At 34.9% G+C, this 282446-nt stretch overlaps 28 protein-coding genes, 2 long non-coding RNA genes, 2 other non-coding genes and 3 pseudogenes across 86 annotated transcripts; 15 read left to right on the top strand and 20 right to left on the bottom strand.

Moving 5' to 3' along the window:
- Window positions 1-17319: 17319 nt before the first annotated feature.
- Window positions 17320-26647, bottom strand: EER4 (Transcription initiation factor TFIID subunit A). Its single transcript, XM_088218268.1, has 8 exons — window positions 25676-26647; window positions 24629-24841; window positions 23200-23754; window positions 23035-23109; window positions 19826-19904; window positions 18012-18076; window positions 17736-17771; window positions 17320-17658 (listed from the first exon to the last, which is right to left on the bottom strand). The coding sequence occupies exons 1-8, from the start codon at window positions 26501-26503 to the stop codon at window positions 17476-17478; spliced, it is 2034 nt and encodes a 677-aa protein (XP_088074394.1). The 5' UTR covers window positions 26504-26647; the 3' UTR covers window positions 17320-17475.
- A 12288-nt stretch (window positions 26648-38935) lies between these two features.
- Window positions 38936-40902, top strand: ELF4-L2 (ELF4-like 2). The gene is made up of 2 exons (XM_088218267.1): window positions 38936-39289; window positions 40247-40902. Exon 2 carries the CDS (start codon window positions 40290-40292, stop codon window positions 40632-40634), a length of 345 nt encoding a protein of 114 aa, XP_088074393.1. The 5' UTR covers window positions 38936-39289; window positions 40247-40289; the 3' UTR covers window positions 40635-40902.
- A 3605-nt stretch (window positions 40903-44507) lies between these two features.
- LOC110818402 (NAD(P)-binding Rossmann-fold superfamily protein) lies at window positions 44508-47894 on the bottom strand. 4 transcript variants are annotated; one of them, XM_022047285.2, is made up of 10 exons: window positions 47603-47744; window positions 47389-47512; window positions 47176-47262; window positions 47028-47086; window positions 46627-46722; window positions 46448-46525; window positions 46248-46310; window positions 45963-46136; window positions 45414-45509; window positions 44508-44926 (listed from the first exon to the last, which is right to left on the bottom strand). In XM_022047285.2, the coding sequence occupies exons 2-10, from the start codon at window positions 47456-47458 to the stop codon at window positions 44846-44848; spliced, it is 804 nt and encodes a 267-aa protein (XP_021902977.1). In that variant the 5' UTR covers window positions 47459-47512; window positions 47603-47744; the 3' UTR covers window positions 44508-44845. The 4 variants fall into 4 exon arrangements, 3 of the variants coding, with proteins under 3 accessions (XP_021902977.1, XP_021902976.1, XP_088074392.1); XM_022047284.2 differs by lacking the exon at window positions 47389-47512 and having other exon boundaries at window positions 47603-47889; XR_002540413.2 differs by lacking the exon at window positions 47389-47512 and having other exon boundaries at window positions 44883-44926; window positions 45832-46136; window positions 47603-47894.
- Window positions 47895-48455: 561 nt separating this feature from the next.
- On the top strand, window positions 48456-66421 carry TRFL6 (TRF-like 6). Of its 3 annotated transcripts, none has more exons than XM_088218261.1 (9): window positions 48456-48723; window positions 49260-49422; window positions 56283-56457; window positions 62603-62661; window positions 62842-63831; window positions 64673-64810; window positions 65505-65792; window positions 65950-66006; window positions 66109-66421. In XM_088218261.1, exons 2-9 carry the CDS (start codon window positions 49294-49296, stop codon window positions 66280-66282), a joined length of 2010 nt encoding a protein of 669 aa, XP_088074387.1. In that variant the 5' UTR covers window positions 48456-48723; window positions 49260-49293; the 3' UTR covers window positions 66283-66421. The 3 variants fall into 3 exon arrangements, with proteins under 3 accessions (XP_088074387.1, XP_088074388.1, XP_088074389.1); XM_088218262.1 differs by having other exon boundaries at window positions 48457-48723; window positions 63010-63831; XM_088218263.1 differs by lacking the exons at window positions 48456-48723; window positions 49260-49422; window positions 56283-56457 and adding an exon at window positions 62271-62341.
- Window positions 66422-66897: 476 nt separating this feature from the next.
- On the top strand, window positions 66898-73471 carry LOC110818326 (P-loop containing nucleoside triphosphate hydrolases superfamily protein). 3 transcript variants are annotated; one of them, XM_022047149.2, is made up of 12 exons: window positions 66898-67052; window positions 67545-67630; window positions 67796-67863; window positions 68944-69020; window positions 69546-69726; window positions 69975-70031; window positions 70775-70849; window positions 71165-71284; window positions 71551-71721; window positions 72079-72192; window positions 72339-72509; window positions 73040-73471. In XM_022047149.2, exons 2-12 carry the CDS (start codon window positions 67561-67563, stop codon window positions 73133-73135), a joined length of 1200 nt encoding a protein of 399 aa, XP_021902841.1. In that variant the 5' UTR covers window positions 66898-67052; window positions 67545-67560; the 3' UTR covers window positions 73136-73471. The 3 variants fall into 3 exon arrangements, with proteins under 3 accessions (XP_021902841.1, XP_021902842.1, XP_021902843.1); XM_022047150.2 differs by having other exon boundaries at window positions 66924-67052; window positions 67542-67630; XM_022047151.2 differs by lacking the exons at window positions 66898-67052; window positions 68944-69020 and having other exon boundaries at window positions 67609-67630.
- Window positions 73341-75799, bottom strand: LOC110818325 (putative pentatricopeptide repeat-containing protein At5g37570). Of its 3 annotated transcripts, none has more exons than XM_022047148.2 (3): window positions 74973-75798; window positions 74352-74882; window positions 73341-74243 (listed from the first exon to the last, which is right to left on the bottom strand). In XM_022047148.2, exons 1-3 carry the CDS (start codon window positions 75181-75183, stop codon window positions 73564-73566), a joined length of 1422 nt encoding a protein of 473 aa, XP_021902840.1. In that variant the 5' UTR covers window positions 75184-75798; the 3' UTR covers window positions 73341-73563. The 3 variants fall into 3 exon arrangements, with proteins under 3 accessions (XP_021902840.1, XP_088074390.1, XP_021902839.1); XM_088218264.1 differs by having other exon boundaries at window positions 75029-75798; XM_022047147.2 differs by having other exon boundaries at window positions 74352-75799.
- A 171-nt stretch (window positions 75800-75970) lies between these two features.
- Window positions 75971-79488, bottom strand: LOC110818443 (vacuolar protein sorting-associated protein 2 homolog 1). The gene is made up of 5 exons (XM_022047343.2): window positions 79302-79488; window positions 78693-78823; window positions 77646-77750; window positions 76400-76660; window positions 75971-76285 (listed from the first exon to the last, which is right to left on the bottom strand). The coding sequence occupies exons 1-5, from the start codon at window positions 79336-79338 to the stop codon at window positions 76148-76150; spliced, it is 672 nt and encodes a 223-aa protein (XP_021903035.1). The 5' UTR covers window positions 79339-79488; the 3' UTR covers window positions 75971-76147.
- A 6245-nt stretch (window positions 79489-85733) lies between these two features.
- On the bottom strand, window positions 85734-87331 carry LOC110818380 (SKI/DACH domain protein). Its single transcript, XM_022047246.2, has one exon. The coding sequence runs from the start codon at window positions 87172-87174 to the stop codon at window positions 85963-85965; it is 1212 nt and encodes a 403-aa protein (XP_021902938.2). The 5' UTR covers window positions 87175-87331; the 3' UTR covers window positions 85734-85962.
- Window positions 87332-93556: 6225 nt separating this feature from the next.
- On the bottom strand, window positions 93557-104290 carry LOC110818342 (dentin sialophosphoprotein, putative (DUF1296)). 2 transcript variants are annotated; one of them, XM_022047179.2, is made up of 10 exons: window positions 103866-104290; window positions 101174-101217; window positions 100364-100490; window positions 99466-99595; window positions 98338-98930; window positions 96097-96436; window positions 95563-95833; window positions 95250-95348; window positions 94451-94897; window positions 93557-94035 (listed from the first exon to the last, which is right to left on the bottom strand). In XM_022047179.2, exons 1-10 carry the CDS (start codon window positions 104038-104040, stop codon window positions 93694-93696), a joined length of 2568 nt encoding a protein of 855 aa, XP_021902871.1. In that variant the 5' UTR covers window positions 104041-104290; the 3' UTR covers window positions 93557-93693. The 2 variants fall into 2 exon arrangements, with proteins under 2 accessions (XP_021902871.1, XP_021902872.1); XM_022047180.2 differs by having other exon boundaries at window positions 95250-95345.
- Window positions 104291-105179: 889 nt separating this feature from the next.
- Window positions 105180-112264, bottom strand: LOC110818364 (protein Brevis radix-like 2). 2 transcript variants are annotated; one of them, XM_088218259.1, is made up of 5 exons: window positions 111487-112264; window positions 110665-111041; window positions 107161-107227; window positions 106516-106907; window positions 105180-105492 (listed from the first exon to the last, which is right to left on the bottom strand). In XM_088218259.1, exons 1-5 carry the CDS (start codon window positions 111622-111624, stop codon window positions 105414-105416), a joined length of 1053 nt encoding a protein of 350 aa, XP_088074385.1. In that variant the 5' UTR covers window positions 111625-112264; the 3' UTR covers window positions 105180-105413. The 2 variants fall into 2 exon arrangements, with proteins under 2 accessions (XP_088074385.1, XP_088074384.1); XM_088218258.1 differs by lacking the exon at window positions 107161-107227 and adding an exon at window positions 107988-108123 and having other exon boundaries at window positions 111487-112237.
- Window positions 112265-114058: 1794 nt separating this feature from the next.
- Window positions 114059-120409, top strand: LOC110818323 (phospholipid:diacylglycerol acyltransferase 1-like). Its single transcript, XM_022047146.2, has 6 exons — window positions 114059-115117; window positions 116076-116298; window positions 116404-116687; window positions 117070-117397; window positions 118373-118632; window positions 119252-120409. Exons 1-6 carry the CDS (start codon window positions 114663-114665, stop codon window positions 119727-119729), a joined length of 2028 nt encoding a protein of 675 aa, XP_021902838.1. The 5' UTR covers window positions 114059-114662; the 3' UTR covers window positions 119730-120409.
- Window positions 120410-121542: 1133 nt separating this feature from the next.
- Window positions 121543-130705, top strand: CID4 (CTC-interacting domain 4). Of its 3 annotated transcripts, none has more exons than XM_022047183.2 (16): window positions 121543-121819; window positions 122487-122601; window positions 123464-123623; window positions 123693-123854; window positions 123980-124116; window positions 124287-124477; window positions 125264-125441; window positions 125530-125766; window positions 127367-127494; window positions 127620-127689; window positions 127811-127841; window positions 128402-128727; window positions 128894-129040; window positions 129818-129916; window positions 130016-130078; window positions 130206-130705. In XM_022047183.2, exons 3-16 carry the CDS (start codon window positions 123485-123487, stop codon window positions 130233-130235), a joined length of 1938 nt encoding a protein of 645 aa, XP_021902875.1. In that variant the 5' UTR covers window positions 121543-121819; window positions 122487-122601; window positions 123464-123484; the 3' UTR covers window positions 130236-130705. The 3 variants fall into 3 exon arrangements, with proteins under 3 accessions (XP_021902875.1, XP_088074383.1, XP_021902874.1); XM_088218257.1 differs by having other exon boundaries at window positions 122472-122601; XM_022047182.2 differs by lacking the exon at window positions 122487-122601 and having other exon boundaries at window positions 121544-121819.
- A 1898-nt stretch (window positions 130706-132603) lies between these two features.
- Window positions 132604-137174, top strand: LOC110818411 (nuclear transcription factor Y subunit A-3-like). Of its 8 annotated transcripts, none has more exons than XM_022047298.2 (8): window positions 132605-132821; window positions 132957-133022; window positions 133753-133794; window positions 133991-134401; window positions 134809-134900; window positions 134989-135060; window positions 136239-136394; window positions 136498-137174. In XM_022047298.2, exons 4-8 carry the CDS (start codon window positions 134098-134100, stop codon window positions 136855-136857), a joined length of 984 nt encoding a protein of 327 aa, XP_021902990.1. In that variant the 5' UTR covers window positions 132605-132821; window positions 132957-133022; window positions 133753-133794; window positions 133991-134097; the 3' UTR covers window positions 136858-137174. The 8 variants fall into 8 exon arrangements, with proteins under 8 accessions (XP_021902993.1, XP_021902990.1, XP_021902989.1 ...); XM_022047297.2 differs by having other exon boundaries at window positions 133946-134401; XM_022047301.2 differs by lacking the exon at window positions 133753-133794 and having other exon boundaries at window positions 132604-132821; window positions 133946-134401; window positions 134992-135060.
- A 648-nt stretch (window positions 137175-137822) lies between these two features.
- On the top strand, window positions 137823-143990 carry LOC110818363 (PHD finger protein ALFIN-LIKE 3-like). Of its 2 annotated transcripts, none has more exons than XM_022047215.2 (5): window positions 137823-138138; window positions 138960-138992; window positions 141123-141351; window positions 142872-143007; window positions 143495-143990. In XM_022047215.2, exons 1-5 carry the CDS (start codon window positions 138039-138041, stop codon window positions 143762-143764), a joined length of 768 nt encoding a protein of 255 aa, XP_021902907.1. In that variant the 5' UTR covers window positions 137823-138038; the 3' UTR covers window positions 143765-143990. The 2 variants fall into 2 exon arrangements, with proteins under 2 accessions (XP_021902907.1, XP_021902908.1); XM_022047216.2 differs by having other exon boundaries at window positions 137824-138138; window positions 143498-143990.
- A 1277-nt stretch (window positions 143991-145267) lies between these two features.
- On the bottom strand, window positions 145268-147173 carry LOC110818441 (Mitochondrial substrate carrier family protein). Its single transcript, XM_022047342.2, has one exon. The coding sequence runs from the start codon at window positions 146576-146578 to the stop codon at window positions 145541-145543; it is 1038 nt and encodes a 345-aa protein (XP_021903034.1). The 5' UTR covers window positions 146579-147173; the 3' UTR covers window positions 145268-145540.
- Window positions 147174-148775: 1602 nt separating this feature from the next.
- Window positions 148776-149823, bottom strand: LOC110818436 (agamous-like MADS-box protein AGL29 pseudogene; annotated as a pseudogene).
- Window positions 149824-153589: 3766 nt separating this feature from the next.
- Window positions 153590-174306, bottom strand: LOC110818460 (myosin-17-like). The gene is made up of 39 exons (XM_088218253.1): window positions 173993-174306; window positions 173053-173181; window positions 171812-171955; window positions 171547-171692; window positions 171271-171427; window positions 171069-171127; window positions 170719-170878; window positions 170476-170625; window positions 170255-170391; window positions 170003-170149; window positions 169792-169893; window positions 169175-169232; window positions 168985-169086; window positions 168714-168751; window positions 168434-168560; window positions 168171-168341; window positions 166479-166610; window positions 166251-166360; window positions 166071-166131; window positions 164975-165152; window positions 164371-164576; window positions 164070-164189; window positions 163872-163970; window positions 163512-163733; window positions 163031-163170; window positions 162530-162647; window positions 162395-162445; window positions 162242-162292; window positions 161945-162115; window positions 159503-159658; window positions 159210-159416; window positions 158497-158634; window positions 158338-158408; window positions 158146-158245; window positions 157709-157765; window positions 157568-157624; window positions 157368-157448; window positions 154160-154242; window positions 153590-154074 (listed from the first exon to the last, which is right to left on the bottom strand). Exons 1-39 carry the CDS (start codon window positions 173993-173995, stop codon window positions 153951-153953), a joined length of 4563 nt encoding a protein of 1520 aa, XP_088074379.1. The 5' UTR covers window positions 173996-174306; the 3' UTR covers window positions 153590-153950.
- Window positions 174307-174989: 683 nt separating this feature from the next.
- Window positions 174990-176861, top strand: LOC110818444 (Pyridoxal-5'-phosphate-dependent enzyme family protein). Its single transcript, XM_088218241.1, has one exon. It carries the CDS (start codon window positions 175142-175144, stop codon window positions 176663-176665), a length of 1524 nt encoding a protein of 507 aa, XP_088074367.1. The 5' UTR covers window positions 174990-175141; the 3' UTR covers window positions 176666-176861.
- A 2398-nt stretch (window positions 176862-179259) lies between these two features.
- On the bottom strand, window positions 179260-181263 carry LOC110818305 (hydroxyproline-rich glycoprotein family protein). Its single transcript, XM_022047124.2, has one exon. It carries the CDS (start codon window positions 181162-181164, stop codon window positions 179461-179463), a length of 1704 nt encoding a protein of 567 aa, XP_021902816.2. The 5' UTR covers window positions 181165-181263; the 3' UTR covers window positions 179260-179460.
- A 1105-nt stretch (window positions 181264-182368) lies between these two features.
- On the bottom strand, window positions 182369-195366 carry LOC110818439 (uncharacterized). 20 transcript variants are annotated; one of them, XM_088218244.1, is made up of 7 exons: window positions 195094-195366; window positions 193458-193580; window positions 193254-193335; window positions 191492-191553; window positions 183280-183406; window positions 183082-183199; window positions 182369-182800 (listed from the first exon to the last, which is right to left on the bottom strand). In XM_088218244.1, the coding sequence occupies exons 4-7, from the start codon at window positions 191517-191519 to the stop codon at window positions 182729-182731; spliced, it is 345 nt and encodes a 114-aa protein (XP_088074370.1). In that variant the 5' UTR covers window positions 191520-191553; window positions 193254-193335; window positions 193458-193580; window positions 195094-195366; the 3' UTR covers window positions 182369-182728. The 20 variants fall into 20 exon arrangements, with proteins under 20 accessions (XP_088074370.1, XP_088074373.1, XP_088074371.1 ...); XM_088218247.1 differs by having other exon boundaries at window positions 193458-193560; XM_088218245.1 differs by lacking the exon at window positions 195094-195366 and adding an exon at window positions 194880-195087.
- Window positions 195367-195857: 491 nt separating this feature from the next.
- Window positions 195858-199528, top strand: LOC110818317 (DNA binding / DNA-directed RNA polymerase). The gene is made up of 4 exons (XM_022047138.2): window positions 195858-196714; window positions 197334-197483; window positions 198101-198415; window positions 198916-199528. The coding sequence occupies exons 1-4, from the start codon at window positions 196214-196216 to the stop codon at window positions 199321-199323; spliced, it is 1374 nt and encodes a 457-aa protein (XP_021902830.1). The 5' UTR covers window positions 195858-196213; the 3' UTR covers window positions 199324-199528.
- A 945-nt stretch (window positions 199529-200473) lies between these two features.
- HAB1 (HYPERSENSITIVE TO ABA1) lies at window positions 200474-204127 on the bottom strand. The gene is made up of 4 exons (XM_022047359.2): window positions 202314-204127; window positions 201551-201898; window positions 201359-201464; window positions 200474-201023 (listed from the first exon to the last, which is right to left on the bottom strand). Exons 1-4 carry the CDS (start codon window positions 203148-203150, stop codon window positions 200689-200691), a joined length of 1626 nt encoding a protein of 541 aa, XP_021903051.2. The 5' UTR covers window positions 203151-204127; the 3' UTR covers window positions 200474-200688.
- Window positions 204128-208167: 4040 nt separating this feature from the next.
- On the top strand, window positions 208168-211905 carry LOC110818432 (U-box domain-containing protein 35-like). 4 transcript variants are annotated; one of them, XM_088218238.1, is made up of 9 exons: window positions 208168-208651; window positions 208783-208871; window positions 208941-209062; window positions 209240-209461; window positions 209534-209792; window positions 209937-210038; window positions 210108-210536; window positions 210622-211390; window positions 211471-211905. In XM_088218238.1, exons 1-9 carry the CDS (start codon window positions 208471-208473, stop codon window positions 211863-211865), a joined length of 2568 nt encoding a protein of 855 aa, XP_088074364.1. In that variant the 5' UTR covers window positions 208168-208470; the 3' UTR covers window positions 211866-211905. The 4 variants fall into 4 exon arrangements, with proteins under 4 accessions (XP_088074364.1, XP_088074366.1, XP_088074365.1 ...); XM_088218240.1 differs by having other exon boundaries at window positions 208168-208655; window positions 208786-208871; XM_088218239.1 differs by having other exon boundaries at window positions 208168-208655.
- On the bottom strand, window positions 211565-213073 carry LOC110818433 (mitochondrial import inner membrane translocase subunit TIM23-2 pseudogene; annotated as a pseudogene). 4 transcript variants are annotated; one of them, XR_015818571.1, is made up of 3 exons: window positions 212237-213073; window positions 211803-211847; window positions 211574-211702 (listed from the first exon to the last, which is right to left on the bottom strand). The product of XR_015818571.1 is annotated as a mitochondrial import inner membrane translocase subunit TIM23-2 pseudogene, transcript variant X4 (transcript). The 4 variants fall into 4 exon arrangements; XR_015818570.1 differs by lacking the exon at window positions 211803-211847 and having other exon boundaries at window positions 211565-211702; XR_015818568.1 differs by lacking the exon at window positions 211574-211702 and having other exon boundaries at window positions 211710-211847.
- Window positions 213074-213342: 269 nt separating this feature from the next.
- On the bottom strand, window positions 213343-216248 carry LOC110818447 (mitochondrial import inner membrane translocase subunit TIM23-1-like). 2 transcript variants are annotated; one of them, XM_022047348.2, is made up of 2 exons: window positions 215543-216248; window positions 213343-214383 (listed from the first exon to the last, which is right to left on the bottom strand). In XM_022047348.2, exon 1 carries the CDS (start codon window positions 216119-216121, stop codon window positions 215561-215563), a length of 561 nt encoding a protein of 186 aa, XP_021903040.1. In that variant the 5' UTR covers window positions 216122-216248; the 3' UTR covers window positions 213343-214383; window positions 215543-215560. The 2 variants fall into 2 exon arrangements, with proteins under 2 accessions (XP_021903040.1, XP_088074362.1); XM_088218236.1 differs by having other exon boundaries at window positions 213343-214378.
- An 841-nt stretch (window positions 216249-217089) lies between these two features.
- LOC110818338 (telomere repeat-binding factor 4-like) lies at window positions 217090-226518 on the top strand. The gene is made up of 9 exons (XM_022047177.2): window positions 217090-217493; window positions 220329-220552; window positions 220764-220848; window positions 222828-222911; window positions 223228-223507; window positions 223590-224507; window positions 225386-225446; window positions 225540-225634; window positions 225978-226518. Exons 1-6 carry the CDS (start codon window positions 217344-217346, stop codon window positions 223619-223621), a joined length of 855 nt encoding a protein of 284 aa, XP_021902869.1. The 5' UTR covers window positions 217090-217343; the 3' UTR covers window positions 223622-224507; window positions 225386-225446; window positions 225540-225634; window positions 225978-226518.
- Window positions 224615-224728, top strand: LOC148266469 (small nucleolar RNA snoR98). Its single transcript, XR_015818863.1, has one exon. It is a non-coding gene; the product is annotated as a small nucleolar RNA snoR98 (small nucleolar RNA).
- On the top strand, window positions 225122-225236 carry LOC148266468 (small nucleolar RNA snoR98). Its single transcript, XR_015818862.1, has one exon. It is a non-coding gene; the product is annotated as a small nucleolar RNA snoR98 (small nucleolar RNA).
- On the top strand, window positions 225139-226532 carry LOC148266467 (eukaryotic initiation factor 4A-13-like). The gene is made up of 6 exons (XM_088219106.1): window positions 225139-225283; window positions 225386-225446; window positions 225523-225634; window positions 225848-225872; window positions 225978-226156; window positions 226254-226532. The coding sequence occupies exons 1-6, from the start codon at window positions 225139-225141 to the stop codon at window positions 226530-226532; spliced, it is 801 nt and encodes a 266-aa protein (XP_088075232.1).
- A 1111-nt stretch (window positions 226533-227643) lies between these two features.
- On the top strand, window positions 227644-228372 carry LOC148266466 (uncharacterized). The gene has a single exon (XM_088218235.1). The coding sequence runs from the start codon at window positions 227893-227895 to the stop codon at window positions 228184-228186; it is 294 nt and encodes a 97-aa protein (XP_088074361.1). The 5' UTR covers window positions 227644-227892; the 3' UTR covers window positions 228187-228372.
- A 795-nt stretch (window positions 228373-229167) lies between these two features.
- CKL2 (casein kinase 1-like protein 2) lies at window positions 229168-239038 on the bottom strand. Its single transcript, XM_088218234.1, has 14 exons — window positions 238765-239038; window positions 238626-238666; window positions 235612-235681; window positions 235232-235380; window positions 235050-235145; window positions 234902-234972; window positions 234516-234577; window positions 234364-234427; window positions 234199-234283; window positions 231756-231882; window positions 231534-231616; window positions 231371-231434; window positions 230851-230993; window positions 229168-229889 (listed from the first exon to the last, which is right to left on the bottom strand). The coding sequence occupies exons 1-14, from the start codon at window positions 238838-238840 to the stop codon at window positions 229614-229616; spliced, it is 1407 nt and encodes a 468-aa protein (XP_088074360.1). The 5' UTR covers window positions 238841-239038; the 3' UTR covers window positions 229168-229613.
- Window positions 239039-240225: 1187 nt separating this feature from the next.
- LOC110818458 (uncharacterized) lies at window positions 240226-241625 on the bottom strand. Its single transcript, XR_015818567.1, has 2 exons — window positions 241186-241625; window positions 240226-241079 (listed from the first exon to the last, which is right to left on the bottom strand). It is a non-coding gene; the product is annotated as an uncharacterized LOC110818458 (long non-coding RNA).
- Window positions 241626-242492: 867 nt separating this feature from the next.
- On the bottom strand, window positions 242493-243832 carry LOC148266465 (putative phospholipid-transporting ATPase 5 pseudogene; annotated as a pseudogene).
- Window positions 243833-250506: 6674 nt separating this feature from the next.
- LOC110818310 (uncharacterized) lies at window positions 250507-262961 on the bottom strand. Of its 5 annotated transcripts, none has more exons than XR_015818565.1 (6): window positions 262375-262961; window positions 262209-262262; window positions 258546-259126; window positions 255858-256158; window positions 252980-254950; window positions 250507-252873 (listed from the first exon to the last, which is right to left on the bottom strand). It is a non-coding gene; the product is annotated as an uncharacterized LOC110818310 (long non-coding RNA). The 5 variants fall into 5 exon arrangements; XR_015818564.1 differs by having other exon boundaries at window positions 250507-253142; window positions 254873-254950; window positions 262375-262949; XR_002540390.2 differs by having other exon boundaries at window positions 250507-254950; window positions 262375-262948.
- A 602-nt stretch (window positions 262962-263563) lies between these two features.
- LOC110818308 (putative phospholipid-transporting ATPase 4) lies at window positions 263564-270452 on the bottom strand. Of its 3 annotated transcripts, none has more exons than XM_088218232.1 (11): window positions 270225-270452; window positions 267649-269591; window positions 267429-267539; window positions 266928-267204; window positions 266756-266844; window positions 266562-266649; window positions 266259-266495; window positions 265969-266094; window positions 265266-265364; window positions 264911-265102; window positions 263564-264817 (listed from the first exon to the last, which is right to left on the bottom strand). In XM_088218232.1, the coding sequence occupies exons 2-11, from the start codon at window positions 269469-269471 to the stop codon at window positions 264143-264145; spliced, it is 3717 nt and encodes a 1238-aa protein (XP_088074358.1). In that variant the 5' UTR covers window positions 269472-269591; window positions 270225-270452; the 3' UTR covers window positions 263564-264142. The 3 variants fall into 3 exon arrangements, with proteins under 3 accessions (XP_088074358.1, XP_088074359.1, XP_021902819.2); XM_088218233.1 differs by having other exon boundaries at window positions 267649-269471; XM_022047127.2 differs by having other exon boundaries at window positions 266259-266468; window positions 270225-270450.
- Window positions 270453-282446: the final 11994 nt, after the last annotated feature.

The raw sequence follows: 282446 nt of genomic DNA, 5'->3' as shown, positions 1-282446 counted from the left end.
AAAAATCATCCTTTATAAAATATGATGCATATACATTTGAGACTAAGAAGTTGACTAACAAAATATATGCACAAATGTTGTTCTAGCCACTTCTTTCATTACAAAATGATGGTTTATCAGAGTATGATCATTTATATGCATTCAAATGTCCACTATAGGTTCGCGAACAGATCCAAACAAGCTTCATAAAGTCGCTCGGAGAGCAATTCCTCACTTTCCACATCATCTGGGGGGGGGGGGGGGAATAGATTTGGAAGAGTTCCATAAAACTCAATAAAATAAATGTATTTAAACTACACTACTAAGGTTTCAAAAGTTATTTATTTTCAAAACGTGTCATTATCTTCACAATCAGTGACTTACCTTTGGGGTACCGTTGCAAAATAAGTTCATTTAAAATATTGTCATAAATGTTTACTTCTAATTACTCAAAGTACATTTTGAATGCAGTTTCAGACACAAGCAATAAAATGAAACAGTGAGAAACATAGTAGAAACTAGTAGAACTAACAATAACATTACATGACATAATGGAACCATGAGAAACATAATAAAAACTAGTATAACCAACAATAACATGACCTGACAAAACAGAACAATGAGAAATATAACAGAAACTAGTAGAACCAACAACAGCATGACATGACATAACTGAACAGTGAGAAACATATTTAATTCAATAAATAATCTAAACATGAATAATTAAATCAACACTTCTGACTATGCAGTCAAACGACTTGATTCAATTATGAATTTTATAGATCTTCGCGTGAAGATATTTTAACTTATATCAATAGAGGACATAAGGGATCCCCGACTACCACTGTGAATGAGAAATAATTCAGCTCGATATACAGTAAAATAGTTGAAATCTATGACCATGGTCGTACTTTGCCACTGTGGCCCCAATAGTCAGTCGCAATTCTACTCTCGTCAGAGGGAATGCTAATATGATTCATATGGAGCAGTTCACCAACAGTCAGTAACATTCATATTTGGTCATTCCTCAATGATAACGATCAAATAAATTTTTTTTTTCACCTTTTTATTGGTTTAGAATCATAGTGAAATTTACAGTCCAGACTCGGTGAGGGTCTTTTAATCAATCTCGACCCGACAAGGGCCCATATACCCAAATTAGGCCATCGGGTCACCTTCTTGGGACAAGACCCAATTAGATAACCCTCTTGGTTATCACCCAAAAGCGAGAGAAAGGGCCCACTCCGCACACACGATGTACCATTTAAAATAATTTCTTCTATTTCCATTACTCAAGTTAAACATGCAAAATCATATCCATTCATGGTTCGAAGATAAAACACTCAAAATCTATCAAACACCATATGAAATACAATCTTTAAAATAGTACTCATTGCATGCATAAAACCAAACCAAATAATCATAGATTTCATTATCTTTAAATATTTTTAAAGTCTAGAAAACATAATAGGAGAGTACGTGAAAATACCAAGAATCCTTACCTAAACTATCGAGCCTTCAGTTTCTAAAAATGAGGTTCGCACACGGGCTTGCAAGTGTTCCCCGCGGGCATTTCTTGCGAGGTCTGCTCGCGTATCTATTTTTTTGTCTTTTTTTTTTAATTTTAAACACTCTTTTTGATAAAATAATTATTTAAAATACTTAAAAATAAAATAGAATAAAAACAAAGCAACTTGTAATATTAAATATTAAAAAATTAAGGGGTGTGACACTAAGTATAGAACAAAGATTAGATTACTAGACATGAAGATGAGAGACGCAATAATTAGGTGGTGGTGAGTATTATTTGGTATTGACCGAAAACTAGACTACATGAGATCAAATGATGTTAAGTTTGGTTTTCCATTCAAAAATTATTAAACTCATTCTAATTTAAATTTATTTGAATCCATGTTTATATGTTCTTTTAATATTTAATATATAAATAGTATATTTAAAAAATAATAATTAATTTTTTATATGTTATAGTGAAAATGAGAATAATAATGGATTAAATTGGAGAAAATTTTCACAAAATCAGAAATTTTGGAACACAAAAATAATATTTTATTCAGCACGTACGGATTTTGGGTTAGAACTAAGGCAGCCGACCCACAATTATATCGTGTTGTTTAGTTTTAATTAATTAAAACCCAACTAATTAGCTGCCCCTTTTGACTTTGATCTAATTAATATTTTTGTGGTGGAAATAATGTTGTTGTTAAAAATGGTTAAAATTTATTTAATATATATATATATATATATTTTTTTTTACTTCAATTGGGTGTTCAGTGATTCATTAAAAATACACCCATCTGAAATTAAAGTTTTATAGTTTATATATATATACATATATATATATTATAATTCGGTCAATTTCATATGAACTTTCACCAACAAACATTTACCGTGACTGACCAAACAATAAAATATATATATATATATATATATATCGATATGCTTCATTTCTATTTTTGTTAAGAATTAGAACAAATTTAAGCCAATTAATTTTTCTGTTAATTAAACAATTTTTTATATTTGAATTGGACCCTACTCTTATATATATCTTCATTAAAAGAAACTATTTGTATGCTATTATAATTTATGTATGTATAGTAATTTAATTAAAAATATATATGTACTCTCTACTCAATAAAAACTACATCAAATTAATTGAACAGTTTTCAGGTGTATTAAAAGTTTATACCTTTTTAATGAAAAGACAAGACAATTACATGTGAATAGTGAGTCCAAGAATGTCTTTTTCATTGAAAAAATCTGATTAAATAATTGAAGGGGGGTGCGTGTCTATATTTTTCTGTAATAGTTATGATAAATTATTTATTCAAATTATGTGAATGTGATAATTTCTAGCCTAAAATAAAAAAAAATATTTTTAAAAAATAAATTATAAATTATTTTAAGCAGTTTCGATTTCTTACTCAATCCAAAGTTTATAGACAGTCTACAAAAACTAATTAATTATTGCTTGTTGGGTTTGAAAAAAGACAGTTTAAGTGATACATTAATTATAACCCAAGATCAATTAATTGATATACAAAACTCATTATTTAACTTAATATTTATAAGAAATTTAAGTCGAATTTTATTTAATATATATTATTATTTATAAATTACTCATGCTATGTTAGTTAAATAATTTGTGTATATATATATAATATAATTAATAAATATTTGTATTATTTACTTTTAAAAGAAAAATGTGCGTGGGGTACTCTACTTGTTATTGAGATGTTGAAAATGAATACATTATCTTTTTATGTACGATAGTTTTTTTTTTTTCCTCCTTTTAAAAGAAAAATATGTAAAGTGACGTTTTTTCTTAGGGAAAAAAAAAATTTAAATGGATATCAATTTTAAACTGAAAGCTAATCATTGTTAAAATCAAAAATTGTTCAACTACTTCCATCTATAAGCTTGAATTATTATTCATTATTATGAATTTAAGATTTAAGTACACCAGGCATAGATTTATAAATTTTGGAAAATTAACATGTACAACGTGTAACATATTTCACCACATACCAACACTTAATATTTTCTTAAAAAATACTAAATTTAAATATGTAGAATGCTCAATAGGATTACAAGAATGTCCATTCTAAAAGAAATTAAAAAAATCAAGAAAATAAATAAAAAATCAATAACTGAGTATTTTAGGACGATTTTCACTAACTTTTGAAAGGAGTCCGGATGGTGAACTTATTCACAACCCTCTTGTTGATCGGGATCTGAGTCTTGATCATCTTGATCTGAAATAATTAATGAAAAATTAAGCTACACTAACTCAATAAGAACGTCACATTACTCACCGATACAGAAACTGAAGGTTGTTAAAAATCACAAAAACAACTAATGGAGCTCTTGATTTAAACAAATTTATTTATCATAAGAAAAATCATTTATTGCATATATTTACCGTTGCGAGATTTCCAAAATCGACCTATAGAAATAATAACTCAAATAACATTCAAACCTCATATTCAAGTAAACAAAAATAATAACTTTTCCTTTTTATTTGCTTACTGGTATCCCTAGGGGCCTATAGAGATGTCCCACTACACGTGAACCTACATCCAACATTGTCAACAAACTGTCCGTCCCCATACCCCATCCAGTATGAGTGCCAAACATACCATGCCTCAATACCCCGTTCAGTATAAGGATGAATCGGGCCATCCCCATATCCTGTCCGGTATGAGCGTCAAAGTACCATTTCTCGATATCTTGTCCGGTATGAGGCAATGTTCACGATACGGTTCTCTATGCACCCGGTCCATCCACCATATCTCGGATATCAGTAAGACTACCATTCATTAATTCACATGACTAAACAATTTTCCGTTCGCATGTTAATTACCAATTTCACAAATCAACCGTAAATCACGCAAGATAAGCAATATATATATCAAGAAAGCACAACTAATTCATTCAACAATTTCAGTATATTATCATGTATTTAAAGCTGTAAATTCAACAATCAGTTAAACATGACAACTATTAAATGACTAATTGGTTTCAGCTCCATTAGTAACCTATAATTATTCTCAAAATTTTTTAAATTACACAAAATACCATATTATCGACTACTAAGCTTTAATTCCATAATAGAGAATAAAGTGAGAGATTCTTACCTGAATCAGTGTTCGAAACACTGAACTTTCTACTGCGCCTACTGGTAGTCCCTGAGTTTTCTGAATTTTCTTACGAAGATTAAAATATGCTTCACGTACCTAAAAATACCTCAAAAAATCTAAAATTGGTGTTAAAAACCATTTTCAACAAATTTCAAAATTCTGACACGGTGGTACCGCCCTGCTCCGGCGATGGCATCATCATCCGAGGAGGTGGTTTGTCTCGGTCTGACTGTTTTCGGCCAATTTTATACCTATCCCTGCGAGAAAACACGTTAGGGGGCCTCATTTGGCTGAAAAAAGTCAAAAAACAGAAACTTACCGGTGACAGAATTTTTCGGTGCGACAGTTCCGCTAGTTCACCTTCGTGGTTGGGCGTTTTCTTCGGTCAACCTGTAGAAAACATAACGGTGAACACAATGGTAAAAAAATCACACCAAACGGAAAACAGAAAACGGGAAAGGGCTCACCGAATAAGATTTCGGGTTTTGCCTATGGCGGCACCATCGGACTTTACCCGTGGTTTCTGGCTCATCCGCCCTTCTTTTTACTCTGATTTGGCCATAGGGGTGCTTGGAATAAAATTCCACAAAGATACGAGAATTTTTACCTTTTTTTGCAGTCGGAGGTGGCTCCAGTGCGGCGACAGGCGGCGGCGCAGTTGCGGGCGGCGGTCGGTTTCCTTATCCAGCGACTAGTTCTTCTTCTCCAGTAGGAGGCTAGCGGCTAGGGTTTCGGTTTGGTGTGATACAAGATATTTATACTCGTCTCATGTTAATCTAAACTGTTCATCGCATTTAATCTCGACTATCTGATCGTGCTTGAAGAGGGAACGGATCTGGACTGTTCATGCATGCGGGAATGCTTCCGGACCATCGGATCACGAGGCACACGGATCGCCAGTGTGACATCCTGCATGGCACCGAGTTAGCGTGCCTTACCACGAGTCATGCTCCGGTTCATCGAGACTGCTGACTAAGTGGTCCTACGTGGTGGAATTTATTTGAATTGTATTTTGACCTCCAATTTCTGATTTTTCTTTCAAAAATACCATCTGAACCCAAATTTTCACCCATTTTTTTCAAAATGGTTTTTAATTTCATTCTCAACCTTTTTTTTTTCTAATTTCACATTAAATAAAAATTTATTAATTTTAAAATTATATTTTTATACATTTTTTTTTAATTTTAAAATTAATATCGGGCCAAATTCCGAGCATGTGTATTACAAAATATACTAATAAATTTTAAACACTAATAGTTATAATGCATAATTTGTAACGGCCCGTGAACTTGAAAGGAAATAAATTATGAATTGAATGCGAAAGCGAAATAAATAGTTAGGATTTACATTCTTTACACAATAATTCAGATTATCCAATAGAGCTACGAAAATGACCATTTTAAAAGAAATAAAGAAAATCAAAGAAATAATAGAAATTAAACAACTGAGTATCCTATTCGCAATCCTTTTGTGGATCGGGTTATAGATATTGATTCTCTTTATTTGAAATGGTTAATGAAAGAGTGAGCTACACTAATTCAGTAAAAATATCACGCTACTCACCGATACAGAAATGAAGGTTGGTAAAAATCATCAAAATAACTAATGGAGCTCTTAATTTTAGTAAATTCATTTATCATAAATAAAATTATTTACCGCATACTTACCGTAGCAAAATTTTCAAAACTAACCTATAGAGTCAATAACATAAACAATATCATAATCTAATATAAATAATATCATAATCTCATATGTAATAAGTCATCAACAATAAATTCTTTTTTTATCAGCCTATTGGTATCCATGGGAGTCCATATGGATGTCTCTACTACGCATGAACCCTTTTTTAACATTTTTAATTAACAGGTCGTCCTCATATCCCGTCCGGTATGAGCGCCAAAGTACCATCCCTCAATGCCTCATCCGACATAATGGTGAAACGAGTCGTCCTCATACCACGTTCGGTATGAGCGCCAAAATACTAATCCTCGATACTCCGTCCGGTATAAGGTAACGTTCACGGTAGGATTTCCTATGTACCCAGTCCGTCTATCATCTCCTAGGATATCTAGTAAGGCTACTGTTCATCCATTCACTTAATCAACCAATTTTCCATTTACCTTTAATTTTCACTTTCCTAATTAACTATAAATCACATAAAACAAGTAATACATGCATCAAAGAAACACAATCGAATTATCATACTAATTCCAGTATATTATCATGCATTCAAACTGTAAAATCAATCAATGAGGTAAACATGACAAACAATAATAAATAACCGATTTCGGCTCCATTAGTAACCTGTAAATAATTATGAATATTTTCTAAATTACACAAAATACCGTATAATTAATTAAACTTCAATTCCATAACAGGGAATAAGGTGAGAGATTCTTACTTGAATTGGTGTCCGAACGCTAAACTTTTAGCTGCCCTTGTTGGCGGTTCCCGGGTTCCCTAAATTTTTCTTTAGAGATTAAAACATGCTCCAAGTACCTAAAAATACCCTAAAAAACTCAAAATTCGTGTTAGAAACCCTTTTTGACCAATTTTAAAATTCCGGCATGGTAGCTCTGCCGTGCTCTGATGATGGCATCGCCGTCGTTCGCCTCAGGTGGGCCATTTTCGATCGACTTTGGTCATTTTGTACCTATCCTTGTGATAAAATAAGTTAAGGAGCCTCGGTTAGCCGAAAAAGTTAAAAATTCGAAGCTTACCGGCGATGGAGTTTTCCAGTGCGTCAGCCCCGCTGGCTCACATTCACAGTTTTGTATTTTACTTCGGTCAACCTGTAGAGAAAGGAATGATGATTACAATGGTGGAAAAATTAAATAAAACGAAAATCAGGAAGAGCCTCATCAGAGGCAATTTTTGCTTTCTCCTATGGTGGCGACACCAGACTTTGCCCGTAGTTTCCGGCTTATCTGCCAATCTTTTTGCTCCGATTTGGCCATGAGGGTGTTCAAAATTAAATTTTGAGCGAATGAAATTTTTGTTACCTATTTTGACGGTCGGAAGTGATTTCAGCACGGCAACGGGCGCGGTCGGCTCCCTTCCCAGCGACTGTCTCTTCTTCTCTGGTGGGGGGGTCTGGCGGCTAGGGTTGGAGTTTGGTGTGAAGAGAGTTATTTATATCTGGCTCTTTTTATCTGGGCCATTTATCACGTTTGATTTGAACCGTCCGATCGCATTTAAATAGGAAGTGAATATAGACCGTTCATCGCGATTTGATCTGGACCGTCCGATCGTGTTTAAAGTAGGAACGGATTTGGACCGTCCAATTGCGGGCATGTGGATCACCAGTGTTGCCTCCCGCGCGACACTGCTTCAGTGTGCTTTGCTACTAAGCATGCTCTGGTTCGTTGAGGTTGCTGACTGTGCGTCCTACGTGGTACAATTTTCTTAAATTGTATTTTGATCCTCAGTTTTAAATTTTTCTTTCAAAAACGTTCCCATAACCCAAATTTTCACCACTTTTTTTTAAAATTATTTTCAACTTCATCCTCCACCTATTTTTCTTCATTTTTACATTAAATAAAATTCAAAAATTAAAAGATTATATTTATACATTAATTTTAATTACATTAAAATTAATTAAGGGTATTACAACTTTTTCTCTCTCAAAAGAAATTTAGTCCCTCAAATTTGTCTATCTGTCACTCAATCAAACAATTGGGGATATTGGGCTTCAAAGTATGATTCTAGCTCCTATGTGGTCTCTTCCAGTGTGTGGTTCTGTCATAAGAGCTTAACGAAAGAAATTTTTTGATTGCAGAGTACTCTGCTCTTTGGTCCATAATGCCAACTGGTATCTCCTCGTAGGACAGATCCTCATTGAGCAAAAAGGGCTCGTGGGCCAGGACGTGAGAGAGGTCCGGGTTATACTTGTGTAGCATGGACACATGGAATACATTATAGATCCTGGATAGTTCTGGAGGCAGTACTAATCTGTAGGACGGCAGAGTTAATTCTGTCTAAGATTTCAAATGACCCAATGAATTGGAGATTTAGTTTTCCCCTCTTGCCAAACCTACTAATTCTTTTGAAATGAGTAACCTTAAGGAACACCCAATCACCTTTCTTAAATTCCAAATTCCTCATTCGGGTATCCGCATAACTCTTCTGCATGCTTTGAGCCGTCTGAATGTTCTTCTTAATCTCAACTATTTTAGCTATAGTCTCCTCTATACGATCTGGGCTGAATAATTTTCTATTACCCAGTTCTTCCCAACAGATAGGTGATCTACATGGACGGCCATACAACGCCTTGTACGAAGCAATGCCAATACAATCTTGCTAGCTGTTATTGTAGGCGAACTCTAGTAGGGGTAAATAATCATCCCAATGACCTCCGAAGTCAAGAACATAAACTCGAAGCATATCCTCCAGTGTGTGGATCGTCCTTTCTGATTGTTCATCTGTTTGAGGGTGGAATACAGTACTAAGGGACAGTTTCGTTCTCATGGCTTGCTGAAAACTGAACCAAAAAGTGAACTTGAGGTCCCTATCGCACACTACTACCACTAACACTCTATGTAGCCTGACTATCTCGAATATACATTCTTGCTAGCTTGTCCAATAGGTCGATCATCCTGATAGCTAAGAAGTAGAAAGACTTAATGAATCGGTCAACAATTACTCAAATGGCATCATATCCCAAGTGTGCCCTAGGTAATCATGTCACGAAATTCATTGTGATATGTTCCCACTTCTATTCCATAATTGGTAATGGCTGAAGTAGTCTGTCTGGGCGTTGATATTTTGCATTAACTTACTGACATACCAAATACTTAGAAACAAAGTCAGCCACATCTCTTTTCATCTCGTTCTACTAAAATCGGGGTCGCATAGTTTAATACATCTTAGTGCTTCCGGAATGCATAAAAAACCTTAATCTATGAGCCTCTATCATGATGTTTTTTTTTAACTCACTGTTATCTGGAACACACACCCTGTCCTGAAATCTAAACAACCCATCGGCAGAGACTCGAAATTTTGAATTAACTCCCTGTTCTACATCTTTCTTGAGGGCTACTAGGGTGAAATCGGTGGACTGAGCTTCCTTTACTCTTTGGATCAACTCGGGTTGAACAGTCAAGCGAGTCAAGCAGGTGACTCTCTTCAGGTCCTGAAATCGAACCTGTTATGTGACCTCTATTACTCTACATTCTGAAACCATCAAGTAAGCTAATATAACTGTACTTTTTTTTTACTGAGTGTGTCGACTACCACGTTGCCCTTACCTAGGTGATACAAGATGTCGCAATCGTAGTTCTTGAGGAGTTCTATCTATCTTCTCTGACGCATGTTGAGAACTTTTTAAACGAATATGTGTTTCAAGATCTTATGATCGATATAGATCTGAAAGGTCTCCCCATACAAGTAATGGCGCAAAGTCTTCAAGGTGTGGATAATCGCAGCAAGTTCTAAGTCATGGATGGAGTAGTTTTTCTCATGACTTTTCAACTGTTTGGACCCATAGATTATGACATTTCCATGCTGTATCAGGACACAATCCAACCCCAGGTAGGAGGCATCACTATAAGCTATATATCCACATGTTCTGCTTGGCAAGACCAACACAGATGAGTAGTCAACTGCTTCTTTAATTCTGAAAAACTCATTTCACAGTCTTTGTTCCACTCGAACTTGGCGTTCTTCTTTGTGAGCCGAGTCAAAGGAGCAACTAGACTAAAAAATTCTTTCACAAACCTACAGTAATAACCTGTCATTTTCAGAAAGCTACAAATCTCCTTAACCGAGGTTAATTTTTCCCAGCCGAACACTTCCTCAACTTTTTCAGGATTCACTGACACTCCATCCCTTGATATGATGTGCCCTAGGAAGGTAGTCTGCTCGAGACAGAACTCGCACTTACTCAGCTTTGCATACAATTTATTTCTCTGAGAACTTACAAAATCTGAGTCAGATGGTGAGCATGCTCCTCTTTGCTTTTGGAATATATCAGGATATTATCGATGAATACAATAACAAACTGATTCAGGAATTATTTAAAAATCCTGTTCATCAAATCCATGAAGATGGCTGGTCCATTGGTTAGTCCAAATGGCATGACCAATAATTCATAGTGTCTGTACCTGGTTCGAAAAGCTATTTTAGAAATGTCTTCTGCCCTTATTTTTATCTGATGGTAACCTGAATGCATATTTATTTTGGAGAAGACTTTGACACCCTGCAATTGATCAAAAAGGTCATCAATCCTGGAGAGGGGGTATTTGTTCTTGATCGTGACCCTGTATAGTCCTCTATAGTCAATACATAACTTTAACGTCCCATCTCCCATTCCTTGCAAATGAGACTCTAGCACTCCAAGGAGAAACAGGGTGTCGGATGAACTTATTGTCCTGCAGTTTCTTGATCTATTTCCTCAACTCTTCTATTTCTACATGACTCCTTCGGTAAGGGAAAATTGAGATAGGATGCGTGCCAGACTGGAGGTCTATGGTGAACTTAACTTCCCTGACCACTGGTGGTCCGGGAGGTACATCACGAAACACATATGAAAAGTCTCGGACTATCAAGAATCTCTTGAATACAGATTTCTTTCTTAAGTTCCTATATTGTAAAGAAAACAATTGAGTTGAAGTGTTATGTACTAAGGAATTTGTTAGGGGAGAATAATATTCGAAACTTTTATTAGTTTATAAATGACTCTTTATTAGGAGGCTTAAATATAATTTTTCTCGTGGAAACAATCTATGGGACCGTGATATTTCGCTAACCAGTTCATTCTTGAAAATACATCAGGGTCTTCCGTGTCAATCTCTATCAGGTCCATCATGGGTGAAACCGAGTCCCGTAGAAAAGGGGCCAGATGTTGCTGGGGAGGAACCGGGTGGCCCTGTTACGGTGCCGGATGATACAGTGGGGGAGCAGGGTTGCATCGAGGTGGCATTAAATTCTCTCGTTGTAGGGGTGGCCATAGTATTGAAGTGGTGGAAGGTTAGATAGTTCCCTCCTCACTTCCCTGGCTCACTAGGCAGAGATAAGTCTCTTTAAAATCTCGAAGAGCTGATTGATATCCTCTCGAACCAACCCGTTTTGGGTTTCCATGTTTACTAACGGGCTCCATCTCCTCGTGTCTTTCTACTTATTTTCTACAATCAAAGGTTGTACGATAGTTCGTATTTGGTGTTTTTAAGTCTTTGTGTAAGAAATGGTTCTGAGGAACGCAGCTATGATACCAACTGTAACGGCCTGTGAACTTGAAAGGAAATAAATTATGAATTAAATGCAGAAACGAAATAAATAGTTAGAGTTTACATTCCTTACACAATAATTTAGATTACTCAATAGGGCTACGGAAATGATCCTTTTAAAACAAATAACGAAAAATAAAAGAAATAAGAGAAAATAAACAATTGGGCATCCTACTCACAACCCTCTTGTTGATCGAGCTTTGGATCTTGATTCTCTTGATCTAAAATGATTAATGAAAGAGTGAGCTACACTAGCCCAGTAAGAATATCACACTACTCACCGACACATAAATGAAGGCTAATAAAAATCATGAAAACAACTAATATAGCTCTTAATTTCAGTAATTTTTTTTATCATAAACAAAATCATTTACCGCATACTTACTGTAATGGCCTCGGAAATTTAAAATGAAATGTATATTAAAAATATCAAATGCGAAAGCGAAGTCAAAAATTCGATTAACATCCCTTACACTAAAACCAAAAACGTGCTCACAAAATATAAAAGATCAAACTACCTAAAGGAGAAACTTGAAAGTAAAAGCTACGAATATGATTATGGAGTCTTTAGGCGTCCCCTTCGTCGTCCTCCTGCGGAACCGGCTCGGGAACGATGTCTTCCTGATCTGAAATGATTAAATAAGGAATGAGCTACACTAGCCCAGCAAAGACATCACGATATCTCACCGTCACGGAGGTAAAGGTGGGTACAAAACACAAAAAGACCAATGGAGCATAATTTACAAAAAATTCTTTTATCAATAATAAATCCTTCACCATCCACTTACCTCGGTGAAATCCATAAAACAGTATACGAAAGCAATAACATTATCATCATCATGAAATCATATATGAACTGTATAACATAATACTTATCAAGCCTTTTGTAATTCAATCGTTACACAACATATTTTCCTCATTTACCAGCCCACTAGTATCCATGGGGATCCATAGGGGTCCCGCTACCCGTTAATCCTTAACACTTGAAATCAGATTCGAGGGTCGTCCCCATACCCCGTCAGGTATGGGCGCCAAAACTATAAACCTCATTACCCCGTCCGGTATGAGGGTGAAACGGGCCGTCCCCATACCCCGTCCGGTATGGGCGCCAAAACACATAAGATCTTCATACCCCGTCCGGTATGGGAGACCACAATCCCGGTAGGGTTCCCTACGGACCCGGTCCGTCCACCATCTCCCAGGATATCTAGTCAGGCTGACCACATTATACAATTACCCATTTACATAATCTTTCATTATCTTTTTCCTCAGTCAGCATCATTAATCCACATACAAACAAGCAAAACAGTAATTTATGCCAAACAGACAATATACAGCATCAATGTCTCAATCATTCAATCCATAATAAATAAAACAGTAAAATATGCACACGAAACTATAAAACGAAAACATCAAACCTCATACTGCATTTAAAACTGTAAAATAGGTCAAATGACAGTTAACCGACAAACACACTAGACTCGGGCTCCATTAGCGACCTTAAGCAATTTCACACATTCGTTGGTTCAAGAAAATACCGTTTTATCATTATTGAACTTTAATACCGTGATAGGAGATAGGGTGAGGGGTCCTTACTCGTTTCGGGGTCCGAACACGGCTTCACAATGCGCCTACAGGCTGTCCCTAAGTTTTCCTGAATTTTTCCCGGGGAACTGAAGCGCACTACTGGTACCTGCACGTGTTCCAAAAAATCCCAAATTAGGCCCAGGGCCCCTTTTTGGCCAATATAGCAATTCCGGCACGGCGGCTCCGCCGTGCTCCGACAGCGGCGATTCGCCTCGGTTTGGCCGTTTTCGGCTGAATTCGGCCACACTTGCATCGATCCTTGCGATAAAACAACCTTAGGGCCCTCGAGGGGCCAAAAAATTACAGAAAACCGAAGCTTACCGGTGGCGGTGCTCTCGGGTGCAGCAGCTCTCTGGTGAAGTTCGTGTTTTGGTGATTCGGCTCTGATCAACCTGTAGAGAAAAGAATGGTGATCACGGTGATATAAAAATTGCATCAAACGGAGGCCAGGAAGGGCCTCATCGGAGGCAAAAACCGAGAAGGGGCGCGGCGGCGCCGCTGGGTTTCGGCCGTATTTTTCAGCCGTTTGGCCGGGATTTTAGCTCCGATTTGGCCACAGGGAAAATCAGCGTGGAAAAATGAGTCGGGGGTATGAAATTTACCTCGATCGACGGTCGAAAATCTCCCCGGTGCGGCGGCGGGTGGCGGCGGCCGACGTCTCCGGCGTCTGGTTCGTCTTCTCCGGCGAGGGCAGGCGGCTAGGGTTTTTGTGGTATGGTGTGGGGGTTTTATTTATACCCTTTTGCCTTTTGATCTCAGCCGTCCATTTTGTTTTAATCTGGGCCGTCCGTTTTTTTATTAAATCTGGGCCGTCCGTGCGATTTCATCTGGACTGTCCGTACGCACACTTGATCTGGACCGTCCGATCGCGCGTACGCGGATTGCCAACGTGGCCCGTCCCCGGTCGACGTGGTTTTGCCACGTGGCAGGTCCTGATTGGCCGGGACTGCTGACGTGGCTGCTGACGTGACCCTTTTTTTTTTTCCTTCTTCAATTTCCCGGGCGTTACACTTACCGTAGTGAGATTTCCAAAACTAACCTATAAAGTCAATAACATAAACAATATCATAATCTCATATGCAATCAGTCGGCAACAATAACTTTCTCTTTTATCAGCCTACTGGTATTTATGGGAGTCCACAGGGATGTTCCCACTACGCATGAACCTTTTTTTAACACTTTCAATTAATGGGCCGTCCCCATAACCCGTCCGGCATAAGTGCCAAAATACCATCCCTCAGTGGCCCGTCCAGCATGAGGGTGAAGCGGACCGTTCCCATATTTCGTCTGGTATGAGCGCTAAAATACTAATGCTCGATACTCCGTCCGGTATGAGACAACATCCACGGTAGGATTTCCTATATACTCAGTCCATCTACCATCTCCCAAAATATCCAGTAAAACTACCGATCATCTATTCACTTAATTAAATAATTTTTCGTTTACCTTTAATTTTCAGTTTTCTAATTAACTATAAATTACGTAAAAAAAAGTAATACATTCATCAAGGAAACACAATCGAATTATCATACCAATTCTAGTGTATTATCATGCATTCGAACTGTAAAATCAATCAATCAAGTAAACATGACAAACAATAATAAATAATCAGTTCCGACTCCATTAGTAACCTGTAATTAATTATGGATATTTTTTAAAATTACACAAAATACCGTATTATTATTTATTAAATTTCAATTCTATAATAGAGAATAAGGTAAGAGATTCTTACTCGAATTGATGACTAAATGCTAAACTTTTGGCTGCGCTTGTTGGTGGTCCCCAGGTTCCCTGAATTTTTCTTTGGGGATTAAAACACGCACCAAATATCTAGAAATACCCCAAAAAATCCAAAATCAGTGTTAGAAACCCTTTTTGGCCAATTTCAAAATTCTGGCACTGCCGTTCGTGGCGGTAGTTTGCCTTGGGTGGGCCGTTTTCGGCTGATTTTAGCCGGTTTTGTACCTATCCCTGCGATAAAATACGTTAAGGGGACTCGGTTGGCCGAAAAATGTCAAAAAATCAAAGCTTACTAACGGTGGAGTTTTTCGGTGCAGCGGCCCCGCCAATTCACCTTCGTAGTTGGGTATTTTGCTTTGGTCAACCTGTAGAGAAAGAAATGGTGATTACAATTGTGAAAAAATTACATAAAACAGAAATCGGGAAGGACCTCATCGGAGGCAATTTTTTCTTTTTCTTGCAGTAGCGGCGCCAGACTTTGCCCATGATTTTCGTCTCATATGCCAGTCCTTTTGCTCTTATTTAGCCATGGAGGTGTTCAAAATTGAATTTCGAGCGAATGACAAAATTTTTACCTCTTTTGGCGTTTGGAAGTGGCTACGACATGGCAGCGGGCAGCAGTCAGCTCCATTCCCAGCGACTGGCTCTTCTTTTCCAACGGGGAGTCTGGCGGCTAAAGTTAGGGTTTGGTGTGAAGAAGGTTATTTATATCCGTGTCCTTTTAATCTGAACCGTCCATCACGTTTGATCTGTACTATCCAATCGCGTTTAAATAGGAAATGAATCTGGATTGTTCATCGCGATTTGATCTGGACCATCCGATCGCGGATACGCAGATCGCTAGCATGGCCTCCTGCGCCATCGCTTCAGCGTGCCTTACCACACAGCGCGCCCTAGTTCGTCGAGGTTGCTGACTGGGTGTCCTATTTGGCACAATTTTGTTAAATTGCATTTTGACCTACAGTTTTCATTTTTTTTTTCAAAAACACAACTAGAACTCAAATTTTCATCTTTTTTCTCAAAATTATTTTCAACTTCATCTTTCAGCTATTTTTCTTCATTTATTATTTAATAAAAATTTAAAAATTAAAAGATTATATTTATATATTAATTTTAATTATATTAAAATTAATTAAGGGTATTACATAATTTTTCATATAAAGACAAAGATACATTATGCATATACATCAATGTTTACTTTTCTTACTCTTTTACATATTCTCTAGAATCTGAAGATGCATAGTTTTTTAAATATAATATAGTTTTTATGTTTAAATATTTAATACTTCATATGTTTTTGACAATTTATAGTAACCCTTTTTCAATATATACTTTGTGAAAATTTTTCTAAAACAATTCAAAATTAAATCGTATAATAATTTTTTCTAAATTAAATCTAAATTTTTTAGAAAGTCGTAAAAAGAAGTAATTAATTTTAATTAAGGTATGTTGGCTCCGTGTCTACATATGATAAACTGTATCTACACATTTTCTTTTTTCAATTTTATTTTCATACCCAAAAAAAAAAGAAAGATAGCGACAGAAATCTTCTTATCAATATGTGAAAAAAATTTGTTACTATAAACGTAAATAAATAAATTACGAAGATTTACTATTTATTATAAATAATTATATCATATTTAAATATTTTTTGTTTTAAAAAAATAGCTTTAACAATAAACAATTATTTTTCCTACATAGAACTAAAACAAATAATTGTTTAATCAAAATATTAAGTTTTCTTTAGTTACTTTATAAATGTTTTTACCAAACTCAAGACTTCTTTAAGCTAGTATTAAAAATATGCATGTATCTTTTACGCCCAATACTTTTTCATTATATCGTGTCACTACTAAATAAATATTTATTAATTTTAACAAAGGAAACTGGAAAAACAATAAACTTGATAAATTTATTAGATTAAATAATGAGTTCCAAATTGCGTAATTTAAAAAAAAAAAAAAAAAAAAAAAAAAAAAAAGGAAATGTATGAACTGTTTGGATCGAAAATGGAGTTAATCACTTCTACTCTTTTTCAGTATAACAACAACATAATATTTAGTTCGTAGGGTACTGATGTTATCCTCTTCTATTTATATGGTATTCTCTTATCTCTACCAAACCCTATCTTAATAGGTAACCCACAAAACATCCACACAGAAAAAAGAGTTCTTGTTTTAAAGAACAGCCATCAGCTGTGAGATCTTATGATGCTTACCTCTGAGATTCAATTGGCTGCAGTCAAATTACCAGATACCAAATCACCGTAGTGTATGTACATCCATCCATCAATAACGCGTTATTTGCTGCAGCATTTGAGATCCACTTGCCTGAGTAACCAACTGCTCAGAGCTCGGTGAAGGTCTTAACAGGTGGTTGGCACCGACAGAACTGTTGTTCCCCTGTCTAATCATCTCTTTGGGATTGTTGGTGTTTGTTTCAGAGTGTGAAGATTCCATCAATGCACGTACCTTACCGAGCAGAAGGAAAAGTTTAATCAATTAATTGGAAGGACTCGTGTAGAACATGCACATAGATCGCAACTTACCATTTCAAGATGCTTCCTCTGGAGATCACTTGATAACTGCATGTTTCAAACTAATGATATTAAAATCTTACATTTGATTGTTATTTCGTTCATAACAAATCTAATATAAATCTCCACATAACATAAAGTGAGAAAGTTTCTAATTTGCTTCATCTCATTAAGCTTGCAGATTGTCATCAAATGTTGAAACACGTTGCAGAATGGAAGAGTACACAGCATAAAATGTGAAACAGAAACAGAGACAAGAAAATCCCAGAGGAAAAGAGAAATTCTTACAGCTTTTGATTCGTATTTTCGCTCTTCACTTGAAAATCCTGGAACAGTCAAATGCCAGTTTTTCTCTGCAGATCATTCGCATAAATAAGATGTTACTGCTCCACTTGCTTAAAGTAAAATGAGATGACAAAAAAACGTAAGGCTAAAAATGCCATCTCTGATGGGGACTTAATTGCAAATATATTTTGCAGCCATAGAACATTTGATGCTGAACATATTGAGAGATAACAGGGGTGCTTCTACCCATTCAAAAGAAAATGAAGAGATTACCAGACATTTATCATTGTCAACATCAGAGAACTAGAATGTTATTTAATTATTTTTTGGAACAACTTAACATAATTTAGTCAACTTCGATAGATTTCTTTTGTTCAAGTGTTAGTCTTTTTAGCTATCTACCTTTTTATCTTTATAATTAGTTCAAGTGAAAATTTAATATCAATTTAATACCTTGTAAATATACAAGCAACTACTTGCTTTAATTAAAATGCAATGGACCAACTTAATACAAATGGAAAAGTATAGGGAACATTTATGAAACACCTCTTTATAAAGAGAAACTACAGAGTAAAATTCTAGATAGCTTAATTGCAAAAGAAGTATGTGACCTTTGACTGCTTTTTCAATTTGGCCTACGACCTTTCAATTGCTATAATCAAATCCCTGACCTTTTATTTTCATTTCAAATTAGTCCTTCAGTTCCTATATGTTAAAACAAGACATGTTTGAACATACCATCACCATGTGATAGCTATGTCATAAAAAACTAAGGACATTTCTGTCACAAGTTAAATTTATGAGTTCGAGCGAAAATTAAATTAACCATTTTTACACGGTCTAGTTTTAAGAGCAGAGAGAGTAGAGCTGGAAGAAATGGTCTTCTATGGGTTAGATTTAGATCTTTTAGATCAGGTAAAATTTTAAATGGAGCATATTGATCCATCTAGCAGCTACGCATCAAATTTGATGGTATAGATGCCGCATAGTGATAACATGGCCAAAAATATGCTTATTTTAGCAAATAAGCTAACTAAATTACTTATTTGAAGTAGAAATGAAAGGCCAGGGACTAAACTAAAAAAGAATGAAAGGCAGAGACCAATTTTACGTCAAGCCATTTCTAGATTGTAGAAAAAATGAGATACGAGTCAAACAAAAACAGCACTTGGTTTTCTTCCAAGGCAAAATTCACACTTCTGACAATCGAACTGATTACCAGAAAGGGGAAAAAAAAGAGTGAGAAGCATGGGCATTGCACTAATTATCAGTGCATTAATTGCCCTTACATAACTTTCAACAAATTTAATTATCTAATTTTTTCTAATAAAGAACAAACCCATTCACTTACTGGATGACAAGGGAAGAAAACCATGTCAAGTATCAAATTTTATCAAACTAGAAAGGATGTCATATCTCCAGAATAGCACAACTCTTCTAATAAATTTGGAGCTCAGAGAGAAAGGTTAATGGAAGCAAAACTATCAAGCCTTAATAGCAAGATTATTATAAAGCAATTGACCTCCCTCCCTTCCCCTGTACTCATGGAGAGAAATTATGACCTCTCCTCCATGTGCATTATAGGCCTAAAGTGGAAGTAGCAAATGATGAAACTCACCAAGTACACATAAAAGAGGGTAGCCCCTTCTTTTTTTCTCCTTTCTTTAATAATATAGAATCTAATCTCTGGCCGCAGCCCAAATTTCATTTAAAAAAAAACGAACAAACAATAAAATCAGTACCATCTCTAGCAAACATTCGTATTATACATACTAAAGGAAATTTTTTTGGAGAAAAATTTAGCATTCAAGACAAACCTAAATGTAGCAAAAGATCCTTGGACTCCAAAATTGAAGATTTCCGATGCTTAGCCAAGCTGCATGCAAATGATGTCACCTGCAAATAACAACATATAAAATCTCTACCAGGATTCCATCAGAAAATGCTAAAACCACAAATACAAACATATACCATATGCGGAAAAGGACAAGAGGACATTATTATACAAAGTAGACAAGGGACACTATGGTAATGTATGGCAAATTAAGATCTGCTAAAAGATTTGAGGATAAAAACCTAGATAACCTAAGGTTTTTTAGTCATCACATCTGAAAAGTCTTAAACACCACACTTAAGGGTTTAATTGCATCACAGAAGCAGAAAACTGGGAAACTTTCAGATATTTCAATGAATAACTAACTTTGTGTCCAAAAAGTGAAATCACAAAGATATTTATAATGCTTCCTAGGTAATTTACTAAATATTATTAAATTAAGAAATATTGATACTACTAATATTCGGAAGTAAAACTACTATTACAAATAGTAAAACTAAATACTAATAAGAACAAAATTCTAAAGTTACTAAACCTATAATAATAGAGACCTAAATACAATAGTTGTATTATACCTAATAGAATAATGGCTTCTAACTTATTTAGGCAATCTATAGTTAATCCATTCTACATCATTATCTTCTATTTGGAGAGAACTAATCCACAAGCTCTGAAGGGGCAAATGATTAAAAATATTGATCTTCGAGCTTTCCTATAAATTTAGGAAACTTCTACTGGGTCATTCCAAAAATAATGGAAACACACAATCGTTTAAGAGTGTGAAACATGGTGTGAAGATGAAGTCAACATAATGATCAATTAGCTCTCACGTTTCTCCTTGCATAGAACTTCCATAGAGTTGCCTCTTAAGGAAAGATCTTGAGCAATAAGAACACGTGGTGGTTCTTCTTGTTCCTCCTTTTTTGGGTATGTGGATGTATATCTTACTACAAGCAAAAGCAAGGTATTTACTTGTCACTAGAAGCTAAATCATCATCCTCATAGGGCATGTGGATGTACATCTTACTACAAGCGAAAGCAAGGTACATAACCATCATCTCTACAGCAAGGTATTTACTTGTTCACTAGAAGCGAGGTACATAACCATCATCTCTTCCTCAGATCTCCTCCTTTTGTTTCATTCTAACATGCAAGTTATTCTTCTTTACATTTGTAACTCACGTATCTGCTCTGTCCACACCTAAAGCAAAAAAGTTTTCTCACCTTCAAAAAGAGTTTGGAAAATTGATGTCAATCCAGCTCCGCTTTCAATGTAGAGGTATCCCTGGGAGTGAATTCCATTACCATAAACTTAATGTTTCTTGGAATTGAATACTTCAAATATCCTTCAACATAAATGGCAGCTTGGTGTATTTGGACTATGGTTGTAGGAGGTTGCTGAATTAACTCTCTTCTAATATCAGCTCTTAATCTTAGCTTGAACAGGGATGTTGGTTGACTATCATCTTCCATTAACTGACACAGAATCTTTAATTATTCATACTTCTGTAGATATTCTGTTATTGACATGTTATTTTAAATTAAAATGTAAGTTTGATCATGAAGTTTGTCAAAATAGTTTGGAGGCAAAGCTTTATATGAAGAGTTGCTTTGATCTCATATTATATTTCAATTGTCAGTTGTCTCTTTCTTGTTAGATTCTTATTAATGCTATACCACCATATTTTTTCGAGTCCAACCAACTTAATTTTAGCAAATCTGACCTTTTGTGTATTTTTATGTCATACCAGTTAAGGTATTATACCTTTGAATTAAATCAACCACAGAAAAAATCAACATCTCTTTTTCTACCAAAATCAGGAGCTTCAACCTTTTCTTTCTTAGAAATATCTCTAACCTTATCTTCAATTTGCTTTTTATCAGCAACTTGGCAACTTTGCAAATTTTGAACTGGTGGAGCTACTTGTGCAATGCATGAGTGTCTTAATTCTTTCAAAATTGTATTGATAGTATTTTGCATTGTCTCAAATCTACAACTGAGTTTCTTGATGGGACTTCAGGGTTCTGCCAATAGGTGAGTTTCTCTTCTGGTGGTAGGGATCGTGTCACCCAGCATTTGACAATGCTCATGAACTAACTGATAACCAGTTTGTGATCTTTAGGGTTCGCGATTTAATGTATTCTGCATCCTCTTTTTTTTTTGTGAATCAGATGGGTCTGTGCTCTTTGGATATGGGGTTTTGATATTTTTGGATGTAGAATCCTTTTAACTCCGATACAAATTGATGCATGACAAATTAAGGACAATTTACCTACTTAGGGATTTATGAAAAAATCCTAGATATCACGCTTAGGATTTTTCAGATATCACATATGGGAAGTTAAACATCATAGTTAAGAGTTTGATTACATTACACAACTAGAAAATTGAGAATCTCTCAAAGTACTTTATTGAATAACTAAAATATTTCTGAAAAAATAAAATTACAAAGATATTTTTTATAATGCTCCATACATAATATTTACTAAGTAGGATAGAATTAAGAATACTAATACTAATAGAATAAGAAAATAATACTACAAATACAAGTATGAAAACTAAATACTAATAAAAATTAAATCCTAACTTCTAAAATTATAATAGTAGACTCCTAAATAGTGTACCAATTTTATATTTAATAAGCTTATGGTTCCTTATTCACCTAGACAATCTAGAAGTAGTCACTTCTGCATCATAATGCAAGGTGCTTATGAACCAGGTAGTCCTCTAAATTCATAGCAGTATTTTACAATTGGGAACTTTTAAGAGGCCAAAAATTTGTAATCAATGAAATACATGTATTCAGTACATAAAGATATTTGCAGAATTGCATATGATATTTTCATGCTTAAATCCTGAAGATAGTGCTTCTTTAATTACTCCAAATACCATTTTTTCCCTCAAATCAGTGCCTCTCATAACTTCCCACACCCTTTGAGAGGTCCAAATAAACAAATATATATCACCTAAAAGTATCTGCCCTTACAAAATGGTCCTGGTGCTGACTCTTCTGTTCTTATTAAGCTTGTTTCAAAGATGATAATATACTAAATTCTGGGTTTACTAAGTACTCTTTACACATACTACCCATGGAAACCTCATACAGAGAAATGCATATCCTTTCCTAAAATTTTTGAAGCATATAGAAAAATTATAAGAGAGAGTTTTAGATGCCTAAAAAAATCCTTTACCGAGTCAATGAAATCATCAGCAATCTCCAAAAGTAGATCTTCAACATCAGGGTCCAGCTTTCCCTGTGAATCCACCTGAGCATCATCAAAAGAGAAAATAGTAAAATATTTATTAGAAATGAAAAAAGAAAGTGATAATCTAGGAAAACAATACTAAAGCAAGACCTGTGAGACCAGATCTTGTATCTTTCTCTTCCCAAGTAGTTGATTAGTTGCCTCAGTTCCTTGGCTTGAACTTCCCCCAGGTGTGGTTGTACCAGAGGCAGTCGCATCGGGCTGTGATCCTGTCAAACTAAGAGATTTTTGGCTGGGACCTGGCATCCTTGGAGACTGCTGCTGTTGCTGCTGATTAACTGGAGGCTGCTGTTGCAATTGTTGATGTGGTTGTTGTTGTAGTTGTTGCTGCTGCTGTGGCGGATGCAGCTGCGAGTGTCCCATTTGGGGCTGCTGCTGTACCAACTGGGACAGTTGCTGTGGATTCAAGGCTATAGGATTCTGGTGGAGCTGAGAAGAAGTCAGCTGCTGCTGCAAGAGAACAGGCTGCCGCTGATGTTGAAGTCGGAATGATGGTGAGCCAGGGCTAGACATTGCAGGCATTTGCTTCAACCACTGTTGCTGTGACAAAGAGTTCTGCATCATACCAGGTTGTCCATTCTGCGCCAGCCCTGATAACTGGGGATTCATAAATGCAAGAGACGATGTCCTTGGTAGGTTTTGACCCTACATTTTGTAATAAGGTCAACAATCAAATCATATTAAACTTTAACAGCAGATAATGCATATAAAATTTTCACTGGAAGTTGAACTTCTAGGAGAAAAGGAATTCAAGAGACAGCATTAGTGAGTCATTCACCTCCAGAAATTGCAAGCATAAAGTAACGCTGGTCAGTGATGCATATGAAAAAATATTTTTGAACTCCAGCAAACACATATTGCAGTACACAAAAAGAAATGCATTCAACACATCCACCAATCACTGACCAAAAGCTATGGTACAAGCCCTTTTTTTATTTATTGGCCCTGGTATCATAGATGACCAAACAGCAAGCCCCTAATTGCTAGACCAACCTGCTGTAGCCTTACAGTGCTGCAGGTATAACCTTTCTTTCTTTCGTCAAAAGGGCTGCAATCATCCCTTCTCCAGGCCATTATTGATAAATAGAAGTTATATAATATAGATGTAAAATATGTTTAAGCAAATTTAAGAGCATTGAAATCTAACTCATTACTTCGTTTCCAACCATCCTAGCGTCTTGTATGCGTACAAATTTAAGCAGTTGCAGATTTAGACTCACAATAAATTAGATACCATTATTAGAAATTTGGAAAAGAGAGTATGATTAACACCGTGTTATGAAGCTTTCCAAATTAATCCACACCTGGCTGGAAAAGGCTAATTCACAATGACAAGATCAGAAGGCCCTATTGTGATGCAAACAGTTGGCAAACGAATATCCAACAAATATTTGGAAAATATGCCAAAATTACAGAGGTGGTGGTACTACTTGACAGTCAATCATAAAACCATTGAGTCCTCAATCCTACACTAGGCCAAGAAAGCATCATATATGGATATGTTAACTGAAAATAGTACCTGAGTAGAGGTAAGAGGGTTCTGTTGTGCTAATTGCTGCCTCATCTGTCCTTGATTCATCCGCTGTTGTGCATAAAGTGCTCCATTAGCTCTTATTTGTGGACTCAAACCAAGTGATCCCATTATCCCTATCGCTTGCATTCCTGGCAAAGGTTGTCCAGAACTTCCTGGATGAAATTGAGACCCTTGGACCAGTCCAGCTTTCTGTCTCGGCTACATTAAAACCGTCACTTGTTTGAGAAAAGCATGATATTTTTATTGGTAAAAAACTAAAAGCAACAATCTCAATTTACTCAAATAAAAAGAAATTATCAGCATCATATAATTGGATATTGGCTTAGTATCTTATACACATTGTATCTAGGATACAGTCAATAATATATCATAAATACTACATGTAGTCCTGAAAAGGTGCCAGACAGCGTATTCCCATAGTGCTAGAGCAAATTAACCGTTAAAATGAAGAAATTCATGTTCTGAAGGCTATTGTTCTATGTTACATCAGTTAGCATTAATTCAGTGTTCAAATTTTTTACCATATGAGGAAAAAAAGGTAAGTTTCACTTTCGGAATCAAATGCCGACTACCAGCAATATAATACTAACTACATAGGATCAACTAAAAAGTTGATACATAATCCACTAATTCAAACTATCACTTCACTCCACACAAAAAAAAAAAAAAAGAAAGAAGTAACTTCCAATAGTGTCCCCCACACCCCCACCACCGGGCACCTCACACACACACACACACAGAAGGAAGGAAGTTAACCTTCCAACTAGAATGACATTTTCGCCTTGTAGAGCAACAAATAGCAATGTCGCATCAAGAACCTATTCAATTCACTGACGAGTGTAATAATTCAAAACATTGGAATGGATTAGATGGTCTGGTACTGAATCCTTATTCTTGTCAAGAATGATGCTTTTGAAATGGTGAGTATAAATATTTCTTCAATAGCTAGTACACACCATCGAAAAGAGAAAAAGAGAAAAAATAAAGACAATATTTAATTAATATAACATCAAGAATTGGTTCAGTTTATACCGAAGCTAATAACTGAGACTGCAAATTGAACTGGGCCGCCGTGGCTGCATTCGTCAGGATAGGCAAGTGACCTGTCTGGCCGATTAACGCAGACCTAGACAAATTATGAGGACCCATCTGCTGATTCTGTTGATTCTGCTGATTCTGTTGAATCGAAGCAGACCCACCAAAGTTAACTTGCCCATATAACCCTGCTTGTGCATGCTGCCTCAATACGTTCCCGTACTGCGCTTGCTGCTGCTGCTGTTGAATTTGGTTAAGGCGCGAGATGGAAGGGGATCGCTGGAGGGTTTGTGATATTTGGTAATTAGACATTGGAGTGACATTCTGGGATTGCTGTTGTTGCTGCTGCTGTACAATTTGCTGCTGCTGCTGCTGCTGCTGCTGCTGTTGTTGTTGCAGAATTTGGTGTTGCTGTTGTGGCAGAGGAGGAAGCGGAGAGGAAGAGATTTGAGACAGCTGCTGCTGTTGCTGTTGCGGCTGCTGTTGCTGCTGAACAATTTGCTGTTGCTGCTGCTGCTGCTGCTGTTGTTGTTGGGGGTCAAGCGAAGGTGAGTGAGATATGGGAGAAGGGGACGGAAGTTGCGGTGCCGCCGTTGGGTTCGATAATGAAGAATTCGGTTGTGGATTACTGCTGTTAACGTTCTGCGACATAATTGACGTCGTCTTTGTCGCCGTCGTCGGATTTGGCGTCGGTGCTGCATTCATCGGCGCTGTTAATGTTGCCAAAGACGAAGGCAGCGGTGGTCCTGTCGCCGACGACGGGTCTGCGGGGTTTGAAGATTGGAGAGGTTTCGGAGAAGAAGATGATGAAACATTCTCCGCCATTATTATTCTATTAGTGATATTTTTGGAGCGGATGTGAAGGGAGGTGTCGTCGAATTTCTAATTCATTGATGGTAGAATTTGGATTTTGAGATTTTTGCAGAGAAACAGATTGAGGAAGAGAGGAGAGGCAACAGGAAGAGAGAGGAGATCCAGTCCGTACACGTCAGCGGTATGGTCAAGAGGATTGATAGGGTGCATAGAAGTTCTATTAACAGCCGCTGGAGTCTCAAAATTTTGATTGGCTGAACTAAGGATTACATACCAATATATTTCCTCTTGTATCACTATAATAAAAATATGATATGTGGGAATTTCATAAATATATATATATATATATATAATGGTAAGTTTCCTGATAGATAAAACAATAGTTGTAATGTTCAAATCTATAATTTTTTTTTTAGAAAAAATTACAAACTGTAATAATTATATTGTATTTTTATATTAATAATAATATAAAAATTAATGATACACAAGATAGATAACTCAATTTGAGCTTATAACCTAATAAAGATTGTTAGAATTTATAATTTATATGGTTTAATTTCTTAAAAAATAAAATGTTAGTTGATACTAATGTAAAATTATAATTTAAATAATATTAATACGGAATTCGAAATCAACACATGTAATCTAAAACCTCACAATATAATATTAACATATATAAACTTAAATCTTTAAATAAATCTTTCTTACTTAACCTACGTCCAACTTGTGAATGCAAACTAAGGTAATTGAGATAAATTGAATTGATTATAATGCCATAAGAAATATTTTGATAAATTAAAATCAACTCAAAAAAAAATTAATAAAAACACCACAAGTTACTTTAATATATAAACATCAATTCGCCACTTAATAAGAAAGTTGAAAACATATCTCTAAAGAGCAATTTAGTCAATAGCTAATCCAAACTAAAAACTTAATTTTATTGATCTCAAACTTGCTATCTTTATAATTAAATGAGTGAAACCTTTATAAATGCATAAGCTTTATTAATTCTATTAGAATTCAAAAATTAAATTCTAAAAAAAACTCTAATTATATTCTTATTTAGGAATTTAATAAAATATGAATTTAAAGAAGCATAAACATAATAAAAGTCTTCTCTCTTGTAAACCATTGGTCGAATTCTCCATATTTTATTTTACTTGGATTTAGACTTCAATATTTAATTAATTGTTGTTGAAGAAGTTAAATTAAAGATGCCTTAAAAGTTTTAAGTTCAAGTATAAAATAATTTTTCTTCCATTAGAAAGAAAATCTAGGAAAAAATTATAGGATAAAATCCAACTTTATCCATGAGAAAGTTAAGAATGGGAATTCTGCTAGGAATAAAAATTCTTCCTCCTTTTAAGTGTCCTTCATCTTTTATGATTCCAACTCTCTTTAATTAATTAACTCTCTTTTTTTCACATATTGTTTTTCACATAATCTTTTTTTCTTTTTTTTTTTCCACAGAATCTCTTTTTTTTTCTCATATAATTTGTTTTAACTATAATAATAATATTAAAAAAATTTATTAAAAAAACTAAATGAATTAGCACTTTATGTAATAAATGTTAATTTTGTATAAGAAAATAAATACAAATAGTAAATCAAAAAGATAATAGATTTACGAGATTATAATCTCTGATACCAGCTGATGCAGAACTTGGAACCAACACATACAATCCAAAATTCTACATATAACATTAGCATACATAACTTAAATCCTTAAATTAATCATCCCTACTTAACCCATATTTAACTTGTGAATACAAACTTAGATAATTGAGATAAATTGAATTGATTAAAACGCTACAAGAAATATTTTGATGAAATAAAATTAACTCAATAAAGAAATTGATGAAAACACTACAAGTTACTTTGATAAGTAGACACCAACTTCTCAGTTAATAAAAAGTTTGAACACACATCCCTAAAGAGCAACTTAGCCAATTACTAACCAAAACTAAAAGTCTAATTTTATTAATCTCAAACTTCAATGTGTATAACCAAATGAGTAATGCCTTTATATAGGTATAAATCTTATTAATTCTACTAGAATTTAAAAATTAAATCATAGAAAAATTTTAATTACATTTTTATATAGGAATCTAATAAAATATAAATTTAAAGAAGTATAAACATAATTGAAATAAAAAGTATTATCTCTTGAAAAACGATGGTGTTTTGGTCAATTTCTCTGTGCTTTATTTTACTTGAATTTGGACTTCAATATTTAATTAATTGTTTGTTGAAGAAGTTGAGTCGAAGATGCCTTAAAAGCTTCCAAGCTAAAGTATACAACAATTACTCTTCTATGAGAAAATTTAGGAAAAAAAATATATGATAAAATCCAGTATTACCCATGAGAAAATTACGGATGGGGATTCGAGTAAGAAGATGAATGTTTCCTCCTTCAGGTTTCCTTCATCTTTTATGATTCCAACTCTTTTTAATTAATTTATTTATTTAAGTAAAAAATTTCTTTGGACTCTAGAATGCCAATACGACTCCAACATCTATTTTGATGCAATTCCTACTCCCAAAAAGACTCTTAAACAAAATAATTTGTATCATTTCCCTCTTCTTCAAAATAATTTGTCCACAAATAGGGACATTCCCATGTAGTGGTTTAACCAACTCCTTTTTCTTATTATCCTGTAAGAAACAATTAGTGAAAAAATTCTCCCTCATAGGTCACTCGTGTTTACACTCGCTCCCTCAATTTTTTTTTCTCTAAAGTCGAATTCAAGAGTTGATTTCACTTGAACCAAGATAATCAAGCTTCATTTAAGGAAACTTCAAAGAATCATAGGGAAATAAAATTGTAGAACAATTCTAGATGCAATAGAATATAAGCACATAGATAAAGATAATGTGTGTTTATGTATGAGGCTAAATAACTATAATGTAATTAGTTACTTAGTGATGTAATGGAACAAAAGCATAATGAGAGAAAAAAAATTTAGAGTGCAAGGAAAGCCACTATGAACATTATTATTATTTTTTTTGGTTTTTTTTTTATGATGGATAGGAATGGATACAAAGATATATAAAATAATAATCGATGAAACAAATATAAAAAGATAGATTATGCAAGATAGTAAGATCTATTTAGTACCGAAGCCCTTTTTAAGGGTAATCAGGTTTGTTGGAATTTTTTGTTCACATATTTTTTTTCACATAATCTTTTTTTTTCTCACATAATTTTTTTATTATAATAACAACATTAAAAAAATTTCTTGAAAATAAACTAAATGAATTTAACACTACATGTAACGAGTGCTAATTTTATGCCAGAAAATTAATGCAAATAGTAAATTAAAAATATAATAGATTTATCGAAGACTAAGCTCTGATACCAACTAATGTAGAACCTAGGATCAATACATGCAATCCAAAACTCCACATGGAATATTAGCATACATATATTTAAATCCCTAAATAAACCCTCTCTACTTAACTTGCATTCAACTTGTGACTATAAACTAAGATAAATGGGATAAATTGAATTGATTAGAATGCCACAAAAAATATCTTGATAAATTAAAATCAACTCAAGAAAAAAATTGATGAAAATACTACAAGTTATATTGATAAGTACACACCAATTCTTTACTCAATAAGAAGGTTGAAGACACATCCCTAAAGAGCAACTTAGCTAATAGTTAACAAAAGCTAAAAGTTTAATTTTATTGATCTCACTAATTCTACAAGAATTCAAAAACTAAATTATAGAAAAATTCTAATTACATTCTTATCTAGTAATATAATAAAATATGAATTTAAAGAAACACAAACATAATTGAAAGAAAAAGTCTTATCTTTTGAAAAGTGGTGGTGTTCTGGTCGAATTCTCCATACTTTATTTTACTTGGATTTGGACTTCAATATTTAATTAATTATTTGTTGAAGAAGTTGAGTTATACATGCCTTAAAAGCTTTCGAGCTGAAGTAGAAAATAATTTTTCTTCCATGAGAAATTTTAGGAGAAAATTTAGGAAAAAATATATAGGATAAAATCCAGTATTATCCATGAGAAAATGAAGGATGGAGATTTGGTTACGAATAGGAATTCTTCCTCCTTTGGTTTCTTTCTTTTATGATTCAAACTCTTTTTAATTAATTAATTTATTGAAGTAGAAAATCCTTTTGGACTCTAAAATGTCAATCCGACTCCAACATCCATGTTGTTGCAATTCCTACTCTTACAAAGACTCTTGAGAAAATAAAACTGGATTATTTATGCTCAATTCCTGTGAGTTGTCCCCGCTTTACTTGTATCATCCCCCCTTCTTCAAAACGATTCATCCTCGAGTAGGGACATTCTCATGTAGTGGTTTAACTAACTTTGCTTTTTTATAATCCTGCAATAAAAAATTAGTAAAAAAACTCTCCCTCACAGTTCACTCATGTTTACACTCACTTTCTCAATATTGTTTCCCTTAAGTTGAATACCAGAATTGATTTCACTTGAACCGAGGTAATCAAGCTTCGTTTAAGGAAACTTCAATAAATCATAGGGAAAGAAAATTGTAGAACAATTCTAGATGCAATAGAATATAAATACATAAATGAAGAGAAATTTAAAATAACACAATCAAATTGGATATAAATTTAATATAAATTATAAATTATATATATATAAATTATAGACATTTCAATACACTAAGCATTTAACAATCTCGATTAATATGATGTTGAGAAATATCTTTAAGTATCTATCCTCTAAAGGATAATAAATTAGGTGATGTATTGGATATGGTAAAAGATAATTTGGATCTTCAAATGATATCATGTTTCTCCATTGTAAATAAGTTACAATCACTACAGTTATAATCTTATCTTATATTATATAGCTCATGTTGCTATATGAGTACATCATCAATAGTATAAGTAAGACGAATAAGAGTTTCACGTAAGATTCTCTAACATCCCATATGAAGATTCATTTAATAGGAACTTGGGTGATCTTGATGGTGCATATATGATAAAACTAGTATGGGGGGTTGTTTTAATGTCAATATGAACTACTTTGAAACATTAGAAAGTTAAATGATGTGAGTATGGATCATCTTGAGCCACTTGGAAGAGACATTATCATGCCAAATGAGTGCATAATAAGGAGTCAGACCGAAGGATTACAACAAGCTTTCCAACTCTTCATTCAAGTTTGGATTAATGAGGAATATGGGCTTAGATCCACTAAATAAGTCCAAGAAAATAAGATACCCAACCAATTAACTCAATGACATAATGATCTTATCAACTTGCTTTAAATACATTATGTAAATGAGTTAAAAAAGGAATTAATCGACTAAGAAAAGGGGAAAGAATATATCTATTTTAGTTAGGAATTTAGATTTTAATTTTAATTAATTGCGCCTATTTAAGAATTTAAATTTTAATTAATTTTTTTATGTAATTATATATAATTAGGGATTTATACTTTAATTTTAATTAATTATTTATGTAATTATAATTTTAATTAGGAGATTTTTATTATCTTTTTATTCACATGACTTACCTTATAAGTAAACTATCAAATTTTCATTGTAAGCATTTAAGATTAAAATCAATAATATTGTGAGTCTTATTCAAATGAGATGTCTTCATCCTTCTTGTTGAATAGGAGTGGATCTAATTATCAAGGTAATTCCTTGTTGTATTTTTTAATTATTTTTTTAATTTTTCGTTTATCAGTTATCTTAATTCATATCATTCTTGATAGAGGGTTAAATAGAGAGGGTTTTCATATGATCAAATTTCTTTGATATCTTGAATGAAATTATGTGAGTTCTTAATCAGTTGGTTGATCTTGGATTTCGCATCATTTGGTATCAGAACTTTGGCTATATCTAAACCTACTATCTTTTACTTTTACACTTTTAAATTCTTGTATCATTTATTTATTTATTTTGTTTATCTATTCAAAAAAAAATTATCTCATACATCGATCCAACATGATGGAATTATAATACTATGCGGAGGTGGAGGACATGGTGCATATGACTATGAAGATTGAGAGGCAACTAAAGAGTAAAGGTAAGGGAACATTCCATACCACTCGTTTCTTTAACTCAAAATGGCCAAAGAAAGAGGAAAGGAAAGAAGTTGAGGCAAAGAAAGAGAAGGCGGTCACGCCTGACTATAAAGGTAAAACACCTATCTCATCTCAGAAACATAGCACTCTTAAATATTTCAAGTGTTTAGGATCCGGGCACATTGTTTACTAATACCCAAATAAGAGAGTGATGTTAAAAGACAATGATGAGATCGATAGTGACTCTAAAAGCAATAACATGTCATCACTAGAGGATGAGGATTAAGGAGAATGAGTGTGCGGCTCAAAGAGAGTCCTTAGTTATAAAGAGAGCCCTCAACATTCAAATAAAGGAGGAACATGATCAGAGAGAGAACATATTCCATACACGGTGTTTTGTGGGTGAAAAAGTATGCAACATGATCATCAATGGAGGTAGCTGACCAACGTAGCCAGCATAACACTTGTTGAGAAGTTGAGATTAGTTTATACCAAGCACCCCAACTCATACCAACTACAACGGCTGAATAAGTATGGAGACATTCGAGTAAACAAGCAGGTAATGATAACTTTCACTATAAGAATGTATCATGATCAAGTTTTTTGTGATATCGTACTATGTATGCTAGTCACATCTTATTAGGGTGACCATGACAATATGACCGACGAGTTACTCATGACGGTTAAGAATTATTACGCCTTTAGCTTCAACAGGTGAAATTACACTATCATTCCATTAACACCTAAGGAGGTATGTGAAGACCTGTTGAAAACTAAAAAGTCAATGAAAAGAATAACAGAACAAAAAGAAAAAGAAAAAGAAAAAGAAACAAAAAGAGGCTCAAAAAAGGAGAAAGCCTAATGAGTGAACAAAAAAAAGGCCCAAAAGAAAATAAAATGCCCATTGAGTGACAAAGAGGTCAGACAAAATGCACACTAAGAGAGCAAAAGGCCCAAAAGAAAAGAGAAGGCCCTGGGATGGAAGAGAGACGAGAGAATAAAGAGTGTCTACTTTGAAGGAGAGAGAGTTGAGAAGAATATATTGTGAAAAACAAAGTCTAGTTGTACTTCGGTATAAGGAGGCTTATTTGAGTTTAACTAACCTTAACCCCTATTTGCCTAGTGTTATGTTATTTGTTTTCCAGGAATTTGAGGACATCTTTTAAGAAGAGATACCAGATGAATTACCACTAATACAAGGGATTGAGTACTGTATTGACTTCGTCCCTAAATCATCGATTCTCAACCAACCCGCCTACCGAAGCAATCCGGAGAAGATAAAGGAGCTTTAGAGACAAATAAATGAGTTATTGGAAAACGGACATATTCGTGAAAGTTTGAGTCCTTGTGCAATGCTAATCATGTTGGTACCCAAGAAGGATGAATCCTGGAGGATATGTGTAGATTGTCAAGTCGTGAATAAAATCACAATTAAGTATAGATATTCCATTCCCTGCCTTGATGATATGTTCGACAAGTTAAGCAGCACAAGCATTTTCACGAAGATTGACTTGAAGAGTGGCTACCATTAGATCCATATGAATCCTAAAGATGAGTTGAAGACTCCCTTAAAAACGAAATATGGTTTGTATGAGTGGTTGGTTATGCCATTTGGGTTGATCAACGCTCCTAGCACCATCATACATTTAATGAATTATATTTTACAGCTATATCTTGGTAAGTTTGTAGTTGTTTTCTTTGATCATATTTTAGTATATAGCAAATCATTATAAGATCATATTGAGCATATTAAAAGTGTCCTAGAGATACTGTAAAAAGAACAGTTGTATGCTAACCTCAAAAAGTGTACCTTTTATAGTAAAAAATTACTCTTTTTAAGCTTTATTGTTAGTACATAGGTTATCGAAATAGATGACGAGAAAGTAAAAGCCATTAGAGATAGGCTACACCTAAGACTGCAATCAAATTGCGGAGTTTCCATGGACTAGCCAGTTTCTACTGATGGTTTGTAAGAGATTTTAGTTTCATAGCTGCACCTTTAAATGAATTTGTTAAGAATGACACAAAAATTGTATGGACTTATAAACAAGAAAATATTTCTACTTTCCTCAAAAAAAATTGTGTACTGCTATTCTAGCATTACCAAATTTTAACAAAAAATTTGAGCTTGAATGTTATGTTTCAGGTATCAGTGTAAGAGCAATACTGCTATATGAAGGGTGCCCCATTACCTATTTTAATGAAAAGTCTCAACGACACACCCCTTAATTACTCTACCTATGATAAAAAAAATGTATGTACTACTAATGAAGGTATAACAACATTATCTCCTATCCAAGGATTTCATGATCTATACAGATCATGAATCATTAAACATCTAAAGAAACATGGTAAACATGGTAAGCTCAACCGTCGACATGGTAAGTGGGTGGAATTCATTGACGTATTTTATTACATCATCAAGTACAAGAAAGGTAAGGACAATATTGTAGTTGATGCATTATCACGGAGGTATATATTACTTATAACTCTTAGTTTTAAATTGTTAGGTATCAAGTATATTAAGGAATTATATCCTAATGATAGTGAATTTACTAATGTTTATGCAGTATGTGAAAAATATGCCTTTTAGAAGTAGGTACGATGAATTTTTGTTTAAAGATGAAAAATTATATATGCATATATGCTCCAAGCAAGAACTATTAGTATGTGAGTCACACAGTGGAAGACTCATGGGACATTTTGGGGTAGCTAAGACTTTAAATATCCTACAGGAACACTTCTACTAACCTAACATGCATAGGGATATAGAACGAGTATGTGAAAAGTATATTGGATGTAAGCAGACCAAGTCTAGGTCCTTACCGCACAGACTGTACACTTTGTAACCCATTCCATCAGCACCATAGATGGATGTGTCTCTATGGATTTTGTGTTAGGGTTACCAAGGACAAATAAGAAAGTGATATTATATTCGTTGTAATGGATAGATTTAGTAAAATGACACCCTTTATAGGGTGTCATAGAACATATGATGCAACAAATGTAACCAATCTATTCTTTAGTAATGTCGTGCGACTATAAGGGGTCCCCATGACTATAGTTAGTGATAGGAATGTCAAGTTCCTAAGTCACTTTTAGAGAGTCTTGTGGCATAAATTGGGGATTAAACTGTTATTTTTCACTACTTGTCACTCTCAGACATGTGGACAGAAAGAAGTAGTTAATAGGACTCTAGGAGCCCTATTAATGGCGGTAGTTAGAAAAAAAATTTAAAACATGGGAAGAGTGTTTACCTTTAGTGGAGTTTGCTTATAACAGAACAATTCACCCTTCCACCTGCTTATTTCCTTTTGAAATTGTATATAGGTTTAATCTACTAATCCTACTTGACTTAACTCCTTTATCTTTATAAGAACTTGCTAATCTAGATGGACAATAAAGAACAGATTTAGTCAAAACTATACATAAAAAAGGCACAAAAATACTTGGAGAAAAAGAACGAATCATATGTTTGCAAAGCCAATAAAGGGAAAAAAACAAGTCACATTTCAACCTGCAGATTGGGTATGGGTCCATATGAGGAAAAAAAGATTTTCTAAACAAATGAAGTCAAAACTAGACCCCAGAGGAGCTGACACATTCTAGATCTTGAAGTGTATCAATGACAACGCTTACAAGATAGATATCCCAAGTAAGTATGGCATTTCCACCACATTTAATGTTGCTGACCTTTCTTTTTTCGATGTAGGTTCAGAATCGAAGATGAATCCTCTTAAAGAGGAGAGAGATGATGTGAGCATGGATCATCTTAGGCCACTTGGAAGAGACATCACCATACAAAGTGGATCCATAACACAGAGTTCGACCCAAGGATTACAACAAGTTTTCTAACTCTTTATTCAAACTTGGATCCATTAAAGAAACCTAAGAAAATAAATTATCAAACCAATTAACCTAAGCACATAATGGTCTTATTAATTTATTTCAAGCACATGATGGAAATGAGAAAGAAAATGAAGTAATCGGCCAAGAAAAGAGAAAAGACTAGATCTATCATAGTTAGAAATTTAGACTTTAATTTTAATTAATTACACCTAGTTAGGAATTTAAATTTTAATTTTAATTACTTTTTTATGTAATTGCACCTACTTAGAGATTTAGACTTTGATTTTAATTAATTTTTTATGTAATTATAATTTTAATTAGGAGATTTTTATTACCTTTTTATTCACATAGCTTACCCTATAAGTAAGTCATCAAGTCTTCATTGTAAGCATTAAAGATTAAAATCAATAATATTGTGAGTCTTATTCAAGATATGTGTCTTCATCATTCTTATTGAGTAAGGAATTGATCTAGTTATCAAAGTAATTCCTTGTGCCATTTTTTTATTCTTCTTTTAATTCTTTGTTTCTTAATGGTCTTAATTTCTATCATTCTTAATAGATAGTTAAGTAAGGAGGATTTTCATATGATCAGATTCCTTTGGTGCCTTGAATGAAATTGTGAGCGTTCTTGATTACATTAGTTGATCTTAGGTTTCACATCATTAAATATTATCTAAATTTTATGCTTGATTTTAATTTCTTCTTATGATATATTCATTAGTCTAAAGTAGCGTGATGAGTTTTGTGCATGAAATCATAAGGAGAATCATATGGTTGGTAGGCGATGGCAAACATGTGAAATTTTTACACTAATTATTGAATTAATAAGGATCATATGACCTTATTCACTAGGCAATGGACTAACGAGAAGCTAGTCGTTGATATATATGTAGAAAATAATGTACTTAGAGTAGGGTGTGTTTGGGCATATCCCTCTTAATCGATGTTGCTTTAGAATGTTGCTACTAATATCCTTAATGTGGATGGTAAACCAGAAAGAATGATGTTGTGTTTTTATGAGATAGAGATTTTCTATTAATTATTTATGATTACATTCATGATTATTTTGATGTTATGACTAATTTTTAGAATTGTATTAGAAAACTTGATATCTCAATGAGGGTCATAATGGACACTTGATTGATAATCTAGCTTATATGTTTTGATAACATGTTGTAAAATATGATGAATAAGTTTTATATGATTATCCTATTAGTGAAAAAACTTAGTGCAAATCGTTGTAAATTCTCTTACTAGTTCTTCTCGAGGGAGCTTATAATGCTTTAATATTAATATACATGAGGAATTAGGTACTTACACCCTTAGTACTAAAAGGTTGTCTATTTATTTACTACATTAATCCTGTAAAAATATTATAATGTATGAATTTTTAAGAATTCTAGTGAAATTGAAAGATCTACTCTTTAAAAAAATTTAGGATTCCATGAATGGGTAATGCACAAGCTTAAGATAACAAGTTCATAACACTAAGATCTTGATGGGTGAGATTTGAACTAGGTGGAAGGCCCCATTTGAGGGATAGATTAAAGTTCTTCTAATAGCTTAGTATTAAGGAGTCCAAATAGAGCAACTGCAGTGGATTTTATCTCTGTGACTAAAGATAATTTTTGGGTAACCATTAAAAGTCTAAAGTTAGGTGGCGCTTGAGTTATTTTTGGGTTGTGTCATAGGTTGATTTCCATGTTGTTTTTTTTTTATGTATAAAAGAAATATATTAATTACAACTTATATATATATATATCTATTATATATGGGTTTCATATCTTAAATTTAAGTTAAGATGATTGATTATTATCAAGTCTATCTAAGAGGAAAAATTTACAAATTCACTTGCTATAATGACTCATGACCAACTTTTGAGCATTAGAATTCTCCATCACATCTACAAACTTTTAAATTTTGCTTTATAATGATTGATGGCAACAATAAAGTGACTCGGACGATTTAATATTTTTGAGTTTAATTTTTTCAAATAATATATAACTCAAATTCAATTCTAAGATAATTATAGGTAATATGTGCCACCAACCTCTTCTAAATACATATGAACTTAATTATGATGTATCTATTGAATGAAATGACTAGTGTAAATTTATTGTATTTTTAAAAGAATGAATATATAGTTTTGTGAAATAAGACGATTTTCGACATCATATTTAGTTGAATTAAAGGAAGCAATAGTATTTTTTTCGTAGTACAACTAGCTTCGACAATTAAAATTCATTTAACATCCTCTTATTTGATTCCATAAATGTAGTTTATATATATATATTTGGAAACTAAAAGTGGAAATATTTAGTGTGTCCTAAAAATATAAAAAGAATGAATGATAAAAAAGAAATTAAATTCCAACAGCACCCCAGTAAGAACCACATGGTTAAACCCAAATGAACGGTGGAGATGAATATCAGGCGTAGACGGGCAGATCTTCACCATTAACACCGTACAGACCGAAATAAAATCCGCACAGGACACACCAGAAGAAAACCCATCGGATACCATAACCCGCCCGCACTTCACACACAAAATCAATGAATGAGCCCAAAAGCACTGCAGGTGAAGTAAACGAGGAGGTCTATGTAAATACGAACACAGATCTATCTGCCTTTATATATATATCTCCCTCTGCAAACTATTGATATAGAGAAACGAGGCTACTCTCTGTCCCTCTCTGTCAATCAAATCTCCTTACTCTCTCCCCTTCTCTGTCTATTTCACGTTTTCAGGGCCTCTGTCGAAACTCTCTCTGTTCGCTTCTGTTTCAGACGCCGGAGGATTCCGTTTACACCGAGACTCCTTTTGTTTTCTCGAGAAAATCCTGTGTTTTCTCGGGAAAATTTTCAGCTGTTATGTGCATCTTTCGACATGGTTTGTGATTTTGAGGTAAGAGACAAGTCAATGAAGAGAAATCCAGGAATTCCTTTTGTGATAATGAGTGTCTACTTTCTTATCTTCTCTATTTCTGTGAATATTTCATTTGCCTCAGGAGTTTTCTTACATTTCTTTTTTTTTTGTTTTCTTGGTTTATTTGGTAGCAACTTTTTGCTGAAGTATATTCTTTTTTTGTTATGTAACTGTTCGTTTTGTTGCATGAATTGCTGGTGTGCGGAGTTCTATTGAACTTATCAGAAGTATTCCAATCAATATTTACCTTTTAATTCATGGTTGATATCGGTAATCTACCACAATCTTTTCAAGAACAACACATTCTGTTTTTCTTCTTCGACGACGATAGATCTCTCTTCATTTTATTTTATTTTGTTGTTCACAAATACAAAACAAAATACATTGTTTATTTCGAATTATTCTTTTCAGGAAATATTTATTTATGGAGCTAGTATTGTTTTTTCTTCTGATGACATAAAACTATACCTCTGTCTGTTTGGCCCTGCTTCATATATGGTATATCATGCATATCTCTTTCTTTGCTCGTATAATGAGGGGGAAACAAATATAAACAGGTATGCTAACATTTGACAATATAGACGGGGTAAAGTTCTTGTCTCTGGTTCAATTCAGGTAGTTATCTGCTGGGCATAGCCTAGATTATTGAGTACCAGTACTTTCAGCAATAACTTCTATTCCTTTAATAATATCTTTCATAGCTTTAGCTAGTTTCTGGACCAAAATAACTTTCGGATCTTGTCATACTGTTTTGGTTTTCATTTCATTCAATGCATATGAACATTGAATCTAGAGTCTGAAATCAGAAAATAAAATGTTGGTTGCCAAACTAAAAGTTTTGGTGAAGTTCCCTTCTTGTTTCTCCTCCACCGTTACCTAATTTTTAATAAAAATTCACGACCTTATTTTGTATGGTTTACTGTACTTGTGATGCAGGTGTACGAAGGCTTGGTTTAGATTGAAGTGAAGTAAAATTCTGATGGACGGAGATGTATTTTCAGGCTTAGGAAATGGAAACCGAGTTGACGGGAGGGTGTTACAGACATTTCAAAAGAGTTTCGTGCAAGTTCAAGATATTCTAGATCAAAATAGGTTACTAATCAACGAGATCAATCAAAACCATGAGTCTAAAATCCCTGATAACTTGAGCAGGAATGTGGGTTTGATTAGGGAGCTTAATAACAATATAAGAAGGGTGGTTGATCTTTATGCAGATCTTTCAACCTCTTTTACTAGGTCAGCAGAGGCTTCTTCTGAAGGGGAGTCAGCCATGACTTTGAAATCTGATGGCAAAGCCAGTCAGAAGAGATTTAGATCTGGGTAAATTGTTCAACCTAGCTTTAATTACAAACCCGAGCGTTTAACTAGATTCAGCACTCCTAAATTGCAGAATAAAAAAGGGCATTTTTATTTTGGTGGGGAAGACTTGGATGCACTGTGTAGTTCATATGTAATATTCACGGTTTTGAGGTTTTGAAATTTATTTCAAGTTTCACAATTTATATTAGAAATAACAGCTTGACAAATCTGCAATTGTAATTTTGTGTAGTCATGTTATCTAATCAAACTCAAGCAATGATTCTCTTGCAAAATTTAGATTGAAGTGAAGTAAAATTTTGTGTAGTCATATGTTGTCTGCTTGATGCTAAACTCTTGGTTAGCAGAAACTGGTTTAGATTGGAAATTGAAGCCTTAAAATTCCACTCATCCTTTAAATTGTTGGAGGAAATTGTAATTTAATCATTTATCATATGAGTTGCCTCTTCTTGGAACATTGGATGCCCCTACATATCTTTTCCTTTGTGAAAAGAGATTCCTTTTTAGTTTCTGTACCGAAGTTGAAGAGTAAGGATTGGTATATACTAGCTTTTGAGAACCACTTGCGAGTTCTTCAAGTATATAAACTTCTTGTTCATAAATCTTTCTCTGGCATTTGTGTCTATTGTGTCTATTGTGGGAAATAAGAACCTCACTTCTTCTATGACCTTGAGAACTACTGGCCTTTTGATATTGAAGATGCTTGGGACAAATGGAGTAAGCGGGTTTCCTTTTAGTTTTGGATGGCCTTTTGATATTGAAGATGCTTGGGACAAATGGAGTAAGCGGGTTTCCTTTTGGTTTTGGATTGAACACCACAAGTCTGGAATCTCATACTATAGAATCATCATAGCTTTTGACCTATGTTTTGTCTCAGCTTACTGGCACTGACACTCCAGATTTCAAGATAGGTCTCTTAAGGAGGAAGAAAAAGAATTATAAAAGGTGATGGTAGCAAGGTAGTTAAAAAGAAAGTAGAAGCACTGCGAATATAAATTTATCATCACACAAACAGGAAGAAGGGTCCAGTGATTCTTTTGAAGGTATAATCCTTAACTATGCTTGAGCCTCTTTCTCTTTGTTCTTTTCACTCTCATCTTACTCTTTTTTGGTGGTTTAATGTTTCTGTGGCGTTGCAATTGAGGATGTCATTACAGTTCTCCATCTTTTCTCTTTCTCCGAACATGGATACACAGGTATAAATTGATTGAGGGGGAAAAATTTTTAGTGGACCCAATTACTTTTATTTCAATTTTTCTCTGTTTATTTTCTTGAAACTACTTTTGGTTTTTCCAGATGTGGGTTGAGGAGGACCCATGTGGACAATTGATGTCAATTGACAGTATAGGTACAAATTTTGAACCTTGATGTTCATAAGGACTTCAATTATTGGTATCTTTTCTTGAGCTTTTAACCACAAGCTCTTTTTAAGAATAGGGTTTTAACTTCTCTACTTTTAACCATAATTTTGACATTGACTTTATACCAAAGTTATCGTATACGTGATTGAATATTATTGGATCATTTCTCCTATATGACTCGTCAGCCAATTTTTTTTTTTTTTTTTTTCGTAACCATACAAGGAAAGTAACTTCTTATTAGTTTAAGTTATTTAAATAGGCTTCTTTTGAGCGGATCATGGAGTCAAGAATATGTATGATCAAGAAGCTTTATGGCAATACCAGGACAAATCAAACTTTGTTATGGAAAGTGTGAACAGAGAGAGAATCTGCTTTTAAACAATTACTACTTGCACTTCATTTTTTATTAACATAACATTAGAATCTTATCTGTTATTTAAAAAAAGGGTGGATGGTGGATTAGAGATAAATTATATTAAAAGCTAGCATTATATTACTCGTAATGGCTTAAAAAAGAAATGATAAAATCATATCATCTTTTAAAAGTCAGGTACAATAAATCGAGAGAAATTATCAGCTGTAGTACGCTTAGATTAGCAACTATGATATGTGAATAATTTAAATTTTGCTAATAAATTATTATTATAATTTTGTACTAAATATGAGTTAAAATACTAATTTAGTTTCTATATTATTTTAAATATGTAAATTAGTATTTTTTTTTTGTTGCTATTTTGGTATCTATATTTTTAAAAAATTTATATATTAGTTCTTGATCATTAAAGGTGCTAGTAGATATTCACATAAATCTAGATTAATCACATGAACTCAAATTGACCATGTGAAACATTCTCAATTTATCGTTATTTATATCAGATATCATATTTTTAATGATGTGATATCTAATATGGTAAAATTTAATTTTTAAAAAAATATATAAGTCGTTTCAAATAAAAAATAATAATAATAAAAAGACTAGAGTAAGTGAACGATTTTAATTTAAAACTTAAATTCATGAATACTAAATCTCTTTTGTCGTACTCTTTTTTTGGTATGTTGGCGTAGACATCTCTCATTCTTTGACACTCTCTCTTCCGAACTCTTTCGTTCACTGGTGGCTCCGTCTTCTTGTCCATTGTCGAATCCATCCTAATCTCATTCACTGGTGGTTGCTTCTCCAAATTACTCTAGGTTCTCGTTTGTGCTCTCGTTCTCTAGTGGCTGCTTCTCCAAGCCATCTCAGTTTCTCTCATGTGCACTCATTTTAGTGATTTATTCTGCTGTCTAATATTACAGATTAGTGAAAGTTTACTAACTAAATTGAATCTCAAACCAAAAGTTACTAATTAAATTGAAACTTTAGATATTATACATATATCGAAAATTGACGAAAATATTAAATCCAACACCTCTTATTCAAATCCTCATATTCATATGTTTAAGATCTCGAAATAATTTATAGTTTGAATCAAAGCTTACTTGTGGATGGGATAGAGACACAAGCTCGGGGACAACTTTAAAACAAGTCTTGTCGTTTGGCATATAAGGAGTCACTAGAAGGAGTGTGATGAGAAAAGCCACAGGAAAGAAATCGTGTACGCCACTCCAATAAGAGGACAATGAGGAAGAATTAAACTAGAGAGAGCGAGGATGAAGTAGCATACTTTGGGAATTTAGGGTTTTAAGGTTAAAATTGATGGAACTATTGATTTTTACTTCAATATTTTTTTTTAATTGAACCTATTTATATTGCATGAATTAAAAAGTCCATGTTATATACAATTTGATCAGATACGTAGTATCTGATGGGTTCACATGACATCTCCACTAACACTATTAATGACTTAGAATTGAAATATAATTTTTTAAAAATACAAATACCGTAATAGCGAAAATGAAATACAAGAAACGAATTTAGAGTATTTTAATCCTACAATAATCTTATTTTTTGCAACTAGAAATGACAACTCATCAAGGATCTTAAAAATGTCAATAATTAGCAAAACTAAGTTGTACAATTTTCATACAACTAAAATACTCAAAATACTGTTATATTATCTGAAAATATTTAAATATGAGTATAAATTTTGAGTTCAGTAGAACTTTGTAGATTATCATCCTCTTCCTTTCCCGTCCTTTCTTCTCTTCTTCTACTTCTACAAACGGTAACTAATAGCTATTCCCATCCAAGATTAGTTATGAACACATTCATTGTTATTTTAATTTATTACATACTGAAATTGTGGCACTTGTTTTTGTTGCCCTTCTCCAACCGTGTGAACCGTTGGAATTTCTTATATTCTTTACTTGAGATTCATTCTTTTAGGTTTTTATTTTTAAAGTTGCTATTTCACTATGTATCCTTCAGATAATGTCTTACAAATGCTACAATTTGATTCTCTAAGAGGGAAACAAAGTTTAATGTTAGCCATCAGCCTTTGTAGAGAAAGTGCTCAATATTTCAAAACAATTCCAATTGCTAAATAAAATGTGGAAACGAAAAATAAAAAATCATCCCATAAAAAAATTAAAAAGAAATAAATTTAGTAGGGCTCCTGTTTGGCACACATTGTTAAAAGCAATCATGACCAGTGAAAAAAATCCTATTACAAGATCTAATGACTATTGAAAAATCCTCAGACAAGATGATCTGGTTAAGATCCTATTGAAATCTACAGTATCATCTACAAAAGTAAATGGGTTTAGTGTTTAAATTGAATGTAGTTCAAGTTTCAAAACTACAGAATAGACTTAGAAGATTTAACTCCAAACCAGAAAAAAAATGTGTTATTTTATTGGACAATGATATACAAATCCATCATTATTAATAGTAAATTATTCATACTTCCATTGTAGGCTACTTCTCTGCTCTTTCCTTCTTCATCAATCTAGTCAACCGCTCTTCCCAATTAGAAACCTTCTCTTCTCCGTTGACCACCTGATATCATCCAAAGTGATGGAATATAAAGCACCCAAATTAACTATCAAAATCAGAAGAAGAGGTAAAGAGAGGAAGAACAATGACATCTGCTACACAAGATTTTGCTCAGCAAGTTGCAAAGACGATAAAGAAATTCGTTATCCTCTTTTCAAATTGCTTTCTGTTCATGCCTTCTATTCCTTAAAAGAAATCTTTGTTTTGTGCCTGATGATTATATTCATAATTGAGATCATCTGGAATCTCACCCCTCTTTGCATGGATTACTGATACATTAGTCTCTCTAATCCAAGATTCTTGGAAGAGTCTCACTAGTATTACCTAAAACCACAGTTATAAACAATTTATCTCTTTACTTAATGTTTCTTAATCATAATCCTAAACCTTTGCATCTTCTCAAAAATAAAAAAGCTATGATAAATTTTGGGCCAAAACAAACAGAATTACATGCCCTTGTGATATAAAGGTGTGTATAGGGATCACCAACCTCAAATATTAATCCTGTTTGTGGAACTACATTAAGTGCTTCCACGCATATAGAGGCAGCATCCTCCTTGCTTAAATTTCCCTTTGCTGCGGTGCCCTGTTCATGGAAAGTGTTATGGTGGTGATAGTTGTAGCTATAATGCAGAAACACATTCATACATTTTTGTGACTAATAATAAATAGCTGTCGAGATACATATTAAGCTTTTTATATGTGTGTATGAATAACACATATACACATGATCAACTGATATTTTCGCTTATCAATTAAAGAAACATAGAAATCTCCGGTTGCAACTTTGCAATTTCTCTTTGCTACTCTAGATTTTTCTGTTTCTTCCTCATTTTTATCTTCCTATTTCCATTCTTCTTCTGCTTTAGTATCCTGACACAATATCAGAAGTGTGCATCTCTACCTACTTTTACTTGCCGGAGTTGTTGAGGATGACCCATCCAACATAAAATCTTTTCCCAAAAACTATGTAATATTGCTAAATCGAACACTAGGTACTGACTGTGCAATCCCTCGAACAAGCAGATCACAATAATACCTCCTCAAAATTGAAGCCTTGTTTTCCACCAGGAGTATTTTGCAGCCTGCCTGCTCTGATGATGGTATAAGGAATTCCAAAGGCCTTGAGAGTTGATTCATCCCGCTCAGCCAATTTTTTTGCATTGCTTTTCATGAGAGCTTGGATGCCACCACTGCTTCCATAAACAGACAACTGCAACCTCGTTAAAACACTAGGGTCTACAAGTACTACATAAACAAAAAAGCACATACTTGAAAAGGTGTATGTATATATATAGATGGAAGGAGAGAGAGAGAGAGATACCTGAGATAAAAGAATTACATGTTTTAAACCTTTCAAGCTCCCAACATTAGATAAGAAGCCTTCCTGCAAAAAGGAATGAAAAGAATTCGTGTGAGTTAAATTGCTAAGATTAACACTAATGGACTAGTATGAAACTAAACAGTGAGAAACAACTTAAGATGAATTTGCATACAACTAGAGATGAGCCAAGGAAAACATACATTTGGACATATTATTGCACGGACACCTCTAAGAGCTTTCTTTAGGAATGAGTCATCACTTGCATCTCTGGTCATTAACTTTGCATTCAACATAAAACAATTCCATAACCACTTTCAATACCAAGGTCAAAGGTAAAATATGGAAAAAGAAAGGGTTAAATAAATTCACATCCACCCACCTCAACATAAGTTCCAAATGCTTCCATAGCAGTTTTCTTATCCTTCACCAGTGCTTTAACTCGAGCTCTTTTGACAATTAGTTGCAATATGATCATCTACATAAGCTAGAGATCACAATGCTCAGATTTCAAATTAAGCTATTGAATATTGTGTACCAGGTCAAGAAAAACCAGCCTCCCTGTAGTGATCACAATGCACTAATACCTGGTAAGTCAACTCAAGAGCTCCATATCTATACTCATCATACACAGAAGTTTCGGACAAATGAAAGATTACAGTGCTTTTTCAACATGTATTCAAGCACAAAAAATTGAAACAACAGATTGCTAACTAACCAAAAAAAGAAGGCAAAACTTGGTGAGAGCATGAATTGTTTTCTAATCTTATTGGTTTGACACACCTGACCAATTTCACCATCTCCATCTGTTACTAAAACTGCATCTCTACCTTCTTCATCTTCTGTGATTCTAAACAAGAATTTAGTCTTCTCCGATGGAATTTAAAGTGAGCACGGTCATATATAAACAAAAGATTACAGATTGAATTACCCGGATAACCATCCTCATCTTCCTCGGTAGCTCCATCTTTTGGTAGGAGATCAGGTGCCCCATACCATTTCCTCAATTTGGGACCCCCTGCATACAGCCAAACATTAAACATTTAGAAATTAAGCAATTTAAGTTAAGGAGAATATATTTTTCCAACAGACGAAGCTAACAAATCTCAGAAAAATAAGTGCAGCAGAACATTAGATTTATTACAAACTTTGGGATCTGACAACTTCGACAACTTAAGAATCTTGTTTAATTCAAATCCCGAGCCAAATGGCATAAATATAATCTAGCTTGATCGAGACTTCTAGCAAGTAGCGAATAAACGTAATATCTGAAAGAAGGAGAAATTAGAATAACGTATAACATGTGGAAATCCTATACAAATACGGAAAAGAACTGGATTTGAGAGTGTGAAAGAAACCTTCAATGTAGTCAAGGATTTGATCCACAAAGGTGATATTCTTCTTCTTCTTCGCCGAGCAACAAGTGAGAGCACGTTTTACGATGCTCACAGGGAGGGAGGGGCTCAGGGCCCTCCATTGATTTCGGGAAGAGAAAATGAGAGTAGAAGTTTGGCTGAAGAGAGTAGAAGGAACAGTACGAGCCGCCATGGATAGATAAGACGTGGATTTTGTTAATTTGATCCTATCCAGCCGTTTCCTTTCCCGCGAGATAGATTCACTTTCCCGTTTCCTTCACATAGTTTTGTGATTGGGTTTTTTTTTTTAAATATGCATTAAATGTATTCTTAAATACAATAAAAATATATATTAATTTATGATTAATTTACAATTTTTTTAATTGGTTAATCACTTATTTTATTTTTTACAAAATTTATTTATCTAATTAAGTATGTATTAAATATATTTTTAATTATTTTTTATTTTTAAATTCAATGTAGTCTATATTAATTTGTACTAAATAATAATTAAGAACAAAATCTCAAATATAAACAAATACATAAATACCTGTACAGACAAAGTTCGTTAGTTATTACTTTTACTTTTAAAATAATTTTTATTTATTTTTAATTAAATAATTTAGTTATTAAAAAATAGCTTTTATTTAAAAATATAATAATTTCATTAATTTATTTTAATTTAATGAAGTTAAATTTATAATTCTATTTAAACAAATATTATATACAAGTTTCTATCTTCCCATAAAAAAATATCCGACCAACGACTACGCCCACCGCCAGAAAAATCCGGACTCCACGTGCCCTTATAAAATTCAATTAATATGTAACTTCAAATCCGGAACTGTATCTCAGTCAGCGTGCTGGAAAAGCGAGCCAAGAGGGAGCATAGTCACAGCCTATGCTCACAGAAGAAATCGTATAATTAATTTAATTTCCTAAAAAGTTAAAAGAAAAGAATTATCAATTTTCTTATCTTACAAGTTTCTCCTTCGAGAATCTCCGGCAACTCATTTGGTTAAGTCTGTCTACGACGCGTATAATCCGAAGAATTTGTCTCATTTCTCAGTATATTTCTTACTAGTTGATACTGAGTCAACCCGGTTATCCATCATCATCTTATGGTGAGTGAAATTAAACTCTCCAATTCCTTCTAATTTCCTTCCATTTTCTTTTTGAATTTAGCTTGGAAATGCGATTTTCAATTGGTTTTGTTATGGAGATATTATGCATGCATAGCCACATAGGTGGTATATACACTGTGTATGTGTGGATATGCAATTGGAGGAGAGTATTTTGCTTTCAGTTATTGTTATCTGCAATATTAGACTTTAGGGCTTCTTAAATTTTATAGTTTTTTGAACTGTAATGCAATTGTGCTTAGAATGGAAAATGGATTTTGAACAGCTCTTTTTTTTTTCCTAATTTATACGTTGCATAGGCTTATATGTGATTTGCTGGTTTTATTTTGTGGAAGCTCATCCTGCACCACTACTTTTATTGTCTAATTTCTTTCCAGTTTACCTTAACAATGATTTTGATTGGCAATTATCTATTGTTTGCACATACACATACCATATCCATATGCATGACAATTAGAATGAGTTTAATCTTTTTTTTTTTGGTTGTTAATATTTACAATTGCAAAGTGGTATTTCAGTGTATGTATTTGAGTTGCATGTCGTGGATTTTCCATGGCAACACTGGTCGGAGCTGACGAAAATTATGAAGGAAAACTTGAGGACCTTGGTGTTAAGAATGATGACTCTTCTTTGCCTTCAAGAAAGCAGATTGGCAACCCAGTTGTGTACAAGCTTGTCCGGGTATAGTTTTTTAAACTATATCATCAGTATTATGTGAAGTTGTCTTTTTAATAGTCTTTAATTAAAATGAGACCACCTATTTTTGAGTGCAAAAATACTTAAATTTGTTTGCAATGGGAAAAGAAGCATATAAGAACTCATCCCTTATGTTAGCAAGCAATTGTCAATTTGTCATTTTACTGCTATCAACATAGAAATACCAAAAAACCCATAGAAAATATGGAAAGGCATGGAATTATGTTTTTCTACATTTATATGTGTATGTGGCTGCTTTCCTTAAAAAAATTCTCTAAGAAGGAAAGTGGCTAATCTCCTTATATACAGCCAGAAATATCATGTAAGGAATGTTTTTCATGCTTGGTGTCAGTCAGTTAAGATCATGAAAATATGGAATTCTTCCTACCAAATGATTGATGTACTCTCTTATCCTATACATGTTTATGGAATTGAGCAGATTTTGCAGTCTATAAAAGTGATATTTTGTTGTATTGTGCATGGGGAATGTTGTTTCACTTAGACTGAACAATTTGTTTACTCTATACTTTGTGATTGATCTTTACTGAAAATATGGGTTTGCTTGTACTTTATGCATAGAAAGCAAGGTAATGCTTATTTTCCTAACAGAAACTCACGGCCTGTTACTCTCATGCCAAAAGTGTATGCATATGGAGTTACAGATGTGTTAGTACTGGGAAACCTTTAAAGGTTTACCAGAGATGTCCGGTTTTGTAATAAGTTGGGAAAGGGGTTGTTATGGTACCTAATCGTGACAGTTAGGATTGTGGGACCGGTTAGTTAGAGCTGTTATGGCCAGAGGCTCATGTATAGATACAGGAACATCAGTCAGACTGTATCGGGATTGGACTAAAGAAAACCTCCATTTTTGAATCTCTCTCAAGCTACCTGTCTTCCTTACGTCTCTCACTCTCATCTCTTTCATTTCTTCTCTCTTCCAAACCTACTAAAATCGTTAGAGCTCATGTTCAAGGCTCTTGACAGGATGATTCAGGTGATGCCTTAGCTGATTGTTTATCTTTCTTTTTGCTTCTGGTATTCCGTGTTTACAAATCAGTTTTGCTTGGACAGGGCTCAAGTCCATCCCCTTAAACATTTATGAAATGAGTTTTATAGTTAGCTTTGATATTAGAACCAACCCTAAAAGCTCAACTATACTAGTTTCTTGGTACTCATCTCTTTCATTTCTTCTCTCATCCAAACCTACTAAAATCGTTAGAGCTCATGTTCAAGGCTCTTGACAGGATGATTCAGTTGATGCCTTAGCTGATTGTTATTTTTCTTTTTGCTTCTGGTATTCCGTGTTTACTAATCAGTTTTGCTTGGACAGGGCTCAAGTCCATCCCCTTAAACATTTATGAAATGAGTTTTATAGTTAGCTTTGATATGAGAACCAACCTTAAAAGCTCAACTATACTAGTTTCTTGGTACTCAATTGAGATGCCCATAAGTTCATAGCTCTCCACATCCGTGGACTTTAGTAACTTGGTGCATCAATTGGCTTAAACATTCTGCATCGGGTTTGTTATTTGATTGACATTGGTTGTAAAGCGTAAATATCTCAATATAACTTTTTTAAAAATAAATAAATATCTCGGTAAAACTTGAAATGAGTATGAAAGAATAGTTGCCTAAAATGATTTCTTGGACCAGAGATAAGAGAAACTAATAGATTATAGCATGAGTTTTGTGAAGTATGAATACAAACTGAGAGAGAGCGACTGAGTAACTGAGCTAGACAGTAATGTGTGTCCCTGTCGCTGTCGTCACGAACGCGACAGAGTCATTGTGTATGGGCAATGTTTACGAGAATCCGGAGATTTCTGAGGATAGGGCAGAGGACTTACGACATTAAGGGAGAGGGGGAAGGGCTAAGAGTTTTTGAAAATAGGGAAGGATTTCGGAAGTCGATTTACTTCCGTGAGAGGGGTGTTGATTGGCTTATGAGGAGTCTACGGGAGTTCTAGTGGGAGAAATGGGAGGGAGGATGGGGAAGGAGTTGCAGGAGTGGGGAGCGGATTCTATGGATAGCCCTGAGTTCGATTATGGGAGAGAAGTTCCTGGTGCTATATGAAGGTCCCATTGATGGAATAGGGGCTTTAAACGAATCTTCATTCTGGAAGGGGAAAAGGCGACCGAGTGGTGGCAGTTCATGGAGTCCATCTTCAAAGTACAAAGAGTCAAGTTAGTGGAACCAGAATGGTTGAAGGGGAGAGGGAAAATGGTGGTGGGGCAGGAGATCGGGGAGGTGCCAAAAAAAGTGTTTAGTTTCTGGAGTATTTTTTGTTAGTTGCCCTTGTTGTGGAGAAGAAATGGAAGTTAGGGTCAGCCGGAAAGGGAAGGAGATGGCGACGGATGTCCTCAAACGAACATTGCAGGAATTGCACCGGGTAGGGCAAGAAAGATCCGCATCAGCAGGAAGACCCGACTTTGCTTAAAACAGAGGAGTAGATGGTCGCTTTGGGGTCATCCGGTATTCAAACCAGTTCAGTTCGATGTGGACCGAGATTGCACCATAATGCAGATGGGGTCCATCTTTTTGGGAGACCTAGGTCTGGAAGAGGTCATAACGGGCCGATGGGCTGGAGAAACGGTTGAGATTGGGCCGAAGGTTTTCCTGCCTAGAGAAAGGGAAGTGGGTAGATGTACACGGTCCAAGCAGATTCAGGTCCAACCCAAGCCCAAATGACCGGCTGGTTTGGAGACCAGTGAATCGCAACTCGATCGGGATTCCCGAACTGGTTTAGGAATGAAAAAATGAGGAAAAAAAAGAAGCAGAGGTGGAGAAAAGACGGAGAGTTGGGTTTTGAAGGAGGGTGCGGGAATGGCGATTGGGGGTGGTGAGAGGCAGGTTGACGGGTCATGTGAAGGTGTTTCCAGCAAGGAGAGCAAAGATTCGACAGAGTTCGGTGGGAATATGAAAAGGTCAGAAGAAAGGGATGGTGGTTGCGACGGGAAGGGAAGCGAAATTGTTCCACAGGGTGTCAGTGGTGGATCAGAAGGCGGAATGGAGTGTGTATGGGTCTGTTCAGCCAAAGAAGGTAATGAGTTAGCTTTAATGGTGATTGAGGAGAATTTTGATGACTGTAATGTTGAGTTTGAGGAGAGTGGGAGGGGAGGCAGCAGGGAGCTTGAAAAAATACCTGGTGAGATTGATTAAAATGGGTCTGTTTGGATTATCCAAAATATTTAGAAAATTAGTATGATGGTTGGGGTATCCCTTGTGGGTTTGGGGGAGAAATTGTTGGAAATTTTTATTGAAATAGAGAGGAGAAGAATGGAAAACAGTAATGGGGGAGCGGTGGAGGAAAAGGTGAAAAAAAAAAAATCAGGGGAGGGGAGAGCTAGGGAGTTGAGAAGGCTGCAATTTTCAGTTAATTATGAGGGCAAAAGGAGAGACAACAAGGGGGAGGGGGTTAACAGAAGGAAAAAATGATGACAGGCAATTTATTTTGGAGGGTATTAAATGGAAGATTGGGAGGGGCGAAATTATAAATTCTTGGGAGGATGAGTGGTTGGGGAGGGGCAGCCTGAAAAATCCAAGAGTTTATAATTTAGTGTTGAGGAAGAATGTGGCGGTGGAGGAGGTGTTTAGGGGTAGGGATGGGAGAAGCGGGTGGGATATTGATTTGTTTAGAAAGCTGAATGACTAGGAGATTGACGAGTATACAAGGCTTCTACAAGTGCTCACGGATGTCCATTTGGATACATGTAATGATAAGGCTACTGGAAATTCAGGAAAAATGACACCGTGAAATCATTTTATGATTACCTGATGTCCAAAGAAGATAACAGACAGAATTTTCCTGACAAACAAATTTGGAAGGCTAATGCGCCTTCAAGGATTACTTTTTTTGGTTGGAAAGTTGAGCGGGAGTGCATTCTTACTATCGACAAGTTGACGAGGAGGGACACATTATGGCACATGGGTGCTACATTCGTTTGGAAGCTGCTGAATCATGCAACCATCTTCTTCTTTGGTGTCCGGTGTCGTATAGTTTATGGCATATGGTGTACAGCTTATCGGGTGTAAATTGGGTGATTGGGGGTTCGGTAAAAAATGAATTGTGGGCTTGGGAGGGGATGGGGATTAGATCTAAGTTTTCTAAATTGTGATTCCTTTGTCTATCTTTTGGGTTATTTGGAAAGAGAGGAACAATAGAGCATTCAATGGGTGTGTGAGGGATATTTGAAGAATTAGAGATAGATGGCTTCACTCCTTTGACTCTCTAATTCTGGGTCATAATACGAATGGGTGGGATGATATTGAGAGGGTTTTAAATGTTCTAACTAATTTATAAATAATTTTGTATTGGGGCAACACCCCCTTGGTGTCACATACGTATGGAGGCCTTTACCAAGTCGTTGGTGAGAGCAAAGGATCTTAATATGGTTAAGGGTATTGAAGTGAGTAATGGGAAGAGAAAAGTTGAAAACACACATCTCTTCTTCGCGGATGACTCTCTAATTTTTTGTGAACCTAAAACAGAATACCTTCTGCACTTGAGATGCATCCTCTTCTGTTTTCAGGTGGTATCGAGCCTTAAAATAAATAGAAAAAACTTCTAATCAAATATCTTGGCTTTCCTCTTGGCCTGAAATACAAAGACCACAAAGGGTGGGACCCAGTTATTGAGTTATTTGACAGAAGATTGGCAAATTGAAAGAGAGGATTCCTCTCTAAAGGAGGCAGATTAACCCTTATCAAGAGTACGCTCTCCAACCTCCCTTTATACTACCTTTCGGTTCTCAAGGTTCCAATTAAGATTGCTAAAAGAACAGATTTCTTTGGGGGTGACACGGAGAATAAAAGAACCTACCATCTGATTAATTGGGATGAGGTTAAGCTGCCAATGTGTAGGTGTTGCCTCGGGATAAGGTCTATCACAACTATCAATAAAGCCTTCCACGACAAATGGATTTGGAGATACTTTAACGAAATCAACAGCCTTTGGAGGATTATTGTGGATATAAAATGGATGAAATTTGATGGTAATGGAAGATTTATCTTCCCTACTAGAACTCATGGCACGAGTGCTTGGAAGGGGATCCTTGCCACCTACAATGAGGTGATGATGAATAATTACTGGAATGTTGGTAATGGTGATAGGGTGAATTTCTGGAATGATACTTGGTGCACTGAAAACAGCCTTAAATCTGCCTTCCCAACTATTTACTCCATTGCACAACGAAAAAACCTTCTGGTTAGTGAGGCCTTCGATACCTCGGGCCTTTGTAATATTGCTGTTAACCGCAACTTAAATGACTGGGAGATGGATGAATTTGGATAGTTCTTGCAGCTGATGGCTAGGATTCAAATTGTTAACAGACCGGACTCTCTAATTTGGAAACTGCAGAAACATGGCATATTCTTTATTCGGTCTTTCTTCAATAAGTTGTCATTTAGCATTGGCTGGTCAAACTCTATACCTGCTGCATATTTTCCCTACAAAGCCATTTGGAAAGCTAATGCTCCCCCCAGGATTGCTTTCTTTGCTTGGGAAGCTGTTAAGGAGAAGATCCTGACATTGGATAATTTGATTAAAAGAGGAAAAATTTTGGTCAACAGATGTTTCCTTTGCAAAAATGATGCTGAGAGTTGCAATCATATCCTTCTTTGGTGCCCTTTTACTGCTAATTTGTGGCACATGGTCTATCTGATTGGCATTAATTGGGTTATGTCCGGCTCAGTTTATAATGAGATTATGGCCTGGGATGGTTTAGTTTCTAACAATTATGTTACTCAGCTAATTCCTTTTAACTATCTTTTGAGGTTATTTGGAAAGAAAAAAATAATAGAGCTTTTGAAGGCATTGAAGATACTTTTGTATCAAGGATAGATGGATACACTGTTTTGGATCCATACTTTTGGGTCACAATCTCTTATCTTTTGATGACATGGGAGCTGTGATCGATATTTTTATTGATATGTAAATCTTTTGTAAATGGGCAATAGTGGTATTGATACCACTTTTTGATGCATTTTCTTACTTTTATCTATAAAAAAAACGTAATATACATACATGTTTTTATTTTTAAAAAAATAGCATGAGTTTTGTGAAAAGCATTCTGATTTGGAATCATATCCCTGTAAATTTAATATAAGGAAATTTTTTTGCTTCGTTATCCTCTTGTGGTTGCTTGCATAAATTGTGTTCACATCAATGTCGTTTTTGGTTTTAATATATGAAATGTCTGTTGAGCTTATTAAGGACTGTGTTGCTGCCTAACTCTATCAAGTTTTATGCCTGTAGACCATGCTTTAAAATTATTCCTTGGTCATAGTAAAATGTGCACAATCATTGATCAAACAAGCATAGCATCTAAGGATGTCCAACTTGTTAATGATTTAATATGGTTTTGGAAGAACCAAATCTTAGAAACTACCTATGGAGGTTGGAGAGTCCAGGCCCATATTAACCCCCACAAAAAAAGCCATATACTTCTGATGCATTTAAGTTCTATATCTTTCAAGTAGTACATTACAATCCACAATGCTCTGCACACTGACAGGCTTTGCACTAGGTCTGTTTGCCCTGTCTTGGGCAAACATTGCCATTCTGGCATCACTACCTGCACCGCACAATTGGAACCTGGAGAGATGGTTGGTGGCTCTAATACGATAGATTGGGTCTTAGGAAAAGCAAACTTCAAAAGCTAACTATTGAAGTTGGACAATCTTAGTCGATATAAACCCGACAACAAATCTTGCATCCTGCAAGTAGCACAAAACAGCACTCTATTCTATGAATATAGATCTGGAGTCGTAAAATAACATAATACTAATTTGTGATTATGAAGTACTGAGTTCGATCTAGATCTATACTATCTTGTCTGATATCTAGGTTGAAGGAGATGGGAGATTAGTGCCTGCAACAGATGATGAAATCATGGAGGTCAAGGATTTACTTGAAGATGGCAAGAGTGTAATGCATATTGTTACAGAGACTGGGCAGACGGTAGGGTGTAATCCCAACGAAGTATCGTCCTCTGGGATGCCCCATTTGGAGAATTCAGAAGGTTTGTTTAAAGTTTTTTTTTTGTTTTCTGGATCTCTGTTAATTTGGACCTTCTAAAACTAAATTCCATTGGTGATTGTCCAATTCTGGACGGAAAAAGAAGCTTTGACCACAATGGAGCTTTCTGATCTTTATGATTGGGTGTCTGGTAATTTATTTGGTTGTGCATATCTCTAGTATCAATATGTTCTATAAAAAATGACAGTGTCATTTTATTTTGAAATAAATATGGTACAGATATCTTTTTGGTTCAGACCAGGGAAATAGAAGATTAAAAAAAAAGAAAAAAGAAAAATCCGATCCACAGTTATATGAAGGGTAAATTACACTAACCATCCTAGCTTAGGCTATCATGCCCTCCTACATTTTGACATATTCACTTTGCACTCTTCTTGTTAGTTAAAGACTTCAAAACTCAATAAAAATTATGAAATGACTTAACTATCTTTGTGTATATATAATATAAAGTTATAAAGTTATAAGATGTCCTTCTTTTACTAAACCAATCTATGTTTCATAACAAAAAATTATGTAATAGATTTCTATGATTACAGGATTCAATTGAAACAAAATTTTGAATTGCTCATCAAGCATTGTGCTTATTAATGTAGTAGTAAATCAAGTAAAGAATATCTAGTTGTGAATTCTTTTTTATAATAGTTATATACACTTTTGGATTTTAGAAGTAATAGAGACCCATAACTAGGGAGTGTAAGTAGGAGAATAAAATGAATTTTTTGTCAAATAATTATAAAGAATATTTTGGGTTTTTAAATTAATAGGATGAGACAGCAGGAAGTCAACTAACAATTGATTGGTTGGTAACATTAAGGGGTTCTTACATTCCCTAGCCTGGGATCAAGTCAAATTCTACCAAGGCGAAGTCTTTTGGCAATTGTGAAGCTTGCTTGTTAGATTTGCAATCTTGGTGGCCTATGATTGGGCTTGTCAAAGAGAACCCTAGGATCTCTTAGAGAATTCTCTAAAATTAAGAATAATTTTCAAATGGTTGTTAACTAGTAGAATAGGTATCTACGAGGAGCATTGCTCATACCTGGACCAACTTCCTAATTTAAGATAAAGGAAAATCTTATGCTAGAAGGAATTCTAATACGTCGGGCTAGCCTAGTAGTTATTAGGAAAAGCCAAGAGTCCTATTCAGAAGCAGAGGTTGAAGGTAGTAGTTCTCCAAGAACTTGCGGCTTTCCATATGATTTGCACGTTCCATCAGTCTTCTTCTATTCTACCCAACTGCTAAATTTGTTAGGATTAGGTGATATGCGCATTAGAGGAGAAAGTATAAATTCTTAATCTCTAGGGGGAAACCATGATACAAGCTAAACAAAAAGGTCGTTATGTAATTTACCCTTATATGATTGTGATCCACAATAATTGGGATAAAAATACAAACCACAATCATAGAGTCTGCAGGCGTTCAATCATGAGAAATATGTGGATAATGTACACATCTATCTATTTATAGGGTTTCTAAATGCCCTACTAAACGCAGATGGGAAAAAGAAGATTTTTTCTTCTTTATTTTCTGTTATATTTTGTTGGTAAAAAATGTTGAATTTATAGAATTTTACATTTTTATTTATCTTCTTAATTTTAGGAATAAATGACTACACAATCAATAACAATAACTTTTTAAAAATTATAGTAATAAATCCTACAGATATGTAGTAATAATTCCTACAAATATGCAACAATAAATTCTAAAGATAGACAGTGATAATTTTAGAGATATGCAGTTAATTTCTTATGTTTTTCATATATTTTCACACTCCCCCTCAAGTTGGTGCATAAATATTGATAATTGCCAACTTGTCAATGAAAGATTCAAACTTTGGTCTGAAATGTCCCTTGGTAAAAACATTAGTTGTTTGTTGTACAGAAGTCACAAACAGCATACGAGTAACTCTATTCTCCAACTTTTGTTTAATGAAATGCCTATCAATGTCAATGTGATTTGTACGATCATGTTGAATTAGGTTGTACGCAATGTTTATAGCTTATTTGTTATCACAAAATAGTCTCATAGGTGTTTCTGCATCTAATCTTAATTCTTCAAGTACTCATTTTAATTCATAATGCCTCACAAACTCCATTTGTCATAACTCTATACTCAGCTTGTATACTACTTCTAACAATCACACTTTGCTTCTTACTTCGCCAAGTAACCAAATTTCCCTATAAGAACGTACAGTAGCTAGAGATTGATCGGCTATTGGAAATTGAACTTGTCCAATTTGCATTTGTGAAGACTTCTATACTCTTTTTATACTTTTCTTGAACAACAACCCCTTTCTCGATGTACTTTGTAAATCCTTAAGAATCTTGTATACAACTTTCAGATATTTCTCATAAGGTGAGTGCATAAATTGACTCACGACGCTAACTGCAAAGGCGATATCAAGTCTTGTATGAAACAAATAAATGAGTTTTCCTACAAGACATTGATATCTAACTTTATCAATTAGAACTTCATTAGGAGCATCTCCCAACTTCTTATTAGGATCCACGGGTGTATCACTTGGTTTGTAACCGCTCATGCTTGTCTCCTTTAATAAGTCAAAAACATACTTTTTTTGTGATACAGAAAATTCCATCTTTGACCTTCCAATTTCTATACCCAAGAGTAGTGTAAAGGCCCAAAATTTTTAATTTCAAATTCTTTGGCAAGATGTTTTTTTCAACCTAGAGATCTCATCATCATCTTTCCCAGTAAGTATTATATCATCTACGTGTACAATCAAGACAGTTATCTTTCCATCGCCAGTGTGTTTTATAAACATTGTATGATCAGATTGTCTTTGACGATATCCTTCTTTTTTAACAAAGTTGGTATATCTCTCGAATCAAGTTCCGGGAGATTGCTTCAGTCAAGATTTCTTCAGCTTACGGGTTTTCCCTCTAAACTTCTCTTCAAAGCCAGGCGGAGCATCCATATAGGTTTTCTCTTCTAGCTCTCGTTGAGGGATGCATGTTAACATCCAATTGCAATAGTGATCACTATAAATTCACAGTTACAGAGAATAACACTCAAATAGTATTTAATTTGGCAATAGGGACAAACATCTCCCAACTCCATATGTCTATGTAAATGCTTATGCTACTAACTTTGTTTTATAGCGTTCTAAGGATCCATCGGAGTTGAATTTTACAATGAAAATCCATTTGCACCCAGCAATCAATTTTCCTTTAGGCAAACCAGTAGTCTCCCAAGTATCATTCTTCTCTAGGGCCTTCATCTCTTCAAGAACAGGCTTCATCCATTTAGGAACTTTTAGTGCTTCCTGTATACACTTAGGTATATCCACATTAGACAATTGTGAGACAAAAGTATAGTAAGAAGATTATAGGTTCTTATAAGACTCAAAATTTGATAAAAAGCGTTGAATACATGATCGAGTTCATTTCCTAAGAGCAATGGGGAGGTCTAGAGAGTCAGAATGCACTTGAAGAGAATGACTAAAAAAGCTTTGGAATTAAAAAAATGTAACATCCATTATGGAAAAATATTTTTTTCTGGTAGGATCAAACCATTTATACTCTTTTGTGTGGGAGAATATCCTAAAAAATATTTTTTATTGCTCATTGATCTAACTTATCTCTATTATGATTATGTATATGAACGAATGCAATACATTTAAAGACTCTTAACAATAAATATGAGGTTAGTCGAGACACTGAAAATGATTTTTTAAAAAATGTCAGAGGTGTCTGAAACTTCAAAGTTCTTGATGGCATCCTGTTGGTCAGATATATAACAGTAAGAATTGCTTCTCCCCATAAGTATTTAGGTACATTAGTGGTAAACATCAAAGACCTAGCTATTTCTAGAAGGCGCCTATTTTTTCTTTCTGCTATTCCATTTTGTTGATGAATGTCATTGCAAGAGTTGTGATGGACAATTCTTTTTTTTTTTAAGAAAACAACTCTAAAATTTTATTACAATATTTCTTTCCATTGTCACTCCAAAACACACGAATTTTTGTTTGGAATTGGGTCTCAACCATATTATAAAACTTTTTGAAAACATGTTCTGCTTCATATTTTTCTTTAAGTAGATAAACTCAACTTAGACATGTATGATCATCAATAAATGTTATACACCATTTTTTCTCGGAGTTGGTTAATGTCCTAGAAAGTCCCTACACATCATTATAAATGAGAGAAAAATGCATAGATGGTTTATATGGTTGAATAGGAAAGGATGCACGATGGTGTTTAGCTAATTGACAAATATTATATTAAAATGATGATAAATCTTTATTATGGAACAAATTTGGGAACAAATATTTAAATATTGAAAGTTAGGGTTAGATATGGTGTCATACCATTATTTCATCACTAGTAGAATTAAAGCATGCTCCAAGACTTTTTGTCATCAAAGTAATAGAGACCTCCATGTTCCTTAGCATTGTCAATCATCATCCCTGTATATAGATCCTGAAATTCAAAACAGTTTGAAAGAAATTTAGCATAATACCTTAAGTATCGAGTTATTTTACTGACAAATAAAAGATTACAGGAAAGATTTAGAACGTGAAGGACATCATGAAGAACAAGAATATTAGATATGACAATTGACCCTTTTCCTGCTATTGCTGAGAGTGAGCCATCGGTAATTGCCTGCACAAGGACTATAAGAAGAAAACAATTTAGAACAACCTATTATATGATCTGTGCCACTTGAATCTATTATTCATGAATAAATGGAAATAGCTAACGCATTAAAGACAACAAATTGAAGATAATTACCTTTCTGGGCTAAGGAACAAGAGAAAGGTACAAGATTAGAGAATTGTGTGGACTAAAAAAATTTATACAGTGGTTATAACTGTTTCTTACTGAATGAAGGTGTTGCATCAACAGTTTTTGTGTTCCCATTCTACTCAGTGGTGGAGTGGAAAGCCTTTTAGAAGTGGTGTTGCCTATCCTCATTGTTCCAGGCATGATAGTTTGTGCTATCAAAAGAGAAAAAAAAAAAATTCAACATAAAAAAGAGAAAAAATGTATTTAGGCCAGGCTAGCTAAGCCATGGCTTTGATACCATGAACGCAGATGGGAAAAAGAAGATTTTTTTTTTTTTTTTTTTTTCTGTTATACTCAGTTGGTACAAAATGCTGAATTTATTTTGTTTTACATGCCTATTTCTCTTCCTAATTTTAGGAGTAAATGGTTACATAATCAATAGCAATAAATTTTTAAAAATTACAGTAATAAAATCTAGAGATATGCAGTAATAACTCCTACAAATATACAGTAATAAATTTTAAATATATGCAGTAATAATTTTAGAGATATGTAGTAAACTTCTAATTCTTTTCATATATTGCTACACCTATTATATATAGAATTCTAAGGCAATTTTTGGAACAAATCGAGAATTTTTATCAACTTCATTTTAAATTTCAGGCTCAATTTAACTATGAGTTCGATTGCAATCTACAATGTCAAAATTTGAGTTTAAATATTGAAAATTTCCTACGAGCTCAATTTTCATCTCTTCTTGTTAGAATAAGTATAAATTTCTAAATAAATTTCAGAAATTTCAAACATAGCCTAAATAGTAGCAACTAAATAAGTGTGCTGATAAACCTATACTAGTAACTTTTCTCTTAATATTTCCTAAATAAACTTTTTTTCAGAAGATCTAAATAAAAATTTTGATAAAAATTCATAAAAAGCATAAGTACATAAACATTCCTCTCTGGAATCACTTTTATCTATCTGGCCATTCTTTTGAACAAAAATTAGCATATATACTCATTTCATATTGCAGGTACCAGAGAGGACCTCTCTTGGGAAAAAAAAAAAAGAAACTGAGAATCAACTGATCAGCTAAATTTGACACGCAGGAAGCATAAGTGAAATGGGTCTGTTATTAGGACATGTTAAAATTTGCATAAAAGTCCTTAGATGCTGATCTCTATGTTTATTTAAAAAAAAAAACAGTTCTTAGATGCTGACTCTGTTATTAAATTTGGCCTTCTAGGGCATTATGAATTTAATTTTATTCTTGCTGGGCTGCTGTCCCAACTTTCGTCTAGCTATTTCCATATTTGTCCAAACATTTTTATTTTCTGTATTGTTAAATTATATACATTTTCCTTGTCTTAATGAGCACTATATGGCAGGTTTATCACAAGCTGAGAATACAGAAGCTAGTGCAGAAAAATTAAATGCGCGACTTGAGGTATCTCAGTTTTCTTGATATCCATGACTAGTATTTTTCTCACTGGAACTGCTGTCACAAAAAAACCATTTTCCTTTGATGTTTCTGGTGTCAGCAAACATGAGATTGGCTTGAATTTATTATGGCATTAATTTAACCATTAATTTCTTGGATCCTACTTGGACATAAAATCTCTTGTAGTACATCGAGGAGATCTTGCAAAAGGTCAAACAGGAAGAGAGGCTCCGCTTAGCACATGGATCTCCTGATCATTTTTCTGCTTATATGAATGTAGACAGCAAGTGTTCTGATCAGCTTGATAAATTGTCTGATATTGATGAGAAGCTCCAATCTGAATTTCCCTTGCAGGAAATTCTTCCTTCCTTAGCACGGAGTTCAGCCGGCAGTCATTCTACTCAACCCAGTTGTGTTGGGGAGTGCTTTAACCATGCAGATGAACCAAGAGAAGGTGGACCATCAACTTCTGGTGTCTATGCTAGTTCAAAACCTGATTTTTCTAAAGTACAAGGGGAAATATGTTTGGACAATCTATCAATTAAAGAACTTCATGAAACATTTAAAGCAACCTTTGGACGAGAAACTACTGTCAAAGATAAGCAATGGCTTAAAAGAAGGATTGCCATGGGATTGACTAATTCTTGTGATGTTTCAACCACAAGTTTTATAATTAAGGATAACAAATTGGTGAACAAAGGAAAGGAAGAAAGCTGTAACAATGTGAATGGTGCTGTAGCCGAGGACCAAGCTGAGGGGACCAGTAGTGACAATTCCAAAGCTTCAGTAAATGGTTCAAGTGATAAAATGGAGGACTGTCAGAATGTTTTGGAGAAGAGATTGGAAAACTATGGAATAGATTTTGAGCATGGAAGCGGAGATGTTCACTTAGAAGAAAGAGCTGCAAAAAGAGTTAGAAAGCCCACAAGGAGATATATCGAAGAACTTTCAGAAGCAGAACCAAAAGATCACTGTGGGAAGTTAACTGCTTCAGGAAAATTTTCAGGGGTTGGGCTATTGACCCCAAAATCTCATGTCAGGCCTGTTAGAAATGTCTTGTCAGATGGAAGAACTGTTGTTACGAGGGTGGAGTCCCTTGGGGGATCTGGGATTCAGGTTCCATGTGTTTGTCGGATAAGAAGAAGCCGTCCAAGAAAAAATATTATGGCTCTTATGGTATGAAAATCTGAATTTCATGAACTACATTTTAGATTTTTTTGTCCCTCTTAAAACTTTTCAAACTAAAAATACTGTTTAAAGTACATTACTTTTCTTTATTCACCAAACTCACCTTGCTACTAAATTGATCACCTATTTTATTGGTATCCACATCTGATTCTGCCTGAGTTTGTACTGTTGTACAAGCTTGACAGTAGTTTTACAGTTAATTTTGCCCTCCACCCCGTCCTCTCTCTCTCTCCCTCTCATTTTTTCACTCAACAAATTTAAGTAGTTTCAGGGTTATTGAATAATAGAGTTGAATCAATTTTTCTAAAAGTTTGAACTTGTAGTAAATGACCCATTCTGTTATTTATATATGAATAAGCCCCTCAAGCACAAGTGTGCTGGGTTGCTAAGCACGGATCGATCACAGGTCCACCTTACTTTATGCCGAAATTAATTAATATAAATGGTGCTGCAGGCAGGATTTTAGCACTGTTTCTTACTTTGATACCATGATAAATAATAAAATTTGAATGGTCTTCCTAAAAGCTTAAGCAGACTAATCTACTCTTTATATATATATATATATATATATATATATATATATATATATAAATCAATATTGGTGGACCCCCTCCCTCTATTCCATCCCCACAGAAACACATACTTTCCATGAGAAATACATACACGTGTGCAAGACATTGGATACTTACGAGAGATCGAGCCCAATTTTGATTCAAACATGGAATTTTTTATTGCAAGAGAAATCTGAATGTGTAACTGTATTCTATTAAATCATTATTGTAATTCTTATTCATAAGATAATTGATGGAATTTGAATTGTATTTTGTAGAAATTCCATCCCAGTTACATGGGTATGAAGTCTACATTCATAAAGAAAGGCTTTGATGTGCATGCTCCTCAATCAAATAGCGAGACCAGCGACAGTGTTGTCAAAGTCAAATCTACTTCCGCCCAGATTCAGCAACCAGTAAGAATATATGTCTGTTAGGTGAACATATGCTTGTTTCATTTGCTGAATTGGCTTTTACGCATTGTTTTGGTGTTTTATTTGGTTGAAGCCTGTACAAAGTTTTGTTTAATAACTTCAATATAATTTCATTGTTGATATTCCTTTCTCAGTTTGTACTTTAGTCCATCCTGGGATTCTTCCATGTTTATCATAGTTTGTTTGGACTTTTGGTGATCATTTTTCTGCATTGAAAGTATTTTCATTGCTTTTAGGCTCACTTGCCTTGTGGATGTCAAAATGGAATATGATAAACATGTATCAGTATAATCACACTGACCACTAATCACATGAAGCATGTTAATGGGTAGTTATGAAAGTTTATCAGGCCTGGGAATGTAAGATATAACTTTATGTTTGTAACAATAAATAATTTGCATAAATTAGGAGAGTTGGTTATATTCTTTGTTTTTTAAATATGATTCAAGATCTTGGAGCAGTGACCTTGCATTTTAAAGAGGAAAGGCTAAGGGAGATTGTCATTAGACTGAAATGTGCCTAACATGATTGATTGGAGTTTTCATTCATGGAAAGAGAGAGAGAGAGAGAGTGGACTGTTGATCGTGTAATTTCTCTAGAATGTTATCTTATATTTCAAATTATCTGCTGCCTGATATGATATTTTTGCTGATTGGATATCTTGTTTCCACGCTAGTTTGTTGCTGAACCTGATAAAAATAGACAAATCTCAGTAGTGGGCACAGTTGAGGGGCGCAATGTGGGCTATAGACATGTAGATTCATCTGGAGATACTTCAGATGATAATGTAGCTACTGTGCCTACTTCCAAAGGTGGACTTAGAAGGAAGCATCATCGAGCTTGGACTCTCTCTGAGGTTATGAAACTAGTCGAGGGTGTGTCTAGGTATGGAGCTGGAAGGTGGTCTGAGATCAAAAAACTTGCCTTTGCATCTTATTCATATCGTACCTCAGTGGATCTTAAGGTACATCTATCACAGTCTGTTTCTAAGTTCCATATCTCCGAATAAGTTTTCTTCACTGGAGTCAAATGTGTTTCCAAAGCACTACAGACCATATGGATTGATTGTGGCAAGTGGAAATATTTTTCTGCTGATAGATTTTTTCTTTTTCACTTTGAAGGACAAGTGGCGGAACCTACTAAAAGCTAGCTTTGCTCAGGCACCTTCAGACAAAGGGGTGAGCAATCAAAATTTTCTCTTATTTATATGTTATTGAAACTGCATTGATGTTTTCAATTCTAAATTGAAATGAGCCTAATCTTTGGTGAATAATGCACAGGCAAATTCTCGGAAACATGCTTCGGTGCCTATTCCTGCACCAATTTTGTTACGAGTGAGGCAGCTTGCTGAGATGCAGGCACAGGTTCCCCCAAATGTTAGCTCGAGCAAGCTGGTTGAAGTCGGTGTGGGTGGTAGAAGTGTAGTTGAAAGTAGTAGGTCAGGTTACTTGTAGAACTGTAAATATTACAGGTTTTAGCTGTCTAAATCTGGAATAAAGGATACTTCTCTTGTACTATTTTTAAGAAATTCCTGTGAGATTTACATACATAGTGTAACTCTGATTTCAATTAGAATATGGACATTCCGTTTGAGGATTTTTTTTTTTTTTTTTTCTAAATAAGAAATTTAGTGCCGCATAAAATACTAAATTATTATTTTTATTTTAAATTCATACTTAATTATCAACTTGACTTAACAATAATTTGAAATATATACATTATTTTAGAAGACAAGATTGCTTTACAAGATTATTTCAATTCTAGTACTAACTTGAAATTGTAGTATGATAAAAAAAAATTGCCTTAATTAAAATTTAATTGTATTGTTAAAGATTTTTGTAGGAGTCTTAAATTTTATAAAAATTAAAAATTTTATTGTTTCGGGAACTCAAGCCATATTATAGAGAATGTATATTATATTTTTGTTAACTGTGTAAAAGAAAAATTAAAAATTATACTATAATTAATTATTACCATAATTGATTACAACAATATATCAAATTATATCCTTGATTATATAATCCCTGCGCAGCCTACTCTCTAAATCTAATATTGATTTACCAGAATGGGCCATGATCAGCAGGCGCCCTGTGGGCTATAAATCCATGGAAATTCAGTTTGATCTGTATTCTCTAAGCCCTACCGTAAATCATTCCATTGTTACTTCGCTTTAGCAGTACCAGTAGCAGCCAGCATCTCATCTCACCTCTGGATCGCTTTTCCGGTAGGACGTCTGCTCTCTCTCTCTCTCTCTCTCTCTCTCTCTCTCTCTCTTTCTCTCCCTCTTCTGTCCTTTTGCCTTCTCATTTTTTTCCTGAATATCTAACGGCGATTCAATTCTCTACAATGCTTTGCTTTAATTACTATCGCCGCAAAGGTAGAATTCGAGGATTTAAATTTAATTACATAATTACTCTTTTCAAAATATATTTTCTTGTTTGTTACTTGGGTTGCCATCGAATTCCATGGAAAGGGAAGCATGCAGACACTAGGACCCTAATTCTAACTTTTGATCTTCTATTCTCTGTTGCTTTGATTGATTTGATTTTGTTTGTTGGTATTTATGTATCTGGTTAGGCCTCAATATTTGGTCTTGGTCTCCATGTTAATCAAAATTTCCTTCCTTTGGTTCTAACTTGGAGTGGTTCATATAGTGGTACTACAGCATTTGAAATCTCAACTTCCACCTTTTTGTTGTTTGGCTTGGTATTAGCAGCTAAAATCAAAGGAAAATGGGGATCATTGAGAAGATTAAAGAAATTGAGGCCGAGATGGCCCGGACCCAGAAAAATAAAGCCACAGGTTTTCTTTGTATATTTTATATGAATATCTCTTTGTCTAACAGATTCTTCTTCATGTCTATCTATTGCGGTTATAGTTTCACTATTCTTTGCTATCCTGTGTATTCCTGCGTGGTTAATCCATTTATTTCCTCTCTGTCTCTTTCTCTACCTTCTGGGTATGCAGAGTATCATCTTGGTCAGCTCAAAGCAAAGATTGCAAAGTTAAGGACGCAGCTATTGGAGCCTCCAAAAGTATGAAAGCTTATTATGTGAATCAGATATATTTTGAAATCATTAAATTTATATCTATACTCATAAGCATTTCTTATCGTTTCTTTGGTGGATGCAAAAATTGTATGATTAACATACATCTATTTCATGCTCTTTTCACTTTCCTTTCTTTACTTGGTCCTTTTGCTTGAGTTCATAATCAGAAATTCAGAACTATGAGGTCAGATGCATAAGTAACATGTCATGCATTAACTTTATTTACTCGGTTAAACATAAGAATTTTGTATGAGTATATTTGCATATCCTCCTCTTCTCGTGGACCAATAGTATAAATCCTTCAATAACATTAGTGAATTTTGAATTTCATATTTCTGTGAACTAGTTTGAGAATTCACAATGTTAAACTAGATGGATCTATCTATTTCTGATTGGTTATCTTGTCTGCAAATTCTCACTAGTGACTTCAGAACACTATCACAGCTGCGTAAGATTTATTTGCCTGGTGAATGGTGTAACAAACTGAGAAAAGAAAGGGAAATAAAAAAAAAAATTCCTTTATTTTCTGTGTTTAGTGCCTGATTACAAGCTTAAATGATCTTTTAACTAGAAATTACTTTCATATTTGTGCAATCTGAGGCTCGCTAAATTTTGAGTAGAAACAATAGGATAATGTGGAACCTCGCCACTGATATAGTTTCGATTACAAGGATTATGATTATTGTGGGAACCTTGTAATGGCACCTACTTTACTGATTACTAAGCTGTTTCTTGAATTAAAAATTATTGGTTATTGTTTTTTGATATTATAAATGGTTTTATGGCATATTTGTGTTTTTAATTTAACACCTGCTTAAAAACATAATAAAGAAACCTGTAGAATCATTCTCTGGATTCCAATTGCATTCCCTTTACCGGCGACTTCTGAGGTGCTTGTGTCAGGAAATGTGCCAAGTCTTGCATTTAATGTTTCATGAATGACAAACTATGGACTGTAGACATGTAACCTTTTCTGGCTAGTGGGAGGTTGTATCTTCCATTCTTTTCCTCCAACTTGTCATCATCTGTTTCTCCTAAAATATTTTCTTTAAATTTATCTATCAGGGTTCAAGTGGAGGTGGGGAAGGTTTTGAAGTTACAAAATTTGGTCATGGAAGGGTTGCTCTTATAGGATTTCCAAGGTCTGTCACCTTAATGACCTCTTGTCTTGTTTTAATGCAAAGTTGAATTCCATATGCACCTTCCAATTTTTTATGTAAAACCTGTCACCAAAATAGGGGGAGTGCTTTCAAATTTGAAGTTTGATGGACCTTTGTCCCACAATTTTAGTAGTGGCCATTTCAAGAACAATTTGCTTTCAGCTGTTTTTTTCACAGGCTATAGGACATTGATTTTTGGCAATACATAAAACTTAACTTTTAGCTCCTTTTGAATTATATGAAATAGATGAGGATAGTTTCTTGCTTTGTGAATCTAGGCATGCATGCTCAGTAATACCAACTTCACATAGTTTATGTATAGATGCATGTGCGCATGCATGCTCAAACAGAAACACGTAAAGTGCTCATGGCTGATGTGATGCAGAACAGGATTCATTTACTAGTTTGCATGTGACTTTAAAAGGTTATTGAAGTGATAATATTGATGGTATTGCTGCTGTACCATTGTTAGTACGGTTGAAGCTGACATCTGTACTTGTGGTTCAGTGTGGGGAAGTCAACCCTTTTAACCATGCTAACAGGCACCCACTCAGAAGCTGCATCTTATGAATTCACAACGCTTACCTGTATCCCTGGGATAATTCATTACAATGATACTAAGATTCAGCTGCTTGATCTTCCTGGGATTATTGAAGGTGCTTCTGAAGGAAAGGGACGAGGGAGGCAGGTAAAAATGTCATTATCCGTTTATCTTAAGATTGATTTTTTTTAGGAACTATTAATTTATTACTTGGATGAAAAAAATGAAAATCCTAATGAAATCTTTGTTAAATAGCAATTGATAAATGTTATAAATATTATTATGTTGGCATTGACTGTTGGATTAGCACTAGGTTCTTTCCTTTATATCTTTTTTGCCTATGTTGATAGCTTATCATCATAATCCATGAAGTTTTATGAGACTTTATGTTTCAGGTTATTGCTGTTTCAAAGTCCTCAGACCTTGTGTTGATGGTCCTTGATGCATCAAAAGTGAGTATTTATGTTTTTTAACTGTGATGTTTTCCTTTCTGATGGACCATTATTCTCTCTAGTAAATTTCTTGATTTCTCACCTATTGACATGGATTGCATGGAGATTTTAGTGTTGTTCACTAAGAACTAGAGTTCAAATTTGTTTGATTTCTCACCTATTGACATGGATTGCATGAGATTTTAGTATTGTTCACTAAGACCTAGAGTTCAAATTTGTTCTCCAAAATGAAAAATTTGCGGAAATGAAAATTGTAGTATGACTTACAATATAGGTACAGGACTTTATTGAAATTCCTGGGTATTTAATTTTCATTTCCTCTTAATAAGATGCAAAATAATGTCCTGGGTACCTTTTTACTAATTCTTCAAGAACACAGGGGAAAGAGAGAAGAGTTGATCTGCTGGTCTTCTGTGACCTTTGTTTTAACAAGGATTCATTCACATCTCTTGTGGTTATTTAAAATGTTAATGGCTAGTTCAACTTGTCCATGTACCTCAATATGTTCATTCTTTCTACTTCTTCACGTTGTAAATGTTAGATTTTAAGCATATTAAATTAGTTAAGAGATTTCTGTGATATGTAAGTAGGACATCCCAGCTTCGGAAGCTTCATTGCCTGAAAGTATTTTTTTTTTTTTGGGAGTATGCATTAACTTTCCCTTGTTAGTAGTTATATTTATTGCTGTTGTTCTCGGTGATTTGGAACTGTTTTCCTGACATCTTCACGTTTGAACCTTCAAGAGTGAAGGGCACCGGCAAATATTGACGAGGGAACTGGAAGCTGTGGGTTTGCGCTTGAATAAGAGACCACCTCAAGTAAGTCTAGTTAGGATGTTTTTCTCAATTTGAATCATCATTTGTTTCTTTCAAAATTATCAATATTCTATTTCCAACGATTTGAATGCATCCAATATTTGTTTTAGAATTTCTTGAGGTTATACTGTTAGTCTATAATTCCAATCTTAGCTTTTTCTACAGGGTAGCCTAGTTTCCTGTAAGGTTTTGTTTGATGATACATTGATTTGCCTTTTTCTTGTAGAAAATGTATCCTCATGTTTCTTAAAGTTTCCCCCCAACATCTCTGTATATTGGATTACTGATTATTAGCTTTATTTTCTACTTCATTGACAGATTTATTTCAAGAAGAAAAAAACCGGGGGCATTTCTTTCAACAGTACTCTACCCTTGACTCATGTTGATGAGAAACTTTGTTACCAAATTCTGCATGAATACAAAATTCACAATGCAGAGGTGTGCAATCTGTTTCAGATCTTTTTGGAAAAGTTCCAGTCAAATTGCGTTAAAAAACGATACTTATTCTTTGTTAGGAGGATAGGAGTGTCTCTCTCTCTTCTGCTTTTTCTCTCTCATATTGTTAGTATTTGGATGCCCAGTTGACGCCTGAGTTGTAGGTAGGATGACAGGGTAAGCTATGATAGGGCCAAAAATTTGTACCTGCCATGCTATCCTCTGCCAGTCTAATGACACGGCTACTTTGCGAATGGATTATTTTGCAGGTGCTATTTCGTGAGGATGCTACAGTGGATGATCTTATAGATGTTATTGAGGGAAACCGAAAATACATGAAGTGTATATATGTTTACAATAAGATTGATGTTATTGGTATCGATGATGTGGATAAGTTAGCCCGACAACCAAATTCAGTCGTCATTAGTTGCAATCTTAAGGCAGGTTCTTCATTTCTAGTTCTTGTTGAATTTAAACTGAGGCATGGCTCAAGGTCACATTTGTCTGTTTGCAACATGTGACAACGACAGAATCCTCTAATCCCTTATAAAGCTTTCTTGGGACTCCTAGTAATTCATTTCTTTTTTGCTGGTGAAAAAAGAAATACTTGTTTTATACAATTAAATGTTTATTACTGTTTCTCATGGATATATTTCTCCCTAGAAGTTCTCAAATGGATTCTGACCTAGAATTGCATATTGGTGAATCTAAATAATCTTGGAAATATACAACACCTGATCTTATTCCATGAATGATTTGGGAGAATTTATTTGCATGTTGCATGTTGCTTGATACAGCTGAACTTAGACAGATTACTTGCAAAGATGTGGGATGAGATGGGCCTTGTGAGAGTCTATACAAAGCCTCAAGGCCAGCAACCTGATTTCACAGATCCTGTTGTTCTCTCAGTTGTAAGTTCACATGTTTTTTTTTTTCTGAAATAAGTTCACATGTTTTCTTCTATGATTGCAAATATCTGCTATTGATGTATGTATATGATGGACTTAACAGCTACTCTATTTTTCTTCATTTTTTCCTTTTTCTTGGGATTAAATAGGATAGAGGTGGTTGCACGGTTGAAGATTTCTGTAACCACATACATAGGAGTTTGGTAAAGGATGTCAAGTATGTGCTAGTTTGGGGCACAAGTGCAAGACACTATCCTCAACATTGTGGTCTTTCGCATGTTCTTCAAGACGAGGATGTGGTTCAGATTGTCAAGAAAAAGGTGTGGCTAACTATTAAATTCTGGAAGGAAATTTCTTTCACATATTGCTAAGTAATTTATCATTAGCAACTACAGGACTCTTTTTACTCCAAAACCAAAAAGTAACGTATCATCAATATCTTGGTTCAGACAAAAGAAAGAAATGAAGTTAAAAGTATTCTGTTCATAGATAATAATTACCATATGTTCCCTGAGACAATGGAGCTTATGAATTATGGATAACCAACAATAAAAGCTGCGAAGTAATTGCTCAAGGCTTCATATTTTTTACGTTTATCACATCATTGGATCATTTCATCAGAATCCATTTTGAATTCCATAAATGCATTGCTTGTAGTTCAGGGTATATCATTGTGTTATTGATTGGAATATGGCTGACATTTGAATTAAAAAAGCAATTGCTTAATGTCAATTTTGATTTCAGGTTTCTATACTTTTGGTAATTGAATTGAGTCACAAATTGTTTAACAATTCTGTTAAGTGTACTTTTAATGAAGTGCTATTGAACTATTATAATTTGTATGTTACAGGAAAAAGAGGAAGGAGGGAGAGGCCGTTTCAAATCACATTCAACAGCTCCTGCTCGAATATCTGATAGAGAGAAGAAGGCTCCCTTGAAGACATAAACAGTGGTGCCAACATGAGATCCTTGTTGTCTTGTCTGGCAAAACAAGTAATGTCAAAAAGAAGAGTAACAATTGGCATTGTTTTGGAATAGTGAAATCAAGCGGCAATGTTGTATTTTGCAGCTTTGATTTCCGATGATTAGATACTGTATTTAATCCTGTCTTACATGTTATAAACAAGTCAATTGAGAAGCAGAGAATAGAATTTAGGTAATTATCATTTGTCTTCAACCATTTGTATTATACGAGTTAAAGCACATTTTTTGTTGAAAAACAAAGTAACTAGTCCTACAAACAGTTACATGTTCTAATATTTTGAGGCTACCTTTGGGCTTATTATTTGGTTAGGTACTTCGTTTTAATTTTCAATTGGACAATATAAACAAGAGATCTTAACTAAATCGAAGAGAAGGAAATGGAGGCAGTTATCAATTGCTTCTACCCATCATTTGCTCATTTTGTGTAAGACTAGAAATCCAGCTACAACCAGCTGATTTTCGCTCTCCATATTTACTCATCATCGTCCTCATTGTCTCCGCCTTATCCCATTTATCGAATGATGCATAAGTATTCGCCATAAGTACTAAATTTCCAGCATTATCTGGCTCCATTTTGAAAAGATGTCTGGCTGCAATCTCACCCAGTTCAGCATTACCATGAATCTTAGAAGCTCCTAGAAGAGCAGTCCAAACTCCTGCATCAGTGGCCACTGTATATTCCTTGACAAGATCGTATGCTTGTCCAAGTTTCCCTGCCCTTCCAAGGAGGTCAACCATGCAAGTGAGGTGCTCTCTTAAGGGTTCGATTCTGAAATTCTTAACCATCAATTTGAAATGCTTACATCCTTCTTCGACCAGCCCTCCTCGACTACATGCATTGAGCACTGTGGTAAATGTAACATGGTTTGGTTTTATTCCATCCTTCTGCATCTTCAAGAAGAGACTCAAAACTTCTTCCGACTCACCATGATCAGCGAGGGCAGACATCATGGTGCTGTAAGAAATCACATCTCTCTCCTTCATTTTATTGAATTCTCTCCATGCTTGTTCCTTGCTTCCACATTTCGCATGCATATGAATCAGCACATTAGATACAAACACTGTCCGATCTGAAATTGTAGACGCACAATATAATCAGAAAAGGAACAAAAACAAGAAAAAAGATCTCAACTTCAACCTTTTAGCAATAATATGCAAGTCACAAGACAGAGGCTTACCGCAGCATCCTTCTTCTATATGTTGTTCCAACTTGTTAGCTATTTCCATGTCTCCGAGTTGGGCACTAGCAGATATTGCCCCTACCATTGCCACCTCTGTGATTCTCACTTTTTCTTCCCTCATTGCCTCGTACATTTCAATAGCTTCCTTTGCAAAACCATTCTGTGCATAACACGCCACCATTGCTGCCCAACACAGAGAGTTTGGTTCTCTTATCTCGTCAAACACTCTTCTTGCTTCACCCACATCACCACACTTCCCATATCCAGCTATCATGGCAACCCAAGTAATTGAATTCTTCTCCACCATCCTATCATACAACTTCTTTGCTGCTTCCATTTCACCAGAATTGGCATACCCAGCAACGATAGCAGTACAAGAAACAACATTATGCTCCCCCATGAGATCAAACAAGCGTCGAGCCTCACCCATCATCTGCATTTTAGTGTACCCACATATCATTGCAGTCCAACTAACAATATCCTTTTCGTCTACCATATCAAACACTTTCCTAGCATCCAACACAAATCCTGATTTTGCATAAACATCAAGTAGAGCAGTTAGTACAACCTTGTTACTCAAGAAACCTGATTGTATAACTCTAGCGTGGACTTGCTTGCCTTCAAGAAGTGCTGGAAGGCGAGCACAAGCATTGAGGACAGAAGAGAAGGTGAACCTGGACGGCAGAACTCCTTTCCGGTGCATTCTAGCGTATAAAAGAATAGAACGGCTGAACTGACCATGGAGGACATGGGAACGTATAAGGGAAGTCCATAAGAACTGATTTTTTGAGTTGGGAATTTTGTCGAACATATGGCGCGCGTATCGCATGTTGTCTCCAGCTTATTTAAAATTGAATTTTCCTTTTATTTTTCGTGACAAAGGCATCTTCCGTTCATCATTCATGCTCAAGGATCTACCTTTCTCAGTGGGTTCGGAGCATTCACTCTTATCTGTGACGTCTTACACAAATATGTATCGTACGAAACCACAAAAATATTTGTTTGCGTCGTTAGATATTTATTTTACAAATTTGCGAGGTAGAAATTGCATGCATCTTGGTAAATCTAAATAGTCTTGACGGTCATAGATAATGCCTGGAGTTTCTCAATCTGAAAGGATGTCAGAGAATTCATTTTTATTATGCATGCTGTTTCATACAACTCAATTGACACTGGTTACTTGCAAAGATTTTAGACAAAAAGCCACAGGACGAAGAACCTGAATTCACAGATTCTGATTTCAAGTCTAAAAACAGAACTTAAAGCTCATTGAAGCTAAAAATAAAAAACCAAAAAAGGAAAAAACATATGTCCCATATCATTGAGATCAGAGGTTTAAGCTAGTGATACTTTGGGCTGTTGGGCTCTCGCCATCTAAGGTGCAACACTTTACCGTTTTATCTCAAGCAGTGAACGACGGTTTTATTGCTCTCTCGCTCACGGTTTCAGCTGCTTCCATTTTTACTCGCTATTAGTATCGAAATTGCTTTTAGTGTTTTAATAAAATTATTTTTTTAATTTTATGTACATTAAATAAAACTCTACGTTATAAGAAATCTTAGTTCACCAATTAACAAGTGACTTTAAAAACAAGTCACACCCACGTACAAAATAGATGCAGAAAAGAGATGAAATGAAAATCTCTATTCAAAAAATCAAACAGGATATCTACAAAAAGTCCTTTCCGCTGTTCCCTTATCACAGACCATGCCAACAGGTAAATTTCAAACATCACACGAGTCATGTACTTATCCTTCTCAATATAAAAACTTTCTTTGTTGTCTTTTCCATATTCACATCCTTCTCAAATTATCCAATCTAGCCTGCAAATCATCATCAATTCCAGCATCTGCATTTCCAGTCAATTCAGCTTCGGCAACCTTGTTCTTTGCAGCTGTAGTGCTGACAGCAGCCGAGGGTGCATTAACTAGCTGCATTTGAAACAAAACATGCACATTAAGTTGCTCCCAAATTACTTTGGCTGATAGAATGACATAAATAAAAAGTAAACTCAGAAAATTGAGTCGATGGAATGACAGATGTACCTCTTGATTGATGTTTATTCCAATCTCATCAAGCACTTGATTCACGAGCTCTTCTGTCTCTTGCTCTTCTTCCTCCGCTTCTAATGCATCATCTATAGCATCTCCCATTACCTCACTCACCAATTCCATCTTCTCATTCTGCCTCTCAAATTCCTGCATTATCCTCTGCAGAGATGGCAAGTTCATCTGCCTGTTCATCTGACCCATTGCCTTTGTGACACCTTTCATGGCCTCACCCATTGCTTGAGTAGATTTCAATGTCTGAAAAGTTCAACAACACAGAGGCAAATTTTTAACATTTTTATTAGTTGCATAAAAGCTCAAGGAATGCTAGTTAGACTACAGAAAATTAAGATCCAGGCCCTAGAAATGTTTAATTACAGGATCCTAAAAGAGACAAATGGAAGAACACAAATTAAAATGTGCCCGACTCTTCCAGTGATAAAACTTAGTTTCCCAAACCAAACAGACACTAAAGCTTTGTATTGACAGCTTTACAGCACTAAAATATAACTGCTGCAGGTATGAATAACTTTTTTCCATAGAATTACAGGGGTAAACCACACTCATTAAAATAGAAAAAAAAAAAAAAAAAAAGGATTCTTGATCTAAACCGTTTATCAAGAAGCATAAGTAGAAGGGTTGAGCACTTGGCCATGCTTGGCCTGATGGCCAAAGACATCTGCTCGTACAGAAGGTTTTAGGTTTGAACTCACCTAGTCCTATATTGCCAACAGGTTTGAACTCACCTAGTGCTATATTACCAATAGCACATGTACATCCTAGGACAAACTACGTGTTTAGTGAAAAAAAAAAAGTAATTAGAAGAGCTTGCACTCCTAAAAATGAAGGGTGAACCCCACTTGTAGAGAAGAGCAAAAATCATGTCATGCTGTTTGTGGAAGTGATTCGATGGAGATTGTCGCACTCCTACATAAGTCTCAATGAATTTCTAACAATTTAAGGCACAGATATCTATACTTAATTTTCTAAAAGGGTGAACCCCACTTGTAGAGAAGAGCAAAAATCATGTCATGCTGTTTGTAGAAGTGATTCAATGGAGATTGTCGCACTCCTACATAAGTCTCAAAGAATTTCTAACAATTTAAGGCATATATATCTACACTTATTTTTCTAAATAACAACACGGTTCAAAATATGGTAATAGACAAATAGCAAATTAAAGTGTGTAGAATGTGAACCAAAGTATCCACAACAGGAACAAACATTATACTGCAGGATATACCTGAATTCTCAGAGCCACACCCTGTAACTGTGATTTAAGCTTATAAAACTTTTCAATCTGATGTCGTGTTCTAATAAGATCTTTAGCCATCACTCTAACAGCTCCCTGAAACAAAGATAAACAATACTCAGAAGAGAATGCATGCATTTAAATATGTTTTTGAAATGCATCAGTTCGTGTGGTAATCTGTTTCACAGATGGAAAAGAAAAGGAAAAACAAAAAAAGGCTTTGTTCAGTGCCATGAAAAAGTACATAAAATTATGCAAAACCCATTAAAACTGCTTGACTTTCTAAGAAGATCATATATGGCACCACAGCTAATCATTGTTCCAATTGTACACTATGATTAGATAAATATGCCTCAATTGCTTCACCTAGCCAACCAAATAAACAACTAGTCATGAAGGAGGTGAAACTCAATGCAACCAACATTGGACAGTTAAATGCAACTAATTTCAGTTTATAAAGATAAATAGGAGGACATTTACTGATCCCGCTTAACTTCCATCGCCATCTGAATCTCTTTACTTCAGGCATTCATCTGAGACATCCAAAAGAATACTCTTACATTTCACAACCTAAATGAAATTTGCTCGCACTAAAAAGAGAACCTCCATTTCTGTGTCACAGAGACATGCGTATTTACAACCAAAAAAATTCTATTTGTAAATCAAAGTCAAATTTAATAAAATTTCCCAAAAGATATCCTTCTTGACTCTTTTTTTTTTTTTTCTAGTTCTATTTGTCCACATGTTTTTACTTTCACTATCCTGTCCAATTCATTTCGTCATAATACAATGGAAAACGAAAGCGAAGCACAATCATCAAACCACTGCATCATTCTGCTCAATCCAACAAGCAATTCTTCATCAATTTTTACTACAGCCTAGTCTCAAACATACGAAAACCTAAAGACGATTCAACTGCACAATAAGGACTGGGAAGTACGGATCCCTCACACAAATAATTAGTCTCACCAGAATCATGCAGCGTAGTCATAAGGGTATCAGCATTTACATTTTGCATATACCAAAAGAATAAAATACCATCTGCCCTTGTTTAGCATTTTTCTTAATCTCTGTAATCAGCTTTTTCTCTTGCGCCTGTAAACCTTGTCTTTCTCTTTCTATTTCCCTTATTGACTTATCTAGCATCCTCTTATTTTCCCGCAATCGTTCTGCATTCAGAATTTCCAAAACAATAAAATCAAAGGCAAATTATTCAGTGACATAATTATAATTTCAAAAATCGAAATCAATTAGCAGCAAAGAAAAAAAACCCCAAAAGGGGAAAAGAGAGAGCTAAGTATTCATCTTACGAAAAAAATTCAAATGCCCAAATAAAAGAAATTCAATTTCAATGTTAAACCCTAAACTCAAAAGGAACGACAGAAGATAAAATTGCAATCTCAATGTTAAACCCTAAACTCCCGTGGAACAATCAAGGTCGGAAATACCCCACCCACGTATTCAAAGCTACCGCAACGAATCGGAAAAAAAGAACTGAAAGGAAGTCTTGGATACGAAAATGTATCAGTAAATACGAAAACTGAAATGAAATTGAAAATACGAGAAGAGTAGAAACCGGGGAAACCAGAGACGTAAAGAAGAGATGGTTTTATATTTCAAGAAAGAAAAAGGAATCCAATGAAATACCAGCGGGGGTTTTTCTCGTGCCAAAGAGAAAGCTCATGTTGATAGTGCTTGGTAAAATGCAGCGGGGCGGGGTGACGAGTGGAACTGTATCCAATCTTAGCTTCTCTTCCCGTCAGCAGAGGCTTCAGTTTCTGTGTGCGATCGTGCAAAAGGTCGATTAAGCTGGTAAGAACTCGACTGTTAGGTAGGTTTTAAATTTTGATTTTATAGGTTTGGGTTATAACGATTATCTTTCACCAAGAACTCAACTCAAAAAGTTGAGGCCCAAGCCCTAGAAATTCCATCTGGGTCAGCATTGCTTATGCCCAAAAGCTAGTCAGCCACCACAAGGTCCAAATAGGAATTTTCAGAGATGGAAAACCAGTAAAATAATTTTTCTTAAGGTACGTTACAAGGAATTTAGGATAATCAACTGATAGACCAAAATCACTGGACATGAACTGATACCGAATTTATTATGAAAAAGACCCAGAACTGACTCTCCTCTCTTCTGTCATATTATGTGTGTATATATATTATATATATGGTATATTTAAGTTTCACCAATAATTTTCAAAATCTAAACACTATTATGGACAGTTGAATATAAATCACATCAAATAATTCAAACAATTTTTCTTTTCGGGTTTTTCTGGTCCACAATTGGAATAATTTTTTTTTTTTTTTTTTTTTAATAAAAGACATACCAATATGTAACATCAGATTAGGACTATTTTTTTCTTCTAATCATGTTTGAAAATTCATTTACGTTCAAGTAATCAAACGATACAAAAATATTATTTATAAATTTATATTCCAAAAAAAATAAACTACAATCCTTCGTATATACAGTAGAAACAAGTTAATTAAATTTGATAATTTTTTTTTTTTAATAATTACATTCACTTTACTTCTTTTCTTTCCCTGATTTTTAAATTTTATTTTATTTTATTTTATTTTATTTTGTTAGAAACAAGTCCCAATCGAAATCTCTATTCCTTGCCATGAACAGATCATTAGTAGTCAATTTTGGTCCATCATCAAATCTCTATTTTTGTCTCTTCAACATTTATCGTAATGAAGTTTATTTGTATCAAAATTGAAATTTATATTAATTTTTATTTTATATGAGCAACTTCAAGAATTACCCGATTGAAGATACATGTGTTTCTTTCTTATAATAGATAATGAGAAATATCAATTGCAACAGTTTGATAAACAGGTTGTTGGGATAAATACAAATGTATAATTAGAAAATTATATATATATATACATATAATTTCATCACCAATCTATTAGCTTGGTAGTTAAATTCATTTAACACGTACTGCTTGCTATACGTCATGTGTGAAGCATCCATGCATGTCTATATTGATATAATATACACGCACACACACAAAAGAGAGCCAAATTATTATATGTCAAATAATTAATTAAGATGCTGTGTGCCTCAAGTAACTAATTGAATTAAAGATTAAAGTGTTAACACGCAGGAGATGAAGATGAATAAAAAGTGCAGTTACAGATATAGTTATACATATATATATATACACACACACACATTCATCAACAACCTAAGTGGAAAGTCATGCTCTCTCATTATATATATTAATTATTAATCACAGCAATCATTATCGTTTCATGGATTTAATCATCATCTACATAACCATCATCGGCATCTTCATAATCAAACGTGGTTTTAATTAATATATACACAATATATATATATATATGTAGAGAAAAGAAAGGGATATATAATTGTAGGTTAATAGCTACACGGTTAATTAACTTTACGTACCTATATATGTTTTCAACCTTTTTTAAAAAAATAAATAAAAAAAAAAGACCTAGCTTGGGAATTAATAATATTTATATATAGATTACTTTCAATATATATATATATATGTGTATATATCACATCAAGAGTGCAAGTTTCTTGCAAATGGAAAATGCATAGAGAGAATTGCATTGTTTTGTTTTGTTTTGTTTGTTTTCATAATGAAAAGAAGAGCCACTCCCATCTCATCATTCTTGTTGAATGAATGCCTACAAACTTCTGAAGCATCAATTGCCAACTCATTCATATTTCACAACAATTTCCTATACTCATTACTAATTGCCTCAACTCAGACCCACCATCTCAATCCAAATTTATTCAAGTCTCCTCTATGTATACACACACACATATGTATGTACGTAGGAAAAGAATTGTGTATGCATATTAGCAGGAGGTGGCCCTACAATCCATTTCAAACCCGCTGTTAATCACTTAATCATTTGAATTATCAATGCATGATTAATTATTCGTATTGCTACAAATTGGAGTAAAAGTTAAGTAAAAACAAGAGATTCGCTGTTTAGGTATGAATTAAGAAATTATTTAACAACCAGATCGGATCATCTATAAATTAATGATAAAAACACTTCATTTGCACTTGTTGACGTTGTTAATGGCTATGTATTGTTCCATATAGGTTCCATTAAAAGTTGAAGTCTGAACTCCTTCTCATTTTGTATGTCAGCAGATGATAATTTTCTTAAATTAGAATGTTGTAGAAGTTGAGAGAGGTCTATCGAGATTGAATTCCAACACTTGGAAAGTGCGAAATAACCAATTCGGGGTAAGCAGTACCATCTCCATTCAACATTCGCTTGCTAAACCCCCCCCCCCCCCATTCCGAGTCCCAGTACCCGGTTGGCAAATTGTTCTTTTGGGGACACAATGCAAATCATATTTAAACTTAAATCTAAATCTAACGTTTCAACAGAAGTTTAAAAAACTATTCCAAACGAGGAAGTAGTAAGTTAAAAACTAGATAGTGGAGGTATGAAAGTGTGATTGATGAATGTGAAAAAGTAAAGAAGAAGGGTGACGAAAAATGTAAGTTCCCATGGGAAGAAAAGAAAAAGGCAGATGGTGATGAATGAAGATGTCAGCATGTGTGAATACATAAAAATTTTTATTTTCTAAAGATCAAAAAGAAAAAGCTGCAAGGCTTAAATCAGCTTGTTTGAACAAAACGAGTGAAGAAGCCGTGTTGTTGTATTAATAATCTTCTCGGGATCACCAAAATTCTTACTTTCACTTTTTCTTTCCATTTTATCAAATTTATTTAAAAAAAAAAAAATTAAAGCTGCTCAGGCTCAGCTCAACCCAGCTCCTTCCTTCCTCCTCTGCTCTCTTCCTTTTCCCACATCAGTTTTCAACACCTTCTCAAATTATGCACACGTGTTCTGACAGTCGTACACGTGTCGTAATATGAGTGGTGCTGATGGTTGCTAGGCAGTAGGGAGCATATTTGATCAATTTTTTTTTTTTTTTTAAAAAAAAAAAGGAAAATTTGAGAGAGTAGGAGGAAGAGGATCTTATTGGGATCAGTGATGGATGCACACGTGTGAGTGGGTGACATGATTAGGGACATGCTGGCCACCAATCACGTGCGGCCTAAAGTGTTTATTTCTCTCTGGGGCCCATTTCTCTCTCTTTTTTTTTTTTTTTTTCTTTTCTTTTCTTTTTAAGCTTTATGAAAATAATCAATCTTCATAAGATTTGAATTTGAACAGAGTTTCCAACCCAATATATATATATATATATATATATATGTGTGTGTGTATAGATACAAATTCATCTTGACAAAAAATCAAATTGATCCCCTCGCACTCTATACTTTGGACTAAACACATTAAATTACACTTTTTGTTTCTCAATTTTTGGACCGTTTATGTAAAATAAATTTGTTTTTTTTTTTTATGTTAAATATTATGTAATATTTAATATTTTTAAATTATTTATTAAATAATATTACATGTTAAATTTGATGACACATAATATAAATATTAATAGAAAAAAAATAATTAATTTAAATAATTTAAACTGTATATAAACAAAAAAAAAAATTAACATTTAAAATATTATTATTTCCGCAATTGAGCAAATTGGAATATAATTTAAGCGTTTATGTTGTTAAAACCTTAAATATAAAGTTTAGAATTAGCACACATACTATTTAGTGAAGTAATAGTATTTTCTCCTACTAACTTTTGCTAACAAGGGATCATCTTTATTTTTTTATGAAAATAAATTCTTGAATTACATAATCAAAATAAAGAGTTCCAACTATGAGAAATTTGTTTTAGTTCATAAATAGATATTTGTAACTCGTAAACCTAGTAAAGACAAGTAATGCATTTGAATCTCTCTTTTCGTGTCATATGTATCTCTAATTAATATTTCTATTAAAAAATATTATCTTAACATTCATTTATCGTTTATCATATTCGCTAAAAAACTATTATAACAATTAGAAGTTTAAATAGATTTAAGCATGACTGTGAGCAAAAAAAAAAAAAAGTTTCGCATAAGTCAATTCTTTTGCATCTATCAACACCATTTTAATACGAGCTCTCCTTAAATGTTTTCAAATTCCAATCTACTCCCACTTTTCTTTTATAAGTACATTTACAATTTATAAGAATTTTTTTATAAAGTACATCTACTAAATTTCAAACATTATTAGGATACATGAATTTATTTTGAAATTTATAGTTTCTTGTTGTTTTACATAATCGATGTTCTCCATCATTATCTATAAGTTATGAGATTCTGATTCTCTCTTTAAGAATTTAATATCATTATTTGTGTGAAGATCATTATTTTTTTTAAGTTCTATTTTTCTGTTTCGTCAATAGTTGTTCTTTTAAGAAAAATATCTTTTAAACAAAATCTTTCATTTGTCGAAAATATAAAAGTATTATCCTTTGGATTCATTTCAACAATGAACAAAGAAAGTTTTATTGGAATTTAACCCAAGTTTTTATGTCTCTAACGTCTTGAAATAGACTTTGGGTCCTTAAATGTTTAAATGGTCAATGAAAGAAAAAATTTTATCATAATGTAAAAGAAAAAATTAAGAAATAATTATTTGAAATTTGAATCTTGAACTAGCTAGATATATAGAAATGTTAAAATTTTAGTATGATATTTTTTATCATATAAAAAAATAAATAAATAAATAATAAAAATTCACAGAAATTATTAAGTCGAGCACCAACTTTTTACCCCTAAAAAAATAATAATAATAATAATAATAATTACCACCCCGATACAAGAAATGTAAGTATATAATAATCATGATTTCACTTAGTGTTTAAGAGTCAACCACTGTGTATGGATGGAGGGAGGTAGGATGTGCATGAAATGGAGTCCCGCCTACTAACCCCATTATTGATTTCATGTCAACTTCCTCGAACCCCCACAATTCCACCAACCACATGGGATGTATACATACATATCGATATTATGTATCATCATCATCACCATCATCTAATTATCTTTTTTTTTTTTTTTTTTTAAGAAGTCTTCGTATAATTATATATAACGAGGACATTAATCAAAGAAGATATAATTTAATCGCTAGAATATAATTTTTTCTATACTTATTGTCAAATTAATTTCAATTTCATATATGTGTATGGAGATTAATAAACTTTGTGAGGCTACGATACTTTTTGACCCATAGATATGGCATAGGCTTTTTTTTTCTATAGTCCAAGCTAAGTCCATTATTTTTGTCAGCTTAAATTATTGTTTTCTTAAGTATGAATATCATGATAACTTAATTACCATATCGCACTGTTATGATTTAGTGGTCCTCATGAGTCTTTGCTAATTCCTACATATAATAATATTTTACATTTTTATTGTACACCCACTACACATGTATACGTATATATAAATACCCATTACTTAGTTATTATTATAAGAATAAATTTTCTGGAATTAAAACCATATGCATATACATGAAGAAAATATAGGCTGTATTTGGGTAGACAGATGATTATATAAAGTGTAAGGAACAGAGGATTTGGTTTGAAGATGATGAAGGGGAATATATTTTAGAAAAATTGAGAGAACAACTTTGCATGCTTATTATTATATCTCACAAGCCAACCATATTTGACATCAAGGGTTTTGCAAATCAAATATTAGATTCTTTTGTTCTCTCCTTTGGAGACCGTCCATCATTCTTTCTTTCCCTATTTCTCTTAATTACTCTCTTAATTATACTTATGGTATCGTTTAAATTTAAATCTTTAATTTTAACGATACAAAACAAGATTAGTATTTTAAGAGGGTATGAATTAAATGCTTTTGTTTTTTGTTTTTTTTTACTAATTAATAACAAATATATGTATAAACATGGAGAGAATATATGTTAGAGAGAGAGAGAGAGTTTATTTATGTTGAAGCAATTTAGGACCCACATAGTGACTGAAAAAGAAAAAGCTCTTTCTTTATTTCTTCCCATGGATGATAGGAGTAGAAAATCTGCCTTTGCTTTTAACTTCATCTTCATCCTCTTTACTGTTCCTTTTCACATCTATATTTATATTTATCATTATCATTTTTACAAAGAAAGTCAGAAAAAAAAAATTAATTAAAAAAAAAAAAAAAAACCAAAATAGATCAGCAGCTAATTAATTTAAAGCAGTATGTTACACCAAAAGGAAAATTAAGAGAGAAATTAATCTTATTCTCTGATATAATTATAATAATTAACCCCCAAACCATTAACTAAGAAAACAAAAAAAAAAAAAAAAAAAAAAGAAAGAAAGAAAACTAAATTAATTAATCCCCACCTTCTCTTCTCTGTCCTTTTCTTTTTTGTTGGTTGGAATTAAATTACAGGATCAGCCCATTAGCAATAGCTCGATTAGTACCCAGATTAGTTGTTTCATATACCGGTAACTCTTCACTGTACCTCTCAATCCCAATAGCCGAAAGATTATCTAACTCAAAGAGATCGGAGCTGGAACAACTTGCTGCATCATCATCATCTTCTTCTTCTTCACCCTCCTCTACATTATCATAACATCTCACTTTCTTTTGATGGCTGATAACATGATCTCTCATGTCGAACTCCACTTTGTTCTGCCGGTAACTCTTCAGAAGATCCTTTGCAGCCTGAACTACACGCCGATTCTCCTCCATAACTCGCCACTGATCGTGGTCGACTCTTTCGTTACTTTCTGTCATGAACTGGGTTTGGTTATAGAGAGATTTATGGCCACAAGGCCTGCAGTCCTCGTCGACGATAACACTGACAGGGCAGAACCTAACAGACCTTTTAGTGCCGTTACTGTTGGATTTTGTACGCGAAGACGGGGTCTTGCTCAAGCAAGATCGTGAAAAAGAGGAAGCAGACGAGCAAGTCGGCGTTTGTTCTTCGTTTGTCGCCGAGGAAGATGAAATCTTGGAAACCTTCTTGCCGTTTCCGGCTGTGAAAAGAGAGTTGAGAAACGTAGCAAGACGACCGCCTGGTGATATAGGCTGCTTACCCTTCTTGAGATCGCTGTAAATTTTTAAGGCCTTGGATTTCGTCCTGACGAAACCACCATGATCTTCACGCTTATGATCGGACTTACTTTTATGGGTATTTTCCATCATGACATGACGAGACTTCTCGGGCAGAGCATAGCCGGCGGCTGACGTTGTTCTGATAGGGTTAGGTCTGCGTGGGGTGGTGTAAGTTGGAGACGATGAAGTTGACCTAGCTGTAGTAGTGGTAGTATAAAAGGAGTCTGACTCAGAGGAGGAAAACCCAGCAGTAGAAGAATCAGAAGAAGTGGAAGCTGAGTTGAACAAGACGGAATTCATGAAATGCTTGGTGTCAGCCATGGATTTTTTTGTACGAGCTGGTTCAGAAGCAAGCTTCTGATGATTGTTGTTCATGGAGTGTGCGGTATAGAAAATAAGGCGTTGATGGTGGTGATCATCAGATTGAGAGGAGGCATTTGGGTCGTCGATGGAACGGTAAATGGCGTCGAGAAGAGTAGAAGAGAAAGATGGAGGGGTATGATGATTGGAAGGATGGAGATGTGTGAGTAAATCCATGTAGAAACCAGAAACGCAGAGTTTAAATGAATGAGTGTGGGGGAGAGGGAGAAGACATGATTGTGTATGTGAAAAGAAGAGTGAGCGTAATTGAGAGAAAGAGAAAGGAGAGTAATAAAAGGCGGAAGCCACGCCTGATGAGAGATTCTCACTAGTATATGTATATTATATATATATATATATATATATATATATATAAATAATTTGTGTGTAAGGACTGCCAGCGTGGTAATTATGTTTTCCCATGTTTTTAATCATCAAAATTACTTTTTCTTGATCTCCTTCTCGATTACTATTTGAGGAAATTAATTACACATCCCATATCTCTTTAATTTACTTTCCTCTTTCAAAATTTTTTCTTTTCATTTCTATGGACCACATTAAGTGAGCCACTCATGTACTAACACAAACCGTCTTCCACCCAATCAAGATTGATATGCATATATTAAATATAATACAACAAAAATAACACTTTTAAATGAATATATATATATAATATAACTCAATTTTTGTCAAAAAAGAACGTATTAATTATTAAATTAAGTAATAGTTGATATTTGTATTTTTTAGTAAAAAAATTATCATAAAAGGTACACATACAAAACTATAAGTACTTACTCGGTAAATATATACATTGTTTTGATAAGAAGTGCTTGAATGAATTTATGAGAAATGATAACTAAATAAAAAAAAATTTATAAGTGACAACATTATTTTGATAATCGCATAATAAAAAACGATGAGTTCTCTAAATACTCATTAATTTTTAGTTTGATAGTCAGAAAAATTAAAATTCGTTGGATGTTATTTTTTAATTAAAAATATTAATAATAACTCTATTATTGGGCTCGAGCATGAATTATTATTTTTCTCACATGGGAGAAAACTTAAAACGGAACCCCCTACAACTAAACTTTGTGATATCATTAGTTGTTGATTGAATAGGAATGGTGAGTTGGCTACGGAGAGGATAGTAGATTGGGTGGTAAAAAAATATAAAATTATTAATCTGTAAATATAAATGAGACATATAAATATAAAATTTTCTTTTTAAGGAAGGATATTTAATTTATATATTATATATAAACAGTCAACTAATGCGGCTAGCTTAGGACACTGGATTATTTTACCTATATATGTATGTATGTATATATAACACCAAACTTTTTCTTTTAGTATTATACATAAACATCAAATTAAAGATTCGATTTCATGAACAGCAATATAAAGCCTGCTACTGTTCGCCTGTATGTATGGAAATTACCCAAAGCTTCGTCAAAATCACTAAACCCACCATTATAATCTATAAGGCCGATAATAATTAATTCTATTTTATTTATTTATATATATATCTAATAACTACGTACGTACGTACATATATATATATATATATAAATGAATTTAATATTTGCAATTTATAAATTATATTAAATAAATAAATAAATTAAGGAAGAAGGGTGATGATAGGAGGCTGTCTATGAAGTAGTAGGGTGGTCTTATAACCCACTTCAGTGGCAAATCAGCAATATAATTGTGGAGTGGATGTGGTAAACAGACATGAAAAGCAGTTTTATGATAATTTACTCAAATTAATTATATTATAATCATACAGTAAAACATGCATTAATTGCCGTAATCAATATAATAATATGTAATGCATTTTCTACATCCAATTAATCTCACCATTATCGCAATTAATTTAAATACATATATATCAAATGGTTTGTACTTTCCTCTAATGTTTTATTATGTTATAATTAGTTACATCAATTAACTAATCAATGAATTGTATACAATATTTTGACATCACCAAATGCACACAAGATCTTTACACTAACTAAATTTAATTAAATTTTCATTTTGGGTGAAAACTATATGTATAATTCTAAATTAATCTCTCTCTCTCTCTCTACATATATATAAATATATAATTATAGCGTCTGGCCCATGAAGATTTGTAAAGTTGCAGCTAGCTAGTTTGCATGACAATTAAATTAAATTAAATTATATAAAAAACGCATATCTTTGCTCTTTAACGATCCTATGGTTGCCCAAATCTTTTATGATATCATATATTTATATGTATGTGTGTGTGTGTGTGTATATATATAGGTGAGAGGGAGAGATGATTTGAGTTTGATGGGTGGTTATTTGCAGAATGATTACACTCGTGGGCTAAACCCAAATAAGATGGATGTGTGATCTGACTAATATTAATTAAAGGATTAGGACAAGAAATATGTGTGTAGCCCTAGAGAGAGAGAGAGAGAGAGAGAGCAGAACGAGAGAAATTTAACTAAACTTGCAATCATCGTAATGTATAATATAATATTATCTATGTGTGTATCTACATACATACACACACACACACACACACATATATATATATATATATATATATATATATAATCAAAAAGGAAAAGGGTTATGATAAAGGGCAACGTGCGTTTGCATTTCTCATGACTCTCTTCCTTTTTCTTCTTACACATGCGAACCCCTCCCTCCTTTCTCATATCTTCCCTTCAAATTCACGATACTAACTGCCATAATTATAACATTTTATATACAAAATTTAATCGATTTCTTTATTTTGCAGATAAGATCAAATGAACAAATGTGATTAGGTTGTTAGAGAATAAGTCTACTAGGTCTTAAACTAATATTGCCTCATAGTAAGTTAAGTTTTGTTATTGAAAGATTTTTTTTTTTAAAAAAAAAAAAGTATTCGCAATCTGATTAGTATTTAAAATGTGTTGAACTCGAACTTAGTTAATTTAAACTTGTTATCAAATATGCTAGTGGTCTAAAAAATGGTCCTTCATTGACATACCAAAAAAACTATTGTCACATCGGTATATATATATGATACCTATATTCTCACAAAAAAAAATGGAAGCTTAAGAGCCGGCAAGTGCAACTCAATACATACGTAGTAACTTTGATTCTACGGTGTTAATAATAGTAGAAATAATAGCTTAATATGTAGCCTCCAATAATTGATTGCTTTTTAAATGTCTAGGAGATAGGATTATTGCATAAACAAATAATATACGCAAAGGTAAAGTGGAGGTTGTCTTATTTCTTATCAAATTAGTACCTAAGTAGCTTGTTAAGGAGACAAGTTTGGAGATTGAATTGAAAGTCTATAATCTCTTTTCAATACCTTAATAGACATTTCAACTCAAATGGGTTCTTCTCGAAAGACATGTGCACAATATTAAAAGTGTTTGCAGCATTATAAAGAAGTTAATTATGCGTAGAAGCAATAGATTAACACAACTAGTGTGTCTAATTTAAAAATATTGGGGAAAAAAACCTAGCATATGTTTTATTAAAAAATTAATTAATCTATGTTTATAAGTTACTTTTTATAAAATTTTCATTCATCAATTAGAGAGTATCGGAAAATGTTGTAATGTACATGATATAAATATATATATCAAACTCACTCTTGATTATTGTTTTTTCTCATTCTTTTCTAATATCATTCATATTTAGATTTTTCTTAATGGTTCAAATGTTCAAATGTGGTACCTTGAGTAGTTGTATCAATTGTAATATTACCTATATTGAATGAGGATTCCTTATTATGGGCACACCTAAATGAGAAGCTCTCAATGACTTTAAAGAGGTGGATGTATTATAGATGGTGGTAGTTGATTGTATTGACTATCAAAACCAAGAATGTTAAAAATTAGAATTTCATCAATAGGTCGAGCTTCTAAGGACTTAAAGTGGTAGGTTTATGTCTATCTTGGTAAACATGTGCTTATAATAGGTAAAGATTAAATAAAATAATGAAAAATCATATAAGAGAAAGAAAGAATGAGAAGAAAACTACACCCAGGTAAGTGATCCTAAAGTGTAGTTCTAGAATTAAGAAAAGAGTTAGGTGTGATAGTATTAAAGTGACCATTATCAATATTTGAGAGATATGTTCCTAACTAACATCATCAATATAAAAGTATGACCAATTGTGACACGTTGTAAAAAATTATTATAGTTAAAGGAATCAATAAAAGCAAAGAAAAAATAGAGATATCAAAACACTAAAATGGAGATGAGTGAGAAATCAGAGTTAGAAGATTTTAAAGCTAAGTATGATCAATTAGCTATTATCATGCCTTCTCTCAGTAGTTAGTTAACTATTCAATTGTTTCATGAAGTGTTTCATATGGTTTTATAGATCTAGAGACAATTTGTTGATAGTTAAATCAATATGATTCTCATGTAATTTACGTAATGTGTAAAACAAAGGATATTAACTTTTATTTGATAGTTTTGTGATGAGTGTTCATGGTTATTTGAATTTTATAAGATTGGTATGAATGTTTAACATGATTATTATATATATTATGATGTTAATGAAAATATTTTTTTTATATTCTCTCTGTCTTTGAATTTGGACAAGTAAGAATGGATATATATTATTTATTATAATAATATTTATGTGCATCTTTGTGTCTACATACACATAATAGTTATGAATAACTCGGTGTAAAGAACTTAAAATAATTATTTTATAATATTCTAAATAATATGTCATTAGATATAAAATCACTATACATTTTCAATTATTTAGGAACACATAATTATCATGTGTTCCTGAATATTCAAAAATACGACTACTGTAACTATAAATTTATAAACACTAATGTATTTGTGTGGATCATAACTCAAATTTTAGAGACATATATACAGTTGGAGATGCATATTTACATCTCTATCTATAGATGCAAAGAAATTACATCTCTATTGGTAATTTTTAACTACAAGTATATAAGTTGTAAAAAAGAGAGAGATTCTCTATTGGTAGTCCAAAAAATGTTGATTGACATGCCCTATCCCCTCACCCCCACCCCTATCCTATGAAATAGATTTCCCACTTATCATCATTCAACCTCAGAATTTGCAAGAAGAGAAGATAATCGAAGAAAGGGTTAGTGGGTGTACGTAGACTCCCCATAATTAGATTTGACATATCACAATTGAGCATGCACATTATGCAATTTTCCTCACTTGCCTATACACACATGCAAGTCATAAACAACTGAAAAAAAAAAAAAAAAAATACCCTTTTGCATATTCTCTTAAAACCCTTTATCTATATTATGAAGTGACTATCAAGGGCCAGAGCAACATAATTATATATACACACATATATATATATATATATATTATATATTAGATATTTAAAAAATATATACTATACAAAATAAATTTCCAAAATTAAAAAAAAAAATAAACTTGATGAAACACGAGATAAATTTACCATCGGAACAAATAAACTTGAAGTGGTCAAATCAAAAGTAAGTGCCTTTCTTAAATCAAAATTGGAGCACTAGTTGTCAAGGAATAAATAATGACAATGACAACCATATGCATTATGAAGTGGATGTTAACAAAGAAATGCACATCATCCATGTTTGATAACCACCAAACCCAGCCATGTCAAAATTAGTAATCCTTTTTTTTTTTTTTTGCTTTCATTGTTTCCTGTGATTGGCTTTGTGGTTCACACACACACACACGTTTAGTGCATGCACGTATCAATTACATTCGTTTTTAGTTGCGACAGGCATCAAACACAATTTCTTTTACTACATTAACCAAATTATTCTATTTATCGACCATTGTTGGTGTTAATGTACTTCCCATTCAACTAACCAGCTCCCTTTTCTACAAGTCTCACTACTACCAATTATGGCATTCTATACAGTTTATTCATTTCTGTTTTAAAACTTTATAAGCACTCTGAAAATAAAAATTATACCAACTAGCTTTCTGAAGGCATTTTCCACAATAAGAACCAAAATTACCAAATTAATCACGGATCAAAACTCTTGCTTCTGCACCGACTCATCACTAATACTATCTGCTGTGGTGGCAAACAACTAAATCTCTCATCTAGAAATCTGATGTGGCAGGGAGAGAAGTCTACTGTTTTTGGAGAAAAGATAAAAAGAAAGTCTTGTGGTGGGCATGGCTAAAGCAGGAAGGGATGTAGGATAGCAGACTGCAAGGGACCTGAAACATGTAAAGCAAAGTGTTGACGATCCCAAGGAAAAAAAAAAAAAAACAAGGATCAACAACATGACAAACATACACCACAATATGCTCTTCCTTTTCTCTTTTTTACCCTGACAAAACCTAAGGGAACAAAACAAACCCATCCAATACCACATGCTCATCACCTAATCTAATACCGTCTAATCTTCCATAAAACACTTTTCAGAATCCTTACCTCAACACACCTACATGCCTAAAAATTGGAGCCTTTCAAAAGTTTGCCAGCCAGCATGCCTGCCTGCAGATGCCGCCAATACCCACTTGATTAAAAGCTCCAAGTTTCAGACAGCTAACAAAACAAATATACAGCATGGAAAACTGAATACCGCTTTATGCATTTGAATAGATGAGATTACGAGTTACCCATTTCACAATTAAAACTAAAACCCTTTTCTATCACTACTTCAATCCATTACATGGAAAGGAGGTTGGTTAGTTTCGCACTTTCTTCTAGAAATTTGTCGTCCAGTTCAGATGACCCAACTGAGGCTGCTGATATGCACCCACTTGTGCCCCAGGAGCTGCTGGACCAACACCAACTCCAACATTACCACCTATAGCAGGTCCCAAATGATGAGGATTACCCATCGCAGCTGGCTGAGGGGGAGGATGATGGAATAGTCCTGGGAATTGCATGTGAGAAGACTGGGCTGCTGCTGCATTGAATGATGCATGCCCTGTGTGGGATGGCAAATAAGCAGCATGAGGTGTTTGCCCAGGAATATAGTATGAGGCAGATTGCAATCCTGGAACCTCCCTTGAGTTCTGAATCCACATTTCTGAAGTCTCAGCCTGACGTCAAAGACAAGATAGGGTCAAAAACATATACAAAATAATTCTCATACAGAATAAAGCAAGCCAACTAGGCACATCAAACCATGCAAATGCAGGATCACATAAAGATGAATTTTTTCCAAAATTACTTTTTCAAGTATGCAGAAACCAATTCAACATGTTAATCATCAGGAACCTAACAGTCTTGCCCTGCAAGATCAGATTACCTCCAAGCTGCCAAAGAAAAAATTACCTCTAAGTTGCCAAAAGTAGCCCGAGTCAAGTATCCAACACAAATCAAAAAACATGAACTACCAAATGAGTACCAAAAAAACATTTGACAAAAATTTCAAGAAAAATATGAAGCAAATATATGCTGTCACAGCAAGCAATGAATCAAAGTTCGTGCTTGTTTAATATAAGTTACATTGACCTGGGGATTTGGAACATAAAGATTCCCATCTTTGTACTTGATTCGAGATGAATCTTCAAGCCCAGTTGCACTCCCAACCACACCAGAGGCATTGATGGCATAGCCAGTTGGATTGTTAAAATTTCCAAACCCAGTGGGACTGCCTGCAGGAACTGGCTTAAACTGCTGAATCCCATATTTGAGGCCATTTGCACCGAGATGTGAACTACCTCCAGGCATCAGCACGTAACTGCTGCCATTCGATGGATGTGGATAGGCTGGGTTACCAGAATAGCCGGGCATGGCCATTTGTGGGACATAAACTGGGGAGAGGAATTGACGATATGGCATGAGATTAGCAAAATGGGACACATGAACTTGGGGAAACATCTGGGCCATTGGTGGTTGTTGCTGGATCATGGCAACTGTGGATGGAGAGGTGCCGTTGGCTGTATGGGAGCTTAAGGCCTGTAAACACATGAGAGAAAAAATAAACAAAATTTCCACCCGTTTATGGACTGAAAATCTAGAAATGCTGCCATCTGCTGAGTTAAGCAGGGTTTACAATGCCCATACGAATAAGAGTCTTAACAGATACTTCCACAAAAACCAACTGAAAACTGATATTACAAACAAAAGATTCCTTTCAAGGACCAAGCTAGTTAAAAATCTGGAGCCAATTTGCACATAATTTCTTAAGAAATGCTCTAAAATTCCATTGTAGATATGCCCCACAGTCTGGTCATTTATGAGCACAACCACATAAGAACCAAAGTTAAAATATAATGTAAGAGCTTATCCATCATATGACATGACGTACCTCCTGAGATGGAGATGGTTGTACTTGTCCACGTACAGTTTCATCCATAGCGGGTCTGAAATAGGGTATATCATAACCAGTCTGGGGATCATATGCCTGCTAGAGACCAACGCAGAAGAGTATGTTAGAACCAGCAAAAAAGTTTCCTTTAGATTATTCTATCACAATTTAGTTCACAACAATGTCTTCGTGTTTTTTATAAAATACATCTTAATGCTATACAAACAAAAGAGGCACTCCCTTATACAGGCCAGAGATTAAAGAAAACTGTAAAAAATTCAAAGCTTTTCTTAAATCTGAAAACCAAACTCACCGAAAAACTTTGTAATTCAGGAGGATCTTGTGATTGTCGTGATTCTGCTGGAGCATAAGATGGACTGTTGTCTTGAACCAAGCCAATATCTGCATAGTTTTCCAAACTTTGAGGATTAGAAGACTCCTTTTTATCAGGCAACTGTTGCTCAGGAGCAGAAACTGATGATGGAGAATCAGATTCGCCGTTTCTAACTTGATCATCTAGAATATCTGCAGGCTTACTGCCTGAAGAATCATCACATGAAGTTGCCGGAGCCGATACTGACAAACTGCCACCAAATTAACATCTTATTTTTAGAAGAAATATCGCCTGCTATGCATAGTCAAATACTGTATACATGTTCAACTAAAACATGCACACGATATTTTTAATGAATTTGGTTAGATCCTTCATTGAAATTATAGTTGTTGCAAACTAAACAATTTTTTTCAAATATATACTAGGATGTTCTCATTATTTTTTTTATAAAATAAGATGTCAAGCTTTGCTATTACTGCTATCTGCAAACAATAACCCAAGAGAAGATCCTACCTTGCTGCAGAATCCCCATTTGCATCTACTGTTATGCCAACTTCTTGAAATCCAGATACCAAGGTCCTTGAGGAATCAAACTCTAGACCAAAGCTGCCAAAAGTCAGTCTACACCGGTCAATCTCAGGGACACGAATATGCTGCGCAATGATGACATTCTGATTTTCACTGATGTTTACTCGAGAAAGCTTATCTTGCAATTTACTGGCTTCTGATTCCGAATCTTTACAAGTATCAGCATGAGGAGAAGCAGACTTTTTAGGTGTGCCAATTACCCCAGGACCATTAACACTAGACTTTTGATTGGATTTTGGTTTCCACTCTTTGTTATGCTGTTGAGCTGCATAAAAAGTTCATTGGTCAACTCTAACACAAGAATAAGATTGAAGAAAAGAAGTGCCAAGATAGAAGTCCAGTAATTCTAAGTCTTCTCTGTTAATACAGATGGATCGATTAAAAACTCCAGAAACCAACAACTGTTCAGAGAACAGCCCCAAGGAAAAAATAATGGCAAATTGGAAAACAGCCAACATTTTATCAAGCATTTCCAATATGAACTTCAAACCCAGGTTACTCACTGATTCGGGTAGTATTATGCCTTGGACAACCAGGTAATCAATGTCACTAGCCTAGTGTGTCAGAATGTGCTTGTTAAGTAAAAATTAACAATATGTTAAAGAAATACAAAATAACCATTTATTATTTTTAAAATCAGCTACTCAGAGCCTGGATGGCAACAAGCCGAACTGAGTCAAAGTCCTAGAATTTGAAGTTTGATTATTTAAATATCTCAAATTTGAATCAGCTTGAAGCTTGATTTTAATAAATTAAGGCTCGAGAACATAGAGCTCGAACTCAGTTAAAAAAATTCAATGAATGCGGAGCCTGACTGAGCTCAAACTCAAACTCGAATAAGTTCAAACTATATAAAGTTGAATTTGGTAAAATTTGATAGAGCTTTTTTGACATCCTATGTACCTTATATTATTAAAATTTTTATGTTATTTTTAGAATCGGAATATAATCATATCAAAAACAACTGTGAGCTTCTGAACCTTTCATGCTCAAAGTCAGCTCATTTAGCTATCAAAACTTTTTGAGACTCGAATCCAGGCTCAAATACGAAGCCGACCAAACTCGAAATTACTTTGACCGAGGCGAGTAGAACCCTTCACGAACATATTTAGACATGGCCACTAGTCAAGCCAAATTCTACTTCTACAGAAACTGTTTTCATTTTCAACTACCAATTTTTTTCTGAATAAATGAGCATAGAAAATGAAGTCTTATCTCCCTCAATGTACTTTTGATTACTGAAGAGCTTTTGAGGATTCGATTTCTCCTCTAAATATGGTTAGCAATAATAGGTTCCAAACGCTTAACCTATGGTTCACAGGTCAGTTGATGTCTGAAACCAGGCAGCAACACCTTTGTGGCATGTGAATAATAATTCTTTTTGCACCCCAACCTCCTTGATGCATGGAGAGTATTTATTTTTTCTCATGGAGAATTTCAAAATCCTTGTGGACCACCTAACGTTCATGAAGAATTTGTAGCTGGGCAACCTAAGCATTAAGTTCTGTTCCATAAAGCAATTAAAAGAAGCAATTGCATTAACTAAACAGGCAATACAAACGTGAAAAATAGGCAACTTGTGGGGCAGATTGACAGAAGAAATTCAAGATGCTGATAAGACAACAATCTAAGATATTATTAGGTCCTTTATTCACTATTATTAGGAGAACCAATAGATAAGATGACAGGCACAGCCATTCATGAAAGCCCTGTACTTTCATGCTTGAGGTCGTGTCTGTAAAAGATAAATATTGATTTGTCTGGCAATTTTTGTTTTCATTAATCAGTCAGAACTGAAGGAACTAAAAGGTAACTGACATTTTATGTGCAATCTTGGATGATAAAATATTTTGAAAGAAAATTATTTGCTGTGATGTTGCATTAGAGAGACACTATAGAACCTTAAAAAGGAGTCATAACTTGTAATTGAGGTTACAGGATACCCTGCAAAAGATGGTTTTCTGACACCTTATGTTAATTGACTAACATAATTTAGTTGGAGTAACGAATTATATCTAACATTGTCAGCAATATCAGATAAATATGCAACAAAAAGGAAGCAACTAAGGGAAGATATATCAACAATTGCTCCACCACTAAAGAAAAATAAAACTAAAAATGACGTTGGTTATAAAATATCCCAACATTCGTGATTTAGATGTATACCTTTTTGATGACCTCCAACTTGCTGATGTATCCTGCTACCATACGGATTGCTTAAGAAAGACCTGCTCACAGAGCTGGTGGGTATGACTGATTCAGTTACTGTAGTTTGGCTGAGCTGGTCAGTCTTAGAAATTGCAGAGAAAGGTTGAAATGATTCCGAAGAATCTCTTCCCAAAAGAGAATTTGAGAAAGACCCACTTTGGACGGATGAATCTTTGACGGGATTTTCCAATGATAACCGGCGACCTCCAACGACCCCAACTTCACGCTTAATAGCCCCAACGGTGGAGGATGATCTTGAATCAGGAGATGGAACATGAACAGGATCTGTAGAGGAGGAATAAACACCAATGACAGAATTGTTCGAGACAGATTTTGCAGGATGTGCTCCAGAATTGTTGGGCTTTACAGGTTCAACCCTTGCAACTGTCTTAGAAATAACAGTCTGCTTTTCCTCCAATACTTCATTCCTACCAATGCTGCTTAATTGTGCATCTTCTGCCTGCCTAGGCTGCAACTCTGACGTTCCATTAGAAGCACAAAATGAACTTTCTGCACCAGAAGTTTTTTGAGTGCCTGAAGTTTCTGTTTGACTGACAAACCCAAGGACAATGATCAGATTGAATATGTTGTTTGCAGAGAACAAGGTTGTCTTAAAATCTAAAATACCAAGAGGAAAAATAGTACTATGAAACTGACAGCAATAAACTATAATAAGCCATGCCAAAGCAGAAATAACGAGGCAAAAACAGTAAATGAGCATTTTTCATCTTAGTGTCAACAAGCACTGAATATAGAAAGAAACCCACAGATTTTGAAAAGAACCCCATGCCTAAGGTGAAAGACTATTATCTTTATCCTGCTTTCTTTGTTTGGCATAAAATATTTCTAACATCCCAAACTAAAATTAGTCAGACAATAGAGAACCACGCAAAGAAAAACATGCAGGCATGAAGTATTAGTATGTACGACGACCATGAAGAGAACAATCATTACTACTTGCAGGCATGAAGGACAGTGTTCAGACTTCAGGTTCAAAACCAGTTGAGCACAAAATTACATGAAGGTATAACAACAGAATCAAATGAGTCTTTCGAAGAAAATCAATGGAACTCAATACCCACATACCCTCTTTCCGCAACATTTGCAAGCACTTGCTCGTTATCCGATGCTGAGTACTGAGGGGAAGAAGAGTTTATTTCTCTATTTGTACTGTTAGCTCTGTTGTCCCGTACAACTCGGAACTCTCTGTTGGTTCCTGCACTAGTAAAGAACTTTCAATTTTAGAAACCATAGAAATTACATCAAAGTTAATATCACCAAGCAGTAGAGATCATTATACTAAATCAACAAAGGCATAGAATTGATCGTATATTTAAGTAACCAGTGTCAGCTGAAGAACTATGATATGGAAAATACTGAAGGATTCAGGAACAGGAATAAAACAAAACATATAGAGATATTTCAAGTTCTTTTGCAACTCCAAAAACAGCCCAGATTGTTCAAAGGTTAATAGAGTAATACTTCGGTATCAAATCCTCCAAGTAAATAATGGTTGCATAACAGGAACCTTCATGCATAAGAGTTTTTATACTCAAGGAAAAATACCAAAAAAAAGAGATAAAAGAGATGATAGTCATTGAGGAAACATGGCTTTTACCACTAAAATTAAATTTGAATTTGAAAAGTATCATATGATGTTGAAACATAAAATTAAATTGAGACTACTGCAACTCTTTTATTATGAATGATTCTAAAAAATTCAATATTAAAGGATAGTGCGTGTTGAATGTCACTTAAAATACACAAATCCAATTTTATAAGGGTGCAAAGAATCTCTCTCTTATAGAAAAGATGTAAAGAAAATAATTTAAACTACCAGAAGTAAAAAAACCTGGTAAAATAATGCACTTCGCATTCTTAACGCATTCAATAACTGATAGCATTCTGCTAAATTAAAAGCCATTATAGTCTAGCAGAAAGATACAAACATACATGTACCCTTATAAATACCACATCGACTTACCAGATACTGCATTCCGAGCATAGACTCCTCTTCGAACATTACGATCAGGAAATGCACGAAATCTCGTACCTTGACCAGCACTCTCATAGTGTATTTTTCGATCTACTGAATCCTTGTATACAACATTCTGCAGTGAAGAGAATATGCATCCAGTACCAAGGTTAAATAATATAGTTCTAACTTACAAATTAATGGACTTGAAAACAAACCAAAGCTCCAGGGCCAATGGTCAGAGAATGACAGTGAGAATACATCCAATGTTTTTCTCAAATAACAAACCATAAAACGACATTTGGAAGCAAGAGCACATGACTATTATCATTTAGTTTATTGACTGGCCCCTTTCATATAGATCCTTGCATCTTCCAAATAAAAAGCAAACACATTAATAAGAACAGAAAGGGCCTAATTGTATAATATTCTGAGATATTGAATTGATCCAAGTAAAAATTAGATGAAAATACAACAAGATGCCACTTTTAAAACATTGTAAAAGTCTAAAAATCATAAATTTCGAGATTGCAACAACCATTGTCATCGTATGAGACACCAAATGCAAAAAAACAAGCCATCTCCAACATTAACCAACAGCATAATAAAGACAAAATGATGGCCCTATCAAATTGAAGTGGAATAACTTATTAATGCTTCAAAAAGCATTACAAGTTACCATGATTCTAAGAAACAATGAATTTACACAACTATGATAGAAAAGGATGCTAATAATAACAACAGAATCTATAACCAAAAAACAGAGCAGCAAAGGCAAATAACTATGGATCAGGCAATGATGAATAAAAGAATTTTTACCTCTTTCTTCCTGTCCCTTCTCCTCTTTACTTCATGGAATGGATCTGAGAAGGATATTAGGAACAAGCATAAGAGAGAAACTTTTTCAATCAATAAACATACATCAAGTATTACTAAAAAAAGACTACTACTGAATCAAAAACCATTCCATAAGTGAAAAAGAAAATAATCACAAAAGATCTTCAACTCTTTCATAAGAAAATACATATTATCAGAAAGAACAGAGGTAGAACAAAGGGACAATAAAAAATTCTCGTACGACAACAAGAAGAATAGGAAACGAAAAAAACATGAGGGGTTCCCAGTCGCTTCGCAAAATAGCCATGGAGACATCCCTAAAGAAACCATTTTGCCACATAAGAAAGATTAATGGAAGTAACAATCCTTGGAGAGTTTACCCGTATACTTGAACAACATCCATAAACCAGCAAAGCTAGCTCCTCTCTGAAGTACCCCAGCTTCCTTCTTTTCTCTACCTCTCTTAAGGAACATAGAGAGAGATGAAACACTCAAGGAAAGGGGGGACAACGCATATGAAGCCAAAATTACTTACCACCAACCCCCCCGCCCCCCGCCCCAAAAAAAAAAAAGAAAAAACACTAGACCAAAACCTAGGCCAAAATTAAGCCACCTCACAGTTCAGAAAAAGATGACTATGAGACTCAACCACCTTGAAGTAGAGGATAGACACATCAAAGGAGAGGGCATCATTGGTTTCACAAGTTTGCAGCAAATAATTAGGTGTTGAAACTTTAGATCAACAATCCAAAGAAAACATTAATCTTAAAGGGATATTCAGCCTCCAAAAAAACACCTAGTGTGCAAATTAGAACGATTCAAATTCCAAGGTCCACATCTTGCTATCGAGATGTGGAGGAGACAATTAAAGGCTCAAGGTTATTAAGCAAAGAGATCATATCATCAGATTCTCAGTCACCAAGTTTCTTGAATAAGAGTAAATTCCAAGATATGTGATCATCCATTTGATATAGAAACTGACAGATAGGAACATTATGACACAGAGAAAGGCTGTAAAGGCGAAGGAGAACATGAGCAAGTAGGAGAGCACCAACTTATCAATCTTCCTAAAACAATATACAGGAACCATCACCCACTTTCAAACAATTAAGAGGGATGAAAAGGTCATAGCGCTGTCAGATGGCATAAAGATTCCACATCTCCACACCCCTAACCAATCACAACTCCAGCCAGACCCTCTAAAGGTTCACCAAAACCTGCCACAGCCATCTCAGAGAACTAGACAAAGGAGAAAAAGAAAAGAACAAACTAGGTCAGTTATTTTTAATGGTACTTACTTAGTGAGCCACAAGAAACAAATGTGGGTGGCATTTTGTATCTGATTGTCAATATGTATCTTTAGAAGGAAAAAAATTTAAAAAAAAAAACTGAAACAAATCTAAGATGTCCTCCACAAAAATATCATATTGCAAGATTAAACGGGTGACTAACCATAAATGCGATCTTCCATTGTTGGGAAGGGAAAATTGCAAAAAGAATCGAAGAAAAAATAAAAATAGAGAATCAATACTATAAAACCTATTGTCCCTGTTCCTTAAATCCTACCATAGAAAAATGTCCACATGAAACAAGGTAGCTCACTTTTGTCAATGGTGTCATACTCCTAAAGAAGGATCTTAAATATTTAATTTTTATTAGATTCCTTCACTGATGCCAATTTGAATTCAGTAAATAATGGTTTCATAAGACTTGCTTACTACAACTGCAGGGTGATTTTGTTAGGATTATTGTCTCTCACAAACATATTAAGAGTTGTTTAGTTTCCTTGATGCTTCTTTCTCTAAGCTTAACATCTATGAATATTACAAGTGACATTACAAACTGTATCCTATATGAACATATTATATGGAATGATTACCAGCTATCTATTTCATAAACTAATGCACGAGTCAACAAAAGATGACAGAAACATCATCAAACAATAGGCACATAATCAAAGGTAAATTTGAAAAACTGGCTAAATGCCAATAGGCAGACTTTAGCTGCACTTGGAAATTCAAACTTCAAAACTCATTAGCAAGAAAATAGCATCAGTTCCAGCATACAAAAATGGACAAGCAGCACAAGGGACAACACGAACATTAAACCAATTTTAGAAGTCAATTTTAAATTTTCGAGCCAATGACGAATACCAATTCACATATGCAAACACCAAAACACTGGAATATTAGTCAATTAGTGCACTAGGCCATGTAATCACACGTTTAACTAAACCTCTCGAAAGACAGACCTACAAACAACCACCAAACTAGGCACCGATAATCACCATTGCACATTGCATAGCAGCAAGTAGAAGCACAATATTTTTTTGGAAATAAAAGAAGAAGCACAAATTAAAAGAGCAAACAACTGTTAACGAACTCGAAAATACTGAAGGACGACTTAATTCAGAGAAAGTTGAACTGTGCGACTAAACAAATTAAGTTTTCAATCTCAACTACAAAAATCGTAAGAGCAAATAACCCATTACATAATGGAACACGAAAGGCAACAAAATAGCTACAGGAAAACCATTGAGAACAGACGCCCCTAAAAACAATCCGGAATGCAAGAAAGAAAACCACGCAGAAATACCCAACAAAGCAAATATACTTTGAACTTGAATGAAAAGGAGAAAAAAAGGAAAAAAGAGAAGCAACGGAACGATAGCGACCTTGGTTGAGCAATTTCTGGGTGGTCTCATTTGGGTCCATGTTGGCCTCTTTCAGGGCAATATAAATATCAGCATCAGAGTGATTGCCCACTATCTCCTTTATCGATTGGATCGTCTTCCTCACTCGATCGGTAAGTACCTGATTCCCCCCTTCGATTCTCGACCCAGTCACCATCTCAAATAATTGACTTCTGGTCCGCCTACCAGACTGTCCGAAACTAAAGAAGTGACAACAAAAATAAGACCAATACCAACAATCCGCACAATTTATAAAAATATAAGAGACAAATTGTATTTGTATATAGTTACTGGTAGCTGTCAAACCCTAGAGAAACAGAGCTAGGGTTGGCATTCAGAGATGAAAGAAACGAAACGGCTTAACAAGAGAGGGGGTTTGGGAGCGAGGGTTTTGAAAACATTTTTACCCACGAAGGACTGGAGAGAAATCCTAATTGAGACCCTCCACATTTACTGTTTTGCCCCTGCGACCACCGTATCATCACTTTTTTCATATATTTAAAAATATAAATATATTCTTTTGCAATTAAATTAAACTATATACTTTCAAAACATATTTTATAAAAATTATCTCAAACATATCATATAATATTTTCATAATTAATTAATTATATAACTTGATCTAATTATCTTATCATCATTCGAATGGTCGGTCAATCATGACAACAGTCATTTGAATTTACTGGCATGTAACAGTTTTTTGTTTTCTGATTTATCTCATATTTAATTGTAGATCATTAGATATTATTGTAATTTAATTATTAATATGAAACTAGAGATTTTTTATTTTCCAAAATAACTTTCAATTTATTTCCTAAAATAAACTTGCTCAATCTCATCTCAATCCTTCATCATCAAACACATTGTATTAATTAAGATATTTAAATTTAATAACTTAAATATCAAGATCATATAAAATTTTAAATAATTTATCATTTTAATCACCAAGTTATATTTTTTTAGTATAAGTTTTTTTTTTCTTTTTTTTGATAAAATAGTAAAAATAATTTTCATTCATACTAAAAAGTTATTTATTTTAATAAATTAAGTTAACTGAATAAATCATTTTTAAATTAAAATGAGTCTAAAGGAAACAATGATCTACCTCAAATGAGATTTTCCTGTTGAAATAATTCAGAAGAAGTCATTTGACAGAATTATTGTTTCCAGTACTCACTTAATATCTGATCATAATAAGATAGACCCGTCTGATATCCATATCCAAACCGCGATTTCATCAACACCCGGCAAAGATATACTGTGATTTGCAGTTTATGCGAGTCAGACGAAAAGGAATAGCTCAAGTAAAATTCAACTATTATTATCATAATTAACACGTCCAGTAATTTCTGCACCATCAATTTACCACAACCAACAACTTATCTAACCAAACGTAGCTTAATTAACCCTGAGAATCCGAATCAGTGTCAATGTAAGTAAACTCTGTGATGAAACTGTACTGCGATCGGGTACATACACATGTTAAAAGGAGAAGATTTCCCAGCTCCACCAATCCATAGATGTGCTAAATCACAAATACTGTTCCTGTATCCTAGCTCGGTTCTGTTCCCACCACAACCTTGCATGCATTTCTCCAAACCTTTCTCGGCTGCACCAAAGTTAAAGGTAAGAAAAATATATATTTAAATCCATCTAATCTTGTATGATTTTAATTAAATATAAACTGGGTACTACTGTTTCACAACTGGGTCATGGAAATCTGAAAAACCATAGTCCCAGGTCATAATGAGGATGATATGGAAAGGTTTTGCTGTATATAGAGGCATACTAAGTGGGGACCAACTTCATTACTCATACCCAAAATGATCAGGTCATAGGGTTTTTTTGTTTTTTGGATCATTCACCATAAACATGTATTTTGCAGACAGCTAAAATCCACTGGAATCAACTAATGCTAAAGGGGGCAGAATGAGCCCACTCCAATAAGCATTTTCTTGTTTTCCTTATTCAGAAGTTAAATATTCAAATTCAACTTCCAGTAGCATCAAACACCTTGTAGATTAACACATTGTCTACTGAAACATATCATGCGTTCAACGTGGAGAGTTTCAAAGAATTATATAACAAGAGAACGATTTTATCCACATCCTAAAATCTAGACAAGCTTAGAATGGTTTATCACAACAGTACATGACGGAAAAAGGAAACACTTCATTACAAATTGATAGTGTAAATTCAAATGTTTTTCTTCTATTCGATTATCTAAGTCAACATATACCATATTCATTCTAAAGAATCTATTAGATATTTAACTGCTAATACTTTCATTGGCTACACAATAGGTGGAGACCACAGCCGGTTGGATTGTTAGTTAGATTCCCCCTCATCCCAGCATAAACATTAAACTGAGCCCTGACTGAAGGATTCAGCAGTCTTATTATGTAAATGTGAGCCTTAGTTTTACTAAATGAAAATGTAGTACAACTTATAAAGGCTTTTGCTGAATGGAAATGATGAAAATTGACTTTGAATCAAGGTTTCTTATACCACAAACTTCAGCAGAAGGTAACTAAACAGGACATACAACAAAGAGATATCAACATAGGAGGAAATGATTTGCCATACCGATGTTAGTCCACCTAAAACTTTTACACCATCAAAACCAACATACCTGAAGCGGACGCGTCTAAGTTCTCGAGTGCCACCTGGTAGTGCTCTGATAGTGATGTATACTCCAGGTTCATCCTGTTCAACCCATTCAGTCTCCATATCACTGGCATTACTGACTGAAAGCTCTCCTGAAAAATCTACCTCCCTTGATGAACTAGTCCTTGCAGAACCATCCACTGATAATGTCTCAGTCTTGGCCCCGCTGATGCTAGAAAGTTTTGGCGTTGAAGCAAGACCAGCTGAATCACAGTAATGACCGGATTGCACTGGCTGGTGATCAAGTGAATCAGAAGAAGAATAACCCATTCCTGTTGGGCGTTGGAAGTTACGTGGATGTTCTCTGCTGAGTGGTGGAGTCACAGGGCTATCCTTTGTAGATTCAATTCTTGAGCCCTAATAAAAGGTTTGAAAACTCCATTAGATCCAAAAGATATCTAAAATAAAATATTATGAATCCTTTAAGATCCACATAAAACCTTATAGCCAGCAAGTGATACAGTTCGCGGAATGGAAGGATGAACGAAACCAGGACAATAAAAGTTCAAACAATAAAATTCTCTGAATATAAAAATATACGTTGCTATAATAACTGTTTTAAGTCCTTAGCGAGGGATGTTCTTTATGAATGTGGAGTCACAGGGCTAACCCTTTGCAGATTCAGTTCTTGAGCCCTAATGAAGGGTTTGAAAACTCCATTAGATCCAAAAGATGATCTAAAATAAAACAAGATGAACCCATTAAGATCCATATTAAAAGCTCACAGCCAGCAATTGATTCAGTTCACAGAATGGAATGATGCATCGAAACCAGGATAGTAAAGGATCAAACAATAAAATTCTCTAAATATTAAAATATGCATTGCTATAACAACTGTTTACGTCCATTGCGATGGACATTCTTTATTGAGTGGTGGAGTCACGGGGCTGTCCCTTGCAGATTCAATTCTTGAGCCCGAATAAAGGGTCTCCATTAGATCCAAAAGATGATCTAAAGTAAAATAAGATGGATCCATTAAGATCCACATAAAAGCTCATGGCTAGCAATTGATTCAGAGTGGTGGAGTCACGGGGCTGTCCCTTGCAGATTCAATTCTTGAGCCCGAATAAAGGGTCTCCATTAGATCCAAAAGATGATCTAAAGTAAAATAAGATGGATCCATTAAGATCCACATAAAATCTCATGGCTAGCAATTGATTCAGTTCACGGGATGGAATGATGCAACAAAACCAGAATACTAAAAGTTCAAACAATAAAATTCTCTAAATATTGAACTATACATTGCCATAACAACTGTTTAAGAAATATAGAACAAAATGAATATATGAAATGCCTATCCATAGTCCAATGTTGAAAGTATATGAGGGTCAATTCATGCCCCAGAACATAAGAAAATGAAGCGTACTTGAATACAGAAACAGGGAAAATATCCACTGGATAACATAATTTTGATGTGTTAACAGTGAACAAGCTTACCTCATCTTCTGATCTTGGAGGAGTTGGAAGAGGGACTGTTTGGTGATTGAACTGTTGAACATTGTACAGTTCCATGACCTTATCATAATTCTCTGCCCACCACCTTTGTGCTTGCCATTTGTTAAACAATTCACGACTTGACAAAGTAAATAGCCATAATTATTTCTCCTGACTACTTACAACAGGTTAATCCTAAAAGAATGGGAAAGATTAACTTGTACAAAAATTTCTAACAAAGTTTCAAGACTCTGAAAATGAAAAATGTTTAGGCTGGCACATCGGAATAATGAATTACCTAACTGATTTTCAGGACTAATTAAGAACATAACTAGAAAAAATACAACAATCATCAGATAACCCAAAAAATCATTAGAGTGGACTTTGCAATAGATACAGTGGAAAGAAACATAGTATCTGAATGTAAATTATAACTTCAGCCTCGGGACGAACATTGGACTGAAACCACAAAGACAAGTTTTTGGATACCATGATGAATCCTGCATACATCATTTTATAGATCAACAATATCTTGGGTGCAGGCATATCAATAGATATTATATTTCAGAAGATGTACTCGTGGTCCCACTAAAGTTATCAATTTCCAGGGCATTATACAGAGCCACCAAAATAGTTATCGAACTACTATGAAAGAAGTATTATAAGGGAGTTTAATTATAGATTTTGACAAATTAAAATGTCAAACACAATGGTGCTGGCCCATGCAATAGGATAGAAAACCAGCATTGATTCACTCTCATTCCGAGCTTACAGAATAAGTGGTTGGATGACTCCTGGTTTCAACTGCAAGACCACTAATTTCTTCATGTTCTTGGGAGAAATTTGACATAGTTACCTTCAAAAACACTGATTTCAAATAAGAAGATATCGTTCATCATGATGTAACAGTGAGGGACAACCTTGGTTCTACACATGTGGCTTCCAATTTGTGTCTGAATGATCATACCACCAGTTGTAATTTATCATCTAAAACACATACAACCTTAATGCCATAAAATCCTGGATTATTTTCAGTTGGCAGTTTCACGAACGAGGACATGGGAAAATATTTAAGACCTCCTTACAATAACAAGAAAGAAAAAGAAAAAGAAAAAGGGAATATATGGTCATGTTTCCATCCTTTAACAGCTCTAACCAAGTTTCTACTATTAGTCTTTTCCATTATACCAAGTAGAAGGGGGGTCTGAGGAAGGACATATTGGAAAATATTCAAGACTTCCTTGCAATAAAAAGAAAGAACAGGAAGAGAGAGGGAATACAGGGCCACGTCCCATCCTTTAACAGCTCTGACCAAGTTTCTATTTTCAGCCTTTCCATTATACCAAGTAAAAGGTAGATCTGATGACGGCTTTTTCCTAAGGAGAGCCTTGAATCAATTCGTGGAGACTATCCCACTTAAGTTGGAGCTACATCCTCCTCTAGGCTAGAAAACAAGAGGAAAAGAAATGGGATCTGCAGATAGCCCATTCCTTATAGTAGAAGACATGATAAGATCAAATGCAGCCATCTCGCAATACCTAACCAAAAGTGTAAACATTATCTAACCAAGAAGTAACAGTGTTCGAGATGTTTCACTATTTAAAAGTTGCAAAATATAGAGAACAATAAAGTTTATGTAAATTCCATCCTTAGAGAAACAACTGCTAAGTAACAAATAATGAATGAATCCTTCCATCAATGGAAGACCTAATTGTTCTAACTTTTATTAGTTCTATAGATGATCAATTTCATGAGATACATATTTTTTTTTAATGAAATTTGCACTAGATACAACAAAGACAGGTATGACACCATTCATGGACACCTGGGAACATCATACTTCAAAAGGATCACATGATTACCACTCAAGAGCGAACAGTTTACTGCTTTTAGAAAGGTGACTTACAATTTAGCCCCAGGCACAGCAGCACCTGAATTTTCAAATTAGCTCAACCATGACAAGGTGAAAATACATAGACACTGCCAAATAACTCTAAGTACGGTCACAATAAAATTGCCAGTATATCGCACCTAAATTTGTTGGGCAAGAGAAAATTATTATTATTACTATTATCACTATTGCAACTTTAGCTGAAATAGCATATTTGACAATTCACTGGAAATGCAATTAAGTTGTAAAGGGTATAATTCTGAAGTTGTTGAGAGCATAAAAGAATACTGACAAGAAGGAATGCAAGCTTTTAACCGGTACTGTTCAGGTCTGATAACAATTAAAAGTGGAGAGCTTCATATGCGATATGGAGAAGTTGTGAAATGCAACAAAAGTGGTTGGTAAGGCAAGCTTCAGAGTAGTCCAAAAGCTCAAGGTAGTTAAAACCTTTAACCACTTGTTGCTGTAACAGGTATATTGGATAATCATCTTACTTAAACAAATAGAGAGCATCAAAAAATCCAGTTAATAACACCCATATAACTATCATTTCACACAAACAACATAGGATCACAACAAACAGACCTTACACTTCACTAAATATAAAAAATCATTTAAACTTAGAAAAAGAAAAAGTAACCAGAGAAAATGGCCCCAACACAATTACCCCCTTCCAACCCAACATAGAGACACCAACAAGCATATAGTCCAGTTCACACACACAGCATATTGTGGCATTCAAACAAATAACAGGCTTCCCTGCAATGAGAAACAAGCAAAAATAAGCACCTGAATCGAATGCGTTTCAGATCATTTCCTCCCTCAGGCAAGGAAACAAAAGTGATGAGTACACCAGGCTCCACTTGCGCCACCCACTCCTTAGGTTCATCTTCCTCCGTAAACATCACAGATTCTGTTCGCCCACTGGCCGATGATGGCATGCGTTCACCACTTGAAAGCCCTTTCAGTCGTGCTTCCATCTCCTTTCCCCACATCCTTGGTGTTGAGTTGAAGCTCCCTGTTCTATGGTATGCATGATGGAAACTTCCAGACTCTGAGGTAGCCTCAGAGTCAGCATAGTGTCTGTTCTGATTACGGTTTGATGAGCCAGCGCATGGCTTGCAGTTCTTATATGCCCCTGATGCCTTCAAGGCCATATCCTTGATCTGAAAAGAAAAAAGAATTACCCGTCAATAAACTTATTCTGCCGATAAAATAGACACTAAAAAAAAAAATGAACTTCCGGGGCTCTTTTCCGGATTTGATTTTGATTCCTGAAGTAGAATAAGTAAGCCTATATATTTTTCTTCCTTACAACAATGGAAAACGGAACAGAGTTTGGCCATAAATTGGCTACCCAGTACTCGAAAATTAAAAGGAAAATAAACCGTACAGTTCTTTTTCTCTCTTCTTTTTTCCAGAAACCAGAAGGAAACGGGACAAACTCTAAACCGAACAGTTGAACAAAATATATCATAGTCAACCAATTCTTTTCTTTGTCTTTTTCTTACAGCGAAACCCACAAGATTCAAAGTTGGAAGAAGCCTCAAAATTTCCGACATTTTCGTACTAACCAACGATTAAAACTTACAACATAGACAGTCACTCTACCTGAGCAGTAAGGGCCTTGATAGCCTGCTTGGTTCTGGGTGTACCAACAACTGTGGCGTCTTCGTCTTCTGGCTCCATCTGGTGATTAGATCCATTCTTGTTGTCTAGCTGCTTTGAACATGCTATACACGTCAACATTTCTTCGCTTCTCTCTCTTTCAAAATCGACCGTACCTTCCTCTCTTCCTCAAAAAAAGAGCGATAGAACAAGAACAAAAAAAGAAACTAAACAACAAGAGGGAAAAAACACATCTCAGATTCTCTCTGACAAGTCAGTCAAAATCAAGAGAAAGCTATATATACATATAGGCGATTTTAGATGTGTATGCATCGTGTGCGTGTATTATACGGAGTTCAGCACAGTGCTTTTATGTATAGGAGCAGAAATTTGGAGTTCTTGGGTTTGTTCTGCGATAATGAGAATTACTCTCTGTGTATTTTCAGATGAAACGGGTTCAAACCCAGATCCCAGGCTAGATGGGAACATGCAACATATTTATATATATTGATATATACACAAATTACAATAACTTGTATATAAATGGGAAGTGACCGTTAATGGGGGTAATTAGGGCATGGTATTTGGATCAAATATTAGAAATAAATCCTCCCTGATTCACTCTCTCTCTCCGGGTTTGTAATGCCAGTTAAAAATGAGTAATAAATACTTTTCTTCACCTTTCCTTCTCTCTCTCTGGAGCCACGCTCCCTTTGTTCCATTTCTTAAATCAGGATTTCCAGCTTTAAAAATCATTTCTTTTTCCCTTCATTATATCCGCAAAGATACCTGCAAAAGCTCGAAGTGGCTGTCCATGTCGACTCCGTTACTTGCAGTTCTTCTTAATTTTATGAAAAAAACATATATGTCATTTAAACTCTATGTTAAAGTATCAAATTTTCGCTTTATATTATATACAAAATATTTAAAATTTATCATATATTATATATTTTTTAGAATTCTTCTTGTATTTTATTTATAAAAAAAAAAAAGTTTTCATGTTTGTTAATTTTTTACCACATCTAAAAAATATCATTTGAATTCAATGATACTAAATAAAAATTTAGTAAAATATTAAAAATTTATTTGATACTAAATAAAAATCTTCAAACTTTGTGTACACTATATTTTTATCTAAAATTCATCTTGTATCTTAAGAAATTAAAAAAAATTATCTTCATTAATTTGTATTGTACTATTTGTGTTTTATGACATAATGCGTAATATGTCAAACCATGTGTGCAAAAAAAATAAATTTTAAGTTATAATTATTAGCTAAAATACTAACAAAAATTATATTGTATAAAAATATTTAAAATTCTATAAATAATTTTATTATTCAAAAAATCACGTAGTTATTGTTGACTTAACATTATGATAATTTGTTAAGTGTAAGATTTAACTTTTTTTTTTTCTCTATTTCCTTGCTATTTAGCCTTTATAGACAAAATAACTTCAAATTTTAATTTTACTAAAAGAATGCATGAAATGTATATAATAAATATGGCTAATCATATATTGATATTATGTAGTACGAAGTATTTCGTATTTAGTACCGTATATATAATTTATTTTCAAAAGTTTACGTCATGATAAAAATTTTACATTAAAATAATTAATATAATAAAATTAATTTGAATATTCAAACGGTTTAAATTTTTTTAAAAATTAACACGTAAAAGAAATCATACTAAATTTTATATTTTTTTATACAAAAATAATATATTTAATTAATAACATAATAATATAATTATTAAAATTATTGTATTATTTTTAAAAGTTGTGAATTTAATAAGTAATTTATCAATTTACGAATATATTATGAATTATCAGTGATTGACTTATAATGATTAATTCAATATAATTAAATATTTTATTCATAAAGTTGCGATGATTAAATTTTAATAAATTTATTATATTTATAAATAAAATAATATATAATGTAACGATTAGATTATTTTAGTTGAAATAATTATAATTAATTAAAAAAATTAAATTTAGTTTTTTTTTTCTTAAATAACTGTATATCCGAATTCAAAAAGTGGAGAGAAAAGGAAAGAAAATGGTGGGTTTCATTTATTTAGGTTTAAAAAAATAATATTTAATGAAGCAAATGGAGGGAGAGGTTCTTGAGCATTTTTTTATATTAAATTTCTTATATTTGAGTTGATAATAACTTTTTATTGTATAAATAAATAAATAAAAGTATCATGCACTGTATCTTTAGAGCAAATATTTATGTTCCTTTACGAGTTAAAATAAAAATATATATATATTTTTTTATTTACGCAATTATATATCACATGTTAATATAACCTTTGTTATTCAATAACTGATAAGATGGAAACGCTGTCGTTTTAAATGTTGATATAATAACTCATCATCCTCCAGATTGCTGCTCGTGTCGCTGACCGTTCGCAATCAGTGAAAACAGCATCTCTGCGCCAATAGATTGGGCCCATCATAAATAACAATAAAAATATAAAATATCACAGCGTAAACACCAATAGAAATTCCTCACGTATTGCTTTAAAAAAACTAAATGTCCGGTGGGACCCACTCCACTCCACTCCACCCCAACATCATCAATTGCCGTTGTTCGCCTCCCCATCCCTTCGCAGCCATACGTGAAGCCTTTCGCTAATCTCAGCTCAAAATACTTTCAGTTTGTTTCGATGAAAAATGGAAATCAAAATTGAAAGATTTTCCGGGAAAGTTTTTAATCTTTAGGCTCCCACCTCTTGTCTTTTCAGATACTGGAAAAATGGGGAATTATTCCTCAACTTTCTGATAAGATAAAGAAAGCTTCATCTCGTCTGATCAGATACCATACTAGCTGTCCACCCTTTTCTCTCTCTCTCTCTTTTGTTTTTTTGGAGAATTGATTCTCTTGAACTTTGTTAGCTAACTTTTAGCTTTTTGTACTTTTCTAAGGTTTACAAAGCAAAACGAGTAATCTGTTATTGTTTGATTATCCCTAGTTAGCTCAATAAAAGGAATTTATATTTCAAAACTTTCAACGAGAAATCTAGCTTTGATTTTTTTTTTTTTTGGGTTTTTATAGTTGTTTTGTTCTTTTTTCTTTATGAAAAAAAATATTACCTGCAGAAATGCGTTATTTTCTCGTCAAAATGAAACGATTCCCTTGAACGTAACAGACGATAGAAACGAAGAAAAAAATGTCTTTAGTTCGTAGACGGAAAGCAACCGATAAAGCTTCGAGCTCAGATTCACAAGTCCCCGATAAAGACTCTCCAAAAGAACAGGAATATGATACTGCCGATGTCGATGTACAGAAAAAAGCTCAAATTTCAAAATCCAAAGCCAAGTGGTCGTGCGTGGATTCCTGTTGCTGGTTCATCGGCTGCATATGCGTTACTTGGTGGCTTCTGTTGTTTCTCTACAATGCAATGCCAGCTTCTTTACCTCAGTACGTGACTGAGGCTATAACGGGTCCCTTGCCGGACCCGCCTGGCGTGAAGCTGAGAAAAGAGGGGCTAAGAGCGAAGCATCCTGTGGTGTTCGTTCCAGGGATTGTCACCGGGGGGCTCGAACTGTGGGAAGGCCATCAATGCGCTGATGGGCTCTTTAGAAAGCGGTTATGGGGTGGTACGTTTGGTGAGGTCTATAAAAGGTATCCTGTCGCCTGTAATTCTATAATGATCTCATTGTGTTATTCGGTTGTTGGTTGTGGGTTTTGATTGTTTTGCTGAATAGTCACTCTCCCAGTTGATCAGATCATCAGATTGTCGGGAACACTTTCTGATGTACGGCAAATGCGTCGTTGACTGTGAAGAGGGAAAAATGAATAGAAAGTGTTAAATGGTACTTTGTGTTCTTGATGGATTATAATATGAAAAATTGTATGGAGGGTATTGGTTATTGATATGATACCAAAAAAGAATTGACTGAGGGATAGGAGTTGCACATTGAAGAAACAGAGGACAGTAATTTTATATGTGACACAAGCAAGTATTCGCACCCCTGCTATAGCAAGTAGTTTTCATGTTTCTAACTTATCAAACTAACAATCATCTCATCATTACATACCAGTTGAAGTTAATTAGAAGACAACATTTGTTATTAGGAAAATCAGAGTCTAGTTCAAAGTCAGTGCACGTCATGGTTGTATTTGATTACTGAGCTAGATCTTCTTGAAGGATGACCTTGGCTTTCTAGAATATTGACACTTTTAAAATAGATTTAGGTCGCTTGGTGAAGCTCCAATAATTGAACCAAAAAGCTACTACTCCAAAACTTTAAAATTGTAGACACAGAGTGGATTCAAGTAGATGATTTATTACATTAACAACTTAACTAGACATTCCATTTGGGAATTTTGTAAGCTTACTTGCATTTCTTATACTGAAGGACCATTATTGATGACTTACCAAGAGAAAGGAGAACTATGAACGGAAAAGAGAGACTAAATGAATCCCATCAAAAAATTTTGCTTGGTGAAGCTCCAAGTTTTGCTTTGGTTCTATTATCATTTTTTTATTATTGTTTTGGATTAAAATTCCACATTCCTTTGTTGCTTTTTGTGTTTTAAGGCGTTGAACGTCTCTTGTCGGGCTTTCCTAATGTTTCAGGCCTCTGTGCTGGGTAGAGCACATGTCCCTTGACAACGAAACTGGATTAGATCCTCCAGGTGTAAGGGTGAGGCCTGTCTCTGGACTTGTCGCTGCTGATTACTTTGCTCCCGGCTATTTTGTGTGGGCGGTTCTGATTGCCAATTTGGCACGTATTGGATATGAGGAGAAGACTATGTATATGGCTGCTTATGACTGGAGACTCTCATTCCAGAATACAGAGGTACTTTTTATACATTCATTGATTATGCATGAATTTTTTTGATACTTTGTTCAAATTTTTGTGTATCATTGTCCTTTGGTGATATCTCTGTCAATAAATTAATAGGTACGAGACCAAACACTAAGCCGCATCAAGAGTACCGTAGAATTGATGGTGGCTACAAATGGTGGCAAAAAAGCAGTGATAATTCCACACTCCATGGGTGTTCTGTATTTTTTACATTTTATGAAGTGGGTTGAGGCACCAGCTCCAATGGGTGGAGGGGGTGGACCAAACTGGTGCTCCAAGCATATAAAGGCAGTAATGAACATTGGTGGACCATTTTTAGGTGTTCCAAAAGCTATAGCTGGGCTTTTCTCTGCTGAAGCTAAGGATATTGCAGTTGCCAGGTATTCAACTGGTCTCATCCTTTCTAGTGTAGGGTACGAGAATATGGATTTGTGATGGCTTGTTTTGGAGGTAAACATGTATTTCTGAACGTAAAAAGAAAATAGTAACTTTACTAGGGAGTAGAAAAGCAGAATATTAGTTAACTTATATTTGAATATTATCACCATAAATCATCACTAATATAAATATATACCTCAATCTCTTTTTATTGATGAATGTTCTAAAGTGTTCTTGGTGGGCACTAGCGCCTCTGTGTACAAATTTGCTACTGATTTTATGTACCTAAACTGCAAACATTTTTTAAAATTTGCTTTCTGCCTCCTATATTGTTTCCCTTCTTGATAGGTGGAATTATCAATAAAATATTCACTAAACATGCAGGGCAATAGCACCAGGTTTCTTAGATAATGATATATTTCGCGTTCAGACATTGCAGCATGTAATGAGGATGAGCCGAACATGGGATTCAACCATGTCCATGATACCAAGGGGTGGGGACACTATATGGGGTGGTCTTGACTGGTCACCAGAGGAGGGCTGTGTTTCTGGAAGAAAAAAGCATAGAAACAATGATCCTCAGACTGCAAATGGAGGAGAAAGTGAAAGCTTAGTTTCTCAAGTGAAGAAAGTAAATTATGGAAGGATTGTATCATTTGGGAAAGATGTGGCCGAGGCACCTTCGTCTGAGATTCAGAGGATTGACTTTAGGGTAAGACTTTACTTTTCACTACAACAAACCGACTAATGGTCGGTAAATTTGGTAAAAGATTTCCCTCTACCTTTTTGCTCAATGATGATAAGGAACATACTGAAGATTCCGAAGAAATCCATGCTCTACTCCCAGAGGTCAAGCTGTGCTCTACTCTCTAAGCCTAAGAAGCCAAGGGTAAAAGGGATGGATATGAAATTTAATTAATCATGTTTTGGTGGTTCAATAACTTGATGAATCTTGTTGTCAAGGGTTCTCATCTGTTTGAGTTGAATAATTGTTTGGCTTATGTGTGGTAAATTGAGTTATGCGAAAGGAGGGGTCTCAATTGAGGAATTGCTTAGTTTGTTCAGCTTTTATTTCAAACAAGATAAAAATGGGCAGCATACTGGATTCTTGTTTGAAAAGTCATATGACAAAACTTAAAGCGTGAAGTAGAAAGAGGCTACACATTGATGCTGTACCTACCATTTTGTCCCTTGTTTATTTTGCAAACTTTGGAGGAGTATACTTCTGAAGACCTGTCTATTTGAGCGCTTGTTAATTACTGAGTTTCTTTTGTATTAGAAAAACCGGATATTATGTGCATTATCTGTTCAATTTTCAGAGACATAGTCTTAAATTAGTTGAAAGAAATTCAAAATATGATTTTCGTCTGCTAAATTCTGGGATTTTTTCAGTGATGTACCTATTTCCCACTGGTTGTTGCTTTATGTACTAGAATATTTTATACAGCGAAGTTTCTTCCTTCAACAGCTTGATGAAAACCATTCACTTTTTTGGTGCTTATGCTGAGTTTTGTCATTAGTCTTATATTTCAAATTTTGGATAACAAAATGAATGTAGCATCTATAGGCTCAGCACGTCTTATAGATTTGTTATCAGTTCTTCTAGGATTCAAAACATATTGAATGCTTATTAGTATTTGTTCAAATCCTTTCATTGCAACAGTATTCCTTTCTCTGTCATCTGCAGGATGCTGTTAAGGGTAATAATCTTGCAAACACTAGCTGTCGTGACGTTTGGACAGAATACCATGACATTGGAGTGGGAGGAATCAAAGCTGTTGCAGAATATAAAGTTTACACTTCTGGATCACTTCTAGATCTGCTTTATTTTGTTGCTCCAAAAATGATGGCACGTGGTGGTGCTCATTTCTCTTATGGGATTGCTGATGATTTAGAGGATCCAAAGTACAAGCATTATAAATATTGGTCAAATCCTTTGGAAACAAAGTAAGAATCTTTTCTAAATTTTCTGATTAGTCTCATCTCTTCCAGTTTGATTTTATATTTTCATCTATTTTTGGATATGTTGGTAGAAGTACTTTTTTGTTTTTGTTGAAGAAAGCCCTTTGAGTAGGCATGCTTGTTAACTGGATAAGTAGGCACACATCTAAGCAAATATGATTTAAAACTCTCATATAATCTTAATTGATGGTTGTTTCATTAGATACATTGTGCCAAATGATACATCAGTAAAACCACCGGAACTTATTAGTTGCAAGATGAGGAAACTTGATACTCACCGAAGAAAATTAGCTTCTCTTCTTATGATGTTCTTCAAAGAAATCTGTGTTCATTTGGTATTAGTCCATTGATTCTGCAATTCTAATGAAGGATGTCTTATCCTGTATTATTAATAGTTTTGATGTGTGATATTTTCTAGTCTAAGTTGTGCACTCCTGATAAGGATATTCTATTTTGTTGGTTGGCTGGAAATGTCTTAATGATCACCTTTATGGGATTGATACTGATTAAGATATCAATTACTATTGCAGTTAACATGTAATTGATAAATACTTTGTAGTTTACTCAGTGCGTATGTTCTTACTTGTCACTTTTGGTTTTCCAGGTTACCAAATGCCCCAGAGATGGAAATATTTTCTCTCTATGGAGTTGGCATACCAACTGAGAGAGCTTATGTTTACAAGTTGTCTCCGTCTGCAGAGTGCTATATTCCTTTTCAGATAGATACTTCTGCTAATGCTGAAGATAGCTGTCTGCAGGATGGAGTCTATAACGTTGATGGGGATGAAACTGTACCTGTTCTAAGTGCAGGTTTCATGTGTGCTAGAGGTTGGCGTGGGAAGACCAGATTCAATCCTTCAGGAATTCGGACTTATGTTAGGGAATATGATCATTCTCCTCCGGCTAATCTACTTGAAGGTCGTGGCACTTTGAGTGGTGCTCATGTTGATATAATGGGAAACTTTGCATTGATTGAAGATATCATGAGAGTGGCAGCTGGGGCTACAGGAGAAGACTTGGGAGGAGATCAAGTTTACTCTAAAATCTTCCAATGGGCAGAGAAGATCAAATTAAAGCTTTAGTTTCTGACTGGTATCCTCTTCCCTTTATGCCACTCTCACTCAAAAATCCAGTGTGCCATTATGCACAGAACCTTTTTCATCCCCTTGAAACTACTAGTCAAGTCATTCTCAAATGGCTAGTTGTAACATTATCCCTCCAAAAGCTCTATTTCGTGGCCTTGAAACTATTAGTCAAGTCATTCTCACATGGGTACTTGGAACTTTATCCTCCCGTATGTTGATTGCAAGTTCGACAGTTTTGGAGAAATAGGAGCATGATATTTTATTTTATTGTACTAAAGTGTTAAGATACTTCCATTTTCCTTGAATATTTATTTCTCCACAGGTTCTGCCTATGCCAACATATGAACTTTCTATTTTCAGTGCTAATACTAAATTCTTCTGTCATCCCGTTGTTTAGGAAGAATAGACTATAATTCCATATCGTGTCTGTAAACAGATTTAGAAACTTCAGCCAATAACCATCGTTGGGGGTGAACAGCTTTCTTTCAGGTAGAATTCTTCCATGGGAAAATAAACAATTTGATTTATGATTTTTGTGTGATTCTCTGTAAGACAATGTGCCTGGTTGTCGTAGAATGAGTTCCTTGTGTAAACTTTGTATAAGCTTTTGTTGTTGCTACTCTAATTGATTCTTTCTGTTTTTAGAGATCGCTAATTCTTGAATCGTTAATACTCAACGACTTGTCATGCCTGATGTGGTTAATCTATTCCATTCTTTCTGGAAAATGGAAATGCCTTGATTTTCTCTTCGTTTGCAACCTTTAACCTGCCGCTGCATGTGTATATACAATGAAAAGCTATTGTTGAGCTTCCACTAGCTGGTAGTTTCAGTCCTCCAAATTTCGAGGAGTAAAGTTCTTTACAAATTTTGCATATTTCTTTCTATGTTGTGACTTGGCTTTATATGCATAATGTTTTTATTATTTTTACAAAGTGATATGTAGAATTCCAAATGTTTCTAATATATATATAAATATGCACCATGGAAAAAGATAATAAAAATACTAATTATTTAAACAAATGATGATTTGTGATAGAGGATTTGAACTTAATTTTAGAATTCCACCAAAATAACTTCATACTAGCATGTAATTAAATTATATTATGTCGTTTCATTATTTAAAAATTTAGTGTAATTGATATGGAGTATAGTCTTTATACATACATACATATACATATATATAATGGTTTACCATACTATTTTGTTTAGAACCCATTATTTTTGTTATATCAATTATTAGTTATATATGAATTCATAAATTTACCATATTAATTGAAATAAATTTACGTTATACTTAAGTTCAGTTTTTATTTAATTATTAATTTATATGTTACTCTTCCTGTTCGTAAATAGAATATAGTTTATTAAAATTTACTTTGGAATATATATATATATATATTTAAAAAAAAAATGTTTTCCAAGTCTGTAACTGTGAAAGGTTCTAAATTACCTGTACGGGGACAACATTGAGCGCACAAAGTATTCAATATAAATTTATATATGAATTAATTTTTTTAATTTAGCTTATTATTTTGTTGTTAAATAAGTGAATTAAAAGAAAAAAAAATCATAATTTGGCTATTATTTTATAAATTAAAACACCAAAATCAAATTGAATTTATTTATATTTAAATTTATAAAAATACTAAAACACAAAGAAATATTTTTATAAAGTTTATTTAATTTTAACATAAAAATTAATTAAAAAATTAAAGCTAAACTATCATTTGTCAGTTAATAATTATTATCGTACATCCGGTTCCAGAGAAACATCCAACCATTCCCTTCATAAAGATCTCTCCCCCTTTCGTTCCCAAAATTTTCCCCTCTTCAACACCGAAAAGAAGAGCGGTCTCATAATCTCTCTCGCCATCTCACTTTCCCTCTCTCTTCGCCGTCCCGCCTCGTGATTCGCGTTCTGATCTCCTCCTCCCTCCTTATTCTTCGAACCCTAATTAAACCCTCACTCCCTAACCCTAACTCACTTAGTCAGGAATCCACATTATCCGGCCCCTTCTTCTCTCCCCCTCCCTTACTTTCCCGGAGAACAGGTGTCGAGTTTATCAATTAATTAAAGCTTTTTGAGGTAAGGATCATATCCTCAAATTCGTTGTTTCGAGTATTAATTTAATTTATTGTTCGCTTACTTGTTAAGAGAATGAAGGAGGTTTCAACCAAACTCTATAAGCTTCCTGTCCTAGGGTTTTTTCGCTGGAGCCTTAATTTCCCAGTATCATTTATTTGCAATGGAGTGATCACTTGAAATATATATATATATATATGTGTGTGTGTGTGTGTGTGTGTTATATATTGTTTTGAAAACTGTCTTCTATATCCACTGCTTGTTGTCCTTAAACTGTTAATGATTCTGTTGCTTTGGATTTCAAATTTCGGTTACCTGTTTTCTCATTTTCATTGTCCTTTTGTTTCTTCCTCTCTGTCTTGATATGCAGTAAATGCTGAACAGAATTATGTTTGTCTGCATGCATATCCTTTTTGTGCGTTATTCTATGGATCACGTATCTTTTTGTTGGTTGTTGTGTCACATTCAGTGAGTTCTCCTGGTATTTTTTCTATCAATTCATGATCGCTTTTAACGTTTGTTAATGGAAAACTGTTGGGATTCTTTTTGGTGTGTATGTGCAACATGATACCTCATGCATAAAGCAATTTGCTTATTATTTTCTATATTTGTTTTTCTTTACTAGGAAGCACTATTTATGTTTCTTCTGACGTAGGTTATTCTTTTATAGAAAAAGACACCACTCTTTTTCTGTTGGAACTTTTGGTTGAGGACAAGGAAACACGGTTGCTTTGTACTTGAACTGTCATTGACTCGTTTCTCAAGCTGCTGAGTAATCTTAGCTGGTGATTATCAGTATTTTTACTTCTAGAAGTTTGAATTTGGGCATGCATTTGGAACTATTGACCATATGCTTTCTGGCCAGAAGAAATCATGAGTGGTGAAATTATGCATTTATGTGAAATAGGTTTTTCTCTGTATCATTGTGCATATGGAAAAAAGTGAGACTCCTGTTTTTGGAAATCCTTTGTTGTGTTTCTACTTCTCTAATTTTGCCGTGCTGTTGTTTTTTTTCCTCTACTCTGGTTAAATTGTTAAAGGTTTTTTATTTTCCGTCCTTTGTGTTATCTGACTCTGCTCTTTGAATGCTCATCATTTGTGGATCATGTGAGCATTCTAGCTCTTATTCGCCATGGTGGTTTGCCTGCTAAAACATCTTTTACCCATAGCTGCCAATCTATCTCCCATAAATAAGTCTGTTCCTGCTGAATGGGTATATTTTCTTGTTATTTGAGAACTCACATCTTCATTTTCTTGTTATTTGAAAACTCACATCTTCATGTTTTGATCGTTTCTTAGCATCATGTCCTTTTAAATCCAATCTCACGATTTTCTAGACGATATTTATTTCTTTGACAATGGGATTAGAGGGGTATTGACCATAATCAAGTCGAGGAGGTTCCATGTTGTCAGTAATTTGTGCACTAGGCAAAATTTGTTTGTTATAACTCTGGACTCCTGTCCTTGTCAGTAGTGAGATGGAACAGAAATCCTGTTTATTACTGGGTTCAAATTATGCTGTCAATGCCTCCTCTAAATTATTTTATACATTTATGTAGGTTGGATTTCAACTGAACTGCAGGTGTCTGCTTTATTTCTGATTACTTGGTGTATTCATGTTGCTGCTTCTTTCTTTTCCTCTTGCAGTTTGGACAGGTTCTGTTAAGAATGAGTCTGCAACCAGCTGTGCAACCTAAACCTTCTGCTAATGGATTTGGCCGCCGAAGGGTTGAAAGAGATCCAGGTACAAGGTCAGAGAACAAATTGCAGTCTGGAAAGTCAAACCACGGGAGAGTGGCCAATACTGGTGAACTTCAGTGGCCTTAAATGTTTTATACATCACATTATGTTCTGCTTTTGATGATGGTTGGTGTAGGTGCTCTGGCTGGTGGCAAAATTGGGGGTTTTGAGAATCCTTCCCGCGACCGGCTAGTATATATAACAACATGCCTAATTGGCCATCATGTAGAGGTCCAGGTGAAAAATGGATCAGTTTACTCTGGAATATTTCATGCAACAAATGCTGAAAAAGATATGGGTATGTTCTTTGTATTTAGTTTTTTATTATTATGATGACCAATTTGAATTTTTTTCTTCAGCACCGTATTGGAAGACATACCAAAATTTGTTCTTTACAATAATAACTTGCTCTGCCTCTCCCAGGAGTCATATTGAAAATGGCTTGCTTGAGAAAGGATGGTACTTTGCGAGGACAGAAGGCCCCATTGGAGTTTGTTAGCAAGGCACCGTCAAAGACTTTGATTATACCTGCCAAAGAACTTGTGCAAGTTATAGCAAAGGTGCTGCGGCATTTCTTCTTTTTTCTATTACTTTTTGTAGAATCTGGTTTGTATAGGTGAATTAACTTCAGGTGGTGATGTGTGGTCTCTTTTTGATTACATAATTTATTTCAGCTTTTAGTTACGTGATCATTGTTGATTTTAATTGGGTTAGTTAACTATGGTGCCAGGACGTGGCTGTTACAAGAGATGGGTTGTCAAATGAGCTGCAATGCGGTAAACAGCAGGAACTTATGATCGATACATTCATATCCCAATCTCGGCATGTTGAGCTTGAGAGAGAGCTAGAGCCTTGGGTACCCGATGAAAGTGATCCAGATTGTCCAGAGTTAGAAAATATATTTGATGGGCCCTGGAATAGGTTGTTATATTAATTGTTGCCTCCCTCATAATTTTGTGGCAGTTGGTACACTGTTCTAATCGCTTGCATTGTTTGGCTAGATGACATCTAAAATGTGTTCTTGTTCAATGATCAACCTTAGTTTTGAACGGGATATCTGCTTCCTTAAATTGTATCATCTTTCAATATTGTTCAATATTTGTAATTTATTGGGAAATAGACTACAATAGGGACTTGAAAGTTAGCACTACAAATAGTATGAATGTCTGAAAAAATTTGATGCAGTCTTCCATCTCCAACTAGGTTGGTCACTGTTGAATTGCTTGCCTTGACTTTACTAATCAATAATTCACATGCAAATACAAACATATGTTCTAGAACTGGGGAAGGACTTGAAAGTTATACTAGAGTAAGCCTAGAGGGGTGGTGCAAATATGTATCAACTATGTTAATAGGATTAGAAGAAATTCAGACACTCTCTGGTTTGAGCATGGAGTGGTGCAAATATGTATCAACTATGTTAATAGGATTAGAAGAAATTCGGATACTCTCTGGTTTGAGCATGTGAATGCATCACGGCCAAAATAACTTTCCTGGCACATATCATGATAGATGGGCAGGCTCAAGGAGGAGGATTTTTTTTTCTTCATATGTTTTGAGGCGTTGCTGCATGTCTTTCCCTGGATGAGTGAAATTGTGAACAAATCAACTCCAGAAATCATTATGTTCTTTTTTACTTGTGTTTTTACAAATAGTCTTCTCTATGGTGTTTTCTCCAATTCAGCCTTTGACATAATTTGCTTTCAGAGGCTGGGATCAGTTTGAGGCAAATGAAATGCTCTTTGGAGTCAAGACCACTTTTAACGAGGAATTATATACAACAAAACTTGAAAGAGGTCCCCAGATGAGAGAGTTGGAAAAGGAAGCTATGAGAATTGCGAGAGAGATTGAGGGTGAGGAAACACATGATCTTCATTTAGCAGAGGTGAGGTTTTGCTTGTTATTTTATGCCCCTTGAAACTCACATGATTATTTTCTATATCTTTCTTAATTTCTATTTACATGATTAACAGGAAAGGGGCTTCCAGCTTCATGAGAAATTTGACATTGATGAGGAGACCAGATTCTCAGCAGTAGTCAGGGGTGGGGTAGATGATAGTGGGTATGAAGAAGAAGAGGACATAGTGTTGAATTCACGAAATAGTGAAACCTTTGGGGATTCCTCTGTTTCTTTCAGTAAGAAATCAACTGATTTGACCATCAGTAAAGGAAATGATGGAGCTCAAATGTCAACAAGCTCTTTCCTAGCGGTAGTTCTTAGTTAATTTCCTAGAAAATTTAAAATTTTTTCCTAAGTTGTTCATAACATCTATTTATTTTCACTAAAGACATGATTACTTCTATATGAGCCTATTGTTACAGTTAATTTCTGTAGTTAGATATATTTAGTTGGTTAATAATTTTGTTGAAAAAGCACTAAGTATCATTTAAATAATTACATAGGTAGATTTTGTGTCTCTTAAGTTGCATGTCCATCTTGCAGGTTGTGGTATGATTAATGTTATCCCATGATAACAATTTATTGCTATCATGCATGGAACAAAAAGTTAAAACACATTTAAAACTTTAGAAAGATTTAAAGTTGGTGATGATCTTAGAGAATCACGTTTTCAGGGAATCCAAAATACATTGTTATAACAGATATCTATTAGTCTGTATCAGCTCTTACCATGTAAACTGAATTTGGGTGCACTGGAGTTAATCTCCATTTGGAAAAACTTTCATGATATAGAAGCAAAACAAGTAGTATACAAGTTGTTTTTTATGTTCTTGTCTTCTTTAACTTATATAAAAGTGTGCTTCTTCTAGAGCGTGCAGATTATATTATTTGGTTGTCCAGTTGAATTCTTCATGCCTCTGTTAGTGATGATTTCAATGAAATTTTTCAGGGAGTGTTGAGATGTTGAAATTGGTGGTATTTGGATTCTCTTTATTTTTATTCCCTATTATTGTTTTTTGTATTTGCAAATTAATGGGATGGAAGGGATTGTGTTGGCGTTAGGAGTTTGACTCCATTTAGATATGGTACTAATTGCTGCATGCTTACGTTATTTTGGTAATAAAGTCGCCATCTTGTGTAATCCTTTGTGGCTCTAGTAGTGAAGTTCAGACTTCATGGCTCTAGGAGTGAACTTTAGTTACCTTTGAATTTTTCTGTCAGTCTTCCTCGCCATGTTTATTCATTTACTGGCGGCTGGAGGGGAGGGCTCGTATGTTTCAGCTTGGGTTGTGTGGGTTGACTACTAACCAACTTCTAGGACTTCAGTTCATAATGGAGTTAGTACTTCTTACTTGGGTTGTTATTTAACTAAATTGAGTGAATGCAATGTAAAAGCAATGTTTTTTTTTTTTCGGAAAACAAGTTTTCTTTTAAAGGATAAGATGTGTCAGGAATACGACTTGGATAATAATTATTATCTTTGGTGCATGTTCCTGCCAGGGGAGCATGCATAGATGTGGTATATTTATAGTTTCCAGACTTCTTCTGATTGTGTCATGCATAGATGTGATAAAATTGCAAGGTGTCCAATAATCACATATCTATATGAGTTTGACCGGAGTGGTCGCTTACAAGGGTATACATGTAAACACAGTTGATAATTCGTCATATTAATGGACTTGTTAAATCTTGTTTCAGTTAGCATGTTACTTCTGTATGCCATCAGATTTTGGTTGAGTTTCTGCACTCTGAAGAAGTGGAAGTTGCATGCATCCTCCTCACTAAGTTTGCTTTGCCTGGAAGAAGCTATTCATGAAGTCTTAATGCATGCTTTCAAGAAATCTAAATGTGCATTCACTTGTGAGCTTGTGCTTCTTTATGTTCTTAATATATCCTACATGCCTCTTCAGGATGAAGCACAGGCTTCCCAGTTGAGTGCTGTCGTGGATTTAAGTCGATCCAGCTCTCATGATCATGCCAGACAGCTGGCATCTGAACTTCCATCCAGAATTTCCTCTGCTTCTGACAATGAAAGCAGGTTAATCTTATAGGTTTATCTTAATGTTCTTTGGCAGTAGTAAATAGAATGGTGATTCATGATAATAGTTCTGAAGTTGCTTTTTAGATGACTAAATGAATAAAAAAGGTTTCTTTTCTGTCTAGGATCCCGGAGACTCTGCTGAGTGAGCATGGAGGAGATGGTGATGCTAAGGAGTCTGTAGAAAAACAAAAGGTAGGTTAAAGTCATTGTATGTTTCTGTTGAGTCTTCGTTGCTTCCTGTGTCCAGTTTTTGTCTCATTTCTTCTGATGGATTTCTTTTCATTCCCTTCACTCCTGTTTCGTTTCTATGCAGCCTACTGAGGCATCAATGTCAAACACCGATGGTAAGTGAAAATTTCTTCTCTTTTTATTTTTACTCCGTTTAATCTTCGAGTTCAATGTTTATTTCAAACAAAAAAAAAATTCTGAGTTCAATGTTTCATTTTACAATCTAGTTGATTGTAGGACGTGATTGGGTGCAGATAGAAAACCACACATCTTTTTTGTTTTACATATCCTTTTTCGTTGGGTTTTTTCACACGGAAAATTAGGGTCATGTTCCAATGCACATTAACATTAGTACTATGCATTTTTCATTTTTAGTTTACTTTTATCCATACTGTCAACCCAGTGGAGGCGGAGTTAGAACATTCTAGTGGTGGGATAAATAAAATACAAATAAAAATACTTACTGATGAGATTAAAATTACCAAACTATGGGTCAAAAGTAACCATTTATTTTGACTAATATAGTCATTATTATTAAAATTATAAGCTCAAACTCAAGTCTGCTTGCTTGTGCTCACTTGGATAAAGGATGAGCCACCTTTGTACCTTACCATCTGTTTAATGAGATTTGCAAGTATTATTTTGTTAGCTGATTATGGGGCAATGTTGAATGTAGATTCTATTTTGTCATTGAATGGGAAGATAGATGACTCTGAAAAAGGAGGACAATCTGGTAATGTCACAACTTGTGATTCATCCCGAGCTTCATCAAAGGGCAAAGAAATGCCTATTTCTTCTAGTGAGTTGTTGGAGGGTCCAGTAGCTGGCAAAGCACCTGGAGAAACACAAACTGTCAGTTCTCGGGGTCGGCCTGGGAGTTCTGCTTCGTCTAGTTCAGATTGTGTAGGTGCTGCCTCAGCTCCTAGTGCTCCTGGTTTATCACCAAGTTCATCAATGGGCTCATTATCATCTGAAAAATCAACACTCAATCCCAATGCCAAGGTATGCTCAATTTTAATTTTTTAAATTCTCAACTTTATTGGTTACAAGGTAAGAAAAAAACGTGTAGCACATTTTTGCTTCTGACCAAAGAGAAACTTCAAATTTTTATCTTGGCTTCTTAGTTGATCTTTTCACACGTTGCTGATGCGTTATCACATATTGTCAGGAATTCAAACTTAATCCTAATGCAAAGAGTTTCACACCATCTCATTCACCTGTTCGGCCTCCATCCCCAGTGTCAGATGGTTCCTTCTACTATCCTGCTAACGTGTCAGCAATACCACATATGCATGGCATGCCCGTTGGCTATGGTGTAAGTAATCTTAGTTTTAAATTGTTTGTTTCTATACCACTTCTTTCTTCTTTGGAGTTTCAGTAGGTTCCTTACAGTCTCCGATAGGTCTTCTTTTGGATGTCTGTAAAATTCCGTCTAATTCAATTCCAGAGACAAATTAATTTTACCATGGTATCGCATCGTTTCTTTTGTTTTGCGGTAGAATTTGGGGTGGTTTTATTTTTTTTTGGCATTGTTGTGATGCTGGGGAGTTATGTTCCTATGAAGTTCTTATGAACTGATACCTTTGGATTAAGTTTATAGGGGATTCTCCTTCTACTGAGTAATAATGGCAGCTTTTTCATTTTCTATTGAGGTGGTGAGTAATAATGGCAGCTTTTTCATGTAGCAGTTTTTCCTTATTTTGGGATCATATAACCTGATAATTGTAGGTTCCTTATTCTATCATTTTTTTTAGAGTGATCCATTTCTTCCTTGCTGGCGAACTAAAACATTATCAAACTGAAGTGTTATGTGAGAACAAGATGGCAGATGGCGTTAGATAATAGGCATCCAACTATATAAGTGTTATTCATTAACTAAAATGTCATATGAGAAAAAAGATGGCAAATAAATATTTCTGAGATTTTAATTCTTCATAACATGCTTTATGGCAGGTATTCTATTATCTACTTACGGGTGTGATAATCCCTATTTTTGTTGTCTATATTTTTTCTTTTTTCTGCAGTTTGTCTCAGCTTTCTTCTACTACTATCACTAACTTTTGTTTGTGTGTGTGTGTTTTTTTTCCTGCAGATAGGACCCTCTTTTACTGGACACCAACCTGTTATATTTAATCCAGCAGTGGCACCTATACAATCACCACAAGCATATTTTCATCCAAATGTTCCTCAGGTGTGAATGGCACTGTCCATATTTGAGCTGGCATGTAAGTTTAGTTTTTATATAACATCTTCATATCGGATATTAATCAATTGTATTATTGGTTAACAGTATGGACAACAGATGCTGCTTGGCCAGCCTAGGCAATTTGTGTACATGCCAAGCTACCAACCTGTAAGCAATGCTATGAATTAAGAACTGAATCATCTGAAAATATTCCTCTTATATAGAGATTACTTTCCTCTTTGGTAGTGCAACATGAAAGTATCGGGTTAATTTTATGAGTACTTTATATTGACAGGAAATGCCATATAAAGGACGAGATTATTAGCCAATTATTATTGGCTAACAGCATTCTTGGCAGCTCGACCCTGCTCACAAAGAATAAGCTTCTGAAAGGCTGCTTGGACACAATTTTCTGTGAAGAAAAAAGCCCACAGGAGGTGAAGGTTATCTTTTATACTTCGACCCTAGCGGATTCCACGAAGGATTATTGCCAGTCTGGGATATAATTATACACCAGCTTGATGTTTAATTTCAATTTCTTAGCCTTATTGCCTCATACTTCCTTACTGCTTGTTTTATTCTGATGAAGTAGATTGGAATTCTTTTGAGGGTGAAATGATCTATAATTTTTTTTGTCTTTTAAAAATATTTGCTAGTCTTGATTATATTTTCATTTTTCCTAACATTTTCCGTTTTGCTGATGGTACACTTCCGACTTGCCTTCCTTTGTTGTCGGTAATGGAGATAAAACCAAAACAATGTGATTCGCTCTTTAATTCAATTCTCTTCGTTTTAGGTGTGTGGTACAAAATTGTTGCATGTTGTAATACAATGAGATCTGAGTTACTTGGGATGCCTTATAATAGATAAGGGAGGGGCGAAACATATTGGGAAGACTAGGAAATGACATTTGTTGTTTACTAAAGTTCTTGATTTTCTTATTATGAAAATCCTGTACCTAATACATCCAGTGGAAGGGAAGTGTTTTCAATCATTACTATTTGACTCAACCTGATGTAAAGAACTTGAGGTTGCTCGAATTGTTTGTTGAAAGTCAAAGGGAAATTATTGAAGGTATTTTTGACATTGGATTATTGACATATAATGCTTCTGAATGGAATTTTTTTGGAAAAAAATGTTTGGTAGTTGGTTGCAGTCCAAGTTTTTCGGTTGTTAAAGTTGACCATTTGCACTAAATCACGAGTAATGACCGACCCAACAACCGTAACAATTTTGGCATCATACCTATATTTATATATCCTTTTTCCAAGTTTGAAATTAAAATCTTCTTTAATCTCGCTTGATAGTTTTGTACTTTGTGACAAAAGAAATAGATAATAATTTCAGTTTGTCATAGATATTGATATGCGGACGAACATGAGAACAAGTAAAGGTTTTTGACCTCCTTTACTCAGCGATGTTTACGGTCAAAAATAAAGTAAAAACAATTAGTGTTTTCTTGAAGAAATATTTGATTGTTAGTACGCAACATGTAGGAGAAATTGGAAGGCACGTGTGTGTGTGTGTGTGTGTGTGTAAGAATTTTTTAGTTTGTATTACCGGTACAACAAGGATACGTACATTATTATATTTTCATTAGTAATTTGATTGACCAACAAAATTAATCAAGTGTGACCTATATATCAAACTAATGATTGTGTAATAGTGAATTAACATATACCCATAATTTAAGATAAATTATTGTCTGGATATGACATACATACATATATATATATATATATATATATGGTATCTGTGAAGATTTTATTTGTTAATTAGTTAGTATTAACCCAATCAGGAATTAATAATTTATGTTGTTGTACAGTTGTGTATTCTGTTCTCCAGTTATGTCCCAACAAGGGAATGTTGTCCAGCAATATACAATGAATATGTATGTGTATGAACTTTAGTTTGGATTACAAGTTCTAGGAGAATGATGCTTGGTAATTGGTATATCATTAAGTTTGTTTAAAAGTATATATATATATATATATTTATAAAACCCAATTCTGCAATGTTTTTAAGAGAGACAATAATTAGCAGTGTAGGTTATGTAATTTGAAGGAAAAAAAGAGATGATTTGGTTTATAATTATTTCTATTTTAATGTCAATATTGGGTTAGAAACCCAAATAACAACAATCTCACAGTTTTATGAAAATTAAAAGTTTAAGATTTTATTTAAAAAAAAAAAATAAGTCAGAATTATATTATTAAAGAAGATAGAAAAATGAAACTTTATTAGTAATCTGGAGGAAGGAACCAAAAAGAAGCAACAGGCAGATGAAATTTGTTTCCCAAAAAGGGGAATTGGAAGACGTCTGTCACCCAGCGAGGTTCCAAACCCAATTTACAACACAACAAAACATGATTTTAAAAGTTTGGATAAGATTCCATCTCCGCATCGAATTAAATTATAACAAGTCACAGGGATTTAGCGAGCAGTTTCAGTAAAAATAAAAAATAAAGCGACGTGGAGGGGGGGAGGGCGGCTGAGGTTATTAAAGACGGTGAGAGCATATGAAAATGACGTCTGAATTTTCTGCCTCTATAATTTATTATTCATTACACGACAAAATACTCTAAATTCCAACCCCAACAAAAAAAACAAGAAGAAAAAATTAACATTAAATAACAACAAAAAAGAAATGATTAATCTAATATATAATATCTAATAATTTGCTAAAGTTGAAAAGTGAACAGGGCTTTGCTGATGGTAATGGTCATGATAATGGTGGTGAGGTGAGAGAGAGAGGGAGAGAGAGAGAGTCTTTCCACCAAAGCCAATACCCAGAGGAACAGGAGAGAGAAGAGTCTTTGGGGTTTGCTTTGAGGAAGAAAACATGCACGAATCCAAGCTTGCAACAATACCCATTACCTATTTCTCTTCACTTACTACCAAAATCACAAAGGTCTTCGTCTCTCTCTGTTTTCTCTCTTCTTCAAATGTTATCATGGTTTCCCTTTTTCTGCGTTTTGTTCTTTTCTTTTTCTTTTCTGATTTTGTTTTATTTTAACTCCGTTGTGTTGATGGGGAATTTTCTTAGTTATGATGAATATTTGGTTTCCGAGGATTCGCAGCTTCTAAGGTTGATGTCGGTGTTGAAATGACGGTAGGTTTGAGGTTTTTGGACTAAAATTTCTCTCCTCATGGGTTTATCCTTCTTTTTGGGTGTTCTTGTTTTTGTGATTTTACTTCTGGGACTTTGCATGTTTCAGAAACGGCTTCTAATTTCAACATGGTTCTTTACTGATTCAGGCCTGGAGTTCCTCCGCAAAGTAGTCTGTTTAACATTTCCTATTTTTGAGTTTTTGAAATCGTTCTTTTCTACTCAAATGTCTTATTTTCATACCAATGCTTTTATGCTTTTCTTCACTTTGAAGTTGACTAGATAGTTTTCCATTCAATATTTGGTTATGGAGTTAGACGCCTGCTGATCTTTCTTCTTCTGTTATTGAGTTTTGCATGATGCGTCTTGGTTGTTCAACTGATTTGTTCTTATATTTTGATTCATTGCTTAGCATGGTTTACTTGTTTTGCAATTTATCTGGAATGTGTTCAACTTCTTGTAATTTATTTTCTCCAAGTCACAAACACGCAGTATAATGTCTGTAGTGTTTGGCATTATTATTCCTTTACAATGGATGGTATAAATGGCTTTCAGATTTGCCTTGCAAAATGGAAATCAAAATAATAGCATTGAAGAGGTTTGGTCTTAAATGTCCATATACTTGTTATATCTGCTGCTATAATCTTTTAATTCTGATGAGATACGTGAAGTCCTTAGTTTACCAGTAAGGTAAACATTTTCTTGACCTTACTGATAAACTAGCTTTTAGCAGGGTGAACCTGTTCACTTTTGATGATTATCCTGTTCAAGTAAGGTCGTATTCACTTTTGATAATTATCAACGCCCGTATCTCTTCAGCTACAGTCTTTTGTTCTTTTTTGAATTAATTAGTTAAGATCTCTTTCTGGGAGACATTACAACTTTTCTTCTTTTTTTTGGTTATTATGGATTGCAATAAATAACAGAATGTCATTTGATGGTTGCTCGGATCATGGGTTGTTGATGAGCAGGCAAGCTAAGTAAGCTTTTCAGCATTTGCACTTGAGAAGAATTAAAGAACTCGTTATCATAGTCTGTGATACTTTGGAATAGTAGCTTGAGGCAGCATTGGAAGAGAATGCAACCTTTGCATAAGAAAGAATCTGGTTTAAGTTCTTCCCAATCAGCATCACCATATGTTGTTGCATGCCCATCATGGGGGCATTCTACTGATTCCAATGTCCAATCATCATCTATGACTGAAAATTTAAGCCTGAAGATGGGGGCTTTGCCACAACATTTTCATAGCACAAAACAACTGAATTTCCAGTTTCAGGACCAGGATTCATCTTCAACTCAGTCTACTGGTCAATCATATCCTGAAGTTGCTAGTATGGGTGACAGCAACCCTTATGGACAGAACACTGGTTCAACAGTCTCAGGTCTTTTCATCAACTCTAATTTTCCGTATTTTGTTTGGTCCTTCATGGGTACCATGTGGATTTTAGGTTGCAGGAGAACTTACCAATTCCTTTTCCCCTATGTTTCTTCTTTTTTCCCCCAAAATTTTCTTCTTACTTAGTTACTGAAGTTTTCACTAGAGCAATGGTGAACTTTTATCTCCTCTAACCTTGTTTTTTGTGCATTTCAATTGTGTTGAAAAGAATAGGAGTAAGAAGCTATTGCCTTGCCTTTCATGTGATTTTTTATTTCTCCGGTAGATTTAAACACGGTTTGAATTGAGTTCTTTTTACAAAATATTTTCACTGTTTTTCTTTAATTTAGGGGTCTAATACTCATCTTTTTAGGTCATGAATGTGTCTGATAAAGTTCTCTTGTGCGCATTCAGGATATGATGAAATGCACAGGAAGTCTGCTGGAGGTCACTCTAAATTAGCCTCATCAATGGGATCTCAGGATTTTGTTTTTCCTCTCTCCCAAGTTAGTTGGTCAATTATTAAGTTAATAATAGTACTGTTTGCCAGCCTTTGGGCTGAATCAAAACCTTATATATTCTCGGTTTTTGCAGCAGACTCGCTTCCCTCTCCACTATGCTGAACCTTGTTTTGGTGGTTTACTGACTCCTGCTTATGTACCCCAGGTATGGTTAATTTATCTAGAATTCAATACTATTCACTTTGTTTTCTTTTGGGTTGATGGCTTCTGTTGTAGTATTTAATGAGAAAAAGAAATAAGGTAATTTGGTGAGTTTCTTCTTAAACCCTTGTTTGAGTCCGGATGTAGTTCTTGGAAGCTTGTAATAAATAATCATGCACTTCTGTTCTTTTGGAGCATGACAGTACATGAAAAACCATCCTGCTAGTTTTTTTCGTAGAAGCATTTTCATGTGGTTCGATGTTTACTGAAAAGTTTTAATTGATTGGTCTTGTTTGTCCAGCAAAACACCATTCAACAGAGCATTTATAAATGAAATATGAAGCTATTAGGTTGACTATAATATATCTATTATGCACTTTGTCTCTATTAAAAATAAGAAATATTAAGCACTTTTAAGTGCTTAGGCTTCACTTTTTCCCTCCTACTAGAGTATCTCATTTATGTGCTTTTCTCATTGGTCAGGGGAAAGTCTATGTAAAACTTTATTTTTAAAAAAAGGTCTATGTAAAACTGCACTAGTTCTTTTCTTTTTGTTTTTAAGGTGTATTTATTTATGTCTATATAGAGTCTAGGATTTCACTATTTTCACCAAGTGGCGACTTCCTTGACATCATTTATGTTGTTCTTTAAAAGAATTTTTGGAAAAAAATTTGCAATAGGTTCTTTAAAGTTCATAAAGGGGGCGTGTGTAGTATTAAGCCTTTTAATAATCTATTTTACAATATATTTTACTTTGCATCTTTCCTTTATTTATTCTTCATTTCTTATGTTATCTTAGTGATTCTGTGGTAGGAATTCACTCATGTTTTTACGCTTGGGAGGCCACTATCTATGTGGAATGCCATGCGTTTACTTTCAAGATATAGAGGCAAAATTTATTAAAACTAGGCATAGTTGTTTCTATTAGCTGTTTATAACTAGAGAGGAAACACGAGAGGTTCCCGGATATCTTATTTAATTTTGATTTATGCTTTCAACACTGTGTGTTCTATAAGCAGTTCATTCTCGATATTCCTTTTCTTTTCATTTCATTTAAATGATTACCTGAAGATTAATGTAAACCATGTTAGTCTTTCTTTTTTTCTTGATGAGATGTGTATTCTCTGTTACCCATTCATGATGTCTTCAATGCTGAAATGTCAACGGATTCATCACCCACAGGTGATGGGGATAGTTCCTGCTCGAGTGCCTCTACCTCTGGATATGAAAGAGGATGGACCAATTTATGTCAATGCAAAGCAATACCACGCAATTCTTAGGAGGAGGAAGCATCGGGCCAAGCTTGAGGCTCAGAACAAACTCATCAAAGCCCGGAAGGTCTGTGGCTCCTAGGTTTTCCAATTCTTGTTGAATCTTTAATTACAGCATATTTTTGCTAAGAAACTGATCAAAGTGATTTTCCCATGTTATGTGTTTGTAGCCTTACCTTCACGAGTCTCGACATCTTCATGCCTTGAAGAGAGCAAGGGGAACTGGTGGACGCTTTCTTAATACAAAGAAGCTCCAAGACTCCAAATCTACTCCCGCAGACCGTGTTCTGGATGGCTCAGGCTCTCGTCAACTACATGTGGATGGGAATATGTCGGAATCTGAAGTTCATCATCCTGAAAATTGCAGAGGCGGTGTTTATGCTGCTGCCTGCTCCGACATCACTAGTGCTTCTACAAGTGACAACTTATACCCACAACAAGAATTCAGGTTCTCGGGCTATCCATCTCGCGGTGGTGGAACAATTTACAGTCAATCAGGCGGCCTGCATCATCTTTCTGTCCTCCTGTGAGAGGTGAGACAAGCAGTGGTCATCATGGCAGTCTGTATTTTGGTTCAGTTGCAGAATGCAGCTGCCATTGTTCCATTGGGAAGTCATCCTTGGCTCTGTTAATTTGCTTGTTAGTTTCACTTTTTTTTTATTGGGTTTTTTGAAAAATCAGGAACAGATCTTTCACTCTGGTTGTCCGCATCATTTTGGATGGTGTTCGGAGTGATATTACGTCATGTGATTCATGGTTAAACATGGCAAGATTTGCGTATGTTTGGTGCTTATCATTAGTGTTCTCATCATGCGATTGCCTGGTGACTTTTGCGTTTTGACACTCACCATAATAGTCCAGAGTGATATTTTTACAACTTGTTAATCAGTCGGTTGCTAATGAGTGTAGCTTGGAAACACAACTTTGCATTTTCAAAGTTTAGTGCAAGACAATACCAATGATTAATTTTAAGAATCACACAGATTATTTTTCGTGTAATATTTGTGGAAAAACTTTAGTGTAAAAAGATTTTTGGAAATAATAATAATAATAATAATAATAATTCTATTATTATCAAATTTGACCCATTTAATCATTTATTGGGTCTGATTTTAATGATCTCATACATGATATTTTTGATGTATTAATTCTTGCTAAATTTAATACATTTTTTGATTTACGACAAAATTAATAAAATATTAGACGTAATATATGTTATTAATGTAGATTTGATCATAGTACACAAATGGCAAAACGTTCATTCACAAAGCATACATCCCATCGCAAATCAGACGGCAGAGAATCTTCTGTTACCGACTGATTCCACACATGACATCCACGGGATAATTAGTCTCCTGTCAAATCATCAAATGACATGTCATCCACTCATGCTTCCACGTGGATGGTATTCGTAGAACCGTCCACATAAAATCTTTACCCACTCTCCGTTTCCTACACACACACACACACACACAGGTTTATTTTTCGACAATCGGACTCGACGCAGCTTTCTCAAATCTACTTAACCCGATTGACAAATCCAGATTCAAATCCGTCTACTTCCCGGAGTTTACCCCCAACAAAACTTATAATTCCCTTTCTGTCCTCTCTTCTCTATTTAGCGCTCTTATTTAACCCTGAATTGTTTTCCGTTTTTCCATGACTATAACATCAAGAAAAAAATAATCTCTCTTCTGACGGACACAGAGAGATGGAAGGAGGAAGTCCACAGTACAATCCGCGCTCGGTGGAGGAGGTTTTTAGAGATTTCAAGGGACGACGAGCCGGCATGATCAAAGCTCTCACCACAGGTTTTTGTTTCTGTTCTCTCCCCTTTTATTGAAAGTTTAAATAATGGGAAGGAAAAAAGCTAAGGGGACTGTTTTTGTTTGTTCGTTTTTCGAATTTTGGTTTTTATGCTGTTTTGTGCCTGGGGAGAATGGGGTCTAGTGCTTCGTCTCCGCTTTGTTTCCACTGCACGAGTCCCGTTTTTGGTTCCGTTTTAGAAGTGATGAAGATTTTGAGTTATGATGTTATTCTTTTTCCTACTGTTTTCTTCTTTTCAGTGGAAATCTTAGGTAGCGTGTTTTCCTTTCGTTTTGTTTGGTTAAACAACGTCCGGTTATTTTGTTTTCCGCAACTTGAATTCATGTGGTAAGGAGAACTGAAAATATCGAATTCTGTTGGGTTTACTTGAACCAGAGATTTGAATTTGCAGTTAATTGTTGAGCTTTTTATTCTTTATATCTTCGATTTTTCTGAAATCGAATGAGACGCAATGTGGCTTCTTGTTGTCTACTAATTAGTATTTTGGTTTTGGTTTTTAATACTTCTTCTTCTTTTTTTTTTTTTGAGAGAATGGAGAACTTATTGAACCTGTTCGTTCTAATTTTTTTTGTGTTTTATTTTTTCACAATTCTACTGCCAGTAATTTTGTTTACCTGGAGCTTACAATTTTTGGGGTAGGAGTAAACATTTAAACGTTAATTTATTGAATGTTGGAGGCTAGTTTAGGATCCCTGTCCGCAAATTTACACAAGGAAGCTTTTTTTTTCTTTTAAACAGATGAATTTTGAAGATAGGTTTTAAGTTTTTTTAGTGCTTATCAGCTTTTGGTTTTGTTGTCTTGTAGATGTGGAAGAATTTTACCAGCAGTGTGATCCTGGTAAGTCTTACTTTTCTCTTTGTTTTCTGTCTGTTTATGTCTTTAGCATATGGTATTCTGTTTTATCTAAGCCATGAATTGGTAGCATCAAACAATTACATGCTTATTAGTTCCCCACAGTTATGCCTGGGAAAAATGCTTATGAGCTTATGATAAGGATTATTTCCTGTAAAGAGTTTGGTTAGTTTGCCATTAGAACCTCTTTAACTTGATTTTTTGGAGTTAGTTGACAACTATAGTTGTATTATCACTTGAATTGAACCTTGATGATTTTGGTTTTATTATAGATATGCTCTTTGATTTGTAAATTTTTGTACATGGGCGGCACCCCCTTGGTGCCTACACTCAGTATATTCTCTATTCTTCTATCTCAAAAAAAAAAAAAAAGTATTACTTGAACTGAAATCTATATGGAAGTCTTTATTTACTTGATTTTTGACTTATGTTTTGTGCTTATAACCAACCATTTAGTGCTATTTTCTCAATGCAATGGAAGCTTGATTATTCCACTGTGTTCTTTTTTTCCAATCAACCAATGTTTTTGCCAATTCCTGCTCACAGGATTCTTGTCTGGCTACTTCTAGGCCACAGAGTTGTATCTGGTAGTTAGCGAAATCTCATAACATAGAAACTAACATGAATTCACTCTTTGTAATATTCTGCATTAATTTATAAGAGAAGCAATGCAATTATAGGTGTTCTGTTCTGTCACTTGTTTGTCCTGATGCGAAATATTTCTGCCAGTGGTTATGTCTTGCTATATTAATTGATAGTCATTCCCTTTTTGTTACTTGATTAACGAACAGTGCAGACAATTCATTTGGTTGATTGCTGACGATCATTACTTTGATGCATGTATTTGGTATCATCACTAATATGCTTTACCATTTTTGCTGGTTATTATTATTATTTTTGGAGATTTTTTTTGTACTATAGTATTATCCTGTGGTTAGTGAGAGGTGATGACTTTGGAAACTATTATAAACTGGAGTGATTCACTTTTTTGTTATTGTTCGCTGACAATTTCATTTGGTTGATTGTTGACAATCATTACTTTGATGCATGCAACTGGTATCATCATTAATATGCTTTACCATTGCTGCTGGTTATTACTAATATTTTTGGAGATTGTTTTCCTACTATTGTATTTTCTTGTGGTTGGTGAGAGGTGATTACTTGGGAAGCTATTATAAACTGGAGCAATTCACTTTTTTGTTGTATTCAGGATGCGTTTAGTTGAGATGATGTCATCTATCTGAGAAGTCAATCCATCCATAGGTGTTCTCTTTGTTACACGTGTCCTGATGTGAGACAATTTTGGCCAATGGCTTTGTCATGCAATTCTCACTTGGGACAATTTGGCATCTTCTGTTACCTTGTCGTTACTTGAATAAGTTATCAGGATGGAAAATTCATTTGGTTGATTTTTTCTTTTGCCATGGTGCTTTAAAACCACTTATTACTCTCTTGTAAATGTACTGAAAATTTGATCCTTACTAGGGAAAATTACAGTTTCACTTCCTGCTATTTGGTCTTATTGCAGGTCATATATCTGGGATTTTTTTTTATAATGGTGTTTGGTACTCTATTGTTTGATTTTGCTGAATGGATCATTTGTTTTGGTTCAGGAGATGTTTATAGCCAATAGTAGGCATAGCAAAATGGTTGATCATCAGTAAGGAGATTCTTTCTAGCATTTTGTTACCACTGTTTTCCTCTTGGCTTTGAATTAGTAGTATGATTAGCTTGTACCTCAAACTAGCTTCATTCCATTCCATATTCTGAAGTACTGTATTCTTTAATAAGATTATTGATAATAATCGATGTACTGCTCCGAATTAAGGGATAATGCCGCCACAACATTTTCTTTCCATGCATTTTCTTGGCTTTCTTGGTTGGGGCATGTTATGCCATGTCAATTAACCCTTTAGGTAAGCAATGCAAATCTTGCCCATGGCCTTGACAAAGAAGATAAAGCCTGATGTTTTCCGTTTTTTTTAAATTTTGTACACAATTTCCATGCATTTATTGCCTAATTGGTATTTTTCATGCTTGATTACTTACTTTTTTTAGCTGTTCTACTCAAGTTTCGTGCTACTTGGATTTACATGTTCTATTTTGGTCCTGCAGAGAAGGAGAATCTATGCTTATATGGCTTTCCCAATGAGCAATGGGAAGTCAATTTACCTGCTGAAGAAGTGCCGCCAGAGCTCCCAGAGCCTGCATTGGGTATTAACTTTGCAAGAGATGGGATGCAAGAAAAGGATTGGTTATCTTTAGTTGCTTTTCATAGTGATGCATGGTTGCTATCTGTTGCCTTCTATTTTGGTGCCAGATTTGGATTTGATAAAACTGACAGGTAATTTTAACTGAAACGTGAGTTTTTTCTTTACTCATTATAAATAGTAAGATTTTACCCTTTGCTGGTGTGTTTTATCCAATATAATCTGGCAGGCATCTAGATATTTTCTCCTTCATCTGGCTAAGAGCTTTCTCTATGGTGTTTAGTTCAACTATGATGTTGATGCACCTTTTTTAACCCATTCCCCTGAGTTGTAAGCCTCCATAGTTTGGTCAATGGGCAGCCAGAAAATCTGCTTCCCCCTTAAATCATGTTTGGGTTGCTCTTCAGTTTGTTATAGTTCGATTAAGTTATTGAAACAATTAGTTTTGAATTTATTAAGCTTATTTTGTCTTAATTGCATGTGTACTAAGTATGACTGGTTTGCTGAATGAAATACAGCTGGAATATAATAGCTATTCACTTGGAATGGAATAATGTTACAATAGGATAGTGATTACATTGCAACATTTGATTCATAATTAGTGAAATCGCATTAATAACTCAGTATGATGTTTGTCTCGATTGTATTAATGACTGGAAAAAGTTGTAATAAGTTGTAAATGATATAATAGCCCTATTTACTGAATTTGTTTAAAAATATTTTTATTACATGTATATATTATACAGGTAAATTGATAAATTTTCATATAATTAATTTAGTTAGTAAAATTATATGTATTATATCTTAATTCTTATTTCAGATTATCTTAATTTCATGAAATCATAAACTTCATATAAATTAATCTAAAACCGTCTTAATCATTGAAATTCTTTTGTAATTTTTTCTTAAGATTCAATTTAAAAGAATTTCTCAATTAATTAAAAAGTTTTCAAATATCAAATCATCTTATAACTATAAATTTTCAAATATATTTTAACTTTATAAAAATAAAAAATTGATCTTTTAATTATCCACCTTGGTGAGTAAAAAAACAGTGTTCTTAAAACTAAAATTAGTTAGTTTAGAGATAATCCTGATTCATGACCCTTCAATCATTAAACAAGTTTGGAGCTTTTCCAGTTGTAGTAATTATAATGTAATTCTGATTTAACCAGCCTAACAGTTATAATAGGTTTCTGTCACATAATAACTGTTATATTTTTGGCATATTCCTATCTTATACAGTGAACCAAACATGCAATAAATGAATAGGTGCCCTAGTTCTTGGTAGCTGTTGCTTTTGTAGTTGGAAAATCATGTCTTTTTTTTTTTTTGTCTTTTGTTTCATTAGTCCAACGGTCTGCTTGTATACCATTTTCTTGACATGAGCATGGTACGAGTGAGTAACTAAGGTCTTTCTTCTCTTTTCCCCTTTTATATTATTTTCAGTCATATACTTTAAGCATTGCAGGTCACAATGTCATTGAACTTTGTTTAAATGTTGGAATCTCATGTCTGTAGAGGAACATACTTACAGTTCTGGAGGAAAGGAAAATTACCTTCTGTGACAATGGGATATTACTGATTTTTTTTTTTTTTTTTTTTTTTCTGAATTAGATATTCTATTTTTTAATGGAAGGCTGTTTGGATGCAGGAAGAGGCTTTTTAACATGATTAATGAGCTTCCAACAATATTTGAAGTTGTAACTGGTGCTGCAAAAAAGCAAGTAAAAGAAAAGTCATCAGTGTCAAATCATAGCAGCAACAAATCTAAGTCAAACTCCAAAATGGTAAAAAGAGAACTCTCTGCAGATTTCCTGTTCCTTTTGTTTAAAGTTAAGATTGTACTGTCAAATTTTCATGGCAGTTTTTCCCGTTAATTTAGAAACCCATATTGTATACTAAACTTGGTAATCATGGAGGTGTTGATATTAAACTTCTGATGGTGGCTGTTCCCCTGATGTGGATCCTATATTCTCGTTGTAGCTTTATCAGTCATGAGAAGTTTCTTCTTTTTGCAACAGAAACTGCTCATGACTGTTCTTGAACCTGAGCCTTCCCCTGGCAGACCACTGGGCTAGTTCCCAGGTCTTGTCATGAAAAGTTACTTGACATGATGTTCTAGTGTCTGAAGTTTAATTTATTGAGGAACTTGTGTTCACCATTAATGAGCATGTGCTTTGTTTCTTGCCTGATATTCTATTGGTAATACTAGGGCTATTATATGATTTCTCTGATTAATTGGCTATTTGCATGTTGATGTTGTCGTGACAAAAGCAGCGGGTATCCGAACCCCAGGGGAAGTTTTCAAAAGCATCACAAGCAAAGGATGAAGATGAGGGCATGGATGAGGAAGAAGAGGATGAGCACGGAGAGACCTTGTGTGGGGCCTGTGGTGAGAACTATGCATCAGATGAATTCTGGATTTGCTGTGACATATGTGAAAAGTGGTTCCATGGGAAGTGTGTGAAAATCACCCCAGCTAGGGCTGAGCATATCAAGCAATATAAGTGCCCGTCATGCAGCAACAAGAGAGTGCGCCCTTGACAAACATGTTGGTGAAATTGGCTCCCAGCTTAACTTTCTTCTTGGTGGAATTGACTAACTGCGCCCTGTTTGATCAGCTTTTTTTCTTTTTTACCTTTTCTGCTAGCAGTGCAGGATGTGAATGGTACTTTTTTTTAGGTATTCTCAGTATCAGAATGTAATGCTATTTATTCATAGTTTGATCAGGATGTTTCCATATGAATGTCTAGTTATCCTCTTTCTAGTAGGTGGATTCTTTGCTCTGGTGAAGTTCCTCGGTGTCTGCCATACTGAGTGTTCATATATACTCTCACCACTGGCTATTGAGTGAGGGGCCATTAGTTTCATATGTTGAAATGAGGAATTCCCATAAATGGCTTTTGAAATCCTGAAGTTGGTGACCTGTATTTGTGATGCTTATTGTTTTGACTTGCTTCCTGGGTTGGGTTTCTGATTTTCTAGTTTGGTGGTGATTTTGATTGAGACTTCGGAATCATGTGGAAGCGAGACTACTGATGGGTTCCATGTGCTTCAAGCAAGAATTTTTGTTATACCATTTGACAGCTCCTGAAACCAAACGAACGGCTCATTCGTATCATGTATGTACACGTGTATATATATGCATGCATGGGAAAGGGCAGTTATGGTAAACCATTTTATGTTAGGATTTCATAAATTCCAGTACGATTGTTAGGTTTTAAATTTACGCTATAAACCCTCCAGTATTTTCACTTTAAATCAGATTTCCAAAAAAGATTATTTTGAAGTAACAGGAAAATGTGCAATATCAAGTGGGAGAAAATGCTGCCACTTGGGATATTGTGGGGGGACTACGTCACGCAAGAGATGCTTTCTTTTTTTTTTTTTTTTTTTTTTTTAATTTTTTCTTTTATTTAGTTATTAAAATTTGAAAATTTATTTAGGATAGCAATATGAAAAGATATGTACGGAAAAAGACACTCAAAATGGGCAACCCGTCAAATTATTTGTCTCTACTCGATACCCATCCTACATTTTCTCACTAATTTCAAAATATTCCAAAAAAAAAATTACACTATTAATATTTTTAAATATTCTTCATAATTATAACTTGATTACATTTGACAAGATAATGGGTTGAAGATATAATATATATATATATATATATATATATACACTGTATGAGACGAGGATGGAAGACAAATTTGAACAGTGGGTTGGGACCTGTAGTGGAGTCCCTCACGCCCAAAGCTCTTAGTTTCATTCTTACTAAATATGCTTCAAACATTCTAATTATCACACAACAATCAAATAAATATATTTTATTATGTAGACAACATAACATCTAGAAAAAAACCCAAATATACTCTCAATTTCTTTTTTTTTTTTTTATAAATATTTTCAATATCGTTCATTAATAAAATTTTATTATATCATACGCTTGTACCACTCCAGTTGAGTCCAGTGTGATCTACTCGTAGACTTGGATTACCATGGGCTTCCATCCATACTCCAGACTTTTACTTCACTCTCGGGAAGATGAGATTACAGAAACCAGAATATCATCCCTAATTGCATTATTTGCCAACTAAATCCTTTTTTTCCCTTTGTTTAGTATGACAACAAGAGGGGAAAAAAAACGATTAGCATCTACATTTGGAAAAACCTGCATTTGATTACAATGATCAGCCTTCCTAGGCCAAGCAGATGTAAAAGAGAAAGGGGGGGGGGGGGAAAAAAAGATAATGAGAGACAAGTTATAAGAAAAAGTAAAGACGGTTGTTTGGGAACAAAGGATTTTCTCTATTCGTGATTACATTAGACTAGACTCTCTTTATTTTTTGCAGATAAGCGTTTGAGAAACTCGTAGGTAGTAATCATAGTTGTTGCAGACATGGACATAGAAGCCCATCTTGGCCCCAAACCTCTGTAACAAGCCGTCCAACCACCTTCCTTCACCAAATTCCTTACTGTCTGTCCAATTGTTGGTCCGCGCCGCCCATTCTTTTCTCCATCCAAAACCTGCAATCTTGTCTTTATTGTATCAAGTGGCATTGTAATTAAAGCCGAGACACCACCTGCCATGGCTGCACTGATTCCTTGAACAGCCATTACTGTTTTTGAATCTGGTCTAATGATGTTACTCCCATTCTCATTCCCTTCTTCGTCTTTCTTGCAGAAGTAACATCCAACACCACCCCAAACAAGTCTTTGTGCAACAGAGTAAGATCCCCACCAAACTGCATTTGATGGAGCATATGTCAAAATTGATATTCCAAAACCTCTATACAGTCCTCTTGCTCCATCACTGCTGAGTATCTTTCTAAATGCATCAATACCGTTTACATATTTACACGTCGATGCATTGCCAACTGAATTCCTACCTCCTTGAACCATCAGTCTTTGGCTTACCACATCAACTGGGGTCCAAACAAGCTGTGCGGCCATGGCGGCGCTCAACCCAGCAACTGCATTTGCAATTGTAGCTGCCGTGGCTTCCGGGAACCCTAGCCTAACCGTAGCACTCCCCACATTACTCTTAGTGACCTCCAACGCCGTCATGTACAGCGCTCGAGCTGGGATCGTCCCCATCAAGGAAGTACCGAACCCTCTATACAAAGCTCTAAATCCTTCATGTTTCACGATCGAAATTGCTGTCCTAAGGCAAGAAAGCTGAGATTGAGCTACTTGTTGTCGGGTTTTCAACACAACAACAGGGTAAAGCGTCGCGGAAACTCCCGAAAACAGTGCAGCGCCGAGGAGGAAGAACTTGGATTTGTCGAGCATTTCCCAATCAATATCCGCCGGGATGTGAACCTCTTGCGCCGATTCCTCCTCGGCCGCACCTAGATTCATCTTTGCCACTTTCAATAAACCCTCCTAAATATTCACAAGAATTTCACTCGCAAATCCCGATTAAAATCCCCTTATATATACACAAAGTCCTAACAATCTCTAACTGTACAAGCTCGATAACTCCAGAAAAACAACCAAAAATATGTACATATATCCAAAGAAACCAAAGTATAATATAAAGGTGACGACGTCAAGAAGGTATCAAAATGAAATTATTAAAGAAAGAAAACAAAGCTTTTAGTTTTTTGCTCGCGCAACCAGGTTTTTGGATCCAACCCGAACCATTACAGCAAACGGATCTAGCATTTCTCTGTAAAGCAACAGGATCTAACACTTGACACAGATCATTCTCGCCGCCGGCGACCGGGAAATATCGCCGGTAAGTTCGGATCTGACCGAAGAAACCTAGGCTTTAGCACCCTTGACGGACGTGTAAAGAGAGGTATATATAAACGAAGATAGATGCAGAGATACTTTTGCGAGAGAGAATTCTATTTACAGTTAAGAGAAGAGAGGCTAGGGTTTGGTTGGTTATGCAGTGTGCACATGGAGAAATTTAGGGATTTTTAGAGAGAGAAAAACGGGTGACCGTAATGGCAGGTTTGTTTTCAGGGAAAGAGGAGGAAACCGAGAGCGGAACCAGGAATGGTGCGACAAGGACACGTGGAGGTAACTGGGTAGTGGGATCCGGTACGGGTGCGATTGTCAGATAATATTCGGAGATTAAATAGTGGAAGGAAATGAACCGTCGATGGAGTATAGTTCAGGGGATAGTCCAACAATCGGACGGCGCAGATAGAAGGAGTACGAGCAAGTTGTCCGATGTGGGAGTTTAGGTGTAATCCATATCCCGGGTGGCGTGCAGCTGACGTGGCACCAGGTGGGTTGGGCACACGTTCCTATATTTGTTTTTTAATTGTTAATTTTTAATTTTTGGGTCATATATTCCAATCTGACCAATCAAACACTGAAACATACTCAAAACGGCACCGCTTAACTTGTATCTATAAAAAAAATGAAGAATATAAATAATTTATTGATTAAATAATCAAAATGAGGAGGGGAAGGAGAGTAGTAGAATTACAATGGGCCAAAGCACGAAATTGGAAAGTCGGCTACCGGTAATTATTAGTTATCTAAACGGTTCACTTCCATCACTATTTTATAATTATTTATTTGCTTAGTTAATTGATGAGTGGCAAGAATATAATTTTTCAGATTTAACAAAATAAAATGAATTAATTACGTAATTATTTTAAATATTATTCTTTTTTCAATAATTTCTAATTTAAAGTAAGACTTCTAAGTGGGATTTGAGTTTAAAATAAGTTCTGATAATCTATTAGAGAAAAAAAAAAAAAAGAAAAGAATGAATACTATAGAATTCTTAAGAATTTCTTCCAATATCATATACATAATTAACACATTTATCATAATTAGAAACTTCAATCTCGTATTAAGTTCACAATTATTAATATTATTATTACTATTAATATCGTCATTATCATCAACATCAATATCATTAATAGTATACATATATATTCTTTAATCATATTTTAGAATATACTCTAATAGGTGCCAACATTTTCTGAGGAGTCATCATACTCATACTATTGAGGAATAAGCAACGTACTTATAATCATACTTGCCTAATTCAAATTTCTGTATATTTAATTATTTGTTACGTAAATGACACATAATTCTAATTCGTACAAGTTTTAAATTTATTCTAAATAATTTATATTTTAAAATTTAGAAAAAAAATTATAATAGTTAATGAAATACTACCGAAACGATAAACTGATTAATTGTTATCAAACTGTTATTTACATATTTTTTAATATTTATGCTTATTTTTTTTTAAAATGTTATATTTCATGGAATAATATTCTAAATACAATGAACGCAAGGAAACATGTAAAATAATTAAATATTTGTAAATGTTTATAAATGGGTATGGAAATTTATATATAGGTGTGGAAATTTACACCTACTATAAAAATAAAATGGAGTAAATTCTTCTAAAATGGTAAAAAGTACATCCTAGATATATGACTTTAAACATAACTTAGATAATATATATATATATATATTTTAAATTAGTAAAATTAATAATGTGTACTGTATTAAATATTACTAACTACCTGCATAGTTAAGAAGGAAACGAGAAAATTAATCATTAATTATAGTTTTATTAGCCATGACTGACAACCATCTAGTTTATAATTGTGGGTGATAATACAGTAAACTAAAATGAGATGGTATACATGTAAAATGCTCATAACAATTTCTTCTTAACCTACTTTCATCATCATCATTAAAATCATCATTAGTTTACAGCTTGCCATTGTCATGATTAGCAGGTATAGTGTTGGATAACAGGAGGAGTGCATCAGAGGCTTCAAGCTCGTTAATCCTCTCTATCACATTCCCACGAACATTATTAGCCAAAGCTTTCAGATACACAAGTTCATCCATCTTGTTCACCTTACTTACAGATTTCATGAACTGGGTAGCCCCACTTTCTCTCAGAGATTTCTCCAGCATATCACCCCGCTTCTTCTCCGCCGCAATCTGTCTGTTCAGATCATTGAGTTGACGGTTCAGCTTCTCGATTCCGCCGTCGTTGGAGACGTCTGTAGTTGCAGAGGTATCGTTGTCGAGAAAGCGACGAGTGATGGTGTCGACGCTCGGGTGGCCGAAAGAGTAAGGTTTGCCGCCGGGGGAGAAAACGACGACGACAACCTCTGCACCGCACAAGGTGACGAGCTCGTTGGCCTTCTTGAAAAGGCCAGTACGGCGTTTGGAGAAGGTGACTTGCCTTGAGCTGCTGTCTTTCACTACCTTCATCTCGATCTTTCGGCGACCCATGATTCAGAGTTGGTATTGAAGTAGAGGAGTGGTGAATGAGTTTGTTGAAGCAGAAGGGTTTAATTTATAGAAGTGGGAGGTGGGTTGTGATTGGTTTCCAGAAATGGGTAGTTTCATTTTCATTGGTACGACCTCGGATTTCTGGTTTTTGGTTTTGGTTTCTGGTTTTCCCGATTAGGAAACCTCTTTATGAACCTTCTGCCTATGGATTCACTAGTTTTTCCTTCTCACATGATTTAGTTCTGTGGTTTAAAATTGTTCTCATGATGGGAAACTCAATCAATGTTTTTCTTTTTTAAATGAAAATGGTTTTTGTTAATTTCACAAAATAAATATTAAATATTATTCTCTATTTATAGGGCAGTAAAAATAAATTTTGGTGGGGTGCAATGTACTCTTTACTGGCCAGTAGTAAATGGTAAGTATCATTGATGCATTATGGGAAAAGTGGAGCTAAAGAGGAAGAAGAGTATTATGCTTCATGTCTCTCCCCCCCCATTTAGATCAAGCAAAAAGAAAAATCATAATTTTTTTTTTAAAAAATAAAATAATAATTATTATTTCAGAAAAATTTGTCAAAATTACGCGGTAGATACAACTCTTTACCTTATACGTAAAAAATATTATTTCTGGTCTAAAAAAAAAAGGAACTTGTTAAGGAATTATTAAAAAATATAACTTGTGTCCATTTAAAATGCTGTCGTATAAGTTATGATCACTTATTACTTATTTTAAGTGTGTCTATATATAATTTCTTTTATTGTATGTTTATTTTTGTTTCAATAATAACATGACAATCAATAATTTACTTACTATATTCATAAAAAATATATTATTCATATTTAAAATGTTGTCTGATATAATATTTAAGATATACTAATAAGTATTTAACTTAAGCATTTATACACACAATTAAATATGTTAAATAGTTAATAGAATAAAGTCAAATATTTAATTAAAATATTTATCAAGATTAAATGATGTCGTATTAGGTCTCTTCTCCCTGTTGTGTGTTATGTGTGATTGGGATGTTCTATTTTATTTTATTAGTTTTTTTTTTAATAATTTAGTAATATATTTTTTGATTTCGTATTTTAGTGTTCCTTATACTTTGATCTTCTACCATTAGGTCGTTATTTTTATAATCTTCTTTCTTAATATTTTTTTTTGGAGATATAGATTTATACTGCAAATGAGATACTTAACAGCAACATTATACGTTATCATTTTGGTTTTTTGGTTTGTGGTTTCTAGTTTAATTCTTTTATTATAACTATTTTAGTACGGTATTATGGTTAGCAACATTACAAAACTCCATTCAATGAGGTTAACCAAAAGTGAAGCAAATCATGTTATCATATTGGATATAGTGGGAAACACAACCTAAAGAACTTTTTCTTTTATTTAGACAGATAGTTTATACGCCATGCCAAACTTTGATAAATATGACATAATGTTTATGGAAGCATAGTCAATGGTTGTTAACTACATTTTGTGTTAATAATATAACTTTAAACACATTGAATAAAGATGTGGTGAGATTTTCTCAAAAAATAAAATATATAATTAATCTTATATAGAGATCAACAATCATGTACTACTTTGATGTGGGATTGTGGTATCCTAATCTCCATTATTCAAATTCTTGATATTTTTATCAAGTTTATACATTATAATAATAAATTATAATTCAAATATTCACAGAGTCCAATATGACTACAACTTAGAATTAACAACTTGAAATATACTTTAATATCATTTGCATCTCATTAATTTAACTACCAATGATCTAACAATCTTTTGAACCTAACTATTAGATTTCAAAAGTTCAAATTAAATTATTGGCAGTATATGAATTAAACCTTTAAATGAAATTCAACAATTATATATCTTTTTAACATAAGGTTATACTCTGCAAAAGAAGTAAGAAACTAAAATTTCAAATTCTTAAAATAATCTAAATCGCAAGATCATCGACGTAAGACATTTATAATAAGTTTAGATTGGTATAAGTTCTGTTTGTTAGAAGCAATGTGATTGATCCAATTAATCACTTGTATAGTTGATATGAGATCAAATAGATGCTTCTTTGGACATAAGTTTACTTAATTAAGTCACATGAATTCCTAGCACAGAAGTTTGTTGCTTATCAAGCAATGAAGATCTATTATGACATTGCTGCATATTAGTTGTTATACTTAAGATAATAATTATTACATTGTAAATATATCACTATATTTTGATACTACTAAAATTTAAATTTTATTGTACTATATAAGTAGTCATTAGACATGCACTGAGAATAATGAAAGCATGTGAATACTAACAAAGAGTCCATCAGTAATAAATAACAGAGTGTAAATGAAAAAATTTTGTATAAGAAAATATTATTTTAGAATATGATCAGAAAAATTTGTTTCAGAAATTAAAAAATATTTTTAAAATTTTTAAAAATAAAAAAAATATTATTTAGTATTTAAATAAATATCGAAAAAACTAAAAAAAAAAAAGTATTTAGGCACCTCAAAAGCGATATAAAAATGTGTTTAAGATACTCAAAATATGAAGAAAAGAAGCAAAGAAGCCAAGCGGTTTGCATATTAGTGACAAAATAGGAAAATAAAGTGGAAAAAATATCCAATTTTATTTTCTACAAAATGAAAATAGATCCAACATTACTTATTCTTAAAAGAAACAAAGAAGCCGATGCAAAGCAACACCAGCCAGAACAGTATATAAAAGGTGAATATGGTGTTGACTGTTTTATCATTTGGTTCCCGAACCAGCATAATAGCAACTATATAGTTAGCTGCCATGAAAAGAACAGCGAACATGGACAAGACCAAGATTATTATCACAAACCTCTTATTATACTTTGGTCGCATCACCAGCAAAAGAATTACACCGAGAGACGAAGAGAATGATGCCGTACTGCTAATGATTAACGCCACATACATGTTCCGATTAGTATATGCAATGATTGAACTCCCAACTTTACACGAGTCAACCGGACACCCGTCTTCCTGCACGGTGGTTGTCGACCACGTACCGCCTGGTGGGTTTACTGCAACTTGGAAGCTCATGGTGGCGATCACCGTTGCCACAACCATTAAGCTCCCACGTGTCTTATCTAGTAAGTCACCCCTTAGAGAGAACCAGTCTTCCACCATTAATGCGTGCGCCTCTGAGGTTCGAGTGTATGTAGTTGTTCCTCCTGTCTCCATGGTGATTAATGTATCTATGCACGCTGTAATGAGGAGCTTAAGAGTGTGTATGTATATGTATATGTATATATAGACATATAGGTACCTAGTTGCCCATTTTTATATATTTGTGATGGCTATTGATCATAATTTTTATAATTGCCAAAGAAAATGGAAGCTTCACATTAGCGACGCTTGTTTGACTAATAATTTGTGATTATGTAACAGGATGATGATGGTCGTGATTTAAAAATAAAACATTTAACAATCTTGATGTAAATCTCTCAGCCAAACAGTTTCAATTTGGGTCAACTTGATTATTTGGGTTTAGTCTTGAGTCATTCAAATTATAAAATATGCATGTGTGGATATACAAGTTTAATACAACCTGTAATTATATTGGATTAAATCTCTTTGGTCTTTTGTTTTGTTTATTATAGTTGTGATTAACAAGGTAATCAAGGACTGGCACAAGTATTTTCTTTTCCACTAAATTTTGTTGCAGATTCAATCATTTGTGGCTTCCTATAAATTACAATGCCTTCGTCGTCTGTTTTTCCAGCCTATGATATTTTTCTGAAAGCTCTAGCCAATGACATTTCTGAAAGCTCTATTGCATGTATATATATATATATATATAACCGTGCCGTATGCATAATTAAGAATCATTGAATAAAAAATGGAAACATTTGAATGTTTGCAACTTCAAAAAACTCAAAGGTTGCAAATTGTGACCACTGTCGTCACCACCACCAAATTTCCTCGTGTTTTCCAGGCAATTGCTCTGGTAGCTTGTCCACTTACAGTTGTTAATTGTTATAATGCGATGTGCCGCTTTCATGGCGGATGCGCTCTTCTTCGATCAAGACTTCAAAAACATCCCTTCTAGTCTCATTCCTCGACTGGAGTCAACACCACAAAAACATAAAAATCAAAATGCACAAATATTTGAACTTCATCATGGATCACTATACCAAACTTCTTCTTTACAATATAACCTCTATGAGCCTAGCGAATAAGGCTGCACCTGTAAATAATTTAACTAAGAGGATGGAGAATTACATGGCCCTAATACTCCTTCCCCGAGACATTATAGAAACTAGAATCATAGATAAATCTAAACCACCAACCACCACAATTACTTATTCCCAATCCTAGGATTGTATGCAAATTATAAGTACAAAGTGAGGTAGCACAATTGACATATACACGCACAAGTATTGCAGAATATCCATCTTGGAGGGGCAAAGATTGGAGATGGATTGCAACAAATGATGCTAACATTCATCCTCTTGTTCTCATTCTGAGCGCTGTAATAAGAATATAAAACCTGAGTTTTCGCGGATCAATGGCGGAGGATCGATATCAATTACCTCCAGTGGTTCCATTGACTTGGAGACATCATCCAATGAAAACGGAATGCTGTGCCAAAAAGTACATTCTTGAATTATCGCCACAGATAAAACTTGCTAAAACATTTATTGCCATCACATTGTCTAAACCATACCTTGAATCATCATCCAACAAAAATGAAGTGCTTACTGCATTGTTTGTATTTTCTGTCATCATAACTCTCATAGCTGAAATCACCTGCATTAGATGTGGCCTTCTGAGAAACATTATGACATAGATGCACTTGTGGCTGAAAGTGATATATGCCCAAGTAGCATCTTTTTTTTTTTTGATTTAAATTTCCTCAACATGGATCAAATCAAAACCAAGTTAGGCAATGGACACCATTAGGTGCTAGAAAGTTGTTTGGAGCTGCTTTTTGTGCCACTTATAAACATCTAAACATAATTACCTATTTGGTGAAGTAAATCCAAACATAATCTACCTATTCTGTAAAGTAAAAATACACAAATAAATAAATAATTATGCACATCCACTCTTGGGTTCTTTCTATATCAGCTTAAAGTGTTTATGTTCTGAACATAAGTTACCTATGCATCCCCATAATCTATATACACACACATATTACAAATAGAAAAATTATTTATTTTTACAGTAAGCACTTTTATCTGAACATGTAACTAATTATTTTCTAAATAATTGCCATGGTAGCTGCCTTAAACACTTTTCCTCGGCAAATCCAAAAAGGCATTAAAAGTAAAAAAGGCAGGCCTGAGCTATGTCTGAGGAGTGAAACCAGGGTATTCAGTCTATTCAGTCTTTTTCGGGGCATCTAATACCACTACAACAATCTAAAATCAAGTGCACTACCTGAAGGACCAACTAATAATACTCAAGCAACAAAGCAACCTCTCTGGCAACATGCTATTGGCACAAGAATCCAATACATCAGAAGCTAATAACATCTAGCAGCTTGTTCCTCCGCCACTGACTAAGAAATAGATGGTTTCAGATGGGTTTACAAAATCAAACAGAAAGCTGTGATCGCTTGAACATTGCAAAAGCCTGTTTGGTTGCCAATGACACCACAACAACCAGATATCAATTTTGACTGAGACCTTCAGTCTGGTCATAAAGCCAGCTACTTTTCAATTGCTATTCCCTTCGTGTGCCAAATTGATGGTCCATACATCAGCTTGACGAGAAAAATGTGTTTTTTTTCCAGGATCTTGAAAGATGTGTGCATGAAGTGTTTCGAAGACAATGCGCATTCAAAGTATGTTTCCAAACTTCAGAAAGCTATAATTGGTTTGAAAATATTTGCCTAGGGCTATACTTAATTCCTTCGCGTGAAAGGATTTATTTCCAGCTAAGACAATATCTCCAAGTTAATAATCTTCAAGCACCATTTGAAACATAGATGTATGTTGTTTGCATGTTGATGAGATCACATTTACTGCTTCATTATTTCCCTCCTACAAATTATTTTGATAGATGTAAAATTCAAAATTTTTAATGACTGATCTTAGCCCACTCCATTACTTTCTCCATGTGAACATGACAGCCAATGAGAAGGTCTATTTTGGGATTAATCTAAGTATATGTATAGGATCTCCTGTGATGCAGTAGCATGGAAGCAAAATGGGACAGGGGAATAGTTCCTAGCTAATCCTATATTCTAAAGGAAGCTGGTGTAGATCAATATCTGACTTTCCCTATACTAGATTTGTCCTTTGTTGTAAATCAGGCTTGTCAAAAGATGCATGAGTTAAGAGATGATCCTTATCAAACAGTTAAAAGGAATCTGCATTAAATTAAAGGGACCCTTCATTACAGTCTTCAGTTGTATTTTCATCTATGAACCTTACAGTTTACTTGGATGCAGATTGGGGTGACTGTCCTGGTACAAGACTGTCGACTAGAGGTTGTGTGTTTTCCTCCGGTCAAATTTAGTCATTTGGAGTGTTAAGAAATAAACAACAGTCTCCCAGTCTACTGCTAAGGTTACAGAGCAGTTTAGTGGTTGTTTCAAATTTATGTTGGACACAGAAACATTAACATATTTAAACTGCCATTCAATAAAGACAATTTCTGTCTATGACCATATCAATGCTACTTACGTGGCTAATCCCAAACAACATGTTCTGTCTAAATTTATTGACCATGATCTTCACTTCGCATATGAGAATGAGGCTGTTGAGCAATATATTCCTAGTCAAGAGCAACTGGCTGACATTTTCACCAGGGGGGTTACAGCTAATATTTTTCTCAATTACTGTCAAATCTATGTGCAGTTAACCCTGCATAGGGATTAAAGGGATAATTATCTTAAGATGTTTGATCGATGTATAGCTTTATGGTCAGTTTACATATGTCTAATAGGACTTGTATTCTATCTCATGTATTGTATTATCTACAGCACACTCACTACACATCAGTACAAAAGCTGATTTATTCATATAAATGCTGCATTGTACAAATTGATAGAAAAATGAGCAGAACATGTTCATGTTTTCCTTTGAGATAGCTGAGTCAGAACAAAATGAAGACATGAAACTAGGCTTCAAAAATTAGTTTCTTGTCAGATTCTAATTATCAGACAGGAGAATGGAATTGGCTGAAATTTTCACCAGCACACTATAGGTTAAACATTTTTCTCATTTCCAACCAAATCTATGTGTATTACACCGCATCACTTGTGCAGGGGTAAAGGGATAACTATCCTACAATATTTTATTGATTTATGACTTCATGATTAGTTTACCGTATTTCTAACAGGACTTTTGTTCATGATATGTATTCTATCTCCTGTATTATACATCAATACACGGGCCAATTTATTCATATATTGTTCAGTGTTCAAACAAATCTAAAAAGTGACCCAGGACAGGTTCAACATTTTGTTTGAGACAGCTTAGGCAGAATAAATGCTGGTTCTCATAATTTCAGCATAAAACCAGGCACCACAAAATGATTTCTCACCAGATTCTAATTATCAGACAGAAGAATGAATTGGCTGACATTTTCACCAGAGAGCTTACAGCTAATTGTTTTTCTCAATAACAGTGAAATTTATGAGTAACTCAGCCTAGCTTGCAGTTGTATTAGTAGTATTCTAACTCTGGCATTATGCTATAAATAGCAATTATCCATTGACCAAAACAAGCCTATTTATTCATAACTATTTCAGGTACAACTGAATCTACGAAATAGAATAAGTTCAATCTTTTTTAGGAAGAATAAAAAGAGGGTCCCCATAATTTCAGCATGAAACCAAGCATCAATAATATGGTTTCTCATCAGATTCTAAATATCATACCGGAGAGTGGAAAAGAAGAATACTAATAAAGATTACAACTTACATCAGCAGATACACTATGCGTGCCATATTTATCATCCCAGTACATTGTACTGATCCTGTAGAGTTGTTGTATGCTGAGCACCTGAAAAAAGGCATGTTAGAGATAACAGAGGCAGTAAGGCTGGGGGGAGGGCCAAATTGAAGGAAAAAGGAGGGAAGTAGGGAGGAAGTTCAGAGTTGGTAATGAGTAGAGTAACGCACAGGGCAAAGATAATTTGTTATCTCTCTCAAGGTCTTCTTAGGCTTCTGGTGTATGACCTGATTTGCCATAAGGAAAAAATGTAAGAGAATTTTGGACTGCAATCACAGTATTTACATGAAAGCCAAATGAAAAGAACAAACCAGGAAACCAACTGCCTGCCTAATATGCTTTAACTCATCCCAGGCTGAGCCTGCAAACTGAAGATAAACACGAATACATCTTAGTCTCTAGAAGTGAAAAGAAAAATGACAACATATAAATTGGCATTAAAGAGATAAATATACTCTTAGATTTAATCTATATTTAATCTGTACTATAGTTTGCGTATGTTACCATTCTTTTATTTTTTTTGGTATTATTGGGGTTCTACATCCCAATGATTGTCAGATTAGAACTCTATATCCTAAAATTTTCTGGGTTATAAATAACATATTCATGTGATTAACAAAATCACCTTGAATGCTTTTGCCTACCTGTTCACCATATCAAAGCTACTACATAAAATATCAGAATAGTTATATACACAAATCATAATACACATTAAATATAGGAGTATATTTATCCCTTTAGGCTTTACCTCTTCAGTTGCATCATGGCACCATTGTTCCAATTCAGCAAGCCCAGCTTTTACATACTCCCCATTGCTAAATGAGCAACATTCACGCCGCAAAAGGAGGCTGCAAATAGAAATTTTGGTTTCAGGGAATATTGTTCCAAATATTATATCAGAAGCAGTTAGCTAGGAAAGCAGTAATTTGAGTAAACTCACCTATTAAACAACTGAACATTGATAAATGAAAATATCTGACTGTACATCTTACGAACTAGGAATGAAGGAACCTGTACCATTACAACATAGAGACAGTAAAGCTATTTGAAGTGCTCGCAAAATTCAGTTGTAATCATTTTATTTAGAAATATTACTCACAAAGTTGGCTCTCATTATCTTCAAGCAATTATTTAGGGATTGCACAATGCTTTGCCAATGAGCAATTAGAGCTTGCTGAGCTGTTGAATTAGCATGAGAACGTCCCTTTACTAAACCAGCACGGGAAGTCCTAGGAGCCTGCATCATGACATAAAAGGAATTAAAAGGAAGTAGGCAATCTTGTGGCCATGAAATATGGAGACATATAAGTAACAATAGATTCTCAAATCCGAATTATCCAAAGTCATATTATTACTATTTGAAACAAGAACAAGGAGTTCATGGAGAAGGAATGTCTACTAGATCCTCCTTAGAAGAGAGGAAGACCTTTAAACAAAGAGAAAGTATGGAACCAACGATCCTAATACTATGAAAAGGGAACAAAAACCTATATTGGACATCATTCAATGCCAATATGAAAATCTATGTCAAGAATATCAGCAGGAGAAGAATGAATTGCAATCACAATGAAACTGCAAAAGTGCAAGTAAAAGACGTAAGTATAGGTATTGTCTCAAGATATGCATCTTTCTGCCCATAATTGTAAGCAGTTGATAAATCTCCTCTAGATTCGGTTAACAGAAGAATACATAAATAATACACCAAATGGTACAGTGAGTTCCCAAACTTATTTCTTTCCTCCGGTCCTTAAGGGAGGAATTCCAAGTGTTCTACATAATCTCTAGTTTTTGGCATAGAAGCATCTTAGTTACCTGGATGCACAATCCAAGCAATGGAGATATCTCCTTTTTCAAATTGTCTCTTATCATTCCATATATTTTCTCAAGGAAAGCTGTGAGTTGCTGCTTGAAAAGCAAAGCTGGATATTTGGCCTCAACTTGCCTTAGGTCATCCAGTCCACCAAGCATACGCCCGCTGAGAAACGAGAACCCAGTACTCTGAGGAGAAGCTCGAAGCCCCTATATGCATAAAATAAATAAATAACTATGTTGAACAAGACAATATGCATATCAAGATGTTTTAGTGATTGGAAAGAATTACTTACCTGAGACATTCTTCCAAACAAAGAAGCTGATGTTGACCTTCGCCTTTGTGGAGTTAAGCTTGTGGTTCCACTAGCTTTAAGTGTACGTTGAAGTAACACCAGTAATGTGGATAAATTTGATAACCAGTAGGATAATGCATCATTATTATCCTGGACCTGGAATAACGAAATGTTTGCAAATATTAGTGCATGGTGTGGACAATAAAGTGTGTCTATTATTGATCTATGAGGCACTTTATTTATACAATTTTACAAGAGTAATAAAAGGAAATATACTTTAATTCTCAACACTCCCTCTCAAATCAGTGAATAAATGTTATCAATTCTCAACTTAACAATAATACTCTAAAATCTAAAATTATTTAATCTTTTAGTTAATGCATCCGCAAATTGCAAAGCGGTCGTATATGGGGTGCATACCAATCCACTATCTAGTTTCTCTTCGATGAAATATTTGTCTACTTCAATATGCTTCATCATATCATGTTGTACCGGATTATGAGCGACATTAAAACCCACTTATTATCGCAATAGAGTCTCATAGACCTACTCGAATCTTCAAGTCTTCTAAAATAATTTTCAACTATACGAATTCACATACCTCTTGAGTCATAGCCTTAAACTCTGACTCTACTCTAGATTGGGGTACCACATTCTATTTTTAACTTCTTAAAATCACAAGATTCCTCCGAAGAAGGTACAATACTTAGAGGTAAATCTTTTGTCAACTAGTGATCCTACATAATTAGTGTAGGTGTATACTTCAAGGAGTAGTCCTTGAACATAGTTCTTTTCCTAGGAGTATCCTTCAAGTAGTGAAGGATCTGGTAGCCAACTTGCAGATGTACTTTTTTGAGTTTGTGCATGAACTAACTCACTACACTAACTGCATACACAATGTCTAGCTTAGTATCTATGTTTCAAGTGTCTATGTTTCAACACTCATAGTTTTTTTTTCAATTCCTCACAATTTAAAATCTCAGATAATGTTTTAGAATTGGATATTAAATTTAAACTCGAGAAAATTCCGATGACATGTTGAGCATTTTCCGAATGAGACAAAACTTGAAATTTGATATAGCGGTTGCTTAATGCATTCTCTTGTCCGCTGTCTAAGTGCAACAGGCATATCAACATTAGAAGGAATGTGATTTCTCAACGCTTATCTCATTTCCAGTACCCAGCTCGGATCCTTCAACCTGGAAAAAGCATGAGTCTTGTATGCCTCGAGGTTTAGGCTCATTTCATTTAGTTTACAGAAATGAAAATAAGAACAGCTCCCGCATTGGGCTTATTGTTTCTAAAAGAGATAGTATGATCTCTGCTGATCCTTTTGATTCTTCAAATGAGATTCAACAAATGTTGGATCTCCTGGTTTTGATCACGTGCCAAAAGAGTAACTTAGTTTTCCTTTTCCCTTGAGAATGGTTTGAATCAATTACCAGCTCAGATAATCTTTACCATTGAAACAATAAGCCACCTGGATTGGCTAAAACTGGCCAGTTCTTTGTGTAGAATTTCCCATGTGGAAGTTTGTACCGGCAATTTGGGATGTTACCTCTTAACATATTTGTAAGAACTTTAGAGCAATTAAGGCCAAATAAGAGGTCATAGGAAGGAGATTACCGGCTGAAATTTCGAAGCTATCTGGCCGCAAAAGCTTAGCAGAGAAATTGTTGTGAGGAAGTCGCGGAAGGACAGGGGAAGTTGTAGCGGCAAGGGAAGTAGAAAGCTTGGCTGGGCACAACAGGTGCTGTGCAGGTTGGTAGCTGGCAGCTACAGGGAGCTGCAGCTGGCTTCTGGCTTGACAGGGAAGTGCCCCCAGGCTGGGGTGGTGACTACAGGGAGCAATTTGGCTATGCGGCTTGCAGGATAGGACCGGTTATGAAGGTCGGCTGGTTTCTGGCCTTGTGGCTTGGGAGCTAGGGCCAGCTATTAAGGCCATCCTGTGGTGGAGGTTACCGGTCTTGTGGTGTCCAGCAATTGGAGTTTGATGGCCAACTATGAAGATTGACCACCTTTAGGATTTTCTTATTTCAACAATGAATACCGAATAGGGTTTGGTGAAAAGGTTCAACGTTCTTTCTTAATCTAAAACTCTGATATCGTGTGGAGAATGAAGTGTCTATTATTGAGATATAAGGGACTTATTTATACAATTTTACATACGCAATAAAAGGAAATACACTTAACTATAACGAGGGTAATAACCTACTTTAATACACTTCACATTTCTCAACATGTGGGATAAAGCATTAATGTGAAAATAAATTACTTTGCTTCCGTATTGATCATTCAGGGGACAAGAATTTAGCATATGAAGTCTCCTTTCCAGACTCAGCATGACCGATTGCTTAAACAAACCCGAAACTTTTTGAAGGATTAAATTACATGTAAAAGATTAAATGTGCCATTTTAAGTAAGATAGTGGTCTCTTTATACCTCAATTGCAGCACCTATTGTTTGAACTACACGATCAAAAATATTAGTTCTTTCAACTTCAAATGATCTCCAGTGTAGAAGACATTTGTATATCAGGCACGCAGCAACGGGCTTGCCCCCAGAGAATCCTAAATCTTGTGAAACGCACTTGAGTAGCAGCTCTTGATTCTCCTGCAACATGATCAAGAGCAAAACCAGAAAATTATTTTTTGGGATGATGAAAATAAAAAATGCAGCATCAAATGGAGATTTATTATGCATCTTTTACAGTTGGACATGGTTACAAGTGCTATTTACCTGCTGCTTCTCATTAAGAGATTTCTGGGCCTTATTCTCGGTTTCTTGTTCCTGAGGAATACACAACAAGTATTCAGAAAAGTGCAACAAATGGCTGCATTCTTTTCTTTTTTATGAAAATATGATGTGCTAGAAGCAATATGTTACCCATACCAATACTTTCTTTATATCTTCATTCAGAATATTTCCATTCTCTGGGATTCTCTGCAATTTGAAAAAAAATTATACATACACATGTTATATTTTGAGGAATTTTGTTGTAATCCAATTGAATCCTGTGACCAGCACCTGAATAATTGTTGTCTTTGGTCTTGCAGTTAAAGCGCTGCGAGTTGGTGATATGGCAAGTGCTTGTTGACGGATTACCTGATTCTCGGATTCCAAATTAGAAACTTTCTCTTCTAGCCTGATTACAGAAATAAAAGGCCAGATTAGATTTCATTTAAAGTACTTAATGTGAAACACAATGACTGTGCTCTAAATGGTAACACTATAGCCATATGCCCCAGCTCCCATAACAGGCTCTGTACCGAGCAAAACATTGGGAGCAACGAGGAATTGCAAATAGAGTCACTCTATGTAAAATTAAGATAAATGGATGTGATCTATCCTTACTCTCTTCAGCCAACTACCAAAAAGAATACTTTCCAGATGAAGAGATAAGAAATAGTCCTGAGCGGGCGAAAAGGAAACTGTGCAAATTTAATTGGAAGAAGTCATGAAGCCAGCTATATCTTTAATGCAATAACACCTAAACTGATGCTGCTTTTTTGTATCTTAATAACAAACCTCTCTACAGAGTCTTGAAGTTGATCAGCTTTCTTCTCTGCTTCTTCAAGCTTCCTAGCCAATTCCCTGTTCTGGACCTGAGCATCAGCGTAAGCCTGCTTTGTCTCCTCTCCTTTTTGGATTTCTGATAGGAGAACAGCCTGTGGAGTTTAAGAAAATATTCATCACATGAAGCCCCATAACTTCAACCTGTCATGACACGCAATGATAAAGACACCAGGGACCAACTAAAGATGCAACAAGCAGTATTTAATTGGTTCTCAGATGGCGTACTTTCAAGCATGCACTACCACAAGCTGAGTCATGTCAATAAGCACGTCCATTGTATGTACATATACTATTCAAAAGTTGGATGTAAAACTAACTTTAGCAGCAACGAGCCTACTTTGAGGCAGTTGATGATGTTACAAGCATATGAAGGACCAATAAAATTGTCAAAGAATTCTTCACCACCTAATGATCTCGATAAGTAGTCGTTTACCTTCAGCCTTTCCATTTCATTTGTTAATGAATTGATCTTTTCTGTATCTTGAACAATCACAGGGATTTCTTTGATGACTGGAGGTGCTTCTTCAATTGCTTTTCTAGCCGCCTCTCGTTCTTTGAGAACCATAGCACTAGCTTCTTGGACTTGTAATTGCATCACATGCAATGCATCCTGCAACTTAACAATTTCTAGGGCTTTTGCCTCTTCAAGATCAATCTGTATTTCAGCAAAAAGTAAAATGAAATTATAAGCAAATCCACAGGCTAGTAGGAACCTTCTTATCTATATTTCCATTCACCACATCATACTGAGAAACATATAAATGCTTCAGAAAACATAGATAAGAAATGATACCCTTAATCGTTTTTCAAACTGCAATCGCCATGTAAGTTCCTCAACACGCTTTTCAAGCTTATCCTTGGCTTCTTTAAGAGCCCCAGTTTCCCTTGCAGCCTACATAAATGTATGGCATAAGTTAACACTTGAAATCAAAATGCAACTCCAAGTTGCATTGCAAACAAATACAAGGAATGTAGAGAAATAGTATTCAACCATTTTAAGCTTTCTAAGCTCTCTTCTAGCAACTCTGGATCTCCAGCCACATTGAGAGACTATTATTGCCTTCTGAAGACTCCTATAGTAAACATAAGCTTTGTGACAACGCCAGTAAGCCTGGAAACCACAAATAGATGAGAATCAAATATTTGTGGCCATATATTCATAACAAGTTAACTCAGAATTGGAGAATTACTGTTTACTTGAACACCAAAATATAATTGTGTAACTTTATCTGTACAATTAGATGCACTATTCCCCTATCATGAAAGGACCCTAAACTAAAGACTGCTAATACCTGGATAATGACGGCAGCTTTAGTTTGCTTCCTGAACATAAATTCATTTCGTGCAGTCATTGCCCTCAAGCTTGTCTGCAATATAATTGCAGATGACATTACTAGCAAATAGGATTTCCTGACAATATACTGGCGGAAATTCTTCTGGATCTTTAGGGCTGCTGTTTCACACTGCAACTGCTCATACACTTTCCGTGCCATTTCACCTATAAAATGCAAGATAAAAGGAGATTAGAAGTTTCATCCAGGTAAAACAACAAAGAATTTAGTGACTTGAAAAGGCTGAAAAGTACTCTACATTCACTGAGAAAATACAAAAGAGAACTGTTCTGGATGTTCTAGTTTATCATTTCCCCATTGGCTGACTGATATATTAACAGTGTTTATGTAAAGTCAATGCATTAAGAAGGCTTCTACTAAACGATTTTGTTAACCTAAGAAAATAGTTTTGTAAAACAAATGATATAAATGTATTTTTCACTCGACAATATAATAATGATCTCTTCATTATTATATAACCATATATTTATCATATGGAATCAGAATCCAAAATCTAACAGTGAATTAAAGCAAATAATCCTTAACAGAATACCAAAGAAAATACCTCGTAGATGAGATTGTAGCGTAATTGCAGCCTTGCGTAACGAGATAAACAACTTGCGAGCAAAGTATGTATGGATTTGCCGTTGAATTGTTCTGGCTGCATTTCCAAGCACCTCTGCCCTCCTAGCGTCCAACTCAGCCATTTGACCTGCTCTCAAGAAAACCTTTGTCTTTCCAATCTGTTAAGAACACAGTAAAATTAGAAGTTGAAAAGCTAGAGAGAAAAGGATTTGGGGGAAATATATGGTATTGCTGATATATGTAAGGACATTTAAAAATATATGAAGTGCCCATCAACTAAACTACATAAGGCCCAATCTCTGGTAAATAGGTGTTGATCTTGTAAAATCTTTTTATTTAACTGAAAAAAATATATATTTCACTTATAAGGCTTCAACACAAATACTGGATAACCCAAAAAGAAGTTGTTAAACTCATTTGTTTTCTCTTAATTGAAATTTTGGTTCAAGGTTTTATTATCATTTAGATTTTCCATCTAGTACAGCAGCTGAGTACAATTGTAATTACTCAAGTAATTAATGTCCAACAGAAGGTAAATCATTTTCCAAAACTATTTACATCTTGTAGACTCAAATATTGTTTAAGATTATATAATTGAAACTCTAATATACTATGCCTCACATATAACTTTGAAGAAAATTGGCAAATTTTGGATGCTACTTGTCCAACAAAACAGGGGAGGCATCTCATCACATTTTTTTTTAGTGTTTGTATACATGAAAGCATCGGTTACTTGGATTCATTTTGATATGAAATAAGATAACTTTGGAAAACTTTTTTTAAAAAATAAAGATGCACTTTGGAAAACTATGACAACGTTATGCATATAACAAAATATAGTCTTGAGCACAAAAGAGATAGCAGACTCATATTTGTATTGAATAAAAAAATAAGGGGTGACTCAAGGTGATCCTTTCTGGATTTACTCATTTCCATCTCAACAACTGAACAAATGGAGAACCAACTAAAGAGAGATTGCAAGCTTTCAAGTTAAAAGGTAGTCATAACCATTGATAAATATATCAAGTAAACGAATGAACAAAAGAAAGTCAATAACAGAGGAAAACCCAGTTTACCTGGTACCCTTTCAGTCCCCTATTATCAAGAATCATCTGAGTTGCAACCGTATCATCGTAGCTGAAAAGAGAGAGCAAAAGAACAAGAACTTCAATTCAAAGTACTCCAAAGCTAATTGTTCGAACTCAAATTTGTAACTCTATATCTTCAATCGCACTTATAGGATAATTTGTACTTACTTTCCTTCCAAGAGATCTGGAGCAAGTAGACCGAAACGGCTAAGAAAATCATAGAAAGTCCGTCTGGTAGGATATCCAGCACAGCTGATCCTAATTGCTTCAAGAACGCCCTAGAAGTATAGGCATTTATAAAAATTCAGTCCATTCACAAAAATCTAAACTTCCACTGGAAACCAGACATCTACCATAAGGGTGAATGCAGGACACATTAATCAAAAGTATGCTTACTCCACAACGCAGTTGCTGAATGATGTTGAAGTTCTCAAAAATGGCAGGTTTTAGAACATTATTTGGCTTCACACATCTGATGTAGTGAGGTTTTGTATCACTCAATGTCTCCATCAGAGATTGAAGTTGTAACTGAAATTTAGATAAAACAAAATGTCAAAATTATTTCTCAAAATGAGAGGTTATAAGATATAATCTTGGTGATATTCATAAATTTGCAATCAGTGTCAAGCTCGTAAAACAGGAAGAGTAACAAGGAAACAGCAATTTGTGTTAGTCATGTCTAAACAGATTGTGTCTAACATAGGATATTAGTGGCTCTATCACCAAACATAAACCTGACCGATTTATTATGTGTTAGAATTCTCAAACTCAAATCTGATCCTTTTAACTCATTTATCTACTAAGAAAATTAACTCAACCAATTCAGTATGTTTAAGATACTTATGAATTAGGTTTAATCATTGTATAGCATGCTCGATCTATTTATTTATTTGAAAAAATAGTAACTAATATGAGCTAAAATTCCCCATTTATAATTCAACAAAAAAATTACTCAGATAATATAAATATAAAATAAATAAACGGGAATATAATATTATTATTTATTTCAATATTCTTTTGCATTATCATAACAAAAGATTTGCTAACAAGTAAGACTACACAAATTACTACATATTGTACGATTTGTTTCACTTGTTTAAATTCCCCACATAATATAAATATGAAATAAATAAATAGAAATATAATATTATTATTTATTTCAATATTCTTTTGCATTATCATAACAAAAGATTTGCTAATAAGCAAGCCTACACAAATTACTTCATATTGTATGATTGGTTTCACCCATTTAAAATGTTCACATAGTTGACTCGTTAAACACTATTTCAGAAAAAAAAAAAATCTTTAAACACAATTGTTAACGTAACGAATTAAACCCTTTTATGACCTAAACTTGTTTATACCAAACCAACTTAATATTTCAAGTCAAATTTTATCAACCCTGCATAAAAGTATGACACACATTAATTGGACTCTATCAAATCAAGCAATGATGCAACAAGAAGTAACAAAAACAGGGGACAATTCTACTTGAACTCAACTTTTAACATGTACTTCCCATTTTCTTGTAAATTACAAATGTTGTACAAAGCTAAATACAGGAAACTTGCAAAACAAAATTTTTTGTTTTATCAGTTTCTAAGTACACTAAAATAACATGAAAAGGGGTACAATCAAAAAGTAGGAGAAAATAAGAAGAAAATTATGCCTAAAGCTAAAAAATTGAAAAAAATTAAAATAGACCATGCAAAGTTTACTCTAGAACGAGCTGTCACCCAGAAAACAATGTCCTAAGGACCAGCAGAACTTAATCTAAGATCTGATCCAGAATAGGATCAAACATATGGTTCTTTGAGATCACAAGAGTACAAAAGAAGTGAAAGATCGCAGATCATTGCTAAACAAAAGAAGAAGAGGAACATAGTTTGCTTTTGGAAGGTAAAAATTGATCTACTTCTAAGCGTAAAAGCATGTGCAGGATCATAATTATACCTTTCCATTGGGCAGTTAAAGAACAGAGGTTAGATCTCCATTTTTCACAAAAATAAAACACAACTTCAAGATCCACAGACCATAATATCACAAATGCTACCAACACAAACAAGAAACAAAGTGTATCCAAATTACCTTAAATCGCGACCCAATAGAAGAAAATTTAGACGACTTCGATGATTCTTCAGGAAGTGGGGGAAAGAGACTTGACACAAAGGAGCATTTTGAGGCAGTCAAGAGAGCCTGATGTTCGGCGACAACATAGTCTTTATTTTTGTCAAGAAACTGATTGGCTTGATAAGTTACCTAAGGGATGGGGAACCGTCGATAAATCTAGGTGTAAAACATCAGCAAGCTGACAAGGAAAACTAAATCTAACAAACAGAAACCACGTTTACCTCTCCTGCATAGTGTGCTATAGAAAAATCAGTACGAGAAAGCTTCGGTTTGATGAAGCGTTGGTGATTTTTAAATGTCTGATATAACTTCTGAGCAAAGGTTTCATGTGTCGACTTAGGAAACATGCTGCATCAAACCAGAAAAGAAAGCAGAAAAGTGATATCTAAAAAGGCACAGCATTCCAAACGAAAAGTAGAAGTTCCAGAAATGAGTAAGTCTGTTACAATGCTCATGAATAAGATAGCTAAACTGAATTAAGAATATAAAGGATTTGCTTACCAGGCTTCATCTAGAAGTGCAATTAGTCCACCTGGTTTCTGCAAATGATCAAAAAACACGTGTTAATGGTGAATTCTGAACAAATCAACCGTCTCTGATCAGATGACCCCTCCTCCTATAGAAGGCATGGAGAGTAAGGTCAGGGTTTAGTTCCCTAATATATGCTTGCATTAGTTGCCCAAACCATGAAATATATCAAGAGTAGGAATCTGCAAATTAGGAGCAGAAAACTTTGTGATACAAAAGGTTAGACAAGGGAACAGCTGAAGACCTTTTCAATTAGATCCAGAACATCTTGGTTATCAATAAACTCGACATAACTCCAGTTTATCTCTTCCTTGGCATATTCTTCCTGCTCCATTTTAAATACATGCTGCAAAGAAGCAAGTAAAGACCGCCAGAATAACCATTACCATGTCTCCAAATTTGCAAGATAAAACCCATTAGCTGAGAATACCAACCTGATTGAAATGTTGTTGCAGTTTTTCATTCGTGAAATTGATACAGAACTGCTCAAAACTGTTTTACAATAGAAAAGGAAATGGAAAAAATGAACTCCTGGCTTCTGGGAAGAGGGAAGGGAAAAAGGATGCAGGCAACCTGTGCTTATGATTTTCATAATTCAATGTAGTAAAAGTTACAGTCAATATCATATTGCAATGAAATACCTTGGCAGACAAAAAGTTCAGAGACATCCTAAAACATTTGCTTGAATTTACAGTCATTGTTATATTGCAATCAAATACCTGGCAGACAAACAGTTTAGAGCCATCCTAAAACATATGCTTGAATTTGATTTTCCAGTATACTATCACAAAGTGGCAATGCCTTTATAATCAAAATTTATACGAGCTAGTAAGGACTATTTTGGGATAAAAGAAGAAATATTATCAGAAAGAGAGAAGAGAAAAGGACATTAATGGAGGATATGCAATAATAAGGATAAACAAATATAGTTGAAATGTTATATGGAATCTGGTAAAAGAAATGTGTAACCAAAAACTAAACATGAATCATACTCTCTGCAGAGGAAGAAATAGGCAAAAATAATTAATTTCTAACAATATAACAAATTTACCTGTTGCACTTAAAACTTTCAAAACCATAGATATCAAGTACTCCAATGATGGATTTTGAGTTTGGATCTTGTCCAATTGAGATGTTAATTTTGTCCACGAGCCTGCAGATAAAAGTGCAAAACCCATTACCACCTACATTTTAGAACATTAACACATCCATCTCAAGTCTCGAGAAGAAAACACAATAAATTGATTTTGTCAGTCACTGACCAGTCAAATAAACAAGAATATATTGTCTTGGCCAGAGCATCCCTGCTAGCAACTGCATTTTCAGGATCAAGGGTTCTTGTGATAACCTCCTCAGGTGTGACCATCACACGTTTAATGAGGGCATCTTCCAGGCTTTGGGAATCACACCTGTCTCATGATTTAATTTGTAAAAAAATTGGCTATAGTTAATAAACCACTTAATAAAAAAGAAAAACCAAAGCGATAATGGAAAGGCAGAAGAGACAAATGTACCTAAGAAGTTCTGCTGTCATATTGAGATGGAATCTTGATTTCTCGTCCTTGATGACTGAGGAATCTATCTCTTTTCCTTTTGAAAAATTAACATTACCAAGATGAAGAATTGCAGCAACAACCCTGAAAATTGCCTCCTGAAAGAAACTGTAAACATTTAGAAGCTAGCATAATTATCACACAAAAAAAAAAATAGTAATTTGAACCATAGAGAGAGGAACCTGCTCTTGGTCGCTAATTCCAACTATATCCATCGCTCTTCTGGTTGCAAGATATTCATGTGCATCATTTACACCATCTAATTTGTAACAATTTGATTGATTCAAATAATGATAGGATTGAGGCTTCCCCAATTTATATTTCTCAATGTCCTGCAAATATTTTAACCTTCACACTGCTATACTTGCTAGATTAAAAGAACACACGATGGGACAAAAAGTGAGGAGCAGAAGGTTGAACAGTACCTCTGATGGTGCAGCACAAAGAAGGTAAAAGCAATGATAGTTCCTCTCTGGATCAGATATTTGACAAACACGAGACCTTTCAAGCAGATAAGTTCTAATTGCTGCCCCAGATATCCTTCCATTCTTGTCAAATTGTATTTCAACAAATTTACCAAAACGACTATATCATAAAGCCATGACAAAGAAAAGCCGAAAGTACAATAAGAACCTAAAAATTACAGCTGGGCAATTATAGAAATTTAACTAAAATTAACGATATTACTTAAATAATTGGACTTTTAACATTTTTACAAAAAGAATTTAACTAACACCATGTTCGAAAAAAGAATGAAACGTGAAGAATTACACACCTTGAGTTGTTGTTCCTAACTGTTTTCGCATTGCCAAAGGCTTCGAGAACAGGGTTGGACTGCAATATTTATGTCATGAAGACATCAAAAACAGACATAACTTGTATCAACTTAAACTTCAGGAAATCATGAAGAGGTAGACTAATAATTACGAATATTAGAGAGGACATCCTTTTTTTTCGAAAAAGTTTCTAAATCTTACCTCCAGAACTTGTTGTTCCACAGTTCTTCCTTCAACTCCGGATCTTCCACCCAAGAATGCAAGATACCTCATTAGCATTTTAGTTGTCTCAGTTTTACCAGCACCACTCTCTCCGCTAACCAGAATTGAATTGTTTTTTCCTTCATTAACCATCGCCCTATTATCTTATCCATCGCACATAAATAAGATCATCCAAAAGAGATAAACAGATGAAACACGTATTTATATATACATGCATAAGATATGTAAATTTTCGGGACGTACTACGTAAATCACCTGTATGCAGCATCACCAACAGCAAAAACATGAGGGCTTAGCTCCCCAAATGCAGCTCCCTTATATTGTTCCATCATGTGAGTATCATACAGATGAGGCAATCTTTGAAATGGATTAATTGCGATCAAGATATTACCAGTGTATGTCTACAATGTCAAAGCATTAGTATCAAAATAATAATTCAAAGCATTTCCTTGAATACTGAACCCCTACTTCAGTTCCTCATCATATCTTGAAAAAGAAACATAGAATTAGAATAACCTACATATATTTCATTGAGTTCATATCTAGTGGCCAAGTTTTGCAAAACGCCAGGTTCATGCAAATAAGACAGCTTTGTCATGTCATCGACACCTCCCTGTGGAGCTTCAGTGTCCTTGGGAAAAACTTTCAGAATACTCGTTACAACCTGCACAAAGCCATAAAGCCAATTGAAACTATGTAATTTATGCTTAATACTCACACCTTCCAACAGAAGATGGTGCAAAAAGTACATTTGAATTTAATGAAGATCAAAATTTTGGATGATATTACAACCAAACTAGGCTAGTTAACAAACATGAAGGAACCACAGAGTAATATACTAACAAATGTGACAACCAGGAGCAACAGAATCGTCATACGCTAGATTTATGGAAGAGAGAATGTCCCTGAAGGAGAGATTGAGTATCTCTTAAAACTTCCTTGCTATATCTTCCAAAGTTCCCATAGATGAACTATTATAATTTTAAGGGGCCACTACTTTTTACCATTTCCCAATTTTCACTGACAAAGCTTTATCAATACCTAATGCTAAGGCACCATCATGCCTAAATTTTTGAGAAGTAGAAGAAAATGAAGCTTTGGGGCTGAGAAAGTTTTCCCTTCCAGCACCTAAGGCATTTCTCGACTACATCATCAATAACTACATTTGCTTATTGTTCATGCGTGTGTATACGCATGTGTGCATATGTGTCTGTGTGTGTGACAGAGAAAAAGAGAGAGAGAGAGAGAGAGATCATCGTAAACATAAGATTCAAAACATATCCCCAAGTTAGCTCCCAGAATGTAGGTGGCATTAGTATTTGTTTGGTTGGCGAAATACTAATCACCACAGAAGTATAGTAACTTCTTACCATTCTCCCCCCCCAACCATAAGGTTGGTGCTTTAACAAAATCAAGTGGCCAGTAGTATTTCAGAGTCCATCTATATAAGAAAATCTTGTTTATCATCTCTTATGTTTTCTAAGTTGACCTGCACAATAAGTCTTCAGTTCTTTAATTGGAGCCTTCTCAAAATGTCTTTTCAGTATTATTGAGCATCTCAAGCCCCTCAGGATATTACTCTAAGACCTAAATACTTAAATTTGTATTATCAAAAAGTTCCAAAATGGAATATAGTAATGAATCAGTTTTGTCATAATAATGGGACGTCTTTTTTCTTTTTCTGGAAAAAACAAATTAGAAGTAGAAGCACCTGTCCTGAATAAAAGGAAAAGTCAATTCATTAATTGTCAGCATACTTACCGTTTTTCCATTTGTTGTATTAACGTGAACCTCACGGCCTTTGATCTGGGTTACTTCACCATCAATCCATGCCAAAACAGGATCTTCAACCCACACATGAGAGCCTACAATTATATTATCTGGGGCAGCCTGCAAATACAATATCATCATTGAAGATCTTTGAAATATCAAGCTACTCATCCAGAGAAACAGTAAGCAATATGACAATAAATTTAAAGCCAAACAAGAAACAAAATGGAAATCCCAAATTCCGAAACTTATTAAACGTAGTCACCCATTGAGGTTTTAAAAGAAAAAATGAGTCACACATTTGTTAAGGCAATTATCCTAAAATCTCCTTCCGCAACTTGACTTCTTTTTGCAACACATCATACATACATTTCTATCATGCAACCCAAAAGCAAAACAATGCAAGCAACAAGAACCGGCAGGCTGGCCTCCAGCAAGGAAAAAAGCTCTTATGCTGACCCGGAAAATTCTCAAGCTGTCTTCATCTTATCTCAGCTAGATACAAACAGCAAAGCATAGTTACGATTCAAAGGAAGCGATGAACCCTAAACACCTAACGTTCAAGTCAAAAAGCAGGCAAAAAAATTCAAATAATCGTTCGTTTCCTTGCTCCTTCCTATACATCTGATCTTATCCATTACAGAACACGGTTATAGTGTCAAGTTTAACGAAAATTCAAATATCAAATATAATCTCTTCGTTGACACAATATTCTCTCGTGAACTTATCTTGCACCTAACCATGAGTATACTTCTGATAAGGAGATAACAAGACCCAGGATGCCCATACAGTTCTCCAAACAAAATCCGAAAGCAGGAAGCAAAAGCAAACATGCTACGGTTAACGGGAAAAAAAAAAAGAAGCAGCAAATAAAAAATTACAGAAATAAACAACGAACTCAACACATGCAGTTTATCATAGGGAAATTTACCATTGAAATTCGAAAGTAGCAAAACAGGGCTCTGATCTTCAGCTCATCGAGAAAAGAACCAATGCAGATTGCAGAGAAAACGAAAATCAGCTAATACTTTGAACAAACCAAAACAACGTTCGAATTCCTCAGAATCACCGAGCGTCCACTACGAACCCTCTCTCTCTCTCTCTGAACCAGTTTATTGTGAAGGCTTATGTACACACCTCTCTCTATAAAAACTTTTGAAATCCCCTCTCTTTCTCTCTCTCTCTCTCTCTCTCTCTCTCTCTCTATAAGCTGTTACCTCGTGGGCCTTCGTCTCTCTACACGTAGAGATTTCTTGGGTTTCTCTACGTATATAAAGGTCGTCTAGTCAGCTTACGGTGGGACCGTCAGTCAGCCCCCCGCCCCAACGCCTGTCTTCTCTTCTCTTTTAAATGCTGTAAACTCAAAGCTATTGTCTTTATTAACTGATTAAACAAAATGATTTTAGATTTTTAATAACTACGAAAAATGTAAAATGGTAATTTTTTTTTGGGTGGGAAAATTATTCAAAATTACTTTTTTAAAAAAAAATAGAATGAGAATAAAAATAGATGAATTTAAAATTATTAATAATTAACCCCAAAAGAAACTAAAAATATTACCCCGAGTGTTTTGTTAATGTCATTAAGTAAAATATGGGACTCATAATTTACAGGACATTGAATTATTAATATAAATTTATTATAATATCATTCTACTCAGTAATGAGTTGTCATAATATTCTTTAGTAAATTTATTATTATAGTAATTTTAAAATTGAATTATTAATAATTAATTAGCATTTAATAATTTTATGGTGGCTTATATTAGATCATTTATTAACAGTTTTATTATTAAGTAAAATAAAATGATGGACATTATATTAATTTCATGGAAAAAACTACTATTCACTATTAATTAATTATATAAAGTAATTTTTTATTTGTTAAATTCTTCTTCTTCTTCTTCTTTTTTAATCAGAAATTATATTTATTATACTCCTCGTGGAGCAAATGATCTTGTACCAGTTCAATCACGACCTAAATCCTGTTAATGAAATCGACAACAAATGCCCGATTCTGTTCCCAGTCCTAACTCATAACACACATCTTTACTTCCATCCCTCTTCTCTCTCAAATCTCAATGGCTTCCTTCTCGCTCCTTCAACCTACCCATCACTTCTCCTCCATCAAATGCTCCTCTTCTTCCCCCACTCCACCACCCCCCCGGCCCCAGCACCAGCCGCAGAAGCACCGACGCCCCGCCGACGAGAACATTCGCGACGAGGCCCGCCGCCACAACCTCCCTCACAGGCACCATTTCTCCGCTAAGTACGTTCCCTTCAACGCCCCCGCATCCTCCACCGAGTCCTACTCCCTCGACGAGATCGTCTATCGCTCCCAGTCTGGCGGCCTCCTCGATGTTCAGCACGATATGGCTGCCCTCAAGCACTATGACGGCGCATTCTGGCGCTCCCTTTTCGATTCCCGTGTTGGCAAGACTACCTGGCCTTTCGGCTCCGGCGTTTGGTCCAAGAAGGAGTGGGTTCTGCCGGAGATCGATGACGACGACATCGTTTCGGCTTTCGAAGGGAATTCCAATCTCTTCTGGGCCGAGCGGTTCGGCAAAGAGTTTCTCTCCATGAGCGATCTCTGGGTCAAGCATTGTGGCATCAGCCACACCGGCTCTTTCAAGGATCTGGGCATGACAGTTCTGGTCAGCCAAGTGAATAGACTGAGGAAACTGAACAAACCCGTGGTGGGCGTTGGTTGCGCTTCTACCGGCGACACGTCAGCTGCGTTGTCCGCATATTGCGCGTCTGCTGGGATCCCTTCCATCGTCTTCTTGCCTGCTAACAAGATCTCAATGGCTCAGCTGGTGCAGCCCATTGCCAACGGGGCGTTTGTTTTGAGCATAGACACCGACTTTGATGGCTGTATGCAGCTGATAAGGGAAGTCACTGCCGAGTTACCGATCTATTTGGCGAATTCCCTCAACAGCTTGAGGTTAGAAGGGCAGAAAACGGCGGCCATTGAGATCTTGCAGCAGTTCGATTGGGAGGTTCCCGATTGGGTTATAGTCCCTGGTGGTAATCTGGGTAATATTTACGCTTTTTACAAAGGGTTTTATATGTGCAAAGAGTTGGGTCTTGTTGATAGGATTCCTAGGCTTGTTTGTGCTCAAGCTGCCAATGCGAACCCCCTTTACTTGTATTACAAATCTGGGTGGAAAGATTTCCAAGCTGTTAAGGCAAATGCTACCTTTGCCTCCGCTATTCAAATTGGTGACCCTGTTTCCATTGATAGAGCTGTTTATGCGTTGAAGAACTCCGATGGTATTGTGGAGGAAGCTACTGAGGAGGAGTTGATGGACGCCATGGCTCATGCAGATTCTACAGGGATGTTTATTTGTCCTCACACTGGGGTTGCATTGACAGCCTTGATTAAGCTGAGGAAGAGTGGGGTTATAGGTGCCAATGATCGGACGGTGGTGGTCAGTACAGCTCATGGGTTGAAATTTACGCAGAGTAAGATTGATTACCACTCCAAGGAGATCAAAGACATGGCCTGCCGATTTGCTAACCCACCTGTGCAAGTGAAAGCCGATTTCGGGTCTGTTATGGATGTTTTGAAGAAGTATCTGTTGAGTAAAGCTCCAAAACATTAGGCGGCTAGTGAGAATTGTAAGTTTTGCTCATGATACTATTCTATCTTATGCTTAGTTTTGGGCGTTATTTAATGTGCTTATGGAATTGAGGGCTTCTTGTTAGGACCTGGGATAGAGGAGGATCATCTATTAGGCATCACTGCCGATTTTGACAAGTTCATCATTTCAATCAACTGATAACTCTATTTTCTTTTCATGATCTATGCTTTTTCTTTGAGCATTTCATATATTTGATGATTTGCTTTGTGTGGTATCTAATGCTTCTTCATATCTTTCAATTGGATGGTGAGAATCTAAGTCAAGAACAGCATCAAATAGCCATTGATCACCATGGATTTGGGGGACTAGAAAAGTTGGCAGGTCTAGAACTTGTCTGGCCTAAGGGTGTAATAGTATTATAGAGAAATACATATTTTTCTTAGATTGCATATCCAGGTTAGTCAAGTAACAGAGATTCTCTGTATAAAATCTCATATCTGATTATATTATGTATAGTATGATTCAGAATGATAAGTTTAGTGGGTGAGGATTCTTTTCTGAAGGAAATCGGGCATGGCTTCATTTGGTTTAGGGGTCTTCAGGTTCATGGTTTGTGTTTGCAGAATGAGATGAATTCTTGTATAGAGTGATTCCTTGTCATGCCCAGCAATCTCTCCCATGCTCCTCTTCTTGCGGAATTAGATGAATTCTATTGTTCCTGTCCTGAACCTAATTACACTGGGTGTGAAATGTTAACTACAAATGCGGTGGTGGAATCGGGTGATGGGGGGCAAGAATTGAAGGAGTGCAGAGGCCAGGGTGTAGCTAGAATTATAGGGGTACAAGGGCAGAACTTGAGTAAGGCGGTTAGAGAAGAATGCAAAAGTTCTATCATGGCCTATTTTGCATATATTTTGTGTTGATTAAAAAAAAACCCATATTTTGCCAACATATTTTCCCAACAGAACGCTATTCATGATCTACCTAACCCAAAATAATTCACGAAAAGAGTTGTTCAATCCATAAAAATCAATAGAGCAATTATCCATCCATTCCAGTTTATTTTGGTATCTTCAGTGTTGCTCGATGTTTCTTCTTAGATAAAACTCATCAACTATCAAAATCAGAATCTCCTTCTCAGTATAACTCACTAGTGAATTTGCAAGAAATCATCTTTCATCTTGTTAAGAAGCTAATTCTTTACAAGATTCATTGCTAAAATGCTTCTTTAGTGGTAGCTAGAGAGACCGAAATTGGTAAGATAATTCAAAGTAGTCTATCAATAAGGGGACAAATTCTTGGCTTTCTTGACCTAGCTAACGACTAATATAGTTAAGAACTATTGCTTCCCACTCTGAATAATCCCCATTTTGCTGGATTATCGCCAATATAATCATAAAAAGCTAATTTTCGATTGGGGAACCTGTTGAGTGTTGAGCTGAAAGTATTCCAAATGATGTTTCAAGTGCAACTTCTCTTGTTCGCTATAATCGTCATGATGAAAAGTACTTGTGAGCTTGTAAATATAATCAATTTCGAACAAACTAAGATCATGTCTTGGATTTAAAGATGGACTGAGAACGAGAAACTCAAATCTTTTCTTTATTAAATTTGTAATTTACTTGGGCAGTTGAGAGTCTGTAGTAACTATGGACCATCTATACAATATTTTTAGAGATGCAATCGATCTCTTTTAGGAGGGTAATAAGAGTTCATATGAGGAATTTTCTACAAAATAATTCCAGACATTATGAATTAGAATTCCATTCATTTATTCTAAATGCACTGCATTTACTAGATCTTGAGATTTACGGTGTAAAACTTGAGAGAAATCATCTGCAATCACATAATCTCCTTCATCAAGTGTAAGATACAACATAACCCCAAATGATTTCATGGAATCAGGAGCTTAATCTGCATCTCTCCCTCCATCTGACTATAATTGAAACATTCAGAAGTCATGTTCTTTTAAGAGTAAACAAGTTGTCTCAGATCAAACTGAATAGAGAGTTCTAGTGCAAACCCCATCTAGTATCATCAGGTCATATTAAGTTTTCAATTTAATTCAAGCACCTACTTGTTTCAATTTCATCAGTTGCAATTAATTTCGGAGTTAGTTCAAAGAATTTGACTGCTATGTTGGCCTCAATCAATCAGTGACTTGGGAGTTTTAGGGTAGCCATGGCTTGCTATTGATTTGAATAATACCTATTAAACAGTAGTAGTAGTAGAAAATATTGTTATTTAAAAAAAAAAAAAATAGAAATTATGTATTTAGTGAAAATAATTTTTTGAAAGTCACAAATTATAACTTTTGTTATTAAACCTTATTAAAAGTATCCTTTGATTTTAATAAATTATTAAAAAATATTTTATATTTTATATGTTTCGGTCATAAAATTACTTTTAAAACCTAAAATTGAACTCAAATTTATGTGGCACTTGGCAGTTTTGCAATAATGAAAAGTAAAAGTATCTTTTGACTCATATATTTACAAGAACTTTTTATACCTTCTCTTAATTATGTTACATATTCATATTAATTAGAAAATAAATTTATGATAAAAATACACGCGCACACAAAAATATATATATATATATATATATATAAAGTCTTTAACTCCAATTCATAAATAAATAAATAAATAATTACTAAAGTCAATGAACAAAAATGTATAGAGAAAAATAAATAAATAAATACATTATTAAACCATGTTTTTGCTGCCAATCTATCCTGTCACTAAAAATTTTAGGTATAGTCCGACCAATCAAATCAAGCCAACAAATAAAAAATTACCCAAAAAAAATGTACACTGTCATGTGTCTTCTTCCATGGCCATGGATGAACCCGGGCCAGGGCTTGGGCTTCGTTCCGGGCCCAACTTCGACTTTCCTTTCTCCTTCGCTGAATTCATCTTCTCCAGCTTTAATCCTGCTCTGAATCTTGCTATGAAGTTATCAGCTTTCGTGTTCACATCCGGGCTTGGACAGAACAACTGATTCGACGCATCTCCTCCCTTCATTTCCGAACTAGAATCATTTTTCTCTTCAACCTCATCTAAATCAGGTGACCCACTTCGCGAGCTGCTAATGCTTTCCAGTCTAACGTAGTCACCTTGAACTACGAACTTCCACGCCGGCATTTTGAACGGAGGCGGAGGTGGCGGCGGCGGGATTGGAATCAATGGTGATTCATTGCCAATCATTGTACTTTCCTCTCTTCTGTTAAACTTGTTTACCTTAGCAGGAATGTTAGGTTCTTGAGAGGGGAATGGTGCTTTCTGAGACCTGGTTTCTGATTTCCTTGATCTGGTTTCTGAAGCACGTGACTGGAATGACGCTGGTGGCGGTGGCGGCGGGGGTGGTGGGGGGACTGAATGGATTTTCTTTGACTTGCCTTTCTTGGAGGAGAACAGGTTCTGGAAGAAAGGTGCAGGAGGAGGAGGTGGCGGCGGCGGAGGGGGGGACGGAGGTGGTTGTAAAGTAGGTTGCTGTGAGTAATTGAAGATTGCTTCTAGATTTTCAACACTTTTTTGTCTTTGCTTCTTCTTCTTCCTCCTCAAAGAAGTTAAGAAATCCTTAGTAGTCCCGCCTCTCTTCTTCTCACTTTTCATACTCTTCTCGTACAGAAGCAGAGGTGGCGAGGGCGGGGACGAGGCGGGTGGTGGCGCCGAAGACGATTCACAACTAACCTTGATGCCCAACTCAGCTTCCCCCGAACTTCGATCCTTCCCTTCTGCAAGATTTTGATATGTTCTCTTCTTCTTCCGTTTCACCGCCTTCTGCGGGGGTGGCGGCGGCGGAGACGAAGGTGCCTGCGGCGGAGATGGTGGCTCCGGTGGGGCTGACGGCGAGAGATTATCCAAAACTTGCTTTTCTGTTTGAATGACAAAAGTATCAACTTGTATGTCCTTAGAATTGTTATAACGATCGCCACCTTCTTCTTTAATCTCTCGTCGTGGTCGGCCGGAGAACTGTTCGGCGGTTGAAACACGATTATTATAGAGATGGGTATCATCATAAAACCTCCATGGATCATCGCCGGCTGTCCATGAAGATTCCTGCAGCCTCAGATCTGGATATGAGCTGCTACTTCTGAGCCTAGTGAAAGAGCTAGAGCTAGTCCGATCTGCATACCACCGATATGGAGTAACAGGGTTGGATTTTGAACTATCTTGTGACACTGTTCTTGAAAACTTGTAAGCATCATAGGACCTTGTACTAGCATCTCCATTGCTGCTGCTGTTGTTGCTTCTGCTGAGGAAGCCAAAAACGATGGCGACAAGGACCAAGGCGAGATTTACTTTGTCCCAGCTTTTCTTAACCAGGTTTGGTCTGAGAAGTTGGGAGGTGGAGGAGGGAAAGGAAGGGATGACGAAGAAGATGAAAGCAAATGCAGTGAGCAACAAGAGGATGACGAGGAAACCGGAATTGAAGAGGAGAGACTGACGGCGGCGGAGCCGGTGATTTTCGCCAGACTGGAGCCAGAATGGGGACATGTCTTGGTCTTCTTCTTCCATGATTTGAGAAGTTGGGTGATGCTTTTGGTTTGCTTTTCTTGAAGCTTTTTTGTTTGGGGTTGGTGGTGACTTGATGCTTTCTTGCTCCGCTTTAGTATGCTTTGCTTATTATATATAAATTGATGATTATAATAATAATAATAATAATAATAATAAAATGGATTGGATTATCGAATATGTATAATATATATATATATATATATATATTCTTATAACTATAATGATGGGAAATGGGGTAATAATCAATACATTTTTTATTTTTTAAAAAGAAGGGTGACATGATTTGGATTGCATATAATCCAAGAAATTAATCATTTCATAGAAACATTGTAAAATTCCATGTGCCCGTTGATTTTCTGGCATTTATACGTGTGTGTGGGGGGGTATATATATATATAGTTTCTTTTAATTAAAATGTATACAATTTAATAATTAAATGAGACTTATAGACCCATAATAATATAATTAATTTTATATAAAAACAGCTATAAACGGGAGAGACAAAAAAAAGGGGAGGGGGTCAAGTCCATAGTGTCCGCGTATGACAACTAAATCTTACTTAACACACTATAGCTAAAATATATTCCAATGGCCGCTATATCTTTTTATATATACATATATATATATAGATATAGATATATCCTTACAACTAATGATTACTTTAAAGGAAAGCGTGTTTTTCCCTGCAAGTCCTATATATATATTTAAATCCAAGACCTTTGAAATATCAATTTATATATAATTAGAATGGTGTTGGGAAAAAAATAATATATATAAAAATAATGTTGGTCTTTCTTGTGGAGCAAAAAAATGGACGAGTTTTCTGTTCAAGTTTTTGATAGCTTGTGAGGTTAGACAAAAAAATCATACTACTTCTGCTTCCATTTTTGACGCAATAGACCTTTGTTTTCTTTTACTTTCTTTTTAAGGAAAGTTGAGAAAAGAAAATTTCATAGTTTTGATTAACGAGTATTTCTTGTTTGATATTTTCAGCCTTTTGTTTTTTACTAATTCATGTTATTATAATCTTTAGGATGAATGAGCAAATTAATCAACTATTTTCATCACATTTCATTTTATACACACAGGATACTACTCTCCAAAACGAAACAATTTGAAGCCATATATATATATATATATATATATATATATATCTCTCTCTCTCTCTGAGTTTTAGTTTCTGTTATAATGCATACACCATCCAGAAAGAAAACCAATCAAGATATCAATATCCAATTTCTTGAAGCACTTAACAAACAACAGTCTCAAATGATACCCCGCCATTTTGCTACGAATCATGCCATTTTCATACACACGCAGGACAAATCCTCACGGGGATTCAAATATCAATTCTAGTAATTTCTCTTCCTTGTTACTGCTTCCTAAAGTTCCCACTGCCATCCGTTAACAGTTATTTCACAGTTTCAGTAGACATTTCATATCATGTTCTGTACATGATCATATGGAACTTGTTTTAATTGCTTCAAGTTTCAGATAGTTGCGACTTCTGCAGTGCCAGTCTTTGTTTTTCTTCCCCAGCGTTACTACTAGATGGAAGCTTTATCTACACCATTCTCATATCTGGGTTTCCTTTCATTTCGGGAATCATGTGCAAGTACGATGGATAGAGATACTCCTAATGGCGAGAAAGCAGAAGAATGATTATTGTGATAACAACGACAACTGTACATATCAAAGCCTGCAATGGCCATCACGTATGTGATTGATTAAGACATAAATGGCAAACCAAAAGACTAATCAAACTTGTTGACCATTTAAATCTTCAACATTATAATAACTAACTACTCGCTGCTCACGGTGCTCTTCAGCACAGAGTTGACAGCTTTTTCATATGATTGTGATCATATAGCCATCATAAGAACAAGAAATTATAAACAGTTCATGAGGTTCACTCACAGCTATTGCAGAAGCAGCAAGTCCTGATCGCTCCCTTGGATCCTTACGGTAATAGTTACCAAAGTATAGAACGGTTGCGAAGTACCAAATCAATGGGCATACAAATCCAAGGAGAAGGCTATGGAAAGCAGTTAAACCACACATGAGGGTAGGAAATAATAAGAGATGGAGTAAGTGGAGGAGGTTGGAAGAACTTACGAAGACCATCCTATTCCGCAGCCAAAGCAAGGAAGGGGTTTATCATAAGCTCCTAATTGGGGACCCTCTACATCTCGAATGGGTGCATATTCACCTTTCTTTTGTTCAATCACATCTGTTGAGAGTCCTGTGTTTGGAGCAAGTGTCTGATTACTACTTATTCATTAAGAACCATATCTGCAGAATGTCTCCAAAAGAAAAAAGAAGAAAAGCATTCTGCATTTTCTTTTTTCATTATGAAGGAAAGTATTAGTCACGGAAATATATGCATGGTAACATATTCCCAACACATAGATGAAGCAATTAATGCATGGGCAAAGCAATTGTGTTTATGCAGCTTTTAGAAGAACAACTCAAAAGCCAAAATACTTTTTGAAAATAAAATTTTATTAAGGGAGCAGAATATAAACAGGAGGAGATAAAGAATCCTTAATAAAAAAGAAATAAAATCAGGAAGGAACAGAAAAATGGAACAAAAAGAGGGGGTTAACAATTATTGTTAGAGAGCCTCTTGTCTGGAAAAGAAATCTAAGACAGCCTCCTAATTCCTTTGCATGATAGGCAAAGGCAAACACTGAAAAAGGCATGCACTTTAGGCCATAAAGTCCATCATAGCTTGTGTAATATTAATACATTTTTGGCCCAGTCACAAAACCAGCACCCAGCAAAAAGAATCCCTCTTCAAGGCATTTTATGCTTGCTTCACCCATCCACTTAAACGGATCAAGAAAAACACCTCAGGCAAACAACTTTAACCCCAAATTAAGAGGCAAACAACTTACTCCAAATATGAGAAGCCACCTCACAATACAAGAACACTACTAATCTTTGACTCCCTAGAAACTAGAAGACATCAAAAAAATATAAGGTGAAATAGCAATATTTGGACGATGGCTCTGAAACAAGCTATTAGTGTTAATCTTACTAAGAATTGGAATCCCAATAAAGATGTTAACCTTTTGATGGAACTTTCACCTTCTGGAAAGAACTAGCAAAAACAGAATGGGTAGAAGTATGATCTTGATTCAAAAAGGTCAAGAAAAGATTACAAAAGTATATACTGGAAGATCCAAGAGACCGAGCCTACTCATCAGCATAAGGTGATGGATGAAAAGACTCAAGCATAGTGATGTCAAAAATCTCTTTGCGGTTTTAAATGTCTGTAAAATTCAATATTCCAGAGACATGAAGACCTTGCTGGGTGACAAAAGAAGGAATATAATGATTTTGGCACACCAAGAGCTTATAAAGGCGAGGAAATATAATAGGAAAAAAAAAACGCTCTTGCAACCAAGGATCCTCCCCAAAATAAAAAAAACAAAAACTATCTCCCACCCCCCAAATGAAGCAAAGGATGAACTGAAGAATATACCTAAAATAAGAATATCAAAGGGCTTCACTGACTCATGTTTGCTCCCTCTGGTCTCCCACCCAATTTGATGAAGAATATACCTACTCCTGATCACCCTATGCCACAAAGACAGTGGCTCAAGAGGAAGACACCGAAACCATTTAGTAACTGAAAGGGATATTTTTGGAAACCAGATTCTCTGAGACTCCACCTTCCTTTTTAGCTGAACAACATATCCAATTTACTGGTGATCCTTCTTTTCCTATCAACCCCAGTCCAAAGAAAACCCCTCATTATTCTCTCAATTTTGTCTACTACACCCACTGAGAGTCCTGCAAGGGGAAATGTAATAAAGAGGAATACTAGACAAGCAAGCTCGGATAACCATAACCCTTCCCCTCTATTAGAATATTGTAAAATATTCTTGTACATAAAAGTATGACTATTTTTTCAAATATGTTAGCGTAATTAAGAAGTAAATTAATAGGATAATTTATGTTGGTTACCATATATAAATTCATCTACATGTATATATATCTCTACTCTCATTTCAAAAAAACTATAAAAAAATATTCAGTACTCTTTTCACTAACTCTTACATGGTATCAGAGTTAGGGTTAGGGTTAAGGTGTTGAAGATCAAATTACATCAGACCAAAAGAATAGTTGAACAACCCATTCAAATCGCCGGAGGAAGTTGACAACTGATCCCTGGCCAATTTGGAGTGCGGCCAGCACAGTGGTGTACATGGGAGAAGCTGAGGAGGTTGTTTGTGCGGCAGTTTGAGACTGTGTGCATTGGGTTTGCCGGAGGAGGGTACTCCTATGTGTGTTGTTTTTCCGTACAAGAACATAAGCTGCTAAGGAGCTCGGTTGGCCAGTCCTGTGCATGAAACCAGAAGGCCGGAGAGGAGAAAGCTGCAGAAGAGCAGACAGTGCAACAGAAAGCGATTCTCTGCTCTTCGACGCAATTTGAGGTGTTTCTGCGAATGTCATTCCAGATTAGGGTGAGCATTGGAGTTCTGTGGTGATTTCCGACTAAAAGAAGACTGTTTGGTGGTTTCCAGGGGTGGTGCGTGGCTCTCCAGCGACGGCGCGTGCGACAGTGTAGAATCTTCGATGGTTGACAATGAGGTTCCAGTAGGGTTGTTGACAACCGTGCGTGAAGAAGTACTCTATTTTCTCAAATTTTCTGGTATATCTGTAGTGTTTTTGGTGTGTCTCTAACTGCTGTGTTTGGATATTTTGGGTGACAATTTGTGAATATTCTTGAATAAAAAATAAGTAATAACAGGTTTTCTGTAAGTGAGGTAGTCCAAGCAATATCAAAAATCACTAAGCATAAATTAAACAGCACAAATTATTTGAAATGGATCAAAACTATTAGGGTTTATCTACACAGTAGTGATAAAGATGATCACTTGACTCAAAACCCTCCCACTGATGAAACTAGACAAATCTAACTAAGAGATGATGCACGATTGTTTTTGCAGATTACAAACTCAATTGATAATGAGGTAATTGCCTTAATTAATCATTGTGAGTTTGTTAAAAAACTGATGGATTATTTAAAATTTCTCTCACGGCCTATTTTATGGAATTTAAAAAGATACATGAGGAGTTTAATATACTTTTGTCGTTTAGTGCTGGCATCAAGGTACAACAAACACAGAGAGAGCAGATGGTCATAATGAGCTTCTTGACTGATCTCCATACGAATTTGAGACTGCTAAATCTCAAATTCTATCTGGTTTCGAGATCACAACTCTTCGAAAAATTTTCAGTAGAGTGTTACATACAGAGACTACTACACCTAATCAACATACTAATGTTCTTGTTGCCAGAGGAGGAGGAAGAAATAATACCAGGAGAGGGAACAGAGCAATGGATAGTCAGAATAGTGATTGAAGCAATATTGTTTGTTATTACTGTCATGAGTAAAGATACATAAAACGACAATGCAAGAAATTACAAGACTGGAATCAGAGAACACAAACTGCTAATATTGCTACTGTTGCTATTGTTAGCTTCTCTTATAAGAAAACTATTATGGTTTTAGCTGATGAGTATGAAAGATTCTCACAGTTTCAAGATTCTTTGAAAGAATACACATCAGCCGCTGCTTCTACTGAATCAGATAAAAAATGTCTTATCTCCTCATCAAATAAATAAGTGATTGATTCTGATGCTACAAATCACATGACAAGTAATCCTAATATCTTCTCTACATTTCGATCACACAGAGCGACTTCTCTTGCAACTATTGCTGATGAGTCAACATATAATATTGAGAATTTCAGGACTATAAAATCAACTACTTCTATTACCCTGACATCTGTTTTAAGTTTACCTAAACTTATTTTCAATTTGATTTATGTAAGTAAACTTATCAAAGATCTTAATTATCGTATCTCATTCTTTCCTAATCATTGTCCTTTTCAGGATTTTATAACGAAACAGATTATTGGTAAAGGGCATGTATAAGAAGGTCTCTACATTCTTGATAGTTGGGTGCCTCGATCAGTTGTCTGCTCTAGTGTTGTCTCTCTATTTGAAATACATTGTCAGTTGGGATATCCATCTCTCATTGTATTGAAAAAGTTGTGTCCTCAATTTCTTGATGTATCTTCATTAGATTGTGAGTTGTGTGTCAGGAACCCATTTATGGTGAAATAAAAGAAAAGGTAAGTTACAAAATTCACAAAAAAAGACGAAATAATAAGAAAACTAGGGTTAAGGTTTGTCAATCCTGATAAGCTCATCAATCCCGCAGCCGACACCTCAGCCATCCTCATCTCATCCTGTGGCAAACACTGTGCTCACTGCACCGTGCAATTCTGACAAGTTGATTCCGCCAACAAGAACGTTTCCTTCATTGCATTTAAGCCTATAAATGGCCATCTTTTATTATTTGCAAACATAATGAAATTAATCAATAAAAATCCTCTGTTTTCCCTCTCTTCAATATTTTTCATCTTTTTCTCTATTCTTCTTCTTCCTTATTTTCTCTTCAGATTAAATTCATGTCTAAGGTGTCTGACAAGGTAGCATTAGAGCCCAAACCGGCGGAATCCTACGGCGGGGTTGCACCCCACACTCAATCCAAAGGGAAGGCAACGGCGATCGAGCTGGAGAAACCCGAACTCTCCGTGAAGGATGTTGATAGAAAATTCACCTCCTTCATGGAAGAAATGTATGAGATGAAGGCAAATTCAGTATCAGTTCAAGTACCTGGTAGAGCTGATACATGGCTGAGCGCCGCACCAGGAGAAACCCAAAGAAGGCTCAATGCATTTGATAGCCGAAACCCGCGAGGCTGATGATCTTCTTCTCTTTCCTAACAGTACGAGCTAGTTAGGGGCTCTAACACCCTCAGAAGACTGGCCAAAGCCAACGGATCCACGCGGAGAGAGAGGTCTGCTTCCTCTCCTGAGGAGCGGCCATCTCCCTGTTACTCCCCCGAACGGCACGCACGACACAGAAGGGTTTCAACCCTTATTTAGGCCTGGTTCACTGGACCGAACCGAACCAGCGGAGGAAGTGGACTGGCCTGATTCGACCCGAACCAGTCTACACCGATCCAGCCCGACCTGACCTGATTTGAACCGAACCAGGTCTGTTCCCGGCTGAACTGGCCCAAACTGAACCGGCCTAATGGATCCTATGCCCAGAAATGGTTCTGCCAAATTTCTTTTGCTTCTCAAGGTGGAGATTCCATTTTTCAAAAGAATAAATCCCTGCAGGTGGATTCGAAAGTGTGAGAAATATTTTATGATGCACAATATTCTTGACAAGTAGAAGGTGACGATTGCATCATTGTACTTAGGAGAAATTTTTTATATATGGTACTATGGATGGCAAGCCAAAATTAATGTCATAGATTGAAACTATTTTGCGAAAAAGCTTTGTCGTAGATTTGGAGGACCATTATAGAAGGATTTCATAGAGGAATTTACCAAACTATCTTAAACAGGTACTGTTCTTGACTATTTAAAAAATTTTGAACACTTACGCTCTCTCATGGATGCAGATAACCCAACACTTTCAGAAAGATTTTCATATCCACCTTTATTAGTGATCTCAAGCCACAGTTACAGGCCATGCTAAGACTCCTCAAGCCGCAAACGCTTAATAAAGCATTCGAACAGGCCTTACTACAAGAACAATCTGTTATAAAACTGTCTCGAAATTAATATCATACTAATAAAGTTATTAAAATCGCGAAAGTATTTCAAACAATAAATAATGATCAACTGCTCCGAAAGGATATGGAGCTTAGAAGAGCAACAGCTACTTGCTACAACTGTGGAGACTGGTATTTTCCAGGACACCATTGTGCAAATAAACCAGTAATGGCCATAGAGGAAATTGTCATGGAAGGGTCTCTAAGAGAAAAGGTTTTCTCAAATCAACCTTGAGGACAAGGTCGATACTCAAGGGGATGGTATTGCCACGAACCCATTTAAAGTAAAATAAAAGGAAGGGTAGGTTAGGAAATTCACACAAAAAGATAAAATAATTAGAAAACTAGGGTTAAAGTTTGTCAATCATGATCAGCTCATCAATCCTGCAGCTGACGCCTCAGCCATCCTCATCTCATCCTGCGGCGGATGCCGCTCACCACACCGTGCAATTCCGACAAGTTGATTATGCCAATAAGAACATTTCTTTTATTGCATTTAAACCTATAAATGACCATCTTCCATCGTTTGTAAACAAAATGGAAATTAATCAATAAAAATCTTCTGTTTTCTCTCTCTTCAATATTCTTCATCTTCTTCTCTGTTCTTCTTCCCTATTTTCTCTTTAGATCAGACCCATGTGTAAGGTGTCTGACATCATATCAGTTTGCAAAATATTATCGTAACTCGTCGAGTTCAAGAATTAATAAATGAGCTGAGTCTGCTTTTGAATTAGTTCATTCTGATATTTAGAGTTCGTGTCCTATTATGTGTAAAACAGGGTTTAAATATTGTTACTTTTGTTGATGATTTTTTTCGAATAACTTGAATATACTTTATGAAGAATTATTCTGAAATATTTACTCATTTCTGTGCTTTTCTTGCGGAAATCAAAACTCAATTTAATGTTCCTATGCATGTGCTAAGAAGTGGTAATATTAAAGAATATATGTTAGATTCATTTCAAAATTATATGACTCAACATGAGATTCTTCATCAATTTTCTTGTGTTGATACATCATCTCAAAACGAGATTACTGGGAGAAAAAACAGATATTTACTTGAAACTGTTCGATCTCTCTTATTTAAGACACGAGTTCATAAGCAATTCTACGCTAATGCTGTATCCACTGCTTGTCGTCTATCATCTACAGTACTCAAAGGTGATATTCCTTACAGTATTCTTTTTCCCAACAAATCTTTGTTTTTGGTAGAGTCGCTAGTATTTGGTAATATTTGTTATCTTCGAAATGTATGATCCAGTATTATTAAGTTGGATTCCAAAGCCTTAAAGTGTGTTTTTTTATAATATTCTTGCTTGTAAAAGAGATATCGGTGTTACTTTTCAAACCTCAATAAATATCTAATATCAACCGATGTAATCTTCTAAGAGAATATATTGTTCTTCTCCTCACAGTCTATTTCTACAGATCAAGTGAAGGACGATAAGTGACTCATCTATAGATTCCAGAACAGTACCTCTACAGAGCAACTAGATAATGGTATTTTTTTCTAATGTGCCTTCTGAGCAAACTGATGATGGTGTGCTTCCAACTCAAGAACAACCACTTATTATTCATATTTATTCAAGAAGACAACAGACTAATATTACATGTCCTGCACCAACTTCTTCATCATCTAATCCTTCCATCCATGATCTTGATCTTCCCATCAATTTTCGTAAAGGTACACGTCAATGCACCCTTCCTCATTCTATTTACTTCATTGCTAATTTTATTTCATATGATCATTTGTCTCATTCGTCTAACTCTAATTGTTTTTATAAATTTCATTTCTATACCCAAAACAGTTAAGGAGACTCTGAATCATCCTGATTGGCGTAATACTATACTTGAGAAGATAAATGTTTTTGATGATAATCATACATGAGATTTGATAGGTTTACCCAAAGGAAAAAATGTTGTAAAATGCAAATGGATATTTACAGTCCAAGTGAATCCAGATGGATTTATAGCGAGACTTAAAACTCCATTGGTAGTAAAAGGTTATGCTCAGACTTATGGGGTGGATTATTCTGATACATTCTCGCAAGTGGCCAAACTTATTTCTGTCCACTTATTCATATTTATTACAGCCTCTAGAGACTAACCCTTACGCTAGCTAAACATTGAAAATACATTTTTTCATGATGATCTCTGAGAAGAAATATATATGGAGCAATCACCTGGGTTTGTTACTTAGGAAGAGTACGAAAAAGTCTGTTATTTAAAAAAAATTTGTATAGTTTGAAGTAGAATCCCCGTGTGTGTTTGACAAGTTTAGTGAGCTAATCTGTGAGTTCGGATTAAAGAAAAGAAAGTATAATCATTCAGTCTTCTATAAACAATCAACAGTTGGTATTATACTTCTTTTTGTTTATATTGACGTTATTATGATTAAAGAAAATAATATCCTCTCTCAAGTCATTCTTCCATACCAAGTTCAATACCAAAGATTTAGGACAGCTAAAATACTTTCTGTGAATTGAAATAACGAGAAGTAAGGAATGAATTTTGTCATATTAGAGGAAGTATGTACTTGATCTACTTACAGAAACAGAAAAGTTGAGAGCTAAGTCATGCAATACACTTATGATACCAAGTTTACATCTTACAAAAGATGATGGTGATCTCCCTGATGATCTAGAAAAATACATGCAACTAGTTGGGAAATTGAATTACCACACCGTAACTCGTTCAGATATTGCATATCTTATCAGTGTTGCAAGTCAATTTGTCTGCACCTACAGTCAAACATTAGGAGGTTTTGAAACAGATTTTGTGTTATTTAAAAGGTGTCATAAGACTCGACATAGTATTTAAAAATCATGGACATACTCATATTGAATGTTTTACAGATGTTGAATGGGATAGATTTAAAATTAAAAGGAGATCTACTACAAGCTATTGTGTTTTTGTTGGTGGGAATCTCGTATTACGTAAAAGTAAAAATCAAACAATAGCATCTCACTCAAGTGCAGAGTCTGAATATAAACTTATGACCCAATCCACATGTAAAATCTTATGGATATATCATCTTTTATATGAAGTGGATTTGAAACCCACATCTCCAGTAAAACTCTAGTGCGATAATCAGACTGTTTTTCATATTGTCTCAAATTATGTGTATCATGAGAGAACCAAACATATCGAAATTGATTGTCAATTCATCCAAGAGAAAATTCAAGAAAACTTTCTATCTACTAGTTATGTAAAAACAGAAAAACAACTTAGTGATATATTCACAAAGCCTCTGAATGAAATATGAATTGAGTATTTTCGGAATAAACCGAACATGATTAATATTTATACTCCAATTTGAGGGGGAGTGTTAAAATATTCTCTGTACATAATAGTATAATTATATTTCTAAATATTTTAATATAATTAGGAAAAAAATTAATAGGGTCATTTATGTTGATTACCCATTTACATATATATATATCCTTACTCTCATTTCAATAAGATATAAGAAAATATTCAATACTCTTTAACTCTTACACCCTAAAAAAGAAGAAAGCACACACATCTAATTGTCTAACTTCTTGTTGGACCCAAAAGACTACTTGCTTGAGTATTTTTCCCCAAAGCAACCTGTATGTGGGTAATCAACCAATTCAAAATTTCACAAACCTTAACCTCAGTCAGTCTTTATAGCACATGATCTTTGATGTTAGTGCCCCACAAACCACTTTCACTTAAATTTATCCAACACTAAAAATCATCTTAAAAAATCAAGTGCCAGGATAATATATAAATAGAACCAACACATATCCATAAAACTGTTACACTAAACCTCAGTGTTCAAGTTAACTTATAGAGGAGGGAGCAATATGGTCAAATTTGATTCAATTAGAATGAAGTAGTAATCTCACACACTATAGAGGAATTCCATTGATTAAATTAATACCTTTCAACTATAGTGACCAGAATGAGTTAAAAAGCCTGAACAACAGAAAATTAATTTGGAGAATGACGACCCATCAACAAGCAAAATTCCAATTTTTCCACAAACATGACATGACATTAATGATTGGTATCAAGCTTCAAAAAATAGGACTTATGCGCCCCTATAGATTTTATTCCCAGATGTCTCAATAAGTCCTTTGGTTTCAATCACCCAAAAGAGAAACAGTACATTGGTTTCGATATAACAAAGTAGGTTGAGCAATTAAGAAAAAGATCTTGTTAAATCTTTATTCAATGGCCTCCATCATCATAGCTCTTTATTTAGAAACTCAAATTATCATGAATAGGGATAACATACAAACATTGCATGCACATCAATTAAAACACCATTAAGCTCATAAGCAAAAATACTAACTAAAAGAGGCCTCATAATAGTTAAGCTAGCACAAAACAGTTGCATGTTGCAACACTGAGGTGAAAAATTAAAAATAAAATATCTCTATATATATATATATAAACAGGAATATAAAAGTACTCTGATCCATATGTCCCGGCCTCCCGCAATTCCACTAGTATATTGGTTTCTTAAAATTCTTTCTCTGCCCTTTCATGGAATTCTGCAACATAAAAACATCCATGTTATCAAGAAGTAGTAAAGAGTGAGTAGGACAGGATGTTCTATGCCATTTGGGGGAGGGAGTAAGGTAGACGGAAGAAGTAACTGCTCCAATAAGCTTACCCTTTTGAATGTATCCTAGTTCATTGATTTGTTTAGAGAATTATCAAGCTGAATATTCGCTGAAAGAAATCCCAGAACTTCTCCAGATGTTTATTTACAACAACTATGCAAGATAGCACCTTTCTAAGAAAAAGGAGGAAAGAAAGAAAGTTGCTACAGGAAAAGAATGATTGTTCCAAAGGTAAAACAAGCAAATTTCTGTTAGGAACTAGGGGATCGACCAAACACAGGACATGTTAACTATCATATAATATGCGAAAAATGATAAGTTTGCATTTTTTTAGCTCCGAGGAATTTAAAATCATAACAACTGCTTACACAAAGCACAATAGAATTCAAGCAAATACCAAAGTTAGGAGTAACAATTAGGTACACCATAATTATCAATCTATTCTCATTAATACTTTTGCTAATTCTTCCAGCACCTTAAAGGACTAACAGATGTACCATAGGGGTGAAGCAAACAAACTCACCACATCCAAGAATACAGGGAGATACTCAGTTGTATTAGACCAAAACAGTCATCATTGGTACAGGAACATTTTTTTTAACAAAGAAAAAGGTAGTATTTATCACAAGGCACTAAGGAGTGTCACGAATGTACAATATAGTTAGGTGTGAATGAAAATATCTATGAGATCCGTCAACACAGAAAAATCAGATGGTGAGCAACCACTAAACCATAACTTCGAAAATGTAGGCTATAACCCAGAAAATAGCTAGAAGGGATGAGAAAAATAAATCTTTCCAGTGCCTATCATAAATAGAGAAATCAACTGTGGCTGGTACTTTCAACTTAGGTAGATGCAAAAAGAGAAAATGAGTTGAAAGATTTCCATATAAGTTTAATGCATTGTCAAACTCCAACCCTGTTGAAATTCAATCCCTGAGGAAAGACAAGTACAAGTAACCTTGCTCAACTTCCCACCTCTGCAGGTCTCAAACGAAGAATGAAATCAATGCAAATCAACTTGAGAAAAGCTAATAAAACACAATATGATTTTAGGACATTAACTTGGAATCAGTTCAAGCATACAGAAAGTAAATAAAATGAAAAGAAAAAGCAATCGAAAAGAGACCAGCTTCTCATTCCTTACAAGTAAAGCGGATGGGCCAACTAGAGTTTTTTATAAATTTAAATTATACCAGTAAAGCAACACATCAACTACCCCAAATTACAACCGGAATAAACTCTTCTGCGATAGCACGCAAGGGGAGAGAAAATTGCCCAAACCCCAGAAAGATACCCTTACATTTGAATGCAAAATAAGCAAATATTTTCATTCGACATGAAATTTAGAAGAACAAATCGAAGATATAGATATATATAATCACATATTTAAATAGAAAGTAGAGAGAAGCCCCATCTTAAAAAAACAAAACAAAACAAAAACAAAAAAAGAGAGCTAGCAGAGGACGTACGGAAAAATCATCAAGACAAGCTCAACCAAACAGGGGGGAATGAAAGATAAGCCATATTTTTCAAGGAGGCAATTTCAAGCAAACCCACTAAGAACTGTAATGGAAGAAGAAACCGTACAAGTAGAGCAGTAACTTCATGCAAAACCGGGAGCTTCAACACAGTAAAAAATGGAAAGATAAGAGAGAGGGAAAGAAAGTGTGAGAATCAACTTACCTGTCAAGTTCGACGAGGGAGATGCAAGATGGAAAAAAAAGGCAGCTTCTTGCTGAAGATGACGCGTTAATAAATTAATGGGGCTTTACGTTTTGATCTCTGCCATTAATCACCTAAAGCTCAAAGTAATGGCAGCAATTTAATATAACTCTTCAAACCGGTTGCTGGCTCTTTTTTTTTTTTTTTTGATTATTTTCTGTGGGTTGAAATGTATTTCTACAATTTTACACGGCTTGATTCGTTTATTAAAATTACAAATTAAGGAACCTTGCAGTCTCTTGTAATCTAAACTCATTAATAGCAAATCTTTATCAGAAAGGAAAAATGAATTATATGCCTAATTTGGTGGAAATTAGGTTAAATCAGATATTTCCTTCGTTCAAACAAACGTTACACACTGAAAATTAACTAATTTAATAATTGCATTTTCATCATGATATCAGTAAATTAAACTTTTTTTTAATCTTATTTTAAATTTATAAACAGAAACTCCTTCATTCATGAATTGATTTGTTCGTAATATGTTTTTGTAATTATTTGTCAGATATAATCATATTCACTGTAGCCAACTTTTTGGGAGGGAGGGAAAAAAGGTTCGACATTAATATAGTACTAAGCCTGTAGATAAGATAATCATAAACCTAATTTACGCTTTAGAAGACCCAAAAAAACTGACAATATAAATTCAATCCAGCCCATACTCTTGGCCCAATAATCTTAAGCCCACATCGCCCGTGAGGAACAGAATCTATAAAAGAAGGCTCTTAGGGTTACCAAGCAGAGGAAGAGCGAGGTAACTAGAAACTGAGCTGGAGAACGAAGTAGCACGGCTGACTCCTGCAAAGAGGAAGAAGACAAAGAAGCAGGCTCGGGAGGCACGAGCACGCCTGTAGGAAAAGGAAAATTTGCACGTGAAATCAGAGGAAGGGAGAGCAGTGGAGGGCTGAGCGGGTCAAGAAAACTAAGAATTGGCCTATAGAGGAGCGAGAATCCGAGGGTAAAGAGGAGGAATTCTGTTTCGAATAAGAGGGAGCCTAGAGAGAGGAGCATATTAGAGAGAATCAGAGGATTGTAGGGGGTATCTCGGGTTTCTGGGAGAAACAGAGGGGAAACTGAGCAGATGGAGTTCGTTCAAAACCCTGAGATGCAAGAAGAAAGAGAAGATACAAAATCACCAGAAACCATAAGCAAGAAATCAAGTAAAAAAAGGAAGAGAGAGAGGAAGCATGACGGGGAGGAAGAAAAGAGAGAAGAAATCCATGCGACAATCAAGTATATCACAGCGCAGCCTGATAAGGTCCCTCCTGTAGTAGCATATTTCTCATCTGGGTATAACCCAGTTGTCGAAACTCAACGAAACCAAGAAACTTACAATAATGGTGTTAATGATCAATCGCCGAACAAGAATTTAGAAGCACCTAGGGTTAAAATTTACAGGAACAAGGTTGAGAAAAAGAGCAACAGGTTGCAGGTTGTGGTGAGCCCACCTGGTTCAAAAGTGGAGTTTGTAGGTTCCAATTTTGCTGGCGAAGGCGCTACGAGGCAGGTCTGTGTCTACACGCTTGGGGTTCTTGACAAGGAGACCAACACTTTGAAGATTGTACCTATTGCTTCTAACAAGGTAACTTCTTTGTCATATTACAAAGGAAAGGCTGGGGAAATTTCTGTTTTCCTTTGTATTTTAGCTTGGAACTTTGGAGTTCATTATTTCTCCTAGGAATTATGTGAAGGCTTTTGCTTGTCTGATGTGTTTTATTATGTTGCACATGTGGTTTTTCACATTTTTCTTAGTCTTACTTATGGGATAATTAGTAGTAATTATATACGGGTTAGAAAATACAATGAAGTTGCTTGAAAAGCCACACAAAGGATTATGTATTTTGATACTCTCTTTTTTTACATATTTCAGTTTTAGAGTTTCAGATTTAATTACAACATAGCAGTAGGTTAGCCTTATGACATAAGGACCTTATTATATTTGGAGTTTGTTAGTTAGCTTGGTTAGTTTATGTCAATATCAATGAATATGTGAGTTTGTTCCTTGAATCCTTAATATGCTTATCTGATACATTGAACCTTAATATGTTAGAGGAACTGTTGCTTTTAAGTTTGCGTCTTGACACTGAAATGTGGACCATGGATATGAAATACCACATTTCTTTCCTTGGTTACTGTTGCTTCTTGATCATGCATATTTTTATAAGAAAATATAATCTTATATGGCTTGGGTTTGGTTGTAGATAATCAGATTGGAACCAAGGGTTGGAGGTCTAGACTATGATAAGGAACCTTCTTCAGTTTCAGTTAAGACTGAACTCTCTGCTGAGCAGAGGGCCGACAGGATGAGAGAGCTTACTAATCTTTATGGGACTAAGAAATCTATCAGCCAGGTATGCCATTTTTCATACGCACAATTTTGGATTGTATATTCTCTCCCTCTCTGCGTGGCTATGCATATATATGTACACACACACTATAAGAAAACTTTGGCATAAGAAGTTGTTTTGAACAAAATTTGGTGGGGGTATTCGTGTATGTTTAGATGCCTACTAATGAAATGATTTATAGCATACCTAGTCTGATTTATCAACTAGTGTTCTTACCTGTCTGGTATTTAATGGATTTTGTTTTTTTGGATGGCAACAAATTTTATTTAATTTGTTTAGCACTAATTTTACTGGGGAAGATACATCTCAATGTATTTAGGAGCAGCAGATTTAATAAGATACCAGATTGATTCTGTAAGAAGCTATATAGTAGTGGGCCTATATTTGGACTGAGTTGTCATGCTACATTAGGCTTCTCTTCAGCATTTTTTTAGTATGAACATCAGGGCTTTCTGTTTATAATACCATAATAAATAAGCCCATTGGGTGTAAGGAGCTACGTTCCAGGCTTCATTGATGGTAATAGACATTCCTAAGATAAAAATGAATTTAATGAACATCATCCTAAATTCAGTTGATTTTTGGAGGGACTGAATTGTATTTTGCTTTGTATCATACAGGCAAAAAAGAGGAGGGCCTTGAACCAAGGAGATGATCCTGAATCTCAGAAGATTCTAGACAGCAAAATTAAAGAAGTGGAGATAAATATGGAGGCTCTTGAAAGTTCTAATGCTCTTATTGCTCGAAATATCCCTCCATATGACTCTTCTGCCACCGATCCGAAGGATGCATATCCATTGGATAAAATCATTCTCAATGGAGAGTGGGCTTACCTTGAAGATATTTATAAGCTTTTGCAAATAGGAAGGGAAGTAGCTACTGATTCATGTCCAGCTTTCATTCGCAACAGAATCTATAAATTGCATGATATTAAGGTAAAGTGTAAGATTCTTAACATCACAATAAATTGATGCAGATTGCACTTTTTCAGTTTTATTGTAAATCCCATGTATGCAAAAGCTTTTTTACTAGTATAACATGTAGACCACATATTGTTAATATGCTGAACTAGGCACTTTAGAATAAATTTTTACATTCAATATTCATAAGAGTTCCATTTAACAAGTTTTCTGTAAGGTGCACTGCAGTACTATAGATCAATGGAGTTTGACTTCCAATGAATATTTAAGCATGCCTCATATGAAAAGGTTCAATGAAAGTTAACTGGTGGTTTATTTTATAAAAAAAAAAAAAAAAAAAAGCCAACTGGTGGTTATTTGATCTTAAAAGGCAAACTTGGTGAGACAAATTTATTATTTTTATGTCAAGATTAATCATGCTTCCACATTAGCCATTGTCCTTGTTTAGTTTCTTTCTCTGTTAACTACTTATTGAAGCTTAATAATCTCTATAGTTGTTATGCCTATGTTAATAGGACGAGACAGAGAAGAAGACACGTGCTTGCATTTTCTCATTTATTGGTCATCTTGTTAAGTTCAAAGACCTGTATTCCCTGGATGGTTTTTCCTCAGCAAAAGACCACAAGATCCCGAACATTTTACGCAATAGGTTTTCTTCAGTTTTTTCTGAAGCAGGATCAAAAAGGCTACCGGTTGATAAAATCAATCTTCTCATTAGTTATGTGTTGGTGCTCACTCTACATGTTGATGAATTCCGGACTGATCCATCTGATATAGCCAAGGACCTAAGGATGAGTCCTATCACATTAAGATCACATTTTGAGAACTTAGGGTGCAAGTTCTCACGTGAGAAAAGCTTGTTGTTTGCTACACTTCCTGTACCTTTAAAGTTTCCATCAGTAAGGCAAAGGCGGCGACGTTAGATGGTAAAATTTTTGTTAATTGTGTTGCTGTTGTATTAAAATAAAAAAAGAAATGAAATAATGATGAATTTATGCTTAATCTTTGGGCATAAATTTAGTGCTAGGAACAGAGTGGAAACAGCTCTGTTAAATCATCTATTTATAATGGTCACTTTTTGTTAGCAATTTTTTGGAGGTACCAATGAAGTAGCTTTTTTTCCTTAAAGATTATTGTGATATTTATTGGAATGAGATTGTGCTAGTCGGGCACAAGCAGGTGATTCTGGTTCTTGCCGGCTTTGCTTTAGAACTTTTGGTTTGCCATTGGAATGGTCACTACATGAATTGACACAAGTGTTCAGTTGGACTAGCAAACAGTTACTTTTTCTTGCATTATTTTGAACAAATGAATATTTGAGAAATATAGGCTATCTTTGTACGGATAATTGTGCCACAAAAGCAGGTTTTGATACAAGAGTTGTGTTTGTAATTTTTCAGAAGGCAGTAGTAGTTGTTCTAGGAAAATGTCTGTTAATAAGAGAGACTTGAATAGGGATGAACAAATAGTTAATGTCATGACTCGAATCTTACTGTGTCACTCTTGGTCTGTTATAGCAAAATGCTGCTGGCAAACCATCAGACATAATCCTCTGGTCATTGAAGAAATCCCATTGTTTTAGAAGGGAGGATAGATAGGTCAAGATTGTGAAATCTGGTTTCGAAGAGGCAAAGCATGTTCCTTTTTTGCATCTTATTAGTTATCACTGTTTGGATGTATGTCCATGGTTCATTTGACTCCCTTTATATTGGAACTAACATTAGTGTGATGGTTTAGCTCAAAAGTTCTTGATTGCCGAAACAACAAGCCCAAACTTTGATTAATCTAATTCAGACAAGGAGATGGGAAGGCTTTTTTTGTAGAGTTTAGAAACGAGATTCCTTAATAATTTGTTTGGGTTTCTCAAGTTTTGCATTCTAAGAGAGAAGAAAGATCAATTGGATTTGGGTTTTTGGACCAAATTTTTCCTCATCAATGATTCCAACAACTTGTTTCCATTTCTTTGTGGGATTTGGGTTTTGACCCTCACATGCGGCTGCATTAGCTATCCCTTTAACATTAAAGAAGAAAGTTGAATAATGGAGGATCTCCAAACTTGTTACACATGAGACCTACAGAAACTGTAAGTTGGTAATTTGCATATCAAAGCACAAGCAAAATATTGCATTCAGGTACAGTTGCTGAAGCACATAATGATTTCTATTCTTGGACATGCAATACGCCCATGAGAAAAAGGAATGGACTTAGCTATGTATTTCCATTAGATGTACTTTTTTTCTCCAATGTAGGTATATAGACTTAGAATGAGATCATGAGTGATTACGGTATCAAGATTTACTCTTAAATTTCCTTTGAGCTTTCAAGTCCACCACAATCACAGAGATGTTGTCCTTGCTTCCCTTCTGAAGAGCAAGCATTGAGAGGTAATCAGCAGCTGCTTGGGCTGCAGGATCAATCCCCTTCCCCCTCTCCACAAGAGATGGTACGCCATTCTTTTTGTGCCACAGTAGAATCCGCCTTCGAGCCACTTCACAAGCTTCTTCGTTTGACATGACATCCCACAATCCATCACTAGCCAAAATAAGACATTCGTCTTCTCTCGCACGAGGGAGAAATATCACTTCTGGTTCTGGAATTATCCATGGTTTCAGGTATCTATCCCCTGCCAGCGACACAGGAAAAAGAAAGAGTAAAAAGAGAAAAAGAAATGAAGCTTGGTAAAGCATCCATTGTTCATATTTGGATCGGACATTAAATTCAGTGGCCTATCAACAGATGTCATATGCTTACAACATGAAAAACCAATAAAAAAAATAAATGCCTATAAACTCTGTAAATGCATAGGATCATTCCAATAATTACTTACTGAATCTCATTTAACTGTTTTATTTTCCAAAAAAAAAAAAGTTTTATTTTCTGAACTAAACACAAGATGTCAACCTTCCTATTAAGGAAAATGAAAAAAGACACTTGGCACCATCGAAAATTTACACCTACCAATCGACCTTGACATTGCAAGAACACCAAATACACGGTGTCCATTCCACTGTATAACCTTGCCTCCAGATGCTTCTATCCTTGCATACTCATCTTCTCTATCTGGCTGCAAAAGATTTGAAAAAAATGTAAAAAGAGATTGGTGGGTGGTTTAATGTGGAATAAGAGAGAGAGAGAGAGAGCATGCCTTACTTTGTGATCAACAGACAATGCCATGGCCTCCTTGCCGCGGCATAAAACTGCTCTTGAATCACCACAGTTTGCAACTATAATATGTGAAGAACATACTAAGGCAACAACAGCTGTTGATCCAACAGTCTCTGGAGCAACAGGCTCAGAAATAACATCAGAACCATCTCCATTATCTCTGCTAACTTTTCCTTCAATCTCATCATCAACCTTTACAAAACAACTATTAAACGTCTTCTCCCACTGCACATGCTTATTCTCTCCCCTAATCCCATCTTTTAAATCATCTTTGGTACTTCTGATTTCTTCAGCCAAAGCTATATGGATCCGGTCACGGCAGTAGTTAGCAACCTGCATGAGGTATCTCCCATCAGTGCACACAAAATTGACAGTTTTGGAATGAACAACCTCCAATCAGTATGTCAAGGAACTTCCCTAGTCCATGTTATTATAAGACAGATATGTTTTGCCACTAAAACTCATATGATAATAGCTTAGGAATACAAGATCTAATGATTATTTGCAGACTGTTGCAGAATGTAACTAAAAAAATCTATTCAGAATCAATTATAAATTTGACAATATCTTATGATTTATTTGTAGACTGCTGTAATAGTAGTTACTATATAGTCCAACCACACATGCAATGCATAATTTAGGAATCTGTCAAAATTTTAGACAGTTGAGACTGAATATCCCATGAAGTGCATTCAATATTACAACGTTATTTCACAATCATAAATCATCATCTGACAAGAATACGCACCTGAGAGCCACCATGACCATCATAAACGCCAAAAAAATGGCCAGTAAGGTGAGTTAGATTTTGATTCATTCCATCAATGACATGATCAGCAATAAGCATTTTGATGGGAATTTTCATGAACCGTGGTACAACAGCAACAGCATCTTCCATTTCAGGTCTTCTTCCACAAATGGACACAGAACCCCAAAGAGGTATACAATCCAACTCAAAGACACTGCGGCTGCCTCCTCTGCTTAGATTCTTCTCAGTAGGCAACTGAATAACAACTTCAGAGGCTTTCAAATCAGCACCTTCAGGAGTCTTTGCATCTGGAGTCACTGCGGTGATAAGGATTTCAGCTGCAGGAACTTGCTCAATAATAGATTCACCCAAAATTATTGCTTTCGCAAGAACCCGGCCATTTTCAATCTCCACCGTATTAGGTAAATTTATTTCGGATCCTGCATCTACAACTAACAGTCCCTCATTGATAACTGCACTGGTGTCTTCAACAACTGACAGAATTTCATCTTCCTCAGTTTCTTGCCCAATCACATCACTAGCAACAACTGGTCCATTTCCATTCTCGGATAGCATGCTGAACAAATTGGCTCCTGCTCTATCTTCTGATGCTGACAGTACCTCGCCACTGCATTCTCTGTTAGCATTATTGCAACTTCCATTGCTTCCAGAAGCAGATTCTTCGTTTACGACCTTAGATGGATCTGACAATAAGCTCACTGCATCTGTCATGAATTTGAGCCGCGTGATTTCTACGTGGGACGCAATTCTTGAATTATCACACATGGAACTTCCTAAACTAAGTGTCAGTGCAACAGCTGGAGACATCTCTTCCATCAATTCCCCAATCTAAGTATCACTAATAGTTACTGCTCAAAGTCCCTTGAAAAATTTTAGGCAATACATCAATTTTCATCTTCTTCATCCCGTTTGAACAATGGACTTGGGATCAGGCGAGCAGGTTTGAGTAATACCCCGCCCATTCAAACATATCTAACTGATCCTCCAAAGTCCCCAGACAAGCAAGATAAAATCAAAGATGAAAAAGAGGTAAAGATATTTCAGAAGACAAAAGGGTCAGTAGATCTGGCAACGAAGGTCGGATCTAGTACATAGAAGTTTGAGCCTTCACTGTTCACCCGAGTTTTTTCAATTATTGTCAAATTCTTTGCCTTTTTAAGAAAGAAAACAATAGAAGCCCCGAATCCTATCCACACCCACCAACCCTTATATAAACATGAACCTATCCACAAATGAAAAGACATCAAAAAAATCAATCCTTTATCCGTAAATCCCAGAAGAGAAGGGAAGGTAGTAGAGAGTCATGAGAAACAACTTAGGAAAAAGGAAATCAACCCGCAATAATCACAAGAAAACCCTAAAAAAGTTGAAGCCTTTTTGGCATAATACTTGGGTTCCCTGGATCCGAGGCAATCCCTCTCAGACTAACAACAAACGTGGGTGTCCTTCAGTTCCCCTTCTCTTTCTTCCAGTAAACAAAACCAACTAAAAGAAAAAAAAGAACAAGAAGAACCTCAGCTATGACAGGAAACAGAACATCCGGGTATAGTAGCTAGTAGACGATTCTTATCATTAGCCCCTTGTTTGTAAACAATGAAAAGAGAAAGTACCAAGTATTGAGAAAAACAAGCAAAGGGCGCTTACCAGTTGAAACTGAAGAGACTTGAAGGCAGAAAATTATGTGAAAAGAAGGCTCTTTTCCTAGATTTTTTGATCCCCTTTGCTTGCCTGGGGGCTCAATGAGAGAGAGAGAGAGAGAGAGAGAGAATATGTGTGGAAATGCTTTTTCTTTTTCTTTTTTTTTTTTTTTTTTTTTTTGGGGGGGGGTTTTACCATGCGTTGTTTAGGGGACACGTATACCTGTAATTATCTTACATCATTGAAAGCTTTTAAAGACAGAGAAAATGGTGATAGGATATGGTGTTTACATGTAGACAACTACTCATGGATTTTTCATGAGGCAAACTTTGAGGAGGAACACGTGTCCTTGCTAGGAAAAGTCAATTTCAGACCAATAATGTCTTCCCCCTCCCTCCCATGTGCCACATTTACAACTATTGTTTTTTAAAAAATCTAACCTAAATCTTACCTCTCTAATCAATAATCATTTCCCACTAATTTCTTTAACACAACATAATAATAATAATAATAAACATTCTACTTCCTTTAAGGAGAAAATTTATTAATATTTGTATTTACAATAAATATATATATATATATATATATGAATCAAGTTAAATTAAAATTTGTTGATCAACTAAAATACACAAAATTCAACTTCTAAACAAACCCTTTTTAAGTAATTACACATTCTAATCTTTTCTTTTTCACCTCTCAAACAAACACATTTTGAGGCATGTTTAGTGGGTAAGTATAGATTTAACCTAAATTACCAAATAAGTAAATGCTAACTTGGGAATGAGGCTGCTTTATCTCCATATGGGTAATTTTGCAGCAATCTAAGTGTATGGGGATACTAATTAATTTTCAAATGATAGTTAATGTATCTGCAACATTTAATATTAATATCACATCTATATATATATATAAAGAAGAGTTAAATTATTTTAAGAAAATTAATTTTAGTTTTCTAATTATAATTACGGTTTTTAAATATTTTTTAACTTGTTTCTCTCTTGTTTAAAATTGATTTTTCTTCCTTTTTTTTGTTTTGTTTAGTTTTATCTCCTATTTGTTATTATTCCTTAAATCACACTTATAATTATTAAATTACTTTATTTAACTATTTAATGTACTAACAATTTTCTTAAAAAATTAATAATATTTGACCATATTTATCAGTATTAGCCTGATATATTCAAGATTTTTTTATGGATAAGTATTATTTATAAAAATCCAATCCAAGTGGTCAAAGTAGCAAGAATATCTCCTTACTAATTAGATTAAACTATAATGTATTAATTTTTATAATATTTATGTAACACCCACACCCAAATTTATTTCAACATAATTTGAATTAAAGTGTAAATATAATTTTTGTAGTTTTTTTAATTTTAATTTAATGAAAAAATGGAGTAAAATTGACGGATGATTAAATTAAAAATAATTTTAAAAAAAATGAGTGAAAATTTAGATTCTGTAAGTATTTTTGAAAGAAAAATAAAAAAACAGGAGCCAAAACGCAATTTAAGAAAATTTCGTCACGTCAGACGTCGGGTCAGCAGTCCTGACCAACCAGGACGCGCCAAGTGGCAGAGACGCTGACGTAGGAAGCCACGCGGGAGGAGGACCACGTGGGCGATCCGCGTGCCCACGATCGAACGGCTGAGGTATGTTCCCGCGCATACGGACGTCCTGGATGTACTCCCTCCCAAACGCGATCGAATGATCCAGTGTGAATCACGATAGACGGTCCAATTCACTCTGGACGGTCCAGATTGGATCGCAATGAACGGTCCAGATTCACTCCCTATTTAATTATGATCAGACAGTCCATATCAAACGCGATGGACGGCCCATATCAAAAGCAGATGGATATAAATAACCCTAATCTGCACCAAACCCTAACTCTAGTCGCCAAAACCCATCACCGGAGAAAATGACCCAGCCGCCGGAGAGCCGCATGCCGCCGCACCAAAACTCTTTTCGACCACCAAAAAAGGTAAAAACTTCCCCTTTTACACGAAATTCAATTTTGAGCTCACTCACCCATAGCCAAATCAGAGTGAAAAGATCGGCTAATTGGCCAGAAAACACTAGCAGTGCTGCCACGGGGAATTTCACAAAATGCCTTCGATGAGACCCTCCTCGATCTTGTTTCACGTACTTTTTCCACCATTGTGATCATCGTTTTCTTCTCTACAGGTTAACCGAAGCGAAACACCCAACCGCAACGTCAGCCGGAGGAGCCGCCGCACCGGAGAGCCCCCCCGCTGGTGAGTTTTAGTTTTTCGTATTTTTTCGGCAAATCAAAACCCTTTAACGTATTTGCTCGCAAAAATTGATGCAAAATCTACTGAATTCGGCCGAAAACGGCCAACCCGAGGCGAACCGCCGCAGGCGGCGACCCATCACCATGCCGAATTTCTAAAATTGGCCGAATGGGCCATAGGACTGATTTTGGATTTATTTAGAATATTTATAGGTATTATTAGTGCATTTCAGTTCCCGGAGAAAAATTCAGGGAATCTAGGGACCGCTTGTAGGCGCAGTAAATAGTTTAGCTTTTCGGGCATCAAATCGAGTAAGAATCTCTTACTCTATTCTCTATCATAGAACTGAAGTTTAAATAAACAATAATATGGTATTTATGCGATTTTAGTAAATATACATAATTAATTACGGATTGCTAATGGAGCCAGAATCAGAAATTATCTACTGCTATTTGTTGATTGATTTTATAGTTTATATGCATGATGATATCTGATTCATTTATTTTATTGCTTTGAACGCATGTATAGTTTAATTGATGTGTTTACTGCTGAATCGGGAAAAAGGAATGTTAAACGGTAAAGAAATTATGTGATTAAATGAATAAATGAAATGACAGCCTTACTAAATAACCTGAGAGATGGTGAACGGATCGAGTACATAGAAAACTCTACCGTGAACATTGTCTCATACCGGACGGAGTATAGAGACTTAATAAATTGGCACCCATACCGAACGGGGTATGAGAACGGCCCGTTTCACCCTCATAGCGGACGGAGTATAAAGATTTAATAATTTGGTGTCCATACCGGATGGGGTATGGGGACGACCCTATAATTGAGATTGTTAAAAAAAATAGTTCACGTGTAGATGAGACATTCCTATGAACCCACATGAATACTAGTAGGCTAGTGAAAAGAGAAACAGTTATGATTTGGTTTATTGTTAATAGATATAGATTTATAATATGTTTTATGTTGCTGATTGTTCATGAAATTATGATCTGTATGGTATTATTATTTTTATAGATTGTTTTCATAAATTTCACTACGGTAAGTGAGAGATAAATGATTTTATTTATGATAAACGAATTTATTTAAATTAAGTGCTCTTTAGTTATTTTTTTAATTTTTCTACCAATATTTACTTATGTGTCGGTGATATAGTGTGATATTCTTACTGGGATAGTGTACCTCACCCTTTATTTAACCATTTCAGATCAAGAGGATCAGGTTCCAAAGTTCGATTCGCAAGAAGATTGCGAGTAGATATTAGATATTTTCTCTTTTTCCGTTTATTTCCTTATTTCTTGTCTTTCTTTCAAATGGTGAATTTTGTAATGCTGTTTAGTACTTTTAAGTTATTGTGTAAGAAATATGAATTTTAACCCTTTTATTTCGATTCCGCACTTAAATTATTATCTATTTTATTTAGATATTTTCAAAATCCTTCCAATTTAATTATATATTGATTTTGAATTTATTTTAGTATTTATATGATTTTTTAATATTTATATTATTAATATCTTGTCACGATATTTTTATGATTATACAATATTATATTAATTTTGTTTCTGAAAATTTAAAACATATGAAGGTACAATAAACATCTTAACAAAATAAGAAATTGAAGGAATGGTAAAAAGTGAATTATTGAAAAAAAAATGCATCAATATAACATGATTGTAATTAAAAATAGTAATTAATTATAAAAAGTGAAAGTGTAAAAAATATCATCCTCATTCCTCAATATATTTCTTAATTAATCTGAGAAAATAATTAAAATTAAAAAAAAATAATAATAAACTAATTTTCGAGGGAGAATAAGTAAACCCGAAATAATTTTTTTTTTTAAAAAAAAGCAAAAAGAAAATAAAATTATTTTAAATTTAAAAATGAGAAACCTTTCATAATTTAGAAGAGAGAAAGAGGAAGAATGAAAAAGAAAACAGAATCAGTTTTCACTGTTACAACCACCATATGAATTGCCAAGCTTGAAATGATTTGAAAAAATAAAGAGAATTAATAAGATAAGCCAAAATGATTTGGGTGGATACCAAAATTTCTGTTGGTAAAAATGGAGCTGGTATGATGGTGATGAGGAGTCCAAATTTAGTAAAAAAGACAGAGAAGCTAAGTATAAACTCTTTTTCACAAATGTTATGTTATTTACTTTTTTTCTTTTTTGGAAATCGACAAACATAGCATTTGAGGGAAGAAGGTAAGTTATTGTAAGATCGAAGACGATGATGGTGCTGAAAAGATCGACTTCAGTGACTGATGAAAACCCTAAGATCACAGCCATTGCGATTGGCAGAGGCAGGAGCACTCAGTTTGCCGTCAAATGGGCAGTCGAAAACCTTTTACCCCATAACATTTCTCATCAATGCATTCTCCTTCACGTTCAGAGCTATAGTTTGCATCCCCGTAGGTATCTTTCTCTTTTTATCATCACAATCATTATTAAGTTAAAAAATATATATATACATACATACATGCATAAGGATGTGCAGGAATTGTTAATATTTGTTGTTGAGTTGACTTATGATGTTATGCAGAAGATGGTGATGATGTCCCTCGTTCGCCGACAGAAGAGGAAACCCAAGAATTGTTCCTTCCTTACCAAGAATGTTTTGCTCAAAAAGGGGTAAGAAATTAAGCACTGTAATTCCCAGTTTATCGAATTCGAAGAGCAGCTAATTTATTCTTGATCCAGATTATGACTAAGGAAGTAATCCTCCAAGGAGCTGATATCCCAAGTGCCGTTGTTGATTATGTCAATCACAACTCCATTGGCAACATTGTTGTTGGTGCTTCCACAAGGACTACTTTCATATGGTCACTCACTCTCTCTCTCTCTCTCTCTCTCTCTCTTCTCTCTCCCTTTTTACAGCCTTAAACATCTTCATATCTGTGTGTGGGTATCTATATATGTAAATATATCTATATATATGTATCTATGCAAATCATGTTCAAGTTATGGGTATGTGTTAACAAAACTTGTAGTCCATGCAGGAAGCAAAAACATTCTTCAGATGTGGCAACTTGTTTACTCAAGACTGTACCAGAGAGTTGTGCAGTGTATGTTATATCTAAAGGAAGACTCAGAAGTGTCAGATTTGCATGTCAACCGCTGTCAGTGTCTATCGATACAGCAGTACTCAAGCAAAAATCTCTAAGGCCAACAGTGTCTAAGATTGGATATGATTTCTCCGATCCTCATCAAGAAATAGCCAGGTAACTAGAAATGAATTTTGTAGCTTTCTTTTTTATTCTTCTAGCTGAATCTTAGCTTACTTATTGGTGCAGCAAAATACGTTCTGCACCAACTAGTGAATCTTTTCGAGGTATCCCGAGTGAAAAGATCAAATCTAGTGACAAACCCAAATCACCAAGATTAACAAGAGAGACTTCTAGGTTAGGATCTGTCAGAAGACATTCTCTATCTGACCCAAATGAAATTTCAGACACACGGAATCTCCTCTCAGATCAGGGTAATGATAAAAGCTTTAGTCACCCCAACAATGCATCTCGAAACTCACAAGGATCATTTTCTTCCGAGTCATCAGTGAGTATACCATATCAAAGATTCATGTTGGGATTTATTACATTGAATGATTTTGAATGTAGATGATATAGAAAAGAAAAGGGGGTAAGTAGGGCTTGTACCAGCACTCTTATAATATTGTTATTGGCTTGACTGGACTGGCAGAGAGCTTGTGATGATAGGATGAAAGCGTTAAGGCTTGAGTTACAACATTCCATGAATATGTATAATTCAGTTTGCGAAGAGGCGAAAGCAGCAAAAGAGAAGGTAAGAAGATAAGAGTAGTCCAAAATTTGAGTTTAAAGAAATTCAAGTCTGATTTGTTTTGATGTGCAGGCGGATCAACTACAGAAATGGAGAGTAGCAGATGTGCAAAAATTAGAGGAAGCCAAGCTTGCTGAAGAGGCTGCATTGGCGTTGGCAGAGATGGAAAGGCAGAAAACAAAAGCAGCCATTGAAGCAGCGGAGATTGCTCAACATCTGGTGGAAATGGAAATGGAAAAGAGAAAATATGCAGAAATGAGAGCAGAGTATGAAGCAGAAGAGAGGAAAAGAGCAACAGTTATGTTGGGTCATAATCCAGTCCAGTATAGAAAATACACGATTGATGAAATTGAAACTGCAACAAATTACTTTTCAGGGTCACAGAAGATTGGTGAAGGAGGATATGGACCTGTTTACAGAGCAATGCTTCATCACACTGAAGTTGCCATAAAAATTGTACGGCCAGACATGTCACAGGCACAAAAACAATTCAAACAAGAGGTAATGTTAGATTCTTGAGAAACAAACAATTATCAGAACATGGTTTGTAATGATGATTTGATTTGATTTGTTTTGATTGGTGTAGATTGAAGTTCTAAGCTGCATGAGACATCCCAACATGGTTCTCCTCCTTGGAGCCTGCCCTGACTATGGATGCCTTGTATACGAATACATGGAAAATGGTAGCCTAGAAGATCGATTATTCAGAAAAGATAACACAACTCCAATTCCATGGAAAACCCGTTTCAAAATAGCTGCTGAAATCACCACTGCACTTGTTTATCTTCACCAGACAAGGCCAGAGCCATTAGTACATCGTGACCTGAAGCCGGCAAACATTCTGCTAGACGGAAACTATGTGGGAAAAATCAGTGATGTGGGTCTGGCTAAGTTGGTTCCAGGATCTATCACGGATAGTAGTGTTGGTCAATATTGCTCCACAGCAGCAGCTGGTACGTTTTGTTATATCGATCCTGAATATCAACAAACAGGAATGCTCAGTGTGAAATCAGATGTGTATTCGTTAGGTGTAGTGCTTTTACAAATGATCACAGCAAGGGATCCAATGGGTCTATCCCATCAAGTAGAGAACGCAATTGAGGAGGGTTCATTTGCAGACATTCTTGATCCAGCCATACTAGATTGGCCCTTAGAAGACACTTTACGTTTAGCAGAAATTGCATTGAAGTGTTGTGAGCTGAGGAAGAAGGACAGACCAGATCTTGCTTCTGTTGTTTTACCAGAACTCACTCGACTCCGAGATATTGGCCTTGACAATGGACCTAGAAACGCAGATGATCACCAAAACATTCAATATCTTCTACGGCCTCCACGCTCCCAAGAAACTCGTCTAGGTCAGGTTAGTTTCCATTTTCAACTTTTTAATTCATAATTCTATAGTCTTCATCAACAATAAAGTTCAAAGTTAATGCAGATTTTCAATCCGGAAAGCCCCTTGGAGAGCATGAAATCCACGGCAGAAACACCCAGCCTGAGGGCAGCTTCAGGAAAAACCAGCAGCTATCGTCCTCCTACCAGGAAATTACAGCTTGCCAAAGCAAACATGAAGTACCATCTGGAAGGCTGTTGGTCTTTCATGAGCTGTTCCACACCTTACGAAGATTTGAAGAAGATAAAGTCATTCTCCTAACTCTTTGTTTCTTCTCCTGCATCGAGGAAATCCACCCATTTGCCATTTTCCCAAGTTATTTTTTCCTTTTCTATGTAACTGGAGAATCAACATTTATTTATCAACAAATTTTATACCTAGACTCTCTCTCCTTAAAAATGGTTTTTCATCAAACTGTACGCCTGCACTATAAATGTTAACTTTAGATATAACAGAATAAAGTTTAAATATCGACTTTGACATTACTGTTTCAAAGATAAAAGATGTCAGTTTCAAATCTTATGTAGAATGATTATTATTATTCTTTAAGATTCAATATTTATTTATTTTTAAATTATCATAATTCATTTGAAATCAGATTAAATTTTGCATAAAAATTTGAGATATATCTCACCAATTTTACTTTATTTTGAAATCAATATAATTTTCTAAATTAATTACTTCCTAAACAAAGCTTGCTGTAAATTAATTGAATGCCATAAATATTGGTTGAAATATTCAAGCATATATAGACCACAAATCACACCAGAGCTAATCATTTTCCCTCTGAGAAAAATTCAAATTAACTCACTCTCTCTTTCTCTAGACTTCAAATCGGAAGGTATCCCGCCAGAGCCTCCTTCCCTCCCACCATCGCGCCCGCCATGATCCCTCCGAGCGCTCCGGCCACCGCCGCTGATCTCAGCCCTCTCGGCGACCAATAAAACGCGCCCGTGCCGAGTCCCGCAGCCACGCTGGTCCATACACCGTCCTTATCCGTCGCAGCGACGGCACAAGCATTGAACCCCGCGTAGATCATTCCGATCATTCCGATCCGGCCTCCCCACAGCCGTCCTGATTGTTCTGAGTAGTTCAATATACTGTTGATTCGGAGCTTTAGTGTGTCGCCTTGCTCAAAATTCTTGATGGCGGAGATGAATCCAGCGGCGTGGCCGGCGAAAGATCCGGCGAGGTAAGCAGAACCGGTGTAGAAAACGAAATCCTCGCCCCAAGGCCGGCGTTTACGGATAGCTTCCTCGTGAAAGAGGAAGTCCGGTGATGTGGGGAGGTTGAAAAGATGTCGAGTATTGATTGGGATATCATAGTCTTGGTAGGGATTGTAGAGGCGTGTGTTTGGATGTGAATCGTGATCTGAGGCTGAAGTATGGTTGGCCATGTGAAGAGGTTGCAGGTGTATGAGGGATGAGATTTGAAGTGAGCCATGGCAACCTTTTTCTTCTCGAGAGAAATTAACTCCGCGTTGACCTAATTTAAATATCCCTACCCAGCTGGTCTGTAGAAGAAGCATGGAATAAAAAAATTGTAGATGTTGCGGTCTTCTTTTCACACCAACGGTTTCCATCGCAATGGAAAATGTTTAATATCAGGGGAAACAATATTCAATTTGGAATAGTTTGATCCCAATTGAGTGTTTCTCTTAGATTCTATTTGAATATATTTTTTTATTTGTTTTGCACTTTTAAATATATAATATAATTTTTTATTAATTGAGTAATAATTTTTAAAATTATAATTTTTTTATTTATAAAATTATCTTTTATTTTAAATCATTCTATTTTATATTTTTCTCTCTTTTTATTTATTATTTATTACTATATAGAATAAAATAAATAATTTATTTAAATATACAATTATATCATACTATTAATTTAAATAAAAATAACTGTTACTACCAAATATTAAAATATAATTAAATTTAAACATTAATAAATTTTGTACATACCATATCATACTCAACATTAAAAAATCATCCACAATTTACTTCTTTTGGCTTCGTATCCACAAATCTGCTTGGCTCTCAGAGGTCGTAGCGGAACGGTCAATGTAGGGAATAGTAAGGAATTTGTGCCAGACTGCAAATAAGATATCCGAATCCTGCCAGTGACAATCCACAGCACCTTTGCAACGATTGCTTATACAAGATATAAAGGGATAGGCAGGATTATGGATTGACTTTGATCTTCCCTGCAGCATACCGAGTTTTATGGCTAGCACGGAATAGAAACGATGTCGGAGGAACACAAGACAAGCACCCATTTACTATGTTATCCACCACTTCAGCTCTACGTACCTTTTTTTGTTGAAATAAAAAAAAAAAAAAAGTAAATAGAGCTGAAATGGCGGATGACTAGTACAACGATCTTCTCTTTGTGTTTGATGGCAACATTAATAGAAAGAAGCTTTAAAAACAATTCAGCCAGTCCAGGAGTTTCAGGCATCATCTTTAGAGACCTTGTTATGAGGTACCACGGGCTCCTCAATTTTTTTTTTCCAATTTGCATCGAGAGAGTAACTGGGTTCTTGATTTGGGCTTCTTTCTACAAAATTACATTTACCCACATGATCCCTGTTCATGGCCTTGTCTTGCAGATGATATTTGATTTCTAGCAATTGTGCTCCATGTTTCTCATTGAATCCCAAAAGAAAAGGTAAATGGATTGTCGATACATCTTCATGGGAGGTAAGTGCATCTCTAAACAACTTGGTCATTCATTACAAATTTCGACAGTTAACCCACACAGTCTCAGGCAGAGCAGATACTCCACTTGTCTACCCGGAACGAACATAACCATAATAATATTCTTCCCACAAATTTACGGAAGTGCCTCTACATGGCATTTAGGTTTAGAAGCAATCAAATGAACCCAGAACAACAAATAAACTGTATCAGCCCTCAATAATTCCAAAATTCCTCATGATAACTCTTCTGTTTCTGGTCTACATCAAAAAAAGGAGATGAGAAAAGAGAAGGCTGTATACAACATAATTGCCATTTACACAACGTCGTTTCTTTAACTTGCAATTACACTTGCAAATTGTGTGTACAAAGAAATAACATTTTGATAACAAATTGAGATGATGCCAAGATGAACAATAATGTGATGATGACAACTGCACAGCAAAAGAAGAATTCTAAGAAAGGAAGTTTACACGTAAACTACACCATTTCAAGTGACCGAATTAAGCTCAGCTAATATCATTAGGTTTTCATATCCACTGCACAAAAAAACACTTTTTGAACTTGCAAAGGCGGTCACAAATAATGAAAAACACAGAAATATTTGATGATGATGAAATCATGACAATATCAATTATAACAAAATGTTGGTAGTGGAAGATCAAATATTGGTAGCAAAACAATTCCAAGAAAGACAATTCATCATGCACAAAATTACACCATTTTAAGAAACCAAATTAAGTAATAACCTTTAAACTTCCGTTATCTGGTATGATTGAAAAATTCCAGGACAGCAATGAGTGATCACCTCATGCCAGAAACCACCTCTAACCTACTTACTAACCTAATGGTTCCACAATCTTGGTTAATATTGAAAAACATGCCATGGATTGGCGGTCTAAAAATGAGGAAAGAGTGAGACTTTAAGGAATGGAAGAGAAAAGATGACGCAGGTCCTACCAACTTTCTTCAACCTAGACAGTACCTTTTCGATAAAACCTTAACTAAAATAACACCCAAGTTTCAAATAGCACATGAACCACATTAGATTTCCACAAAAACATCAATCCATAAAACTCCCTTCCAAAAAAGGTAATCATTTTATATAAATTTGAAGAATGCAGCAATGCTTACCCATCAATTCCTAAAAATCACTTCTCATCCAATTAGCAAATATAGCCTGGGCAATCGACAAGTGCAAAATCATTGATCGAATACCGATCGACAAATATTGGATTGATTGAAAAAGTTACAAGCTTATTAATCCGTGATATTCAACCATCTATCATATGACAAATTACACCAAAACCTATCATCCCAAGACGATCTTAGTCCGTGATAACGCCCATACAATCCTTTCCCTATCAAAATTTTAATAGAATAAAAATGAAAATGTACGTTCAACTCAAAGTAACTCACAATGTCTTTCTCCCCTCTTCATATCGGCATGTATCTCCTAAAAGCCTGCTTCCCAGCTACGACCGCGCCTGCAGCGATCCCTCCTAGCGCTCCAGCCACCGCTGCCGACCTCACCCCTCTGGCAGCCCTATACAAGGCTCCCGTGCCGAGCCCCGCCGCCACACTGCTCCACTCATCGTCCCTATCGGTGGCAGCCACCACGCCGCTCTCAATCCCTGCGTAAATGAGACCGATCACCCCGATCCGGTTTCCCCATGCCCGACCCGACTGTCCGGAAGAGTTCAATATACGGTTGATTTTGAGCTTGAGAGTGTCGCCTTGCTCGAAGTTCTTCATAGCTGAGTAGAATCCGACAGCCGCACCAGAGATAGAACCAGCAAGGTAAGCAGAACCAGTGTAGAAGGTAAGATTCTCGCCCCAAGATCGACGTTGGTGGAGAGATTCTTCGGTAAAGAGGAACTCCGGTGATGTGGGGAGCTTGTAAAGATAGGGAGCGTTGATTGGGACGTCGTAGTTTTGGTAGGGATTGTAGAGGCGTATGTTTGGGTCTGAATCGTGGTCTGAACTGGGTTTCGCCATGAGAAGAGGTCCCGGATTTCTATCAGGGTTAGGGTTTGATGGAGGAAGGAAAACTGGGTTTGTTAAGCCTTCTCCTTCTCGGAAGGGCAATGAGCTGGAGGTGAAGCGGTTAGTAAAAGGAAAGTAACATATGGTTTGTTATTTTATTTATATTTTTGGTAGACCGGTGGAACAATATTTACAAGGGGGTTTTTGAGAACCAAATTACTCTTTAAAAAAAGATAAAAAATTATTAAATTAATTTTTAAAACAAATAAAAATATTTTAATGATTAAATTATTTAAATAGTAAATTAGAACAAGTAACGAACGAACTAATTTAATAATTTATTTTTTAAAAAAACAAATATAAATATATATATATATATATACAATTAAAGGGTTAAATAACATCTACAAATTCAGTCTCTTCAACAACACCCTTTGCTTAGTAGTAGTTTGATTAATTATTAACAGTGTGTAAGAATGAGAATTGGGTAAAGTCATCTCCAATTGTGACTTGGGATGAGTGATCAATTTTCATCAATTTCTAAATATGACAACCTTCGAAAAAGTTAGAGAAGATTTTGTTTATTATGATCAAAACCCACAAATGTTATTTAACTTAAAAAGACCAATTATGAGCATTATATTTAATGATTTGTTATTATTTTGAAAACTAATGTTTATTCATTAAATAATATATATATATATATATATTAATTGTAGTACAACACAAAATAATTTTTAAATAAAAATTACGTAAAAAAGTTTAATAGTTTCGAAATAAGTTTACATTTGTATGAATTTAATGCGTCGGAAGAGTTAAATTTATATAAAATTCATATTCTTAGCGTGAAATCTAAATATAAATAGATTTTAATTAATATAATAGTATCTTTTTCAATTAAAATAATCACAAGAAAATAAAAATTTAATATAATTTTTTTTTTTAAGGTAATAATTTATCACCCGTTTTAGTAGTGCAAATTAGCGTTCTTTGACGAACACACTCCACTCCAATGAGAAGTTGTGAGAGCCAAATTTCAGTCCCTTGCAATTAGCGCACAAACAATCTGGTTTTTCCTTTTCTTTCTCCCTCATAGATAGGAAGACATTATTAAAGAAGAAAACAGCAGATGTAGTCGGCTTTCGATATCCTTAGATAGGTTACAATAGTGATATATATATATATAAAACCCAAAGAGACTGTGAGAGATAAAGAGGCAGAGAAAGGGGGAAAGATGGGAAATCAGAAGCAGAAGTGGAAGGCGGAGGAGGAGGAGGCGCTGCTCGCGGGAGTGGCCAAGCACGGACCCGGCAAGTGGAAGAACATTCTCAAGGATCCAGAATTTGCTCCTTTCCTCACTCATCGATCTAACATTGACCTCAAGGTTCCCTCTTCCTTACTCTTCTATCATTCTCTCTACATCTCATGGTTGCCCCTTCTGGATATTTTATATATATATATATATATATTTGGATTTTATTCGTTTATTATGTATGTGAAAACCCTAGAAACGAGAAAATTCAGTCGAATTGGAATATCTGTAGTTGTGATATGGTAAACAATGAAACATTACTTCTCATTAGGTTCTATGGTATTGTTTGGCTAGAGGAAATCCGATTTCTCCCCGTGAAGTTCGCGTCTTTGTTCTTGTGGAGAAAAATCATTCTCTTGGTCGTTTTTTTATCTGTTCTTTTAACTTATCAAACTTAAGTCCCAAGCTAAAGTCCCTTAAGTCGAATTGGCAAAACTGGAAATATAATCGTTGCAAGATGATAAATTATATATAAGAAATTGGCTTGCTAAGGAGTGGTTTCCAATCCAGATATCCTCCCAAACAACAGCGTTGTTGAGCCATCTCCCACTCTCAAAGCGATAGGAATCATTTTACCTAGTTAATAATTGTTGACTAGAATGTGAATGTATACATTTAATTTTTTTATGTATAGAATGTAGATTTTTTTTTTTGCCCTAAAAAAAAAATACAATTTCAAGAATTATATTGTGAAACTCTGCTAAAGAAAAGGACTATGTTGTGAATAAACAAGAAAATAAAGGAAAGGGGGAGAAAAAGGAAAAAAATTTGAAAGTTGGAAAAGAAAAGAAATGTTGATATATAGAAGTATAAAACGGGGGTGAGAAACAGTTGTCCTCGTTTTTTTCTTTTTTTCCTTTATAAGAACCCAAAAATGCGATTGAAGAACAAACAGCGGAAGTAGTTTGCCTTCAAAATCCTCGGATAAAATAGATAGACATCTACACATCTAAAGAGGCTTTACAGAGCCTGAAAGAAGGCAGAGAAGGGTTGAAAAATGGGAAATCAGAAGCAGAAGTGGACGGTGGAGGAGGAGAAAGCACTGGTGGCTGGAGTGGACAAGCACGGTCCCGGCAAGTGGAGGAACATCCTCAATGATAAGGAATTTGGTCCTCTCCTCACTCTGCGATCTAATGTTGACCTCAAGGTTCCTTTTTCTCCACCATTATCTTTCTATTATTTTCTCTACATCTCGTGGTTAACCCCCCGGAAAATTTTAGATTTTCCCAGGAATTTATTTTGTTTCTTCTGTATGTGAAAACCCTAGAAGTGAGGAAATTCAGTTGGATTGTAATTGATTTGTAGTTGCGATATGGTAAAAAATGTAAACATTAGTTCCCGGTGGGTTCTCTGGTATTTGTTGGCTCGAGGAAATCCCCATGAGGCTCTTTGCACATTTGTTCTGCTGGAGAAAACCACTGTCTTGGCTGTTACTTATCTGATCTTTTAACTTATCAGACTGCTTACTCATGAAATCGATAGAAAGTTAGAGCAGATATGTCTTGGTCATTACCTCTTTGACTTTTTCTTGGTTAGACATTCTTCATAGGAACTCGAGAATAAAGTTTGTCAGGCTTGCTTCTGCAGATGAAATGGGCAGGGTCCTTAAAGTGCAATAGTTATACATATACGCATGATCACTGGTAGGGTCAATTATGACTTATTATTAATACATGTACGTGTGGTTACTGCCATTGATGCAAGCTGCTATCTGTGGGACGATTCATAGGAGTGATTTTGATTGTGGAAAAAGTTTGTTTTAGATTATATTCTTGTTGTATGTCTCTTGGTATCTAAATGAAACCGAGGAGGTGCTTGAATAATCTGTAATGAGGCTAGAGAGTTGTTTGATTGGCCTCTTGTTAGTTCTGCGACATTGTGTTCCAAAGGTTTGAACTTGTTTTTGATGGATGAGGCTGTGCTAAATCAAATTGTTGAATTCATCTAAAAATTCTAGAGTGGAGGTAGAACAAGTGATATTCAAGGAGATTCTGTTAGATTCCAGTGTCTTGGATCTAGTTATGGTTCTTTTTGAATTAAAATCAGAAAACTGGAACCAGATTCTGTTTTTTCTTTCCTTTTACCTGTTTTCATTAAGACCTTGGGCTTGTTGGGGAGAACAAAGATCTCCAAGAGTTTTAAGTACTTGAGAAACTTTTTAATATCTTTTATTTTCTGAACTCTCTCAAGAAAACCTTTATTTTCTGAACATGTGGCTTTTTGTTGCCTGCAACTTAGTAAGAATAATGTTAGCTAGGATCATAACTAGCTCCAGGAGTGTAGCATATCTAACTTACAATTTCAAACATAAAACTCTCTTGCTCTAACCATGCTAAAAATGCCACATAGCCACACTAATGTACTGAAATTTTAACCAAACATATAAAACAAAAAACATTTAGCTAGTATTGCTAAAATCCTACTTCTTCTTTCTCCCATGAGTAAACTTCCTTAAACCTTTCCTGTGAATGGATTTTCTGCCTCATTAGTGGACATTTATAACATAATTTTGTATGCCATAGAGTTAAGTCTAAGCAACTACAGTCGCCCCAACTTCTATGTCCTCTTTTTAATCCTGTCGAGTTGAAGTACCTACATAGGTTTGTTCTTTGTATTTTTAGTTTTAGGGATTTTTTCCATTGCTGAGAGTCATTTCCACTTGCAAATGAAAAGTCGTGAAGATAAAAAGGTGCAAGAGCTTTTTACTAAGTTAGAATATTGTTATTCTTTCAATTCTTTATGGAAGTGGTTGGAGCCTCGCTTGATGAAATATAAGATGATTTTCCTTGGCTTTCTAATTCAAATGCTATATAATCTTTTTCTTGTCCTATTATCTTTTATTTGTTAAAAATTTATATTGAATCTGTTCTGCTGTCTCATTTTGCACCCGCCCCCCAATGTTTACAGGACAAATGGCGAAATCTGAGTGTTAATCCTGGTGGATCCGGCGCTAAAGATAAGTCAAGAACACCTAAACTAAAAGCTGTTGCAGCAGCAGCAGCAGCTGCTGCTGCTTCAACTCCCAATGCTCCAAATTCAACCCCATCTGGTCTAGTTAACCATAATGCATCAGCTGATATTGCCTTGGATGATCCTTCAAACAGCCCAGCAGATGGGAACAATGCTCCTAGGTTTGTCATCTCTGTTCATTTTATTGTGCATTCATGTGACTTTTGGTGGATGGTTTCCACCACTGTTCGTGCTGCATATCAATCAAAGGGGTATTTTACCTGTAATAATTGCTGGCACTTGTTTATGCTAGATATTTGAATACTTTAAGTCAGCAGTTTTAATTTGTTTATTAATCAGCCATCATTGAAGCTCTTCCCCTTTCTTTCCTAGGTATAATTCAATTATATTTGAAGCTCTTTCGACCATAAAAGATCCAAACGGATGTGATATCAGTGCCATTGTTAACTACATTGAGGTCAGATGAATATAGTTCTTTTTATGCCTCTCCTCTGTTTTTATTACACGGTATTGCATCTTCAAGTAGTTGGATTTTCTTAACCTGGCTGGAGACAACCTATGTTTGAAGCTTTTGAATTAAAAAAAATAAAAAATGCTAACCTTATTTAAGCATTAGATGGAAACATTATTCGTATATAGTGGTTTGCTAACTTAATATCAATTCATGTACTCAGTTTGCTTACATGAATTTTTACTAGTTGTTTTTAAGCTTCAAAATTTATATAGTTATGGCGTCTGACATAGTTTGCATGAGTATCTTGCCGAAGAAGTCTGTAATATGTTACATTAGATGTGTGAATGGATATGACCGGCATCCCAAAATTTGTACGACCTGGTAGGAAAAGATCCCATTATTTGTAAGTGAGGGTACAGTGGTAGACTGGAAATTTTATTGGTGGGTGCAAAAATAATTTACTTGATAAAAGAATCATAAAGAAATTATTGTGCATGTAAACAAGGAATTTGAGGGCTATCTAAAGAAAAGTAATGCAATGGTATTTGGATTGCACGGAGGAAAAAAAGAAAAACTAAAGATAAAAATAAGTTACTGAACACCCAAAAGGAAAATAGCGACATGGATGTGGTAGCCTGGTACATATTACAGAGGACAAACTGACATGGTTGTGATAGGCTTCTCATAAAGCAAGGTTATTTTGAATGGGAAGATTAATATAAAAGATAAAAAGTTTTCTATTTGGTGAATTCTTGTATTTGACTTTGTTATGGTCCAATAGAATACTATTCAAGTGTATAGGAGACAGACACGTGGCTGAGAAAGGGTGAGGAATGCACTAGATTATGTTTCCTATTTTCTGGTGTATAGTTTTATTAGTTATGTAATAAATTCCTATGATCGGGGAAGTGTGGGATAAGTTCTAAATGTAATGATTTTAGTTCCTGTAAATGTGAGAATTGGGTTACTTCTTGAAAGGGAAGTTCCTATTCCGTAGGAGTTATGTTCTCCTTGTAGAAGATCAGATATTGATACGAAAAAGAAAAAAACAAATTTTAGAGTGCCTTTTGAGTTTTCTTTGTTCATGAGATTGTATGGTGCTTTTGATGAGTCCTTGTCAACTACCCAAAAATAGGTTAGGTAGGCAGAAATTCTAGCAAGACTCAAGTTCTTTCCTAGATTTTCTAGTATAGAAACAAAAATTAAAAAAAAAAAAAAGAAATGTATTTGTAAGTAGCAGTGCCACAACCATGTGTTCTTAACAGAATATTAGATGATTACTTACAATTTTGAAGTTCTGTGAATAATTTCTATGGATGCCATATACTTTACTATATTTAGGGACAATCTATTTTATTTAGTGGAATCAAATTTATAATTGGATTTTAATTTCGAGTACGCATCTGACCACACTAGCACCATAAATACGCTACTGGCAGGATATATCATTCTTAGTTTGGGGCTTTTCTCATGATCCTAATTTTATTTTACTATATGTAAGAAACAGAAAGGTCTTATTTTATAGTAGAATGTGCAACCCATTAATTGGGGTGGTTCTGGATAGGAGCAACAAATAATGCTCGAAGTAACATGAAAGTATTGTTTTTACTTTCCCGCTCAATGTAAAAGCTAGAAATAAATCATGTTAAGATTTGTTTGGGCTCATCGCTATAATATGAAAAGTTTCAAAAAGCCTAATCCCAAGTGAACTCAGATTTGTCACCACCTACTTACTGCATTCTTTTTTCCTGTTCCCCCCTCAAAATATAGTTATAATATAAATACTTACACCCTCTAAATTTCCATGGCTGTCTCTTCCTTAGTCGTTGCTTAATTCCTTAGTGAGATTGAGTTGCATGTATTATTATATTTCCAGGTGCTTTCTTTTCCTTTTTCTTTTCTAATGGTTGTTCTCAAGCAGTTGGTTTTCACTATATCTATGTTTTGATTGATAAGTGACCATCATGATTCACACACTGCAGCAAAGGCAGGAGGTACCACAAAATTTTAGAAGGTCATTGAGCTCGAGACTGAGAAGGCTTGTTGCTCAAGGAAAACTTGAAAAGGTGATTACATGTTGATAGAATGATATTGTGCAATTTCATCCAGAATTTCTTTGCTAAAAGTGGTGACAAGTTGGAAGAGGATGATGCTAGTTTTAATTGATGAATTATCTGATTCTTTCATGTAACTTCTTTTGGGATCGGGCTGTAAGATTAGGCTGTAGGGCTTAACTAAAATTAAAAGGAACCTGAGTTCTTTTGTATGTTCATGTCACCTGAGTCAGCATTACATGTTATGGGCTTCCATAGAACCTGCTGGTCTAATCTCCGGTTGCATCTCATGTTAGCTCCTCAATTTTGTGGGTACTACCGAATGCAGGTACAAAATTGCTACAAGATCAGAGAAGATACCTCTTTGGAAAACAGAACAGCTATCCTGAGACAAAAGGATGTGAGATTGCGGCCACCACAGAATTCACCACTGGCAACTTGTGGTCGGGCAATGGAGGAAGCATCAGTAACTGCTGCCTATAGACTTGCTGAAGCAGAAAACAAATCATATTTGGCTGCAGAAGCAGTTAAGGAGGCAGAACGAATCTCCAAGATGGCAGAAGACACTGATTCAATGCTACAGATTGTGCAAGAGATATATGATCAATGTAATTCCAAATTGTTTATGCCCGCATGATCATTGTCGCCTGTATTCAATCTGATGATATAATATTTTATTCACTGTTGCAGGTGCACGCGGTGAAATTGTCCCCTTGGTTTGAGCTGTATGTAGAGTCATTGGTACAATGGAGCAGCTGATCGTTGATTTGTCTCTCATATGTGGAACTTGCTTTAGAAATCATGGGCGCTGGGATCACATTGATGTACAAAATAACTTATTTTCAGTAGGAATGGATTTTGCTTAAATTAATTCTTTTCTGATAGTCAATTCTGAGGCTGGGTGCGCAGTCTCTTCCTTTATGGGTCAGCAGCAATGAGAAGGAAGGTAGGTAGGTAGGTACTATTAAGAAGGCTGGGTGCCCATTTTGTGTCTTGTCTTGTCTTGTGAAACCAGGCTTAATCCGATTAGTTTGGAAATTTTTAAAAATAGAACAAACAGACATCAATTTATTTAAATAAATTTTGAGCTGAAACAATAAATTCAGAAATTACTATTTAATAAGTAGTTTAAGGATTTAACAAAATACATAAACAATAATTTACTTGCTCTGTTATAATTTATTTTCTGTTGCTTTTAATTTGCAATTAGAATGATTCTTGTCTGTGTTCAAATTATCATTTTAATTTTAAATAAAGTGCAGGGAGGAAATATTAAAAAAAAAAATATATATATATATATATATGTATATGTATATGTATAATTTACCACCTGACATCTCCATTTAATTAAAGCCCAAATTGAACCCAAAATCAGCCCACGAAGCCCATTTCCATCACCCAAAATATAGAATGTATACCCCCTTCTTTTCCCCTTAAAAACGGATCGTTTTGGATTGGTAAAAGCGAAAAACCCTAAACCCTATGGGACAACTCCTACGGTTTTCTATTGCTTACTCCGACTCCACTCGGTGGTGCCGCCAAAGATAACGGATAGAGGAAGACCAGAGGGGCGGATGCGGATGAAAAAGCAGGCTTCTTTGAACACAAGTAATTTGATTCTATATATTTCTACATGCGTGTTGTTGTCACATTGCTCAAATATTAGATTCTGGAGAGATGGGCCAAACGGTATCTGACGAAAAATTCTTTTATCTGATATCAAATAGCCGTATGCCTCTAAGAATATCTTCTCCAAACATTTAATTCAGATTTTTAATGCTTGTACTCCTCTCATGTTGGCTTGCAAGTTTGGCTACTCTGTTACATTTCCATTTTTCAATAAACAAGCGATTCACTGATGAACCTTCATTGTGTTATTTGGATACCTAAACCATATATTAAACAAAATTTTCTTCCTCACTTTCTTTTTGCGGCTGTAATGTCAGTTCAAAAGGTAGATAGAAGAATTGTCGATTAGATCATTGTTTCATTAGCTTCCAATTGCTTCTTTCAATTTCTTATTTTTACTGCTGATGATACATTCTGGCAACTCTGGGAAAGGATCTGCTAAATTTATTTTTTTTTTCCGCTCATTTTTAGTCATCATGATGAACACAGTCGATGCATTTAGTTTTATATTTATATCTGCGTGTTGTCACGTGGCTCAAGTGTTGGACTTTGGAGAGGTGGGGCAAATGGTATCTGATGGCAAATTCTTTATCTGATATCAGATAGCCATATGCCTCCAAGGATAGCTTCTCCAGACAATGAATACATAATTTTAATACTTGTACTCCTCTCTCATGGACTTGCAAGTTTGGCTGTTATGTTACATTTACCTTTTTCACTAAACAAGGAACTCACTTTTTCTGTAGCTATGTTGTGTTTGCTGGTCTAGTTTTGTTATTTTACAAACCTGCGGTCAACTAAAAATTCTCTTATCATGTGACTTACTGCTAGATGATTTCTGTTTCTAAACATGGCAGGTATGGCACCAGAATATTCCTGGTTTCACCTTCGGCGGTACGACACAAAAATGAATAAGATGTAAGTTCCTGGTCTAATCTTGTATGCTATTACTGTGCCAGGCTGATTGATATCATGATGTGAGTCCTACTGACAGAAAATTTGTTGGTGCAGAGTCTCAAGTGACCAGCAGGACTTGTTCGCATCCTATGACGAAGGCTTATGACAGTTTTGACTGGATGGGGTTGCTGGAGAACCTTATGTATATGGTAGGTTAAAAGAACCTTTTGAAAAAAAGAAATGACTATTTTTCTCATGTATGTATCTGAATATGCAAGACTTTTCCTCCCGTCAGTTGATATTAGGTTGTGAAGACCATCTTTAACATTTTGAATGAAAACCTGTCTAAACACAAGCTGTGAAATGTAGCCTACCTATTTGCTTGGCTATATTTTGTCAGAACCACTTGAATGTACTTATAGGCTGGGATTTCACCTAGATTTGTGTGTACGTTTTTAGAGAATAAAATGTTTATGTTCTTAGTGAATGAAACTGTTATCCATGTGTGGGCATAGCACTTACTATCTACGTATTTTCTTTGTTTCTTTCAAGGTTTGAGAAGTTTCTGCAATTCAGGGAGACGATTTGTTCCATTCTGCAAGGACTTTGGTGCCATTCAACAGGGCGCAGTCCAGAACTGGAAAGCAACTTTAAGTTCTGCCATTATGCAGCAACTTGATTATAATCTGTTCATTGCCAGGCTTTGGTTTTGGCAATCCACTAGGGAACTTGTCCACTGGATTTGAAAAGGTGATGCCGGGGTAATGGCAATTGTCTTGGAGATAAAGTTCATGCTTATTTTGGTGGGACGAGTGTTCATGAGGTTAGCATATTCTTCAAGTAGAAGGTCATGCTGTTGGTACTCCCAATCGTGTGTTTGACATGTTGCAGACGCAATCTCTTTGCTTTTGCTACATCAAGATTTTTGTATTGGATGAGGCTGATGAAATGCTTTCACATGATTTCAAGGTTCAGCTTTGTCGTTTTGTCTTGGTCCCAGCTCTTGTTTATTGGGGTGTAATGAAAGATGAGAAATGTAAATTTTCTAAGATGTGGCTGTCAGATATGACGTTTTCCAGCTTCTGCCAACCAAGATTCAGGTTATAGCTTTCTGTGCAAAGGACTTTAGATCACAAAGAAATTGATGAAGAAAGCTCTGAGATTCTTTGTGAAGCCCTTGAGGGTATCAAACAGTTTATATAATCCACCTAAACACAACAAACGATGTGGGATTTACATGAGATGCCACAGGTGTTGGTAATATTATATTACCCCTAGTTGGCAGTAGCATCATCCATGATAGGCCCTCGTTTACATGTTCTGATCTATATAGTGATGTCACTGTACTAGTGGGTATGCATTCACACAGATAATAATGGATATCTTCTGTAAATTCAGGAGGAAACGTACCCCTTTTGATCTTATCTTATGGTGGGAGAAATATATAAATAATTCAAGAGAAATACTTTCAAGCTCCAAATCTCACGTACAACCACATCCGCATGTCTTTTCATGGGATCTCAGCCAGATTTGGATCACAATCTTAAAAGAAAAAAAAAATTAAGAACCATGTTCTGCGAGTATCATAAAATAAACTTTGATGATATTATTTTACTAAAAATTTTAAGTAGACAACTTCTTAATTTTAAAAAAAAAATATATAATCAGATAATTGAATCTTTAGTTATACGCAATTATTTCTAATAATACAATTATGATGTTAGTGGAATTTGGGAAGTATATAAAGGTATCATACATGTGCTTTCAAGTTTGTCAATTTAATTGCCAAACTATTATAATTATAGTTATAGTCTAATATATTTTTTGGAGTTTTCTTCTTTCAAAAAAATACATTTCAAAGTGAATTAACCCGTACGTGCGTGTGTGTGTGTGTATATATATATACATGTATATATTTTTCCTAAAAAGCATTTACTTTGATACGTAGAATACAAGGCAAGTGGAGGTGTACAAAAATAATCTGGAGATGTAATTGGAGCCCACAAAGGCAATCAAATGATCTGAAAACCATGCAAATCATGTGAGGGGATTATTCATGCTGTATGCAGTCTCTGTTGAATGTTTGATTAGTCAAACCTGAACCAATTCCACGTGGCAAGTGCACATCCAACCACGTCACGACGTAAACTACCAATCAGCCGCCTCCCTCCACTCCACTCCACTCCACCTACAGATTAAACAATTAAGACTGATCTGAATAATAAATCGGAAAAAACCCAAAAAGAAAAGAAAAGAACAGAAGAAATTGGAAAATATCACATCCCCACGAAAAAGAAAAGTAGATTTAAATAATTAAAGACGCCATCTTTAGCTGTTCCCATTACTCCAAAATATAAACAAAACCCACCCAATTAATAAAACAACTACTACTCCACGAATACTACTTATATGTATATATATGTTCATGTGAGTTGTTGAATCTGAGAAATCTGTTTGTTGTTTTTGAATGGAGCAGTTCAGATCCAAGTCGTGCAGGGATGAGAGAATGCAGATGGAGGGGTACAAGTACAACGGAGCGCCGACAAGCATGAAGGAGCTTCGGTGTTACAGTGCAGGGAAAAAGAGTAAAAGCAGTTTGAGTTCATCTTGGGGCTTCAATGATCCGGAGCTGCAGAGGAAGAGGAGGGTTGCCAGCTACAAGGTTTATGCTGTTGAAGGCAAAATGAAGGGATCTCTCAGAAAGAGCTTCAGGTGGATCAAGCATACCTGCACTAATGTCGTTCATGGCGGCTGGTGGTGATTTTATATTTCAGAGGTATTCATCATTACCCATGTAATGTAACAACAGTTCTCAACTACATACAATTATATCATACAATATTATAGTCCCCTGCTGGGAAATCTATCGACATCTATGTATCAATGAAACTTGGGGAGTTAAATGTGTATGCGTTTCTTCAATTGACAATTATGGTGTGTTTGGCCAGTTCCATGTTTATTTCTTCCAAACTATGTCTTAAAAAGTGTTGTTTATCTCCGGATGGAATTTAATTTCACAAGCTTTTGTCTTCTGTCAGCAAAATCCCAGCTTGGTTTTTTATGCCGTCTAAATCTGATTCTGCTGCAATGAATTATCATACGAGACATCGATGGAATGAACCATAATCCAAATTTCAGTTCTACGAAATATAGGCTGCTTTACTTTGCATCTCTACCTCCATCAACTATTCAATTAACAACGAAAGATTTTTACATTTAATAATTAATGATGCTATTTGTTTGATTTTTTTTTTTTTTCCATTTTACTTCAAATGATTCAGTTTTTAGCTCTTTTCCTAACTGATAATGAAATATTAAAAAAACTTGCTTCGAATGTGAAAAATATCAAAGCACACACCCAGTAACATAAGTATTGCCTTGATTAAATTTTGAATTATTGTCAATTTTGAAAGGGGAAAAAGCAAGAATGTATTTAGATAAAAGAAGATCCTTCCATCATTCCTCACAAAAATTAAACTATGCAGAGGGAACTTCAATGAAGATCTTATTATTCTATCCATCTCTAATGTTGTTTATTAATGATAAATTGCAAGAAATTGGGGAGGAGCGAATAGATTATATCATGATATTAACTAAGAATTTACACCAAGATAAATATTCATACTACCTAAAGAAGTAGAAGTATGATAATGGAATGAGTCACTTCTTTTATACATAGTAAAAGACAAATAATTGTTGATTTAAAATAGGCTGTGAAAAAACCACCAAACCTACCAATCAATTGTACCAACAGCTGGGTTCACCATCTTCTCCAAATCAAAAAAGGTAAATAACACAGCATTCCCAATGTTCAACCTTGCATATTCATAGTGTAATACTTACAGATCTTACAACTGCTGGGTAAGTATAACCATTTGTTTGCAAAACAAATTAACTCACGAGTCAATAATAACATTGGAAAATCAACACATAATAATAAGCAGCCTTGCTATCTCCAGATTTGGGAGACCTACTTCTCCATCATCTCTTGTTTATTAATATTTTGTTCCATGCTTATGGCTCTGATCTCCCGCTCTGCTGCCTTGCAGCTTTTCCTACAACCACCACATTACACAAGCAACCCATATTCCACTCTCATCTGTGTAGCAGCATAATAACATTGTATTAAGATTTACATCCGGCTACCATTTCATCACCTTCTTTCATATCAATGTAATGTCTCCAACATTATTGAAAATGCAGGCTCTCGATGCCCCGAATATTGGATTCATAGTTCTTCATCATTGAAGTGTTCCTACCAGATGACGACCGCTTGTTCTCAGAAGATACAATAGGTGAACTCCTTTGAATACTTGCTATTCTAGCAAGTGCTCCACTGCTAGCATCTGTACTCTGAGGGTGAGTTGGATCATATTCACTTCCAACCATCCCTAAATCACGACTGCTTGAGATAGCAGCTCGCCTTGAGGATCCACTTGTCCGCAAATAGTTTGAACTAGATAGCTGCATGATTTTCAAGTATTTGATCACTCCGTGGTAAATCATACATGCAAAAATTTAAATACCTTTTTTTTAAATAAACAAAATTTAAATACCTTACACAAACAATATTCTCTTCTTCTCTTATTCCATTCCAGTGAAAGAAATCAAATTCTAAACAGTTCAAGCATTGGACTTGCACTACATGGTGGCATTCACATCTCACCAATTTAGCATACAAATATGCAACAAACAAAAAATGACTTAATTCTTCTCAAAAAAAAAAAAAAAAAAAAAATCAGTAAGAAAATCAAAGCACAAAATTGATGGTGGTTCCAAGTACACTGACCAATAGGAACAACCAAAAAAAAAAGTAATTTTCTGAATTATAGAAATAGTTTAAGAACTAAGCAGTGCTGGAAAAATAGACTAAAATTCCGTGGTATCCATGAAACTTGATGGTTCTTCTAATAATTACATAATTGAACATAATTACAAACACAATATCACCCATATTGTCAACTTGTTCTATGTTGACTGTGAAGTTCTGTAGACTCATTTAACAAAATATATAAGTTGTATTTCTTTATCCTCAATTCACAATTTAATTTAATTAAATTCTTGCAAAACAACATACGGATGTATGCTTACCAACCTTATTTATTGTTTTCTTCCACAAGAGACATCACAATTTCCTTGAAAAGATTTCACAAAACCAAGGATGTTTCATTATGCTCTTTTGGCATTAAAAACAGTTTTTAATAGAGATAAAGATCTCTCCTAACAAACTAGTTTATCTATCCCAAGTCTACTTGTTTTTTCCACTTTGTCGCCAATCATATCATCACAAACTCAGATAGTCATTATATAATGAATAGGAGGGTCAATCAGAGAATCACAAGTGAGTCAATCTACCATATCTCAGAATATGACTAGCAAGTATAGCATGCATTATCTGCATTTGGCCACAATCTTATGTGCCTACCATTGCATCCTTAGTAAGAGATGGATCATTTCCAACTGGACCTTTTTGTTTAGCTAAACTTCCAGAAGTTAGAATTGGCCCAGAGTTCCTCCTGCGAATAGGATCTGTTGAGGGCCAACCATTGGTTCTACCTTCTTCTCCACCTGTGATAAAATAAGGGGAAAAGAAACACTCTATCACACATTTTCTCCTTGGAGTGATAAATACATCTGTAAACACTTAAAAAAAATTTATATATGCAAATACGATGCACCAAGAGTTTGACAGAATTTCAGAGAGAGGGGGGTGTTAATACCAAGCAGTTAATCTTTATTATTGTTATAATTTTTACTACTACTACTACTACTATAGTTACTTGATCACTGTTTTACAGTCTATGCCATCCCCAGGAAAATTCAGCAGGCTAACGGTAAACAAAGCAAACAAAAATAGCCACATAACACACTAGGCTAAGAAGGTTGATGCACAAACATATGGGTAAACAAGGGGGAAATAAACTACTAGAAATGCAATAAGCTACCTGATTGTCTATCAGGATTAACTATAGCAGGTGGCATGGCAGAGCTTGGCCCAATACCAGGACCCTGTAACAATAGGAAAAAAGTAGAACAATTGTTTAGCAGAGTGAATAATATGGAGCTAGATCCAAATTAAGGTTTAACTATTCACGCTACATCACTTACATGTGGACGGGGAGGAGGAGTGGCAATCTGTGACTGCTGATATTTCAAAATTGTCCAGTCAAACACATAATCAAACTGGAAACCTGAAGTGAGACGAAAAAATATAAAATTGAAATGGTTAAAACGTATGGATTAGTAGACGAGCTCATATTATGCAGACAATAGATCCTTGCATCAATACAATATTACTCTTCCCAAAAAAAACAAGGAATTAAGCCAAACCTTCATGAATAAAAAGGTCACGGAATAGTCGTTTCAGATAAGCATAATCTGGTTTATCATCAAATCTTAATGACCGGCAGTAATGGAAGTAGGATGCAAATTCTGTGGGATACCCCCGGCATAAAGCCTAAAAAAGAAGTGAGCTTTTACATTAGTTCCAGTCTGTAAATGAACACCAAAATAAATAAGTGGATTAATTCCATATTTAGTTCTTCATCTTTGATCTGATTTTTAGATTGGTCCCTGACCATTTAAATCTTAAAATCAGGTGCTCAACTTTTTATTTTCCTTCCAAGTTATTCCATCTACATGATCTAGTAAGTTTAAGAGAGACTGCCATAAGCCAAGTTATTAAAAAATTATGATATGGCAGCTGCGTGACAAGCTGGAAACCAATCATCTTCTCCACCATCAGTTGTTGCTCCACCTCCACAAGAACATCCTCTTGACTCAAACCCGCACCAACACATGCTATCTCCACTTGGCCTTTCCTCTCTCCAATCTAAAATCCAACAAAACCCTGTTTTAAACCCAATTTCTCCATCTCCAACTCAAACACCCCTCATCTCTTAATACCTCATCCCCCTGTTTAAAAATATTTAATAAGGTGATACATTATTTAGGAGAAGTTGCAAAGCTGCTGCTGTGAGCCCGAAGCAGCCTTCACGCATTTCAATTTTAAAGTGAACAAAACCCAAAACTCAAGGAGGGAGAGAGAAAGCATGCAACAACAGCTACAATGCAAAACATAGGAGATTTCTCAATCTACCTCCAGGTGAACAACGTTGTATCCAGATGTCTTAAGATCATCTCTTCAAGTACCACAATCAACGACATAGAGATGTTGGGAAACCACCATGCCTGCTCCTGCAATTCATTGACAAGAGGTTCCAGCCAGTGCATGATCAACCATTAGTGTCAATTTCGGTGCTTGATTGCAGACCTGTCAAGCTCAAGATATGGGACACCAATGTGCAGTGTGCAAGAATATAAGTACTTAGTAGATCTCGTGCTTGTAATTGCTTTTCTCATCCCATTGTTTCTTGTGCTTGCAGATCCTTTTAAGTTGATCACTTGCATTTTGTATGTTGAGAAAAATAAAAGTGATAAAAGTGGTTTTTATCCTTATGTTAAACAGGCTCAGGAAGAAGAGAAAGTAGCTATACTTTTTCAGTCAGTAGCTTTACTCAATGGAATTGCAATCAACAAAGAAGTTGAGTTCTTTTCCGAAAAATCTAATCATTTGTGGAGCTTATAAAAGGAATAGATTCTCCAAGCAAACATCTTGTTTTCTATTCAGTGACATGTATTAGATCTTGAGATTTTTAGTTCTTCAGTTAATTGTTCATGTTTCTTGTATGTCTAAGAAAATTGTGCTCTTGGGAATCGGTTTTTTATTGAAGAAAATTGTTATGAATGCAAATATGAAAACCGCAGCAATAATAAGAAATTGGCGTTCAATTAAATATACAATTCTAATTAGTATTAAATTTCTAAATAATTAGAATTCTAATTAGTATTAAATTACTAAATAGTCGGAATTCTAATTAATATTAAATTATTAAATAATATATATTTTCCATTAATATTTGATTCCTAAATAATGTAGGATTTCTAATATTTTAATAGAGTATTTCTAATTAGATTTAGATTTCAAATTAAATTAACATTTCTAAATAAGAATTATAATTTTTATATAAAAAGTTATGCTTGATATTAATAAAAACAAATCAAGATATTATTTTAAACTACGAAATTGGAGCTCTCTAACGCTCCCTTTGATGAACTGTAATTTATTTTCACAAAATACGTCGCTCTCGCAATAAGAACAAAGGTGTTAACCCTTTACTAGAAGACGACTTAGTTGTTAACTGTCCGGTGACTTGATCCTTAATTAGGAAACATAACAAAAATTCTCTGACTTCATACTGTCATTAGGTAGTCCACCAATATCTGGTACTATTCCACCTTGGCATGAAGCTTGGTAAAACTGAATAGATGAGGAAGCACAAAGGAAAAGAAATGAGGGAGAGATTTCTGTTGATTCCTAGTTGGAGAGAGAGAGAGAGAGCCAAGCGGAGATAGCACGTGCCTCTTCCTAGGTGGTGAAGCACCAATTGACAGGGTCAAAGATGATGGATTCTCAACATGTCATCACAGTGATAAGAGAGGAAGTGAGAAGAAAAGGCATCAGGTCTGGTCTGTGTTTTTTGCTAGGTAATATTGCCACATTGCTGGCCCAACATAATTTTCATGAGATGGTGGTAATGTGATAATATTTTTAAAATTTAACAGATCATGTAGATGGAAGGACTTAATTGGAACAAAAATAAAAATTTAGTACTTAAATTTTAAGATTTAAAAATTCATAGACCAATTTAAGAATCAAAGGTAAAAGACCAAATATTGAATTAAACCATAAAATCTCCAGGCATGAATTTACCTCAATAGAAGTAGAAACTTTCTTTTCACTGATCTTCTCATACTTCTGCTTTTTGGTTCCCGCTTTCAATCCTTGCCAAGGAAGACTAGAAAGACACAAGGTCATAATAAGACAAACTATATGAAATAAGAACATTTGAAATAGTATCTGTTTAGGAACATTCACCTTCCTCGTAAGAAATACATAAGAACATATCCAAGAGACTCTAAATCATCCCTTCGGCTTTGTTCTATAACATAAAATTCAAGATTTAGAGTAATTCAAAATCAAAATCATAGAGATCAAGGTGGACAACCAGAATAGGATCAATAGCGTACCAATGCCCAGATGAGTATTCATGCTAGCATATCTTGCAGTTCCCGTCAAGTTCTTATTCTCTCTGCAACAAAGCATATCAGTTTTACATAAAGAGGAATATGTTAAACCAATGTAAGTAGACTTGAAAGTTTACATGAAATCAATTGAGAATATCAAAATTAACAAATCACAACCACAAAATACAAGCTTCGTTTACAGGATAAAATGCATAGAAACCTACTACTATTAATACAAAAATAAAGAAAACTAAATCCAAACACAAATGGATATAGCATGCTGAGAGGAGTTCAGATGTAACTGCCCAATATAACCCAAGAGCAAAGCACGAACCCTTCAACTGTACGAAGAAATAAACCCATCCACAAAATGGTCTTAAAATACTAACCTATAAGGAATATGCTGATGGGTTGAGGTGTCCCTGTACTTCTTTGCCAGACCAAAGTCAATAGCATATACCTATAAGATATGTTAAGCGATTAATACAGAAAGAACAAGAAACAGAAACCATGAATAAAAATAGCTTCAAATAAGACCTGGTTGGCACGCCTCCCTAAGCCCATAAGAAAGTTATCCGGCTTGATGTCTCGATGTAGAAATGACTTGGAGTGAACAAATTCAACTCGGTTGATCTGACATAAAGCACCAGAAAGTTGTGAAGTAGGCATGTAAATAATATGCCAGACTACCATTCATGCAAGAAAAGAAATAATCCTACCATTTGATCTGCAAGCATAAGAACAGTCTTAAGGGATAGTTTCCTACTGCAGAAGTTGAATAAATCTTCAAGACTTGGCCCCAATAAATCCATCACAAGAACATTATAGTCTCCTTCAACACCAAACCATCTCACATTTGGAATTCCAGCTGGCATGAAAAGAATAGCAAATCACAAATACATTAAAAAAATAAGGTTATTTTTTATTGTGTGTGTCCTACACCAAAATTTGGGGGCAAGAATAATTTAGTTTATCATGGGTAGAGACGCTACTGCCAATATAATAACCTAAATACGAAATGCTGACATGAATGGAAAGGGAATGGTTGAGAGGGAAGTGGGAGAGGTCGGCTAGAAAAAGGGATAAAAAAGATGATTACTTCCACCCTGCAGTATTTTGTACAGCTTTGATTCATACAGCAGTTGGGGATGCTTTGTTTTGACATTTTCCTGAGCAAAGCAAACATTAAAGCATTATAAGAACATATTTGCTTAAGTTATTTAAAAAAAAAAAGAACATATTTGCTTAAGACAATTGCATGGAGAAAAAAAAGTATAAGAATTTATGAATCATGATCATTCATTTAGTATGAACATAAGAAAATTCCCTTCTATCCACATCCCAAACAAGAAACACATTTGACCACATCCACTAACCAAAGAGCATTCTGATTGAAGTACCAACATCTAAATAAGTAACTGCAGTCAATAAATACTTGCTTTAGATTAGGTTCTCATTTCCTGCTATTAATTTACCATAACAACTCATGTTTAGAGATTTAAAATAAAGACTGTTGCAAACCATCATAGAAGGTGCAAATACATTAAGAAGTTGGAGGTAGGGAGAAGGGTGATTAAAGGGAATGATAATTTCAGGGAGAATGTCTAGTCTTTTTTCAAGATGTTATAGAACGAAGATGTGAGGCAGAAACTGACCTTACGTGACCTCAGTTTTAGTAGGCTGAGTGAGTGGGATCACATGTATCTTAAGCAGACATTTTCTGGAGAGGAAGTCTATGAAGGCACTATGAGCTGTAACGGAAACAAAGCCTGAGGTCCAGATGAGTTCAACATGAAGTTCTATCAGAGTATTGAGAGCTTTAAAGAGCAAACTCATGGCTTTGTTCATGGAATTCTATGCTCAAGTTCCTTTTTGATGAGGTTGAATTCAACCTTCTTGGTTTTCATCCTAAAGATCTAAGTTGTTACTCGTATTAGAGACTTTGGGGCTATTAGTTTAGTGAGTCGCATTTACAAAATTCTTTCTAGTGTCTTGCCAAGAAGATGAGCAAAGGTGGTGGGTGCTATAGGAGGAGAATGGCAACATATGTTTGTTTGGGGCGGGGCGGGGGGAAGGGAAGGAGGGGAGACAGATTCTTGATGCTGCACTTATTGCCAATGAGGTTGTCGATAATATTTTGAAAGAAGTGAGCAAAGGTGTGTTATCTAAGTTTGACATGGAGAAAGCATAAGATCATCTTGTGGCTTGAGATGTGGCAAAACTCCTGCCTCAAAAAGGTGGTCTAGGAGTGAGATCTTTGGTTGAGTTTCATTTGGCTCTGCAGATAAAATGACTCTGGAGGTTCATGAAGGAAAGGGAGAAATTTTGGAGGAAGGTGGTACAAGCAAAGTTTGGGTCGGAGGCACATGGTTGGCGTGCCAAGAATCCCAAGTAGACTTATGGTTGTAAAATAAAATTAACATGAGCAAGAATGATTTTCTAAAATGTATTTGGTGGTGTATTGGATTAAATGGAAGGGTGAGTTTTTGGAAGGATGACTGGTTGGAAGGGGACCCTGTGCATGCAGTTCCTGTTGATCTAGATTTAGCCTTTTATAAGGATATTTCTATAAGAATTTGTACCTTGGAAATGGTTTATGGATTATTGACCTATTGAGAAACATTAATGATTGGGAGGTTGATAATTATCTTAGACTTTTTAATTCCCTTTCAAAAGCCACAATTTCTATGGGGAAGGAGGATAAACCTGTCTGGAGATTAAATTTGAAAAGACACTTCTCAGTCAAGGTCTATTTCTTTTTCTTTTTTCACCAAGAGGGAGGGTTTGTATGAGAAATCCCTTGGAGGATGGTGTGGAAGGTGAAGGTCACTCCCAGAGTTGCTTCTTTGTTTGAGAAGTAGTCTTGGAGCAAATCCTCACCTTAGATAAATTGATCTGAAGTGGTAAGTTCTGGCTAATAGCTACTACCTTTGCACGAATGGGGCTAATAGCTACTAGCTTCAAATAAGAAATATCCTCTACTACTTTTCACTTCAAAAATTTTTTTTCTCAGTCAACATAATAAGCAGACAATTGTTTGATGCAATGCATATATTTTTGTTTCAGTTGAATGTCCATATTATTTCTATAGTATATGATTAGGGGAAGTTTTGAATCACATCCTACAATGGTGTCCCTTTGCTCAATGCCTTAGGTCCTTGGTGTACAGCTTCCCCACACAGAGCTGGGTAGTGGCAGCCACAGCGAGAGGAAAACTCTGGGCTTGGAAAGGCGTTCAGAGTGACACACAATCTGATAAGCTTATCCCTCTAACTACCTTTTGGGTCATTTGCAAAGAGAAAAATATAATGGTTTTTGAGGTAAAACTTCTAATTTCAATATATTTAAAGATTCATGCTTTCAGTCCTTGAGTTTTCCCATTAAAAATCAACTGCTTTACTCTAGCGACAATTTAGGAGATCTTATTGATGTTTGGCTAGACCTATAAATTCTTGTTTACATAGCTTACATCACCTTAGTGCATTCGAATATACATACTTTTTTCTTAAAAAAAGGAGGATAGTCAAGCAATAAAGCAAGTTCATACTCGATAATGCAGGGACAATTATATATCTATAATGGAATTACAGCCTAACTACAGCCAAAAAAAAAAAAGAAAGAAAGGAAGAAGAAGGTGCAATTGCTGTCTCCAGTATAGCGAAAAAGGCAACTATAGAATATAAGCAGATATAAGACTTGAAGACAATTAGTTAAGGACTTTAAGGTCCAATTTTCACTGACAGAAGAGACAGAAGAAGCAGCTTACCCAACACTGAAATGGTTAATGAATGAGTACAACCCAAATTAGTACAGATAGAATGCCTAAAGAAGCCCAAACTGCTCCAAATATATATGAACTACCGCAATAGGACAATACCCTTTCTTCCAGAAAAATAAACCCTCTACCCTATACTTAAGTCGGAATTGAGCATTGATCATCATTCAGCCCCCAACAATTTGTAACTACAGAATTAACAGTCGCCAGAAGATTAATTGATAACTATAAGATCCAATTGAAGCAAATAAACCCACTATTCCCACAAAATTCAAATAGGACCTAGAGAACTGATATTCCAAAAGTGAGTAATCGAATAATAAATTATATATACTCACCAGCTTAATCGCAACCTCCTCGTTTGTCTGAATATTAGTGCCTAATTGTCAATCAAAACATACACAAATTAATGTAAAAAACAATTAACAGCTGGAAATAGAGGGGGGGAAAAAAAAGCCATCAAGCAAAGGAACAAACCAAGATAGATCTCTCCAAATGATCCGCTACCGATCTTTCGGCCGAGTTTAAACTTGTTTCCAACTCGCGGCTCCATGAAATCCCTAAGCTCTAAATTACCCACGAAAATTCTCCCCCTTGCCGCCGAAAGAAAACAAAAGACAAAAAAAAAAAAAACTTTGTTCTTTCGGGACAGGAAGAAAATGAACTCAACGGTCAAGATTGACCCGACGGGTGACTTTACAAGAAATAAAGAGCGAGGGGGAGAGGGGGAGAGAAGGAAGAGGAGGGTAGGGAGAAAGTATTATTATTTAGTAAATAGTAAATAATAATTATAAATTATATAAATAAGTAATATTGTATAAAAAAATTATTATTTGTGACATAATCGGCTGACGGTGTATTTAGAATAAATAAATAACTTTTTATTTATATTTTAAAAAATTTAGTTGATAAAGATAACCTAAATGATTTCGTGAAGATAAAAGATTACGTAAATGGATTTATTTCTCTCTTAAAAACATCTTAATTTATTTTTAAATTTTTATTACTCTTCAAAAATATATTATTTTAATTCTTTTATATTTTATTTTGCATGTTTCAATACAAATTGGAAAATCCTAAGTAACTTTTATAATAACAATTCATTCTAAATAAATTTTTTTTTAAAAAAAATTTCTAGAGACTTAAATTTGCTTTTTATATTTTATCCACGCTTTATAATTAATCTTAAATAATAATAATAATAATTTTTTCACTTCACTTAATAAAAAAGTTAACTCTTATTTTTCAAGAAATACAAAATTAATCAGCTCCTCTTTTATAGATAATAAAGAATACATACGTGTATATACACACAATTTTTTTGTAAATTAATTATTAAAAAATTAGATATATTGTTGATACAATTTAAATTTTGATAATTTTAATCATTAAAATATTTTTATATCTACCTTAAATATTAATATTATGTGTATTTTAAATATATAAAAAAAGTCTTAAATCTTTTTTATATATAAATTTTTTAATTTATAAGTATTATACTTTTTTTAATCATAATAAAATATTTTTTTATTAATTTTATTTGTAAATATAGATACACTATTAAATTATATAAAATTATATATTATTATTATTATTATTTTATTTTTATTATATTAATTTTATATGTTTAAGAGATTAATTTTTTTAAAAATATATGTGATCGATAATATCTAAATAAATTTAAAATATTTAAAAGTTCAGGTACGATTATTAATAAAAAGAATCACAAGATCATTCAAGAATAATAATAATAAATCTTTAATGGTGAAGACATGCACCGAAAGAAGATTCAAATTACAACTCTTGTCATCTTCTTCATCTGATTCACCTTCACATTAGGAGACACTGCGTTTGCACGTCTCCCCTCAAAAATTTAGGAAGAAAATCTGGCTTTCTTTACACGGTGAGCAACGTTTTGTATGCCTTAAGGAGCTGATCTGATCTTAACAAAATTTCTTATAACCACTCGCAAAATGTATTAAGAATAGGCTGCCAAGAGACATTTCTACTCGCTTTTGTGTCCTGCATTACTATTACTATACATCTAAATGTTTCATCAGTCAAATACACATGTAAAGAGCCAAGAACACGAAAAGCAGATGCTGACACCAAATCTTCAAACAACCTCCTTAACTCTCGACTCCTTTAAATAGTGTACAAACAACAGCTCCCCAGGAACGGGATCTGAACCACCCCAACTTTACTGGATATAAATCATCTCCAAAAATGAATCAGAAGAATGCCTTCTTGTTGAACTGCAAACGGCCGAAAACCAAAACAAATCTTGATGCCAATCCCCGATACTCATGGACATCATGATGATGGGGGCATCACATGTTGTACATCCAAGGTCGACTGCTTCTTCTGCAGCTTCCCTCTCAACTGCCTGATTTTTGCATCTACTCTTGCTGTGAATCCAATCTTGGTTTCTTGTCTTGCTTTGGACCTCTCGCGGGTCCACATGCGCTCGTCCTCCACGTCTTTTCTGTAGTACCATATTTCTTGGATGATATGATGATCCAAGGGATTTAAAGTTCTTTGAATAGATATATGTGCGAAACAAGGGAGCTTACAAGCAACTACTACTAAGAACATGGCTATCCAGTGAAGGGGTCCAGATGCAAGAGCTTCATCAAGGAGTTCGTGAACATTCCCTGAAATACTGGGAGGCATCAGGCCATGAAGTACTGGAAAAATATTTATAAGTAATATAATCTTGGTTTGCTGATTCCGAATTCATTGCTGTTATACAGATCTGCTTCATGCCTTGTCGTAACAAACAACATGCAAATCTGCAATATGCAAAAAAATGTTCCATTGACTTAGTTGGATTGAGAAACTTCCAGGAAATGCCCCTTTTTTGATGTCAACTTATTAACGTAAGTTATATGGACAAACCTTATGTTGATTGCAGTTTCCATTTTAGCCCCCATCAAAACCCAGATCTTGAGACCAGCCTGCGCAAGTTTATCTGTGCACTGAGGCACCGATATAAAAGAGAAAGTACTTAAGCTGAGGTAAATCAAGAGGACAAATCTAGCTATTTATCTAGAGCAATGATAATGCATACTCCTTTTTGCAATTTGTCCTCCACAGCAGTGGCGCCAACAAGGATCAAATCTTTTTACCATCATATCTGATACCCGCTCAAGCATCGCATCTCTATCAGCCCCAGTAGAAGTTTTTGCTTTGAGGAATTCATTATTCCATGCAGAATACTCAGACTCATCAAGCTTTTTCTATGCAAGGGCCAACGTGCGTAACCCAGGCTCTCCATATTCATCTAAATGCTTACTGGTAGCTTCCTCATAAATTCTTCCATTCTTTGACAGCCAAAAATGATGCTGCAAATATTTAAGCAAAGGAACAATGTAGCACTTGAATGAATCTACAAACAGAAAGCTAACTAAAAATTCAACAAAAATAAATATGATGAAATCTGTCCCAAGATATTTAAAGATTAATCACATAAAGATATCAAAATTTTTAACGTGAAAAACCCTTTTAATGTGAAAGATAAAAACTACGGGATCTCTTCTGGTTCAAGTAAAAAAGAACTTCACTATAAAAATTAATTTTTACAGTAATATTAAAAAACCACTATAATTCTTAAATTAATATTCAACAACAAATCAAACAAATAATAAGAAATAAATAAGGGAATTGAGAAATATAATCAAAGTATCTATTATTCATGCGAAACAGATGCGTTCTGATTGTTCAAATCCGATCTCCACCGTTCATATTAAAGAAAAACTTATTCTGAACATGTTCACCAAATTTCAGCCTCATCAGACCACAAATGCCCGTTCGATAGTCAGAGAAAGTCAAATTGATCAGTGCAAAAAAGAAAAACGTGAACAGTAACTTCGAATTGAAAGTACCGAAAATCCAACCGTCAAAAATCAATCTCCACCGTTTAGAATGAAGAACAATGAGTCTTCTAAATATCACCAAATTTCAACTTGATCAGAGCTAATATTACCATTTGATCGTAAAAAAAAAAAATAAAACATGTTGAATATTATTTTTCAGTAAAAATTTTTATTTTGTTCGCTTTTTATTTTGGTGGCTGAAAATTTATCTTTATATTATTTTTTAAGATTAAAGTATTATATTTAAAAAAAAATCCTAATAATAAATAGACTAAAAAAGTATTTAAATTTTTTTCGCATGGGAGGAAATCCAAAACCAAACATGTATGCCATATGGAAATGCTTAAGCCATCAAATTGGGTAGGTTATGATATGCTGTTTGATCCTAGAAATCTAAAATAGATATGCAACTCCCACCTCACATTTAAGGAAGTTGCTAAGTGGATTTTCGTGTATGTAGCCACTAATAATTGTTATAGATAAGTTAAATTTAAAAAGGGAAATTGGGAGGCTAACCTGTCAGCACCTTTACACAGAAGGAGAATCTGACCTTCCTCATCACGCACAATAACAGACATTCGTTTTCTTTTTCTAGTGAAATCCAAACATATTTAGAATTTTGAAAATGATAATCAAGATGGCAGAAAAACCCCGAGTTTGAGGGAAATTAATAGTAACCATATACAAAATCTTGGCTAACTCATTTGGGTTGCTTATCTTTCAATTGGTTGTCCCGAAGAAGAATATTTTTCATGAATAAACACACTAGATTGAGTTCTCTTACAAAACTCAAAACCAAATTCTCTTGCTGCAACAAGGAATGCTGCTTCATCAGGTGACTTTGCTTCATATGTATAAATGCCAGTCTCTTCGTTCAGCTCAGGAATGGCAGTGTGACAAACAGATAGTAACCGGAAAACAACATAAGGACACCTACGTTCTATTCATTCAACCAATTTCCATTTAGGAGACGGCCATCCTCAAAGCTAAACCCCTTGATGGGAACCTTTTGATCCTTTTCATCTTTAGAAGACACAACAGTCTCCAATTCAATTTCTGATTCTCTTTTGTTGCTCTCCCATGAACCTAGCACTTTGGTTTTATCCCTTGGAAACAACAGATATTGCTGAACCCTGCTCCTCAAGGTCAACAGGCATTTGTTTTGCTGCAGCCGTTTCAACTTCACTAGAGCGCACACCGTACGAAGTACCAGCAATGGAACACTTGAGAAAATCCATCTGATTGCATGTCAAAGTTACCGTTTTATCAGAAAGGTTGGTAATCTACTTGGCCAAGCTCTTCGTTCAAATTTGATGTACGTGCATTAGCAGGAATTCCACTTTCATCATCACACATGTGTCTGCCTTGGTTAATAAAAGTTGCTTGCAAAACCTTTACCACCTCGATTGAAACATACAGTGAGAGTTTTCAAGTAGCCATAAAGCAAAAGAGCTGTGACCAAATGGACCATTCCAGTAATGGCGGGATTGCTTGCGTTATAGGACTGATCAGGAAATTGGTTGTAAGTACCACCAGTCTGACATGTGAAATTTCGTTTCCAAGGCAAAGCCTAGTGAGCTGATCAACGAGACTGGCACAAGGAGGGTTAGAAGGCTGTTTATGATGTAGTCCATTTTGCTTCCTATTTTGCTCATCTTTGAGGGTGTTAAAGATTGAGTTTTTTATGGAACAAGAAGCTGGCTTTTTTGTCATATAAGCTCAAGAATTATCTGTTTTTTACTTTTTTTTTTATGTTGACGGCTTTAGGTGGTAAGCTATCAAATAGAAATAGAGCTCCATAATTTTTTGTTTAGCTCCATGTTTTTCTGATTTAATGATGATCTACTTTGGAATTAGTAGGATTAGTTGGTGACTTAATTTGTAAATTTTTTCCTCCACTTTATATATATATATATATATATATATATGTATATATGTATCAAATTAATAAAAAATATGTCATTGAACATTTTTCGAACAGTAGAAAATTCTTATTTTTTCTATAATTTTTGTAATAGTTTGAACCTCAATATCGGTAGGTACAAATATTAGCACAATATTTTTAACTAATAGAACAAATAAATATTAAATATGTAGCATAACTATAGTTTAATACATATCCTTTATAATATAATAATTATTTGTTTACAATAATTTAGACATTTTAATTAATTTATAATATTAAAATAAAAATAAATAAAGTTTTCTTCGTCATCTTCCATTGATCTTGAACTTATTTTTCATCTGCTCTGACTTGAATGGAGAGTGAAGTGGAGTGAGTTTCACGAGTTTAGTAAGAAAAATAATTATATAACGAAGAGTTATGTACATACATTTACACAATATATAAAATGTAATAATATTTATCATCAAGAAAATGTCAACAAAGCATCACAATCAAACTACACAACAAAACATTAACGAAACTTATCTTAATATTTTTCATTATATTCTACTCTTATTTCTAAATATTATTTCTGAAATCATTCTTTCTTTATTATTCACATTCTTTATTCATAATATTTTTCTACTAGGATATCCTACATCTACTTGTATATCACATCTACACTTGAAATATCAAAATACACTCAGAATATCACATATAAAGTTTTATCGTCTGATACCGTTTATATCATCATCGAGGAGAGGCGAAAAGGATCTTCCCATCACATGGATATGATACACAATCTCACATTGACCACAATAGTTATGTTTGTTAGGTGACCTGATCACAAATACCTATTCACATCTGGATTAAATTTCAAACACTATCCATGTGTAAGTTTACCATACCCGCTGAACTTCAGTTACACACGCACCATCCCCTCATCGATTCAGATTAAATAAGTAAGTATCTAGGGTCCTTATACTTCATACTCTTTCTAAATCTCTTTTTTTTTTTTCTAATTCACTTATTTCATACGTAAGATCTCAATTTACACGCATCATAAAATACAAACACGCACACAAAATACACAATATTATTAAGGATATCAAAGTCATACATTTCAAACCACTTTCTAAATCATCATGTACAATATCACACAGCAAACACAAGAAACTCATATTTCTAACGCAACTGTATTAGATCAAACAGCAAGTACAGTGCGCTGTACATCTACTCCAGATCACATAGGAAGTACAGTATACTTAGATTTCACATGTACATACACACTAGTTATACATTTCACATGCATGACGTATGTTCACACATTAATACATACACATATATTACAATACAGATATGTACCCTTATTACATGTCTCACACAGAGTATATATTTATATTTACACACAATCTCTATTGATACATACACACAATCATACCCAAATATGTATACACAATCATAACACATCATACGTAACTATTCACATATTTGTTATTATCAGTTCTGTTCTCATTAATTAATATCTACGAAAAACATACACATACATAATTTAGACATATTTATATTTACGCACATCATTCATAATTTATAAGCACAATATTATGTCTCCGTACGAAATACATATAATTTTTACCTATGGTGTGATCAAAAAAATTTTGAGAATACTTTCTAGCTTAGTTTACGGTCCTTTCAAAAATTCGAATACCGTTTAGATAATTTTTCTTATTTGTAATAGAAAACACATATATTAAATTATGAATAATTTTGAAAACTATATTACATGAAATGAGGACCGATCGCAGTCGCCAACGTCACTACGTACCATCACATGTGTGTCACCGAAAATGCCACATCCTAAAGATCGAATCAGTGCGTGTTGTTGCATGTGGCACACCAACATCATATTTGGTCACCACACTTCTATTTTTTCTTCATTTTCTTTTTTTTTCTCTTTTTTTTTCTTTTTTTTTTCTTTTTTTTTCTTTTCTTCTTCCTTCCGCTGCCCCATGGGTTTTCCCTCTCATCTTACTTCGTTTTCCTTTTTTTTTTTTCTTCTTCTTCTTTTTCTTCTTTTCCTTTTCTTTTTTTCTTTCTTCTTCTTTTTCCTTTTTCCTTTCTTTTTCTTCTTTTTTTTTCTCTTTCTACCCCACTACGTCTCTTTTCTCTCTCTTTTTCTCCTCTTTTTCTCTCTCTAACCAATGGTGATTCCTCTCTTATTTCTTTCTCCTTCGATTACGATGTCGTACAATACCGCGCGACCCTTCTCTCTCGGCCGTCAAAGACACTTAATCCTTCCTCTCCTCTCACAGTGTCTCTTTCTCCTTGCTCTCTCATTTCTTTATTATTTTTTCTTTCTTTCTTTTTCTATTTTTTCATTACTTATATATACATATATATATTATGGTTATGTGTTTCCTTCTTTTACTCCCAGAGTGCACCTCTGGATTCTTTTTTTTTCCCTAATTCTCTTTTTTTTTTTTTACTTATATGTGTGTATATATTTATACATATATATATATTTCATTTTTATTTTTTTTGTATCAGTTGGATGTTCCTCCTTTTTTTTTTCTTTTGTCCCGTTATATATATGTTGCAATTATATATATATATATATACACATAGATATATATGCCACTTGAGTATTACAATATCCCCCCTAAAACAATTTGGTCCTCCAAATTATATGTCAAGGAATTGAAATCACTTATCTCTCTACTTGGGGATTTTTTTTTTTGTTAGTAGAGGTTTTTCTTTACCTAGGGAGATGCCTATTTCTTTTGAGGAATTTCTGTTACTTGAAAAAATTTCTCTCATGTGAGAATCTACTCTCCTCCTAGAATTTTGGTCCTCTAAATTTTCATTTGAGAATCCTAAAACAACCATCCTGAAACCTTATAGATGACCTTCCAAGTGTGTGTATGCTCTTTCGAGTGTATGTGGTGATACTTGAGGCTATAAATGATATTCGAGTGTAATTGAAAAATCTGATTAGAAACATGTGAAATTATAATGTCAGAAACAGTTGTGTTTAAAAAGTAAATTCTAATTTAGAAAATAGTGAAAATTATAGATAAATTTTATATTGAAAATATTACTACTGCATTTGTCATATATTGTGTGTCTTTACATGATGTCTAATCTGGATTTTGGAAGAATTGAAATACTTATTGAGTTGGTGAAATTCATTAAATTTCACCTTAATATTTTTCAAATGAAAAAGAAAAGTCAGAACCGTTGTTCGATGAGTAAAACTTGTAAAATGGTTCCAATGCATGTATATTTTGTTCATATTCTAGAAATTTTTGTTTTATTTTTTTAAACTCTAAATTTTGATATCATGTTCTATATATATAACTAATGTATATATCACATGTTATGTTTTATGTTAAATCTTTGAGCTGTGCATATGCATATTTTGTGGGTCCATTGTAGGAATAATGGTATGAGTAGATTTGCACCTCATTATTGGGTTTAGGGTGTTATAATTTTTCCCTCTTCACTTTTTCCCATATTCTTCCATTTTCTCATAAATTTAATTAACTAATATCCCAACAGTGGTATCAGAGCTTCTATTCTTGTGGGCTATGAGGAGTTAATTAAGCTTGTTCTTTAATTAAACTTCATCAAGTTGATAGAAAAAGGCAATGAATGTGAACGTAGATGCACCACCAGTGTTCACAATAGAAAATTATGATTATTGGGCTGCAAGGGTGAAATCATATTTGCTTGCTTATGACTTGTGGGCTGCAGTAGATGAGGATTATATTAGGATGCCTTTACTTGAAAATCCTACATTAACACAAATTCGTCAAGATGCAGAGGGCTCCATGAAGAATTTCAAAGCTCTATTCATTATCCATTCAGTTTTATCATAAGATATTTTTTCAAGGTTGATTGGTTTTAGAACAACAAAGAAATCTTGGGATTATTTGAAAGAGGAATATGTTGGAAATACAAAGGTGAGTGGTATAAAATTATTAATATGAAAGAGGGAGTTTGAGCTAATGAAGATGCAAGAATGTGAAAGTGTTGAAAATTACTATACCAAATTTATGAATCTGGTGAATCAAATCAGATTGTTTGGAGAGGACCTTAAAGATCAAAGAGTAGTAGAAAAGATGATGATCAGCTTTCCTGAAAGGTTTGAATCAAAACTCTTTGTGATCTTAATAAATCTATTGTTGTTGAACTTATTAATAAGCTACAGACTTAGGAGCAGAGAGTTTCAATCAGTAATGATGAGATCAATGAAAATGTTTTTCAAGCAAGGTAAAGGTACAAGTTTGGGACCTCAACTTCAAAAGATGAAGGTCAATCATCAACAAATAAAGGAAAGTAGCCACGGAGTTCAAAGAATTCATCAGAAAAAGAAAAGTATACTCTTTGTTAAAGTTGTGGTAAATCCAACAATCCTGAGAATAAGTGTTGAAAGTATGTACAATGTAAGATTTGCAAAAAGTATAGTCATTCAAAAAAGGTATGCTGGAAGAGAAAAAATCAAGTATCCTAGCAAAAGAATGAACCTTAACAAGAACCGTAACTATTTCAGCAACAAGAATATTTTTTTGAGAACCATGAACAGTAGGAAAGTCATCTTTTCATGATGACTAAGGCATCTTGTGTAAGTGGAAGTGATTTATGGTATGTGGACAACGAGTACACAAGTCATATGGCCAAGGATCATATGTTGTTCAGTAACTTGGATGTTAATTGTAGAACTAAAGTGAAACTTGGCAATGGGACAGTTGTGGAAACTCAAGGAAAAGACTCAATACCAGTTCAAATTAAGTAAGGTATCAAACTCATAATTGATGTACTTTTTATTCCTGATTTAGAGTAAAGTTTATTAAGTGTTGCTCAAATACAAAATAAGGGTTATTCTATTTTGTTCAATAATGATTAGTGCTTTATTTATAATCCTGCAAATATACTAGAAGCAAAAATAAAAAAAAATGATAATAGCTATGTGCTTGGTCTGAAATATACAAATCAACATGTTTTGTTGCCAATGATAATTTGACTTGTTTGTAGCAACAAAGATTTACTTATGACAATGTTGACTATTTGAAGTTTATGTAAAAGAGTAAGGATGTGCTTATTGATGAATCAACATTTTGGAATTGGGATAAGAAATAAGTTGAAGCAAAGAAGCTCGTAGAAGATATAGTTGTTGTAGCTTCAAGTTCTCAAAGTGTTCCTGTTGAAAATGTTCAACTTGATTCTGCAGACACGCCAAACACAAAGACCAAATTATTGGTAGAGGATTACGAAAGGTGTAATTTAGCTATCATTAAACCAACAAACTATGAAGAGCCTATGATGTACAAGGAGTGGCAGCTTGCTATGCAGGAGGAGTTTTTTATTGAACAACCTCATGGATTTGTAGTTGATGGAAAGGTTGACATAGTATACAAGTTGAAGAAGGCCTTGTATTGTCTAATAAAGTATCATTTTCTTTGTGAAGCTGAGAAGGATGGTGATGTTCATTTGGTGTACTGCAATTCTAATGGTCAAGTTATTGATACAAAAGCTCTGTCTGATTATAAATTTGAAGATTTGAGAGCTAAACTTAATTTGTTCAACAGAAAACTCAACAATGAGTGTTAAAGATTGAGTTTTTCATGGAACAATAAGCTAACTTTTTTGTCATTTCAACTCCAGACTTATATATTTTTACTTTTTGTTATGTTAACAACTTTAGGTGGTAAGCTGAATTGAGCACCATAATTTTTTGTTTAGCTCCATGCTTTTATGATTTAATGATGATATGCTTCAAAGTTGGTAGGATTAGCGTGACTTAATCTATAAACTTTTTCCTCCACTTTATATATATATAAACTAATAGAAAAATGTATGTCATTGAACACTTTCCCAAAGACTCTTGTTTTTTCAGCAATTTTCCCTCTTCACTTTCTTCCATATTCTTTTATTTTTCTATAAATTTAATTAACTAATATCTCAACAGAAGGGATGCAATTTTTATCAATTAAATAAATTCTCTTATTCAATTAGATTTGCCTAACACGTATTTAATTTATTATTCTCTCAATTCTTTGAGTTTCCCTATTATTTGTTCGTTATAATCAAGTCCACCCTTCAATCTTTTTCTCATTTACTGGTTTCACTTATAAGTTTTGTTTTCTTTATTGTTTTTACTTAATTTTTAATTAATACATTTTTTCTCTTTCCAACTCCAATCGCTTATTTCTTTGAATTTTATCAATTTTATTTTATAATTTTAAATTGTTCTTGTCAGGGTCCTCAAATAAGGTCACATAACAATTATGCAATCACACAATCGTCAATGAAACGAGAATAAACGCATGCAACCATCATAGATCAAATGTTCTGAACTTCATCCCGGTAGGTTCACACTGCCTAGAAAGTGTCTCAGTTTCTGTTCTTCTCAGTTTTCTGCACCTGTTCTAATTTCAAGTAACCAAATTAATAAAATCATGCATGGAAATATAAGTCCCAAACATAGGGTTAGATTGAAAGGACACTTACAAAATTCCTCGCACAAGAACCTTTCTGAATATACCTAAAATGCCTTAATTTTACTGTGCGCGCACACAGACAGAAATTAATTGATTCAAATTAAATATTAAACTAGGCTAAAACTCGACTGGAGTCGTGAGTTCCCGAAACAACCCGACATGAACTATCGGCTCACCGCTTTAGGGCGAGTGGTTGTCTACCCTACAATCCTCGGTTCAACCAAGGAGTATCGGGCTCTAATACCCGATGAAAAACCTCTCTCGGATTATCGAGTAAGCGAGCAACCAGCTCGGAATCCCGCCGTCTGTGCATTGTCGATGGCTCGTCCCTGTTGAACCTACAACAAAAAATAAAAAAAAGGGATTGTTTGAATCGGCTTGCTGACCTGAGCGGTCACGGTCAGGCTTCCCTTCTTCGTTCTTCTTCTTCTTCTTCTTCTGACTTTCGACTTCTGTGATGTTTCCATATCTTTCTTTGATTGCACTTCTTCTCTCTTCTCCTCTCTTCTTCTTTGTCCCTCATCTTGACCCTCGATGCTCTCCCTTCTCTCTCTTTCTAATTTTAACTCTCATTATTCGAATGACCCTTTTTATCGCCTCATCCCTCATCGTCCGATCATCTCAGGATGAACCGGGGTAGTTAATCATTTCGACCGTTTTAGGTGTCAAATCGAATCTCACCCATTCGATTTAATTACCGTATACCATGGTCGTTTCATAAGGGTTATTTAGTCTTTTTACCCTTTCTAGATCTCAGTCATTGGATTTTAAATTCCCATATGGATATGGGCCGTTCATTTTGTTTTCCTTTTTCGGCACGTCCATTTGCATACACTCTGCTTATCCATTTGCATGCGATCTAGTCATCCGTTTTGCCCTTTCATCTCAATCGTTGATCTGGGCGGGAATGGCTTTGGACCGCCAGGTTGGATATGCGTTTGAGAGCCGTTGGATTGTCCTCCTCTAAGCGTGCAATCCAGGTTGTCTGTTCCCATCTCTTGCCATTCCTCCACCTATTTCTAGTATTTACAGTTTGGCCTTATTTTCTTGAAAATTTATTCATTTAAGTTTTTCTTATTTTTACAAAGCCCCTAATTTTTAATTTTTTTTTCAATCGACTAATTAGAACCTTAATTTTTATTAATTTCATGTTCAAGTTAATTTCTTTCTATTATAAAAATTTACTTAATTAACTACGACAATTATTTACTTATAGTTACATGACTAATTATGGTGAGGTGTTACTGTCTTCTCCCCCTTACAAAAATTTGCTCCTTCAAATTGAGTACAAAATTTAAAGTAAATGAGGATATTGTGTCCATATCAATTCTTCAGATTCCCAAGTAGCCTTTTCTTAAGAGTGACGTTGCTAAAGCACTTCAACTATAGGGATAGTCTTATTCCTTATTACTCGTTCTTGTCTATCCAGTATGCCCACTAATATTTCTTCATAAGACAATTCCTTTTTGTAACAATGTTAAAGGACAAGGGTTGAAATGAATGGACGGTGAAGATCAAAAGTAGAAAATGAAGGGTCCAGATTCAAGCAATTGAAGTAGCCAAGTTGTTATCACAGCTGTAACATTTTGGCAGAATCTAGAATAGTTTAGAATAGTAATTTGTTTTTAATTAATTAGGTTTTTTCTCTCTCCTGTATATAAATGGTGTACATCAATTTACTCAATAGCAGAAAAATACAACCAGCACTAATTACAGAAGGTGTTCTCTCTCCCATTTTGTTTTCATGGTATCCGAGCTGTGCCTGTATTAAGCATTGTCACTTTCCCTACTTACTACATTCTTATTGCTAAGTATTTGATAATCAACTCTTATGATGGAGAACCCGAATCCTACTACTGATATGCTAACCCTCTAAAACTCATATCAGCTCGGAATGCAACTAGTTATTGTCACTCTTGATGGTTCTAATTACCTCTCTTGGAGTCGTGCCATGATGATCGCTCTAAGAGCTAAAGATAAGTTAGCGCTTGTTGATGGCAGATTCGAGAAACCAGCTCCCAACACAGTAGCATATGAACGTTGGCACAAAGCAGACAGTATGGTGGTGTCCTAGATCCTCAATTCGACGACCAAGGAACTGGCCAGCGCCTTCCTGTACACCACATCTGCAAAAAATCTATGGGATGAAATTAAAGAAAAGTATGGAGAAAGCAATGGCCCTCTTCTGTATCAATTAAAGCGAGAAATTAGTTCAATCACTCAGTCAAATCTTTCTATTGTGGCTTATTTTACAAAATTAAAAAACTTTTGGGATGAACTGAGTTATTTGAGACCATCACCTTCGTGTAATTGCAATGTGATTGCCCTGCGTAATGAGATTGACAACACAGACAACTTGATTCAATTCTTGATAGGTCTGAATGACTCATATGATAATATGAGAAACCAACTATTAATTATAAAACCATTACCTATTGTTAACAAACCCTACTCAATGGTACTCAGTGTTGAGAAGCAAAGAGAAGAGCAAATCAATAATGTAACTGAAGAAATGCCCGCTGTTTTTTACACTAATCCAAAAGATAGTTCAAGACCACATAATCGGGGAAAGGACAAAGACAACAGGATATGCACCTATTGCAAAAACACAGGACACACAAGAGAAACTTGTTTCAAACTTCATGGTTACCCGGAATGGTTCACAGAACTTAAGGGAAGAAAAGGCAAAGAAAGAGTGAATGTTGTTTCAGATGAGATTTCTAGCAATATCAAGGGCAAAACACCAGTCTCAACAAGCTGAAATGAAGAAATGACTAATATTATACAGCAGGAAATCAACAAATACATGAAAAATCAGCAGCAAACACAATGGAATCAGCAGGATGTCTGGGCTACTCTGGCCCTGCAGGTAAACAATCTAATTACTACTCTTTACATACCTCAAATGATGTAGGAACTTGGGTAATCGACACAGGCGCAGCATCACACATATGCCATGATTTTAGTCTGTTCACTAAAACCATTAAACTAGAACCCACAATCTCTGTCTCTTTACCCGATGGAACTCTAAGGTACTCAACACATAAAGGTACCATAAATCTATGCAATGATCTAACCTTACACGATGTTCTTTACATACCAAAATTTGCATGTAACCTGATATCTGTCAGAAAATTAACTCAAGCCTTAAATACTTATGTTTCTTTCTATCCAAACTACTGTTTTGTGCAGGATTTGATGACTAACAGAAAATTAAAAAATGGAACAATAAAGGAAGGTATGTACACCTTGAGTAGAGATACAGAACCAGAAAAAGCATGCACCAGTCACACTCAAGCAAACACCCTGCAACTTTGGCATAAAAGACTCGGTCATACCTCAATGAACAAGTTACTTCATATTCCCACCCTAAATCTTCCAAGCAAAATGGATTTACATGTTTGTGAAGTATGTCCCTTGGCAAAACAACAACGTTTACCTTTTCCTAAAAGTAATATTACTACTAATGATACTTTTAAATTAATATATGCTGACCTTTGGGGTCCTTATCTAGTTCAATCTATTTCGGGAGCTTCTTATGTGTTAACTATGGTGGATGATTTTTCTAGAACGACTTGGACTTTTTTGCTGAACGAAAATAAAATGTGTCAAATGTTTTGAAACAATTTTGCAATTTTGTATCCAATCAGTTTCAAAAAACAATTAAAGTTATTCCAACTGATAATGGCACTGAATTTATAAATAGCTCATGCAAAAAAAATTTTCAAGAGAAAGGTATTGTGCATCACAAAACTTGTGTTTATACACCACAACAAAACGGTGTGGTAGAAAGGAAGCATAAGCATCTTTTACAAGTCGCTAGAGCACTAATGTTTGAATCCAATTTGCCAAAAAGATTTTAGGGAGAATCCATACTTATGGCCACACATACAATAAATATTTTGTCAAGCTCAATTTTAAGATGGAAACTCCTCATGAAATTTTATATAAAAAACAATCCGATTACTCATTTTTAAAAACATTCGGTTGCTTATGTTTTGCTACAAATGTTTATCATCAGAAAACAAAATTTGATGCACGAGCTATAAAATGCATTTTTTTGGGTTATGAAGTGGGTGTCAAGGCATACAAATTATATGATGTTTTTAACAAAAAAAAAATTCTGTCAAGGGATTTTATATTTCATGAACATGTTTACCTATATTAAATACAATCGCCACGAACTGATCACCAAGACACACCATTACCAATTCCTAACATAACCATTTCAGACATGGACGAAAACAACAACAGAGAGGTTGACCTACGTGAACCAGAATTTCAAGAACCCAAAATTAGGAGGAGCACCAGGGTGAGAAACAGACCTTCTTGGATGGAGGATTTTATTGCACACATAACCGAAACACCATCAACACACCTTCCTTCTTTTATGTCCAACCCACCTGCATATAATCATAATCATGGCTATGTCAATTTTGTTGCACATGTTTCGGTTATACAAGAACCAAAATCTTACAAGGTAGCTAAGGAGGACAGTAGGTGGGTTGATGCTATGCATTCTGAATTAAATGCCTTAGAAAATAACAACACATGGGAACTAACTTTGCTGCCAAAAGGAAAAAAAACAAGGGACTCAAAATGGGTGTACAAAATTAAGTACAACACAGATGGAACTGTGGATAAATACAAGGCGACTTGTTGCCAAGGGTTACAACCAGGGATTTGGTGTCGACTACCATGACAATTTTTCGCCAGTAGCCAAAATGGTAACTATTCGGCAACTCCTCGCCATAGCAGCCGCTAAAGATTGGCCTATCCACCAATTGGATGTAAACAACGCCTATTTACATGGTTACATTGAAGAAGAGTTATATTTAAAACCTTCAAATGGCTACACTAAAGGAGGTAAAGACCAAGTTTGTCGTCTAACTAAGAGCCTGTATGGGCTAAAGTAGGCTGGACGTCAATGGAACAAAAAGCTCACTTTAAAGCTCAATTTTATTGGCTTTACTAAATCTGAAGCAGATCATTGCCTATTTACAAAAGGGAGGGCAGAAAACTACATTGCGATAATTGTATACGTGGATGATCTACTAATTATTGGGCAAGACGAAATAGGAATCAGCAAAGTAAAAAAAGTGTTGGATGAGGCATTCACGGGGAGGGATTTGGGACAAGCGCGGTATTTTCTCGGAGTTGAAATAGCCAGATCGAAAGGGAGAATTTACATCAGTCAAAGAAAATATATTAAAGATATCTTACTAGATACAGACATGCAAGAGGCGAAAGGGAATCATTTTCCTTTACCAACTGGATTGAAATTAAACACAGAAGAGGGTGAGATCTTACCGAATCCAGAAAAATACAGACGCTTGATTGGACGGCTGCTCTACCTCAATTTTACCAGACCAGACATATGTTACTCCACCTAGCATTTAAGTCAGTACATGCAACAACCCAGAAAGCTGCACTTTGACGCTACACTTCACCTCGTCAAATACTTAAAACAGTACCCCGAGCAAGGTTTGTTTTTTCCAGCCGAAAATAACTTCAAAATCCAAGCTTTTTGTGACTCGGATTGGGCTTCATGTCCAACGACTCGCAAGTCTCTCACAGGTTTTTGCATCTTCCTTGGGACATCAATGATATCCTAGAAAACAAAGAAACAAACAACAGTTAGTAAATCATCTGCAAAAGCCGAATACAGAGGCATGTCTTCGACAGTGTGTGAGCTACAATGGATCACTTATATGTTCAAGGACTTCATGATCACGCCTTCCTTGCCCATCGTACTAAACTACGACAACAATGCCGCAGAATATATCGCTGCAAATCCGGTGTTTCATGAGCGAACAAAACATCTAGACATATATTGCCACATAGTTCGTAATCAAGTCCTAAGTTGTTTTATCAAAATAAACCATGTTACCTCGAAAAAATAACTCGCAGATCTGCTCATAAAGCCACTAGGCATAGCAGCCCATCATCGTCAAGATGAAACACTTACAGATGACAAATTCGAGTATGCGAGTATAACCGAAAAGAGTTACAAGAGACAGCAAGTGTGTTCCATCTTGAGGGGCGGCTGTAACAACGTTAAAGGATAAGGGTTGAAATGAATGGACGGTGAAGATCAAAAGTAGAAAATGAAGGGTCCAGATTCAAACAATTAAAGTAGCCAGGTTGTTATCACAGCTGTAACATTTTAGCAGAATCTAAAATGGTAATTTGTTTTTAATTAGTTAGGATTTTCCTCTCTCCTGTATATAAATGGTGTACATCAATTTACTCAACGGCAGAGAAATACAACCAGCACTAATTACAGAAGGTGCTCTCTCTCCCATTTTGTTTTCACTTTTCAATAGGAAACTCTTCTTGCTGACGCACATGAGATGAATCTAAGTGATATTTATATAACATTGAAACGTGAAAAACATCATGAATATTGGCTAACTCCGGTGGCAATGCTCGCCTATAGCCAGTGGTTCCCACTCTGTCTAATATTTCGAATAGTCTAATGAAGCGATGACTCAATTGACTTTTTTTCCGAATCTTATAATGCCCTTTATTAGTGATACCTTTAGGAACACATTATCACTTGTCTCAAACTCCAAACCTTTTCTACGATCGTTCGCATAATTTTTCTGCCTATTATGTGTTGTCTGAAGATTCTTTATGATTAGGACAATCTTTGATGTAGTTTCTTCGACAAATTCTAGTCCAATCAATTTCTTGTCCCTACTCTCTTTCTAGTATATTGGAGATCTACAAGGTCTACCATAAAATCCTTCATATAGAGTCATACCAATACTGAATTGATAATTGTGGTTATAGGAAAATTTTATCAATGGAAGATGATCATCTCGATTCTCTCTCATCTCTATTATATTAGCCTGAAGCATGTCTTCTAAGGTCTAAATGATTCTCTCTTATTAGTCATCAGTTTGTGGATGAAATGTTATACTAAATGACAATGTAATATTTAGAGCTTGATGAAGACTCCAACAGAATCTAGAGATGAAACTACTAACACTGGAATGTGATGGAGTTTAATCATCTCTTTAACACAACTTGTTAAGCTTGTCCATAGGGTCAATAGCCTTTATTTGCATAAAATGGGTTGAATTTTTCAGTTTATTAACTATGATTAAATGGTATCATGATTCGATCTGGTCTTAGATAGTGTGATCACAAAGTTCGTAGTGATGTGTGGTGGGCGAATTCACAAGTGCACGAAATTGTTTAAGTAATAAAATGATAAGTAGAGTATCATCTCATATAGATCGTATAAGTACCAAAATTATAGAAGTTTTATTATTATCTAGCAATCGAAGTTAAATTTGTAAAGGAAAAATCTTAAAATAATTTAATCAAAGCAAAATAATTAAAATGAGAAAAATTTATCAGCAGCAACACACAAGTGTAATTGATTTCACCTTAATCTTATATCTATTCACGTTTTAATTTCACAATCGATTTAATGTAGTTTGCAATGGTCGAACTATTCTAATGTAGTTTCGATTTCATTTTTAGTATTCCCTAAATCTATCAATTAACAACTGTTAACTTTTTATAATAATTATTAATTTGATTCAATCAAATATATAATAATTCGATTAATCCAAGTTAATTTCACTATATTACTCATGTTCAATTCGCTATTAACACTTAGCAGAATATATCTAATTAATAGAATTTCACTCCAATTACTCTAAACCATCAATCACATATAAAGCTATGAGTTGACCAATTCGCACAACTGAATTAAGTTCAATACCATGAAATTACAGCAAGAAAAACGCTAAAAATCAAATCACAAATTACTTTTGGTTCAGGCTGCCTAAATTACTATAACAAAGAAAATTTTGCCAGACATGGTAGATTAAGCAACAAAAATTATATTTGAGAGAAAAATAGTTATATAATATTCACCAAATAAATTCCCAACAATTCCAAATACTAGCATTCAAGTGTCATAAAAATTCTTGAAGCTTTTATCTCAAAACAATGCAAATTAAAAACTAAAAAATTAATTACTTGAATATTTTTCTCAGTTTCTCCCTCTAAGCTCTTTACGATTGCTTCTGCTTCAGCTTCAGCTTCCCCATCATAAATCAGTTCGATCCAATTATGTCTTCCACCATATCGCTTCGGGTCACGCTCAGTTTCTGCGTCACCATCCCTTGTTCCACCAATTCCCTCTAGCGCCAAACTTTCTCCCTCTAGCTCCCGTCTCTCTCTGCAAGTTTTTCCTTTTCTGCTTCACCCACTGATTGCCTTCTTTTTTTTTTTTTTCTCTTTTTCAGATATGTTTTTTATAGGCGAAAGGAGGAGAGGAGCTCAGGTTTTCTCACCTCCTATTTTCCTTTTCAACATCCTTTCTTCCCCCTCCCACTGATTCGTTGTTGTTTTTTTTTTTTTTCTTTCAAAACAACAACGTTTTGATCATTGTTGGGTTCTGCTCTGCTCCCCAGCTCTCAAAACGATATCATTTTAGAGGGCATGAGCTAGTTTAAATGGATTTGGGCCTGGGTGCTCCAAATATGGCTTTTTGGCCTTCTTTTTCTTTTCTTATTTTCTCTTCAGAATCTTTTTCCTCTTTTATTTAGCAATACAACCTGTATAAAAAATTTAACTCACAAATTAATTTTTAACTCAAAATACATTTAAAATTTATTATAAATTTAAGAAATCAATATATTCAAATTAAGATTAAAAAGAACGACACATCAATTTGCTCTCATTTCTACTCTGAGATTGGTAAAGGTCGGAGCAATCTACCTAGTTTCTGATGCTTAACCTTGATATGCTGACATGTGAGGCACTTATTAACAAACTCATAAATGTCTTTCTTTACTCCATTCCACCAATACCGGGATTCCAAGTTATGATACATCTTCATGTTACCTAAATGTAGGTGAGTCTAGAACTGTGTGATATCATTAAAATACTTTCTAAAGAAATACGCATAACACTCAATCGTGATGTAAAAATATGTAACACAAATGAATATGTAAAACTAGGATTTGTAAATACTTTAGCCAATTTTTTAGGGACGAGATTCATATATTGGATGACGTTAGGATTTGCTTCAGCATTAGATGCGGTAATGGCATACACTCGCCCCTGTAATGGAGCTTTGGTCTCTCTCTTCATGAGCGAACAATTGTGGATCATGTGTTGTTGACTCCTGCATTTGAAACAAGACCGAGTGGAGTGATGACACAACTGGTTGCCATGATTCTTCTCGCAATTGAGACATGTTGGTATCCATCCGCTACTGCTAGGGGTTTGGGAGGTGGTGTTGTTTTCACCCAAAGCCTCTTAACTTGTGGGTCAAAAACTAGGGTCGACCTTCTTGGAGCTACAGAAGGCCTCGAACTGCCTGCTCTTGATGATGAATCTCTGAGTATGCTTCTATTATATTTGCCTTAGTCAAGACTTCCTGATATGTATTGAGCTAAGAACTACAAGTTGATCCTGAATCTCCAGGCATAGTCCCCACTGAAACTACCTTGGCCTCTAACCCTCATTAGCCATAATCTCTAGGGAGTAGTGACTCAGCTTAATAAACCTCCGAGCATACTCATCTATTAGCAGGTTCTCTTAACTCAGCTGTATAAACTCTATCTCTTTCTGATAGAATATGCGTAGGGAAATACTCAATATTGAACGCCTCCAAAAACCACTCCTAGGTGATGGGAGCATATAAAGTGGACTACTTGAGCTCCCGCCAATGCTCAGCTTCACCCTCGAATAAATATGTGGCAAGAATCACCTTCTGTTCAATGGTCACACCTAAAACTTTGAAGACATCTTCTGTTGCCTATAACCAACCCTCTGCCACGATGAAATTTTTTAAAACGACAAAAGTTGGATGAATGAGTCTCTTGAACCTTTATATGCACCTTGAATCTAAGTGATGGTTTTGGATCATGCTGGGGTGGTGGTCAGTTAGGTTCAGGTACTTCTGCTCTATCCTCTCTAGGTCACTCTCTAAGTTGATTGCCAGTGGCCATCCTTTCAACCATATGGTATAGTCGGTCAAACTCCTCCCATGTGGTCTCATTTCTTTTCTTGATGTAGGTTACTATAATGAGGCGTGGGAAACCACTTCATGGTCTAAAACATTCCTAATAAACTTTCATAATTGTTTAGTATTCTTAAAATCGTAGATAGTTATATTTAAACTCTAAAACCTCATGCACAAGAAATCTCCTTAGAAATGTGGGCTCTAATACTATGTATAATGCCTCAAACCCCAATAACGAGGCACATACGCACTTATACTATTCTCAACTAGTAGGACCCACATAACATCCATATGCGCAGCCCTAAAGTTTAAAATAAAATAAAACATCGCTTGTGATATATGCAACAATTATATATACAGAACATGAGGTTCAAACGTTAAGTTTAACAAAACAATACGATAACCAGAATAAAACAGAGTATACACTTATCACGGCACCCTCACGTGTCGTTCACTCGTCCGTCACTTGCTCCGGGTTCATCTTATATGTAAATTATCATTGTGAAATTTAGTAAGTTTCACCAACTTAGTAAATATTCTCATTATTTTAATACTCAAATCAAACATCATACAAACACATGCATACATGTAATAAATACAATATTAAAATATATCAAAACAGAAATTCTTTATAGTTTTTCATAATACTTTTAATTTTACAATTTTTTACATTTAATAATTCACTTATCGTTAACAACTAATTTTTATTTGAAAGTTCAACGCATTTCATTCGAATATCATCTCTACACTCAAATATCACACCCACACTCAAATATCACATCTATACTCGAAAAATCACAACTTCATTTGGATATAATATCTACACTCAAGATATCATATCTAAAGTTTCATTGTATAATGTCGTTTAGATCGTTATCGATTAAAGACGAAAAAGATTCTATCATTGCATGGATAGTACAAACACAACTCACATTACGCCACAATAGTACTTTGCTAAGTGACTCAAACACTCACAATCACCTATCCACCACAAGACTAGGTTTTACGTATCTTTGCATGTACAACTTCACCATAATACCCGTTAAATTTCACTCACACACACACTCTCTCTTTCTCGATTCCAACTAAACAAGTGAGGTTCATAAATTCTACACTTATATCAAATTCCTTTACTTTTAATTCCCTTATTCAATTAAACTCGCCTAATTCATGTAGTATTCCCTCAATTCTTTTAATTTTCATTTCATTTATTCATTATAATCAAATCCACCCTTGTAATCTTTTTCTTATTTACCGGTTTCCCTATAAGTTTTATTTTCTTTATTGTTTTTACTTAATTTTTAATTAGTGCATTTTATTTTTCCCTTTCCAACTCTAATCACTTATTTCTTAAAATTTTATCAATTTTAATTTATAATTTTAAATTGTTCTTGTCCCGGTCCTCGAATCTCTAATTCTTTTCAAGTAGGTCACATTAACAACTATGCAGTCACAAAATCATCAAGGAAACAGGAATAAAGGCATGGAAGCATCAAAGATCAAATGTCCTAAACTCCATCCTGGCAGGTTCACACTACCCGGACAATGTTCGAGTTCCTGTTCTTCTCAGTTTTCTGTACCTGTTCTAATTTCAAGCAACCAAATTAATAAAATCATGCATGGAAATCTAAGTCCCAAACCCAGGCTTAGAATGAAGGGATGCTTACAAAATCCCTCGTGCTAAGGACCTTTCTGAATTTGCCTGAGACGCTCCGATTTCACTGTACACACACACGACACAAATTAATTAATTCAAATTAAACATTAAACTAGGATAAAACTCGACCGGAGTCACGGATTCCTGCAACAACCCAACGAGAACTAGTGGCTCACCGCGTCAGGGTAAGCGGTCAGCTCCCCTACAATCTCTGGTTCAACCTGGGAGTATCGAGCTTCGATACCCAATAAAAAACCTCTCGACTTATCGAATAGGCGGGCGCTAGCTCGAAATCGCGGCTCCTGCATCTTGTCGATGACTCGGTCTCGTCGAACCTATAACAAAAATCACATAAGAGGGATTATCGAAACCGGTGTTCGATGACTCGAGCGGTCACGATCACGCTTCCCTTCTCCCTTCTTCTTCTGGCCTTCGGCTTCCGCGACATTTCCTCTTCCTCTTCTGGTCACTTTTTCTCTCTTCACCTCTTTCCCTTGCTCGACCGTCAACGCTCTCTCTTCCCTCTCTCTTCAATTTCGAGACTCCTTCGAATGAGGGGAAACCCGATTGGAATTTCCTTTTTTATCGACACGACCCTCAACGTCCAATCGTCTCAAGATGAGTCAAAGTCGTTTGATCATCTAAGGTATTTGAGTCTTTTCAAGTGTCAGATCGAATCTCTACCGTTCGATCTAATTCCCTTTAGGTGTGGTTATTTGGTCTGTTTATTTTTTCCTCTCATCCGAGATGCCTGTTTACATGCGATCTTGTTGTTCGTTTTGCCCTTTCATCTCAGTTGTCGATCCAGGCAAGAATAGCCCTAAACCGTCGGATTGAATCTACGTTTGAGAGTCGTTGAATTGCCCTCTAAGCGGTTGAATCCTGGCCGTCCGCTCCCATCTTTCGCCATCTGTCCACCTATTTCTACTATTTATAGTTTGGCCCCGTCTTCTTGAAAACGTATTCATTTTCTTATTTTTACAGAGTCGCTAATTTTTAATTTTTCTTTCAATCAAGTCCTTAAAACCTTAATTTGTATAATTTCATGTTTAAGATTAAATTTTCTATTATAAAAGTTTATTTAACTACAACAATTAAATTATTATTTACATGTAATTGCATGGCTAATTAGGGTGAGGTAATACAAAATATAATATAGATATATATATATATATATATATGTACACACACACACACACACAAGAAAACAAGTTTCTTGTAGATTAATTATCATAAAAATCAGGTACATAAGATGGATGAGACCTAAATAAATTTAAAACATTTGAAATTTCTGGTAAGATTATTAATATAATGATTGGAAGAATGTTGTTAAGAGTCCCATAAATAAAAAGAATCACAAGATCATTCAAGAATAATAATAATAAATCTTTAATGGTGAAGACATGCACCGAAAGAAGATTCAAATTACAACTCTTGTCATCTTCTTCATCTGATTCACCTTCACATTAGGAGACACTGCGTTTGCACGTCTCCCCTCAAAAATTTAAGAAGAAAATCTGGCTTTCTTTATACGGTGAGCATCGTTTTGTATGCCTTAAGGAGCTGATCTGATCTTAACAAAATTTCTTATAACCACTCGCAAAATGTATTAAGAATAGGCTGCCAAGAGACATTTCTACTCGCTTTTGTGTCCTGCATTACTATTACTATACATCTAAATGTTTCATCAGTCAAATACACATGTAAAGAGCCAAGAACACGAAAAGCAGATGCTGACACCAAATCTTCAAACAACCTCCTTAACTCTCGACTCCTTTAAATAGTGTACAAACAACAGCTCCCCAGGAACGGGATCTGAACCACCCCAACTTTACTGGATATAAATCATCTCCAAAAATGAATCAGAAGAATGCCTTCTTGTTGAACTGCAAACGGCCGAAAACCAAAACAAATCTTGATGCCAATCCCCGATACTCATGGACATCATGATGATGGGGGCATCACATGTTGTACATCCAAGGTCGACTGCTTCTTCTGCAGCTTCCCTCTCAACTGCCTGATTTTTGCATCTACTCTTGCTGTGAATCCAATCTTGGTTTCTTGTCTTGCTTTGGACCTCTCGCGGGTCCACATGCGCTCGTCCTCCACGTCTTTTCTGTAGTACTTTATTTCTTGGATGATATGATGATCCAAGGGATTTAAAGTTCTTTGAATAGATATATGTGCGAAATAAGGGAGATTACAAGCAACTACTACTAAGAACATGGCTATCCAGTAAAGGGGCGCAGATGCAAGAGCTTCAACAAGGAGTTCGTGAACATTCCCTGAAATACTGGGAGGCATCAGGCCATAAAGTACTAGAAAAATATACCAGGTGGCGATGCTGCCCCAGACTAAAAGATGTTGGATCCATGTAAAGTGGCTCATCGTCAGTGCAATCTGTGCATTCACAGCCCAGATAATGCAAGTGAACATGGTGGTACCCACAACATCCATGTCGGCAGTCTGTCCTCCAGCACGGAAAGCTTGATCATGGAAAATGGCAATATTAAGGAAGAATATTACAAGAGAAGAATAGACGCCATTTCCCATCCAACCAAGTATCCGATACCAATCAAAAAACAAATTTCTAGGTCCTTGCTGATACAGTGCAGGGAACTGCAAAAAAGAAAAGTATATGCATGAGTAAACATTGCTAATCTGAAAAAAGAAAATAGCACTGAAAAAGGTGTAGTTAATAGTTAGACTAACCTGTAAACAAACCTCAGAAGAAACATCCTGTTCAAACACTCCAAGGGAAATGACTGGCAATGACGTAAGCACGACATTGAACAATAACAAATAAGAATCATTATAAACAGATTGCCCAGAGAAGCCGGTGAAAGCCTCGAAGTAGAAAAGGGTGAGACCAAATGCTATATTTTTGTAGAAGAAGTAGCAAATCTGGATACAGAATATCCCGGGTTACAGAAGGAATTCACCATTAGAGAAGATTCAAGTATATGGAAAAGCACAGCATTTTCAGATGATGCTCATATGTTTGCATGCAGCAGAAATAATTCCCCTATTCATAAAATAAAACAAGAAAACAGGCATTGGTTTGTACCATTTGAGCTATCCTCTTGTAGCACCAGTGTCCATGGACAACAAGAAGTCTTTCTAAAAACCGAAACTGGGCAATGGAAAAGTCACTAGCCATAACAGCCTGCAAAAATTATCAAGAAACTTTAAGTTTAAAGAAAACGTATAAGTGTACTTTAGCTTGACCCATCATGTAAACAGTTAGAGGGAGAACATAGTTAAACGCATCAATTAAACATAGGCAATTGACATGAACCACAAAAGAAATAAATAAATAACTGATATATAAATGGGAGAATATTTAACATCAGAGGTCAAATAATATATAAGATAGATTATTGATTGACATGTCAATGGAAAGTACATTTAGCTTTAGACATTCTAATGAGGGACTTCCAGGTGAAAATTCCAAGTAGCCAAAGCCAGTCTCCACTGGGGACATACATGCACATAATAAACATGAAAATAGATGACTAGCCAAGTCAGTTTAGCCTTAAAGCCTTAGAAAGAAACAATCATGAAATTCCTTTTCCCTAGTGCAATTCAAACATGTGCCAGAAAAATTTGATATTGCTGACGATAGACCTATGAGAAAAGATATAATAGTCCTATATATTTAGAACAAGAAAATGCTATATCTGGTCTTAAAAGGGGAGTTTTAAAGCCCCCAAAAGAAATGGCCACAAAGCTTCCAGAGGTGGCATTTGAGGAAAGCACAAGTCACTAACCTGCATACCTTCCACCCCACTGATGCCTACACCAATGTCAGCTTCTTGAATCATGCCAACATCATTTGCTCCGTCACCAATTGCTAATGTGGTCTTCCCTGTTCCTTCTTTTACTAGTCTTGTTACCTTGCACAATAAATTACAAGAAATAAGCCCTAAACTCAAACTAATAATAAAAATTGTAGATCTTATGATGATAGAAAAACCAGTCAATGAAGGCAGAACATGGGTTTTTCTATTTGTTGGTCAAAAAGAGGGTAATTGAAACTGATAGAAAAGGAAAACTCTACCAGGGCCTTCTGCTTAGGAGAAACTCGACAGCATATAATGGATGCACAATCAACTGCCAATGCCAAGAACTGATGCTTCATATCATCCTCCAAGGCATAAGTTAGAGTTTTCCCATCAATGATCAAAGCAAATGCTGCATGGGGATCCTTTTCCAGCTTGATCATCCGTGAAGCATTGGTAATTTGCATCACAATATTTTCTCTCACAGCCTGCTTGGTAACAAAGAGTAACAAGGTCTAACATCAAATGTATCAATTTCCTGAAAGGGTTCCTAAAATATTTATTAGAAGTAATATATATACCTCTTTGGAATCTTGGTTCGACGAATCTGAATTCATTGCTGTTATACAGATCTGCTTCATGCCTTGTCGTAACAAACTACATGCAAATCTGCAATATGCAAAAAAATGTTCCATTGACTTAGTTGGATTGAGAAACTTCCAGGAAATACCCCTTTTTTGATGTGTACTTATTAACATAAGTTATATGGACAAACCCTATGTTGATTGCAGTTTCCATTTTATCCCCCGTCAAAACCCAGATCTTGAGACCAGCCTGCGCAAGTTTATCTATGCACTGAGGCACCTATATAAAAGAGAAAGGACTTAAGTTGAGGTAAACCAATAGGACAAATCTAGCTACTTATCTAGAGCAATGATAATGCATACTCCTTTTTGCAATTTGTCCTCCACAGCAGTAGCGCCAACAAGGATCAAATCTCTTTCCATCATATCTGATACACGCTCAAGCATCGCATCTCTATCAGCTCCAATAGAAGTTTTTGCTTTAAGGAATTCATTATTCCATGCAGAATACTCAGACTCATCAAGCTTTTTATATGCAAGGGCCAATGTGCGTAACCCAGCTTCTCCATATTCATTTAAATGCTTACTGGTAACTTCCTCATACATTCTTCCACTCTTTGACAGCCGATCGAAAATGATGCTGCAAATATTTAAGCAAAGGAACAATGTATGCCATATGGAAATGCTTAAGCCAACAAAATTGTGCAGATTATGATATGCTCTTTGCTCCTAGAAATCTAAAACAGATATGCAACTCCCACCTCCCAATTAAGGAAGCTGCTAACTTATGTGGATTTTCGTGTATGTAGGCACTAAAAATTCTTATAGACAAGTTAAATTTAAAAGGGAAATTGGGAGGCTAACCTGTCAGCACCTTTACACAGAAGGAGAATCTGACCTTCCTCATCACGCACAATAACAGACATTCGTTTTCTTTTGCTAGTGAAATCCAACAAATTTAGAATTTTGAACTCCCTGTAAGATTTCCAAAAATGATAATCAAGATGGCAGAAAAATCCCGAGTTTGAGGGAAATTAATAGTAACCATGTACAAAATCTTAAGTAACTCATTTAGATTGCTAACCTTTCAATTGGTTGTCCTGAAGACGAATATTTTTCATGGATAAACACACTTGATTGAGTTCTCTTACAAAACTCAAAACCAAATTCTCTTGCTGCAACAAGGAATGCTGCTTCATCAGGAGACTCTGCTTCATATGTATAAATACCAGTCTCTTCGTTCAGCTCAGGAATGGCAGTGTGACAAACAGATAGTATCCGGAAAAACAACATAAGGACATCTATGTTCGGTTCATTCAACCAATTTCCATTTAGGAGACGGCTATCCTCAAAGCTAAACCCCCTGATGGGAAGCTTTTGATCCTTCTCATCTTTAGAAGTCACAACAGTCTCCAATTCAATTTCTGATTCTCTTTTGTTGCTCTGCCATGAACCTAGCACTTTGGTCTTATCCCTGGAAACACCAGATATTGCTGAACCCTGCTCCTCAAGATCAACAGCCATTTGTTTTGCTGCAGCCATTTCAACTTCACTAGAGCGCACACCATACGAAGTACCAGCAATGGAACACTTGAGAAAATCCATCTGATTGCAGGTCAAAGTTCCCGTTTTATCAGAGAGGATGGTATCTACTTGGCCAAGCTCTTCGTTCAAATTTGATGTACGTGCATTTGCAGGAATTCCACTTTCATCATCGTACATGTGTCTGTCTTGGTTAATAAAAGTTGCTTGCAGAACCTTTACAACCTCGATTGAAACATACAGTGAGATTGGTATTAAATAGCCATAAAGCAAAAGAGCAGTGACCAGATGGACCATTCCAGCAATGGCAGGATTGCTTGGGTTATATGATTGATCAGGAAATTGGGGTTGTAAGTACCACCAGTCTGACATGTGAAATTTCGTTTCCAAGGCAAAGCCTAGTGAGCTGATCAACGAGACTAGAACAAGGAGGGTTAGAAGGATGTATATGATATAGTCCATTTTCCTTTCTATTTTGCTCCTCTTTGAGGGGGACTTGGTCGCATTCTGCATAACTTTGCTATCGTGACCAGTGAATATCACCACCCCGTAGACATAAGATGTATTCCTGAGCTTTGAATCTCTTAGAAGAATCTGGGTAGGATCAAGAGGATAAACCTGTCGCTCATACTCCAGATTTCCAATGAAGGTATAAAGATTGGGGTTTGGATCTTCACATTTTATCATTCCAGTGAAATTCTTGAAACATTCATCATCATCCAAAGGCAAGGTTACTTCCAACGATCTCTTCACTTTTAAGTTTGTCTCACCATCTAAGTTCATAGTTTCCACATAGCAAATCCCATCCTCATAACTTGATGACAAAAAGAGCAAATCAGCTGGAAAGAACTGATCCTTTTCTACTTTCACCACATCTCCAACTCGAAGTTTCCTCCATGCCCTATTACCAAAAACACCATTTCCCTTATGGACACTAGCTTTCCGGCTATTAATCTTCATATCCTGCATAAACCTGCGCCAGTCTTCGAGAGCTTCCTTTGCCATACTCAGCCCAACAACAAAAATCAATGGAGCAATCATGCTCCACTTGTTGAACGGTGAAATAGGAAATACAGACAGAATTGCAGCCACAAGGAAGTATAAATTGGCAACACGATTGAATTGCTCATAAAGCGCCTTAGGCAAGAAAGTGATCAAATTATACTTGGTGGTAGATACATAATTAGAGCAATATCGGAGAGGTTTATGCTTATGCATATGAGGTTGGTTGCAATATACAATTCTCGTGTAACCGGGCCCTTGAATTGAATGTGGCTCCTGGCTCTCGGTGGTAACTGGCCTGAGACACCCAAATGTGTAAAGATGGCTTCGCCGCAGCTTTGCCCTTATTCTGCCTCGTGCCATCTTCAAAATTTTAGTTCAGATCAATATCATTAGCACATAAACATGGAGAAGAAAGTCGAATCCCCTTCACCAATAATGTGATGATGATGCCACTTGTTCAAATTCCATGATTACACCAATCTAGACGAAAAGGAAGAAGATTAACTGAACTTGACAAATTCTTTCAAAAAAAAAAAAAAAAAAACTACAAGAAGAAAGACCCATCATTTAAGGGAGGGGGAAAAGAAGTTTGGTGTTTCACCCCCGAATCCGAAAAATGATAGTAAAATTATTTCGGGGAGCCATATCAAAAACCTGAACATGAAAATAATTTTGGACAAACAAAATCGAAGGTTGCGTGAAGCATTAGATTTGAAGAAGCAAAGAGAATTTTATAGGAGACGCACACAGAGTGCAAGAGAATCTACATTGACAATCGCAGTAGAAATATTAAATCCCGAGAAAATAATTCAAAGGGAATTGAATTACATTAATTTCCTTTTGCTTATGGAAAAGGGGGAAAACATAGAAAATAACCAAAACAGAGAGCTTGAGTTCCGAAACCAATTGCGCGCACATTCAACTCAAATATCCAAAACAGGAAATCAAGAAGACTGACGGTTAATGAAATAAAACAACAAAGAAAGAATGTCCAGCTGAAGGTTTAGAGCAATCTTGAATAGAGTCAGATTCTTTCGTACTGAAACCTTAAAATTGATCCCAGAAAAATTGAAGCGAAAAAAGAAAAAAAAGTGTGAAAGAGAAGAAAGGTACCTGGAATGAGGAGGGGCAGGTTGATGTTATGGAAAAATTAAGAAAAAGGCATGAAAAAGACGAAGGAGAGGTGGTGAAGATGAGCAGATCAAGAAATGGAGGAGAGAGAGAAGGTCCGGTCCGTCTGCGTTTGTCGAGAGAAAAGGAAGGAGAAAGAGGGCTTCTCTCTCTCCGGCTGGATATCCGAAGCAATGCAGGAATTTCCGGGGTATATTTATATTTTGCTCATCTCTCTTTCACGTTTAAATTTTCTTTTCCCAAAAAACAAAAACAAAAAAACGGAGAAAAGAACCAGTCTTCCATTTTCGTATTTTCGTGGGTCCCACATGTCCTACTTGGCAAATCTACTTTTTTTTTTTTTTTTTTTTTCCTAAATTAATTTTAGAATAAAGGAGAAAATGGCTTTCACGCCGGAGACGACGGACAGAGTCGAGGAAGACGTGTGTTCTCTACATAACAAATTATTATTAAAAATTAAAAAGAAATTAATCAAAAATAATAATAATGCGATTTTGTAGTGAGAAATTAGGTACTGCCAGGTGGCATGAATCTTGTGTTTTAATTAAGCAGTTGTGCCAAGTGGACCCCCCACCCAGCTAGTACCTTCATCATAACCGTTGAAGCCTACTGACCTTTAAATAAAATCTACGGCTCTGATTTTTTTCTCTATTAAAAAATTCAAAATACTAAATGAATTTGAAAATGTAGGGGCGTGGGACCTACGGAGAGGCGTCCCATACTTATCCGCCAGCTGAACTTATAAAATCAATGTAATATATATATATATATATTTTTAAATAATAATAATAATAATTAATTAATTAAGGTCAATTTTTAAATGCCTAACAAATTTATTTTCTTTTCATTAAAAAATTTAGAAATTAATGTAGTAATTTGCTTTTTTAAATACATTTTATTATTAATATTTTGATTCCATCAAATTCTTAATTGTATTATTATACTCAACCAAATGGCTTTTGTAATATGTTGTGGAAATAAATTTATTAGCGGAATTTCTTATGCCTTTGCCGCCCTATATAAAATTATATTTGCTAATCAATTTTATGTGGATGCATACATATAGAAACAAACAAGATTGTTAATTATTATTTACATGCATAAATTTTTGTATTTATATCCATTCAATTCGTTACATGAATAACAACACCCTTTCTAAGATTAATAGAAGCTTTAAGAATCTTTTGCTATATAAAAGAATCTCCAATCATTGGCTTAACATTTTGACTATATTCTTTCTAGTGTTTGTATCCAAAGTTCGGTAACAAAAATGCAAAAAAAAAAAAAAAAAAATTCAATTTTCGTTACACTCAAATTTGTTCTAAATTTAGTGAATAATAAATTCGAATCTTTTAAAAAACACTCATTTAACTAAATGACTGAATTCAAACTTTAGATTATTTGATTGGAAAATTGACATACATGTTTATTCATATATTAAATAAATTAAACATAGTACATATTAAACATACAATATTTTAATACTTTTTTTTAAAAAATAATAATTATTATTATTTTATATATATTTACATATGTTCTATTACTATAAAATTAGGAATGTAAATAAAATTTACTTCAGAGTTTTTTTCTCTTTTTATGTCTTATCACTTGCTCTTATCTATATTCATCTTTAATGTATCGTGTTTTCATCAAATTAGTTATTTTCTTTAACCATTCAGCATACATGCAATTGCCTTGTGGCATAAGAACATACTTTTTCTATAGTAACCATCATCTTATTTTTATTTGTGCATCTAAGTTTTGACCATCGTCTTTTTTGTACAATCATCAAAAACGAATATCAGAGGATGTTCTTTTTGTAGTCACCATCATGTATATTCTTTATATAACAACAATTAATTAGTATAATATTAGATTTTTAAGTATTGATTTTTGATGTTTACTAAATTTATAGTGTAAAGGACCGAGAACTTAAATAAAGTAAATTTATAACTTAGATGTGGAAGCGAATAATAATGTTAATATTTTCATTCCTTACACAGTAAATTAGAATATCCAATGGGACTACGAGAATGTCCCTACCTACAGTGGTTCATAAAAAGAAGCAAATAAATTATTTAAAGCAAATAGATAAATATCCTGCGGTTAACTTTCACTAGCTTTCGAAAAGGTCCGGGAGATAAACTACTCACAACCTTCTTGCTGATCGGGATCTGGACCCTAGTTCTCTTGATCTGAAATGGTTAATAGAATGGTGAGCTACACTAATCGAGTAATAATATCACGTTAATCACTTATACGAAAAACGAAGGTTGGCAAAAATCATAAAATAACTAATTGAGCCCTTAATTTAAATAAATTCATTTATCATAAAGAAAATCGTTTATTCCATACTTATCGTTACGAGTTTTTCAAAAATCAATCTATGAAAACCAATGTCTGTACAACTTTTCAATTTTACACACAAGTGAACAAACACCAACTTCTCAGCCCTGTCCGATTGAGATAACGTTGACGGTAGAGTTTTCTATGTACTGGCCCCGTCCGCCTTTTCCCAAGATACCCAGTAACTCTTTCACGTAAAAATCTCTATCAACAAAACAAACACCAAGCGCATACCAACCTCTCATATCATATTCATAGATTAATCAAAAGACATTCATGCAAACAATATAACTTCATATCTTAATAACATAGAAACATACTCAGGGCCTTTATTTTCAACTCAGTCAATCAAATAAGAATTACAATCATAAAATCAATAACGAAAAAATGATTAAATGTGATAATTTAAATCATACGACAGAACAACAAGTAATTTAGGTAGTACAAGAAAATAAATAGGCAACACACATGAGCTTAGGGCAAACATACACTGACTAGTTTTTCAGCAACACTAGTGACCTGTAATTATTGTTAGAATTTTTTTAGTTTTTACAAAATACACAATTATCAATTATTAAGCCCTCATTTACCGTAACAGAAAATAATGTGAAAAATCTTTACCCGGATTAGTATTTTAAAATGCTAAACTTTCTACTATGCCTCTTAATAAGTCCCGAATTGTTTTGAATTTTTCCTGCGAAAACTTAAAATACTCGTTATATACATAAAAATACAAAAAAAAAAACTCAAAATTGATGTTAAAAATCTTTTTCGACCAATTTTAGAGTTTCGGCACGACACCACCGTCGTGCTCTGACGCCAGCTCCGCCACCCACGATAGTAATTTACCTCGGACTAGCCGATTTTAGTCAGTTTTAGCCAGTTTTGGCAGACTTTACACGCATCCCTGCGAAAAAATATGTTAGTAAGCCTTAGTTGACCAGAAAAACTAAAAAACCAAACCTATTGGCGGGGGTCTCCGGGTGCAGCGGTTCTGCCAGTTCTCATTTGCGGTTGGGGATTCTTCTCTGGCTAACCTGCATAGAAAGGAATGATGTATACAATAGTCAAAAAATCGTGTGAAACGAAAAACGGGAAGTGGCTCATAGGAAGAATTTTAGAGTTTTTGCCACGGCAGCTCTGCTGGACTTTACTCGTCATTTTTGGCTCACCCACCGTACCTCTTCCTCCGATATGGCCACAGGGAGGCTCAGAATTAAATTCCAAGCGGATAGGAGAAAATTTTACCTTTTTTGGTGATCGGTAGTGGCTCCGGTGTGGTGGCAGTTGGTGGTCGGCCTTCTTCTTTCGCGTCTGGTTCTTCTTCTCCGACAGGGGTTGACGGCTACATTGACATGGAGCGAGGAGAATCGTTCGATTGTTCCCCGTTTAGGCTGATGGCGTGGCCGAATCACGTCTCTTCATAGCATTTAATCTCGTCTGTCCGATGAAGCCTAAAAGGGAAATACAACTAGGCCATCCACATACGCGGGATCAATTCTGAACTGTCAGATTGTTGGCATGCGGATCACCCGCGTAGCCCCCCGCGTGGTGCTGACGTTAGCGTGTTTTCGCACATGGTGCGTCTTGATTCGTCGTGGCTACTGACTGGGTTATCACATATGGTCGATTTTTTTTTGTATTTTAACCCCCTATTTCTAATTTTTCTTTCAAAAATACTCCCCAAATTCAAAATTTCACCCCTTCTTCTCAAAATTATTTTCAACTTCGTCCTTAATTCATTTTTTTTATAAAAAATTCAATAAAATTAAAATATAATAAATTAAATAATTATTTTATAAATAAATTAATAAAAAAATTATCTCGGACTAATTTTTGAGCTCGGGTATTACAACTCTCCTATCTTTAAGAAAATTTAGTCCCTCAAATTGGTCACTCTCTCACTCAGTCGAACAGTTAGGGATACTGAGCTTTGAAGCTTGATTCTCTTTCCCAAGTGGTCTCTTCCTGCATATTGTTCTGCCATAGGACCTTGATGAAAGAAACTTCTCGATTGCGAAGTACTCTAATCTTTCAGTCTACAATGTCTACTGGTACCTCCTCATAAGATTGATCCTCCTAGAGTGAAAGAGGCTCATGGGACATAATGTGTGAGGGGTCAAATTGTATTTACGTAGTATGGACATATGAAACACATTATGGACTCTGGACAGCTTTAGAGGTAGTGGCAGTCTGTAGGCGGTTGCACCAATCCTGTCTAAGATCTCAAATGACCCAATGTGCCGGAGATTTAATTTTTTGCTCTTGTCAAACCTGCTGATTCCCTTAAAAAGGGTGACCTTAAGAAAGCCTATCTCAAATTTCAAATCTCTCATCCGGGTGTCCGTATAACTCTTTTGTTTGCTCTGAGCTGTCTGGATGTTCTTTCTAATTTTAACTATCTTGGTTGTAGTCTCCTCTACAAGATTCGGGCAAAACATTTCTCATCGCTCACCTCTTCCCAGTAGATCGGTGACCTACAAGGTCGACCATATAATGCCTCATACGGGACCATACAGATATTTACTTGATAATTATTATTATAAGCGAACTCTATCAAATGTAGGCAATCATTCCAATTACCTCCGAAGTCTAGAACACAAGCTTGAAGCATATTCTCTATGATACAAATCGTCATCTCTGATTATCCATCGGTTTGAGGGTGGAATGCGGTGTTGAATGATAGTTTCATCCCCATAACTTGTTGAAAACTAGATTAAAATCGGAAAGTGAACTTAGGGTCTTTCTCGGATATCACTATCATTGGAACTCCATGTAACCTAATGATCTCCCAGATATATATTCTTACTACCTTATCCAATGGGTCAGTTATCTTAATAGTCAAGAAGTGAAAAGAGTTGGTGAGTTAGTTGACAATTACGCAAATATCATAATGTCCTAAGTATGCCTTAGGCAACCCTGTCATGAAGTCCATTGTGATATGTTTTCACTTATACTCTAGGATCGGTAATGGCTGAAGTAGCCAACTTGGGCATTGATGCTCTACCTTAACTTGTTGACATACCAGACACTTCAAAATAAAATCGGTTATCTCTCTTTTTATTCCGCTCTACCAAAATCAGGATCGCATATTTTGATACATTTTAGTACTTTCAGGATGTCCCTTTTCAGTTTACTGTTACTTAGAACACACACCCTGTCCTGAAATTTGAGCAACCCATTGGCAGAGACTTGATATTATGGATTTACTCCATTTTCTCATCATTTTTGAGAGTTGTTAGGGTGGAATCGGTGGATTGAATTTCCTTTATTCTCTAGATCAATTCGAGTTGGACAGTTAGGTAGGCAAAACATGCAACTCTTTTTAAGTTCTGAAGTCGTATTTGTTGTACAACCCCTATTGCCCTGCATTCAGAAATCATTAAGTGAGCCAACATACCTGAACTTTTTCATGTAACCTGATGATCTCCCATATATATATATATATATATTCTTACTAGCTTGTCCAATGGGTCAGTTATCTTAATAGTCAAGAAGTGAGAAGAGTTTGTGAGTTAGTCGACAATTACCCAGATATCAAAATGTCCTAAGTATACCTTAGGCAACCCTGTCATGAATTCCATTGTGATATGTTTCCACTTCTACTCTAGGATCGGTAATGGCTGAAGTAGCCCACTTGGGCGTTGATGCTCTACCTTAACCTGTTGACATACCAGACACTTCAAAATAAAATCGGTTATCTCTCTTTTTATCCCACTCTACCAAAATCAGGATCGTATATTTTGATACATTTTAGTACTTTCAGGATATCCCTTTTCAGTTCACTGTTACTTAGAACACACACTCTGTCTTGAAATTTGAGCAACCCATTGGCAAAGACTCGATATTCTGGATTTACTCCATGTTCTGCATCCTTCTTGAGAGTCGTTCGGGTGGAATCGGTGGATTGAGTTTCTTTTATTCTCTAGATCAATTCGGGTTAAACAGTTAGGTAGGTAAAGCATGCAACTCTCTTAAAGTTTTGAAGTCGTATCTGTTGTACAACCTCTATTGCCCTACATTCAGAAACTATTAAGTGAGCCAACATACCTGCACTTTTTCTTCTGAGCATGTCAACTACCATATTTTCCTTACCTGGGGATATAAAATATTACAATCGTAGTTCTTAGGGGGCTTTATCCAACTCCTCTGACGTAAGTTGAGATCCTTTTGAGTGAACATATGCTTTAAATTCTTATGGTCAGTATAAATCTCAAATGTCTCTCCATATAAGTAGTGACACTAGGTCTTCAAGCAGTGGATAATGACGGCAAGTTCTAAGTTGTGGGTGGGATAATTCTTCTCATGACGCTTCAATTGCCTAAACCCATAGACTATGATTTTCCTATGCTGCATCAGAACACAACCCAACCTCAAGTAGGAGGCATCACTATACATTGTATATCCATCTGTCTCACTCAGTAAAGCCAACATGGGTGCAGTAGTCAACTGCTTCTTGAGTTCTGTAAAGCTCCTTTCACAATTCTCATTCCATTTAAATTTAACATTATTCTTTGTGAGTCAAGTCAAAGGAGCAGCTAGGCTAGAAAATCCTTCCACAAACCTGCGATAATAACTTATCATTTTCAGAAAGCTACAAATCTCCTTAACCGATGTCAATTTCTCCTAATCAAGCATTACTTCAATATTTTCGGAGTTCACTAATACTCTATTCCTTAATATGATGTGTCCTACAAAGGTGGTATGCTCGAGTCAGAACCCACATTTACTTAATTTTGCATAAATTTTCTTTTTCCTGAGAACCTGCAAAACCTGAGTCAAGTGGCGAGTGTATTCCTCTCTGCTATTTAAATACACCAGGATATCATTGATAAACACAATAATGAGCTGATTTAGAAATTATCTGAAAACTCTGTTCATCAAGTCCATAAAAATGGTTGGTGCGTTGATTAGTTCAAATGACATGATCAGAAACTCATAGTGTCCGTACTTGATTCTAAAGATTGTCTTGGGAATGTTCTCTGTCCTGATATTTACCTTATGGTAACACAAACGCAAATCTATTTTGGAAAAGACCTTGGTACCCTGCAACTGGGAAAACAAGTCATCAATCTTGGGGAAGGGGTATTTATTTTTTATTGTAACCCTGTTCAATCCCTTGTAGTCAATACATAATCTAAATGGTTTATCTCATTTCCTTACAAATGTGACTCCAACACCCCAAGGAGACATACTATAACGAACAAACCCACTATCCTGCAATTCACTGATCCATTTTGTTAACTCTTCCATCTCAACATGACTCATTTAGTAAGGGACAATCGAGATAGGTTAGATGTCAAACTGAAGATTTATGGTGAACTCAACTTCTCTGTCCACTGGCAGTCCGGATAGTTTATCAAGAATACATCCAGAAAGTCTTGACTATCGGGATCTCTTGAATTCAAATTTCTTTCTTAAATTACCTAATATAGAGAAACAACCGAGTTAAAACACTATATAATAAAAAAATTGCTATGAGGAAATAATATTTAAAATTTTAATTAACTTATAAATGACTCTTCATTAGGAGGGTTGAATATAAGTTTCTTGTGAAAACAATCTACAGTTGCATGATACGTCACTAACTAGTTCATTCCTACAATTATATCAAAATTTCCCGTGTCAATCTCTATTAGGTCCACATTCAATTTTCTATTTGCTATATTTATGATACAAGTTTTATATATAACCTCCCCTAGTAGTGTTCGATTCCTAGAAGTAGACACAAACAACATAGAATCAAACCTTTTAGGTAATACATTCAAGTTTGGTGTAAAAGCATGTTAGAAAAATAAATGTGAAGCACCATTATCAATCAAAACATGTGCAAAGTGATTACAGATAGTGTACGTACTATGTATCACATCTAGGTTGGATTAAGCATCCTACTAAGTGAGGTTATAAGCTCTGCCTTGGATGGAAGCTCTGATCTAGTTTTTATTTTGCGGACACTCTCTCGCGTAGTGTTGGGCACTCCTACATATGCGACATATATTATTGAGATGATAGCAGGGTCAGTCCCCTTGATCCTTATCTTGTCCTGTTACCAGATCCTGAGTCACTGGTCTAGGCCTATTATTTTGCTGAACTAATACAGTGGGTGCTGCCCTGCAGTGTGGAACCGGGGGTCTAGAATTTTCCACTGCTGGAGGGAAGATACGAAAATTCTCCTCCACTAGCTGTGCCTTGGCCAGAACGGCTAAGTAGTTGTTAAGTTCAAATACGTACAGCTATTGTCTGATCTCAAGACGGAGGCCTCACTCGAACTTCCTTGCTTTCATACCTTCATTTATCATGCTCTTAAGGGAATACTAGCTAAACTCTAGGAACCTTCAGGTATACTTTGACACAGTTATATCGCCCTGAACTAGGTGTGCAAACTCCATTTCTTTCAAATGTTAGAGGTGCTCTGAGAAGTACTATGCATTGAAGGCCATCAGGAACTATTTCTAAGTGATTAGAACAGGCAAAGTGGCCTGCCTAAGCTACCACCAGCGACCTACCTCACTTACGAGCATGTAGGTGGCAAGTACGATATTTTGCTTAGGAACTATCCCAAGAGTTGCGAATGCCTTCTTTGTCTCAGCTACCTCACTTACGAGTTTAATCTTTTGTATATTTCAATGTAGTCTGAATCCATCATGGGTGAAACAGGGTCCCGTGGAAGAGGGACTGAATTGTGCTGTGGAGGGACTGTGTGGCTCTATGGCGGTGTCAGATGATACGGTAGAGGAGCAGGGTTATACCAGGGTGGCTCTGAATCTTTCTGCTGCAAGGGTGGCTCAAATTGTGGCAGTATGGGAGGGTCAACAGCTCCCTCCTTTCTCATCGGGTCTGTTGGGCAGAGATGAGTCTCTCCAATGTCTCAAATAGTCGGTTAATATCATCACGAAGTGAACCATCCTGGGCTGCTCAGTTGAGTGGGGGTCTTCCTCTCTTCATATTCTTGTACCTACATTTCACAAGAAAAATTTGAGCGATAATTTGTATTTAGTGTTTTTAAGTCATTATGTAAGGAATGATTTCGAGGAACACAACTCTAATACCAACTGTAAAAACTCGAGAACTTAAATGGAGTAAATTTATAATTTAAATGCGAAAGTGAATAATAATGTTAGAGTTTATATTCTTTACATAGTAAATTAGAATGCTCAATAGGGTTACTGGAATGTCCTTACCTATAGTGACTCGTAAAAAGAAGTAAATAAATTATTTAAAGCAAATAGATAAATGTTCTAGGAGTTAACCTCCACTAGCTCTCGAAAGAATCCGGGAGGAAAACTATTTATAAAATTCTTGCTGATCGGGATTTAGATTCTGGTCCTCTTAATATGAAATGCTTAATAGAAGGGTGAACTACACTAGCCCAGTAAGAATATCACGCTAATCATTAATACGGAAAATAAGGGTTAGTAAAAATTACCAAACAACTAATGGAGTACTTAATTTTAGTAAATTTATTTATCATGAAAAAAACTATTTATTTCATACTTACCGTTAAGAGTTTTTCAAAAATCAACCTATGAAGATCAATGTCCATACAACTTTTTAATTTCACACACAAGTGAACAAAAAATGACAATTTTCTTTTCTTACTTGCTTATTGATACCCCTGGGGATATATAGAGATGTCCCTCTATGCGTGAACCAAATATTCAAATTTATCAATTAACCGGTCGTCCCCATACCCCATATGGTAATAAGCACCAAACATTTCATTGCCTCGATACCTCGTCCGTTATGAGGGAGAACCATATCTCACAAATCCTTCAAGTATGGGACTTCTCTGCCCTGTCTGACTAAGATAACATTCATATTATGATTTTTATGTATTAGGCTCATCTGCCCTTTCCCATGATACCTAGTAAGCGATTTACACAAATATCTCCATCAACAAAACAAACACGAAGCACATATCAATCTCTCATATCATATTCACATATTAATTAAGCGGGATTTATGTAAATAATACAACTTCATACCTTAATAACCAAGAAACGTACTCAGAGCCTTTATTTTTAACTCAGTCAATCAAATAAGAATTACAATTAAAAAATCAATAACAAGAAAGCGATTAAATGTGATAATTTAAATCATACGGTAGTACAACAAGTAATTGAGGTAGTAAAAGAAAATAAATAGACAACACAGATGATTTTAGGGCAAACGTACACTGACTAGTTTTCCGGTTCCACTAGTAATTTGTAATTATTGTTAGAATTTTTTTAGTTTTTACAAAACACACGATTATCAATTATTAAGATTTCATTTACTATAACAGGGAATAGGGTGAGGGATCCTTATCCGGATTTGTATTTTAAAATGTCAAACTATCTACTATGCCTCTTAACGAGTCTCGAATTTTCTGAATTTTTCCTTCGCGAACCCAAAATACTCGTCACATACCTAAAAATACCCAAAACAAATCTAAAATCGATATTGAAAACCCTTTCTGACTAATTTTAGGGTTCCGGCATGGCAGCGCTGTTGTGCTTCAACACCGGCTCCACTGCTAACGGTGGCAGTTCACCTCACCCTAATTAATTTGATCTATTTTACACGCATCCCTATAAAAAATACGGTAGGAAAAATCGATTGGCCAGAAAAATTGAAAAACAAAACCTACCAATGGGGGGTCTCTGGGTGCGGCAGCTCTGCCGATTCTCTCTCGCGACTATGATTCTTCTCCGGCTAACCTACATAGAAAGGAACGGTGAGCATAATGATCAAAGAATTGCATGAAACAGGAAATGAGAAGGAATTCATCGGAGGGATTTTAGGGTTTCGGCTGCGGCAACTTTGCCGTACTTTACCCGCAGTTTCTGGCTCACTTGCCGTCCCTCTTGCTCCGATATGGCCACAGGGAGGCTCGGAATTGAATTCCGAGCCGGTAGGAAATTTTTTTACCTTCTTTGGCAATCGGTGGTGGCTCCGGTGTGGTGTCGATCGATGGTCGGCGGTTGACGGTTGATTTTCTTCTCCTGTGTCTGATTCTTCTTCTTCGGTGGGGGCTGACAGCTAGAGTTTGGGTTCCGCTGCGAAGAGGAGTTTAAATACTCCTCTCCTCTTCGATTTGTGCCGTTCATTTACGTTGACGTGAAGTGAGGAGGACTGTTCGATCGTTTCTCCTTTAAGCTGATGGCGTGGCCAAATCTCGTTCATTCTTCGCGTTTGAGCTCGTCTGTCCGATCAAGCCTAAAGAAAAAATGCATCTGAGCCGTCTACGCATGTGAGATCAATTCTGGACCGTCGGATCGTTGGGCATGTAGATCGCCTGCATGGCCCCTTGCGTGGCGTCGACGTCAGTATGTTTTGCCACGCCGCGCGCTCTTGTTCGCCGTGGCTGTTGACTGGACTATCTCACGTGCCCAAATTTTTTCTATTTGTATTTTGACCATCTATTTCTAATTTTTTTTTTCAAAAATACCATCCAAATTCAAAATTTCATCATTTTTTAAAAAAATTATTTTCAAATTTGTCCTTAATTTATTTTTTTCTCAAAAATTCAATAAAATTAAAATATAATAAATTAAATAATTATTTTAAATTTAATTAATAAAAAATTATCCCGGACCGATTTTCGAGCCTGGGTACTACATATAAATATAAAAATAAATAGTTTTAGAATAGAGTATACTAAAAAAAGTCGAGAAAATTTAAAATTGATCCATAAAAATAATGTATTTATAAATATTTTTATAAATTTAAAAATAACATGATTTATAATTGAAAAAAAATAAAACAATAATGAAAGTAATTTAATTTAGTGAATAAATGATCTTATATTCACAAAGAGCCTTTGTAAGTTGTAATCAGTGGGTTGATGGGCTCCACCCCCCATATTTCAACCAGTCT

Source organism: Carica papaya, chromosome 4, assembly GCF_054855325.1.
Source record: "Carica papaya isolate Zhongbai chromosome 4, ASM5485532v1, whole genome shotgun sequence".
Taxonomy (NCBI): domain Eukaryota; kingdom Viridiplantae; phylum Streptophyta; class Magnoliopsida; order Brassicales; family Caricaceae; genus Carica; species Carica papaya.
Note: the sequence above shows the minus strand (reverse complement) of the source record. Positions and strands in the feature narration are given on the sequence as shown.

What these genes read in the sequence shown, in the direction of transcription:
- EER4 (XM_088218268.1), bottom strand. Translation starts at nt 26,503, where the DNA reads ATGGCGGAGAATGTTTCATCATCTTCTTCTCCGAAACCTCTCCAATCT. An exon ending in AGTCTCAGTTATTAGCTTCG is followed by an intron (nt 24,842 to 25,675) that starts GTATAAACTGAA and finishes GTTTTAATGTAG; the next exon opens with CCGAGACAGAAAGCTGGACT. An exon ending in ACCCTCTTACCTCTACTCAG is followed by an intron (nt 23,755 to 24,628) that starts GTACTATTTTCA and finishes TACAAAATGTAG; the next exon opens with GGTCAAAACCTACCAAGGAC.
- ELF4-L2 (XM_088218267.1), top strand. Translation starts at nt 40,290, where the DNA reads ATGGACGGAGATGTATTTTCAGGCTTAGGAAATGGAAACCGAGTTGAC.
- LOC110818402 (XM_088218266.1), bottom strand. Translation starts at nt 47,792, where the DNA reads ATGGCGGCTCGTACTGTTCCTTCTACTCTCTTCAGCCAAACTTCTACT. An exon ending in GAGATGGTGAAATTGGTCAG is followed by an intron (nt 46,723 to 47,027) that starts GTGTGTCAAACC and finishes TAGCTTATGTAG; the next exon opens with ATGATCATATTGCAACTAAT. An exon ending in CATTTGGAACTTATGTTGAG is followed by an intron (nt 46,526 to 46,626) that starts GTGGGTGGATGT and finishes TTGAATGCAAAG; the next exon opens with TTAATGACCAGAGATGCAAG.
- TRFL6 (XM_088218261.1), top strand. Translation starts at nt 49,294, where the DNA reads ATGGCAACACTGGTCGGAGCTGACGAAAATTATGAAGGAAAACTTGAG. An exon ending in AAAATATTATGGCTCTTATG is followed by an intron (nt 63,832 to 64,672) that starts GTATGAAAATCT and finishes TGTATTTTGTAG; the next exon opens with AAATTCCATCCCAGTTACAT. An exon ending in AGGCACCTTCAGACAAAGGG is followed by an intron (nt 66,007 to 66,108) that starts GTGAGCAATCAA and finishes AATAATGCACAG; the next exon opens with GCAAATTCTCGGAAACATGC.
- LOC110818326 (XM_022047149.2), top strand. Translation starts at nt 67,561, where the DNA reads ATGGGGATCATTGAGAAGATTAAAGAAATTGAGGCCGAGATGGCCCGG. An exon ending in GAAAGGGACGAGGGAGGCAG is followed by an intron (nt 69,727 to 69,974) that starts GTAAAAATGTCA and finishes TTTATGTTTCAG; the next exon opens with GTTATTGCTGTTTCAAAGTC. An exon ending in TGGTCCTTGATGCATCAAAA is followed by an intron (nt 70,032 to 70,774) that starts GTGAGTATTTAT and finishes TGAACCTTCAAG; the next exon opens with AGTGAAGGGCACCGGCAAAT.
- LOC110818325 (XM_022047147.2), bottom strand. Translation starts at nt 75,183, where the DNA reads ATGCGATACGCGCGCCATATGTTCGACAAAATTCCCAACTCAAAAAAT. An exon ending in TATAGAAGAAGGATGCTGCG is followed by an intron (nt 74,244 to 74,351) that starts GTAAGCCTCTGT and finishes CTACAATTTCAG; the next exon opens with ATCGGACAGTGTTTGTATCT.
- LOC110818443 (XM_022047343.2), bottom strand. Translation starts at nt 79,338, where the DNA reads ATGAGCTTTCTCTTTGGCACGAGAAAAACCCCCGCTG. An exon ending in GTGTGGCTCTGAGAATTCAG is followed by an intron (nt 76,661 to 77,645) that starts GTATATCCTGCA and finishes TGAACTTTTCAG; the next exon opens with ACATTGAAATCTACTCAAGC. An exon ending in GAATAAACATCAATCAAGAG is followed by an intron (nt 76,286 to 76,399) that starts GTACATCTGTCA and finishes TTTCAAATGCAG; the next exon opens with CTAGTTAATGCACCCTCGGC.
- LOC110818380 (XM_022047246.2), bottom strand. Translation starts at nt 87,174, where the DNA reads ATGGATTTACTCACACATCTCCATCCTTCCAATCATCATACCCCTCCA.
- LOC110818342 (XM_022047179.2), bottom strand. Translation starts at nt 104,040, where the DNA reads ATGGTGACTGGGTCGAGAATCGAAGGGGGGAATCAGGTACTTACCGAT. An exon ending in AATGGGGATTCTGCAGCAAG is followed by an intron (nt 95,834 to 96,096) that starts GTAGGATCTTCT and finishes ATTTGGTGGCAG; the next exon opens with TTTGTCAGTATCGGCTCCGG. An exon ending in CTGAATTACAAAGTTTTTCG is followed by an intron (nt 95,349 to 95,562) that starts GTGAGTTTGGTT and finishes GTTGGTCTCTAG; the next exon opens with CAGGCATATGATCCCCAGAC.
- LOC110818364 (XM_088218258.1), bottom strand. Translation starts at nt 111,624, where the DNA reads ATGTTGACGTGTATAGCATGTTCAAAGCAGCTAGACAACAAGAATGGA. An exon ending in CTCCAAGATCAGAAGATGAG is followed by an intron (nt 106,908 to 107,987) that starts GTAAGCTTGTTC and finishes ACCTTTTATTAG; the next exon opens with GGCTCAAGAATTGAATCTAC. An exon ending in CTTAGACGCGTCCGCTTCAG is followed by an intron (nt 105,493 to 106,515) that starts GTATGTTGGTTT and finishes ACTTTGGTGCAG; the next exon opens with CCGAGAAAGGTTTGGAGAAA.
- LOC110818323 (XM_022047146.2), top strand. Translation starts at nt 114,663, where the DNA reads ATGTCTTTAGTTCGTAGACGGAAAGCAACCGATAAAGCTTCGAGCTCA. An exon ending in TCTCATTCCAGAATACAGAG is followed by an intron (nt 116,299 to 116,403) that starts GTACTTTTTATA and finishes ATAAATTAATAG; the next exon opens with GTACGAGACCAAACACTAAG. An exon ending in TCAAATCCTTTGGAAACAAA is followed by an intron (nt 118,633 to 119,251) that starts GTAAGAATCTTT and finishes TTGGTTTTCCAG; the next exon opens with GTTACCAAATGCCCCAGAGA.
- CID4 (XM_022047183.2), top strand. Translation starts at nt 123,485, where the DNA reads ATGAGTCTGCAACCAGCTGTGCAACCTAAACCTTCTGCTAATGGATTT. An exon ending in TTTGATGGGCCCTGGAATAG is followed by an intron (nt 124,478 to 125,263) that starts GTTGTTATATTA and finishes ATTTGCTTTCAG; the next exon opens with AGGCTGGGATCAGTTTGAGG. An exon ending in CAACAAGCTCTTTCCTAGCG is followed by an intron (nt 125,767 to 127,366) that starts GTAGTTCTTAGT and finishes ATGCCTCTTCAG; the next exon opens with GATGAAGCACAGGCTTCCCA.
- LOC110818411 (XM_022047300.2), top strand. Translation starts at nt 134,098, where the DNA reads ATGCAACCTTTGCATAAGAAAGAATCTGGTTTAAGTTCTTCCCAATCA. An exon ending in TTGTTTTTCCTCTCTCCCAA is followed by an intron (nt 134,901 to 134,988) that starts GTTAGTTGGTCA and finishes CGGTTTTTGCAG; the next exon opens with CAGACTCGCTTCCCTCTCCA. An exon ending in AACTCATCAAAGCCCGGAAG is followed by an intron (nt 136,395 to 136,497) that starts GTCTGTGGCTCC and finishes ATGTGTTTGTAG; the next exon opens with CCTTACCTTCACGAGTCTCG.
- LOC110818363 (XM_022047215.2), top strand. Translation starts at nt 138,039, where the DNA reads ATGGAAGGAGGAAGTCCACAGTACAATCCGCGCTCGGTGGAGGAGGTT. An exon ending in TTACCAGCAGTGTGATCCTG is followed by an intron (nt 138,993 to 141,122) that starts GTAAGTCTTACT and finishes TTGGTCCTGCAG; the next exon opens with AGAAGGAGAATCTATGCTTA. An exon ending in CTAAGTCAAACTCCAAAATG is followed by an intron (nt 143,008 to 143,494) that starts GTAAAAAGAGAA and finishes TCGTGACAAAAG; the next exon opens with CAGCGGGTATCCGAACCCCA.
- LOC110818441 (XM_022047342.2), bottom strand. Translation starts at nt 146,578, where the DNA reads ATGAATCTAGGTGCGGCCGAGGAGGAATCGGCGCAAGAGGTTCACATC.
- LOC110818460 (XM_088218253.1), bottom strand. An exon ending in CTATTGGGTCGCGATTTAAG is followed by an intron (nt 166,611 to 168,170) that starts GTAATTTGGATA and finishes TCTAAATTTCAG; the next exon opens with TTACAACTTCAATCTCTGAT. An exon ending in TTGTTGGATGATGATTCAAG is followed by an intron (nt 154,075 to 154,159) that starts GTATGGTTTAGA and finishes TTTTTGGCACAG; the next exon opens with CATTCCGTTTTCATTGGATG.
- LOC110818444 (XM_088218241.1), top strand. Translation starts at nt 175,142, where the DNA reads ATGGCTTCCTTCTCGCTCCTTCAACCTACCCATCACTTCTCCTCCATC.
- LOC110818305 (XM_022047124.2), bottom strand. Translation starts at nt 181,164, where the DNA reads ATGGAAGAAGAAGACCAAGACATGTCCCCATTCTGGCTCCAGTCTGGC.
- LOC110818439 (XM_088218244.1), bottom strand. Translation starts at nt 191,519, where the DNA reads ATGCAATATCTGAACGAGTTACGGTGTG. An exon ending in TCTGAACGAGTTACGGTGTG is followed by an intron (nt 183,407 to 191,491) that starts GTAATTCAATTT and finishes CTCCAAACACAG; the next exon opens with GACTCTCAACAGATGTGATT. An exon ending in TGCGGAATAGGATGGTCTTC is followed by an intron (nt 183,200 to 183,279) that starts GTAAGTTCTTCC and finishes TGCTTTCCATAG; the next exon opens with CCTTCTCCTTGGATTTGTAT.
- LOC110818317 (XM_022047138.2), top strand. Translation starts at nt 196,214, where the DNA reads ATGGAGTTCGTTCAAAACCCTGAGATGCAAGAAGAAAGAGAAGATACA. An exon ending in CTAAGAAATCTATCAGCCAG is followed by an intron (nt 197,484 to 198,100) that starts GTATGCCATTTT and finishes TGTATCATACAG; the next exon opens with GCAAAAAAGAGGAGGGCCTT. An exon ending in ATAAATTGCATGATATTAAG is followed by an intron (nt 198,416 to 198,915) that starts GTAAAGTGTAAG and finishes CTATGTTAATAG; the next exon opens with GACGAGACAGAGAAGAAGAC.
- HAB1 (XM_022047359.2), bottom strand. Translation starts at nt 203,150, where the DNA reads ATGGAAGAGATGTCTCCAGCTGTTGCACTGACACTTAGTTTAGGAAGT. An exon ending in ATGGTCATGGTGGCTCTCAG is followed by an intron (nt 201,899 to 202,313) that starts GTGCGTATTCTT and finishes TACCTCATGCAG; the next exon opens with GTTGCTAACTACTGCCGTGA. An exon ending in TGCAATGTCAAGGTCGATTG is followed by an intron (nt 201,024 to 201,358) that starts GTAGGTGTAAAT and finishes TGTCGCTGGCAG; the next exon opens with GGGATAGATACCTGAAACCA.
- LOC110818432 (XM_088218238.1), top strand. Translation starts at nt 208,471, where the DNA reads ATGATGGTGCTGAAAAGATCGACTTCAGTGACTGATGAAAACCCTAAG. An exon ending in CCTCATCAAGAAATAGCCAG is followed by an intron (nt 209,462 to 209,533) that starts GTAACTAGAAAT and finishes TTATTGGTGCAG; the next exon opens with CAAAATACGTTCTGCACCAA. An exon ending in CATTTTCTTCCGAGTCATCA is followed by an intron (nt 209,793 to 209,936) that starts GTGAGTATACCA and finishes CTGGACTGGCAG; the next exon opens with AGAGCTTGTGATGATAGGAT.
- LOC110818447 (XM_022047348.2), bottom strand. Translation starts at nt 216,121, where the DNA reads ATGGCGAAACCCAGTTCAGACCACGATTCAGACCCAAACATACGCCTC.
- LOC110818338 (XM_022047177.2), top strand. Translation starts at nt 217,344, where the DNA reads ATGGGAAATCAGAAGCAGAAGTGGAAGGCGGAGGAGGAGGAGGCGCTG. An exon ending in GATGGGAACAATGCTCCTAG is followed by an intron (nt 220,553 to 220,763) that starts GTTTGTCATCTC and finishes TTTCTTTCCTAG; the next exon opens with GTATAATTCAATTATATTTG. An exon ending in CCATTGTTAACTACATTGAG is followed by an intron (nt 220,849 to 222,827) that starts GTCAGATGAATA and finishes CACACACTGCAG; the next exon opens with CAAAGGCAGGAGGTACCACA.
- LOC148266467 (XM_088219106.1), top strand. Translation starts at nt 225,139, where the DNA reads ATGCCTCCAAGGATAGCTTCTCCAGACAATGAATACATAATTTTAATA. An exon ending in TTTTTCTGTAGCTATGTTGT is followed by an intron (nt 225,284 to 225,385) that starts GTTTGCTGGTCT and finishes TAAACATGGCAG; the next exon opens with GTATGGCACCAGAATATTCC. An exon ending in GGCAATCCACTAGGGAACTT is followed by an intron (nt 226,157 to 226,253) that starts GTCCACTGGATT and finishes TCATGAGGTTAG; the next exon opens with CATATTCTTCAAGTAGAAGG.
- LOC148266466 (XM_088218235.1), top strand. Translation starts at nt 227,893, where the DNA reads ATGGAGCAGTTCAGATCCAAGTCGTGCAGGGATGAGAGAATGCAGATG.
- CKL2 (XM_088218234.1), bottom strand. Translation starts at nt 238,840, where the DNA reads ATGGAGCCGCGAGTTGGAAACAAGTTTAAACTCGGCCGAAAGATCGGT. An exon ending in TGACCTTTTTATTCATGAAG is followed by an intron (nt 231,617 to 231,755) that starts GTTTGGCTTAAT and finishes GTCTCACTTCAG; the next exon opens with GTTTCCAGTTTGATTATGTG. An exon ending in CTCCTCCTCCCCGTCCACAT is followed by an intron (nt 231,435 to 231,533) that starts GTAAGTGATGTA and finishes CTATTGTTACAG; the next exon opens with GGTCCTGGTATTGGGCCAAG.
- LOC110818308 (XM_088218232.1), bottom strand. Translation starts at nt 269,471, where the DNA reads ATGGCACGAGGCAGAATAAGGGCAAAGCTGCGGCGAAGCCATCTTTAC. An exon ending in AGGACAAATTGCAAAAAGGA is followed by an intron (nt 266,845 to 266,927) that starts GTATGCATTATC and finishes TCTTTTATATAG; the next exon opens with GTGCCTCAGTGCATAGATAA. An exon ending in GAAACTGCAATCAACATAGG is followed by an intron (nt 266,650 to 266,755) that starts GTTTGTCCATAT and finishes TGCATATTGCAG; the next exon opens with ATTTGCATGTAGTTTGTTAC.